Here is a 278,465-nt window from a genome sequence, read left to right as displayed (position 1 = left end):
TAATCAAAATAGTTGATCTAGTTAGCCTGTCAGTATAACCTTTCTGATGTTGAGGAATGAGGTCAGAGCACTGTTTCCCCACGGTCCTCCACAATTTCCCTTGGCTTCTTATCAAGAACAGAAGTGCTTTTACCCTCCTAATTTCCTGTCTCAAAGCCACAAAGTCTGTGCTCTTGGTGGGCTCCAAGAGGAAGGTTAGAGTGGGTGGGTTGGTGGGGAGAGATGATTGTGTTAGGCTGAAGCCAAGATCAGCCAGAACAAATAAGGCTATCATCATCATCAGCCCAAAGGAGGAGGACCTGGCTAGACCAATGTACAGATTAGATCCATTTATTTTTAAAGACCCCCTATGCTTGGCTCAAAGGAAACAGAATACAGTTAGGAGTGGAGACAGCTAGGCGTCTACAAAGGAAGTTGTTTCATGAATACAAATCTCTCCAGCTTTTGATGGGTTTGGGAAGTCTTTATTTGTGAGAATGAGAAGTTGTTGAATCTCTCTTCTCTTCCCATACAAGTTGGGGCATGTGGCTAGGCAGCCCAGAAATTCTCTATGGGATAGTCTTACAAGGCTGATTCAACAAGTGGGCTCTCTACATGCTCAAGAACTTTTTCAAAATAAGTGATTTTAATTCTGTATTTTTCCAATCTTAATAAAAATAATAGCATTTGTATAGTGCTTTACATGTATTCCCTCATTTGATCCTCACAAAAATCCCGGGAGATAGGTGCTGTTATTATCCATATTTTATAGATAAAAGTAAGAGTGAAAGAGTGACTTGCTCTTTGTCACACAACTTGTAAATGTCTGAAATAGAATTTGAACTAAAGTCTTCCTGATTCCGATACCAACCTATGAAGAAGGAAAGTGAGCTGCCCAAGATCCTTTGAAGACAAAGGAAGAAAACAGAGACAGGAGCAGCAGGAACAAAGAAGGAGGAGGGAAGAGATTAAGAGATCAAGGAAAGCCAAAAAGGAAGGATGAAAATAAAGAGCAAGGAGAGTGGTGCTGAGACAGAGAACAAGGCAAAGATATTTTCTTCCTTTCCTTGTCTTTATAATAATTTTCTTGTTAATTCTGCATGACAGAATGGAAAAAGAAAGCAGATGCCAAAGAAGTCAGAACCCACCCAGATCAGGAGCATCAAGGAAAGAACATCAAGGCTGCACCACTTTCTACTTAGGAAGTTAGAAATAGACATAATTAAATCCTGTCATTCTCTTAACTTTTAAATGAAAAAAATTCCAACTAGCATAGACTCTGGAAAAGACTCAGAAGTCATCTAATTCTATTTTAGCCTGCCATACCAATGAGTATGTGACTAAAGAAAATTTAACTTCTCCAAATCAGTTTCTTCTTCTGATGAACAGGAAAAAACAATACAATTAGGTATATTAATAATAGTGGCTAAGCAATACATTGGATAGAGTACTGGATATGGAGTCAGGCAGATGGATTCAAATCTAGCCTTAGGCAGTTGTGTGACTGGACAGATCATTTAAACTCTGTCAGTTTCCTCAATTGTGAAATGGGAGTAGTAGTACCTACCTCCCAAAGTTGTTGCAAGAATAAAATGAGATATTTATAAAGTGCTTTGCAAACCTTCAAACGCTATATGGATGCTAGTTATTATTATTGCCTATAGTTTCTATTTCACAGAGATGTTGTGAATGAGGTCATTCATGTCAATACTTTGTAAGCCTTATAGTACTATACAAGCACAACTTTTTATTAATAGTTTGTCCAATTGATTCTTGTAAGAGCCACTCTCTAACCCTGTCATCAGCATCCTCTGCCTCTTTGAGACAAGCTTGGGAGAGACCAGAAAAGCTGGAGAGGGGGCTCCAGGACCAAATCCCAGAAGTCCAGTTGACCTTTGATAATGAACATTCCTTTAGAAATTCATTTTAATTTGCTACCATTTAGGGGAGGAACAGCAATACTTATCTAGTTCAAGATAATAATAGTTGATATTTGTCTAGTGCTTTAAAGTTAAAAGTATTTTCCAGCTAGCATTTCATTTCATTAGCAGTACTGTGAACTATTCACAAAAGGATATTTGGAACCAGCTACCTCCTTATCTCCCACACTTAATTTTCTTCCTGGTCCTACTTCTTCTTCCTTTTCTCTTGTTTTTTCCCCCTCCACTCCTCTTCTTTCTTCTCTCCTTTTCTCTCCCCACATTATTTTCTTCTCCTCCTGCTCTTCTTCATCCTTTTTCTTCACTCCCTCCTTCCATCTTCTCTCTGTCTGTCTCTCTCTGTCTTTCTCTGTCTCTCTGTCTCTCTCTCTGTCTCTCTCTCTGTCTCTCTCTCTGTTTCTCTCTCTCTCTCTCTCTCTCTCTCTCTCTCTCTCTCTCTCTCTCTCTCTCACACACACACACACACACATACACACACACATCTTTCCTGCATCTTCCTTTTCTCCCTCTCTTCTTCCTTTCTTTTCTTTCTTTCTTTTATCCCCATTTTCAGGGTCTTCTCTTCGCAGTTCTATTTTTTTTTTGAGTAGGCAAACTATGCCAGCTTTTGCCTTATTTCTTATCTCAAATGACACAGGTGTTGAATGAAACAAATGAAACCTGGGAAAAGCTTTAGCTTAAAAAGGTCAAAGTCTCCCATTGCATCTGGGGCAATCTGTTGTCCTGATCCATGTCTTGCCATTATACTCAGATGATCCTGGAGGAGATAATGAAACTTATGAATTGAATAGCAGTCCCCTTTCACTTAAATCCAATTCATGTGCAAGTTAAGACATCATCCTCCATTGGCACTCTTCAAGAAAAAAGGACTCTTTCTTCAAGGGGGTCAACTATAAATGGATTACCTGTGTGGATAATGACCTCTTCCAGTCCCTTCTTCCAGAATGTAAGCCCTAAATGTCCTTTGTACTCACAGATGAGCCTTAAAAGCCATACTTTAAAAAATGATTGTCTGGAGTAATTTAATGTTTCTCCCATCTAAGACTTCCCATCCCACTTGGTCTCTTCACCTCAAGGAAAATCCATTAAGTATCTACCTCCTAATTTCACATATATTCAGAGGTATGCTGATAAATGTTTAATAACTTAGCTCTCTGGAAGAAAAAATTGTGTGCACATATATATTAGACTGCATTGTTAACACTTTCTTAAGTCTATACAATCAACAAAACAATAACTTAAGCCCTGATTTTTTTTAGTGATAGATGATTTCTGAGGTGTCAATGCTCATGAGGAAAAAAAAAAGAATTGGATCTTGCAAGCTGCTTAGAGTTAGCTCAAGCTTACTCTTGCTTATATCTTAGAATTGCAACATCTTAAACTGTCTTGCTCTTAGGACAGGACCTCTCCATCACTCCTCCTCCTCCTCCTCCTCCGTTGTAGACTTCTGTCCACCTACACAAAACAAAACATCCTTAGAACTTTCCTTTGTACAGCCACCCTTGCTGGTTCATGTTTTATGAGTTATAGTTGTAGAACAATTGCACAATCTAAAACCAAAGAAGGTCCCTATTCCTTCCCTAAAACAAAACAAACCAGGATCCTACCACTGATCCAAGCTAGAGCCCTAGTGTACATCCAATAGTTTTAATTAAGTGTGCTTAGAAAACAGTCACTGAAATTCCCAAATTAATTAAAATTCCCAATAATTAATTGATCTATTCATTTAGAAATGTGCAAGTGGGAAGATTACCATTTATAAACAAGTATACTTCTTGTTAAAATTAAGTTACATGAGTGAAGGAACATGCCTTATGTGAGTTTTGTATTTTCCATAGCACCTAGTACAATATTCTATAGAGAGTAAGAAAATAGAGATAGCATCTGTGATTCATTGGTATATGGGTGAGAAAACCCTCACAGATAATTATTTCTCTGCAAATTAGATTCTTAGAGAGTTACCTAGAGCAGAGGCATCAAAAATACATAGATGACATAGGTGGCAGTGGTGAAGTTATTATTGTTATATTTTACATAGCATAACATTATGTAAATATATTATATAACATATACTAAATGTAATTATTTTATAATATAGTTAGCTATTCAAAGTTATAATTACATAAAGTATGGCCATTGGTTCCAGTTCAGTTCAAAGAAAATAAATACTTCACCTTCACAGGATTTTTTTTTTTCATCCATCAGGATTTTGCTGTATCTATCACTGCTCTGTAGTGACTATGTTTTAGTCTGAATTTGACTGTTGGTTTTTCTTTTAATATACATGTCTGTCAAAAATCTTCACTCAATTATTTTAATCCCTGACCATCGGTGCATTACTTGCAAATCAAGACATCACCCTCTTGATATCATTGGTCCTCTTCCTGAACAATGGGCAAACAACAAAAAACTAATCTAGCCTTTAATTACTGGATTAGTATTGGCACAGACAAACTCAGACCTAGGAAAGACCTTATCTTAAGACCTCGGGTCTCCATTACATCTAGGTCCATCTCCAATCATCTTGTCTTTTGCCTCACCACTGGGCTCAGATAATTCTGGAGGAATTGCGGGGCAGCCTTTACTGACACGGGTATTGTGGACTGGGAATGAGATAAATTGGAGGGAGAGGGAAGAAGAGAGAGATAGACAACGCAACTGCTTCTCAGTTGGAGAGGTCAGAGAACAGCACCTGCCTTTGTCTCCTTGTATCATCCTCTCATACCAGGAGATCCATTCTGGGTTGGATCTCCAGTCAGGTGGCTCCTGTGTATTCCAACAGGTGGCATTTTTCTCTAAGTGATATAGGTGACATTTGTACTTATATTACATATGTGCCTTGTAGAGACTACTGTTACAAGTGGGATTGGCAGATAAGGGACATAGGTGAGATTAACTGGTAGGTGACAAGTGTGGCATTAGTATACAGGTGACATAGATGGCATTTAGCAATAGGTAACACAGGTGATATCTACACATAGGTGACAATGTGCCTTGGTGACATAAGTGACAATGGCACCTTAGTGACATTGATGACATTATTAAGGAAACATTTTCTAAGTGAAGAAATTTGGAGACATTGGTGGCATTTGTCCAAAAATGACACAGGTGGCGTTTGGAAGTTGGCATCACAGGTGGCATTGACAATTAGGTGAAATGAAAGACATTGAAGACTTTTGACAAGGGTGCCATTAGCTGCTAAATACTATAGGTGACTAAGCCAGTACAGATTGTAAGTGACCTTTACAGAGAGATGACTTGGGAGACATTGGCCAATATATGATACAGATGGCTTTTAAAGATTGATATCAAAAATGGCATTGACAGACAGGTGACAGAGGTGTCATTAAGAGACAGATTACAAAAGTGGTCATGGTTAAAGTGATATGGGTGACAACTGGCAATAGATGACATAAGTGAAACTGGCACAACAGCAACATTAGCTCATAGATGATAAGGATAACATGAGCACTGTTGTGATATGGGAACCACCTGCCAGTGGCTGCTGGAGATCCAACTCAGAACTGCAGAATGGATCTTTTTCTGTGAGAGGATGATGATGACACGAGGAGACTGAGAGGTGTTCTCTGACCTCTCTCCTCTTCCCCTGCCTCCAGTTTATTTCATTCCCAATCCACAAGGAACATCTGTGAAGGCTGCTTTGCAACTCCTTCAAGTTTATGATTCACAGCTGTGGAAGCTCTCAGAGAACTGACTTGCCCCTTCATCTAGGCATGGTCCTTAACAGAGCATGGTGATGACATTTTTAGATATTAGACATATTCAGAGAGGTGATAAAAGTGACATTTACAGTCACGGGATGTAGGTAGCATATACTCATAAGTGACATAGGTGACATGAGAATATTTGTCACAGGTGGCATTGGTAGGTGGGTGACATCAGTGAGAGTATCAGGTGGGGACAAAAGTAGCATTGGTAGATAAATGGCATTTATCAATAGATAAAAGAGATGACATTGACAATAAATGACATAGGTGACTGTAGCACCTTGTTGATAGAGGTGACAGTGACACCCTGATGAAATTAGGGACATTTTAATAAAAGAAGCATTTTCAAATGAGTGACAAAAGTGACATTTGCAATTTGAAGACCTAGGTGGCATTTGCCCATAAATGACATAAGTGGTGATTAGAGAATGGTATCATAGGTGCCATTAGCAGTTAGGTGAAATGAAATACATTGCAGACACTTGACAAAGGTGCCATTAGTAATAAGGTGTTAGGGGTGACATGGACTATTAGGGATATAGATGGTTTTTACAGAGAGAAATGATATGGGGAGCATTTTTTAGTATATTGTATAGGTGGCATTTGGATATTATGTTGAAAGATGGGTGAAAGAAGTGGCAGGAGCAAATAGGGGACAAGAATGGCATTGATTGAAGTGACAAGGGAGAATTTATGATAGGTGACACTGGCATATAAGTGACATAAGTGACTAGTTTCAGCTGATATATGTGACATTAAGAATTGTGGCATTTGTAAAAATGTGGCCTATAGATATGTGACAAAAATGACATTTGCATTTGCACATGAATGATATAGGGGCATTTGCCCATATTAAGTAGTCTGTGAAGATTGCTGTTATGGGTAAAGTTGGTAGATGGGTTACATAGGTCAGATTAGCAGATAGTTGGAATTTAGTTATAGTGGCATAAATGACAATAGCTGATAGATGAGACTGGTGACAATCTTCAGCAGTCTTTAAAAGAATATTTAGGTTCCGTGGGGTCTGATACTCATATGCTATAAATAGGTCATTTAAAGTTTCAGGCTATTACATATAATGGCAGCAGCAAAATTAAAATTTATATAGTATTTTATGATTTACAAAGTGCCTTGCATATGTTATATATGTTGCTTATTTAATCCCCGCAACAATTCTGTGAGATAGGTGCTACTAATGTCACCATTTTTTTGTATGAAGACTTGGGGATTATGCTGTCATGTAGCTAATATGTGAGAAAGGATTCAAATTCATATCTTCCTGATTCCAACATCTTTGTTTAAGTACTGTGTAACAAAGTTGACCATCAAATATTTTCAACTTACATTAAAACTTACATTAAACTTACATTAAAAAAGAAGCATCGTGTTTACTATATAGACACAGCTGTTGTCCTTTCCTTAGAAACTTGCAACATGGAGTGACAGATACACCCAATAAATAAATCTCTGAATTACTTAGCTTAGGCTATCACTGTTTATTGAAATATGTTTCTCAGTTGGAAAAATGGTACCAAATTCTCAGTTGTTTTCTCTCTGTAATTTCTTACAAGGTATTTTATATTTTTCATTAATAAATGGTTTCTTTGGTAGGTTTTTTTTTTTTTTGGAGTTATTTAAATTCAAATAGCTGAAAATTGGAACCATGGAGAGTTCCAGGAAACAATTAATGATTCATTGTAGATTGTTATATAAATATTATTCTCAGCTCCAACGATAATGATCAGCAGGATCATTCAAAACAAGCCATTAGTACTCCCTTCTTAATCGGAAATAAAACATAACATATTATAAAGAGTTTGGGGCATGGAAGTAAGAAAATCTTTGAAGCTTATTGTATGTATATTTAATGTGTGTGTATGTGTGTGTGTGTAAGTATGAGTGTATAATAAACCCTTAAGACATACAAACTACATTGTAGATAGGATGGAATATGCACTAATAAAAGGAGTTCCCTACACTGACAAAATCATGGATCTTTGGTCAAATATTTACATATCTAGGACGAAAAGCTTCAACATATCTCCCGGAAAGAAAAGCTCAGGCTCAGCTGACAATTATCTATTTTATGCTGTAATTTTGTACTTTTATGCCCTGAATGAGGGGTGTGTTGGTAAATATTTCACAACAGGAACTCAAAAAATTTAAAATATATTTATAGCATACTTTTAAATTTAACTTGCCTTATTAACATTTTTATAAATAACTATAAGTCTAATTTATTAGTCCCTACCATGTACCAGAAATCTCCCACAGGCATTCCCTCCTGTGTTTTGGAGGCTTTCTTCTGGGACTCCTGGAATTGTTTGGACACTAGCTAAATGCATGATTGATCCATCAGTGTCCTTCGCTCACTGAAGAGTGTACCATCCTTTTTTTTTAGTCATAAATCTCTTTGATGACATTATTTTATTCCACTTTTCCTACAAAATTCTTCATTGTTAATATATTTCAGCTTTTCATATTCACTGAGCTGTTTTTCCTGGCCCTTTAAGGGACCCTCAGATGTAATCTTTCAGAGGCTATGTGTTGTGAGAGAAATTCTGAGAGACAAATTTTCAAGCATGATTAACATTAGCAAAACAATTAATTGCCAACAAATGGGAGCAAATGGCCTCTCAGTAACTCTATGACTCTGAGTTTTATAGTGTTTTATAGTGATTTTATAGTGATTTTTAATAGTGGTTTTATAGTGATTAATAGGGGTTTTATAGTGATGAATAGGTTGCTAGAGCAGAATCTCTTTAATAACAGGGATGTCTTCGTCTGATTGGCTAGAAAATAAAAACCTCTGACATCAACTTGGTGTCACATGATTTGTACTTCCACTTCTGAAGACCCCTTAATCATAAACAAGACATGTAATTCAGGGAAGTTGAGAGTGGCTATAACAATAAGCAATACAAAAAAAAAAAAAAAAAGAAAAAAAGAAAAAAGAAAAGAAAGAAAAAAACCAAACCCAAAATAAAACCCAGCTTTGATTGAATCAGCTTGACTTTTGAATTGAGTAAAATTTTCAGGAATGTGAGTAGTGGGTAAAGTTTACAAGATCAGAGGTACAAGTCTCAAGATAAGAATAGAAGTACAACTTACAAGATTAGGGTAGAGGTACAGTTACAGAAATAGAATCATGACCCAAGTGACTTGAAGTTACCTGAGTAGACTTGCAAAAGTAAGGAAAAGCAAAGGGAAATGTTAAATCTAGCTTGATCATCTTAACAAAAGAGAATTAAAACTTGATTTTCAATTTCACACATCAATCATTAACATAACATTGTTGGAAAAAACATTAATGTTAAAAATAGAGGTATTTGTTTAACAAAGTTTAGTATTATTAAAATTCCTATGTAATTCCTCAAATGCAACTTACCCTACCTAATTAAATTCCTGATCCTCATAAAGCATCTGTCTCAAGATGTGTCTTCTTGACATCTGTATATTATGGTCTAGATAGTGAACATTTGTTGTTCACCCACTTAATTTTTTAAAAAAATAAATGATCTAAATTTTGTTTGAGTGACTGTTAGTCTCATTAAGGAAGACTTGAAAAATTTTTGGACCTTTAGATTTCATTCACAAAGAATAAATGGAGTATCTCACCATCTGTAGGGAATCTTTCTTTAGTTTAGAGTCTATCCTTAAACTCAATAAGGAACAATTGGTCAGCTAATGTCCTCTTGCTTTGTGCCTCTTTTGATACTGACAATCAGAGAATAATTGTTATTATATCTTTGAAGAAATGTTAGATGATTTTGACAAATGTTAAAGAGAAATCTTGTTTGAAGATGTTTTTTTAAAGTGGTGTTTTGATGAACTAAATGATTTTCTAATGAACAATAAATAGTAACCATAAGGATATCTTATCTCTCCAGTTCCCACCTTTAGATCAGATTTTTGAGATAGGGAAAATTATCTGCCCAGGAGGTTAGGAATGCCACCTAATCATCTTGTTTCTGGCTAATGTTAGGAAACTTAAGTCTTTGTTATTTGTGCCCAGTTAACCTATTGGTAATTGGTCTCTGCAGACTCAATTCAGTGACATAACTTACCAGAGGAGCACAGTTTTATTCATGTTAGTGCCCTCATTGGGGTTCCAAGTTTATTACTTTTGTCTTCTCTCTTCTCTAACTATGGTCAAGACTGTGGCCTATTTGAAGTCTCTCACTCAGTTTCCTACAGATTATGTTCACACTCAACTATCTGCCTGAATCACCTCTATTACATGATTTCTTTGTGGCTTTCTAATTTAAGCCTCATTTAGTATACATCAGTGTGATAGCTATTTTTTTAAATTATAGCTTTTTATTTAGAAAACATATGCATGGGTAATTTTTCCAACATTGACCCTTGCAAAACCTTTTGTTTCAAAATTTCCCCTCCTCCCTACTCCCTCCCCTAGCTGGCAGGTAGTACAATACATGTTAAATATGTTAAAATACATGTTAAATCCAATATATGTATACATATTTATATAGTTATCTTGGTGCACAAGAAAAATCAGATCAAGAAGGAAGAAAAAGAAAAACTGAGAAAGAAAACAAAATTCAAGCAAATAACAACAGAGAGAGAGTGAGAATGTTACATTGAGTTCTACAGTGTGATATCTTCAAACAGTTCTTGAAACAAAAAAGACAACAAAAGGCATGGATAAAATTTTTATTTAAAAGTTCTCTTAGAACAAATATATCTACTATGATAGTCAATTACACTAAATATTTGAAGCAAAAGAAAATCAGTACAGCAAAAGATCTTGCATAGGTTCTTGAAACTTTTTGTAATTGAATTAGCTCTAAATCGATATTTATTTGAAATTGTATGATGGATTTGAAATTGTATGATATTGAAGGTCATATGAAACTTGTACCAATACTAAAAAATGACAATATTATCAAAATTAATTACAAATATATTATTATACCAATAAAATTAGCCAGAAAATACTTTATGGAACTAATCAAAACAATAATAAAATTCATTTGGAAGAACGAAGCATCTAGAATCTCAAAGTAAGTAATAATAAAAAGATTAACATTAGGAGGCCTAGCATTACCAGATCTTGATTATATTATAAAATAATATTTATCAAAGCTATGTGGTGCTAGCTTAAAAACAGAAAAATAGATCAAGGAAACAAATTTGATAAGCAAAACAAAAATAATAAAAAAAATAAAAAAAGAAAAGACCAGTGTTTCATGAATTCAAGAACATAAATTACTAAAGCAAAAACTCCCTTTATGACCAAAAACTACTAGAAAAATAGAATGTAGATTAGCACAAAATAGTTTGAGGACAGGATTAACATTATAGCCTACTTCATGTGTATCTAGGATTTTAATATTAATGGTTTTATTGTTAAAATTGGGAGATAATGTGGTTAGTTACCTTTTACAATTATAAATAGTTCTTGTTCTCAAACAAGAAATAAGATATTATTAAAAGACAAAGGAGATCATTTTAATTACATAAAATGAAAAGTTTTTATCCAAATAAAATCAATAAATAGAGTAAGTGGTAAAAACATTTGAACCAAATATCAGTGATGAAAATGCAACATCCAATATATATAGGGAATTGGTGCAAATATATTAAATCAAAACCATCCCTTAATAAATGTGTCAAAGAATGTAAGGAAACAAAAATAGAATTACGTACTTTAAGTGATCATTAAAAACATGTTCCAGGGGCAGCTAGGTAGTGGATAGAGCACCAGCCCTGAAGTCAGGAGGATTTGAGTTCAAATGTGACCTCAGACACTTAACACTTCCTAAACTGTGACCTTGGGCAAGTCACTTAAACCCAATTGCCTCAGGGGAAAAAAAATCATGTTCCAGGTTACTAAAATAAGAAATATGTAAATTAAAACAACTTTGAGTGTTCTTTAAATCATCAATAAGGACCAAAAATAGGTAACAGTCAAGATTGGAGAGATATGGGAAGACAAAATCACAATAGCCTACTATTGGAGCTATGAAGTACTTCAATTACTCTGGATGTTAATTCAGAAATATTCAAGAAATGCAACCAAACTATTCATATTCTTTGATTTATTAGTCCTGCTACTAGGCTCACACCTGAAGATAAAAATAGAAACAAAAATTCAAAATTTAACATATACTAAAATATTTATTAAAATTTTTTGTTTAGTATTTTATTTTTCTAAGTTACATGCAAAAACAATTGTTAACATTCATTTTTAAAACTTTAAGTTCCAGATTCTTTCTTTTCCTCCCTTCCTTGCACCCCCACTGAAAATGCAAGCAATTCAACATAAGTTATAGTGTAGTCATGGAAAACATTTCCATAATAGTCATGTTGTTAAAAAAACAAACAAACAAACAAACAAGCATAGGTTCCCCCCACCTCAAAAAACCTTCAAGAAAAATAAAGTAATATACACATACATGCTTCAATATGAATTCAGACTCTGCAGTTCTTTCTCTGGGTATAGAGATCATTTTTCATCATAAGTTCTTTAGAGTTGTCTTAGATAATTGTATTGCTTAGAATAGTCATGTCATTCACAGATGATCATCTTATAATAGTACTGTTATTTTTTACATAGTACATTTTACTTTGCAACAGCACATGGAGGTCTTTCCAGCTTTTCTGAGAACATTCTGATCATCATTACACATAATCATATACCACAATTTATTCAGCCATTTCCATATCTATGGGTATCCCCTCAATTTCCAGAAAATTGCTACTATAAATAATTTTTGTACATATGGGCCCTTTTCTATTTTAAAAAATCTTTTTGACAATATAGACCTAATAGTGGCATTTGCTAGGTCAAAGGGTATGCAAAGGGTATACCTTTGGGCACAGTTCCAAATTGCTTTCCAGAATGGTTGGATCAGTTCACAACTCCACCAACAATTACAGTTTTCCTACATTCCCTCCAGCATTTATCATTATCTTTTCTTGTCATCTTAGCTAATCTGAGAGGTATGAGGTGATACTTTAGAATTGTCTTAATTTGTGTTTCTCTAATCAATACTGATTAGAGCATTTTTTTCATATGATTAAAAATGGCTTTAATTTTTTCATCTGAAAATTTCGTATTCGTATCCTTTAACCATTTATCAACTGGGTAAAGGCTTGTCTATATATTTTAGAAATGAAGCCTTTATCAGAAACCTGACAGCTTTTATTTTTAAAGAGAAAAATTTAAGGGTGAAACCTAATAAGTAAGAACAGCATCATCAAAAAGTAAACCGAACCTACAAGACTAGATTTAAGAGGAACTTGAAGAATTAAAAGAAAGGAAGGAATGGATTTATATTTTATTGGCTAAATACTGTGATACTCTATATATCAATCTTTAGTGTAAAGTAAAATGCAGGGGGGATGTTATGCAAATGGTAAGAAGAGAAGTAATAGAGGGGAGCTAGGGAGAGATTTCCAGTCCATAGTTCAGAGAAGGCATGATAATTTTCAGTCTCTTAACAAAAGTATGGATTGTGAAAAGGAAAAACAAAAGGAAATAAAAGGAAAAGAGAAGGAGAAATAAGAAATGATAGATAAAGGCTACCTGTTTCTAGGTGGTAAATGAAGAGGGGACCACTAAAGAATATTTCCATAGAGTGAGGAAAGGTGTCTATCTGTGGTGGGAAATAAGTGCATCATAAAGAGTTTTTATCTGGAAAGAGTTTACATATTGGGAGACCAACATCTTTAAGAAAAAATTGTACTTCCTAGGACATTATTGTACATTGTTGAAGAGAATTACAAATCCTTTGAGCAAATACCACTTAGAATAGGAATTGGGTGGGAGTACAGAATCAGAGAATGTTGAATAATTATGGTAGGGGTAGGAGATAGCTCAAAATCTCATAAGACAGAACAAAAAGTGACTCCTTTTTTGTATTTTTGTATACTATACAACACTCTTTACATTCAACATTGCTTTCTTTATAAATGGCTGTTTCTAAAATTAACAGACAGCAGGGGGAAAGAGAGAGGATTAAGATAAAATATAAAAAAATGCAATTTCATAGGAATGGAGAAAGAGAGTTCGAATTTAGTACCTCAGAAATTCTACTTTCATTAGAGACATAGAATACAGAAGTCTGTCAATTCAAAAATAGAATTTGGAATAGACTAGAACAGGAGAGTTATAAATAAGAACAAAATTAAAGAAACATAGATTTTCTTGGGAAAACATACCAAAAAAAAAAAAAAAATGCTAAGAGTTTGATATGGCTAAGTGGTTAAAAGGAAAAGAGATTGTGAACCACATTCTTAATTGCCCAGGGAAGGAGGATAAAAAGATGAGAAGAAACTGACAGATAAATAAAGTAATAATTAAATATTTTAAACAAAAAAGCAAAAAAAAAAAAATTTAATTAAAATAGTCACCCAGGTCAGAATTCAGTTCTGAGAAAGCTGGGCAATTTGGAGTACTGTGGCATGTCCAATATGAGGATTGAAGAGAACCGAGAGGCTGCCACCTAGTGGTACATATCTTTTTATGCCCTTTGTTTTCATATTTAAAAAATATATAATTAGGCAAATCCCCTCTAGATATCAGCTATGTCTCTTCCTCAATTCAAAATGGACTATTATACACAAAGAGGAGCTATTGTTATCCTCATCTTACTGAAACTGTACCTGAGCTTCAAAAGATGAAACACAGACATAAATAGAAAAGAAAGAACAGATTTGCTGAAGTTTACTGGAGTTATAATCAAAGGACCATTGTCACCAGTTTTGGGAATAGAACATTGTCCTGTTTCTCAAAATAGTGAAAATCAGTTCATGCATCGATTTTGTCATAATAATATTAACTCATCTGGCAATTTTTCTCACACGCCTATAGTCAATCAATCAACCTCAATTTCCTCAAATTAAAATGAGAGATGTGAACTATATCCCCTAAAGTTTCTACTAACTCTATTTCAATGAACCTATAACTGCTAGTTCAATTTGCTTTTTGTATCCCTTTTAAATTTATATAGCCTCCTCTTAGGGTGCTTAGATTTGAATCTTAGATTTGAAAACAGGATATGAAAAACTTTTTGATTATCACAAGTAGAAAGACTTTTTTTAAGGTCAGAATAAAATGATGACTATTTCAACAGCTTCAGAGAATCAAAGATGGACAAATGGTTATAGGAAAATAGTCTTTGGAGAGGAAGTAGGAATAGGATCTTTTAAATAGATTCAGGAAGTCATTTCCTGGATTTTTCTTCAGAAAACCCCTATTTGTTTTCCTCAGAGAAACTGTACTGTCCATTTCTGAACTCATATTAACAAGAAATTTGTCAATTTCCCCTGGGATGCTCTGTTTCTCTTCATTCTCCATCTCTTGGTATAAAATTAGTAGAAATTAGAAACAATGACAGGCCCAGGATGAACAATGATGAAGATTCCAGGAATGATACATCTGATACCTACAATCTCCCTCTCTTAGTGTAGCCCACTGTCATCATGGTGATCACTGCCCATAGAACCCATCAGGGAAAAGTGAAATTCTGGCTTCAACAACAAAAAAAATGCTGGACAAGAAAAAGAATCTATCTAAAAGATCAAGAAGCAAATCCATGGAGAAACTACTCATTTTCTGATTTCAGGCAGATCAGTTGGAATATAGACTCCTTAAAAGCAGCAATGATTATTTTGGTTTCTATCTTAAAGACTCAACAATATCTTAAAACAGCATTTAATACATTCTTGTTGAGTTGAATTGAATTGATGCTATCTGATTGCTCTTAGCTTATTTCAAAATTAGTACAAAATAATAAGCAACAAATAAGTCAGACATTACCCTAAGGATCAGAAGAAAAAAACAAGGGCAACAAAAAAGAAGAAATAAATATTTGGATCTGAGGAGCATCTGGGTGGCACAGTGGATAGAGCACCAGCCCTATAGTCAAGAGAACCTGGGTTCAAATCTAGCCTCAGAAACTTAATATTTCCTAGTTGTGTGACTCTGGGCAAGTAACTTTACCCCAATTGCCTCAGAAAAAAGAAAGAAATAGTCAAAATGATTTAATATCAATGCCACTTGTTCAAGTAGACATTTAAAGGCTAGGATGACATGGCCAGAACCCACCTGATGAAGCAATTAATGATCCAGGGATGGTTTTGGTTTGTCTTACCTTATTGACAGTTTTAAAGCTTCTTGGAAGCAGCAGAAACTTTTTTTTTCTGGTTCTATAATCAAGCAATCAGCAACATTTACTAAGCACCTAATATGTCAGACATTGGGCCAAAAGACGGGGATGCAAAAAGAAGCAAAAAACAGTCCTTGCCTCAAACAAAACAAGTTATATATAGATAAATAGGAAATAATTAAAAGAAGGAAAACTCTTGAATTGAGAGTCAGAGGAGGAGGATTCCTCTATCAAGTAAAATTTTATTTGATATTTAAAGGAAGCCAGGGATGTCAGTAGCTGGAGTAGAAGGGCAAAAGCATTCTAGCATTTTAGAGAAAATGCCTAGAGACAAAAGATAAAGTGTCCTGTTCATGGAGCGGCCAGGAAGTCATTGTCACTGAATTGAATACTCTAGAAGGAAGTGAGGTATAAGAAAACTGGAAAGGTGGGGGATACAGGTTATAAAAGGCTTTGAGGGACAAACAGAGAATTTTGTTTTTGCTCCTGGACTTTGTAGCATAATACTTGATATGTAGTAAGTCCTTAATATATGTGTGTTGAATCCTCCCCAGCCATTAAGAAGTAGGACTCATAAAGACTCCAAGAAAAGTATAGGCAAATTATCAATATAATTACCCCAATTCTTGACTTACTTTACCTAGAAAGCACTAAATTAAGAGACATTATCCCCATTTTCCAAAGCAGGACAGACTTCCATCATTTCATCCTAGATAACAAGCTTAGCAACATGGATCTGACTCAAAAAAAAATCTTTATTTTGTCTGTTTGTGATGAACCCATTGGCTAGAAAGAATTATTTGCAATTAGATTGAGAAACAGCTAAGAAAACATTTCTTATTCAAGAATTTGCCATAATAAGAGTCCTAAATGCCAGTTCACAGCTGGTATTGTCTCACTTTAATCCTCCAGCATCATCTTAGCTAACAAGTCAAAAAATACAAATGGAAAATCATCACACATATTATATGAATAATGCATTATGTATATATGTTTTATTCTTGCTGATATTAAACTAGTGTCACAGCATCCTCTGGTGGCAAAGACTAAGCAATAGTCATTAATAATGCTTTAACTGAAACAGAGGAAGCCCCAAGGAGAAACTGTTGCATTTTACAGGGTGGTAAATAAGATTGCAGAATTTGTAATTATTGTTAGATGCAAATGAAATGAGTTTGGGGTGGCTGATCTTTATTATAGCAAAAAAATATTGACCTAAGTTTTTAGGAGAAGATGTTTTAGGGGGCACTTGAGCAAAGAAAGACAAAGGTCATGTGAATGAACCATATATATATATATGAATGTATAATGCAAAATAAATTCTCCCAAGTGGGAAAGGGAGCTACAGTTGATCCCTATAGGGTAAGTAAGATTTTATGGAATATTTATGTGACACTTTTTCCAGGGTCTCCCAAGACTGTAGACTCATATAAACAGGTCTAATCTTGGAAATTCAGTAGTCATTACTTTTCTTAGTCTCACAGTTGCCACCTTACATTACTCCAGTAAAAAAAAATTAATATGGCTTAAATATATCTAAGTTATTCCCAGATTTGGGTTAATCAATTCCAAATCTTATAAAAGAACTTTCGGTAGTAAAGTAAGATAGAATAGAGAAGTAGAGAAGTATACTTCTCTAATAAGTAGAGAAGATACAAAAGACTTCCAGGGGCCCACGAACAGTTGTGACTTCCTTACCCCCACTGCCTACCCTTCACATTTGTTTTTTGTTTTTTGCTTTTGTTGTTTTATATTCCAAGATAATTTCATTAAGACCAATCTCTGCCCACAAATATATTACAACATTCATTTTGAAATCACCTGGGATTGTAAGAGAACTAAACACCTTCGAAATTCATTCACATATAAATTATCTTATGAATCGTCTAAAATAGCACTCTCCTTCAAAGTCATTCTGAAAAAGCTAACAAAGCAGACATTATTTTTATTCATTCAACAAATATTTCTTTAAAGTCACTAATGTACAAGACGCAGTGCCAGACCTTCTAGTCAATTATGTTAAATACAAATATATGCCTGCAGGCCACATTCTGACTTAGAAACACATATTTTTTTGTTATTAATTTTCCTTTTGTTAAACATTTTCCAACTACATTTTCATCTGGTTCAGGGCCCACTTGAGGATTTTGGTGCTATGAATTTTACATTTCTGTGAAGATATAAAGGTGAATTAGATATCCTCCTTCCAGGAATTTATAATTTAGTTGAAAAGTCCCTGAGTGGATCTTCCCAGTTCTCAAAAGTATGACAGGAATGACAAGGCTATGGAGAATAATGGTCCATTGGACATTTTTTTGGCCCAGACCATTGACTATATACTATATGCTTCTCAATATGTATGAACTTAAGACTATGTTTGGCGGCTCCTTTTTGATGCTATAGAATATAGATTGCCTTTCCAGAAAGGTACTCAGAGATAATGCCAGTTTCCTGTAACATGAAGTCAGTTAGTGTAATAAAGCTTCTTTGTTCTCACTTTTCTTTGTTTACTTTTTCTCTGTAATATTTGAAAGGAATGTGTCTGCACTTGGAAATATTCCATGTCTAGAAATAAACCAGCATAAAGCTTATCCTAACAAGCAGAGTTATTCTATAATAGAGATGGATTGTGTTAGGAAGGAGTGGGCTCCTTGTTAGTTAGAAACTGTATGATAATTTAACAAGAATATTGCAGAGGAGATGTCAGTCTTGGTACAGGGGATACTCCCTGACTTCTGAGAATCCTTGTAATTTCAGATACTTTGTCATATCTGCAAAGATAGCTGTTATATAAGGCACAATATTCTGAGCGCCCTGAGTGGTATGAATAATAAATGCTGGAACAATTTAGAAAGGTGACTTTTGCCTGGCTGTGGAGGTAACATTTAAACCTTGAAAGAAAAGGAGGATCTTGATAAGTGAAAGGAAAGGGAGAGAAAAGCAAGGTATACACAAAACAAGGGTTCAGAGACAGCAAAGTGTCAAGAATATTTAAGAATTAGTGAGTAAAATAGAGATCTAGGAGTCAGAGTTCAAGTAAATGATAAGGCTGAAAAAGCAGATTGAGTTATATCATAGAGGACCTAACAAGTTGAAGGATTGGTATTTTATTCCATAGGAATGAATGGATATGATCTTTAAAGGAAAGCAAAAGGGGCACATATCCTTTTGATATATGCAAAATTAATTGGAAGGAAAAGAGATTAAAAGAAGAAAGACTAATAAGGTGACTTTTGAAATAGTGGGATAGTACAATTGAGAGCTATAAGGCTGATGACAATCATAATGGAAAATGAAGATATGGGGAATAAACACTGCCGTGGGAAAAAAAAAAAGCAACAGGACTGATTAAGTCCCAAACTTGCCAGTTTATGATTCCCCACTTTATAATTCTTATCATGCACTGGTCCCTTTCATATATCAGAACATAGTTGTTAAAACCAAAGCCAAATGGTCTCAATCGAATAGTCCTTTATTTCAATAAGCACAAGTTCAGACTACCTTTGAATTAGATTCTAAAGTTGTTGTTACTTATGATCATGTCTGAACTAGAGTTAAACCTTTTCTTTAAAAGAGTTGTCAATTCCTCCGAGTAAGGGTTCTGATTATAGGCTGGTATTGAGACTATTGCCCACATGGATGCCTAATACATATAACATTTTTATTATATCCTCCTGGGAAATAATCCCAAATAAAACCTGTATTCCATTTTCACTTTCTATCACAGAATAGTCTATGACTAGAACATTTTCGTGCTCAGAGATAAACATATTACAGTTAAAAAAAAAAAAGGCACTGGATTTTGAGTCAGGGATTTGACATCAAATCTGAGCTTTGCTACTCACTATCTGCTTGTTACTTTGATCAAGTCACTTCATTGCTCTGGACTACAATTTTCTCATCTATAAAAGAGTGGGGGTTGGGGAAGAAATAGATCACCTATTCCCTCTTCCAGTTTTCAGCCAATGACTATGTTCAATGACAGATAAAATGCTCCTTACAATAAATTTTGGAGTTGGGAATTTCTCCAAGTTGTAATTCATGATAAAATCCACTGGGTGTCATTGTTATGCTGTTTGAAACTAGAACAGTTGGGTAATAATAGAATCGCCACATTTTATAAGTTCCTAATTTGGAATGATTTATTTCATAGCATCCCTGAACACTTATATTTTAGGCCTAATTAAATAGGGGATTTTGTATCTCATCCAATATCTAGCATTATGCTTCCTAAATAGTGAACACTCAAATATTTATTGAATGGAGATAAATATTTTCTGCCACAAAATTCCCAGTTCTTCCATTTTTCTTTCATGTCCTATCCCTCTGCTACCGTAAGATTATTCAGCTCATTAGCCTCTGTGTAACCCCAAAGTGCACTCTGCTAAGGAAGAAGGTAAGTTGGAGGGGGACAAAAAGCCGAGGTGCTGAGAAAAAGGAAAGAGAAAAAGGAAGGAAGGAGTATGCATTCTATTGAAGGAGACAAGTATGCATATAAGTAAAAGACAGGTATATAAATAAATAAAAACAGCATAAATATGAAGTGAATAAAAGGTATTCTTTCCCTTTTGAACATCAATTGATATCTGTTAACCAGCTATACTTAATTAACTTTTTGTAAGGGTAACTACTAACATGGTATAAGAACAATTGGTTTTGAGAGCTTGTTCTCTCATAAGTACATAGAGCCCAAGGAAGAATGGGCTCATTCTTAGTTCATATGTGATAGAAGAGATAACAAAATTTCTCGATATACTTTTAATAGAGGAAACAAAAGCTCTTCTCCTCTTTCCCAAGCAATTTCTCCTCAAGGGGCTTTGGAGAGAACTCTGTGTTCCTTCATACTGTTAGACATTCAAATTCCTAATTCCAAACTAGCTTGGCATTTTTGTGCAAGCCCCAGAGGGCACAAATGAAACCTCCACATCCAATATACTTTCTGGGTAGTGCTATAGGCAGGAGTCCAGGTCTTCTTAGTTATTTAAGTAAGTATATGGAATACCCATCTTACCCAGGGTAATTTGGGTTGAGGGTATCAAGAAAAGATTCATGCAAAAGATTGTGCTTTCCCCAAGGGAAAGAAAGAAGTGTATGAGACAGAGGGATGGAGACAACAAATGTCCATTAAAACACATGAAGGTAGAAGAGGGAATGATATGTATGAGAAAGAGAGATAAGGCCAGTTTGACTGGATTGCAGAATGAGGTAGAAAGGTACTGTTCTTAGTTTGAGACTCAGTTGTATAAGACTTTAAAGACCTATACATAGAAACCCCAAAAAGAATTTGTATTTTATTCTAGAGACAATAGGAAGCTAGAGGAGTTGACTGAATAGGAGAATCATATGACCTAATCTGTGCTTAAGGAAAATTATTTGGCAGTGGTATATAGGATGTTGGTTGTTGTCCTTCATTCTCAAAGAGGACCAAAATGATACTATTAGGTTAGAGTCAAGTTAGGATATCCAACTATGCCTGATCACACCAATACAAGATCAGACACAAATAGCCCATATGAACATTTGGTGTGGATTATCTAACTTAGTGCATCTTACAATTTATCTGAACAAATTCGCTCTTGTTTTACTCATAGAGCACAACATCTTCTCTCATGAGGGTACATCATGCACTGGCAGTCCTGTGCCAGTGTCTCTCGTGTCATACAATCAATTTTAAAGTTTTTAAGAGAGACCTTGAGAGTGTCTTTGTATCACTTCTTATCACCTTTGAGTGTTTTCCTTTTAAAAATTCTCCATAATATTAGTCTTTTTAGCAAGTGTATATTTGGCATTGGAACAGAATGGCCAGTCGAACGGAATTGTGCTCTCTGCAGTAGAGTTGGAATGCTTGGCAGTTTAGTTTGAAAAAGGCCTTCAGTGTCTGGTATCTTATTCTGTCAGGTGACAGTTCAAATGGAAATGATTTGGTTTCCATGGTACCAGTACTGGTACACTATATGGATTTTGTAGGTAAGCAACAATCAGATCAGCACAACAGCTCTATAGATTATTTCAGTCTAATTCTTCTCCTCTCCCACACTTTCCTTTGGAGCCTCCCAAACACAGAACTCTCTCTGGCAATGTGTGTGTCAACCTCATTACAATGTGGACATCAATGGAGAGCATTCTGCCAAGGTAAGTGAACTTCTCCACCGCATTCAAAACTTCTACACTTGCAATAATCAGTGGTTCCACATATGGATGGTGGGGCTGGCTGATGGAGCACCTATATTTTCTTGGTATAAATTGTTAGGCCAGAATTAGCACAAGCAGCAGAGAATCTAGTTGAGCCAACACACAATAGTGGAGCAGAAAAAGAGTGAGCAGTTTTCAGAGATTTGATATACAGCACTGCATTGGCTCATATGAGTCAGAACACTCACAAACATCAACACTGATTTGACAAAAATTATTGGGAAATTCAAAAGCTGCTAAATGAAAAGTGAGAACTTTAAGGGTATATCAGTGGGATAATTCACCCATCTCTCAAAAGGTAACCTTCAAATTTATCAAAAGTAAAGTATAATCAAAACTTAGAAAGATGCAGGATTCTTGGTTTAGTAAGAAGGCAGCTGAAATTGAGTTTTTTGTTGATAGTAACAATCCAAAGTGCTTTTATGATTTATTGAAGGCTATTTATGGGTCAAAGATCTATCATGCATCTCAACTACTCAGTGCTGGTGGAACCATATTGATTAGTGGTAAGGACATAATCTTAGATGGGCTGAACATTTCCATAGTATTGTCAACAGACTGTCATAATCATTGCTGAAGCCTCAGGCTGAAATCAATCACTCCCTAGCTGAAACTCCAGCTAAAGCACTTGGCAAAGCAATTGGTGCTGATTCTATTCCAGCTGAGATTTACAAAGTGGGGGGTCTGCTGCTCATACAAAGGTTGACGGAAATTTTCCTGATTATATGACAAGAGGAGAGTGTGCCCCAGAAGTTCAAGGAGGCTCCGTTGTCCATCTCTATAAAGGTAAAGGGAAGATACCGTCCTGTAACAATCACAGAGGACTTCTTTCCTAGGTATTGGAAAGAATCTTGCTGATCCTACACCTGGAAAAAGGTCATCTACTTGAGAACCAATGTGGCTTCAGAAGAGGCCAAGGAACAGTCAGTATGGTGTTTGCTACTGGACAACTCCAGTAAAATGACAGAAGCAGAACAGAAGACTATATATAACATTTGTAGATCTGATCAAGGCCTTTGATACTGTCAGTCACAAGGGCATATGGACAATTATATCAGGCACAGTGCCCTGTGCTAGGGATACGAAAAGAGGCAAGTGTTTGCCAACACTTGGACCAAAAACTAAGAAATTTCCCAAAATAAATTCTGGTTAGGGATGCAATGAATCAAAGAAATTATGGTCTTTTAGTGGACCATCAATATCAAATCCAATCCTTATAAACCCAGAGCTTGCTTGGCACTAGCCACAGGTTAGAATAGCATTCTATCTATCTATCTATCTATCTATCTATCTATCTGTCTGTCTGTCTACACACACACACACACACACACACACACACAGAGCTTTTTCTACATCCTGGCATTCTATATAGCTATTTCTAGCATTCGAAGTGGAAGCATGGGATTTAAACTAGAACATTTATTGTCAAATAACCCATAACTAATTACTGGTTCTGCTATTTACTATTTAATATGATCTTAATCATATGACTCATCTGACTTCCATAATCCTCGGTTTCCTTTCTAAGATCTTCAACTCTAAATTCTATGACAGTATTCTGACTTTCCAAAAATCACAGAAACATCTCCATCCTGGAAACTCACATATATGCATGTAAAGAACTTTGTCACATTTATAATACATGCCATTCCCCAAATGATAAATGGTCAAAGCAAATGAATAGGCAATCATTGAAGAAGTGTTAAGTGTCTGAGACCAGATTTGAACTCAGGTCCTCCTGAATTCAGGGCTGGTACTCTATCCATTGTGCCACCTAAGTGCCCTCTCTGTTGGAGTCTTAAAAATGTTTTGCTTAGTCATGGTATAATTTATTTCTTCTAGGTTTTTTTTTTAAATCTGCTTTTTTGAATCTGCTTCTATCATTTTATACCATTTATTCTTGGTTCCTTATTTAGCCAATAGTATCAGCTGTTCCAGAAATATTGCTAGCATGCTGATGGAAATATGGGACATCCACAATTCTCTGGGATGCCTCTGGTCAAGATGAGAGGGGAGGGATTTAAGGTATTCTCTTCTTCCCCTAAATGGTTCCTTCTCTTAGTTTGGCTGGAACTCTTTTAGGGCCAACCTGTCCTGATTTCAACTATCTTAATAATTGTAGGAGCAGCTAGATGGTACAGTGGTTAGAGCAACAATCCTGAAGGCAGATGGACCTAAGTTCAAATATGACCTCAGACACTAACACTTCTTAGGTGCGTGACCCTGGACAAGTCACTTAACCCCAATTGCTTCAGCAAAAAAAAAAAAGAAGAAGAAGAAGAAGAAGAAGAAGAAGAAGAATTGTAAATAGGTCCCTTATATAAACATCAAGTACTTTGACCAATCCAATAAATTTCCAGTCACCCCCAGAGAGGTGCCTAATTCACACCTAATGAATGAATATATTCTCAATGCTCTCACTTAATGTATATATCTAAGCTTATGGGAGAGATGTTGAGGTTGACTTTACATCAATACCTAATCATGGGGTAAAAATAAAAGAAAAAATTAACAGTTTCAATTTAGTAGAATGAAAATGAAAAATGAATGTAGTTGGATAGAAAAAATTAACTGGTATAAATCTTCATATAAAAAATCCCATAAAGATATGACATCTAAGATATATAAGAAATTAATACAAATAATTAAAAACAAAAACCTTTTGACAATAGATAAGTGATCAAAGGATATGTATGGGTAGTTTTTTTTTTAATGCAAAAGCTCAAGCTCTGTATGAAAAAATACTCCATATCACTAATACAATGAATTCAAAGCAAAACAATCCTGTGATCCTACACCATAGCTATCAGATTAGCAAAAAATTATAAAAGAGGAAAAAATAAATTATTGTATAGAGGTTATGGAAGAACAGGTATATTAGTTACTTAATAGTGAAATTAAAAACTCATTTAATCACTCTGAACTATAATCAAAATGTCACTACACCATACATACCCTTTGACCCAGTGGGTAGCTTCCCTTAGATCAATGATGAGGGTCCAAAAATTCTTAAGTAAAAGAACATTTATATCTTTTTGATGTAGCAAAGTAATGAAACAAAATAAGTTTCAGCAATTGAGGAATGGTTAAACAAATTGATATATGAATATAAAGGAATTTTCTTGTGTCAATAAAAAATTACAAATATGATGCATATGAAGAAATATGGAAAGATTTCTAGGAATCAAGGAATAATGAAGTGACCAGAACTTCAACAGTTTATCCAATGATCATTATAACGTGAAGAGGAAAATTTCTAAAAGATCTCAGAACTGACCAAAGCTTGCAAGACTGATCCCCATTTCTTGGGAAAGAGGGCATTGACTAGAAATTTAGAATGAAAATGTATTCTCAGACATTGCCAATTTGTTGCTACCTACATATTTGTTACTAAGGAAGGTGGACAAGTTGTTTAACATATAGTAATAGTTTTGAAAATAAAAAAGTATCAATGTGATTTTCAAAAGTGCAAAAGGAAATAAAGTGCAGAAAAGGTCCCAAATTGGAGTAGGTAAATGGAGTGAGTACTGGCCCTGAAGTCAGGAGGACCTGAAATACTTAAAAAGCTTATTAGTAGCAATGTGACCCTCAGCAAATCACTTAACCCCAATAGCTGTGCAAAAAACAAAAACGGAAAAGGCTTCCAAACGGAAGAGGCTCATTTTCTACTACATTGTTAAATAGAACACATATTTCTTAAAAAAAAAAAAAAAGATTAGTTTTGTTTATTTTTTTAATACAGTACTCTTCTATATTCTTCTTTGTAGTTTGAAATGTTTGTTTGTTGGAGGTTTTTAAGTTTATAATAAAAAAAGATTTTGGAAAAAATATGTGGAAGAGGTTGTACTAGAAAATCCTTGCAATCTATTTCTGCTCAAAACCCTAAAGTGAGACCAGCTTCAAAGTTGAGGGAAACTAGTACTTCAAATGGCCACAAGAAAGCAGCTGAGAGCCAAAGACACAGGCAGAGCAGCAGCTTGCAATTTGTGGAGTCAGTTGTATTTAAGGGCCTATGCTTGTATCTGATGATAATTTTAGAGTGGGACCCTTGAAATCATTTTCCCATGCAGCTAGCAAGGATATATAGCATCCAGACAGAATATACCACAGCATCAAAAAGAAGCAAAAAAAGAAGCATTTCCTTTTTTCAATTCCTCCCACCTATCCTGATATCAAAAACTCTATACAGGTTCTCTTTCCTTTTCTCTCAATATTTTCCCATCTTGAGGCAAATCATTGTTTCTACACAAATGACTTTCAAATTTATATATCGAGCCCTAATCTTTTACCAAAACTGCAATCCTGAATCAACTTTCTCCTAGAAAACTTTTAGATGTCAGTCAGTATGTTGAATTAAATTTAACTGATTTGATTTATTTATATAACATTTTCATTTTAAAATATAAGAACCACATTTATATATAACAGATAGATACTTTGTGAAAGAAAAAATTATAAAAATATGTGTTATTTCCATCCAAAATTTACAATCCTTTTCATGAGTATTTGTTGTCTTTGGGAAATTCCAACAACCTCAAATCAGAATCCTCTTCAGCAGTCACTTTTGCTTATATTCTAATAGCATGTTGGGTAAAAAAAGAGAGACATGATTATTTTCCTCTTAAATTAGGATTAAGGTTTTCCCTTCCTGTTTCCTCATTCAGAAACCAGTCCCTCTGGCCATTAAGCCAATCTCTGAAGGACATTGCTGATAATAATTGCTGATAAATGCCCAAATCTCCTAGGTATATGCTTCTCCATCTTGGGTGAGACACCACTCAAATAGAAGATCTTACAAAGAAAATCCAACCTAAACGAGTTCTTGCTTTTAAGAAATAAGCCTTGTCTTTAGTACTTTGCATTAGAATTTAGGGTGATCCAGCTTATGAAGGGTGATTTGGGAAGAGATGATTTTTTTTTTTCATTCAGAATTCCAGAAGTAACTGAGTCTCATGATCAGGTCCCTTTCTCATCAGGAAGAGCTGAAGACATTTTTGCTCATCTTGATGAGAAGAGACTGAAACTGAAGGGGGGACCCCAAAACTCTCTCTCTGAAACTACTTCAAGGAGAAAGTCTCCTTGAATTCTGGCCTCTGTAAAAGACCCCGCCCAAGAGAAACAGGAAAAGCTATATTCTGTTATCCTGAGAGACAGCACTACCGCTATTGATAACACTCATTAATAATTAAGCTCCCTATTGAAGGAGATTAGCCCAGAGACACTCATTCAGCTCTCTATTCTGATTCCAGCTCAAACTTCACTCAGCCTCCATCAAGAGCAACTCCCACCTTCTAGCCATAAAATGAGCCAACTTGGGGCTCAATCCTTGCAGAGGACCTAACATGCCATGCCATGCTATGCCAAGGAACCTCTCTCTCCTCTTGGCATAACAGCAACCCTCTTCCTGCTGAAATGATATTCTCTTTCAGCTTTACTCCCTCTTTTATCTCTTACTTATTTTTCTAACAACACTTTATACCTCTCTGTCAGGATTTCTCTGCTAGAAACTTTACTTCTCTGTCAGGACATTGCCACCAAGAAATTCAGTCTTTCTATTCATGCATAGCAAAGGCTGAGTTCCCAATGCCAATAATAAACTTCTTTTTGCCAATCTAGTTTTTGGGGTTCATAAATTCCTTTACAAAGGACCTCTGTGCTGCCAGAAGGGATTCCCACAACTTCCTGCCCTGCGCCGAATCCTAGGGGAATCAAGGCAACCCTATGCCAAACCTCATCCTTTGCGACATAGTGTACACTGAACCTCTTCATTTGACTCCCTGACCTCCAGGAACACTAAACCTTTCCATTTGGTTCCCTGAACCCTGAACCTGCCACTAACCTCATCAATCTCATTAATAGCCCACCCTCATTGATTGTTAACCAATCAGAACTGATTTCCATCTTTAGGAATAACCCCCTTTCCAAAGGTTTTTAGGCATTCAATGTTCTCCAGGGGGTTCTTTGATTTCTGAAAGAACCACTAACCTGTTTATTATTTACTAGCAGTAATTAATAAATTGATTATTAATTATCCAGAAACTATTCTTTTGAACTTTTCATTTATCTCAATGCCTATTAACCTTTGGGTAACCCTGAGCAAGTTACTCAGCCTATTCAATGTCTCTGTTTCCTCATTACTTGAATAAGGATAGAAATAACTACCCCAGGCTGCTCTGAGAAGAGATTATTATTTGTGTGAAAGTACTTTGCAAAGTTTCTAATCCTACAAGTATATATTCATTTCTGCAGATATTAGGAAACTATAGAAGCAACTTCTAAAATAAGTTTTCTTCCCATCCTGAAGGCCCTTCATTTCTTTTTCTGCCCTGAACAAGGACAGTTCTTCATTGTTTTCATATTCTGGAGTGTTATTCTGTTTGTGTAACTCCTTGACATTAGCCATTCACCAAGATGCCAAGTCTCTTCAAAACTTTCACCCATAGACAATGTCCTTGGAGAGCATTGTTTTAAGTTAGAACATATAGAAGTGAAAAGATTGCAAATAGGGATACATTTTGTACCATACCTGCACTCCTATTGAACAATAGTATTGTTCAACAAGAAATACCTTCATAGTCAATGGATGAAGTCTGCCCTGCCATGAGCAGAAAGCTTTCCATGTTATGTAGGGAATGAAAAAAAAAAACAAAACCCACCATATAGCTGTTTGGGGGAAAGTTTTTTGCAAAAGAGATGATTATCATCATTTAAAAAATTATTATTTTTGTTGTTTAATCATTCCAGATTTTTTTTTGGAGGAATTTTGTTGATAGAGATATTTTAGTGCTTTGCTATTTCCTTCTCTAGTTAATTTTAAAGTTGAGGAAACTATGGCAAACAGAGTCCTTGTCCAGGGTCACATACAGCTAGTAAGTGTCTGAAGCCTATCAGGTCCTCCTGATTTCAGAGCTGGTGTTCTATCCACTGTGCCACCTAAGTGCTCATTTATTAAATTTATTAAATACCTCCTATTTACCAGGCACTTGGAATATAAAAACAAAATTGATAGTCATGTCTCTCAAAGAGCTTACATTCTGACAGGGAGTCATATACTTACATATTAGCATAAGATATACTGATAAATATAAAATCATTAGGAAAGAAGAGAATAGCAGCTAAGGATTGGTGTCAAATAAAGCCTTATGAACTAAGTTTTAAAGAAAGCTAGGGATGTGCACAACACAAATGGGCTAGTGGCGATTGAAAATAAGGAAATGGGGTTGATGATAATTCAACAGAGGCATTTAGAAAAATCATGTTGCTTATATCTTAAAATCATATGTTATTATGAAAAACATTGTTCTGTAACCAACCCTGCTTTCTGTTTTCTATGATCTCACTCTCTGAAACATGTTGTTAGTTTCTAGGGACTCAATCTTATTTAAAATTCACAATGCCCCAGTAATTGTGCCAGAACCTTATGTTTTTTCATGATTTCAAGTTTAAATGCACCCTTGAGTAATCTTTGGAGGAGGGGAAGATCCCAGTTACCGAAGTTTCTAGCTTCCTGGGAGTTCTCTATAAGCAGAAATAAGAAGCAAGTGCATTCCAGGAATAAGGAAAGAACCTGTGCAAAGACTTTTGTTGTTTGTCCTTCATTCTCAAAGAGGACCATGACATCAGAGAGGACATGCAAGTCAGTTGGTTTGAAGTGAGAGGGGGCTGGGCAAACTCACCAATCTCACTTTCTACTCCACAGCCATCTGGGTTCAGTGGCAAGATATAGATCAGGACAACTGGAGATGCCCCTGAATGCAAAGGCAAAGCCATGTAGTTGGGAGCTGGAATAGTTAGAGGGAAAAGTAGCAAGTAAGCTAGTTTGGTTACTACATAGAGCACATTAAGGGGGAAGTAAAATGTAACAAATGGAAATATGGAATGGAATTAGGCTATTAAGAACTGTAAATCCCAAGAGTTTGTGCTTTAGTCTCACAGAAGAAATGGAAAGCTATTGAAGCTTTTTGAGTAAGAAGTGGCATTGACATACTTATAATTGAAGAATCTAATTTTGATAGTCCTATGTGGGACAGATTAGGCAATTAGTGGCACAGTGAATAGAAAGTCAGGTTTGTAGTCAGAGATTCATCTTTTTGAATTCATATCTAGTCTCAGACACTAGTTGTATGACCCTTCTCTGGTTCATTTTACAAATGAGGAAACTGAGGCAAACAGGATCTAATGGCCTGCGATCACATAGCTAGTAAGTTTCACAACTTATTCAGCCATTCCCCACTTGATTGACATTGTCTTTGTTACCAATTCTTGGCCACCACAAAAAGACATGCTACAAATATTTTTGTACATGTGGGTCCTTTTCCCTTTTTAATGATGTCTTTGAAATAAAGAGTTAGTAGTGGTATTGCTAGGTTGGAGGGTATGCACAGTTTTATAGCCCTTTTGGTATAATTTCAAAATGCTCTCCCGAATGATTGGATTAGTTCACAACTCCACCAACAGTGTATTGGTGGCCCAGTTTTCCCACATCCTCCTCACGCTTCAGATTACCCAGAAGCAGGATAATGGCTTTCATCTTTTAAAAAAGATATCCCAAATCTCTACAGGCATTTTTATTAAACACATACCAAAGGTGTAGGCCAGTTTTTGTTTATAATTAGACATGACATAAATGATAATTCCAGATGGGGGATTGATATAGACAGTAAAGAATGATCACTGGCTCAAAAAAGTTAAGTAATTGATCCAAAGTCATATATATGGTAAATGAGAAAGATGGGAGCCAATGAAATTATTGAGTTGGGGAAAGATGTGGTCAGACCTCTGTTTGGGTATCAGTTTTCCAGTTGTATGAAGGATAGATGAGAAAAAGCAAAAAGCTAGATTGGATACATGGAAACCAATTGGTTAGCTACTGCTATTATCTCAAGCATAAGGTGATAAGGACATTAAAAATAATCTCATCTAATCCTTTCATTTTACAGATGAGGAAAATAGGGCCCAGAGAAGTTAAGTGGATCTCTCCTCATTAATACTCACCTCCTTCAAGATTTCACTCAAGTGTTACATCTGTGAATTCTTCTATGATCTTTCCATTTGTTAGGATCCTTTCTCTTCTTAAATTGCCTTGTACTTATTTCTCTCTAAATCTTGTATCCCATACCACTAACTCAAGAGAATGCAAAGTCTTTAGGGAAAATGGCAATTATGGTTGTAACAAACATGAATTGTACAAATAGGAATAGGGTTTCTTCAACGGATTTCATTTCTGTCATCTCATAATCACAGACATAACCACTCTCAAAGTTTTGGACTCTTTCTTCCCTATTCCACTGAGGATTACTAGAGGAAAAAATCAAACCCCAGCCAACCTCTGCTATATCTCCAAAGGCCCTGTTCTTGTTGTGGCTATGTCTGGAGACTAAGGACTCTGTTCAATTCACCCATTCTGTGCACCTATATCACAGTTGCTAAGTAAATACATCTGAGGATATCCATATGATTTATAATGTTTTCTTTATCAGGAAGAAGGTATCTCTCCATTCACCTTCTCAAAGGCATCATCCATAGCAACCAAAATTGCTTCTTCCTTGCAAATTCTATTGCTACTAGCCTTTTCAGTCCTCAGCAGGACACAACTGTTTCCTTGACAAGAACACTAATAAAAGAGTAGCCTAAACTCCTTACTATGCAGAAATAGCATTTAACAATTCCCCAGAAAGCAGAAGGAGCTTTCAAGTCTTCAGGCTTTGGGGCAAGAAAAGTCAAAATAAACTCTCTACTCCCATCTACTCATATCCAGTTCACACCTGCCCCAGTGTTTCCAGGGATTAACAGAAAATAAGTGTGTCCTCACATTGGTTCTCTAGAGATTCTGACATTTGCTGTAAAGAAAAAAATGTTAAAATCTTGTTAGAGTCTAGTTGATAAAGAAAAATTAGATCAACAATAGTATCCAGAGCTCAAGCAATTCACTGATTACATTATTTCAATGCCTACCACTGAATAAGAGACAAACTCTGCTGATATTTTAGACAAAGCATCTTGAGGGGAGGGAGGGAGGGGAGTGTGTGTGTGTGCGTGCGTGCGTGTGTGTGTCTGTGTGCGTGTGTGTGTGTGTGTGTGTGAGAGAGAGAGAGAGAGAGAGAGAGAGAGAGAGAGAGAGAGAAAGAGAGAGAGAGAGAGAGAGAGAGAGAGGAGAGAAAGGTAATGAGAGAGGAAAGAAAGGTAATGAGAGAGAAAGAGACAGGAAGAGAGGGGGGAGAAGGGAAGGGTAAGAGGAAGAGGGAAGGGGAGATGGGGAAGAAGGAGGAAAAGATGAAAGAAAAATCAGACTTCCAAAAAAAGTTTCTCCCTTTTAATATTCAAGTCATCCTGTGGCCATTACTAAGGAAATATACTTATATCACAAATTGGTTCTGCTGTTACTGCCATCTCTGCTTAAGAGTTGCTGATTAAGGGAAAGTGGAGGTTTGTAACATTCTGGTTAGCTTTCTGGAGGTCTTCAGGACTGTGTCTTGGTTTTAGTAGAGGAAATGCAGGAGAGCCACCACAGTGGTCTCTGTCTTGAAGTCTCTCTCTGGCTGAGTTTGTTCCCAGTTTATGTGCTCTATTACCATTAAATCATTACAATATACTGAGTATAAACCAATCATTATATCACTAGGGAACCATTATTTGTTGTAAGATTAAATCAATCATACTGAACTAGAGAACTCACATGCTAAACTAGATAATCATTGCCTTATCAATTCCACTGAGTTAACACCTTGTTGTAGGACTAAATCAATCATATTGAGCCTTAAATATATTTCTCCAAAGTGTCTGCCCTTTAAAGAGGTAAAATGAAGGAAATTACATCTCAGGAAGAGGCAAAGAAAACCTATTATAACTGAGGGAAAGAATTGAGGGTGACAAATATTGTGTGAATCTTACTCTCATCAGATTTGGCTCCAAGAAAGAATATTAGATATGTTATATTTTTTTGACAACATACCAAAATTTGTGGGATAATAAGGGAAAATTTTATATCTCTAGATGCTAATTTGCATAAAATAGAGAAAGAGAAGATCAATGAATTGGGCTTTGGTATCAAATACCAAACTTGAAATTCTAAAAATACAAGAGAAATCAATAAAATTGAAAGTAAAAAAACCTATTGAATTAATAAATAAAACTAAGAGTTGGTTTCATGAAAAAAAAAAAAAACCCAAACAAAATAGATAAACGTTTAGTTAATTTTATTAGAAAAAGGAAAGAGGAAAATCAAATTGTTAGTCTCAAAAATGAAAAGGGAGAACTTTCCACCAATAAAGAGGAAATTAGAGCAATAATTAGGAATTACTTTGCCCAACTTTATGCCAATAAATTAGACAATCTAAGTGAAATGGAGAAATAACTACAAAAATATAGATTGCCCAGATTAAGAAAAGAGGAAATAAATTACTTTAAATAGTCTCATTTTGGAAAAAAGAAATAGAACAAGCTATTATTCAATTCCCTAAGGAAAAATCCCCAGCATCAGATGGATTTACATGTGATTTCTACCAAACATTTAAAGAGCAATTAACTCTAATACTATATAGACTATTTAAAAAAATAGGGAATGAAGGACTCCTACCAAATTCTGTTTATGACACAGACATGGTACTGATACCTAAACCAGGTAAGACAAAAACAGAGGAAGAAAATTACAGACCAATCTTACTAATGAATATTGATGCAAAAATCTTAAGTAAAATATTAGCAAGAAGTTATTATCCCCAGGATAAGACATCACAACCAAGTAGGATTTATACCAGGAATGCAGGGATGGTTCAATATTAGGCAAACTACTAACATAGTTAGTTATATCAATAACCAAATTAATAAAAACCATATGATTATTTCAATAGATGCAGAATAAACATTTGATAAAATCCAATACCCATTCTTATTTAAAAAAAAAAAACACACTTGAGAGTATAGGAATAAATGGACTTTTCCTTAAAATAGTTAGTACCATCTATTTAAAACAATTATCAAGAATCATATGTAATGGGGACAAACTGGAACCAAACCCAGTAAGATCGGGGGTGAAACAAGGTTGCTCATTATTACTTTTACTATTCAATATTGTATTAGAAATGCTATCTTTGGCAATAAAAGAAGAAAAAGAGATTATAGGAATTAGAGTAGGTAATGAGGAAACCAAATTATCACTCTTTGCAGATGATATGATGTAATTATACTTAGAGAATCTAGAGAATCAACTAAAAAAACTAGTAGAAGTAATCCATAACTTTAGCAAAGTTGCAGGATACAAAATAAATCCACATAGATCATCAGCATTCTTATACATCACTAACAAAATTCAACAGCAAGAGATATAAAGAGAAATTCTATTTAAAATAACTGTCAATAGGATAAAATATTTGGGAATCTATCTGCTAAGGTAAAGTTAGGAACTATATGAACAAAACTACAAAACACTTTCTACACAAATAAAGTCAAATCTAAGTAATTGGAAAAGTATCAAATGCCCTTAGATAGATCAAGTGAATATAATAAAGATGACAAGACTACCTAAACTCTATTTATTTAGTGTTGTACTAATCAAATTCCCAAGAAACTATTTTACTGACCTAGAAAAAATAACAACAAAATTCATCTGGAAGAACAAAAGATCAAGAATTTCAAGAGAATTAATGAAGAGAAAAACAAATGAAGATGGCCTAGTTGTACCAGATCTAAAACTATATTATAAAGCAGTGGTCATCAAAACTATTTGGCACTGACTTCTAAGAAATAGAGAAGTTGATCAGTGGAATAGGTTAGATTCATAGAACAAAATAGTCAATGACTATAGCAATCTAGTATTTGACAAACCTAAAGACTCCATTTTGGGATAAGAATTCACTATTTGACAAAAACTGCTGGGAAAATTGGAAACTAGTTTGGCAGAAACTAGGCATAGACCCACACTTAACACCACATACCAAGATAAAGTCAAAATGAGTTCATGATCTAGATATGAAGAATGATATTATAAACAAATCAGAAGAACATAGCATAGTTTACCTCTCAGATTTGTGGAGGAGGAAGGAATTTGTGACCAAAGAAGAAATAGAGATCATTATTGATCACAAGATAGATAATATTGATTATATTAAGTTAAAAAATTTTTGTACAAAAAAACTAATGCAGACAAGATTAGAAGGGAAGCAATAAAGTAGGAAAACATTTTTACATCCAGAGGTTCTGATGAAGATTTCATTTCTAAATATATAGAAAATTGATTCAAATTTATAATAGTTCAAGCCATTCTTCAACTGATAAATGATCAAAGGATATGAACAGACAATTTTCAGATGAAGAAATTAAAACTATTTCTAGCTACATGAAAAAGTGCTCCAAATCACTATTGATCAGAGAAATGCAAATTAAGACAACTCTGAGATAACACTACACAATTGTCAGATTGCATAAGATGATAGGAAATTATAATGACCAATTCTGGAGAGGATGTGGGAAAACTGGGACACTGATACATTGTTGGTGGAACTATGAACAGATCCAACCATTCTGGAGAGCAGTTTGGAACTATGGTCAAAAAGTTATCAAAGTGTTCACACCCTTTGACCCAGCAGCGTTTCTACTGGGCTTATATCCCAAAGAGATCTTAAAGGAAAGAAAGGGACCCAGCAGTGCAAAAATGTTTGTGACAGACCTTTTTGCAGTGGCGAGAAACTGGAAACTGAGTGGATGCCTATCAGTTGGAGAATGAAGATTCTCAACTATACAATTTACATCATTAATATCCATACTTGAGTCATTTTCAGCTTGGTGGGAACTATGCCAGTGTTTGTGCTCTACAACTGTCTTCGAGATCCCCATATCATCCTTATTCCACAAGCCACTTGGACAGAGAGGAAAAGGATGAGATATTCAAGAAATCAATGACATACCTGTCATAGAAATATGATATAACAGTGATGTTCACATATTTGCTGCTCTCTTTTTCCTTCTATTCCACTCTGTCTCTATCTCTGATTCTGACTCTATTTCTTTCTATCTCAATTTCTATTTTCTTTTTTCTATTCTCCCTTTCCATCTCCTTCCCCATTTTATCTCTTTATCTCCTACTTTGTCTTTCTGTGTTTGTCTTTGTCTCTCTTTATCCTTCTCCACCTAAAAAGCAGAATGACTAAGACTTCTTGACCTGCCTTAATGATAATTTCATCCTTAAAAAAAATTAGAGGAATCAATAAGGGGAAATTCTAGTCTGGACTCATTTCTCATTAACTAAGATCAACCAGTTGCAATAATGGAAATGATGAATTAATGAACTCTTCTTCTTAGGGTTTATAAAAGAGAAAGGGAAAGTGATGTTTTAAAGGATTCAGAAGAAGGATAGTTACAGTTCCATGAAATAAAATTCTACATAAATCACACAAGGAAATATGAGAAACAATCAAGAATGATTATTATTTCATTTGATAGTATTTTATTTTTTCCAAATACATGTAAAGATAGTTTTCAATATTCATTTTTATAAGACCTTTGTGTTCCAAATTTTTCTCCCTCCCTCCCCTGACCTCCCCAAGACAACAACAATTTGATATAGTTTAAATATGGGCAATTATTTTAAATATATTTCCATATTTGTCCTGTGTTGCAAGAAAAATCAGATCAAAAAGGGGAAAAAACATGAGCAAGAAAACAAACAACAAAAAAGTGAAATATTATGCTTTGATCCACTTTCATTCTCTATAAGTTCTCTCTTTGGATATGGAAGGCATTACCTTGAATCACTACATTGTTAAAAAGAGCCAAGTCCATCACAGTTAACCATCATATTTTTCTTTCTGTCTACAATGTTATCTTGGTTTTGCTCACTTCACTCAGCATTAGTTCATGTAAGTCTTTCCAGGCTTTTCTGAAATCAGTTTGTTCATCATTTGTTTTTTGACATGTGAGTCTTTTCCCCTTTTTTATGGGAGTCTTTTTTTCCTCTTTGGGATATAAATCCAGTAGTGACACTGCTGGATCAAAGCGTATGCAAAGTTTTATAGCCCTTTGGGCATAATTTGAAATTGCTCTCCAGAATGGTTAGATCATTTTACAACTCCATCAATAATGCATTAGTGTCCCAGTTTTCCTGTATCCCTTCCAACATTTATCATTATCTTTTCCTATTATCTTAGCCAATCTGAGAGGTATGAAGTGGTACCTCAGAGTTGTCTTACTTTGCATTTCTCTAATCAATAGTGATTTAGAATATTATTTCATATGACTGGAAATGGCTTTAATGTCTTCATCTGAAAATTGCTCATATCCTTTGACCATCTATCAATTGGGGTAAGATTTGTAAAAAATGAAATTCTTAAAACACAAAAAGGAGACAACTGAATGAGGTTAAGTCAATACCAGTGGGAGTAAAGACAAGAGTATGGAGTTAGAAGCAGTATCAGCTAAGGTATAGCTCTGAAAATTTCTTGTATTCACCTTCATGGTTGGCCTAACTTTTGGGAGGCCCTTCTCTAAGGCTACAAAGAAAAACAAGGGGAAGAAGGGTAGTTCTGAATGTGCGGATATATGGTTTATTAAGTTTCTAATTCTACAAAATTAAAATGGCTTTACTTTTCTAATTTTTATTTCAATTCAGAATTCTCTCTCTTCCACTTCCCCTTTTCTACTCATTAGGAAGATAAGAAAAACAAAACCCATTGCATCTATGTATAATCAAGAAAAATTCATACATTGGCTATATCAAAGACGGAAGGAAGGAAAGAAGGAAGGAAGGAAGGAAGAAAGGAAAGAGAGAAGGAGGAAAGGAAGGAGAGAAGGAGGGAAGGAAGGAAGGGACATACACATATCTCTCTTTCAAGCTTTATTTACTTTATTCTTTTTTCTTCTTTTATCCCTCCCTACCCCCAAACAAGCTACAGTTAAGAAAAGACATATTTATATATAGATGTATATATACATACTTACACACACACACATACATTTCACATACACACGTGTGTTTCCTATCCCTACTAACACTCTCATTGAATTCTGCTCCATAACTTGGCTTATTATTACTTAACCTTCCCTCACCCCGGATCCTACCCTTTTCTTCTTCCCTCACCTTTTGCTTCCCCATCAACCTATCTCTTTCCCCTTATTTCTTCATAGATTTTAGAGGATTTTAAACCCTTTATGGTATATATGTAGTGTTGTCTATTTCCAATGCAAGTAGGTTTTCAGAAATAAGAGTCCTCTTTCCTCTAATGTCTCTGAGTCTATTCTTCCTCTGCACCTCATTTGCATAATATGATTACTACTCTGCCAATCTTTCTTTTGAGGTTACCCTATTGTTGATGAAAATTTAAAACATAATACATTTCCCATGTAAAAAAAACCATAAACAATTTGTCCATGTTTAAACAGCTTGTGCACCAATTTCCTTAAAATTGCTCTTTAATGTTGGCTCTTATATATTACATTTTCTATTAAGTTCAGGTTTGGTTAATAGTAAGTCCTAAAAGTCTACAAATTTGTTGAATATCCATTTTTTCCTCGTTGAAAATTAAAGATAATTTTGCTGGATATGATATTTTTGGTTGCAGGCCTACTTCTTTTGCTTGCTTGTAGGTATGATTCTAAGACCTGTGGTCTTTTATTTTAGATGCTGCTAAATTTTGAACAATTCTAATTGTAGCTCCAGAATATTTAAATTATTTCTTTCTTGTTTCTTGCAAAATTTTCTCTTTGGGGGGTTTTCAAAATTTGGCATTGATATTCTTTCGTGTTTTCCACAAAGGATCTCTTTGAAGTGGTGATTGGTGGATTTTTTTCTATTTCTACTTTCCTCTCATGTTCTTTTACTCCAGGACAATTTTCTAAGATTATTTCCTGCATTATTGTATCAAGGTTCTCTTTTTGGTCAGAACTTTCCGGCAGTCCCATTATTGTTATATTTTCTCTTTTTGATCTGTTTTCCAAGATCTATTGTTTTTCAAATGTGTTGTTTCACATTCTATTCTATTTTCTCATTTTTTAATAATCTGTTTTATTATTTCTTGGTCTTTCATAACTTCACTAATTTGCCCTTGCCTGATTCTAATTTTCAAAGAATTGTTTTTCATCTTTGAGACTTCATACGTCCTTTTCTAATTAGTTAACTTTTTCTCACAATTTTCTTGTTTTTCTTGGATGGTTTTAATTTTTCTTTAGTTTTTCCTCAATGTCTCGCATTTGATTTTTAAATTTTATTTTTTAATTCTTCTATAAATATATATATATATATTTTTTACTAAAGTATCCTTCTCTGAAGATGAATCCTACTCTTCCCTGTTCCCATAATATGTTTCAATGGTAGGGTTCTTTCTTCTTTGCTAGTTCATTTTTTTAAATAAGTTATTATATAAGCACCTCTAATAGTGGGGTGAGGGAATGGTGCTTCAAATTTCCCTTCAGTTCTCCACTCTGACCAGGAATCCCAAACCAAGAGCTCTAACCAAGTGCTAGTGCCCAAGTGCAGTGCCGCTGCTGGCTGCTTCTGTACTCATTGGGTGCTGGTTCCTTTTCAACCAGGGCCACATCTCAGTAGCACAGCAGGGCCTACAGTTCCCAATCAGCTGAGGTTCACTCTGTCTTCCTGGACTTAAACCCCTACTTGACAAACAGTTTAGGAGATGAAAGTGTCTTGCGGTTCCTGTTGAGGCTCCAGCCACAACCAGCTAGCCCCAGATCCCCACTTAATATTTCTTGGGAGCTAGCCTGGAGGTATTTGCATTTCAGACACATTATTCATGGTCTGGGGTCTTTCTTCAGATTTTGCCAGTTTAATCAGGAGGACCCCCATTCTGTTCCAAGTCTTCTTGGTTTTTCACTAGTCTATGTTCACCCTGAAGTGCATATTTGTTCTTTTTCTGAGGGAAATTGGGAGAACTTGAAATTTACCAATCTACTCCCTCATCTTCCCAGATCCTCCCTCCCTCTTTTAATTTTAGCCACATTGGGTTTTTTGTACAATTTTTTTAAAATTATGTAATTAAAATTGTCCATTTTACCTTCTATGAACCTCTCTATTATTTGGTGATGAATTCTTTCCTTATCCATTGAGATGACAAATTATTTCTTCCATGCTTCACTAATTTGCTTGTCACCCTTTATGCTTAAATCATACATCCATTTGGAATTTATATTGGTTTATCAGGTGAAATGTTAGTTGACTTCTAGTTTTCGCCAGACTACTTTTCATTTTCCCAATAGTATTTTTTTTTGTCAATTGGTGATCTGCATTTGATCACTTCTATACATCATGTATTTAATCTGCTATATTGCTCAAACTTTTTCTTCAGTAACATTTTTTTTTTGTGATTACAACTTTGTACAACTCAATACTTTGAGAGTTAGTTCTACTAGTCCCTCACCTTTTCACTTTTTTTCATTAGTTCTGTAATCTTTTGCTTCTATATATGGATTTTATTATTTTTCTAGCTCTAATAATCCCTCGATAGACTAATTGTCATGACAATGAATAAGTAAATTTATTTAGATAGTATTGCTATTTTAATCATATTGATTCAAACTATTGATGAGCAATTAATATTTCTCTAATTATTTAAATCCATTTTTATTTGTGTAAAGAGTGATTCTGAATTCATATATAGTTCCTATGTGTGTTTTGGTAGGTAGACACCCAAGTATTTTGCACTTTCTGTAGTGACTTTAAATGGAATTTCTCTCTCTCTCCTTGATGAATTTTATTGGTAATATACAGAAACACTGATAATTTGTGTGAGTTTGTTGAAAATCCTGCAACTTTGCTGAAATTGCCAATGATTTCAATTAGTTTTGTTACCTAATTCTTTAGGGTTTTCTAAAATGATAGATTTGTTTTCTATTTGACTATGCTTATTCCTTAAATATCTTTTCCTTGTTGCTATAGTTATCATTTCTAGCAAAGCATTAAATAGTAATAATGATAATAGATGATAGCCTTATAGATAGATAGATAGATGACAGCTCATCTGAACCAAATGTGATTTAAAAAACAATTAGCTATTGTTAACAGTATTGGAGTGGAATGATTTTCTTGAAGTGGAAGGTGAATGATGCAGAGATTGCTTGTTAATGGTGGTATTTCTGATAATGTCTTTAGTGACAGTGGCCATTTAGCACCATCACCTAAACTCTACTCATCCTGAACCTGTGAAAATGATTCTTTAAATTCAATATAAAACTTTACATTTATCCTTATTTAATCATATCTTACTAAATTCAACCAAATTCTATAGCCTGTCAGAATATTTGGGGATTCTGATTCTGTCAATCAGTCTTATAGCTATCACTCAGGTTTGTGCCACCTGGAAGATTGAAAAACATACCATGTAAACATATTTCCAAGTTACTGATAGACATGTTGGAGGAGGAAAAAAACGGCCAAAATATATCTCTGGGGCACTCCAGTAGAGATCTCCATAAGGTTCATATTGAATCAATAATGGCCACTCTTTTAGTCTGGTCCTTCAACCAGTTCCAAATCCAATCAATTTCATTTTTAACTAGTCCACATCTCTCCAGCTTTTCTACAAGGATTTCATAAGATATTTTATCAAATCTTTGTCTAAAACCTAGGTAAAGATTAACACAAAAGGAAATAGAATAAATAAATAAATAAACAATCCTGTCTTAGAAAAAGAAATTAAACCAACTATGAATGATATTTCAAAGGGAAAAAAACTCAGAACCAGTTAGATTTCAAGCAAATTCTACCAAACATGTAAAGAATAATTTCAGAGCTACAAAATTATTTAAAAATAGACAAAGAAGGGTTTTCTAAATTCTTCCTTGAACACAAATATAATCTTGGCATCTGAAGCAGGGGGAGTCAAAACAAAGACAACTAGAGACAATACATTTAATGACTATTGGTTTTAAATAAATATTATCAAGGAGATTGTAACTTTATATAACAAAATCTATGTTTGTAATTTTCCTAATATCGAACTAGTTCTGCATCCTGAGTATAAATCCAGTTTGGTCATAATGTAAGATTTTGTAGAGTAACACTAAGTAACACTTCTTTATAACTACAATTTAATAGTAGGTAAGGTATCTATAATGATTACCCCAAATACATTTAAATCATCAAAGAAAAATCAGCATGTTCAAAATCACTACAATACTATGTATATTGATTATATTTCACATATTTTTTAAGGAGTGGTTTATATCTCTAATAACCAGATTTTTTTAGTCAATAACAAACAGTTTTTATTGGAACAAACACCTACTGTATGATAGAACTATAGGAAATACAACGGAAGAAATGCCCCCAATCTAAATATATATTTTGAGTACCAAGACACCTTTTTCTACTGTTAACACTTCTGTGAGTGATCTTTCCAAAGATATAAATTGCAATCTTATCCTTTATGATTCTTCTTTATGTCCTTCTATTCTTCTCAGGAAAGGTATGATTAGGTTCAGTTTGAAGAGTATATGGGAAGTCCTAGCTCAGAATCCTGGATTTGTGTTAAGAAAAAGCTAAGCAGTTCATCTTAAATTAGTATGGGTAGAAGATAGACAAGTTGGCCTTTATGTTTCTTTGTTCTCCCCTGCCCCTCTTCCATCACAGTATTTTAGGAAATCCCTCATATTCTTGGGGGGCATACTTAGTTCCTTAAATATGATTCCTGACTGCCTATATTCTACAAAACAAACATACAGATAGCCAGAAATTTTTCTCTTAGCAAACCCCTCCACACAAACCCCAAATGCTTTTCCTCGAGTTTGGCATTTTCTTACCCATAGTATTTGCATTCCTAATGCTTGGAGTGTGACATAGAGATGAATGAAGTACTTTATCCCTCAGTATTACATCACTGGTCATTTAAACTTCTACTGAAAAGGACTTTCAATAGGGTTCTTTCAATGTTGCTAAAGGGCTGCACTTCAAGTCCTCACATACTGTTTGCCAGGGAAAAGTTGCTCCCCAACTAAGGAATGAACCTAAAGCCTTAAGCCCCCCAAACTACTAAAGTAAGCTAATGCCATAGAGACTCATAGATTAGATCTGGAGGGGATTTGCATATGTGTATATGTCTATTTTTATAGCAGATAGATAAATAGCAACATCCCTTGAATGTTAGGTGAACCCCTAGAGAAGGATTTCTAGAATGGATATGTAGCCTCAGATGAGAAGAGTTAGGTGGATTGTAATTTATACCATTACAGGGAGTACTTATATTTTTGAGGCCATATATCATAAGTATTGAATTAAATAATCATGCCATTGTCAGGTTGTATTTCTGTTATCTTTTGTTCTTACTATATAACTGTTGGAATCCTAGTGTTAACTCAACTTGAAACAAGGTGATAACTCAAGGGAGATGTTAGAATCCAGAAGAAAAAGATCACCACATAAAACTATATCCTATTATGCCATTCAATTAATTAATTCACTATAAAAATGAGAGAAATAAACAAAGATTTTGAAATAGGAGAGAATGATGTGGGCTATAAGTGTTTTTATAATAACTTTTTATTTTTCAAAATACATGCAGAGAGTTTTCAACAAAATTCACCCATGCAAAACCTTTTGTTCTAAATTTTTCTCCCTGCCTCCTCACTTTCCTCCTCCCCTCAACAGCAAGTAATCCAATAAGGTCAAACATGTACAATTCTCCTAAACATATTTCCATACTTAGCATGCTGCACAAGAAAAATCAGATTAAAAGGTGGGGGGGGGGGGGCGGGAGGAAAGATGAGAAATAAAAAACCCAAGCAAATAACAACAAAGATGAAAATAGTATGTTGTGATTCATGTTCAGTTACCAAAGTCCTCTCTCTGGATGTGGATGACTCTCTCCATTACATCTATTGGAATTGTCCTGAATCACTTGGATGTTGAAAAGAGCCACATCACAGTTGATCATCAAATAATCTTGTTGCTGTGTACAATGTTCTCTTGGTTCTACTCACTTTACTTAACATCAATTCGTGTAAGTCTCTCTAGACCTTTCTGAAATCATGGGCTATGAAATTTAAGGATTATTTCATGCAACAGAAGAAATTAATGTAGCTGAAGGAGCTGAAAAGGGAAAACATTTCACCTAGGGAAAACATCATCAAAATCTGCATTGATGGGACAGCTAGGTGGTACAGTGGATAGAGCAACAGCCTTGAATTCAGGAGGACCCGAGTTCGAATCTGGTCTTAGACACTTCAACAGTTCGTAGCTGTGTGACCCTGGGCAAGTCACTTAACCCCAAATGCCTCAACCAAAAAAAAAAAAAAAAAATTCTGCATTGATAACAGGCATTCCGTAAGTTAAATCTAAACAGAACAAACAGGAAGTAGAAGGAAATACAGTAGGGTAGGCGAGAAAGGGGAAAAGTTATGACAGATTCTGGAAGTCTGGTAGGAATTCAGAGATAATGGGAAGTGATTACAATTCTTGAATAAGGAGAAAAGTCTGATTATAATAGAGAATACAGTATTCAGGAAGGATGGCAACATGTTTGGTCTATGCAATTCCCAATCTTGAGAGAGGCTAGGGATCCTGCTTCTGGTTTAGAATTGTGATAATATGTAATGGAACGGCTTTGGAGAAACTTTGGAACACAAATTTGTTTAATCATTTTAGTCATGTCCAATCCCATTTGGGATTTTCTTGCTAAAGTACTGGCATGGTTTGCCATTTCCTTCAACTCTTTTTACAGATAAGGAAACTGAGACAAGCAGGGCTAAATGACTTGCCCAAGTTTAGTGTCTGAAGTCAAATTTGAACACAGTGATGAGGGGAGCCCCGAAACTCTTACTCTCTCAGACTTTGGGGGGAAACTCTCTAAGAGAACTCTCCCCTGAGAGACCTGCTCCAGGGAATCAAGATAAAGTGGTTTCAATCTATTATTTGGGTGGGACTAGTTGAGTCCAGGACCTTTTCTACTTAGAGATTTCTATCCAATTCTATTGAGATGGAGATTAGTCCAAGGACACTCATTCAATTCCAAGATTCTCTATTTTTATGTCAACTTAAATTGCTTGCAGCCCTACCAAGAGCTGCCCATAAAACAAGCCTCCTTATGTAGTGTTCTTTTTCTTCTTTAAAATGATATAAAAATGGTTCTTCTCTGGGAGAGAGAGCAGGTTTCTCGGGGAGGTTTTCTGGAAACAGCCGTAGTATCAGTTCAGATCAATAATTACCCCAAATGCAGCCAGCTGGTAAAAATACAAATGTTTATTTCTCCTTCCAAGTCTTGCCTTTTTCCTTGAGCCCGGATAGCTAGATTCTCAGAGGCCTCTCTCTCTGCTTGGTTCCAAGAGCTCCCTCTAATTGTCTCCAAATCCAAAGGTTTGTCCTTCAGCCTCTGCCTCTGCTCCCTTCAGCCTCCAGCCAGCACAAAGAGGAATCTGTCTCTCTTGCCTTCCGAAGTAATTCTCTCCTGGTTCTGGCTCAACTTCGGCTCGTGGCTTCTTCTGACTTGACGCTCTCCTCTCCATGTAATTTGGCTGAATTCTGTCTGAGAGCCTCTGTCTGTATCTTATATATGAGAGAGAGGAATTGTGGGATATGAGAGAGAGGGATTGTGGGGTTTCTCCCATACTGCTCTCTGGCCCTAAGAGTTTCAAGGGAGGTGTGAACTCACAAAGTTACAAAATTTTTTTTGTGAATCTCCCATACTTGTGAACTCCAATGAGTAAAGGTGTGAACACAAGCATTGTATCAATTAGTTCTCCTTAGTACCTTGTTTCAGGTTCTGGTTCAAAAGATCAACTCTAATGAGTTAGCAGTTTGTAAAGATTCCAACATCCTTCAGCCCAACTCCTTGCATGTCAAGGAAGCTCTCTCTCTCCTTGGTATACCCTCTGCCCATTGAAATGAAATTTTCTTTTCAGTGTTATTTCCTCTTGGGATTTCTCTGCAAGACACCTTCTCTGCTAGATCTTTAATAATAAACTTTTTGCCAGTTTAACTTTTCAGGTTCATAAATTCATTTATGAAGGCCCTGCATTGACCAGAAGGGGGTTCCCACAACTCCCTGCACTGAACTTCATCATTTTTGGCTCCCTGACCGGGAATCAAGGGGAGCCGAACTTCATCAACAGGAAAAGGTCTTTCTAATTCCAGGCCTACCACTCTGTGCACTATGGCACTATCTACTTGCCCCTTGGAGTACAAATAGATATTTATTAACAGCTTCTGGTCTGCCAACTACAGTAAACTTTATAACTGCGATTACATAAATACAACTTGGGGTGCTATAAAAGAACATTAGTTGGTCTTTTTTTCTTCTATTTTGTGGACATCTACTTTTAGTTTGACTCCTTTTCTAGGCGGAAATGTAGTTGTAAAGGAAAAGAACTTCAATCCTTTCTCTCTGAGACCAACATATGAGCCCAAGAAAAGCAGTACTTTTTGCCATGGCCTTGAAAAAGGAAGATGTCTAAGGGTCGTGGCATCTAAGTGTCCAAGAATGAAGTCTCTGTTAAGTTTTGCAGCCAGTCTAGCACTGATGTACCAAGAACTAAAGAACAACATTCACAACTCAGTCAGCAATCACAAAGACCAGAACTCACATGATAATCATAATTCATTTAAAATGAACTTGTTGGGAATATGTAGACACTATGTTGAGACTTTTCTTCCCAGAAACTAGTGATAAAGGGAAAATGTACATCTGAGGTATTGGGAGGGAATGCTTATACTTTTGCTCTTGCCATATCTTTGAAATAAATAAAACTTTATAAAATCTCATTAATGGGGAGGCTGATGTGAGAACACTCCCAATGGGGGCTTGAGCTAATGGCATTGAAGAAGAGACACTTCAACTCATTAGAGGTATACCTATAATAGTAATGGGGAGGTAATATAGCCTGACTCTGGAATGGTGAGCCACAGAACATATTTAATACATCATGTTTTTAAAACCTGTATTATCATAAAAACTATAATATAAATGGCCAGATACTGTAGCGCAGACTTCTCCCTCTGGACAGCCAATTATTCATCTTACATAGGACATGCCTATAATAATTTTGACAGTAATGGTAACTGGGGGCTTGCAATGGTGGTTGGTGTAATTGGTGGCAGGGCAGATCCTCCTAACTTTTTAAAAATTAGGCCCTAAATGGAGACAGGAACAAAAGCAAGGTCTTCTTCCTCATCAGAGGAAGAATTTTTGACATGTACTTTTTAGGCTGAAACCTTTTCGGTTTCTCTGCAGTATGTAGAATCAAGAGCAAGAATAGTCTCTTGATTCCTCTGTCCAGTGGACACTTTAATTATATCATTACTCAAGGATGTGTTTCATGATATATACACTCACCCACAATGGAGATTTCTGATGTTTTGTTTTCATCTTCCATTAAAACATAGCAGTTTCTAGCAGAAGGTCTGAAGAGCAGCACAAGGTGTTTTTTGACCCAGACTCCAACAATCATCTTTTCAAAAATAGATTTTTATTGATATCTTTCATTTAACATATTTACATTTCCTGTGTGTTTTCTCCTCCCTCTTTATAAAAGCCATTCCTTAACAAAGAATAAAAGGGTATGTGGGGAGTGGGGAAGGGTGGGGTGGAAACAAGCCCCGCGAAGTCAACAAAAACATAAAGAATGTTATTATTTGTATTATTTTACATGCACAATGTCCCACCCATGGAAAGGAGGTGATGAGGGATCTTCTCACAGCTCTTCTTTGGGGTTCAGTTTCAGCTTTGTTGTTATGTCCAATTATATTATCATTATTATTTTATATATATATATATATTAAATTTTATTTTATTTACTATTAACTTTATATTGACAGAATCCATGCCAGGGTAATTTTTTTTACAACATTATCCCTTGCACTCGCTTCTATTCCGATTTTTCCCCTCCCTCCCTCCACCTCCTCTCCTAGATGGCAAGCAGTCCTATATATGTTAGATATGTTGCAGTATGTCCTAGATACAATATATGTTTGCAGAACCAAACAGTTCTCTTGTTGCACAGGGAGAATTGGATTCAGAAGGTAAAAATAACCCGGGAAGAAAAACAAAAATGCAAATAGTTCATATTCGTTTCCCAGTGTTCTTTCTTTGGGTGTAGCTGCTTCTGTCCATCATTTATCAATTGAAACTCAGGTCTCTTTGTCAAAGAAATCCACTTCCATCAGAATACATCCTCATACAATATTGTTGTCAAAGTGTATAATGATCTCCTGGTTCTGCTCATTTCACTTAGCATCAGTTCATGTAAGTCTCTCCAAGCCTCTCAATATTCATCCTGCTGGTCATTCCTTACAGAACAATAATATTCCATAACATTTATGTACCACAATTTACCCAGCCATTCTCCAATTGATGGGTACCCATTCAATTTCCAGTTTCTAGCCACTACAAACAGGGCTGCTACAAACATTTTGGCACATACAGGTCCCTTTCCCTTCTTTAGTATCTCTTTGGGGTATAAGCCCAGTAGTAGCACTGCTGGATCAAAGGGTATGCACAGTTTGATAACTTTTGGGGCATAATTCCAGATTGCTCTCCAGAATTCCAATTATATTATTTAAGTTAATAACTATATTGTTTTTCCATTTGTGCTTTCTTAACTTTACATATTTAATATAAATCTTACTAGTCTTCATAATACTCATAATTTTCACTTTCTCACAATGAAGTAATATTATATTAATTCATGTACAAAAAGTGATTTAGTCATTTTCCAGTTTATGAACATTGACTTTATTTCCAGTTCTTTGCTACTACCAAAAAAAAAAATTCTAACATTATATAAATGGAACCCTTTTCAAAAATGTTTATACTATAGAATAATTATGTGGGAGTAGAATCTCTGGATCAAAGTGATGAGGTCCTGAATGGTATGGTAGACAGAGAAACTAAAGAACTGATCCCTGAGACAAGCAGGGAGAAGGGACTGGTCCCACCCTCTAGGGATTTTGTCCAGTCAGAAACACAAGTTATGTCAAACCCCTGAGACCCACCCTCTATTGGGATCTTGAGCAGTCTCATCTTGCCATGTCTGGCCAAAAATCCTAGTCATGTCCCTGAGGTTTAAATTTTCCCTATAAAATCTACTTATAGGTCATGGCTTCACTGCTGACTTCCTTTGGGTCACTCCATCAAGGTACTCTGCCTCTGTTGTCTTTCTCCTTACCTTTCCCTCCTGTCATGTGTTGTCTCTCCTAACCTACCATGCCTTGTGGTGTTTGGACTCCACTTTTCCTCCTCATACTACTTTTGGGATGCTATGTCCCTTTCAGGATTTAGTCTCCCAACTAAAAGCATAATGGAGTGTTTCCTTTCTCCTGGTAAATGGCAAATTTCATTAGTGAACTTGCCCTTTCCATCATAAATTATTAAAACTCCTTTCTATCCTTTCCTATTTCATATTTACCATTTCTGATATCTATTGTATCCATTTATTTTGTTTGTAATCTGTTCTCTAAATAAATTTGTCCTTTGCCAAAGAGAATGGCCATTGTGAATTCTTCACATGCTCAAACCCCAACTTTTGGTGCCTACCATTATCTAGTGTCTATATCACCCACATCAAAAGAGTATGAACATTTTAGTCACTTTCTTAGGATAATTCAAAACTGCTTGACAGAATGATTGAACCAATTTAGTTTCACCAACTATGCATTTGTGTTCAGTCTTTATATAACTACTTCTACATTTACTATTTCTATATTTTGTCAACTTTGCAAATTTATTGGATTTGAGGTGAAACTTCAGAATTGTTTTGATCTACATTTTTCTTATAATTAGTGATTTGATGTATTCTTTCATGTGATTTCAATAGTTTATAATTCTTTTGAGAACCATTTGTTCATATTCTTTGATCACTTTGACCACTTACCTGTTGGTGGATAGCTTCTGGTAATATATTTCTATTATTTGCTTATATATCTTAGATATCAGACACATCATATATACATACAAATATATAAGCTAAAGATTTTTTAAATTTATTTTTTCCTTCAAATCCTAATTTAATTTTGCTCATAAAAAAAAAAACCTTTTCAATTTCATGTAACTAAAATTATTCATTTTATGTTTCCTTTGCTTAAGAAGAAATTATTCTCTACTTGTGAAAGATACATGATCTAGTTCTCTTGTAATTTTAGAGTTGGAATACCTGCAAGTGCAGATATTGCCATGGAAGATAAAATTGGAGAGCTTGCGCTTGATTCTTTCTGCTCCCTCTTTACTGATGGAGTAGGGAACTGAGCTGAATCCTTCCCAGGCTCTTCCTTTCTCCTCCCAGGCAGGTGGGTTTAAAGCAGAGGTGTCAATCAGGCTGTCTTTGTGTGGTATACACCAACAAAACTCTCAACCTAATTCAGATTAAAACAACTGAAAATTCTTTTTAAAAATATAATAAAACACAGCTAGCATTACATTTTAAAAGTCTATATTCAATGCAGGGATACTTATGTACTAATTAGTGGCCTGTTTCTATTCAAGTTTGAAACTATTGATTTAGAATGTGACTTTTTTTTTTTTTTTTTTTTTTGGCTACCTTCCTCTTCTTCCTAACCACTTTCATTTTGGAGATTTAAGCAACTGCACACTGTTACAACAATTAACTTGTTTTTTTAGTTTGCAGAAAACATAATGGTTCCTCCTGTCAAAGTGTTTTCCTCTGCTGTTTTATGGACTCTATAATAGATTAAAAAAAGTTTGTAGTATAACATTCAAGATGTTTGGCTTTCTGTCACAATTTAAATTTATATTTACCTTCAAGTAATTCATGGACTCTTGGAGGCAAAAATAAAAATACAGGAAATGATTAAATAAAAGTTGTGGGAAGAGGAAGGAAATGGACCTTTGGAACTTTATTATGTTCTTTGACATAAAATGAGGATACCTTATCTTTTCTTCAAAACATCAGAAGTAGGTGCTATTATTATCCCCATTTTACAGTTGAAAAAACTCTAGCAGATAGAGCTTGTCACTTTTCCTGGATCTTAAAGTTAGTAAGTATCTGAGACTACATTTGAACTCAGGTCTTTCTGACTTCAAGCTTAGCACTCTATCCACTGCACCACCTAGCTACCCTACTCTCCACAGGATATTCAGAGGTTTTTTTTTTTTTTTTTTTTTTTTTTTTCTTACTAGACAGAAATAGGAAGGGAGATTGGAGAAAAAGCATGTGTGTGTGTGTGTGTGTGTGTGTGTGTGTGTGTGTGTGTGTGTGTGCGTGTATGTGATTTGAGATCATTCTAGGGAGCTGATAAAATCTCTTGACGGAGTCTCCTTTCTTGCTGTAGCTCAGTTTTGTTTCATGCTTTCAATTTTTCTTTTCAGTTCTTTTTTCACCTAATGTTTTTATTCATTAATTCTTTCGGGCTCTGCTCACTAAATCATGGGTAGGACTGGGAATTTCCCACTGATGCTGCTTCTTGGCCCTTCTAACAACATTACTTGTTGTAACCCTTTAAGAACTTCTGGGTGTGACAGTTCCACTTTCAACCTCATTCTTCTAACCTACAAATTCTAGGATTCCAATAAATTTTAAAAGCTTATATTATAATGGTATGACCATTTAATTTAACATCTAATTTAGTATTCAATTCATATCCATTTTAAGTTTATTTAGTATACAGTCCATGATATTATTTTAAATCTAATTTCTACCAGATTTTTCCAATTTTTGAACAATTTTTGTCAAATAGAGAATTCTTTCTCAGGTAATTTCTTTTGGTATCATCTAATGCATTGTTGAATTTAGTTATCTCTTATTCTTGCTTAAATTTCTTTTCTAATGTGACTATTCTTAGATTTAGGGTGGCTAGTTTGCTTCTAATCTGGGCTCCAGGCCTGTGGAAACAAGTTCTTTAGGGTGATAGAAAAAATGTCTCTGTGATTTCAGGTTTTCTTCAGCCTATCTCTTTCTCTTCAGACTTAACAAGTGACTGACTCAGAAATTCATGAAAACTGAAAAACCCTACATGTGTAAATATAAAGTCTCAGAAAAGTTTGGCCTTTCACAAGAAATATAGTCACTCAGTCTAAGAGAAAACCCTTACAAATTGCTCTTCTTGTTGACCTTTTGTTCCTTCTCTGTTTTCATGAATTTTAGCAGACATTTTTCTGCTGTAATATAAAGAAAAAAAGCCAATAATCTGTTTCAGACAATGCCACAGACAGTTTCAGACAAAACCATAAAGGTATGGGATTCTACATCTTGTTGGCAAGATTTTAAATCTAACTTTGCTAACTTCAGATCTAAATGTTATTAGGTCAACGAGAAGTAACCAAGCTTTGGTCAAATGATTTGCATTAGCCAAACTCATAAGAGATTGACAAATAAGTATGTCAATTTATTAATTTGCACTAAAGGAATCTTTCTAGTCTATGAGGTTATTTATGCTTGTGATTGATCTACATATCCTCTTTCTAATAATCAGGAGAATCCAAAGGTTACTTGGAGAATATAAGATTATCATCAAAGGGAGTTGAATGATTTTAAGGCAAAAATGTACTTACCACAGGAGGAGAGTGACTCCATGGGTACTGTATTTAAGATAATAAAAATTAATGATTACACAACAAGGACATTCTGAGGATTTAGCACCAGGCATGTTCAGGGGGCAGATTTAGGGGGCAGATTTAGCTAGCAGATCCCTAGGTAAGCAGCCCCCCTTCCCCTCTTTCCTCACTGCATCATCTCAGGTGTCACACACACACACACACATATATATGTATATATATAAATTTTTTTAATGAATATAAAGAATTCAAGATTAAGGTTTCTCATTAGTGGAGAGAATGACTATTAGAAGCTGTATGTGTACATGAGGAGAACTTAATAAGAGCTTGCATGTCTTTTCTCAAAGCAGAAGGCAAGAAACTTTTCAAGTTCTTGCCATCTCTGTCTCAAAAAACACCTATGAAGCTTTAAGTTATCTTTTTTTCTTTCCCACCAATGAGAATAGTATGTAAACATGCCAGGCTTAAACCCCACTTTACATTAGGATTTTCAGTGAGAAGAAATCCTGGAGCTCAAATCTAGTCCAATCCAGATCATTTTATAGATCTGGAATCACAGAATGATCAAGTGATTGACTCAAGACCACATAACCACAGAGGCACAAAGTCCAGAAGTGAATCCAGATCTCGACTTTAAACCTATTGGCCTTTACACTGTGCAGGCTGAGAGCAGTAAGCTGAGTTATATCATCGTCACTGCCTCTGCTAACAGCTTGAAGTGGATCCTAAGGTAACATGGGGGGAGGGAAAAGGAGAAGGGAGAGAGAGAGAGAGGGACAGAGGAAGAGGGAGAGAGAGGGGAGAGAGAGAGAGAGAGAGAGAAAGAGACAGAGATAGAGACAGAGAAAGAGAGAGAGAGACGAAAAGGATCCTAAGATCTTATTCTTTGCATTCTTGTCTTATTTTCTCACTTATCATCTTACTGTATTCCTCCTTCTTAATATTAGCAAGTAATTCCTTTCCCTTAAAAATAGATTTCAGGGTACCTGTGAGAGTACATAAAGGAAAATATTTGATCTTTAATTTCCCTAATTTCTAACTGAAATGTAATATTTCTTTCATTTACAAATGTATATAATTCTGGGAAAGAGTCTATAAGGCTTCACTTGACTGCCAAAGAAGTCCACGACCCAAAAAAGTTAAAAACCCCTATCTTAAAGCATTAAGTAGCAAGGGTTAATGAGATAAACTAAAGAATAGTCACTGCCCCCAGGACAGTATTCTTTTGCCAGGATAGATAGAATAAGGTTGCCTCTGAGGTCTTGGACTCTAGATAAAGGTTTGAAAATCACTATATTGAGAATGTACTTCCACTTACACAAGACAAATAGGATACATTGCTGATGAATACACACTCAAAGCTGAGAGTTCTCAAAGTCATAATTGTCTGGGTGTGGCTAGAAAGACTAGTTCCTAAGAACAAGCCTTTCCACAGGATACATAGATGAAGATTCTGCTTTGATTTTTCTACTGGAATGGCTTCTTGCAGAGCTAGTTGTGAGTTGCAGACTGACTATTAGACTTGTGGTCAGCTTCACTCATGGAAGGGCAAAGGGAGCTGGAAGGAAAGCAAATAATTTCTTTTAAGCAACATCTGTAGTGAAGGAAGCACAGTTAAATATTACGGAAAGAACTATATAGCAATGTATGGGGCTTAGTTTATAGCCCACAACATACTTGCAGAATATTGTTCCTCTCTCACTTACAGTCTCTCTTTAGCAAATAGGTGTCAAATAAAAATATAGTATCAATATAATAGGAGAAAACTAGAACAGAGACAGGAAATTTGAATACATTGCAAAGTTCATCTCTAAGAGTCAGCATGTTTTACTAAAAAGTAGCATATCACATAGCAGATCTTCCTGACACAGGGAGATCTATCTGTTTACTAGCTCTGTGACTTTTCTGCAAATTATTTAAGTTCTTTCAATCTATAAAATGGGTATAATAATACATTATTTGTTTTATAGGTAACTTACTGTGAAAAATTTTTTCTTCCCAAGATCACCAAATTACTTAACTCATATTTGTACAAACTTGTAAAGCTTTGAAAGTCCTTTCCTTGATACAGAGCTTTGATGTTAAGAAATGCAGTACTATCCCCATTTTATAAAGAAACTGAGAAGTATTTTGAACTAAATGATCTCTAAAACTCCTAAAATACAGTAAAAAATAACTGCTATCAATATAAAGTGACCAGAATCAAATATTATGTCAAATACAAACATAACACACATAAAGGACCCGGATCTTTAATCTCTCCTCCTTACATTAACAAATTATCCATCTCTCCCCAGTTCTTCAAGCTGGGTATACTGAAACTATTATAATCAATCAACCAATTTCAATCAATAAGCATTTATTAGGCACCCATTATAGGCCAGGCATTGCACTAAGTGCTTGGGATACAAAAGAGACAAAATATAGTCCCTACCCTCAAGGAGCTTACAATCTAATGAAGGACACAACATGCAAACAAATATACATAAACAAGTTATATACAGGATAAATAGGAAATAATTAACAAGAGAAACACTAGAATTAAAAGGGATTGAAAAGAGCTCCTCATAAAAAATAAAATTTAAGGGGAAATTAAAGGAAACATGGAAGTTGATAGGAAGCATTAAGGAGAGAAAGAGCATTTCAGACATAGAGAACATGAAAAAAAAAAAAAGCTGGGAGATGAGAGATGGATTTTTTTTTTTCAGGAACAAGACAGTCACTGAATTGAAAAGCACACAAAAAAGTTTAAGGCATAAGAAGACTGGAAAGGTAGAAAAGGACTACATCATGAAGAGCTTTGAATGCCAAACACAGCATTTTGTACTTGATTCTAGAAGTGATGAGAAGCCACTGCAGTTTATTAAGTGGGAGGGAAGGGGAAGGGAGAGGGGGAAGAGGGTGACATGGATAGAACAACATGTTAGTAAAATCTCTTCAAAGGCTGGAGAACGAACAGGAGTGAAGAGAGACCTAAGGCTGGCAAGACCATCAGCAAGTTATTGCAATAGTCCCGGCATGAAATGATGAGGGTCTGTACTAAAGAGATGGTAGTCTCAGAAAGAGAAGGGGACACATTTCAGAGATGTTGCAAGGGTGAAATTGACAGACCTTGGCAAGAGCTTAGACATGAGGAGTGAGAGAAGAGTTGAGGATCACTCCTAGGTTGTATACCTGAGGGACCAGGAGAATGGAGCCGCCCTCATATCAGGGGAGACAGAAGACACTTTTTGGGAAGAGTGTAGAGGGAAAGAATGAATTCTGCTTTGGACATGTTGCGTTTAAGATGTCTATTGGACATCCAGTTTGAAATGTTGGAAAGGCACTGGAGATACAATGTGTTGGAGGTCAATGGAGAGTTTGGGAGGAGGATAGGTAGATTTGAAAATCATCAGTAATTAAATCTAAGGGAGCTGATAAAATCAACACGAGGAAAGCATAATATCAAAAAGACAGGAGAGTGTTGAAAATGTTAAAGTTAACACCAATGTTAAAGGCTTCAGAGAAATCAAGGAGAGTGAGGGTTGAGGGAGACCAGTGGTATCTTTGGAGAGAGTTTCAGTGGAAAGATAAAGCCAGAACTCAAACGTAAGAGATTTAAAAGAGTGAGAAGAAAGAAATCTCATAGATGGCCTTTTCAAGGAGTTTAGAAGAGATGTGGGATGACAGATGCCTGTGAGGCAAAGTTCAAGTGGGGTTTTTTGTTTGTTTTTTTCAGAATAGAAGACACAGGAACATGTTCATAGACAACTGGGAATGAGCCAATAGAAAGGGAAACATTAAAATAAGAGAAAAAATAGAAAGGATAGAGGGATAAATCTGTTGGAAGAGAGGATGAAGTGGGACTATTTGTATAAGTAGAGAGGTTTGCCATAGTACCATATCATGAGACAGGGGTAAAAAGGATAGTGGCAGAAATTATCTGAGTGATAGGAGATCACAGAGAATGTTCTTAATTTTTATTTTCTGTAAATCATGAAGGAAAGATGTCAGCTAAGAGAGTGGGTGGGTGGGGGGAGTGGGAAGGTTTGAGGAGAGATAAAGAGCTATTATAAAGAATGGCATAATGAGTTGATAAGGGAAGTATGATAGAATTGCCTAAAAGCAATGAGGGCCAGTTGACACTGTATCATATACATGTATAGCAGACTCAATCAAAATAGTTGCATGATTTTCTTTCTTCATATGTATGAAGCATATGTATGGGAGCAAAAACAGTGAATGGTAGGAATGGTTCAAGACTAGAGCTTGGTGGGCCCCAAATAAACAATATACTGAAGGGAATAGGCGTTCAAGAGAAAAGGATAGTATAGAATTGAATTGTTTCACCAAGGACCCAGGATGGGGAGAAGAGGAGAGAATGGTTAATACAGGAGAGATGACTAGGAAAGAACTGAGGGGACAAGAAATTGGAGGTCATGGTACAAATGAAGAATAGAACTTTGTAAGGGGAAGCAGAGAGAAAGGTAAAAAGTCTATAGATTATGGCCAAACAAGGGGATTTCAGAATTCTTGAATACAGAGATATATCTTTGTAGATGATCAAGAATATGACTGTATGTCTCTCTGTGTGTGTGTGTGTGTGTGTGTGTGTGTGTGTGCATGTGTGTGTGTGCGCTTTGTGCACAAGCACGCACATATAAAGCTGAATGGAGAAATCGTTCATGAAAACTGAGTAGGTTAAAGAACTGAGTAGCTAAAGTGTTAGCCTTATGCAATTGTTGTAAGGTGATATGTATGTTGAAATGCCTCATATGAGGGCAGGAGCTGGGGGGAAAGAAAAATTGTGAGTCATGTACTAAACTTATTGAGGGAGGAAAGAGAATGATCTAAAGATAAAGATACTAGGATTCTGATTGAATGGTAGATATGAGTAACATGAACTCAAAGGTGGAAGATTATTGAATAATAGAGGTAAGGGGAGAACTTAGAAGTTGCATTAAGAATAAGGAGTATTCCTACTTCCTTCCTTTGATCAGTGAACTGAGAATAAGTGAAGTTGCACCAAGGATTTCTGGGAAGGCTGTGTAATCTAGAGGGAATCAGGTTTCAATAATAGCTACTAGAAGAAAAGGGAAATTTGTTGACAATGGAACAGGTATTCCAGAGAGCACAGTAGAAAGACTTTTATATTTATTTGAAACTTTGGTTGAGAAGGAGAGGGAATAAATAATCAAATAATAGAGAGTGAGGAATAGGGTTTAGATGATGATCTAGATGAGGATGGAGACAAGTGCAGCATGAGATGGGAGAGATATGAATAAGATAGTTGGATGGGAGGTCCTGCTTCACTACTTCTCTTCCCTTTCCCAAATGGTTAAGAGATTAGGCTGTAAAAGCATGCAATAGGAGATGGAACCTTCCCAGTAAGAGAAAGAAGTTCTATTCCCCACCAACTTTTCTCTCTCTGTTCCTCCAAAGGGCAAATGCAGCAGGAGATGGAAGGTAGGAAATCAAAATGTATGTTGAGCCTCTTTGCACTGGAGATTCTTCACATCCCAGCTGGGAGACTGGGCTGGCAGAGGACATGGAAACTGCCTTGTGCTGGTATAGATGGAAGTCATTGCTTTGGAGTAGGGAGAAATTCTTTGGGGGCAAATGAAAGATGCCTAGTTTGGCCCCATGCCACCTTTCCTCCGGGGGATACATTGTTTCCAGCAGGAGTTGGAAGGTATAAGATGTACCATGACCATCACAGATTTGCTGTGATGCCAGAATTTAGTAACTTCTCTCTAAATTCTTTTTATGCTACCTGTCTGTATATATCCCCTCTCATATATGTACCCCAGATTCAACATATTCTTTATGCCTATATCCACTCAAAAGATGAAAGCCCACAAATCTCATTGTGTTTACTTTTCCCTTGATCAATCAAATAATTCAATCAGTTCAAAGCAAAGAAAATGAAAGAAAAGTCAGAGTAAGAAGATTTTCAACAGAATATTGCCACATAGCTCATAACCATAAGGTATGCATGCCATCAGTGGGAGAAGGATCATGTACACAAATCTTTCATGAGGCAACAACACCCATGCTTCAAGGCCTGTGACATCTTCTAGTGAACCCCAAATGTTTTCTGGCAATGTCACTGAGCTGCTCTCACCCATGATATCTTCTGGTAATATCATTTCACCACTTTCTCCAAAAGTGCTCCTTGCTGTAAAAGGTCTCTGTTGGGTATGTTGTTCCATTGGGCTTATGGGCTCACTATCTGCTCTTCATTTGACATGTTGCTCTGTTGCACTTGTTTTAACTGGCATGTTCATCTCTTCAGGATCTTACAATCTAAATTGAAAACAAATAAATAAATAAGCTAAGCAGAAGAGAGACCAATTCAGGGGGTAAATGGGTCAGTCCTGGCTCTGGAAGGATCTCATTGCTCTGGAGCTAGGGACTCCTGGTGCTGCCACTCTCGCTGGAACTACTGCTTCACAAAATCACTCCAAACCCTGACAAGCTTTCATAGTTTATCTCTCAGCACTGACTCCTAATCTCTACAGGTTGTCTCTCTACCTCCAATGGCTTTTTCTAACATTGCACTGGTTTTTCTTCTGCCTTCCTTCTGTTAGCTTCCTTGTTCTCCAAAGTAAAGCAACCAAAAAACAACTGAATCCTGTGGAATTTTGAGTAAGCTGCTGGACTGAAGACAGTTTCCTAATTTCCACTGCAGGTTAAGCCCAGCTCAATTATATAATGGTCATGTGAAAAGATTTAACAACTTCTCTCTGGAAATTTTTCTGATTTTACCATTTGTCTTTCCTAGGCAATAAAATTAACCTGTTTACCCAGTATTGTTATGCCACAATTCTCTTTAACTGTCTGGACTCAGTTTTCCTGTATGAGTTCCCTTGTCTCAGTTTCCTTAACTGTTCTGTCTCAATCTCTTTAGTTGTAAATCCCCCTCTGACCCAGTAAGACTGAGGACTATTTGTTCAAAGTTATAAATTAGCAAGATAAACAAGAGAGTAGGCTTCCTGACTCTTTTCTGTACTCAAGGATTTACAATATCCCTCTAAAATATTTCAAGATATCTCATTGATATCTTTACTTCTTTGTATTCAGACATCCTGTTTCTGGGTTTTCTAGGATTTATGGCCTCCCTATCCTGATAGAGGATTTCCCTCACTTCTTACCCGTTCCTTTGTTTAGAGAAAAGGTATTTAAGAAGTTGGGGTTTCTCTATTCATAGCTGGAGGCTGGTGGCTGGCGGCTGTATGCTGGACACTGGATTCTTTGAGATGACAGTCTCCTCCAGCCCTGGGACCAACATGGATTCCTTGGAACCAGTATATCTTTATCTCTGTCTGACTAGATAATTTGAGACGAGAATCCTGTCCAGTCAATCTTACTCTCCCATTAACAAAATATTAAAAACTCTCTAATCTCTCTTCTGCTTCACTTTCTCCGGCATTACAATATTACTGACATATCATAGCACTCAAAATGCTATATGTAGCTATACACACACACACACACACACGTCTATGCATGTATGTATATGTACCCATACATATAAATACACACACACATACATATATAGCCATGTACTAAGTTCACTCTATTCTTCAACAGTTTGGAAGCTTTCAATCCCACTAAAGAATAGTAATATGGTTTAATGGTCATACTTAAAAGTTCCAACATCTTGTAATTTGACTGTTTTCGGAGATGAGGCATCTGAAGAAAGTTGCTTATCTCTGTTCTCCAGGACCTACATGCAAAAACAAACAAACAAACAAAAAAAACCATCAAAATGTTTTGTTATTGTTGTTGGCATTTTTTGAATACAGAAAAGTTCACTTTACAGTATCACTACTTAATCTTTTTCCTTAACTAGTCAGCATAAACTGAGGGCATTGCTTGCATTGTTAACCTAGATCTCAATGTATTCTTTGTTGTGATCATTTTGATAGCTTCTAATTGCTTGGTCACGGCTCCCCTGATTTCAAGGATAACCTGCAAAGCTAGTATAAGTTTCATTTTGTTTTGTTTTAAACTCCAAATCCCAGCCTGAGACTCTCCTTGATGATAGAAGAATGAACATTTGTTTAGGGGGCACAAGGCGAGGAGGAAGATATTAACTCAATGGGATCCACAGAGTATATGATTAAGACTCATTAACCTTACTTCCCCCAGAAACAGGCTTTTAATGATTTTCTATGGATAAACAGTCTTTCACAGGAATATCCCTTTTGTGATTTTGTGGTTGTTTTCTCATTATCATTTCCAGAAGAAATAATCAATTACAATTGAATTGGATAGCATTCAAATGGATGACAAAGACATTCTCTCACTTGCTTTCAAGTCTCTTCCATTAAAAACAAAACCTGGCAATTCCAATAGACTTGTGATGGAGAGAGCCATCTGTATCCAAAAAAGAGAACTGTTGGGACTGGATGTGAATCACAACCTAATATTTTTACCTTTTTGTTGTTTTTTGCTTATTTTTTGTTTTCTTTCTCATTTTTCCCTTTTTGATCTCATTTTACAAATGAAGCATGATAGATGTGAAAATATGCTTAAAAGAATTGCTCATATTTAACCTATATTGATTACCTGTTGTCTAGGGGAAAGAGTAGAGAGAAAAATTTGGAAAACTACCTTTGCTTATATTTTAAAAATAAAAAGCTATTATTTAAACAAAAAAACAAAGTGGTCATTGAGCACAGGAGGTGCAGGAGGCTGCAGCAGTCTTAGAAAAAGGCCAATCCTCCAGTTCCATCTCCTGGGCCATACTTCAAAGGGGACAATGGCCCCAGCCCTGCAGCCTCGGGCACAGACTTTAAGGAGGGCTAGCCAAGAAAGCTTTCATCAACACCAAGAAAGACTGGCTGAAGGAAAAAGAATGGCCTATTAAGCTCAAGAAGTTAGATTTAGTTTAAAAAAAAAACAAAAAAAATGATGAAATACTAGCACAAAGACTACTGTTACTTTATCTTGTGAATGATCTAAGTGACTTTTATTTTATGGAACAATCTGTTTCTTCTGATTTGACAAAGGGCTTTCCATGACTCCTCCGGTGTGGCTCAGATTGGTTCTTATAGCAAAGGTGTGAGGAATATTGTAACGTGTTATATAGCTCACTAAAGAGCAATTCTTCAGAAATGAAAGGTTGGTCAATTTCTCCAGAAGCACCTATCATAGGTGCTTAAGCATTATTCTGTTCCAGGCACTGAAGCTGTAATGGGGGCAAAGGATGATAACACATGGGTCTGCTGTACATGGGAGAGTGGCCTGTGACTTCCTCTCATTAAAATTAAAGTCATTAAAATTGAACCAGTTAAGAACATTCTATTGGATCCTTGAAGATCTACAGTTTTTTGTTTTTATCATAGCCAATTCATTTTCCTTTGTCTTTCAATATTTGTTTATAGATGTCTAGGCTGATCTATATAAGTCATATTTACTTTTCTTCACTGCTAATTTATCTGCTCAAGGAGTTTTCTTCCTTCTGAGATTTTTTAGCAATTTATGTCTTTTTTTTTCTTCTTATAGTTTGTTACTTTATGATTCCTTCCCCTGTGAGTCTGATTACTTTGGAGGGATGGACCTCAAAGCCATCTCAGCCTTCTTCCATGCTGGGAAAATTCACTGTTCACTAGATAGATTCTCCCTTGGGCTTATGTCCTGTTCCATTCTTTCTTTACTTTAGTTTTCTTGAGCTCTATTGTGGCACAAAGTATTGCCATAGCTTTTTGATGTCTGTGGCCCTGAGAAGAGGAAGATATGTAGATTTGAATTCTATTTCAAAACTGTGGGTTAGATTATGCACCACTGCAACAGGAGCATAGTAGTGGGGAAAGAGGTGGTGAATTAAAATATTATTGCTAATTAGTTTTCTTTACTGCTAGTTCATTGAAATCTGGAATTTAGAAAGCTGGGAGCAGTATGGTGGATAAAAGAGAATGAGCTTTGGGGTTTGGTTTGTTGGGGTTTTTTTGGACATGTGAATATATATGATGCCTTCTTTAGTCTTGCAGTTTGAAATATATAAGTTAATCATAAGAAACTAGAGCTTGGGTGAAAGACTAGAACCTCTGTGATTCTATCACTCTGCAAATTTGATTATTCAAATTATTAATATAAAATTTAGAAGGAACCATCCAGTAGAATTCCTTCATTTTGCAGATAAGTAAACTGAGGCTGAAAGAGATTAAAGTGACTTTCTCAAGGTCACATAGGTATTATATCAATTACAAAGTTAAGTGGCAAACTGGGATTTCAGTTATTGTCCTCTGATTCCAAAGCTAGTACTCTTTCAACTGCTTAGCATTATCTCTATGCAACAATGAAATAGGATTTTAAAGTAGAATAAAATATAAAATTAGCCAAAATAAAAGATAAGCATATTGGGGACTATACTAGGTTGAGTCTTAGGAATAACAAAAATATGTGTAATTTTAGAAACAATGACAATGACCTGGGAGCCAAAAGAGTGGAGTATGGACAGCAACTCAGCTGAACTTTCCCAATATTTTCCTTCAAACAACTTTAAAATACTATAAAACAAATTTTGTATTAGAGCCAACAAAAGATCAGATTGAGACATTTTTCCTATTTATGATAACTTGAAAGGTCAATAAAAGAGGCCCATGATACTAGAGGTAGCAGTCAACATACTTTGCAGTAGGCCTTGGAGGCAGCTACAAAAGCAAAAGCAGCAGCAGTTTCAGGAGCTCTCAGTCTAGAGACCATAAGGAGGTTGGAAAACTATTCAGAAAAAGATTACAGAGGACCATTTTCTAGTGTAGGGGGTGCTGACTGGCAACTCTATTGCCTATATGTAGTTCTGGGCCAGTTTCAGGGAAGGGAGTAGTGTTTGTGATCAGTCACAAAAGAGCAAGGGCCTTGGTTGCATTTCCAAGGCAAGAAGGAGGACTAGCACTTTTAGCTTCAAGAAAATAGGGAACCTGGGTTCAGATTCATGGTCAAGAAAAGATTTAGTGCTTTGGCTGCAGGAGATCAGGGGCCCTTCCTGGATGAAGAAGTAAATCCAGATGAGGAAAACATGGCCACACTTCTACCTGGACCATACTATTTTAGAATCACCAAAAATGTACAGGGCCTCAAAACTAACTTGAAAAACAGAAGCACAAAAAAAAAAAAAAAAAGTCTGAAACTTGGAACCCAAGGTGAGATAAGCCCAACTTTAATAAAACGCTAAGTTAAGAAACAGGCTAGAAAAATGAGCAAAGAACAACCAAAAAATCTTGACCACATAAAGCTATTATAATAGCAAAGAAGACCAAGACCAAACTCAGAAGACAATAATGTGAAAAGAGATACAAGCCAAGCCTCAAAAGAAAAGATTAATTAGAATCATGTCCAACAAAAATTCCTGAAAGCATTAAAGAGTTAAGAATAATAAAGCAAAATGAGAGCAATACAAGAAAATTAAGGAGAATAAACAAAAGCTGGTAAGGGAGGTTTAAAAAATGCTAAAGAAAACTAAATATAATCCTCCAGGAGGAAAAAAAGTAATTACTGAAGAAGAGGTATTTCAATTATTCCTAAAATTGTATAAAAGACTAGACTAAAACTTGAAATTCAAGCATGAGACTTAAAAGAAGCATAAAAGGTAAACATGAAAGAGAAATCTAAGGAACTTAAAAAGGTTAAACTGTTTACATTTCTCTATGAGAAGATGATACACATAATTCCTAAGGATATTATTATCATTAGGGGCAATTTGGAATCTACATAGAGAGAGACCATCAGTGTAAGTCAATTATGTATAATCTCAAAAAAAAATGCATGGATAAGAAAGGAAGGGAAGTTTGTGTAAAAAAAGGGAGAATGTATTAAGAAATTCAGTAAGCAGAAGCAAAAAGGAATAGGGAAGAGAAAGAAGAAAATTGACAATTGATAATCATAATTGTTAATGTACATGGGATCAACTCACCCATAAAATAGAATAAATCAGGAACTGAAATCCAATAATATATTATTTAGAAGAGACATACTTGAAACAGAAAGACATACTCAAAGTTTTAAAAAAGATGGAGTAGTATAGAACAATTTATTATGCTTCAGCTGAAATAAAAAAGGCAGGGATATCAATTATGATCTTAGACAAAGTAAAGTAAAAAGCAGACCAAATTGAAAGAGATAATCAGGGAAACAACATTTTGCTAAAAGGTACCAAAGGCAAAGAAGTAATATCATTACTAAACATACATACACAGAAATAAACATACATACATACATACATATATAGTAAAATGGCAGAACATCCAAATTCTTAAAGGAAAAGTAAAGTTACAGGAGGAAGTAAATAATAAAACTTTACTAGAAGGGGACTTCAACTTTACCCTCTCAGAACTATATAAATCTAACCAAAAAATAAACTAGAAACAAGTAGATGAATAGAAATGTTTACAAGTTAGGTATGATAGACCTCTGAAGAAAACTGAATATGAATATCAGAGAGTATACCTTTTTCTCAGCTGTATATGGCATATTCACAAAAACTAACCATGTATTAAGGTACAAAAACTTCACAAATAAACACATAAAACCAGAAATACTAAATGCACCCTTTTAAGACCATAATGCAATATCAATTCAATAAAGGGCCTTAGAAGCAAAGATTAAAAATCAATTGGAAACAAAACAATCCAATCATAAAGAATGAGTAGGTCAAGAAACAAATCATACAAACAATAATTTCATTAAAGAGAATAACAACAATGAGACAACATTCCAAAATTTGTGGAATACAACCAAAGAATATTTAGTGGGAATTTTATATTTCTAAATGCTTACATCAACAACAAAGAGAAAGAGCAGATCAATGAATTGGGTGTGCAATTAAAGAAAAACCAGTAAAAGAACAAATTAAAGATCCCCAAATAAATACTTAATATGGAAATCCTGGAAATCAAAGTACAGATTAATACAAGTAGAATTTTTAACATTACATTAACAAAAGTAGAAGCTGGTTTTCTGGGGAGAGGAAAAACACTAAAATAGGTAAACCACTGGTTAATTTGATTAAAAAAAAAAGAAACGAAATATCAATTACCAGTATCAAAAATGAAAAGGATGAATGCATCACCAAAAAAGATGAAGTTAAAGCAATAGTAGGAGTTTATTTTGCCCAATTTTATGCCAATAAAACTGACAAAAAGTGAAATGCTTGCATATTTGCAAAAATATAACAATTTAACAGAAAAAAAATGAGTATATTTAAATACCCCTGTCTTAGAAAAAGAAATTGGACAAGCCATCAATGAACTCTCTAAGAAATGAATTTACTAAGGAATTCTGCCAAAACTTTAAACAGTTAATTCTTATACCATGTCAATTGTTTGAAAAAATAGGTAAAGAGGTAGTCAAATTAAATTTCTTCAATGAGACAAATAAGGCTTTGATACCTAAATCAGGAAGAATAAAAACAAAAAAGAAAACTATAGACCAATTTCCCTAATGCAAAAATATTAAATAAAATATTAGCAAGGAGATTACAGCAATATCATATACTATGACTAGGTGAGAGTTATACCTGAAATGCAAGGCTGGATAAATATTAATTGACTATATCAATAAAAAACCAAAAATCATTCGAATAAATATATAAAAAGTCTTGGACATAATACAATGCCCCTATTATATTAGAAATGCTAGCTATAGCAATAAGATAAGAAAAAAAAATCAAAAGAATAAGAATAGATTGAAACATAACTGTCTTTGAAGATGATATGATGGTATATTTAGAGTAACAGAAATCAATTAAAAAGTTATTGAAATAATTATTTCAGCAAAGTTGTAGAATATGAAATTGATATAAATCATCTGTATTTCTGTATATTAACAACAAAATTTAGCAGGAAGAAATAGAGAAATTACATTTAAAATGATTGTAGACAATATAAAATAATTGGAAGTCAACCTGGCAAGCCAAACCCATAGTACAAAATTACAAAACATTTCATACAAATAAAATATTTAAGCAATATTCTAAGCAACTGAAGAAATATTAATTATTTAGGCACAGACTGAGCCAACACAATAAAAATGACAATCCTACTTAAGTTAATTTACTTATTGCCATACCAATCAAACTACTAAAGATTTGTTTATACAGGTAGGAAAAAAATAGTACCAAAATTCATCTGGAAGAACAAAAAGTCAATAAGGTCAATAATATCAAGGAAATCAATGGAAAAAAAAAAGTGAAGGAAGGTGGCATAGCAGTAGCAGATCTCAAACTCTGTATCAAAGTGGTAATCATTAAAACAATCTGATACCGGCTATAAAAAAATAAAGTGGTGATTCAATGGAATAGACTTGGTACATAATACATAGTAATAAATGACAATAGTAACTTAGTGTTTGATAACCCAAAGATTCAAGCTTTTGAGGTAAGACTTAGTATTTATCAAAAATTGCTGGAAAAATCAGTTTGGTAAGAACTAACTTAGACCAACATCTCATACCGTATACCAAGATAAAATCAAAATACATAGATGAATTAGTTAGAAAGAGTGATATCATAAGTAAATTAGGGGAGCATGGAAAATTTTACTTGTCAGAACTATGGATAAGAAAAGAGGTTTATAACCAATGATAGAGAAGATCACAAAAGCATATAATGGATTATTTCAATTACCTGAAATTTCAAAGTTTTTGCACAAACAAAACTAATACAGTCAAAATTTTAAAAAACAGAAGAGAATAGAGGTGTGAAAAATTACATCAAGTTTGTCTGATAAAAGCCTCATTTCTCAAATATATAGGGAAGTAAGCTAAATTTATTAGAATAAGAGTCATTCTGCAATTGATAAATGCTCAAAGGATATGAACAGGTAATTTTCAGAAGAATAGATTAAATCTATTTACAGGCAGATGAAAAGATGATCCAAATCGCTAACTGATTACAGAAATACATTAAAATAACTCTGAGGTACCACTTCACACCTATCAGATAGATTAACATGACAAAAAAAAAAAAAAAAGGAAAACTACAAATCCTGGAGGGGAGATGGAAAAATGGGAACACTAAGGCACTATTGGTAGAGTGGTGAGCTACTCCATTCTAGAGAATAATTTGAAACTATATTTAAAGGTCTGTAAAACCACATATAACCTTTGATTCAGCAATAAATACCACTGTTAGTCTAAATCCCAAAGATGTCAAAGAAAAAGGAAGAGGACATATATGTGCAAAAATATAGCACTTCTTTTTGTGATGGCAAAGAATTGGAAATTGAAGGAAATCAATTGGAGAATATTTGAAGGAATTGTAGTATATGACTGTGATGAAATGCCATTGTGTTCTAAAAAATTATGAGGGGAGTGGTTTCAGAAAAATCTAGGAAGATCTATATTTGATATGATGTGAAGTGAGCAGAACCAGATTATTTTACACAGGAACAGCAGTACTGTAACTATGATCAACTATGAGAAACTTAGATACAATGATGAATATGATTCAACATAATTCCAAAGGACGTATGGGAAAAATACTATCTAGCTCTAGAGAAAACTGACAAACTGAATTCAGTGTGAAGAATACTTTTTTTCACTTTATTTTCCCTGCTTTTTGTTGTTATTGTTGTTGTTGTCCTAGCTAATCTAAAATGTTTTGATAGATTTCAAATGTGTAACATATCACATTGCTTGTTTTCTCAATGAGAGAAAAGTTTGAGAGAGGGAATTTTAAAATATTTTTAAAAGGCTATTCCAATTGTCTGGTGAGAATGAAAAAGGTTGGTTGTAGCAGTAGGTGCAAAACACGTTATAAGATTGAAAAGAAAAGCTTTAGCAATTAGTTAGATTTAAGATATGAATGAGAGGGCAGAGAGGAAAATGACTGTAAAAATTCTGGGACCTTCAATCTAAAGAGGGACATTAGGAGAAAGAGCAGATTTTTGGGGAAAAGATAGTTCATTTAGTGAGGTATAGGACTAGATCATCTCAGGCTCCATACGTCAAAAAGAGTGCTAACATCTAAACATTACATGTTAAACATTAAGATGTAAAAACATTAAATTTTTACATTAGGTTTGGAAGGGCTAACAATGGCATTCATTAAATTGGTCAACTAGAACAATGTTATTTCCTCTTGCATTTTTTTTCTGCTTAGTCTCTAATTATTCTCCTTCCCAACTCTCCTCAACAGCTTTTCATGATCAGGAGAGAAACACTGTGATTTTCTTTGTTGAATACACAACAGGCAGACAGCCAGGAGACATCAGCAGCTTTTCAGTGGACAAGCCAAGGAACTAGATGGACACAGTGTTCAGTGTATAAAGGACAGTCTCAGTAGTAACAGAAGCAGGAATGCCAACATTAGATCAGCTGTTAGAACATCTGTCACACCTTCTTCTGGGAGACGTGTTTTACTTTTTAAATGTAGATTACTATCCATGAAATTCCACAATGGCAATTTAATAAGCAAAGTAGAAACTGTATCTGAAGAAGGGCAGAGGTAACATTATCACTCACTCATTGTTTCCCTAGGAGAACATTCCCACCTCTTTCTTTAATAATGTTTTATATGTTAAATAAGTAAACAGGCAGTAGAGAGTTAGTTCTATGGTTATTAAAGGATTCCTTTTTACTTAGGAGCAACCTAATTATTCAACATTTCTCTTTATTTCAGAAATCAAGGAATAAATATGTAATTTTCCATGCACATGATGCTGGGCAGTGATACAGGGAGAAAGAAATAAGTGACTCTACCATATGGTGTTTAAAACAAAAAAGCTTGGAATATACATAACTACAGCACACAAGGCAGAGACAAAAGATTACAATTTCCAGGAGGCCTGGATGCAGAATGCTACTGCTAATTAGGAGGGGGGACGACTTCATTTTCTAAGACAGTGTACATTTATAGTAAAATTAGTAGGAAGACATCTTGGAAGATGAGAAATTGAGGCTACTGTTAGTTTTATGAACATGTAGAAAAGAAAATGAGCCAGGTTAGAAATGATATCACTGGCCAAATGATTGATAATATCCCTGAAGAAAACAAATCAAATGCTAATTGGAAATAGTAGTGATTCAGAACTAGAGATGAACTAAAGATACTGGTTGGAGTATTATCTGGGGATAATAAAGCTATGGGCTCTAAATACTAACCTCAGCTCCTACAGCAAAGGGAAACATGTCTCATGCCTTCATTTCAGAATCTGGAAGGGCTCTGAACCCAAAATTCACAGGCAAAGGAAAGAGTAGATATAAAATGTGGGCTGCAATTTGTTTCATTCTTTTTTTTTTTTTTTTTTTTTTAGCAAATAAACGTTTTGAATATCTTAGTGCACGTTCTCGCCATTATCTGTTAATATGTCAAATTGCTGAATGCTTGAGTTAGCTTTAGAAGTTCCCAGTTTTCTAAAGAGGTGGGAACAAAAAACAGGTTAGCAGTTTAAATTACTATTGAAAAATCACTAAATTTGAACCCAAGTTTGTGAGGATCCAGAACATTTAGGCCATGGGCTGGATAACCTATATAAATTGCCAGTAATAAAAAAGTAAAGATCTTCCTTTTCATTTTCAGAAGCTGTCTTTTCCTACCCAGTTCAATGTTGATTTTGTTGTTATTCGGTCATTTTTCAGTCATGTTGGACTCTGTGACTCATTTGGGGTTTTCTTGGCAGAGACTAAAGGAATTTGACATCTCCTTCCCCAGCAAACAAGTTTAAGTGACTTGCCCAGGTCACACAACTAGTAAATTTTTGAGGCCAGATTTGAACTCAGGAAGATGAGTCTTCCTGACTTCAGGCCCAGCACGCTCTCCACTGTACCACTTAACTGCCCACTTGCTTCAATATACCCCCATCAAGTAACCCTGCTTTGGAAAGAATATTGAACTGAAGAGACTCTACTTCATCAAATCCTTATAGGTAAAGGCCTTAAAATATCTCAGTATCCAAAGGCAATTTTAGAGTACCTCCATATCAGAAATACCTCTAGCATCCCCTCAGTCAGATATTGGAATAGACTAGAAATGGATGAATTTCTACATGGGTAGAAATGCCCAGTATACGCTGATTCAAGGACTAAAGGGGTTGTGACTATCTTTACCATCTCCCTCCCCGCTCATGTGGCATTAGGCATTATGCTATGAAGATGAAGATGTTGACCTTGATATTAGGATTATGTAATCAGGGCTGAGTTTAAGCCAAACAGAGCAATACAGAGTTTTATACCCAAAATTGACAGAAATGAAAGCCAACAATTTTTTTTATTTCCATCCTTTGCCTCTTACATGCTTGTTATCTTTCTAAGATGATATAAGTCTATGTTTATTAAGAGCCTGCTTGCTTTCTGCTTTGCCCCTTGCTTTAAAAGAAACCGATTCCCTAAAAACTTACTCATTAGTGATTTGTGCCAAGCATAGCAAACCTGCATCAAAAAAGGTCCTATGCTCTATATACAAAGCAGGAGCACAAAGGAAATGTGAAATGTGCAAATGTAGTGATATCTCCATTTCAAATGCTCAAGTGGACTATTTGTGTCCAATATGTACCAGAATATTCTGAATTCATATGCACTGATCACCTATAGGTGAACACAATGAACTTGGGACCCCAACATAGTGATGTCATCATCCTTTTTGAAAACAAAGAATGATAAACAACTGTATGTGGAAGTCTGTAGTGGGTTATGTGCATGTGCAGTTAGGGATTTAATGCCACTGAGAGAAGTGAATAAATGGGGTGGAGATATATATGTATGTATGAATCTAGGTATGTATGCATAAGAAAGAGGAAGACATGATTCAAATATGGTTCCAGACATGAGCTGTGTGATCCTGAAGAATTCAGTTAGTCTCTGTCTGCTTCCTTCCTGTAAAATGGCGATAATAATAGCACCTACCTCTAACAGTTGCTGTGGTGATAAAATATTTGTCAAGTGTTTTTCAAAGCTTAAAGAGTCATATAAATACTAATAATTGAGAAAAAAGAAAGGAGATAGAGACAGAAACAGTTATAACTTCTGACAACAGCATAGGGGTTTGTAGCTAGAAACAATATTTTATTGATTCATACCTTTATAACTCCCCAAAGCAGAAAAAGGCCCAGTGAATCAGACCAAGAGTAACCAAGATGAAATTGTACTTGTCTAATGGTTTGTTGGGCAGAATATGAAGGGTAGAAGCTGTACAAATTACTGCCTGTTGATTGATTCCCCCACTCTCACGTAGACAGAAGTCTGTTTTCCCATTTCTTTTCTTCAGGAGTGACTTTCTCTCTGACCATCACCTCGACCCCTGCCTTTAGAGGAATAGGTTTCCTTAAACACGCTGTAAAGAACAATGATTAAAGATGTATGAAGCAATCGGCTTTCTCCAACAGAGAAAGCTATAGGCTCTGTTATGCCTAGTTTTCTAAACACTCTTTCCATTGAACAATAATATTTACCTTTCTCTCAGATGATAATGCCAATATTGCATATTATTTAAAAAAAAAAGTGGAAGGAGAGGGAATCTTCTAGGTTATATATAGATTTTTAAGCATTCATTCTCCTGATGTTTCAAAGAGTGTCCATTACAATCCCTTCAGTCTCTGATCTCAAAGCATATCCTATGCTTTTTTTGACAGGAGAGAAGAGTAAATAACACTTTTTTTTTTCAAAAAGTCTAAATGGTTCACCTTGTTTGCCATGCATGAATAGGGACCTGAATGTTTCCTTCTGTGGATTCTGATATCATTGCTAAGATGTAGATTTTGTAAATTTTTAAAGATTTGGTTCATTAATTATTCTAGCTCTAAAATTATTTATTTAGTGACTATACATTGGCATTTCATATGAGATGGCTTACATTTTCAACTTGTTTCCCTATACAAATTATGACTGATTTTTTACAGATGGAACTATAAAGGGCAATATAATGATTTTGAATGTAACAAAAAAATAATTAGTCTTTAATGTCTCTTGAACTCTCGAATTCTTCCCTTTTAGGTTTATTTCCAATATTAGGCATTTGTAGAGTACATATTAAAACAGTTAAGTGACTCAGTAGATAGAGTTCTGAGCCTGAAGTCAGGAAGATTCATCTTCATGAATTCAAATCTGGTCATGGATACTTACTATCTATGTGACCCTGGGCAAGTCATTTAACGCTGTTTGCCTCAGTTCCTCATTTGTAAAAATGAGCTGGACAAGAAAATGGCAAACCATGCCAGAGTCTTTGCCAAGAAAACCTCAAATGATTGGGTCAAGAAAAATTGAATACAACTTAATGACAACAAAGGGTACTCAATAAAGACAAATAGGTGGCACAGTGGATAGAATACCAGGTCTCCAATCAGGAAGACCTGGGTTCAAATCTAGCCACAGACACTTACTTGCTGTGTGACCCTGAGCAAGTCATTTATTGCTGTTTGCTTGTTTGCCTCAGTTTCCTCATACATAAAAATAAGCTGGAGAAGGAAACCAGTATCTTTGCCAAGAAAACCCCTACAGAGGTTTAAAAGAGTTGGAATGACTGAAACAATTAAACAAAGTATAGGAACTTAGTAGTTTTCAAAGCAATCATTTCATCAGTCAACCTGAAAAAATGGATCAATTAACCAATGAAAAATCAAAAAGCATTTACTATGTACTAGGCACTGTTAAATGCTGGAAATTAAAAGAAAAAATAAAAATAGTCCTTCAAAAAATTTACATGGGGAAATCCAATACATTCATCTATTCTCTGTCACTTTATATACATTCACACACACAATCTATGACTACATATAGTAATATATTTACATACACATACATATATATTTACATACACACATATCTATATATGTGTCTGTCTGTCTATCTATCTATCCATCCATCCATCCACCCATCCACCCTCCCACAAATTAGAAAATACAAGATAAACACTGAATAGGTAGAAGGTAGCCCTTGAAAGTAAGACCCTAGCTGCTAATAGGGGTGAAGTGGAAAGGACTTCTACAGGAGCTACAATAATAACAGCTAACATTCATATTTTAAGATTTGTTAAGAGCATCACAAATTTTGTCTTATTTTATCAGAACAGGTAGGTAACACTGGGCTTAGAATCAGAAAGCCCTGAATCCAACTATACCCTTAAACATTTACCAGCTTTATAACCTCAGGAAGGTCTCTTATCCTCTGTTTAACCTTATTTTTATTTATAAAGTGAGTTGGAAAAGAAAATGGCAAACCACTCCAGTATCTTTGTCCGGAATGACGTGTATTCTCATTCTCTCTTTCTTTCTCTCTCTCTCTCTCTCTCTCTCTTACACACACACACACCCACACCCACAATGTGTATGTATATGTATACACATATATGCAAAGTTATTGCGTATATCAGATGGAATAGTTGTAAAACATTTAATAAAACATTAGGCATTGTGCTAAGATGGTGATAAATGTTTTTTAAAAAAAAAAGTTTCTACTTTCCAACTCAGAGCTTGAGGGACATAACATGAAAACAATTATGTATAAACAAGTTATGTTAAGAATTAGAGATAAACAAAAAGAAGAAAGCAGCGTTAAAGAAGATTGGGAAATGCTTCTTAAAAGGAGGTGGAAATTTAGCTGAAACTTGAAAAAAGCCAGGAGCCAGGAGGAAAAGAATTCTAGGCAGTGAAAACACACAGTTCAAAGATATAACATCTTATCTGAGAAACGAGGCTAGTGTTATTGGACTGAAGAATATATAAAGATAAGTAAAGTGTAAGAAGACTAAAAAGGTAAAGGGGGGGAGGTTATAAAGGACTTTGCCATAAAGATTTTATATGTTTGGCCCAGGAGTGACAGAGAGCTATATAGTTTACTGAAGGAGAGAAAGAATGACATTCAGGTCTGAACTTTAGGAAGATCAATTTGACAGCTGATTGCAGGACAGACTGAAATAGAGAGAGACTTGAGGCAGGGAGATCAACCAGAAGACTACTGATGTAGTCTAGGTATGAGGTAATGAGGACATGAACCAGAATAATGATGCTATAAGAGATAAAAGATATTCAAGACATGTTATGAAGGTAAAATCAGGAGGACTTGGTAACTGATGGATATGGGAGAGATGAGAAAGTAAAGAGTAGGGGATAGCACATAGGTTGTGAATCTTGTGACTGAGAGGCTACAGTAGTGACTGAGTAATTAATGAAAGAATTTATGAAATGTCTACTACATCTAGGCACTGTGCTAAGCACTGAAAATACAAAGATATGCAAAAATTATCCTGCACTCAAGGGGCCCACAATTTCTAACAGGGAGACAAAATGCAAATAACTATGTATAAATAAGATACACTACTATTCAAGATAAATAAGCAGAAGGAATTAAAAAGGGGAAAGACTTCCCAGTTCATCTATTTTTGACTCAGATAAGATTCTGATAATAGACTATTGGAGAGAACTCTCAGTTGGCCCTCCCTGGTCTTTTTTTATACCTGCCCATGGAAATACCCTGGATGTCAAGGTGTTTGGTCACTTCAAGGCTTCACAAGCCTGGGAAAATATGTGCTCATATACTCAACTGGCAATTCTTTCTTCTAGAATGGTCTTGGGATGGTATTATTGGAAAGTCCCTTGTTTTCTAACAGTGTGGAAAAGGTGAAATTGTCACTATGATTATGGGGAATGTGTATTTACCTAGAAGAGTTGGGATATGTCAGCAGACTTCATGATAATCTTGAGTCTCTGGATTAAGGTGAGAGTACTTCTTTAGCTTTTGTAGAAGGCACCAGTCTTTTTGCCAATGCCTCTAAGGTTTGAGTGAGTGAGTCAAGGATCACCATATGATTTGTAACATTAGAAGTGCCTTAATATTAACTTAGCTCCTGGAAAAGCTTATGACCTCAAGCCATTTTATAAATCATATTTATCATCCAATCAAAATTCCAATTATTTTCCAATCTCCAGTGACTATTTCACAGTTTTTCCTCTCATGTTCAACTCCTGCCTCATTCTAGGGGACTTAAACATTAATTTTGATATTCCTTCAAATACCGTACCTTCTCAGTTCCTTATCCCCATAATCTTGTCCAAGGAACCTCATTCTTCTACCCTTTTAACTAAAGATATTTTTTATTTCACTGAAAAAAATTAGGCTATTCATTAAGAGCTTTTTCCTTCCATCATCCTATCTGCCATTACTCAGATGTCTTCACCAACTGTCAGGGTAAATCCTGTCTCCTGACCCTTTCATGGCTAAGCTTGAGGTCAACTAGTCAGTGTCCTCACTTCCACTGCTCTTTGCAGTCTGACTTGTGACCTCATTTATTCAATTCAAATGGCCTTTCCTAATCTGTAATTCTTGACCTTTCTGCAAAATTTTTGTCAATTCTTCACTTCTCCTTATATTCTTTTCTAATTTTAGTAATGCTTTTCTCCTGGACCTGCTCCTACCTGTTGAACTGCTCCTTTTCTTTTTCTGGACTTTTCCCCCCACAACTATAAGCAGCGTCCCCTAAGTCACAATTCTGTGTTCTCATTATTTTACTCTGGATTACATTATTTCAAACTGGACGTCCCATAGGCACCATGTCGTCTAAATTTGCTTTCATTATCTTCCTCAAAAACCTTCCTCTTAGTTTAACTTCTCTACTATTAAAAGTATCACCATCTTCCCTGTCACCTAGGTTCACAAATTTAAATATTGACTCCATTTCTCACTGCTTCATATCCATCAGTTAATGATTCCCTCATATATGTCCCATTCCTTCCTCTTGAAACTGCTGCCACCTCAGAGCAGTCTCAACACCTTAATACTCAGACTATTGCAATAATCTTCTGGTTGGTCTTGTGTCTTCCCACTTCAGTCCATCCACTTAGCTATGAGAAAATGCTCTATTAACCCAAGTTAACCCCATCTCCTTCCATTCTAAAATGCTAGTGGCTCCCTATTACCTCCAAGATAAAACAATCTTTTTGGCTTTTAAAAATCTTCATTACCTGATTTCACCCTTTTTCCTTACACCTTATTTCCCTACATGTAGTCTATGATCCAGTGACAGTGGCCTCAATCTCTTGACATTTTCACTGAATGTCCTCAAAACCCGGAATGGTCTTCCTCTTTCTGCCTCCTGGCTTCTCTTAAAATCTTTTCCAATTTCCCTTAGTGCTAGTGCCTTTCCTTTGTGATTAATTCCAATTGTTATCCTGTTTATACCTAGTCTGCATGTTGTCACATTTATTTATATGTCAGATTCTTGGGAGTCGTTATCTATTTTTGTAGCACAGTGCCTAGTACATAGAAATTTCTATGTGCTTGACGACTTGACCCTCACACAGGATTGTTGACCATGCTGGAGGTGTCATCTGTGGTATTCCTGATCTTCCTTATGTTGCTCCTGCTCACATCACTGCCTTGCATCTGGAAACACAATGTGAAATGCAAAGACCAGGTATCACCTACCACATGGACCAGATCTCTGACACTAAGTCCTCTGCAAATAAGAGGAAGAGCCTAGCATTGCTGGGTTTTGTTCTATTCATTTTTTTTCTTTATTAATGGGTTCTTCAAGAAAGCTTATGTTATTTTTTGTTCTGTATGTGTTGTACCTTAAAATTCTTTATTGTTTTATTTGAGTATTAAGCAGCAAAAGTCCTAAAAGCATTTAAATGTAAATTCCTCTGGAAGAATCTTAGGACCTTGCAACATGGGATAATATTACATAGGATCATTCCCTATGAGAGTTCCCCACTCACTCCATATTATATTATCCAAGTTTATTGAAAAGTTCTCCCTGAAAACTTAACTGATGCTGGGGAAAAGATGCAGCTTCCTGGAACTCATACTGACATGAATTTTGCTCCTCTAAGGACATAAAAGACCTACTTCAATTTCCTTCTTCTCCTTTGATATTGCTACCACTCTAGGGAGGTGATTTACTCGGTGAATACCTCAAGACACTGCTAGTCACTACAACCTGGCTCTGCTGAATGGATACATTTCCAATTGGGAATAAAATGGGGTTGTTCTATCAAAGTGTTGATATATCCTTGTTGAATGTCCTTTCTATTAAATGGCTAAGTAAACCCCCTTTCATTAACTGTAGAATGACATGAGTGCCTCTTTTTGTTTGAACATCAAATCTGACCTACTGAAATATCTACTAGTAGGAGTAAGCACACCCATCACTATTTTCCTCCTCTGGAATACCTACTCCAACATGGCAGACTATTAAAAGCAGGGGAACGAAATAAAACAAAAAGACATTTGGGAGTTTTTTGGAGAATTAGAAGATAAGTTTGCTGGAATAGTAATTATCTGTAGCAGAGCATTAGAAAACCAGGTTAGAAAGGTAGGTAGGGCTGACTGTGGAAGGTCTGTAGAAGGAGGTGTGGAGGAAAGGTGGTGAGGAAATGTGGATAGGACAGCAGTAATAAAAAATTTCACATAAGTGAAGAAAAATCTTATTTTTAAACAAATCAAAATAAGACTAACAATGTATTAAATCTATTCTCAAATTTATATTGGTCCTTTAGTTCCAAAGCTGGGGAGGCTTGCTATTTCAAGTTTATATCTTTTCATCCCAGTAAGAAAAATTCAAGTATTTAATTGAAAATCTTACCATTTCAAATTAAAATTTAGCTGGCTAATTCAAAAAATTAACTTTTTAGGCAAAGTTAAATTTCAGTATTTCAGAGGATAGTTGGTATGGATTTCACTCCAAAAGTCCCATTTTGATGCTGTTTCCTATTGATTTCCCACACATTCGTGATTACCATGCCATTAGAAAGCAAGCTCTAGCAAGGCTACAAAGTGTAAAAGTTCTTTTATAAATATAGCAATGACTTTTGCAGAAGAAAACCAATCTGAGGCTTATCATTAGAAAGTGGCCCACAAACATGTGATGAAATTGTTCAACCATAGCAATTCATGAAGACTATTTACAAAGATTAATTAGGGTTACCTTAACCATCTGTACCTATATATGAAATCACATTCCTCCTCCAAGCTTAATCACCTTCTGAATTTCCTATTACTATTAACTCAGGGTCATAGCCATATGACCATTACCTCACCTATCCATTCAATTAATAAACCTTACCATTTCTCCCTCCGCAGTATCTCTCATATATACCTCCTTTCCATGCACAAAGCCACCTTCCCCCCATCCCAATCTAGAACACTGCAGTAATTTATTTTCCCTACATATTTCCCCATTCTAATCCATTCTTCATACAATTCTTCAAGCAATTTTCCTAAAGTATATTCTTACTGTGCTACTACACTGTTCAACAAGTTCAAGTGACTCCCTATTTTCTTGCCCCAATCTCTCTGCTGACCTCCAATCTCTCACCTCCAGCTATCTTTCCTATTACTGTAGAGGGTAGCACCATCTTCCCAGTCCCTCAGGAATCCCAAGCTAGGAGTCAATCCTGGATTCCTCACTAGTTCTTACTTCCATATTTAATCTGATGCCAAAGACCACTGATTTTACCTCTGAAGCATCTCTTGAAAATGCCCCTTCCTCTCCTTTAATACTGCTATCACTCTAGGGCAGGTACCTCATCATCTCATGCTTGAATCACTGCAGAAGCCTGATGATGGGTTTGTCTGCTTTAAGTATCTACCTATTCCAATGAAGGTTCAACTATGTCATTCAATGAATTCCAGTGACTATTGCCTCCAGGAACAAAGGCCTTCATAACCCAGTCTCTTCCTACCTTTCCATTCTTTTTATCTTACTCCCCAACTCTTTGATCCAGTGACAATGTCCTCTTATGTACTCCACAAACAAGACACTGAATTTCAGGTATTTTCTCTGGTAGTCCCCCCATGGCTGGAATGCTCTCCCTCCTCTGCTCCAAATATTCACCTCTCACTTCTTTAAAAGTCTCAACTAAAATCTCACCTTGTATATGAAGCCTACCCTAACCCCTCAATTCTACTACTTTCCCTCTTTTAATATTTCCTATTTATCCTGTATATAGCCTGCTTTGTATATATTTGTTTGCCTATTGTCTCCCTATTGTCTCCCTTGTTAGATTGTAAACTCTTTTAAGGAAGAAACTCTCTTTTGGTATCCACAGAACTTAATACAATTCCTGGAATACAGTAAGCCTATAATGAAGAGGATCAAATATAAAGTCCTGCTTGGTAGCCAAAGCTTTTTACAAGCTTCTCCAAATTTATCCTAATAGTCTAATTCAAATTAATATCCTTTATGAACTCTACAATTGAAGCAAAAATATCCTTATTGTTCCTCATACATGACACATCTCTAGCTATCTTCATACCTGGAATGCTTCAGTTTTCCTAATGGATCCCCAGCTTCCTTCTAAAGTCAGCTCAAACACTACCACCTACAAAAGAAGGCTACTCACAACTACTAGTGCTTTCCTCCTAAAAACTTAAGTATGTATATTTTACACATTCTGGTGTGTAGAAACAGGATTATAGATTTAAAGCTGGAATAAATCTTATTAGCCAAGTGCAATTCCTTTATTGTAAAAATAAAGGAACTGAAGGATAGATTTGTCCAAGATGACACAGGTAGTGTCTGAGGTGAGAGTTAATGATGCTGTCTTCCCTCATGGAACATAAGCTCATTTGATACAAATGCCATTTTCATTTTTGGTTTTATCTCCAGCCCCAACCATAGTAGAAGGCACACAGGAGAAAAGAAAGGTACAAATGAATATACCCTAAAGGAAGGAAATCATAAATTAGGTGTTAGAAAAGAGTTGTTCTATCATTTTTTTTAAAAAAAAAAAAAACTTAACAGTGATTTTAATTCTACTTAACCACCTCTAAATAAATGCTAAATTACTATCCTTGCAACCTCCCTTCTTTCCTTAATTTCCTTTAAATTTCTCTCTTTCCACCTAGAGTTCTCAATGAACATGACTTATTAATAGAATCTGAGACTCATACAAGTTACAAACTCATCATAAACAAAACAGAACTCATTTTCCCTCAAATCCTTTTTTCTAACCTTTCATTCTGAATTCCTTTCTCATAACACATACCCAATTATGTCGTCAGGCCTTGCTTCTATTATCACATCTCTCCTATACATGTTGTTCTTTCCATTCACACAACTGCAACTCTGGTCTAAGTCTTTACTAACTTAAGCATGGATCATGACCAGCTTTCTGGTTAATCTCTCTGTCTTAGGTCTCCTTCCACTATAATCCACTGATCCTGCCAAAGTGATTAGGAAAATCTAATACTGTTACTCCAGTAGATCCCTGTTATTTCCAAAATGAAACATTAAAATGCTATGTTTAGCATTCAAACATTTTACAACCTGGCTTGTTTCTATCTTTCCAGTTTTTATTTACTATTCTGGGAGAAACAGTTGGTAACTCTGCCTCTGGGTCTGAAGTATAGTTAGATCTGAGATAAACTCTGGTTTCATTTTACTAGTTCTATGACTGAGCAAATCATTTACCCTGCCTGCCTCAGTTTCCTCAACTGCAAAATGGGGATAAAAATAGCACTTCCTTTGTACAGGTATTATAGCTATCAAGTGCTTACATAAATGCTTATTCTCTTCTTCCACATACACTTTGAGTTAAGTACCTGATTTTCCTGCTATTCCTCTCAAACACCATTCCACTGCCTTACTCCATGACATGGTGACTCCATGTCACAGGTTATATATTCCATACCTAGAATGTTCTCACTCCTTATCTCTGCCTCCTTCAGTATTACTCAAAGCCCACCTTTTTAAGGAAGTCTTTGAAGCTCATCTCCATAGCTGCTAGTACCTTATTTCTGAAATTACCTTGATGGTGAAAATATTTTCTATATTCAGTTTTTTGTATGTTATTTTCCCCTATAAGGAATGAACAAAGACCATGTTTTGGAATTTCTTTGTATGCCTAACAGATAGTAAAAGCATCCATTGACCTAAAAACCTGAGCTAAATTATGGCATGGTGATTTTATGTTATATTAAAAAAGGAAAAAAAAAAGTACAAATCAATTTTTAAATACTATCTATAGCAATCCCTTCACAGAAAATTAAATTGTCTAAAATACTTCCAATTATAAAATGCTAATAAATGAAAATAGGATGTTGAGATTTTATAATGAAAACAAATTTTTCTTTTATAATTAGTTTTTTTTTCTAAATTTTAACTGAATCTTAGCTGTAGTCAATATATTCTTTTGCATAAATCCTAGACATCAAATAATACAGAGAAAATAACTAAGTGCAAGGTAAGACATGTCCTTCAAAGACAGACACTCAGATTTTCAACTTGCTTTCATAGAATTTCCATGAAACAGAATCTATGAAAACAGTATCTTCTTGAAATATTTTATAATGAAATAAATCTGTCATTTATCATATAGTAACACTTGATTCATAAGTTACAGTTGTCTCAACAATCTCCTACCAATGAAAAAATCTTAGAAATATCAATCTAAGAATATGCATACATATTTAGGAAAAGCTTATACATGACATTTATGAATAAATTATACATGATATATATATATATATTAACCAAAGAATACAGAGCTGAGATTTCAGGACATTTATTATTTCATTTGGAGACAACTTCTAACATACACACACGCACACGCACGCACACGCACACATACACATCCCAAGAACTGACGGCATGTAATAGGTACAGTCAGTTCTTAATTGATATAAGTTGATCATTCTGCAGACTTCCCCCTCCTACTGGGAGAACTCCACATGGCCCAGTGTGCCTGGGCCCCTGAACCCTGATAGGCTTCAGTGTTTGGGGCAGAGAACCCCTGCCACCCACCCTCTGCCCCTGATGCTGCCTGAGGCTCTGGAGTCCCACTGTCTGGCAGTTGAATTTGAATAATGCGAATTCACATAAAGCGAGAACTGTCTGTAATAGTAAGACACACTTTAAATGGTAAGCAAAATTTAAATTGCCTACAAATAGGCTTATTTTTCGGCAAAAAAATTTTTTATTTTAGTCCTTATCACCTTCTCACACTTACCTAGCACCACAGGATGCAAGGACTTATGGTAAACATGTATAATTCCATGCTTAAAACCTGAAGCATGCATTCAGTAGAATTTACACATCATGTGATGTTTCACTTAAGATATGTGCAATACTTTTTTTTTTAAAGCTGCAGAAATGTCTTCAATGACTCATTCATATATTAGATATTAAATTCATATATTAGATACTAAATTATCTGCTGCATTTAAAATCTGACAAGTTGATGCAAAACAACTATTAGAGATGTTATACAAATTCACTTTTTTACCCCAAGACTTTTTACACAGGCAAATATCTGGCAGAGTGGGAAAACGGCAGCAGCCTCAAGATTCATACTTAACAAAAATGGTTTAAGTGCATGACAATCCACATAAGAAACATGTACAAATGGCACAAATATTTGTGCAGTTGGGAACCACCAGTGCAAATGCATGCATTTGAGGTACTTATTTTTTTCATGGTCAGGTATAATTAATGCATAGTCATTTTCTGATAATCATCTTAGATCTCATAAAACAAAAACTTAGAACAAGTATGTTAATATCTTTAGATTCCAAAGCGCTACTCTTTTAATTTAAAAATGTTTAAAATGTAAATTTTTTTTCTGACGTTTACGACAGCCACTTAATTTTTTTTCTCTTATAAGTGGAGACTCTAGTAATTACACCTGGCCAAGAATATTTGAAATTCTAGCAAGAACTGTAGTAAATAGTAATAAGTAAAATACTTAGTTATTGCTTCATTTGGACTGAGAAAACCAAAAGGCATAAGCAGTGCTGAATGATGAAAACTACATATCTCAAGTAGTAGTACAAGCCCTTAAAAGGTCTCTCTGTGCAATAAAGGATTAAGCATTTTTAAGTTAGTTGGTACTATATGGCAGCGTTGGGGGGCCTACATACACACACATGCTGTGCATGGGAAAAATGGCTAATAGTGGGGCATGTGCAACTCCTGAGCTCTGGTAATTCTTTCTTTAGACGCTCCAGCTGCTCTACCTGGAATATATTTGGCTGTTCAGGCATCGAATCATATATCCTATAAAAGTAAAAAACAAACACAAATAAAACCATTATGACATAATGATTTGCATTAACAACTTTTAGTAAAACTCAATTATAAATACTTCTGGAAATTAAAAAAAATTAAAAATTCATTTTCTTGAAATAAAAGTTTATAATTCTAAAATTTTAGGATATTTATGTTCCCTTTAGCAAATTCAAATATACTCAGTAGCAATGCGTCAAATAACAGGTTAAACTCTATACTGCAAAAGAGATTCTAAATTTTACCAATACTTATCAATTTCTTATAAGCTTCATGATAGTTGTTAACAAACTTGAAAAGTTATATGACTTGAGAGAAGTAGCAGCTTCTGAAAATAGTAGGTATACTCTCTAAAAGTTTTTTTTTGAAGTCACCAATAATCTTATTCTTTTTAAATAGCCTTCTTGGCATTTCAAATATGACAATGGTTGACTTTCTACTGGTTTCTTAAACTTTTTCCTCTATTTCCATTATTTTACACTGAATGAAGCATTGGAAACGTCAGATTTTAGACTTTAACAGAATCTAAATATTAAAAAAGTTAAATATCCTCCCCCGATTCATACTCTAACTTCATTAGATTGGGCAACACTTTCTTTTCATAGGTAGAATATTTTATTCTAACCTTGGTAGAATGACCACAAAAGACATTTAATATACCTTAAAATAAAATATATATTTAACTGTGCTTTTAAACTTATTTCAATATAAGAAACTATGACTAAGTTACAGGGAAATTTTCCACAAAACATGTAATACCTGTCATAGATTAAGCCATGAATACCAAATTCCCTCAGCTTCCTTCTGTTTTCAGGATCATTGGTATCATCACCCCAACAGAAAATTACTAAGCCCTTAGATCTAGCTTCATCAATATATGATGGATTCCTAAGAAGTTCTTCACTATGTGCATTTATTCCCTAGAAAGAAAAAAAATTAATAATAAGAAATAATAAAAATATCCATTATACATTTAAGTCTATAATTTTCTCTACTTGAATTGCATAATAGAAATCCTAATTATTCTCATTCAAGTACTTTCTAGTCAGAGTTAATTTAAATTAGGATTACTTTAGATTTTTTTTTTCTCTCAAACCCCTTAAATTTGAACCTTAACTTACCAGCAAATTTTCAAACTGTGCAAAACTCATTGCAATGGAAATTGTCCTAGATCTTAGATCCATGAGTTGAGGATAAGCACCAGTTTTTCCTTGAGTCAAAAACAAAACAGGATATTTGTTTTGCTTGTGTCGAATCCTGTAACAGACATTTAACATTTATCAAATAGTAAGACAAAATATCTTTATTGGAAACTAAAAAAACAGAGGGTATGTGACAATATCTTCAAGCTGTAAGACAGCATCTTTGGTTCCTTTCTCTACTCACACATTAATATAAAGCCTTCAATTCTTCACTTTTGTCTATTTTAATTGTCTATTATTTTGGTGACCCTGCTTTTAGTCTCTCCATTCTCCAATTAATCCACTATGTCACTACCTCCAAACTTTTGATTGTAGTGTCTACTTAACATCAACAACTGAGGAAGCCTTCTAGTTTACTGAGAGGATTCCTTGTAGAGATATGAAGACATGATCAAATCACAGGACAAGAAGGCACATAATCAATCAATAAACATTAAGCACCTGATATTAATTCAGGCATTATGCTATATTCTGGGGACACAAAAAGAAGCAAAAGATTGACTTCAAGGAACTTTTAATATAATGGGAAAGACAATATGTAAAACAATATATAAAAAGTAAGTTATATACAAAATAGGAAGTGATTTAACAAAAGGAAGACCCTACAATTAAGAGGAGTTAAGAAAGGATTACTGTAGAAAATAAGGTTTTCACTAGGACATGAAGTCAGGTCATTCAGCAGTAACAAAAAAAAAAGAAGGAAGAGTGTTTCAAAGATGGTCAACAGACAAAGAAAATGACCAGAGCTGAGAGACAGAATGTTTTCTTTGTGGAAACCAGGAGGTCAGTGTCATTGGATTCAAAAGTACATGTTGGAAAGTAAAGTACAAAAGAAAGACTAGAAAAATAGACTTAAGAAGAGCTTTCAGAAGCTGAACATTTATATTTGATCTTGGAGGTAAAAAGGACCCAGAAACAAAGACAAAAAGAAACCAGACACTGAAATTTATTGGGGGTGATGCTGTGACATAATCAGACCTATGCTTGAAAATAAATTTAATTGGTGAATGGATTGGAGTTAGGAGAGTCTTGCAGCAAGAGACTTATCATCAGACTACTACAATAATCTAAACATGAGAGGATCAAGGCATGCATTAAAGTGATGACAGTATCAGAGAGAGAGAAAGAAGCATATTTAAGAGATGTTGAAAAGGTGAAGGTGAAATAATAAGCCTTGAATATAAGTGATAAAGAAGAGTCAAGGATAACTTCAAGTGCGCAATCAGGAAGGTGATGATGATGTTGCCTTCTATAATGATAGGGAGGGTGTGTGTGATGGTCTGAGTTTAAAATGTCTACTGGATATCCAGTTTGAAATATCTGAAAGGCACTTGGTTTGAAACTAGAGGTCAGCAAAAGGCTGATTGAGAATCACCAGCATAGAGAAGGTAATTAAATTTTGGAAACTGATGAAGTCACCAAGTGAAGTAGTACAGAGGGTTCAGAAGAGAATCCTAAAGGATATCTCTGATTAGAGGATGTGATCTGAATGAGAATCCAGAAAAAGAGACATAGAAACAATAGTCAGATAAGTAAATAAACAATAAGGTAAAAGGGGTGTTTTATCAATCTAGAGAAAAGAAAACATGAAGGAGATCACCATGAGAAAAGAAAATCAAAGAGAGAATGATCAGCATTGCCAAAGACTATAAAGTGGTCAAGAAGAATGAGGACTGAGAAAATTCAGCATCATGTGCATAGAACAAAAGTAGTGAATAGCAGGAGTGATTGAAGACTGGGGTTTGGCTGGATGTAACTGACAATATGATAAGAAGGCTAGAGATTCAAGAAGAGATGACAATGTAGAGTTGAAATGGTTCACTCTGGAGTTAAAATAGGAAGAAGAAGAGAAGAGGAAAGGTTAGTACAGAGAGAGATGGTCCAGGAGAGATTCCTGAGAGGTCAAGGGATTGGAAGCCATGACAGAAACGAAGAGTAGGATTTTATAAGGGGAAATAGAGGAAGAGGAGAAAGGTCAATAGATTACAGTCAGATAAGAGGATTTCAGAATTTTTGAATATGGAGCTAGTACCTTTGTGGATAATAGCAATAATCAAAAACTGTAAGCCATGTACCAAATTCTCTCAGGAAGGAAAGAGTGATTTGAGGTTTTGTAAACAAGATATTACGATTTTGACTGAGTCACATGAACCTCAAAACTACTAAATGATAAAAGTATGGGGGAGAACTTGGAAGAAGAAGGGGGTATTTCCTCTCCCCTGCTTGATAAGTGGGCTGAACAGAGTAAGTGAAGGTGCAACTACCATGAAAAGGATTGGCAGGGAGGCTGTGCCATCTGAGGGAAGACAAGTCTTAGTAATAATCAATAGTAGATAAAAGAAGAGAGTGAAGAAAAAATTTAAGGAAGTCTTGTTTCCTGTGGAGTAGGCATTTTAGAAGGCACAATTAATAACTGAGTAATATTGAGTTGAAACTGAGAGATACAAAAATTGAGGAGAATAGGAGTGAGGCATCGGATGGCAGGAGATGTGTAATGGGATTTTTGATGTGAATCATCAGGAGTTCAGAATCATTCAGATGTGAAAATTATGACCAGGTATGAGAATGTTTATCATTGACTGGAGGATGCCACTCCTCTACCCTCAAAAGAAAGGTATAGCAGGACATGGGAGGTTTTAAAGTCAGAGGGAAGGAGTTCTTCTTTGTACTAGGTTTTCCACATCCCAATTAGGAGATTGGACTAGAAGCAAGACATGGAAATTGCCTTGTGCTGGGAGAGATGGAAGTGGCTCCTTTGGTGCAAACAAGAGACTCTAGACTCGGCCCTCAGCAGTTTTTTTCTTAGAAGACATGCTGTGCCCACAGGAGACTCCAGACTCAAGGCACTACTACTCACACTTTATATATAGCTAAAGCATTCTTAAGAAACATCACTAAATAGAAAGGGAAGTAAAGATTTAAAGAGCCAATATGACTTCTTTGGGACATGCTTCTTCCTCAAAACTAGCTTCATGTCTATTTTTCTTTTTTACAAAGAATTACAAGAATGTTATAGTCATAATTTATTTAGATTTTAGCAAAATATTTAAAAGTCTAAAGTTATTAAAAAAAGTTATTAAAAGTCAACATTTCTCTTTTTTTATAAGAATAACTTTAGACTTTTAAAAAGAGAAATGTTGACTAAATTATAATGATTCCCTATCACTAAAGTCCTCAATGCTGGCATTATCTTCAACAATTTACTTTACACCTCACTTCATATAACAAACCAATTGCCAACCTATGTCTACCTCTAATCTTTCACGTAAGTCTCCTTCTACTGATTCATATGGTCACAAATCTAGCTCAGGCCCTCATTAGATCTCTCCTGAAATACCGCAATAGCCTCCTACACAACCTCTTTACTTCAAATACAATTTATTCTCCATACAATCATAAAAACAATTTTCTTAAATTATAAACATTACCATGACACTGCCCTTCTCAGTGAGCTTTGTATTACCTTTAGAATCAAATAAACTCCTCTGATGGCTTTTAAAGTCCTCCTCAGTCCTCATTCAAAATATACATTATATATACACACACACACACACACACACACACACACACACATATATATATATATATATTTTTTTTTTCTTAACAACTTTATACATGAATCTATAGCCCATTCAGCCCAGTCTTTTTGCTGCTCTTCACATAACATAAAACACTCTCCCCCATTTCCATGTCTTTGCATTGGCTATTATCTCCCATGGTTAACATGCATTCTTCCTAACTTCTACTTCTTAGAATTCCCCACTTTCCTTCAAAGCTCACCTCAAGTGCTGTAACCTTTCTCATATGAAACCCTTTCTAATTTCTCCCAATTTTCTAGGACCCGACCCTCTTCCAGGAATGTCTTTGTATTTATTTTGTACATACTTATATGAGTGCATGTTGCCTTCACTAAGAGAATGTTCTTTTAAGTAACTAAAATTTAAGAAACTAAACATTTTTCTTTTTGTATACCTAGCACTGTGCCTGATACATGGAAGGTATTTACCATTTGGTAATTGGCTAATTTCTGAACTGGTTGAATGGCCAAACAAAAGGGGAAAAATTAATGATCCAACATACTTGCAAGCTTTCCAATGAGTTGTCTCAGACTGTGCTTGATCCATTGTTATTTCACATTTTAATGAATAGCTTAGATTAAAACAAGGATGGAATACTTTTCAAATCTATTGATGATGCTGAGCTTGAGAGAGATAGTAAACATCCTGTATAACAGGATTCAAAAAAATTCTGAAAGGCTAAAATACTAAACTTAAATTATGATGAATTTCAACGGAGATAAATATATGTATTGTCTCATCCACCCCCAAAACTTTAAAAATACTACCTATAATCTGTGACTCACTTTTCTTCTCCATCCTTTCCTTTCCAGTTTCTGACTATGCTATTTGATTAAAATTGCTCTCTCCACAATTACCAGTTATGTCTTCATTGCTAAATCTGATTATCTCTTTCAAGACTTCTTGGACTTTGTGTAGCCTTTAACATTACTGTAGCCTATTCTTGATGCCCTCCTCTCAAGGGTATCTTGACATCATTATGGTCCAATTTATCTGTAACTCATGTATCTTCTTTTATCTTATGTATCGTCCTTTATACAAGGGTCTTCCTGTTCTTCCCAATTTGACATTTTTCTTCTAAAATCCAAAATGCTTGTTCACAGGTAAAAGATAGGAGAGATGTGATTAGATCCACTTGTTTGAAAAGATTAGAGGAAATAGGCATGCACAGTGTACCAGTAGAATATGTTAGCACATTCATTCATGGCTCAATTATCACACCTTTTCCCTCCCCATTAGAGCACACCTATGTCAGGAGGTTTCAGTGAATTGTAAGCTCAATGAGACAATAGTATGATATGGCAAGCAACAAATTTAATGCAATCTTAGGCTGCATTAAGAATGGCAAAGTTTTTAGGAGTAAGGAGCCAATAGGAACTGCTATATTCTTCCTAGGTCAAACTGTAAGCCCGAGAATATATATAGAAAGGCAACTAAAATTTGTAAAGGACATCGACCAAATCAAATGGAAATGTAGAGGAAATGAAGAAAATAGAAATGTAGCATGAGAAGATTTAGAAAGAACATGATTATTATCTTCAAAGTAATCTCAAGTTGGCACACAAATAAGAAATAAAACTTGTTCTGTTTGGTCTAAAAAGGAAGAAATAGGAGAAATAGATAAAAGAAAAATATGGCCTCATATAAGGTAATGACAATAGGACTTTAAAGCAAAGTGTACCCAAGTGTCAGAGATATATAGAGGAAAATTTGGAGGGATTAAGTTGTTTTTGCCTCTTAACTGAATTCCCAGAACTTTTCTGGTACAAAGTAAATACTTACTGACTGCTGGTTAGTTGGTTAGGTATGGTGCACTTAGTGGCCACTGAGATCCTATCCAACTCTGAGATTCTATAAGTGGGTAAATGAAGTATAGAAAAGAGAAGTACTAAGGATATGTGAAAATATGAAGATAAGATCCTATGTGGCTAAAGATCTTCACCAAAAAGTTTCAGGAAGAGGTGGGATTTAGGCAGAAAGGTGATTAGTTTCATTTTGGATATGGCAAATTTGAAATGCCAATGGAATGGTCAATAACTAGGTAACTGGTAATACAAAGCAATTAATAAGGGATAGTTATATTTAGGTCTGATTACATAAAAATAACAAATCAATGGAAGTTAAGTTAGATCACTAAATGAAGATAAGAGGAACTACTTACAGAATTACACAGATTAGAGGATATACTTTGTTAGGAATGATGAATGAATGAAGATTCTTGAAAAAATGTTATCTAAAGCTGAAGGGAGATAAGGATCAGAAAGGAGAGAAAAAGTATTTAGAAGTTAAAATATTTCTTGGAAAGAAGATATTCCCAGAAATCAGAATAGAAAAAGTTAAATGATTAGATAGTAGGCAACTTAAGTGAGATGATGTTCTAGAAAGTTAGCTGTTAAAAGAAGAAATAACATGAACTGATGCTAAGTGAAACGAGCAGAACCAGGAGATCATTATATACCTCAACAACGATACTGTTTGAGGATGTATTCTGATGGAAGTGGATCTCTTCGATAAAGAGAGCTTTAATTGATCAAAGATGGACAGAAGCAGCTACACCCAAAGAAAGAACACTGGGAAATGAATATAAACTGCTTGCATTTTTGTTTTTCTTCCTGGGTTATTTATACCTTCTGAATTCAATTCTCCCTGTGCAACAAGAAAACTGTTCGGTTCTGCACACAAATATTATATCTAGGATATACTGTAACCTATTCAACATGTAAAGGACTGCTTGCCATCTAGGGGAGGGGTGGAGGAAGGAAGGGGAAAAATCGGAACAGAAGTGAATGCAAGGGGTAATGCTGTAAAAAATTACCCTGGCATGGGTTCTATCAATAAAAAGTTATTTAAAAAAAAAAAAAAAAGAAGAGAATTAGGAGATCATTATGCACTTCAACAATAATACTACATGAGGGTCATTTCTGATGGAAGCAGCTATATTCAGCAATGAGAGGATCCAAATCAGTTCCAATTGATCAGTGATGAACACAACCAGCTACACCCAGCGAAAGAACACTGGGAAATGAGTGTAGACCACAAGATAGCATTTGTACTCTTTCTGTTCTTGTTTGCTTACATGCTTACATTTTTGTGTTTCTTCCCAGGCTATATTTACCTTCTTTCTAAATCCGATTTTTCTTGTGCAACAAGATCACTGTATAAATATGTATACATTTTTGTATTTCACATATACTCTAAGATTTTTAACATGTATGGGACTGCCTGACATCTGGGGAGGAGGTGGAGGGAAGGAGGGGTAAAGTTGGAACAGAAATATTTGCAAGGATCAATGTTGAAAAATTACCCATGCATAGGTTTTGCCAATAAAAATATTTAATAAATAAATAAATAAATAAAAGAAGAAATAGCCTGATCACTTGAGATAATACAATGGACTAAATAAAAGGAATAATTAATAGAGAAAGCACCAGCAAAAGTCTGGAGAAAAAAGTTATTAGGAATGGGAAAGAAAAGGCAAGTAAGGATGAAATAAAGTTAAGGAAAAATATGTTATAATCACAGGGGAAAATTTCAGATTTTAAAGACAGACTTCATTCAGTATTTTAAAAGTGAACTTATTGCCTTCAATTAGCTGCTAAATAACATAACCCCATTCACTTACATCATCCTATTTAAATCTTTGCTCAAGTGATCTGCAGACTTGAAGACCACTTTATCCTTTTTCCTTTATGAAGCAGTTTAATAAGTTCAGTCTTCCTTACTATCCTTAATTTTGCTCTCACACTTGAAGGTTTAATATGAACTATATCTTTGCTCAATCTTAGTCATTTCTGAAATGATTATATCTTTTCTGAAATGGTTATATCTTAAGAGATCATCATCAATAACAACTTTTATGTTCTTCAATGCTGAAACTCTTTTCTAATCATATGAGAACATTATGTATCTTCCTCTTCTCACCTCATTTCTTCAAAACCCATTCTTTTCCTTTCATTTTAGACATTCTAATCCATTACCCTCAATATAGCCGTATTTCCAAGAGTAAATTTAGATGTATAGGAAAAACAGTACTACTAATATGCAACACTCAGGCTTTGTTTAAACCAGATTTATTTTTGGGGGGGAGGAGAGGAAGAAGGTAAAGCAGGTGGCAAATATAGCTTATATTTGTTTCATTAGAAAAGTATTACACTGCTTTTTTTGGGTGGTTTTAATTACAATTACCCATGCCTATGCAAATACAAAATCTTTTAGAGATACTTTCCACTTTCTTTATTCCTCCTTCCTTTCATTTCTTTCTATTTGTGTTTATTTCCCCAAACATTTCTTTCTATTTGTGTTTATTTCCCCAAACAAAAAGAATTGAGAAAATGTGGAGGAACAGAAAAGGAAGACCAGATACAAAGGTAGTTTAGCTTTCCGCCAAACTGGGGTTAAAATTATAATGTAAGAATTATGTTACTTACATTGTGCAGACATCTGGATCAAATGAAGAAAATATAATTCTTCTACTTCCAGACTTTTCTAAAACAGTCTTTAAAATTATATCCAAGAACATGTTCATGTCAAAAAATGCTGATAAGTTGCCATCCCATATCCCATCCTAAATGAAAAAAATATGTTGAACTAAATTAGAACAATTCATATTTCCTAAGGGTTCAGTCATTTTTCACTTTATTAAAAAAAAATAACAAGGTATTTTCACCACTCATTGGTTCTTATCTCACACATACATACATACATACACCTCCCCCCCCCAAATACTCACATAATGTTATCAAAAGTTATTTGAAACATTTTCAGGAGTCTAGGGAGCACTGTAGTGTGCGGAAAATGTAATATTATTCTAGAAATATTGAGCACCTATTAGGATAACCACTATCAATCTTACAATCAAATAACCAACTGATGTTTAAACATTTCCAAGTGGCTACAATGAACAAAACATTTCCCTGTTTATCTTTCTTTCTGGATATCATGATATTCAATTTTCCATTCATGTAAATGAATAAAGGTATTTTGTAATATGAGCGAATTATTTGTTAGTGATTAATTCACTGCCAAGTTCTGCAACTTATTATAGAGACAAAGCTCTCATGAAAGAGGTAAATTTTGATGAGAAGTAAAGCAGAGTTTAACAGATAAGGTGTTGTCTGGCTTTGGTCAAACTGTGGTGAAAGACCTTAAGGACAATTGAATATAAATCTTGTTTAAGGCAAGCTCTGACATAAATACTAATGAAAAATGTGTCATGTTTTAAGTAGTTATTAATATACCAATATATTAATGTGTACATTGATAAATTAGTGGCAATATATTTTCTTTACGCTAAAATAAAATTAACTCCACTTGCACAATAATCATTTATAACATTGCAAATATAACCAAAAGACTATAAAGGTATGAAATTTTCTTACTCTTTGTTGGCAAATCCATTTTATTTCAATGTTAAATCCAACATTCTCTGGCAAAGCCTCTAAAACCTAAAAAGATTTTTTTAAGGAGGTAGGAGAATAAAGAAAAAGAAATAAATATTACCAAAAGAATAGAAAAAAAATTAAAATATTTTAAATTTTATGCTGCAGCAAGTACAATTTTTACTGGGTTATATAATTACAGCCAATATTTATACAGACCTGTAAAGTTTATAAAGAGTTTTGTAAATAATTTATTTATCCTTACAATCCTAGGGTGTAGATACTTTGATTTCTATTTTACAGATGATGATACTGAAGAAAAGAAAGGTTAATTGTCTACAATCCTTCAGTTTAAAGGTGTCTAAGCTGGTTTTTAAGTTAGATTTTCTTGACTCCAGCTTACATATTCTATCACCGTGCCACCTCACTGCCTAATGGATTACCTGGCAACAGATCACCAGTTATGTCTAACAGAATTTAAATTCTTATTCTCAATACTCATTCAACCTTCTCTGCTTCACTCAGAAGTTACAAAATGCTAATGGGGAATGTCATAATTTTACTTAGCAGGTAAATTATTAATTCATATTCTAACTTCAATTTTTTTTTTTTTCTGTGACAATTTGGGTTAAGTGACTCTGCCTAGAGTCACACAGCTAGGAAATGTTAAGAATCTAAGACCACATTTGAATTTGGGTCCTTCTGACTTCAGGGTTGCTGTTCTAACCACTGTACCACCTAGCTGCCCCATCAATTGGGTTCTTCTACTATCTGGTAGTCATTTTAGTTTTCTTTACTTAAGGAGATTCTCCACCATATTCTCCACCTATTCATTCTACTCATACTTTCTATGCCACATCCTTCCTCATGGCTCAACAAAGCGGAAAGAATTTTATGACTAACTTTATGCTCTCCATTCACTTCTACCTTTTAGAATATTAGTTCCTTCAAAATGCAGGTACCAACCTCTTTTTAATGTGATTCTTTCCTACCATCCCAGATATTAATTCACTCTCTCTCTTGAAATTACTTTGTATATATTTAATCCATGTATGTAAGAGAAAGAGGAAAGGGGGATAGGGTATAGAATAAACATTTATTAAGCTCCTAGTATATGCCAGACACTGTGCTTTAGAAATATTAATTTGATTCTCAGAACAACCTCAGAAGAATATAGATGCTATTATTTTCCTCATTTTATAGTTAAGAAAACAGGCAAATAAAAGTTTAAGTGATTTATTCAGGATCATATAGTGCTAGTAAATATCTGAAGCTGGATTTAAAATCAGGGCTTCCTAACTCAAGGCCCATTGTTCTATTCATTTTATCCATTGCACCACCCAGCTGCCTATTTTATACCTTCCCCCAGCCCCAGCTCCTAGAGGGCAGAAACTAGTTTATCATTCAAGGCACTTGATAAATGTTAAAACATTATATAAATCCTAGCTATTATTGTTATTATCATGAGTATTCAGTATAATACATTTAATAAGTAATTTATAATATTAAATTGAATTAAGCAAAAAAATTTAAAAAATAGCATCAAAACCACTTAGAGAGTCACAGCAGCAATTGTCACAAAAAATACAATTTTCACAAAAAATGTTCACTACCATCTTTGTTATTGTTTAACTACATCAAATCAGTTACCAGAACTCACAACTATTCATATATGCCCTGTATTTTCCTTTTAATAACTCAGAAATATTATACTATTACTCCAATTATATCCCTCTATGTCAACCACTGGGCCTTATTGCCAATTCACTTCATTTACCCAGCAACTGCCTTTTATTATTACCAAAAAAAAAAATTATTTTTAGTTAAAAAAAACCCTCTTTGATAATTCTCCAAGTTTTTTTCAAAATTATATTTGTATATGCATACAAACATACACCCCCCCCCCGCAAAAAAAAAAGAGAGAGAGAGAGAATTTACATATAATTTTTTTACAAATTTATAGTAGCCATATGTATTTCCTCTAATGAACAACCAGGAAGAAAAAGAACCTTGGAAACCCACTATAGGAGACTACATAAACTGAAATGGAGATGTTTACCCTAAAAAAAGAGGACTTAGGTTGACGTAAGAGCTGAATTATTAAAAGGTTTTCATGTTGAAGGATTAGAGTTGTTCAAAGCATTTTAGACATTACCTTATTTGATCCATTATGAGGATATTTGCAAATATGTCTACATGTATGAGTGTATATATACATATTTGTATACTTATATATGTGTGACACACATATATTCAAATATACATGATATATTTGTATACATATATTATCTAGATATAAAAATAACTCAGAAATTAAGATATATAAGAATGACAATTCCTAAGTAACAGTGCACATTTGAAACAGATCCAATCAGTCAAAAATTCTTTATTAAGCACTTACTTTGTACAACAAAGCACAAAAAATTGCAAAAAAGAGTATGTCTTCAAGAATTTCACGTTCTAATAGAAGATGACATGCAAATAGCAAGATACAAACAATATATGTATAGAGCAGATAGAAGGTAATTTTAAATGGAAGGTGCTAAATAGGAATCTGAAGGGAACAAGAAAAGATTTCCTGCAAAAGTTGGGATTTGAGCTGAGCCTTGAAAGATGCTAAAGGATCCAAAGGCAGAAGTGAGGAGTAAGATCATTACAGACATAGGAGATTGCAAGTGTAAAAAGCACAGCGACAGGTGATAGTGTTATGTATAAACAATTAAATCAATGAAACTGGGTTATAGTATGAGAAACTTGGGAAGTTAAGAAGGGTCCAGGTTGTGAAGAGCTATGACTATTGAAGATAAGAATTTATATTTGATTCTGACTGAGAAGCTAGAAGATTTCTTATGGTCCAACTTATGTTTCTGAAAAATCATTTGGCAGCTAAGTAGAAGATAGATTCAAGTGAGGAGAGATAAGAATAAAAGAGACCAACTAGAAGTAAGAGGTTATGAGGTCCTGAATTAGGGTAATGGCTGAGTGGAGAAGGCACTGTGTGCTATGTAGTAGTAAGCATACAAAGAGAAGCAAAAAAAAAAAAAAAAAAAAAGGCCCTGTCAAGGAGCTCACAGTCAAATGGATAACAACAAAAATTCAATATATCCAAAACAAAATTTATTGTTGTTGTTATCCATTTGACTGTGAGATCATCTAAAATTAGTGGTTGGTAGGATGATAATGGAAACTAGGTCTTGACAAAACAGATTTGTGAATCATGAGTACAAAGAATACGCATCTCTGTTGAATATTAAAGCTTCTTTTTCCCAGCTGTTAAATGGCACATTTTAAAAACTCATCAACCTATTTTTAATAATAATTTAACAAATATTTCTAAACTAGCTATGAGATTATAAAACTAAATAAAGTTGTTTATCTCAAGAACTTGCTTAAATAAATTTTTTTTACTTCAATATGATTAATATGGAATCAGAAGGAAATATTTAAAATAAAATAAAAATTTTTATACCAATAAGAATTATTCAACATAAAAATTTTAAAGCTATTCTTTTTCTATTCTTTTTGTAAGTATAGCTTTGCAAGATACTTACCATTTGGAGAGAAGGGAATGGTTGATTTTCAGAGATATAATTTTCTTCCATGCTTAAAGATGCTGAAAATTAAATTTACAAACTTATCAATGAAAAAGAAATAAACTCTCATAACCAAGTCCCCTTTTTCTATAGATATTTTAAGATAATACAGTAAATTTAACTCACAAATGTAATACTCAAAAATCTTTTAAAAACCACATATAACCACCCACCCCGAGACTTTATTTTCTAAAACATTTATGAAAAATAGATTCTAATATCTGATAAATATCCACTTGTATACAAAGAAGGAATACAATGTTAAAAAAAGACTATTGGCAAGAAAGTAAGGTAACCTGGATTCTATTCCCATCTCTATCACTAACCATGTAGTTTTGGGCTATTCCTTATCTATGGAATAAGGAAATTTATATATATAAAAGATCATATCAGGACTAATACTGTGACTGTATTTTTTGTGGTATAACTTATATATAGTTATTTTTAGAAAAAATTCAGTAGTTTAACATTTTTAAGTGGAATCAGTCAATAAACATTTATAAGTACCCACTAAGTGTTAAGCATTGTATAAACTCTTTAGGATATGAAGAAAACAGTAAAAGACAGTTCCTGTTCTTGATGAATCAACAACCTAATGGGGGAGACAATATATAAACAGCTATATAATAACAAATTATACATAGGATAAATTGGAATAATTAATAGTGGAAAAGCACTAGAAAAAAAGGACTGGAAAAAGTCCTCCTGTAGAAAGTTCACTGTAGCCAGGAGTTGGAGTTCAAGAGGAAAAATATTTCAAGCTTGAGGGTTGACTAGTAAAAATGTCTAGTCAGAAGATAAATTGGCTTGTTTAAGAAACCAGCAAAGAAGACAGTGCCATGGGATCACAGAGTATGGAGCAAAGCAGAGAAAGGTGTAAGAAAATATAAATGGTATTTGGAGGGGGAAGAGTTATAAAGGGCTCTGAATGTGAAATCGAGGACTTTATATTTCATCCTTAAGTATGGGAAGTTACTAAGTAACTGATATGGTCATACTGGCACTTTGGGAAGATAATTTTGATAGCTAAGTACAAGAATAAATCTACTCAGGAGAGACTTTCAGCAGGCAGATCAATCAGCAGACTATAGCAATACAAGTATGAAATGACAAAGGCCTGCTTCAGGAAAGAAGGCTTTTATGAGAGACATAAAACTAACAGGTTGGAAGAATGGAGAAGAATGTTGAAAGAAGTGAGAAATCAAGGCTAAAACCAAGGTACTAAGCCTGGGTGACTGGGAAGATGGCAGTACTCTCAATAGAAATAGAAAAGGGGTGAGGAATTGTGGTGAGGGAGAAGAGAGATGATGAGTTCAGTTCTGGTCATGTTGAATTTAAAATCTCTGTGGCATATTCAGTTTGAAATATTCATTAAGCAGCTGAAGGTGTGAGACTGAGGTCAGTCAAGAGATTAGGGCTGGATAAGATTTAAGAATCACTACCATAGAGATGATTAATTAAATCCACTAGAGCTGATGAGACCACCAAGCAAAGAAGTATAAATGGAAAAGAGAAGAAGACCCAGGACAGGACAAAGCCCTATGAGATAACCACAGTTAATTAATAAGCATAACCTAGATGAAGATCCAGCAAAGGAGACTATGAGGAAGCAGTCAGATAGGTAGCAGGAGAATCAGATGATAGTAGTGTTACAGAACTCTAATATTCTATGATTCTGTGAAACAGTTAAGTTTTTGTTCTTCGTTAAATGTATGTCTGGACTGACATATAAAGAATGTAAAATTTCGCCTTTAAAATTTCTAATTCAAATTAGAAATAAAGAAATAAAATACAAATGTTAATTTTAAATTAATCATTTTTTTTTTCAGTACTACTACATACCATTTAAGAACTGTTGTGATTTTAGTGCAGTTACATGAGACAGCTGGAAAACATAAAAGAAAAATTACAGTTATTTTTACGTCTCAATGTACACAATAATGCTTTATAATTAAGAGATGAAAGAGAAATCAGAAAAGGAAGAAAGTTAAAAATGTTTGCAAAATTGAGTATAATCTAAAGTACAATACTTAAAACAATCAATTTAAGAATGACTTCTAACAAATCATGCATTTCATAAATATACTATGGCAAAAAAACCTAAAAACAATTCCCCTCCCCCTGCTACCCAAAAAAACAAAACATCCAGAACAGCAGACTCCTCCCTTGGTTGCAAATGTGATTGCAAGGTAGCATTGAATGAGCTTCAGTCTAATCTGTGAAATGATTTATAACATTACATCTTTCAGAAATGAATTTGGAAGGCAGGGATAAATTACAAAAATGACACTGTATATTAACATAACTCACATGGTCTGAACATTTTCATGGTAAATAGCTAAGCTCTCTGACAGCAAAGGATTTTGATAAGCTCAGAGAAGGAAAAAGTAATTAGTGAAAAAGAAACATTCACTGTTTGGCTCACCTGGAGCTCCACATTTATTAATCTAAAGTTATGAAGGTAAATTCTGTAAGTGATGTTACTTTTACTATATGGCATGACTTATGATTCAAGAAATCACAAAATATTAAAAGCTGAAAGGGATCTTAATTCCAGTTAGCCATTTCATAAATGCTAGCCATTAGAAGAACTGCTCAGGAAATTAAACGGATAAATCAGCAAAAATTCGAAACAGTACTGACATTAGGATATGCTATATCCGGACAGAAAAAAATACGAGTTAAGGAAACATATCAAAAGCATAGTTCTAGCAGTAAGGGAAAAATTTAAATACCCAGATGTCTACTGGAACTTTAGTGCCAAAAACAGAGAAAGTAATAGTTTGACTTGCCTAAATAATGAGATTTCATCATTCAAAAAGTAGTGTAATGAATGAGAGAAAAATTTAACCAGATCTAACTTTTACAAAGTTAAAAATGATAAAAATGACAGGAACCTTGGGAGAACAAAGCAGCTCTTCTCTCAAGGGCTATGATAAAGAAGAAACTCAGGCATTCTTAACACATACCATAGATCTGAGGAGATAAGATTTCAAAAAAGTTCAGAAAAAGGATAGTTGGGGATTTCATGGACTGAAATTCAGTCGGATTTGGCTATGAAAGAATGGGAAGATACTAAGAAGGAAATTCTAAAGACAGAGAAATAATTCTAATAAGAAATTGGGAGTAATGTAAAGAGGTGCTGTGAATGCACTAGGAGCTTACCAATGTATCTATAAATATCTATATAGATACACATGTAAACAAGTGAAGGTATATATTCATATGTGTAAATACATATTGCATACAGAATTGACTCTTATAGTTCGTTAATTTTCGTATACCCATATGATAAACATATGCTTTCTCATTTCAATGACAAAAAGTTTTGTTTTAACTGTTTCATCTATTCCAGGAATTCTAGCTGAATTTATGCCCAAATTCTATTTTTTTTTTAAAACTTTATTTGTAGATATTTTGAAATCCTTCTTTTCTTCTGAGTTTGTGCCTTGAGCATTCTGTCACCATAAGGTCTTTTTATGACACGATTTTCTTTTTGCTTGGTCATTCTTATAACCCAACATCAGGTTCTTTTTAAATGAGATTTATACTTACAACAAATGGTTTGCATTACTGTAAGTATTAATTGATTTGTTCTCTTTGTTGTCCAAGGGATTCTCAAAAGTCTTCTCTGGTACCACAAAAGCATAAATTCTGAGGAACTAAAAATTTCCTGGTAGTTTAACTCTCACAGCCATGCATTAATATTTGAAAAGCCCTAGCTTTAACTCTATGGACCTTTATCAGCAAGATGATGTTTCTGCTTCTTAGTATGCTGTCTAGATTTGCTATACTTTTCCTTCCAAGAAATGTCTGCAGTGGTATTTGAGGCTAAGAATGTGAAATCTGACACTGCTTCTATTTTTCCTCCCTCTATCTGTCAGAAAGTGATGAGAAGAGTTGCCACAACCTTAAGTTTGCTTGATGTTAAATTTCATGCCAACTTGTATATTCTCTTCTTTCACCTTAATCAAGTGACTTTTCCAATTCCTCTTTAGTTTTTGCCACCAGAATGGTTGATTAGATGTCCAAACCTAAAGATTTTGAACTAATAGTTCTATGTCAATAGAGGTCTCCACTTGAGTTACCCAGAGATCTATTCTTGGCCCTATACTATGCTTCTGTCTTTTTCAATGATTTGGATAAAGACATATAGGCATATATGGCACAGTTATCAAATTTAGAGGACAAAAAATGGACATGAGATTTAGAATTTGAAGTAGTTTAAATATATGTTGAATCTGATGAAATGACATTTAAAAGAGTTAAATGTAATTTTTGATACCCAGATTCCAGAAATTGACTTCATAAACTCCAGACAGAAGTTTGCCCTAAAAGTACAACTAAGTCAGCCAGGAAAGAAAACCAATGAAATCTTCATGTAGACTGAGAGATACAGTGTCTAGGAAAAATGACAGTCAAACTATTTATTACTCTACCCAGTTAGGCCATATAAAAAAAGTTATAAATTCTGTAACAAATGTTAGGAGACTGTTATAAATTGGAGAGAATTCAGTGGACAACCAAGATGGTGGAAGGCATCAAGACTAACAAATATTGTTTTCAAATATTTCAAGAGGTGTCACATAAATAAGAAATTAGGCTTGCCCTGGCTGAACACAAAAGATAAAGCTAAGAGTAACAGGTGAAAGTTGTACAAAGCAAAATTAGGCTTATTTTAATAAAAGATTTCTTATCTATTATAACTAACCAAAAATTGAACAGTCCTACTTGGAAAGTACTAGATTCCTGGAAGTATTATTAAATCAAAGATCAAATTTACTACCTGTCAAGGATATCTTTAAAAAGATTCTTGTTTCAATTGAAAAATGAGTGGCTGCCCATCAATTGGGGAATGACTGAATAAAGTGAGATATACGAAAGTAATGGACTATTATTATTCTATAAAAAACGAAAAGCAAGCTGATTTTAAAAGAGCCTAGAAAGATTTACATGAACTGATACTGAGCAAAACAAGCAGAACCAGGAATACATTGTATACAGTAATAACAAGATTGTGTGATCAATTATGAAAGGCGTGGCTCTTCTCAGTGGTTCAGTGACCCAAGGAAATTCCAATAAACTTTGAATAGAAAATGCCATCTATATCCAGAAAGAGAAATGTAGAGATTGAATGTAAATCAACAAATGCTATTAAATTCACTTCTTTTTTCTGTTTTTTTTTTTCTTTCCTCTCATGGAGTTTTCTTTTTGTTCTGATTTTTCTCTCCCAATATTATTCAAAAAGAAATGTGTATTTAAAAAGTTAATATACATGTATAACCAGAAAAAAAAACCTAATAAAAATTTTTTAAAAATGATTCTTGTTTCTATGTTTTGATTCAGTAGTCTTGAGGTCCTTTCCATTTCAAATTCTGAATTCTATTAAATTTATTTAATTTATTCTCAGTAAGAGAAATATGAAGCATACTTCTAATATTTGATAGTAAATTAATTTCATATGAAAAAAGCAACTTCTAAAGTTAAAGAAAAATGAAAATTCTTATTACCTTCAACAGCTGGAGTTGTTCAAAAGTTAACTCTTTCACTGGAATTTCAAACAGTTCTGTGGGTTCATCACCAAATTTCTTAAAAAAAAAAAAAAAAAAATCAGAAAGATTAACCTTCACTAAATGCATTCCCAGTTATGAACAAACTATTATTTCAAACACATCATTTATTTAAAAAAAACCTGGAAAATAAGAATATTAGACTGCAAAAGACATAAATAGTACAGGGGTCTCTTCTTGTTTATTACTTCTCACTGTAAACTACTGTAGTAGTTTATTACTACAATAATAGTCTTCATTATAATCTCATCTTCCCTCCTTGAAGATTAGAAGAACTCTTTGATTTTTTTTCTCAGTATCCTCTTAAGCCTAGCACAATGATTAGCATATTGTAGATGTTTAACAAATATTTGCTTATTGATTGATAAATTTTCAAGAAGCCAGAATCACTGCCAGAACATGATAAGGCATATTTGATCATGAAGTGAAGATAAAACTTTAGTGGGGTACATTTTTTTCTTAGATTTCTTTAAAAAAAAAAAAAAAGGTAAACGTATTACTCAGAGAAGAGCATTTAGTCTAGAGTTTGACATCTTTATTATTCTGATACTTTGATGCCCCTGTGATTTAATTTATTGAAAGAGGAATCCCTTTTACATACTATCATTTACAGTTCCACACTTTCCCAGCCTGTACAACTCTTCTTCATATCCTCCCATAAAAACCTTCACAAGAGATTCTTCTAATGTGTTTGGTGCATTCTTTCTTACTACATGACTGACCCACTTTTTTTTCTGGTTACATATCTCTCTGATTATGTCTTTTATGCTACTTCTCCTGCAGTCTATTTGTGCCCAGCATGTATCTTTATCCAACTACTTTAATTCTTTGGACACTGTTATTTCACAACTTAAAGCCTTACAAAATGAAAAGAAAAGGGCAGGGGACTTATTAAATACCTATTACATGTTAGACATTGTGTTAACTAATCACTTTATAAATATTATTTTATTGATCTTCACGATAATAGTATGAGGTAGGCAGAGATTTAATGACTGGCTCAGGGTCACAGAGCTACTAACTGTCTGAAGCTGAATTTCATTAAAGATTTTCCCTGACTCTTAAGTTGAACTATGAATCCATTGCATAACTCAGCTTCTTTTTTCATTCCTTCCATCATTTTGCATTCACTGAGATCTAGCTCCTTTTTGATGATATGGCATTCCTGGTGAGCATCTTCCTGAACTTGGTATATTTTCATTAATATTCCTTGAATCATGTTAGATTGAGAATACTCTTTGCTCCCACTGTCACATCCATTCTATTTCTACAACGAACAATTGGCAATCTCTACTCCTTTAAAATTCTTTTAATCTAGACTACATCTATTCGAAACTGTGGTAGGTATTATCAACTAACCTAAAAAACATTCTTCTTGCTTCCTCAATGAGTTTAATGCATGGCTCTTTCCTTCCCAATTCCTGCCCTCATACTAAGGGACTTCAATATACATGTTAACAATCCCTCAAAAACACTAACTTCTGTGTTCCTCAATTTATTAAATTCTCATGACCTCAACTAAAGGATTTTCATATACCTGAGCTTGCTATTACCCATAAGTATTCCATTTCCAAGTTCATGAACTCTGAAATACCTTTATCTGACCAATCTTTTGTCATTCTACTTTACTCTTTGTCTTATAATTTCTAATCTGGTTTTTAGCTCTTATTATGATCTAATTCCTCAACCTCAGTTCTTTCCTAAGCATCATTCCTATAGTGGCTAGTATTCTCCCCATTTTCCTTCGTGAATAGGTTCAAATCTTTCAGATTGGATTGTTGTTTGTCCTTTGTTCTTGAAGAGGATCATGACATCAGGGAAGTGATGTCGTGATAGGCAAATGAATTAGGTTCAAGTGAGGGAGGGCTAGAAATATTGGTATATATTCTCCAGGACTCCATCCTATGCTTTCGCTTCTTCTTTTACACAAATTCTCTTGGTAATCTCATAAGTTCCCATCAATTCAATTATTATCTCTATAAATATGATTCCTTGTTGTATTTATTCCTAACCATTTTTCTAATTTCTAGTTTCTAACTGCCAATTGGGCATCTTGAACTAAATATATTACCATAAACTTCTTATACTCAGCATGTCTAAAACTTAACACATCTTTTCCCACTAACCCCTCTGCCTCCTTCTAACTTTCTTATTATTGTAGAGCAGGGCTAAGGGAGCTTTTTTTCTGCCAAGAGATATTTGAATATTTATAACACTATTCATGGACCATACAAAATTATCAATTTATAGAACTCAAGCAGTGGGAGGTTGTTGTATTCCGTTTTCAGGTCATCATCGCCTGCCATTACCTTGGCAAATAATTTTGCTGGCCATATATAGCCCTCAAGCCACATATTCTCTAATCCTTCTGTAGAGAGTACCATCATTTTCTCAGTCAATCAGAATTGCAACCAAGGAGTCATTACGACCCCTTACTCTCATCCATGCCCATATCAATCTGTTGATCTCTTGTAAACTCAAACTTTTTTCCTCTGACACTGCAACAATCCTGACACAGGCCATCATCACCTCATGAAGCTGGCTATTACTTGTGGGTTGACTTCTTTGTCTCAAGTTTCTCCTCAGTCTAGTTCATTCCTTGCTCAGTCTCAAAGTGATCTTGGAAGCAGTTAGGTGACACATTAGCTAAAGAGCCTAAATTCAGAAATATCTAAATTCAAATTTAATCTCAAGACATTTGACCCTGGGCTAGTCACTAAATTTGTCTGTGTCAAGTTTCCTCAAATGCAAAATGAGGAGAATAATATCAACTACTTTTCAGGGCTGCTATAAGATTCAACTGAGATAACATCTGTAAAGTACTTGGCAAACAATAGGCTCTTAATAAATCTTTCGTTTTTTCATTCTTTCTTCCTAAAGGATAATTCTGATCATGTCACTGTTCAAATTCAATAAACTCCATTAGTTCTCTATTTCCTCTAAGTTACGTGTAAAATATTCTGTTTGGCTTTTAAAGCCCTTCACAACTTGCCCTTTTTACCACTCAACAACAGTATTAGTTATCTATTATTCCCTCTCACATATTTTATGTCTCTAACTTGCACAAAACACTCATCTCTGAGCTCCTTGTATTTTCACTGTTTGTCCCCAATGCCTGCAGTTCTCTCCTTTCTCACCTCTGTCTCCTGCTTCTTTGGTTTCCTGAAGTTTCTGCTAAAATTTCTTCTACAAGAAACTTTTTCCAGTCCTCTTTAATGTTAATCAATTTCCTACAAGACCACCCCTTATTTTTTTCTGTATCTCTTGTTTGTACTTGGTTGTTTGAATATGATTATCCCATTAGAATGTAAAAAGCATGACTACTGTCTTTTGCTTTATTTGTATGCTTAATGCCTAACACATGGTGGGTATTTAACACATGCTTGCTGAATTGAATTGAAATGGGTTCTCTCTTCTCAAAAATGAAACATGTTTCTTGGAATGAGAACTACTCAAAGACTCATTAATTTATTTTATAATTATTATGTATGTTTTATATATAAGTCAGAGTTACAATTCTTACAAAAGGTATTATGTTCTTGGAATGAGAACTACTCAAAGACTCATTAATTTATTTTATAATTATTATGTATAAGTTATATATAAGTCAGAGTTACAATTCTTACAAAAGGTATATTTCAATGTTGTGAAAAAGATGTAGAATAGAGACCAAAATAAACTCTTCTTATTAATAGTGCTGCTTTCTAGATGCTCCTGTGCATTGATAACACTGGATTGATTACATCAAATACAAGGACACTACAGTCTGCAATATCAGATTCCCAAATACTAAAGAGTTTGGTTGGCCTAATTAAATGCACAGGAAAAGCAAAGTCTTTTAAAAATTCTTATTATGTACTTGATTAACAGCATTTAAATCTGTCCCATCAGCAACATCTTAGAAAAATATTGCAGAGAGGGGATAAAGTGGGACTAGAATGATATAGAGAGGTTCCCATTTTTTCTCTTTGCCTTTCATTGTATTCCTAATGCTTAGCATGGTGCCTAGTACATCAGAAGTGTTTGATACATTTTAACAGATTGACAATTCCATCCTGTCTTGAGACAAATTTATATATAATCATATGTACTGGGGGAAGGGAGGTGGAAGTGAAAGTCTCCTTTCCTTTTCTGAAGAAAAGGAGCAAAAGGAGTACTATATACTGCCAATTTAATCAATATGCTAGAAACCATTCTAATTTTTAGTTTTCTTTGTGAGGGCTTTCCAAATTGGCCAGAATTTGATTCACTAATTCTGATCTTACTAAATAATTTATATCTATATTTACTCTCAAACTTCATCAACTTAGAACTGGGAGTTTATAAATCATCTAGTCCAGTGGTTCTCAAACTTTTGTCTCAGTATTTTTATATTAAAAATTGTTGTTAAAAAACATCGAATTATTTACTATATTAGAAATAAAAAATAATTTTGAATTTGTAGACCCTCTGAAAGGGTTTCAGAGACCTCAACAATTCTTTGGACTACACTTTGAGGACCATTGATCTAGTCCAAAGCTCTCATTTTACAAATAAAGAAAGTGCAATGGTCACTAATTTGGCTTGGTCATGATCATATTTCTAGTATGTACCTAGGTCTTCTAGACACTGAGGTCGGTCCTCCACTGTGACAGGAAATGGATCTATGATTTCATGGCTGCAAGAAACTTCTGGGTGAAGAAACTTAAGATATTTTCAGAACACTAACAGATTAAGAGATTTGAGTAGAGTCACATAGTCAATATATGTTGGAAGTAGAACTTGAAATCAGAATATAAACCTGAAGGGCAAAGATGAAACAGGAAGAAAGGGAAACCAATCTATCTATCTTTCTCCAACACTCTGTTCTTCCTGTTTCAGTATACTGCTTGGTTTAACATCAGTATTTTCCTCCAACAAAAAATGTTCAAAGAGGAAAATAAAATGAAAAAGATTTTATACTACTTAACATTTCAGAAGAAAAATCATATTTCATTAGGAAATTCAATTAGACATTTAAAAAACTTTTATGAAAGAAAAATTCACTAGTTCTTAATTACTTTAATAAAACATTTTTAGCATACCTTTTTCATAGTCATGCAACAAGTGAGATCATGATATACAATAGGCACAAAATCCTTTGAAAGATGAACATCAAATTCTACATAAGCTGCACCCTAAAGAAAACAAGTGATTAATAATTAAGGCAAATTTTATGGGACTATAAGAAATCTTTAAAATCATGCAAAAGGATAGATACAATATTAGGATATGATTCAGTTAATCTTTACAAATGTGTTGTAGAATTTTAGAAGAGAAAGACAACGACTATCCAGAATTGTTACTATTATTGACAAAGTTCTATTAACAATTGCTATTATTCTTACTAAAATGTAAGAGCTATAATAATGCTTTAAAAAAAACCCACCTATGCTATATAACAATAAGAATGGTTTTTCTAATGAGATAATGAATGAGGCACAATGTGGAACTGGTACTCCCCCTTCACAGATATAGATAACCCATTTAAGCACATTTCAGTGCCTATAAAGTAGCATTGAGTATAAAGTGGTAGGGAAAGAGGGTAGTAAGTTTAACAAAATAAAGTTTGTTTTAAGTAAAACTTTAACTTCTCAAAGTAAAAAGTGAGAGTAGAGACTCATTTTTCTCAAAGCTTTTCTCCTTTTATTCAAAAGTACAAGCTGACTGATATTTGAAAAAATCCCATCTCTCCTCTCTATAAGACTAGTCTATATATTTGAATGAGAAATAGGTCCATTCTATAACTCAGTTATTAAAGACATCAATAAAGAAAAAATATAACAAGCAAATATTTTTTCATTTTTAAATATTCTTCATTTGATGAATAATAGTTACTCAATTTTCAAAACATCTAAAATTTGTAAATAGCTTTCCTCAAAAACAAAACAAAACAAAACAAAAAACCCACTCTACAAATAAACAATGGATTATACTATTTTTGCATAAGAAGCTAAGAGAAATAATTTGCCCAGAATTTTCAGAAGTAGAAATTCTAATAAACATATTTTTTAAAAAAAGAATAAACTGATTGATAAAGCATTTCCTACAGATTTCTTTTTGACTCTAAAATTAGTGAAAATTTACACATCATTTTTTTTATACCAATAATTACAAATTATTTAAGAGGAAAAAAGAGTTACATACATGACTAGCTGCACTTCTTAAAGAAGCAATTGTATTTTCTTGTACTTTAGCAAGCCTGAAATAGAGGAGACAATGTTATACTTTTTGTATTCTTTTAAATATATATATATTTTTAAAACATAAACAAAAGCAAAAAAGTTCAGAAGATGATGGAAAACAAGATAATGTTGGTACTACTACATTAAATTTAATATTTAAGAAAACAAGCTGTATGGAAATATTTACAGTTTAATATAAAATTCTTTTCTGATCTCTATATATGGAAATGTTTTATGTTTGGTGATTTTCTAATTCATAATAAAAAATGTAAAGAAAATTAAGTGTGAGACTTGCATGTGACTTAACTATTCTAAAATACTTTCTGTTAAAGGAGGTAAAGATGGTAAAATACTAACCAAGGTGACCAATAGGAGAGAATTTAAGAATGGGAAGATGTATTTATTCTCTACCTGACTGGTTTACTAATTCCAAAGCTATTGGTTTTCTTATGGCTCTAGGTTCCTATTTCCTTGATAGATGGCTGTGTTGTTTCTAAAAAGCAATAAATCTTTAATGTCAATTCATTTAAATTCCATTCTTTCCTTCCTGGAGATCCTTTTTTCTTGAAGTTTTTAAGACACTGTTTTTGCTCATTCTCTTACTGCTTATATCTAAAAATACTTATATCACTCTCCATTGCTAGTCCTTCAGTAAAAAGTCAAACTCACTAGTTGTAGGTGTATTCCCCCAAGACTCTAACCTGGGTTTTCTTCTTGCCTCCTTCTATCCTCAAGAGGGAAGCTTTTTTTCTGCCAAAGGACATTTGGATATTTCTTACATTAGTCACAAGCCATAAAACATTTTCAACTTATAGAACTCAAACAGTGGGAGTCTTGTACCTAGTTTTCACCTCATTATCACCTACAATTGTCTTAGCAAGTTATTTTGCTGGCCTTATAAGGGTCACAGGCCAGACATTCTCTACCCCATTCTATATTACAGGCATACTTGATGATTAGGTTCTATACAGTCTAATATCATCTTCATAAAGATGATCACACACACATATGTATGCATGCGTGTGTGTGTAGTCTCTCTCTTAAACTAAGGGAATTAGTACAGTTTGCAAAAACCTTTACAAAAATAATGTGTGAGTTATCTGTGTCTGAGTGAGAGTCCCCAAATGTACTTCCAACTAACATCTGTTCAAAACTCCAACCTTCTATATGCAAAAGATTTTAAGAGATAAAAAGGATAGGAGAGATCATTATTAGAGATAAGGGAGCCAAAAAGGAATTCAATGTGCTTGTTCTAATATCACACAATTCTTTAATTGCATATTCAGGATGAAAAACCAGTTTCCTTAAGAAAAACTCCAATATTCTTTTCACTATACTCAGGAGACTAAAAAATAAATTATTGGGAGAAAAAAAGACAAGTCTTATTAAAAAAAACGTATACAATAAAATCAACCTGATTCACAAGTCAAAGACAAGTGTCAACAAGTTTCCAGCTAGAACAAAATGTCAAATATTTATAGATGAAAGTGAAAAAAATTTTTACTTATGACTTCATACATAGTTCATTACTATATTACTGGGTCTTCTTATTTCTCTCTTTATTAATTCAATAGCTGACAAAATATTCAAAAAAAAGAGATTGGCAATAGCTTCTAAAATTTTTAAATAAAATTTTAAATTCTTCGCAGCACATCGTACCAAAAATTTTTTTAAAATATTTTTTAATCTATTTGCTTCTTTCAAAATAAACCTGTGACTATCACGCAAAGGCAAAATTAAACACATAACTATGATAAATATATAGAAAAAATTCAAATTTTCATCAACTATCGAGTGACTTTTTTGTTTCATAATTATAAGTTTACATAGCACTTACTTGGCAGTAGTTGTAGAGTTTCCTGCACCTCGATGTCCAACATCCAGAGGTGTTCTCGGATTCCAGTACTTTGAAAATGAACACTTCATATTACAAGCATATCCAGCTATTGGCTTAATAATTATATAATCAACTTTTAGGAAAAAAAGAAAAAAAAAAGAAAAATGAGAATTCTTCATTACTTATATATTGAATCCTACTCACAAATATTATGTATTTCCCCATTATGTTCAATTCTTGAAGAGTCTATTGTGTTCTATGTCTCATAGACATAGCACTGCCGATGTAAACGTGGTATTTAAAAGATAAGCTCTTGCTTCCAGGCACAATTTGAGCTTATTAAAGGCACTATGCAATTTCCCAAAAGCAAAGGACCAAAAATCTCCCTCAAATTTAATTCTTGACTCAACTTGTCCATTTGTATTTTATTTCTCATATATACATACTGATGGACAAGCCTTACATGTTGTCTAAAAATATGTCGTCATTCTTGCAATATGAATTCTTCAAGTACTATGCCTTTCCTATGTGGATAAGGTGAAATTTTTTGAACATTTATGGATCTTTTCCAAAAGGTTCTGCAATGTTCTGAATTCTTTGACCAGCAAACAAAAATATTTAGTGATTCTCACCATCCACAAGGAATCTCTCTATAACCTGGGAAATGTTTTGGATCTCCTAGAGTAGTGAAACAATCTTTATGTAGGACAAGTTTCTGTTTCATGCACTGCATAATGTGAATGGTTAATTATTAATATCACTTGCACAATGCCCAAACCTGTCATGAGAAAGTCTTCCAGTATATAAAGTAGATGCTATCATTAGCTTCCTTTTACAGATGAGAAAATTGAGACAAAGTTAAGTGACTTGCTCAAAGTCATATGACAAAGTGGTACCAGAACAGAGATGGGAACCCAAACTGTTCCCATTAAAACATGGGATCTAAAAACATGGGAGTCAAAAAAAATGGAGATCTACCCCACAAACACCGAAAATGCAAAAATAATTCTTATTCCTTTTCAATCTATTCTAATGCTATAATTTAAAATCAATTAAAATTATAATTAAGGATAGTAACTTTAGCTTACATTGCAAAACTTCACATAACCTCTGATTTGCCATCAGAAATACCTCTAACTTTGCCAATTGCTTTTCTTGAATTCCTGCTCATGATGGGAAGTGTGAGAATTCCTGCACTTCTTCTACTTTCAGCAATAGTAGAGGATAACAGACATGCAGTACCAACATGTCCTGGAAGTGCATCTCCCTGCACAACTGGTTCACTTAAATCTTCCTGAAAAATTAAATATTAGAACAGGTAATTCATTTTATATAAACTTTTTATAATTTGATAGTGTTCAATATCAATTTCTGAACTTCTGAATGGTTTAAAGGGGGAAAAAAAGAGTCATGATATAAATGTATTATTTAGATGAATTTAAATAAGTTAATCTGACTAATATACTTTAAACCAATTTATATTTATCTCAGATTCTATTAAATTAAACTTGCAAATATCTAATTCTGTAAGTTGTATTCAGTTGATAACCTTGACCTCATACTAAAGTTCACACAATTAATTTACAGAAAAATTTTATGACTGTAATATCCCCTGCCCAGGTAATCTCATGTAGAATCCTGATATGATACAATAAGATATGATACAATGTTAATTGCAAATGCTAAGGGACATATAACTTCTTACTAGCAGACAGAAAAGGGCAAAGATAGTTAATAGGTAAGGTATGTATTAAATAATGGAGAGGTCCAACAACTGCAGGTACGTAGGGAAAAGCCAGCACCACAGCATGTACCTTGGTTCCTTGTACTTTAGAGACTGCTAAGAGCAAACTACTAGGGCAAGAGCATTTTTTCAGTTGAGGTAAATTTCATTTTATTTCTGAGTCACAGAGCCCCTAAATCGTGTGTGCTCTCTCTTTAAATTAATCAATCAGTCTGACTTCACCAATTTTTCTTATTGCTTGATTTAATAAATATTTGCTTGGAGAACTAGGCCTTTAATGCCAAAATCCTTCTCCTAGTTACATTATAGGCAGTAGCATCTATTTCGTGTGTGTTTAATCCATTTACTTTTTGAAAATTTGTAAACCACAAATATATTGCATGAAATATATACAAACGACATTTGGATTTTGTGGACATAAAATATAAATGGTTTTTGGAGGGGGAAGGGTTATAAAGGGTTTTGAAAACATTTTTCTAGATAGGTAAATACCTACCTGATAAGGGCTGGGACCATCTTAATTCACTTTAAATCAACTCAAAAAAATTAACTATCAATAGGCATTTATTAAGAATCTACTTTGTGCTGTGGCATACTCAATGGATATAAATGAAACAATAACTACTCTCAAACAGTTTACATTCTTTGAGGGAAACAATTATATGTATATGTAGGAAATATAGCAGTTAACTACAACATGTATAATGCTTTGCTTCTAAGGGTTAATTTACATGATACTGACTTTTTCAATTATATAAAGTTAAGAATTTATTTAAAAAATAACAAAACAACAACATATATACACTCTGAAAACACATGTACCTACAAATAACATTGAGTTCTCACTGATGGTACAATTAAAATAACTCACTTCAAAAAAGTCAAAGAGTAATTCCAAATTATCTGGTTCCATTGTTTGTATGTGATACTCTGTCCAGCGATCAGGTTGTAATCCATAACCACATTCTGGCTGAGAATGCCGACATTTGAATTCATTATCACTTACTAAGGATATTTCTAAGTTTTTTGCCATTTTGTGATGGATAATGGGAGATAAGCAATCTTCATCATCTTCTGGACCTTCTAATGTCACCTTTACCCTACAAACCGTAAAAAAAAGAAAGTAAAAAAAATTTTCATCTAGCATAAAAGAAAAACATATACAAAATGTTATATATATATAACAAAGTATAAAATTAAAAGCACTTGAATATCTGATCTCAAAATGACCTTTAAGATAAGCAAGAGATAGTGCACATCTTGCATGAATATCTTAAATGAAGATGAGGCACAAACTATAGTTTTACAGCATACAGCATATGGTTCTAAATATAAATTTGATCAACAATATTTTAATGATGATTTTGCTATGTTATTTTTTCTAAATCATTTGTTACAATGTTAACTTTGACTCTGCTTCTGTCACACATTCAGGCTTCCTAAACTCTAGTTGACATACTAACATAATTACTTCATTTTGAGAATTATATAAATTTGACTGTATATATGTGTAAAGATTCAATACAAACTATGTGTGGGTATCCAGTATTTCAAAACATGACAGGAGATTGGGTGACTAAAGTGAATATCAATCATTTTAACAAATGACATGGGTTTGAAGAACTAATATTCAATAGTTTTAGTTTATTGACACTTTTTATTCACCTCAAAAAATGTTTTGATTGAAAAAATCTTGCATCTGAATAGATTTAAAACAGAATCAAGCATACATAATTTTTAGGTTAATTGAAATTGAAACAATAAGCCAGTATTAACATAATAAAATGCTTTCTTTTAATTATACTATTTATCAACTTTCTGCATCCAATTTGTGCCAACACAGAACTCAACTAAAATCTTGTTTTAAAATTCTCATTAGGGATGTGATATATTTAAAAACAAGTATAATTTACTAGATTTCTACTATTTATACAATGATAATCATTTAAGAACCAATGCTTCACAAGCTGAGTAATTTCAATGAATTAATTCATGTACTAAATTCACAGCATATAACTAATCTTTTTCTTTCCAAAGAGATCTAATTTTAGAAGTATAATCCCACAAACAGACCAATGAGAAAAAGATATTTAAATGAAATTTCCTAACTCTTTATACTCCTATGTAAATTAATCTTTTCTAGAGAATTAGGAAAAATTACTTTCAATGCATGGGTAAATAACTGAAACAATAAGAAAAGTTTTCTAATTCGTTTTAGGCCAAGTTTATACCTCAATGTATTTAAATCCTGGCTATATCAACCAATTTTAACAGCAAAATATATATCCCTAGCCTAAAATGAATCAAAAGACTTTTGACTTCCTGTTTTAAAATTTATTTTATTAAAATAGAAGAAAACAAAACACAACCTAACACTGGTACGTGCCCAGCAGAACATCAAGGAGGATTCAAAATATCTAATAATACATTACCAGTTCAAGAAAAGATATATAATAGTAAAAGAAATTATATTCATGGGTGTCCCATCTTTTTTTTGGTTGTTGTTTGTTTGTTTCCTTGTAGGTGGTTCTTTGTTCTTTGCAATTATATTTTTCCTTTTTTCCCTTTTCATTCCCCCCACTTTCCCTAAGCAGACTATAGTTAAGGATATATTTATACATAGATATATGCATATACACTCATACATACACATTCAAATCCACCTCACAGACCCATTCACTTATGCATATCTACACACACATGCGTTACCCATATGTAAACATGCATCTAAACAAATATTAGTATGGCTGACATATATTGTAGATTTCTCTGGATTGAATCTGATTTTGTCCAAGATCAATTGTTACTAGCTTTAAAAAAAAAAAAAACATTCTATTCCTGATTCTTTCCTGACCCTGCTGACTCATCTGCTTTAATTCTGTTCCTTAACTTGCTTTGCTATTATTTAACCTCCCTCCACTCGTCTTCTTCCCCCATTCTTTGCTTCTCCTTCCCACCCCTCCCATGCCTCTTATTTCTTAATAGGTTTTGGAGAGTGCTATATTCTTCATGGAACATATGTAATGTTGCCTATTTAACCCATTCTCAATGTGAGTAGGTTTCATAACTATGAGCCATCTTCCACTCTCCAATGCCTGTTTCTATTCTTCCTGTTCACTTCATTTGTATAACAATTACTATTTTTACATTTTTTCTAGACGGTTTTGCTTTTTAAGAATCAGATCATACTCAACTCTGCTCCAATCTTTCTTCTAAGCTACTGAACTACTGATGTCAATCTTAAAACATATGGTATATATTTCCTTGTAAAAAACAAACATGTCCATGTTAAATTCCCTGGAAACTGATCTTTAATACTGGCTCTTCTATGTTAAATTTTCTATTGAGCTTGGGTTTGGTTTAAAGAAAATCCTGAAAATCTGAAAGTCTTCTGAATGTCCATTTTTTTCCATTCAACATTATGGATAATTTTTGGCCACAAGCCTGGTTCTTTTGATGACACATAATTCTAGAACCTGCAGTTTTTTATTGTGGCTGCTGATAAATTCTCTACAATTCTAATTGTTGCTGCAACATATTTTTTTCCTTGTTTCTTGATCAGGGGATTTTGAAATTTGGCAATAATATTCCTGTGTTTTCCACAAAGGATCTCTTTTGAGATGGTGATCAGCGGATCTTTTTCTATTTCTACTTTCCTGTTCTATCACTCCAAAGCAATTTTCTTGAATTATTTCTTGCACTGTTGTGTCAAGATTCTACTTTTGATCACACCTTTGAGATAGTCCAATTATTCTTATATTTTCTCTTCTTGAGTTTATTTTCCCAATCTTCTATATATTCTGTTTTTTCATTTCTTGGTCTCTTACAGCTTCACTGGTTTCCCTTGCCCGGTTCTAATTTTTAAAGAGTTATTTTTGTCTTTAAGACTCTTTATCTCTTTCTAACTAGTTAGCATTTCCCCTCCCCCATAATTTTGTTTATAATGGACAGCTATTTACTTATTTGTTAGTTTTTCCTCAATGTCTCTCATTTGATTTTGAGTTCTTCTACAAATTCTCTATGGGCAGGGAACAATTTACCATTACTTTTTGTGGTAAAAGCAGCTTTTTTTTTTTTTTTCACTTCAGTATCTTCTGAAGATAAATCCCAGTCTTCCCTATACAACAGTTACATTTCTATGGTTTGGTTCTTTCTTCTTTGCTGGTTTTTTTTTTTTTTTTTAATGAGAATTATTAATGTAAATACCTCTAATTCTATGGTGGGGAGATGGTGTCACTAGCTTCACTTCAGTCCTACCCTTTGACCTGGAACCTTAAACCAAAAATTCTACCATCCTGCTAGTGCCCACAACTAGCAACATTCTTGTCCTTCTGCTTCTGCACTCACCTGGTATGCTGGCTTCTTCCTACCAGGACCATGTCTCTGTAACAGAGCTGGGCCTGGTAACTTAATCAGCAGAGGTTCCCAGATTCAGGACCCCACCTCAACTCTGCAAGTTGGGAGGTGAAAGTTTCTATGGTTCCTGCTGAGGCTCCAGCCAAACCTAGCTAGCCCCAGGAGTTCCTACTAGGTGTCTGTGTGGAGCTAGTCTGGGGTCTTTCTTCAGATCTTCTCTGGTTGTATCAGGAGAATCTCTGTTTTGCCCCAAGTCTTGATTTTTCACAAATCTATGTTTACCCTGAGGCACAAATTTGTTCTGTTGGTGGGAAAAATCTGAAGAGTTTGAAATTTACTAAGCCAATCTATCTTCCCAGAATTCTCCTCAAGACCTATGACTTTACTAATGTACAACTTCCAATAAAGATCACCAAGTATCTTTGTTCTAATAGACAATACTTATAAGTTGCTATGATTAAAAAAAAAAAAAAAAGGCACCAATCTGGAAATTCAGTAAGCCTGGGCCCTTGTATGATAATAGCATCTATGACCAGTGATGATCTGTAAGCTTTTCTAACTTGACAGAACATGCCACCATTGGCATAGCCTTGAAGAACTCAGAAATTATCTCCAAGCCAGCATGAGGCAGTTAAGTAGGGCTGTAAAATAGGAATAGAAATGTGCACTATTTTCAGTATATTCAGCATCAGTATTGAATAAGTCCATAAACAGGAAGAGTCTGGACCAGGTACTACTTAAGACCTGCTCTCTGTAAGGGCTCAACTCCAAACACTGGTTCACTATCCCCCTTAATAATGAAAGGAGGACACATTCGAGATAAATTTAGGATAATCTTGAGGGAAAATGCATGTGACTGGAACAAGGCATCATGATAACTATGCTATTTATAATTCTGTTTTGACAAATATCTTATAATTAATATTTATTATTATTTACAACCTTATTATGACAGCTATCTTGTTATTGCTAGTTGGGATGGAACTAAAACGTCCAAGTATGGTCTATGCATTAACCCTGGATGGTATATGGCATCACCTGGAGATAGGTAGTGTTAATGTAAGACTAGCTTAAAGAATATATAAACCCTGGCTCTCAGATTAATAAATGGAAATTGCAAAGCATATCTTCTACCTGGCCTTGAATAGTCATTTCAGATTCATACTCTTTCACTGGAGTTAAGAGTCCAATAGATTACAGAGAGCAGGTCTCAAGTAATACCAGAACTCTTCCTGTTCATGGACTTAGTCAATACTGGCCCTCTACATTGAAGAGTCTAATTAATGTATACTTTCTATATTTCAGTGTAAGAAAAAAATTCTAAGTTTATGGGCAACTAAGCAACTCAAGAGCTTATCTTATTTTCTGTTCTACTTGGGAATCTCACAAGTCACTACTTTAGAAGCAGATAACTTATTTACTTTTGTGTCATAAAATGTATAGACAGAATAACTGTTCTTACAAAATTTAATCATACAGTTACCTCATTAAGCATTTTATAGCTGAAAAGAATTTTTAGAGATTATCTAATCAAAAATTCATTTTACAAATGAGGGAAATAAGGTTTATAAAGTCAAGAAACTTACCTTATCAGTGTCATGAACAGAACTAAAACCTAAGTCTCTTGAATCCCCTTGTAACTTTTTAACCATTCCATTATAGTACTTTTAAAAGTCTACGAAGATTTAGAAAGAGAAATATAATGTGCAAACTATTTTGATTCACCATAACTAAAATATTATGGGTATATTTTTGTGATAGAAATCTTACAAGTATAGTCTTCAAATGTTTTATCATAAACCAACATCATTTTCTTTCCCAACAAAGGGGGTAAGATAACAAAATAGTTATGATAATGTTTTTAAAGCAATCATACTAATTTTAATCTTTATATACGTACTGATTAAAAGAAACTCATATTTCCCTATAGTATCATTTCCCTATGTACTCAACAGTGGTGTTTCGTAGAACAATGAAATAACTGAATGATAAAAATGGAAATGGAAATGCCTCAATTTTTATTTTCAAAAATTAGGCAAAGGATTATCAATCCTGCAAAATAATTTAGACATAATTTTATTTCTGTCTGGTAAGTCAGTCATCCAGAATTTTTATCAATAGAGGTTATTCTTTTGAAAGTAGTTGATAGTCAAGAAAGAGTAGCATTATAAAAATTAAAGTTCCTTAAAGTTATTTCTTTCAGTACCTTACTGTCATATGACCTTCTGTAAACTTCTAAGTTGTACAGAATTTTAAAATATATAAGGATTATTATTTTTCAGGAAACTTTACCCATCTGAAGAGTTTGGGTATTCACCACACAACTTTAAAAAAAAGCACAAATTTACTTCTTACTTGATGATATATGTGGAGTTTCAGTTCTATTTCTTAAAATTATTACTCAGGTTTGCAAAATGCTAACAAAAAGCTTAATACTGATATTAATATCAACCTTCTACCGTGATTTTATAATGACAGAAACCTTCTATGAAAGAATTCAGAATTCTAATGAAGGATTATCCTAATACTAACTTTTCCTACTGATTTTTACAATATAAATTATAATCACATACATTATTTAAGTACCGTATATACTCGAGTATAAGCTGACCCGAATATAAGCCGAGGCCCCTAATTTTAACCCAAAAATCTGGGAAAACTTATTATATCAGTAGTTTTAGGTAGCACACCAGTGCCCACAGAAGGGGAGAGCGGGTGCCGGTATATGTATGTAGAGCTGTTGCCAGCATTAGTATACAGTCCAGTTACCGACTGTGATACTACAGAAACAGCCGCATCACCATAGCAATGGCCGGCCCTGTCAGCACTCGGGCTGTATACTACACAGCAGGGGGGCATTCAAAGGGATATTTACACATGTTTTAAATAGTGACTTGAGTATAAGCCGAGGAGGGGATTTTCTGCCCAAAAATTGGGCAGAAAAACTCGGCTTATACTCGAGTATATATGGTATTTTAAAAAGGGTAAAGATAAAGATTAGACTCAAAATGTATGTGCACATATAAATAAACACAATATTTATATCTTTCACATTTTCTAGTTCAGAGCATCATTTATCTATGGTATGATAGCAACAATGTGTAAGTAAAAGGAAACCCAAACAGCAAGTTATCTTCTTTGATATAAAATGGATTAGGAAATTATGTGATAAAAGAAACAAATACATGACATTATCAATATTTAAGTATTATTCTTTTAGATTACCAACTATAAATAAAAGATATTTTGATCTGAACTCTATAAATAATTAGGGATAAAATGTAACCATAAATTCTTGTACCTTATGACAAACATATGGTCATACCTAAATCTAGATTTTTTAAATTTTTTCTTCAATATTAAAACAGGTGGTCTTGAAGAAAAATGTAGACGTAATCTTATTTCAGTCTGACAAGTCAGCCATCCAGTATCAAGATTTTCAACACCATCTAGCAAAGTAAGATGGAGAATAGTAACTGTTACATTAAAAAAAAAAAAGCAACAACTGAGATATGCAACAAACATTCACAGATATAATGATGTAAATATCATTTAAAATATACAATTATGTTTTAATATGGCACCTTCACATAAAAAAAGATACATCAGTAAACATGCAAACCTACTAGTTAATTAACTTACACACAGCAATCTGAAAACAATTGAGATTGGATAAGCATATATCTATGTATTGGCTTCTTCCAAAAAGCAAGAATAAACACATGTTTATAACTAATGGCATTTTATTTATACTATACTAAGGGTGCTATTATAAAATGTAAGAGTTAAAAAGTGAGAGATGGGTGTTAACTTGTTTCATTCAGTATCTGAATTATTTTTAGCCTTTTTAAATGGATAATTTTTTTTTTAATTTAAAACAAAAGCTAAAAAAAATCAAAAGATGACAATTGGATGTCAACTGTTTTTGATACAACCTATCAATAAATCAATTTTAAAATTGTATTTAGCAAAAGGGAAGAAATGATATAGCTGTATCAATATATTCATTTAATTAAATCCCCAGATCCTTGTAACTAGACATTTTCTCGTTGTTTTGTTCTTCATTCGCAAAGAGGACCATGACATTAGAGAGGTGATACCATAACATGTAAGTGAACTGGATTTGAGTACTAAGTAAGGTCACCTGCCTCACTTTCCCCTCCAGAGTCATGTGGTCCAGTGGTAAGATAAAGATCAAGATTTAGGAGATGGCCCTGGATGAAATGGGTGACCTTAGCCTTTTAAGCTAAAGTCTTCAACAGGTCTCTCTCTCTCTGACTGAAGCAGTACCCATTTAGTAATTAAGGCTAGGTAGCAATTGAGGCAAAGAATCCTCTTTCACCTATCAAAAAAAAAAAAAAAAAAAAAAAAAGAATAAATAAATGAATGACTCTAGGAGGGGAAGACTCTCAGGGTTTCTAGCCAAAGCAGAAATGACTGCTACTTACATTCAATCTGAGTCAATCAGCACCCAAACAATGATCAAATGGGGCTTGGCCAATTGGAATCAGATTGGTTTGGTTTAAGGCTGGGGCCTAGAGAGAAATCTAGCCAGTAAACCCCAAGATATCTTGGGAGAGTTCAGAGGTGCAAAAGAAAAAAAAAATGCTTTTAAGAACATCTGTAGGTGAGGGTGTGAGCAAGCTCATGTTCTAAAGGGGGATACAACACATACAGAAAGTTTCAGCTACAAGTCAAATATTTCCTGAGGCACAGTGGCAATGCTATGGTAATATCTTTAAATACCAGAAGTGACATTATGTAAGAGATTCTCTAATACAACCTAATAAATTACTGGTGGAAATGGAAAATGAAGTGGAAATGATTTCCACAAAGAACAGTATATTGATGAGGTGTGAGAATGCAGCAATTCCTGAGAAGCTCTAAGGCTACCTACCCCACCTTAGAAGTGCCACAAACAATGATGGCTATCAGAGAACAATCTGTTGGTCAGTAAGCCATAGAATTCAAGGATGCAAACTACTCCATCCCAACCAAGCCTCAATGATACTTCTAAGCCATAAAATTAGCATATCAGTGTCCTCTTTCCTATAAAATGTTATCTTCTAACTTTTGGCTCTTCACTAGATTCCCTTTTCTAGTTCAGAGCATCATTTATCTATGATATGATGGCAACAATGTATAAGTAAAAGGAAACCCAAACAGCAAGTTATCTTCTTTGATATAAAATGGATTAGGAAATTATTGGATATTACTTCAATCAGCATTACAATTATAATAAATTTCTGCCCCTTAACTTAAAAGTATGAGTATGCAAATTCTTTTGCCAAATTTGTGACACAGACTTGGGGACCCTAATATTGTTATTTTCCACTTCAACATTTTGGCACCCAACATAGAGCCCAAATTTAAGCTCCCTTTTACCCCTATTGTATCACTGGGACACCTAGAAAGGCTTTTCTTTGATCAAGACACCTGGACTTGGAATTTCTTGCCATTTCTCAGCAAATTTCTTTCTTGACTAAGGAATCTTTTCCATATTTTCACCCTCCCTGGGACAGGGCACTGTAGGACTAGCAATTCTAAGGCTTGTGGCAAAGATGGGACGGTTCACTTCTACCATAACCTTCTGTAGGGGAATTTTGGACCAGCTCCTTTTTACTTCTCCAGGGACATATGATCCCCCATTTATCCCTCATGTAATCCTTCTCAGGAACCCCAAGAATCTCTTCTAGGACCACCCCTTTATCAAGATCCAGCAATATTTCTTCAACTCAGTACCCTTCCCACAGGTCCCCTGGATTCTCAGTCCCTGAAACCTCCCAGCCCCCACTCCTCAGTCTTTCCCATACTAGGAGCTGGATCTCTTTTCTCTCCCTCAGGATCCAGATTCAGCCATCCCTTCTAAATTCTGCCCATTGAGCGAAGTAGCAGACTCTTGAGGTGGAATAATCAGGGTATATGTACCTTTTTCAATATCAGACCTTTCCCAGATTAAGGAAAAACTTGGACGTTACTCTGAGGACCCCACTAGATATATTGAGGGCTTTAAAGTCATCTCCCTCCAATTTGATCTTATCTGCAGAGATATTAACACCATTATCTCCTCTTGCTGCACCATAGAGGAGAAAAAGAGAATCTGGGATCTAGCCCAGAAGTTTGGGGATGATATGGCTGAGTCCTCCCCTGGTAGCTACCCCCAGGGACTACTGCTGTCCCAATTGGGGACCCTGGGTGGGATTATCAGGAGGGAAGCAGAGACAGAGAAAGAAGGGATCATTTTCTAATCTGCCTCATTGAAGGCATGAAGAAGGGAATTAAGAAGCAGGTTAATTATGAAAAACTTAAGGAAGTTACCCAAGGAGCTAAGGAAAATCCTGTCTTATTTCAGGGCTCTAAAGAAATACACTAAACTGGACCTACTTCCCTAGGATGGAATCACTGTCCTCAGCATGCATTTCATTAGTCAGTCTGCCCCAGATACTTGGAGGAAGCTGCAGAAATTAGCTATGGGTCCTCAAACTCCCCAGACAAAGCTGTTGGAAACCGCCTTTAGAGTTTTTAAAAAAAGAGATCAAGCTATGACAGAGGAGGAAAACTGCAGAGCCAGAGTGAGAATCAGAGAGGAGGCTCAAGTTTTAACTGCTGCCATATCTGGGCATCATGGGGGTTTGCACCTCAATTGCCATGGTCAAGGCCATTGGTCTTATAACTGTCTTTTGAAGAACCCCCAGGTCTGTGCCATAAATGCAAACAGGAGGGGCACTGAAAAGGAGAATGCTTGAAGAGAGCTAGAGCTACCTCTTCCTAATATCCTGTCTTCCAGTGTCCTCACCACCAGAAGAGATGGTTTAGCCAGGCTCCCCATTACTCTATCATGATGGCTGAATTCAGTATAACTCTGGATATGGCAGAAAAGTCCAGTGAATTTCGCTATGAATTTATGGGAGCCTTGTATTCTGTCCTGTCCTTGTACTCTAGCTCCAACTGCCTCTCCCCTCATAGGGTGCTGGGAATTGGAAGGAAAACTTAGGCACTGTTTTGAGATCTTCCCTCTGCCTTGTCAGTTTGGTGATCTTCACTCTTCTTATCATTTCCTTCTTTCCTGCCCCCTTGTTGAGGAGTGATTTCACAGGACATGAAATTGGGGACTTCACTTTCTATTCTCAAACCTTCATGTGAATTTTTTGTGCTTCTCTTAAAGTCTTCCCATATTCCAATTGAAATCATGGAAGAAGTAGATTCCTTTGGGATCAAAGAATCCCTGAGTAGACTATTCAAACCACTCTTGCTTTAATCTGGGATCCCACTGCATTCCAGTGCCAGTACCCAAAGAAACCAGAGGCCAGAGAAGGATTGCAACCCCTAATAGAAAAATTTCTTAAGCACAAGCTTTTAGTTCTTTGTCAGTTTCCCTATAATACTATCTTCCCTGTTAAGAAATCAAATGGGGAGTAAGGTAGGAGATGATCTCAGAGCTGTTAATGAGGCAGCTAACTTTCTAAGCTTCCAAGGCTATAAAGTTTCTTTGTCTAAGGCCCATACTATTTTTCTCCCCCAGTACTTATGAGCATTCTATCTTTCAGACTCCAAGCCATGAACTTCCCAACCTGAATACCAACAGCTATCTAATCACAAGACTCAGCACCTCCTGGATGCTGCTGCCACCATTTTCAAGTCTCTCCTCCTCAGTCTGGACTCAACTAGGCAGGGCCAGATCTACACCCTTTGTCAGTCTGAAGCACCTCCAGAAGATGAGAGCCCAAAAGCTTTTATTGCTTGAGAGGGGAATGATGACGTGTGAGAATGTAGCAATTCCTGAGAAGACCTAAGGAAGTACCACAAACAATGCAGACTATCAAAGAACAATCTGTAGGTCAGTAAGCCATAGAATCTAAAAAATGAGAACTATCCCACCCCTACTATGCCTCAATGATATCTCTAAGTCATAAAATTAGATTATCAGGCCCAAAAGCTTTGATTGCTTGAGAGGAGAATGATGACATGTGAGAATGTAGCAGTTCCTGAGAAGACCTAAGGAAGTACCACAAACAATGCAAACTATCAAAGAACAATCTGTAGGTCAGTAAGCCATAGAATCTAAAAAATGAGAACAAACCCACCCTTACTATGCCTCAATGATATCTCTAAGTCATAAAATTAGATTATCACTGACCTCTTTCCTATAAAATTATCTTTTAGATCTTTGCTAGATTCCCTTGGAACTTTAGCCTGCATCAATTGGCATTATAATTATAATAAATCTTTATCCCTTAATTTGGAGACTGAGTGTAGAAATGCCTTCACCAAAGCTGTGATACTAACTTGGAGACCCTAATCTTGTTGGTGTATCTTCTATCTTAATAATATGGTTATTTAATGGCATTCACAACTACTCAGGTATCCCAACTTCCAATCCAATGTTCTGAACCACAACATATATAACAACTTAAAATAGGTTAAACGTGGCAGACTCGAGTCTGTGTTCCAAGATGGGAGTAGACCTAGCAAATCTTCCACAAAATATCTCCTCTCACGCTTTTCAGACCATTCACTTCAAACATAAGGCATTACAATGGATGCCCATCAATTGGAGAATGGTTGAGTACATTATGGTATATGAATGTTATGGAATATTATTGTTCTGTAAGGAATGACCAGCAGGATGAATACAGAGAGGACTGGCGAGACTTACATGAACTGATGCTAAGTGAAACGAGCAGAACCAGGAGATCATTATATACCTCAACAACGATACTGTTTGAGGATGTATTCTGATGGAAGTGGATCTCTTCAATAAAGAGAGTTAATTCAGATCAAAGATGGACAGAAGCAGCTACACCCAAAGAAAGAACACTGGGAAATGAATATAAACTGCTTGCATTTTTGTTTTTCTTCCCGGGTTATTTTTACCTTCTGAATTCAATTCTCCCTGTGCAACAAGAAAACTGTTCAGTTCTGCACACATATATTGTATCTAGGATATACTGTAACCTATTCAACATGTAAAGGACTGCTTGCCATCTAGGGGAGGGGGTGGAGGGAAGGAGGGGAAAAATCGGAACAGAAGTGAATGCAAGGGATAATGCTGTAAAAAAAAATTACTCTGGCATGGGTTCTATCAATAAAAAGTTATTAAAAAAAATAAGGCCTTACAAATAATAAACTATAAATTATGATTGAATTGCATAATTTCATATTACTTCATACAGTTCACATGATCATATGGCATCTACAATAAGAAAGCATCTTTTGAGAGTTGTTTACTCTCATAAATTTAGTATTTAATAGCAAAAGAAAAGAGACCAAAAATTCAGCAAGCTCTTTTGTAAAAATGCCAAGTACTTTAGAACTAAGACTTTTCACTGATGTCTGAGGTTCAAGAAAGTTTTCTTTTTAAAGATTCTTAAGAGATTGAGCTATTCTCAAATAAAAATTTAAAATAACAGCAATTAGATGTTATCTTTTAATTTAAAGTTAAATGATTTAAAATTAATCTTTTTAACTTTAAGAAGTAGATCCACAGGAATAATTTCTTTTTAATTACTCACAAAGTTTTGTTTGATTCTAGAAAACAAATGGGCAATTATCCACTTAAAATTAAAATAAAATATTACAATAAAAATGCAATAATGTCATATGCACTACACTTGGAGAAATTAGAAAAAAAAATCATATAATTGAATCTCTCTACAAAAAAACTCTTCCAAATTAAATTTCATGTATATTTTGTGTATAATATATATGTATAATGCATATATTATATATGTTAACTTGTACATAATTCAAAAGAAGCTAAACTATAACACAAAAAGTTTAAACCATTCAAATATTTTTAGACCAAAATCCTGGTATAAAACAATTTCTTTTCACATAGGAAAAAAACTACATTTTTATTTCTTTGTTCACCAATCAAATTCTATATACGCCTGGCCTATATGCATATAAACACATAAATACACACACACACACACACACACACACACACACACACACACACACACACACACCTGAAGGAAAACCTCAATTAACTTAAATCTTCAATCAGATATTGTCCTGGGTGCTAAAAACACAAGCAAGCTAAAATGAAAAATTTTTAAAAAATACTACTTCTAAGCCTAACGTCTGTATTCCTTCAATGCAATATTCTACAGCATTTACATTCACAGTATGGTATTATAATTGTTATTCAGCAACCAAAATAGAAATCTGGATAAGATATATTAGCAAAAATATGCAACAATATCTAAAATAAAAAGCCTTTTATTTATCTGCCAATTAAAGGGAAAAATTCAAATACTCATTATTTCCCAGTAGTATAGTCACTCCTGACTACTTTGAAGGACTTATGATGAAAAATCCTATCCATTCTCAGAGAAAGAACTGATTATATCTGAATACAGATCAAAGTTCTCTCTTTCTTAATTTAATTTTTCTTGAAGGTTTTTATTTTCATTAGGGTGGAAGATCTGTGCTTTCCCCCCCATAACATGACTTTCATGGAAATGTTCTACAAATTCTACAAGTAGTTTCTTAATTGTAGGTGTAGATAAGGGAGAGAACCTAGAACTCAAAACTTTTAAAAACAAATGTAAAAAAAAAAATTTTGTTCCAAAGTAACTGGGGAAAACAAATAAATAAATCATAAAATATATTCTTAGAATAAAATGCAATAATAAATTTTATTTATATTTATTTATATAATTTATGAATATATTTATTTATATAATTTATAAACATATAAATTATAAATTATAAATTATAAAATATAAATTATAAATAAATAAAATTTATAAATTTTCTATTAACTTCTTAAAACCAAGAAGTTACACAAACACCAAGATTAAGTAGCTTTTAAAAAAAGCAAAGTTAGTAATGCAAAATAACGTTTTCCACTGTCATAGTGAGATCATTCTTGCTGAAATTTATTTAATATTTCCAAAAATAGTAAAAAAAAAAAGAAAAAGAAAAAGAAAAAAAATTGGCAAATGCATCATTTAAACCATGTTTATAATTAAATTTGGACTTTTTTTTTTTTTTTTAACAAAACTTAGAAACATACTAAATATAAGTCTCACTTACTGTGGATTCCAAACTGTCCATCATCAATAGTGCTTTCACCCTCTAAAAGTAAAGGGGAAAAAAAAGTAGATAAATAAAATTAAAAGTTACAATTTATACAGAAGGAATAACTATGATAACTATCCTATTTCTAAAGATTTTATTGATGCCTTCAGTAAGATTTTTTTTCTCTTGACATTAATAGTTATCCCATTTTCCCATGGTAGCATAAGAAATTACCAAAACAGAAAAAGGGAACATATGCGTCCAATAATAAATAGTAATTCTAACCTCATGCTATTAGAGAATCAGATTTTGAGCTAAAAGGAACTTGAGTGATTGAATCCAACACTTCTTGCTTTCAGAGAAAATGAAAATTAGCCTGAATAGAAAATGTTCCTTATATTATATTGCTTCTTTTAGATTGGCTTTTAAACACCAATATGCACAACCAAAGTGTTTTTTTATTTTTTTTTTTTTTATGGTTAAGGAGGAGAAAATCAAACTATGGATTTTTCTAGATCAAAGATTTGGCATAATTAAAATGCTTGTTCTCATTTATGATACAGATCCTGACTAAAATTCCATTTTCCACTGAAATTCTAACTATCCTCTAATAACCAACCAGAGTTTTAAAAAAAAAAACCCTACAGATAGTACAAACTTACCTGTATACTCAATAGAGCTGTGAGAAAAAGTGCATCTAATAAAAAACCCAAAATTTGTCCTTGAATAGTCCCTTTCCTGCCAGAAATAATGATTAAGTAAAAAAAAAAAAAATTACAAACTTCCAAATTCTAAGTAAAATAAGTAATTTCCTATTACCCTATATACCATCAACTAGTTCTTTTTAAGTGTTTACTCTCTACCACTAAGTGCAGGATTTTTTTTAATTTATAAAAATGTGCATGTTATATTTGGAAAATATAGAATGAAAAATCAAATGTACTTTTTCCAGAAAGATTTCTAGACCATTTCATATGGATCTCAAATTTAATGTATAATTTATTAGAATTTAAAAGTTAAATGTCTTTAAACATGACTAAAAATGAATTTCCACTTAACATATCACTGTTCTGAAACACATAATGCATGTCAGTATTTGAACTCTTGCTTAAAAGTTTATTTAACATGTATGTTAATATTTTCCACCCTCAATACAGGATTATATAAGAAAATTCAATAAAGAAGATGGAAAATGATAAAGCAAAAATAACAGAAATATTAGCTCTACTGTGCGAAGCAGAAATATTCATTGCTTCCAAAGCTAAAGTAGCAGGCCCATAAATTCTAATGTCCACAAACTAAAAAGATATAACTTCCCTAGCAATCAGGCAACTCTGCAGGTAAAGAGAGGCAGATAATTTAAAATATGGTATGATAATGTGTCATATAAAGTTAAGTTTAAAGTCTTAAGTTTCAAAAGAACTTAATGACACCAAAAGATAATCATCTCAAAGTCCAACACATTCAGCAATGGTGCTTCTTTTAAAAAATATTCTAAATTGGGGAAATATGTATCCAAGAAGTGTGGTTTCAATTTATTCAAACAAGCTGAATTTTAATATCAGGCAAAAAATAATCATCACTAATTAAATTTTTATAATCCTTTGGAATATATAGCTAAAAAGTAAAGTTACCAAGATAAGTCTTATGGCTTAGATCATGTTTTTTTCTTTAAATTTCATTTTTAAAAGCCTGAACTAATTAAAGTAACATAATAAAGCCATGGATACTCAGTCTCAAAAACAAGAAAATTAGTTCAGAAAAAAAAATTTTTATGGCTCCAATTGAGATTTATTCAACATATATTTTATAATAAATGAAATCCACTAAAAAATAAGAATATAACTAAAAAAGTATTTTTTTCACAGTGTTAACTAAAAGGCTGAGGCAAATTAAGAATTATTTATTTTTGAGAGTAAGCTCCATGATGTGCTAAGTGAAATTTGTGGAACTGGTAATGCATTAAGTTCTCAACTTGCTAATAAAACTTGTCAAATTTCACTAAGCCATTGTGCAGCATTATTAGTAACTTTATGCATATGCCTCAAACAGATGCAGTTAATGCCCATACCTAAAGGGGTTATTGATCGTGGTTGTAGATGAGTCTCCCACTTGTGAACTATGACTTGACATGGACCTCCGATAGTCTGCAATTTAAAAGTTAAACGTCTGCAATAATTTCTCATATCTTGTTTTCTACCCATGACTCCACTAGATGTTTGTGGGGAAAAGTATTAAACTATGAATATGAATATGAAACCAAGAGATTCATCTTCTTTATTATGCTCTAAGCCAACAAGTAGAAATCCACCAGGTAACAAAATAAGCTAATTGCTAAAAGGAAGTGAAGGTGGAAGTAGTAAAGGAAACTACATTAAGCATAGTCAACATATTATTTAAAAACACATGCTATGTACATGTCAAATAAACATCAAATACACTTTGCATTCCAGCTACAGATTTTGGAATGCTACTTTCTATAATATTAGTATGTTCTATTCCATTAACTACAAAAACATTTTGGAGGCAAAAAAAAAATCACCAAACTTACTTCATCTTTACACATATTAAAAAAGAAACAAGCGGACATACTGAATTAAGGAATATAACTCCATTATTTGGTAATGAAAAGCAGAATTTGTGATAAATAAATAGGAATGAATTGTGATTTCCTTAGTTTTACTATGAATATTCTTTAGTGCATAAGCTAAATTTACTTAAAGATTCAAATGGATGGAATTTTATTAATTTATTTAATATATCTATTATAAGATGAACCTAGTAAAACCCAACCCCTCAACTCCTCCCATTCCCACATTTTCTTGTTATATAAAAGGCTATTGGGTATGAACATTTTTAATAATAACAAAAAAATTTTTATGGAAAATATACTCAACAAAAATAAGTTGTCCCCCTCCTAAATTATATGTAGTTTATAGATGCTGCATAATTTTTGCAGCAATTTGTACATTTTTAAAGACTCTTTAAAAAAAAAAAGTAACAAAGAATGAAACTACTGCTACTCTTTTTCCAAAAAAACCTAACGCCAAACCTATATTACAGATATTGCCAATTACTTAGATATTAATGTTGATTAAAGAATTAAATGACTATATGTATCTTTACTACAATTGTTACCCAGCTAATTTGTATGTACTATTTTGTCTATTTTTTCACTCAACAGAACACCACCTTCTTGAGATCAAGAGGATAGTTATTATTTTGTCTTTTTACCACCAATATCTTAGCATCATATCAGATACAAAGTATGTCTTTTAAAATGCCTGTCCCTTAACAGTTGCACTATTTTTTTTTTAAAATCAAAGTTACTAAAATACCTGAATTTTCTAATACAAATCAGAGGGAACATGACATTAAATATTGTAATTGCCAGTCAAATGATACGAAATCTAATTAAGGAGAGATGTTATGGTTACAATGCAAAGAGAACTGCTCTAGGCAGTTAGAAGACTTGCATTCGTTACTACCTGTTATGTATAATGGATGAGACATTTCTCGTCTCAGAACTTCAGTTTCTTTGTAAAGTAAGGAAATTGAAGTAGGTGATTTATATGGTCCCTTCAATTTCTAAAACCTACAACTGATCTAAAATCTTATGAAATCTACATTTTATTTCAAGTCAATATACTTAGTTCATTAAGAACAGGAACCCTATTTTATTATCTTTGTATTTTTAGCTCCTAACACAATACCATCATCATAGCAGGAACTTGATGTATGTTGCTAAATGGGGCTTTCATACCACTTCGAAGATCCTGTTGAGTTTACCAACATAAAACATGTCAAAATAAAACAAATATTGTTATCTAAATTTTCAAGTGTTCTCTTACATTTTAATATTAATTAAAACTACCAACAAAATATGTCAAAAATGGCAGTGATATAGAAAAACAATCAACTATGTGCATTTCTGACTCTTCTTAAAAATATCACTTAAATTGACAGGCTGATAAGAAATGCCCAAATTTCTGATGATAAAGATTTTTTAAAATGCAAGTTGGTGTTTTTTCATCCAAAACATTGCCAAATTGTTTTGAAAAGCCAACATTCAAATTATTTTTGAAGGCTGAAATTTACGTCAAGTTTCAAAGGCATGCTTGTTTTACAACTCTATGAAGATGTTTTTATAACTTTTGCTAATGTTTGCTCCTCTTTTGATACAATTTTCCCACCTTACAAAAGTCATAATGATCCTCAAGGATGGAATATTATACAAAAATATGATCACTAACAAGAATTTAGGCTTTTTTTGGGAGGGGGGAATTATTATTATTATTATTATTATAGCTAAGGTAAACTTTAACATTTAGCTAGTGAAATACATTGACAAAAGCAAGAAAGTGGTAATTAGGAGTCCTGAAAGAACTGATAACTCCAAAAATAAAAAAAAATTCGATTCTTTTACTCTTCAAATCAGAAGACCTATATGTTTAAAAATTTAATAAAATTGTTAAAGCTTTGTAATGAAATCCATTTTGAATAAATCTAGGTGTTCACAAATTTGCATAATAATAAATCCAAACATTTATGAAACACAAAAGATAAATATTTTTACTAGTTAAAAAACATTTATAAGGGACATAAAAACTTTCACTTCAAATTTACTACATGCATTATATTGTAATGAAGTTTTACTACATAAAATATGACATTAGACAACCATCTATTTACATGTGAATCCAGAGTGTTAAGTAGAGAAATTTTCTTATAAACTTTTCTATCTCCAAATCTCTAAAATATCCAAAAGATATACTAACAAAGTCTAACATTAGAACATGGGTCAAGTTTGAAACATTCTATATTTGGCAGCCCTACATGACATCTGTACAAACCCTTACTGTGAACAGTAAGTCTATAACCCATATTTCAAAAAAGCAGCAAAAATAAACCTTGGAAAGTCAATATAACAGTAACATCATTGAACTTTGAGATAGCTTACAATATGTTAAAGATAACCTATCTAATTTAAGAGGACTATTTTCTTTTTGTACAAAAATTGAGAAAGCTTTTTAAAAAAAGAGTACCAATACCAGCCTAAAACAATATAAACTATATTTGAACAGTATTTTTATAATCGTATAAAAGTAGAATTACTAAATTTTCTTAAATAATCATGCAAATTAACTTTAAGATAGGAAAAAATGAGTAGGTTCAATCCAAAAATAGCACTATGATGTTTAATGTCTGAATTGCAGTTTTTCAAGGACAGAAAATAAACTTCTCCTACAGGCAGTATTAAGACTTCATACTTTTTTTTAAGCTATCAAATTGAACAATGAGCTTTTATTTGGATATTTTTACTATTTTCATTTGATATAAACTGGAATGCATATATCATGACATTTGGACAATTTCTTCTCAAAACTTCTTTTTTACAATTATATTGAGAACACTTGCAAATTGATTTGAGAAATTTTATAATGGGCCAAATCAAATTTGCATAAATTAGCTACTGACAAAATTTTAACAGGTGATTAAAAAAAAAGACCACCTAAGATAGTGAGCATGACTCATTAAAAAAAAAAAAAAAAAGCTCCTTCATTTTGAGAATTTTTAGTTTCTAAATAAAAGTTATTAAGAATATGATTATGAAATATGTTAAGAATACATTTCCTCAAATAAAAACAATCTGAAGAGACATGACATGTTATCAAACAATTACCTATTTCAGGTTAATAATTATTACTGGTCAGAGGTTTCTTGGGTTTTGTTCTTGTTAAGTCATTAACCCCACTTTTTGCATATTGGAGATGACCTTGTCAGCTTTACAATTACTATAAGCTATGGCTCAAACTCATTTCTAACAGCTTTTTAAAAGTATAAGGAAATAGACTCTACTGTGAAAAGTGAAAGGAGAAATCACATTCCATGCCCCTTAACTTCTAAAATGTAAAATACCCATGCTAAAAAAGCCAGATATACCGGACTAAATATGAAGAGTGTGAAATGTGATTTAAACCACTATGAATTTATTTCTTGGAAGACTACCCTGAAAAACAGCAAAGAATACTGATGCCTCTGATGCCCCTTTAGCTTCCTTTCACTTTATTTTCAAATAATCAAGTGCCTTATCACACTATTATTCAAGCACAGAATTGAAATAATTTCAGACTGTTTCTAACCAAAAGTTTCTTCCCCTTAAAATGGCCACAAATTATGGAGAGGAGGAAGAGGATATCATTTAAGCTGATATGTGAGGGGGAAAACACTTTATCCATATGTATGGGATATTAAGTAGCTATTTACTCTATTCCATGAAAAACATACTTACCATGGCAGCCTCTGCATCACACGGTACATGTATGCACGATACAGAGTACCTACTTAAAGAAACACACTAACCAACATATACTGTAAACTTTTGCAAGTATTACAAGGGGGAAAAAAGCTTTTGTTGCTCTTGTTTTTACTATAAGCAAATTTATTGCCAATTCTTTTGAAAAGGCATTTTGTAACTATTTTTTACATTTTAAAAGAAAAGATTATATAGACGGGCTTAATTTGAACTGTGTTGACAACAGTCCTACTTAGCTCTTAGCCAAAACAAAAACAAACAAAAAAAAAGCATAGATATTTCTTTTTAGATGTCTTTTTAATCAAAAATTGGATTTCTCGAGTACAAATCTGGTTGGACTTAACAGTCGTATGAATTTAAAACAGCACAATGGCTGTCAGTAATGTGAACTCAGAACAGTAATGTAGTATCTGATATGATGTACAAATATAATAAATTTTACTTCAAACTAAATAATTTTCTTGAGATTATCCCCATAATAAAAGAGACTTAGATGCCATTCTAAAGCAAAATAAAAATAAGACTACTGTCAAGGTAAGCCCATATTCAGTTCTAATAATAATTATTCAAATTCAGATACTGAATATTTACTATATATTCCTAGAATAATGAAAGTAATAGGTGCAACAGACAGCTGGGATAGGTTTGTTAATTTTCTTATACTGGTGACTAAAAGAATGAAGCAAGAGTGACTGCTTGATTTACTTCATAAGTAATTTTAAAAAACTTTCTGAAGGGAAGAAAATATATCATTTTCCTGTCGTTCCTTCTTTCCTATGCTTAGTTTATTTTCACATAGCACTTCTCTTGCCTGAGCACTAGGCTAATCATAGTCCCATTATTTTGAAAGAAAAAACCTTCAATTCAATCAACTCTATGAAACTCTTTTTTGAAAAATAAAGTAGCTAAATTCTTCCTATTACAAAGAAGAGAAAATTACTGAAATCTCATGTCATAACAAATTATTGGGTGCAGGGAGCTTTTAACATCTTTTTATGACCTTTGAAATAGGCTGTGGCCTTAATTATCAGTGCTACTATACTAAGAATTTTAGAGAAATCAATCTAATTTAGCTAACCGCTAAATACTACTTATTTAAGTATTTGAAATGCAATCCTAATGCAGTCAACAGATAACAGTTACTATGAAAAAAAAAAAAAAAAGCTATCTAAAACTACAAACTTCCATAGATATTCCCATAGTATTACTGCAACTAAGAAGAAAAGCATACTCTTTGAGACTGATGGCTATTTTATGGTCAACTTTTTATAAAAAAAAAAAAAATCACATTTGTAAAAATGCCATTTTAATTTCAAATGCTTACAAGTTCATGATCAAGAACAATTTTAGCACACATACTTACGAATTACCTCAATTCCATTGTAGACAAATTGTCCATGCACCAAAGGCCATTTGTTTTAACATTTTAGCACCATGACAGAAATTACTTTTGATCATAGAAATTTTTACAGATGGTTTCTTGTTCAGTTTAAAAAAAAATTTTACAAATGGGTTTCTAGTTCATTTTTTTCATAAATTATATTAGTAATTTTTGGGAAGAAATTAAGAAAATTGTTATAGAACTGGAAATTAGATTAAAAAGTACATACCTTTGGTTCTACAAAGTATCCTTTAAAGTAACGATACTGAACTGGTACTCCTTTATTGAGTGCAACTGTTGTTCTCCATAGAATACTGTGGCTAAAGTTTGAGGAGAAAAAAACAAATTTGTAAGATTCTTGTCATATTTCAAAATTTAATAAAAAATTTCTTTGAAAACTGGGGCTGGTTAAAAAGGTTTTAAGTTTTAGTCAAAAAATGTTTCAAATAAAAAAGTTGACAAGCTATGTCACATAGGTTGCTTTACATCTTTATTGGCATTATTTTTGTATTTTTATAACTCCAAGTCAGGACAAGATGCTGACAAATACCTACAAACTTAACAGTCAACTGCCCTCAATTCTCTTCTTCTACTTGCAAGTTCTAGGACAATTAAATCTCAGGTTTGCTCTATGTAAAATCAAGAATCATGTAAGTGGTTTATGATCAACCCTTAGAAGTAAAGTTTCCTCCAATACATACTTCACATAAAGGATTTTTTAATCTGGGGTTGTTTGGGGAGTTATTCTGTGGGAACCTTAACCCAGTTTCTGATATCTTAGTTCTCAAGTGTCTAGTTGACCTATTAATCATCTATTTCTACAATGATGTAGTAGATAGATGAAGTACTGAACTTGGAGTCAAGAAGAACTGAATTCAAATCCAGACTCAGACACTTATTAGCTTATATAACTACACAAATCACTTCACCTGTATGCCTCAGTTACTTCAAGTGCAAAATAGGGGTAATAACAGTACCTACCTTCCAGGATTGTTGTGACGATCAAATGATACATTAAAAGTACACAGGACCATAGCTTGCACAAAGTATATAACTGCTGATTACTTTTCCCCCTTTTCCTACTTTATCTTGCCACTCAATACACTGATTCCTGAATGCTTTGTGTCAATTTAATATAGTGTTCTGAACTCTGATACTTGTATATTTCCAAACTATAGACTCCCAGTTCTGATTTTTACTAGAGATTCTTGGGTAGTTCTTAAGCTTTAGCTCATCCCTAATCCAATTCCTATTTTTAGTAACTACTTCTGATATTCTCAGTCCTAGTTCTGCACTCTTCATCTATAGGTCACTATTATCCTTATGTAATTTTAAGCTACTTGAGAGGAGGGTCTATGTTTTTAAATTTTTGGTATCTTACCCATATTACTTAACAAAATAATTTGTTGAACTGCATGGTTCCAGCATTGACCCTACTTATTTGGCATTTATAATATATTGCTTCTATTATTAGTCAATATACAGTATCATACAGTATCAATACAACACTTTAAGAAATATATATTTAAGGAATGTTTTACTGTTATCTGAGATGATTTCCTAAATAAAATTTCCAATATAGCAAAAAGGTGAAGAGTTAAAATACTACATTAGACACTAGAATTTGACCCAAAATACCTTGCTTCCTAATAATACTTCCTTAGCTTACATTCTTTTTACAGAACTTACCCAATTTGGAAATTTGCCTTCTTTTACCAGCAGAACTCCCCTTTGAGTAAAACAAATCTAACCTACATCTTAACTCTATATTCACAATTGGAGATATTTCTTTAGACTATCAGTGGAAGAATGTTCCAGACAGAAAAGTCACTCAATAATTACTAATTGATACTAATGAAGTGCTGGGTATTTGAATTCCAGATAGAGCTTAATTCATAAAAAAGGATTTCAGCATAACAATTTAAAATCTATAAGTGTCCCATTTTCTGAAATGATATTAAATTATAGAAACCTGGTTCCATTTATTCTGACTAATCCTGTATATAGGAACTCCAATTGCTAAGGTGGTAACAATAGCCTTATATCCCATTCTTCATTTTTTCCTATTTCCTCCTTCCAATCTCAGATACTCTGCCAAAGTCAGACTTAATTCTTTTTGTCAACATTTACATTACAACATACATTATGTAGAATGCTCAAAGAATATTAGAGGATTTAATTTTAGGATAAACTGAAGTTTATTTCAGCTTTGGTGGGAGACAGTGAGGGCTGTAGTCACTATACTGGAAACAGGAGACCTGTTTCATGTCAATTTTTACTAGATTTAGAGTAAGCTTTTCAAAGCACTGAACAGTTTGAAATCTTACTGAATAATCCTGCTTAAACAGAACAGTACAATGAAGATAACATTCTTAGTATTCAAAAAAAGTTAAATGTTTCTCGAGATTACTCATTCTAAAATAGAAAGTATAGGAAACATATACTGAGTGTAGGAAAATAAATTCTGGATAAAATATTGCTATATAAAGAGCAGATCTATTAATAAATTCTATTGTAGGATTAGCTTTATCAAGATCTTAATTCTGATATCTGATTTTTAAACCAGGATTTAGGTTTGTGGTCATGCCTATTATATGAAATGTGAATCAAAATGCTATAGAGTTTGAAATACTACTATGGCCTATTGAAATTCAACAGAAAACTAAGTAGAAGGTGTGTGAGAGAGTGATTTCAGAAGAGTCACTATATTCAAATTTTTGAATCAATATGGTTTCAACATTACACAGAAATACTCTACCACATAACACATAGTTCAAAGGAGTTATTTCCCCAGATTGGGGCATATGGAGAGGAAAGGTTCTTTAACATCTAAGTACTATGTAACCACTATTCAATTATATAAAAATTTCAAGAATTTAGTCAGTCACCTAACCAGTAAAAGCCAGTAGAGATAGATTGAAATGTGAAGCTGTGAAATCCTCATAGGCTTCTATTTATAAAAGTAGTTTATCATCTCCAAAGAAAAAGATCAAAAAAGAGTTACCTGTTTTAAAGAGATAAGACAGAATATAGGGACTTTCAAACCAAAAAGTCTTACTTCAGAATACAGTTATTTTTATGAGTCTAGAAATTGGTTGTCTGTTTTAAACTTATTTGTAAGTAGCATCTTGTAACCTCTTATACTTTTGTGGATATTCTATATTCCTTTAATAGACTGAGTTCCAAAAGGAACTTGCCTACTTCCCTAACATCTATCATAATTCTCTACAAATTGTGGGAATTTAATGTCTTATGGCATTAGTAAGGGAACACAAAACACTTTTTCAGCCCTCTGTAAGTCCTATATTTAAAAAAAAAAATAAGTGACTAGTAGCAATAAATAATAAAAATGATGAAAATTAAATCCATGCATATCCTTTTACCATAATGAACCCAGATATGATCAAACCTTGATAAGGGTCTTTATGAAGTTCCAGAGACCCTCATCATGATTGTGCCAAAAGACATCAAGCTTATAATTCTGGGTGATTTTAATACAAGAGCAGGCACAGATTATTGGCTTGGCAGGAAATTCTTGGGAGGAACGGAGTCAGAAACAGCAACAGCATCAATCACTTCTGTGAAAGATTTGAGCATATCATAACCTTCTCACTATTAACACATCTTCCATTTATCTAAACCCTCCCAAAAAATCTTCGATGTACCTTCATAGCAAACACTGGCATTTAATAGACTATGTCATTGAAAAAAGAAAAAAAAAAAAAACCAAGAGAGTTGGTTTTTGTTGCTGTTCATAAGGTGATTGTGCACTGGATACAGTCTCTGAAGCTACACAGTATGGATACACAGATACAACAAAGTATGGATCCATTCTCTGCTACTTAACTTGATAGGATACTTTTCAGCAATATACACAAAGATAATGCAGGCATTGCCAGAGCAAATTCAGGGTTTGGCAAGCTTGAAAGAAATGTGCCAGAGAGGAAAAATGTTAAAACTGCCCACCAAACAAAATCTAAAGAGCCTACAACGACTTCATTGTAGTATGCCTATGAAACCTGGACAGTCTACAGCACCATGCCAGAAAATGAATTACTTCTATTTGAATTATTTAGGAAGAGTCTAAAGATCATCTAGCAAAATAAAATACTAGATATTTAAATTCTTTTTTGAGGTGAACTACTGGACATTCAATTCCACTCTGACAGATTGGTCACTTCATTCAAATGCTGAATGTATGTTTGCCTAAAAGACTAGGCACTTTGAACTTACAAAGAAGCCAGAAGAAGCAATATAAGGACACTCTCAAGGTCTCTTTGAAGAACTCTAGAATAGATTGCATGATTTGGGAGAAGAGAATCACCCAGCATAGCACACCCACATCAAAGAAGGTTCTGTGCTCTATGAGCAAAGCACAACTGCAGTAGCTCAAGAAAAGTGAGATGCACAAACTTAGGGATATAGCTATTCCAAATGTTCAGAGTAGGTCCTTCCAAGCTCATATTGGTCTAATCGGACTCACATGGACACATTGAATTAAGCTAGACTCTAATGTCATTTTGGTCTTCTGATAAAGTTGGACAACGATCAAAAAATCAATTAAACCAATTTGGTGCTTAAGAACTTATCCTAACTATTCAAAGGACAACAGAAATGTCATCCTTCCTTATCCCTATAATGCATTATACTTTTTATTTACTGTTGAAATAACCCCTTTTGCAAATGCTTAGCTTGAGATTTTTACTTAATTTTCTCTATATTACTTTGAACATGTTTTGTCTTTACTTAGCAGTGCATGCTGCTTTCCTCCATTACAATGTAAGCTCCTTATGTTTAATGACTGTTTCACTTTTGTTTTTATTTTATTTATATACCTTCATATCTCCAGGGCCCAGCACAATGCCCAGTACATGTAGATTCTTTCTTGTTGAACAAAAGCTTTTGTGGTATCTTTTACCTAGTTCTTCAAAATAATGAGAGGCATGAATCACAGTGTGCACTTTCCACATGAATGCATAAAGTATTTCTTAAATTATTATACTATGAGCAAAGTATTGTTCTTAGTTGTTGTTTGTTCTTCGCTCTCAAAGAGGACCATGACATGAGGGAGCTGATGCCATGACATACAAATGAATTGGACTTAAGTGAGGGAGCTGTGCAAGGTCACCTGCCTCACTTTCCCCTCCAGAACCATCTGAGTCCAGAGGCAAGAAAGCAGGACATAAAGACTGGAGACGGCCCTGGATGCAATGGGAGACTTTGTCCTTTTTAAACTAAGGTATTCAACAGGTCTCAATTTGACTGAGGCCTCACCCATTCAGTGAAAGTCGAGGTAGCAATTGAGGCAAAGAATCTTTCAAATTAAAAAAAAAAAAAAATCTCAATAAACAAATAAATGAATCTGGAAGGGAAAGACCCTCAGGGTTTCTAGCCAAAGCAGAAATGACTGCTACTTACATTCAATCTGAGTCAATCAGGACCCAAACAATCACCAAATGGAGCTTGGCCAATTAGAATCAGATTGGTTTTGGTTTAAGGCCTGAGCCTTAAGAGAAAAATCTAGCTAGTAAACCCCAAGATACCTTGGGAGAATTTAGAGGTGCAAATTTGAAAAAAAAAAAAATGCTTTTAGGAGCACCCATGGGTGAGGGTATGATCGAGCCCACTTTCTAAAAGGAGACACAATACATACAGAAAGTTTCAACTGCAAATCAAATGGTTCCTCAGACACAGTGGCAATACAATGGTAATTATCTCTTAAATATCAAGTGACATTATGTAAGTGAAGAATGAATAGTTATCTGGTAGAAGTTCAAGATTGGACAGAATATATATATATCAATATTAGAACATTTGCAAAAAGAAAACTTTTTTTTTCTGCTGAGGCAATTGGGGTTAAGTGACTTGCCCAAGATCACACAGCTAGACACGTTAAGTGTGTGAAACCAGACTTGAACGCAGGTCCTCCTGACTTCAGGACTGATGCACTATATCCACTGGACCATCTAGCTGCCCCAAAGAAAACTATTTTATCAGAGTCTTCATTTAATCCATTTCTAAAAATTCATAAAAAAATTTATGCAAGATAAACAAACATAACAAAATAACACTTTAGTTACTGTATTCTAGCACCAAAAAAAATTTCATATTTCAAAGGTATGCAAATGGTGTGGTCATTAATATCCTTGATGTAAATGTCAATTCTATTAATTCTTCTATTATTTGGTTTAAAAACAAAAACAAACAAAAAACTTCCAGAGTTACTATGACCATGATAAATTCATCCTTTTGAGGCCAACAATGAATCTTTTCTAACCATACTTGTCTATTGATCATAAGTATACAGCTAGTAACTAGGTCCATCCTTGGAAATGTTGAGGGGTGAGACAACCTAAGAGCGTTTGAGGGTCCCCAAGCCAGCATCACAGGTTTTGCTAAAGAATTCACAGTCCTGGTCTGCAAATTGAGGTTCGCAAAAAAGGGTTTATTTACCTTGAGCAGTTCTCAGTGGGCTCCATCGGATTAGGAAAGTAATAGTGTATTAGGAGACAGAGTTCAATTTTATTTAGTTTTCTGTGGCTTGAGGCTAGGAATGAGTTGAGGGACTAATCTCCAGGTCAATTATGGATGGTGATTATTCCTCACCTGAAACTAAAGAGTAATCCCTGATGAATTGAAGGTGGGGGGTTATTTTAGGTGTTTCCTAAAGCCAACTAAAAGGAGGATAGAAGAGCTGTCAGGAGATTCAGGGTTTTCTGACTCAGGCCCTCCAGACAAAGATCAGGGGACCAAAGAATACTACTACATCAGAAACATTTAGATCTTTAAAGAATTTGCCTTTGGGCTGATTTCAGAAAAGCCTGGAAAGACTTATATGACTGATTTTTAATAAAGTGAGTAGAATATAGAGAACACTGTACATAGCAACAAGAAGTGTAATAGACTTGGCTCTTTTCAACAATAGATGAATCAAGGCAATTCCAATAGACTTGTGATGGAAAGAGCCATCTGTATCCAGAGAGAATTATGGAGATTGAATGTAGATCAAAGCATAATATTTTCCCCTTTTTGCTGTTTTTTTCTTTTCTTGTGTTTTTTTTTTCTTATGTGACCTAATTTTTCTTAAGCAATACGACGAATATGAAAATTTGTTTCGAAGAATTGCACATGTTTAACCTATATTGGATTGCTTGCAGCCTGTGGGAGAGGGAGAAAGAAAAATTTGGAAGACAAGGTTTTGCAAAGGTGAACATTGAAAACTAACTTTGCATGTATTTAAAAAAAAAAAAAGCTATTTTTAAAAAATTTACATGAATTAAAGAAAAAAAAAAAGAACCTCTTTGATATCTCCAAGAAAAAACATTCCAAAAATTTGAGTTGGTTGCCCCTGTGATTTATCAGAAATGTATTATATAGCTTTGAACAGTTTAAAAATCTGAATAGACAATATTATATTACCATCAAATGTTCTCATACTTACCCCTCATTTGGCTTCTCTTCAGGTTTAAGAGCCACACCATATTGAGGATTCCAATTTCCCAAAGCGTCACAATCTCCACATATTGCAAAAATTTCTCCTTAAATAGAATGTCATAAATAACCAGTTAGTTTAAATGACAGGTGTGATATCAGTTTTGAATTTATGAAAGAAAAAAAAGTTTAGTCAAGTCAATAAAATCCTCTCTTTACAGGCCCAGACCAGTAAGATGATCAGCAATCTGATCTTAAATATCTATTGTATTGGGCACTGAATAGTAAATCTAATGAGAAAGGCAGAAAAACAATATGTTTTTCAAAAAATAATCTAGTGGCCCAAAGCATTCCTAAATAAGCCCTTCTAAAATGTAGGATCTTGAATGTATTTCTTTAGTTTCAATCTGTTATAAAACTATTACATAATATAATGTATATGAAAGGCATTTTATGATTTATTATTGTAGTGTCTCATTTGACTTAAATGCATTTTAAAAATTAAATGGTACAGAGCATTCATATAGCATTTTGATTAACTATTTCCTACTTCAAAAACTAATTTGAATAAGGTATATGTGATTATTTCTATCAAAATAAAAGGGTCATCAAGTTCTCAAATTTGAAAAACAAGGCCTATCTATTGCCAGAGTAGGAAAATATTATTTCAACTTAAAGCACCATTTTATATAAACTTCTATAAATATGAAGGCTTCCTATACAACAATTATTAGAACTGGGGTTTTTCTCCCTACATTATTGTCAGAGAAATTAAAAGAAAAAAAATAGAATGTCAATATAATTGTCAGAGAAATTAAAAGAAAAAAAAAAGAAATAAAGAAAAACAGGAAAGATGGTCATTTTCTCCCAGGCAATACAAGAACCTCTAATACTCAGAAAACTTTTAACTGTCTTGACAACACTTCATAAAACAATTGAAGAAAAGAGGGAGGACAGTTATGGAATGATGAAAGATTAGAATTTAAAGAGACTTTTGAGACTCATTTTACAGAAGAGGAAACAGATTGAGGAGAAATCAATTAAAAAAAAATATGTACTATGTGGAAGGCATAATGCTTGCTTCAGGAAGTATTCAATGCAGCAACAATCACATTAATTTGGGAGTTCCCTCAAACAAAGCAGATTAAAATCCATCTATATGTCTCTCTTCCTTAAAAATTAGGAAAGAAATTCTACCTAAAGTGCTGGAGAATTTCCTCACTTCCTCTCAACTCAGTTAATAGTGGCAGTAGTGTACTCAACTTGTCCACCTATCATCCCTTGATCCTTACCATGTAACCTACTTATCTCATCTTTGTCATACAATTCCCTCATGACATCCTTTTCTTCTTTGGAGATCCTCATTGAGTATTCATTGCAACCTGCTCACACCCAGTATGTGTCTTTTCATTGTTCTCTATGTGATGTACATCTTTAGTTCTTGAGAGAGAATTTCTTTCTAGGCCTAGCAACCATAGAGCAATAATGGTGAAATGTTTGTATTGAAAACATGGTCCTTTGTTTTTAATAGATAATTTAGTGTCAGGAAATGTGTTCTAGAATTTTTTAAAAGCAGTTCAGCCCACTTTCTTCCTCCTTTTCATCTCTTGTTGTCTATCTGTTGTGTCTAATCTAGACTAGATGCATGTTAAAATCTGGGCAAAAGATAATATTCATTACTTGGTCTTTTTTATATGAAAAAACAAGTCAAAACTCCTTTGTGTAATTACAAGCATCTTCCAAGAGGCCCTGAAAAATTCTGGGTCTTAAAAATATCAACACAAATCATCCATAAAGAGGAAAATTGGAGAACCTCTTCACCCACTGGATGTCCTACAATTATAGTGGCAAATACTTTTAGCCAAGCATACATCTCTTTGTTTCTTACCTTTCCTGATATTATTTATTAGGAGATTTCTGAACACAGTTATTGTTGTTGCTGTATATTTTCCAAGAAATCCTGAATGATCTTGATAAAATGGATAGGAGTAACTTTGTTAAAAAGAGATTATAAATTGTCATTTTGTACTGACAGTATTTGCCTTTCTTTATACCGAAAAGTATTTTTTTTTCCTTTCTTTCTTCATCTCTGACACTCTTGGCTCATAGTAAGCATTTAATACTTGCTGTTTAACTAGTAGAGTCCCCCTCCTTCAGAATGACTTGTATACTGGTCTCTCAGTACCATTATAAAGGTACTGATTGAGTCTTTGAATAGATAGATCCCATATCCATTTTTCCCATCTTTGCTCTCTTTAGTGAAAATTCCTACCTCCTGTATAATCACTTCAAAGATTGTGTGATAGTTCCACTATCTTGATGAAAATTTGTTGAAATGACTGCTTAGCTATCTTGCCAAGTATTCTTTAGACCGATTTATATACTTTCTGCTTTGACATGCTGTTGCTTATAATTATCTATTATCCTTCTTCAGAAGACTGCACAAAAGAATTTACATTTTAAGCTGCTGTTACCTTTGACAACATCTCTCTTTTGGCAATTAAATCAAATATATGTAAACGAAGGTGTTTTCTAGTCTCTTTTTGTCTCTTGGTTGCAGTAATTAATTTACATGGATTTAAATTCTTAATGAAATAATTGATATTAACATAAATTCTCAAACATTTGTTTGTGTTGTTTATTATCTAATTTTTAAATATTTTATTTATTTATTATTAAACTGAAAATTTTAAATTTTCAATAGCTTTCTTAAGCATTAAATCTTAGTTTTATACCATCTTTTTCTCATAATTATACTTTCTTTTTGCTTATTATATAAATATATATTTACTCTGATGAGCTCATGATATAATTGCACACAGATAATTCAGGGATGTGCATTTTCCCATTTGTTAAATCAATTTTAGTCCTTATGATTTTACTGGTGCTTCCCATAGCCAGTGCCTAGAAATTTTTTTTTAAGTGTTCACAATAAATATGTATAAAACTTCTGTTTAATCAGTAATTTTAACTTCACTCATTTCTTCTTAAATTATAATTTCACATAAGTTCTCTCCATTCTCATTTTTATCACTCTGGTATTAAAGTCCACAAATATGAGAGTGTATGTTGATTTGAAGAATTTTATCAAGTTGCTAATAGAATTCCTTATCCGTTGCACTCAGCAACCAACACTAACAAATAAAGAGCAACTATTTTCAATGTGGGTTTTTAAATTAATTTTTAATTAATTATTTTTTAATTAATTTTAAAATGACAACTAGTTATTAATAAATATTAATAGCTAGCAATAGTAGCATGCCTACTACCATTTGCCATGTAAACGCTTTACAAATATGCCATAATTTGATCAACCATTTTCCAATCGATGGATACCCTTGCAGTCTCCCATTTACCACTGTCAAAAGAGTTGCTATATTTTTGAGCACATGAGATCTTTCCCTTTTTCACCAATCTCCTTATTACTTGAAGGTACCACCATCCTCCAAGTCACCTGGACTATGACTTAGGTGTTACCCTTGATTCTTCAATCTGTTATTACCCTCCCACATATCCAGTCAGTTGCCAAGGTCCAGGAATTTTACCTTTACATCACCTCAGCCTCTTTTTGTTCTCTTGACACTGCTACTACCTCAGAGCAGTCCCTCATCTCCTTTCCTCTGAAATGTTGAAATAACCTTCTGGCTGGTCTTCATGCCTCAATCTTTTCTTACTTCAGTCTATTCTTCACTCAGCTATCAAATTAATTTTCTCAAATTCATCTGACAATATTCATCTCCCCCCTCAATTAAATAAATTCTAATGGGAGTTCACTTCCAAGATCAAATATAAAGTCTTCTGTTCAGCATTCAAAGCCTTTCACAACATGATGCCATCTTCCCTTTCCAACTCTCTTACTTCTATCCATCTGTATTCCAGTGACAGACCACCTTATTATTCCACACACAAGACACTATCTCCAGACTCCAGACATTTTTGGGATGGCTGTTCCTCTTGCCTGCTATATTTTCTCTCCTAACTTCCTTCAAGTCCCAGCTAAATCCCATCTTCTCCAAATCCTCCTTAAGGCTAGTGTCTTCCCTCTACTGATCACTTCCAATTTCTTATAAAATGGGGATAACAATAGCATCTACCTTGCAGAATTGTTGTTAGGTAGCACAATGGATAGAGTTCTATTCTATCTACTAGATAAGAGTAGAGTCTGGACTCAGTAAGATCTGAGAATTCAAATCTACCTACAGATATTTACTACCTGTGTGACCCTGGACAAGTCACTTGACCTTTGTTTGCCTCAGTTTCCTCATTTATAAATTAGAGATATAATAATAATAGCACCTACTTCCCAGTTTATTGCAACAATCAAATGGGATAATGCAAAGCATTAGCAAACTGCCTGACATAGTAAACACTATATAAAATGTTTGGTAGTATTATTATACTACTATTACTACTATTAATATTTGTAAAAAGTGACTGGCAAAATGCCTAACACATAAAAATCTCTATATACTTATTTTCCTTTCTCTCTTTTGGTGAGGGAAAGCCTTTTCAAAGAACAATATGCAAACAATTTTATGCAAAACTTTAAAAATATTTATATCACCCTCAAGCTCCTTCTTTTACTTAATTAATTCTATAGTTTAAAATATTTCAGGATGAAGATGTAAATGCTAGGTAAGAATTTTAAAAGTAAAACTGAGTTCTCAATACCTGGTAATGGAGTTCCTCTTATTTCAAAGGTAAGTTGAGAATGTGTCATCTTGGCAGATTTATTGAGGATGTTGAACTAGAAAAAATATAAAATACAGGAATATGTTAGCTATAGATATTGTCTTATCTAAAATGCATTAGGTATTTGTAGTCAACTTTAAAAATTCAATAGAGAGGTGAAGTACTATTAAACCACAACTTTTATTCAGGCGGTTAATTTCATACATGGTATAAAGTAGGTATAACTTAATAACAGTACTTGTCCACTGTTAGCACTTGTGCTGTCCCTGGAACTAATCAGAGGGAATAAATTTACAAAAATACTAAATAGAAACCTCAAATTTTATGCTATTAAAATTTCTAACTTTCCTTTCCTATATTCTTACTATATATAAATATGAATATATTTATAAATAATGATGAAGATGTGATGATTCTCTGATCACATATGTCCTCTTTTGATAAGCAGCTGTTCTGATGTCTCTGCTACTATCTTTCTCAAACAGCTTTGAACGATAGTGGGAAGCAATTTTACTATAAAAAAACTACATAAGAAAAAAAAATAAGATGTTTCTGATCTAGCAAAATGGTAAGAGTTGAAATAAAATTAATTTACATAAAAGTCATTATTTAACAAATTATACTTGACATCAATGATGGCATTCAATTTCTAAGACATAATATATTCAGTCAGTATTTTCTATCTCTATCACAAGTCAACTTTTTCAATTTCCTCTTTACAAACTGTATCAATATCATTCAATTTCCATTGGGCTACAAATGAATCAATCATTTTTTTCTATCCTTTCCTTCCTTGGTGCTTACATCTAATATATTACTAAGTCTTTTTTTTTTTCCCCTTATGAGCCATATTCCTTTTCATTTCTATAGCTACTATTCCCATTCTCATCTTTCAGAATTGTCTGGATCACTATAACCTAACTTTTTCTGTCACCAATATCCTCTTTACCATTCTATACTAACAAAGCTAATTTTTAATGTAATCCTTGTATTGGGACAAATGTCCTCTGAGGTTAGATTTTTTTCCTCCCCCCTTCTGTTTTTTTTAAAATACCCTGCCCCAAATCCTGGGAAGTTCTTTTTCATATAGACACATACATACACAAACAAATTTTTTTTTCCCCAAATATATACAAAGATAGTTTTCAGTATTCACCTTTGCAAAACCTTGTGTTCCAAATTTATCTCCTTCCTTCTACCTTTTACCTCTCCCCCGACAGCATGTAATCCAATAAAGATTAAACATGTGCAATTCTTCTAAACATATTTCCATATTTGCTATGCTGAATGAAAATAAATAGATCAAAAGGAAAAAAAAAAGCTAACAAAATAACCAGAAAAAACTGAAAATACTTGATCCACATTCGGGCTCCTGAGTTCTCTCTTTGGATGTGGATTGCTCTTTCCATCACAAGTCTATTGAAATGTCCTTGAATCATCTCATTGTTGAAAAGAACTAAGTCCCAGTATAGTTGACAGCAGTTGTTGCTGCTGTTGTATACAATGTTTCTCTTGGTTCTTACTCAATGCACTTAGCATCAGTTCATGGAAGTCTTTCCAGGATTTTAAAAAAAATTAGTTTACTCTTCCATTTCTTATAGAACAATAATATTCTATTATATTCATATAACCATAACTTAATTCAGCCATTCCCCAACTGATGGGCATCCATTCAATTTCCATTGTCACTACAAAAAGGACTGCTACAAACGTTTTTGTACATGTGGTCCTTTTCCCTTTTCTATGGATTTCTTTGGATACAGACCCAATAGAAACACTGCTGGATCAAAGGATATGCAGTTTTATAGTTCTCTGGGCATAGTTCTGAGATCTTTCTATCAGAAAACCAGGAATGTAAATGCCAATTCAAACCTTGTAAACACTCGATTACTTGAGTTTCTTTTAAAGTTTTATTTCTCTCTCTCTTTCTCTACTATGTTCCCATCTCCCTCCAAATTACACAGTTGCTATGCAAATGCAGACAATCTAGTTCTGGAAACCTTTTTTGTTAACTAAATCTAAGGGTATCACTAAGTGATTATGTGATATCTCAAAACTAATTTCTATCTCTGCCTTCAACTACTCTTAGCAAGCTGACTACTACTCCTATCCTCATGCCATAACAAAAAGGGGTCTCTCTATCATGCCTATCTCAGTAGGTATTATTCTAATACCTAGATCTAGGATCTAATTAACACTTCCCCATTGATACCCTGACACTCCCTCCCCAAATGCAGAACTTTTGACAGCATTTCTGGGAGGTTATAAGAAAACTAAGGCCAAAACATATAATAGTGAACTACAACTTCCATGGCTATAGTAACAGTCTTTATCTAGGAGATATGTAGTTGGCATTCTACTGCCAAAATGCCTTAAAAAAAAAAAAAACACACACACACACACACAGAACTTTGCAGGTCATTTACTAATTTATTTCACTTTTTTAAACTTACTTTTGTCTTTTTGGTTTTTAATTAAAGCTTTTTATTTACAAAACATGTACATAGGTAATTTTTCAACACTGACCCTTGCAAAACGTTGTATTCCAAATTTTCCCCTCCTCCCTACTCTTTTTCCCCTAGATGGCAAGTAATCCAATCAACCTTGTACTCCAAATTTTCCCCTCCTCCCTACTCTTTCCCCTAGATGGCAAGTAATCCAATCAATACATGTTAAATATTTAACTTACTTTTGTTAAGGCAAACTCTGTCTCAGCTACAGTAAAATGATTAAGGTATTTAGTTGTGCTAGAACAGGAGCTATCCTTTTCTGACATGAGCTCCTTTGACTATCTGGTAAGGCCTCTGGAGCTCTTTTTCAAAATAATGTCTTTTAATGCATTAAATAAACAGAATTACAAAGAAAACCAAACATATTGGAAGTTATTTAAAAAAAATTTTTAAAGTCCAAATCTAAGACTCCTAGTTCTAAATTTTTTTACTGTTATGATTACTGCATTAGATATTTATAGAGAAAAAATTTAAAAGGTTAAAAAAAATTAGTCCTAACTCAAAGAAATAATTTCAATTAAAAGAAAAACATTTTAAACCAAACAAAGCTCAAAACAGTGTAGGTAGTATACCACTTTTATCCACCTGAGATAACCCACCTATTCTTCTTTATTAAAGTTATAAAATACTTCATGAAATGTTTTTATTAATTCCATTAAAAAGCCATCTCAACTAATCTCTAAATGTGATGATCAATCTTCTACTCTTTTATCTTCTACTCATCTATCCAGAGTGTCTTATAATGCCCCGATTTGTATATTCCTTTTTTTTGGCCATTATTTACTATTTTTCAAGTCTAGATGTTCCTACAAATTGTTTTCCTACACTGAAAACATGCAATTTTGAAACAAATAATCAATAGTAAGTATATCCAACATCATTATATGGACATAATTCACCTATATAAACTATGAGTAACTAGAAAAACCATATAAATATATATTAACAAGAACACTCCCAAGATAGCTTGGCAACTTTAATAGAGACAAATTTAACTCTGCCTCTAATCTTCACTTACCCCCTCTTAAAGCCTATATAATAATATTTGCACCAAGACAATGGGCTGTTGGGAACAAAATACTTTGCAAATCTTATGGTTTAATAGATCCATGAGTTATTATTGCCCTACCTGCTGAATGATAGATATTTTAATTCTACCCTCAATTAGGAGAAAAAAAATATTTGGAGGAAAAAACCAAATGATAAAGAAGTTCACTCTAAAATGAATTAAAGCTACTATTAATAAGTTTTCTGTCTAAGAGTAAGCACAATATACTAAATGCACATAAAAAGTTTCTTGGACTGCTATAGAAATAACAAGATGACCTTCTGAGTTCCATTTCAGTTTTGGATGAATGTTCCTGAAATCCTCTGCTTGAAACAGAGTCTCTTAGACAATTTCTGTATTTCCTTCTCCTTTTTACTTTTAGTAATATGATGTAACTGACACTATTAGCTAAAATGCTAGCCACCAATGAAGCTGTCTGGCTGCAGGGGGAGGGGGGGGAGAGAAGGAGGGTTAAGTGTTTCTAATGGCAGCACCTCAACAAAATCGCCTTAAATGGCAGTGTCAAGTTCTTAAACTTGTAGGGTCAAGATCTCTAAATGTCAAGAGAAATGACCCTAACCATAACTCTAAATGATGTTAAAAAACAGTTCCTTAAACAAAAATGACTTAAGAAACTCTTTTACTGACAGGGATATCTGGATGATTAGAATAACGTTCTCCTAAGCTCACATTTCTATAATGTTTTATATAGACCAAGTGCTTTCTTCATAGTAACCCTCTTGTGAGAAATAACAAATTTTACAGAATTAAGAAATTAAATCTCAAAAAAGGAAAATGATTTTTCCATAATCAGAGTGCTAGTGAATGAATAACTTTAATTTAAAAGCAGTGATCTTTCCAGTATCTTTATTGTCCTTCTAAATACTAGTTATAAATACATATTATGTAGCTCTCCTTTCTAAATCCCATGAAGATTTCGTTTATCTTTAGTCCCAAAACTTGCTGCCATTTATTTCTAAAAGTACAGCAACTCCCTACAACTGCACTGTACTCATAACCATAGATATGAACCAAAATTCTGGTGTAAATGTACAGTTTTATAGCACTACCAGCAATATAGTACTTACAACATATAATCCTGTTTTATTTTTTTCATACATTGTTTTGTAGAGAAAATTTCTTGAATTTTTCTTTCAAGAAAACATCTCAATTTTAGAAAGGAGGGGGGTGGGGTGGAGAGATCCTGGGAAGTTATCTCATTATATATATATATATGTGTATGCTATAGACACATACACAAGAGAGGAGGAAGGGAGGAAAGAAAGAAAAAAAAAGTAATATGGGTATTTGATATCCTCATTTTTATGGCATAACTGTTATATTAACAGTTTCCTATGATCTATAATGTCACCTTAGACAAAGAATAATCTTCATGTATTCCACAAATTAATGTTTTTTTAAATAGAAAAATTTAAAGAAAAACACTCAATTTTACTCACTTGAGCGTGCCTATATTAGCTGTTATTTTAAAAAGATTCAAATAAGTTGACAGAAAAATACATGACAATAAATTTTACTGTTATTACTCTGTGAAAACATTGGTTTTTACCAAGTAAATTTTTGTCCCTAAATTTGAAAACAAAAGTTATAAGAATCTTTTCGAAATAAAACTTAATATATACTTTTAAATTACAATTTTTTTAGATTCCCAATAGCATTACAAGAATAGCCAAAAGGAACCATCATTCAATTTTCCTTTTCTAAATAAAAGATAAAAATTCAATTTCTTCTTATTCCCTCCTAGAATTAAAGTAGTACTGGATATACATGCCTTTAGTTATTGCAGAAGAACAAAGAAAAACTTCAAGATTAAGTACTTAAGATTCTCCATTTCATATGTATTGGCATGGGTCCATTCAAAATTGCCTCCCTCCCACTTTCTGATACAATTTTACACCATCACACAGTTCCCAATGGGTGTTACTTCTGCCTGAAGATGCCACTTAACTTTGTCTGTCAGTTTTCTTATCTGTTAAAAAAAAAAAAAAGATGTAGTTGCTTCACAAAGCTTTATGAGGATCAAATGAGATTGTGCGTATGTGTGTGTGGAACTTTTCAAACTTTAAAGTATTATATAACTTTAGATATTATAACTTAAGAAGAACAAAGATATGGACTAGACCTGTGATTTTATTGGTACAGGTAACAGAGAGGAAATTGGTTCTACAAATACAGGTTACCATCCTTCTCTGCCACTAAGAGTCTCATAGAGTTGCCTAGGATACTTCAATGTTATGTTAAGTGACTTACCCAGGCTCACAAATCAATATATGCCAGAGGTAGGACTTGAACCCAGATCTTCCAGACCCAGAAGTCAGCCAACTCTCTCTATCCACTCCACCACTCAGTCAGTCTCTTAAAGAGACAGTAAAAAAAAAAAAAATGTTAAAGGAAAGCAAGGTTCTTTCGGCCTATAAAACAATCCGAAAGGTTTGTATAATTTTAGAAAGAAAAAATACAGCATTCTTAAGTATTCATATTGAAACATTCCTTCTAATCCTCAAAATCCAATATTCCTGGGGATAATATGAATGCTCTACATTTTCATGATATTCCATCATGCTCTTTCCCAAAGCCATGATTTCAGAATTCTTCAAGAATTTCTACAAATAATTCTCTACAACTAGAAAAAAAGTTATCTCCTGTTTAATTTTCCTTAGATACCTATACAAAGCATATGAGGGAACACCTGGGAATAGAGAGGAGTCAGACTTCTGTTCAAATCCCATCTTAGTCTGAGTGTGTAATCTGGGCATGTCACTTCCAGTCTATGAATCTCACTTGCCTCATCAGTAAAATGAGGAGGTTGGCCTCAATAACCTCTTAAGGTTACTTCCAACTCTAAATCTACAACCATGGTGTATTTATTTAATATACATTAGGAAATGCAGCAACAAAAAAGGTAACAAAATTCTCCAACTGGGTACTGTGAGTATATTGACAGCAAACTTATAAAGCAAAACTTTAAGATTGGAAAAGAAAACTATCTGTCAAATTATCTGAATGACAGGAACCCTTCACACATTTTCCAATACCTACATTGAATCATAATGCAATATGCACTATATCGATTCCTTTCACTAAGATAAAGTGAAGTTTTAAAGAAAATTTCTTTTAAGATGGTTTAAGATGGACCTTTATCATTTCAAAAAAATATAAATTCTTTGAGGAAAGTGATTATTTGTGGGTCGGTATGCCGGTCCCTAATCCTAGGTAGACATTACAGATACTCCTAAAAGGACACAAACTAAAATTTACAAACACAGGGCTTTACTGACATAATCTTATATTTTTGTAAAGGACAGACATTACCACATCGAGGTAAAATATGGAGACTAGTTCAATTAACCTTAAGGAAACATCCTTAAGAGTTCATGAATTTTAAAAGCTTTTTAATAGCTAGGAATTGTTTCATCCCAAGTACATTTACTCCCAAAGCCTACCATTTAAGAGAGCACTTAATTGCCTGTAGACTGATAGATTAGCCCGCAATTCTGGCATTATTTATAAAGCCCAAGATGAGGGAGTGCTCTAATTCCGTACCCAAGAGAGAAGGAATGATTAAGCAGATTCATCAACTAGGTCTCAGTTTAAGGGAGAAAAGAAAATAAACCAAAATAAAACTCTAATCTATTCTCTCCAGACTAGGTGCCACCCGCCCTTTACCTACCAGCAGATTCTCCAGACCCAGAATACCTCGAGACACCGGTGATCTAGGCTTTCAGACCGTCCGCCCCGAGATCGTCCCCTATGACCCCCTAAGGACTCCCCGCCGCAGCCTAAGAGAACTTCGCCTCCACCACCCAGACTCAGTTGGGAACCTCTCCGCCTCAGGCATCCCTTAGCGGAGCACCCCTGTCTTAGGTCAGTGGGAAAAAAGGGTCCCCGGTCCTTTTATGGGCTCGTGAACTAGGCACCCTTCCTCTTCTAGACCACAGGGGTACACGACCCCCGTAGGCGAGACAGTCCTTACCTGACAGCATTACCCAACGCCTCGCAGCTCACCAGCTCACCTGCGGTGTACCACGCGAGTGCCCCTCCCCCATCATCCTCCCCGACTCCACGCGCTCACCTGTCAAGGGGCGGGGGGGGGAGGCTAAAGGGGGCGTCAGGAGCGGGGAGAAGGTGGAGGGTTCGGAGCGTTGCCCGGCGCCGTCTCTGCAGCTGCTTCGGTAAGAGTGTCAGGTCTCAGGCCCCTTCCTCGACCGAAGAACCAACGAGAAGAAAATTCCGCTCCGCCCCGCTGCCCCCGGTCTTATCTGCGTCCCGGGGCAGGCGGTCACTGCAGTAGCCGCGAGAGCGCTTCACGAGGGCTGCCCTCAGGCAGCCCAGAGAAAGAGGAAACGGCTTCTCTCAAACCGGTTTCAGCTGCTCTAGACCAAACAGCCGAAACCACCCGGGGAGGGGGGGCGGGCAGAGAAGAATGGTGACGTCACAAGGCAGCGCCGCGCTAAGGCCAATCAGAGCCAGGGACGCGGCCCCGAAATGAAGACTGCGGTTCTTGGAAAGCCTTTTCTTTCCCTTCCGAGGTTGGGAGCCGGCGCTGGAGCGTCCTCCAAGATCTTGTTTTCTTTGCTCTCCGCCATCTGACCCCTCGTCAGGGGGAGATGGGGCTGAAGGCGATGGCTAGGTTGTCAATTAGAAGAGCCCCGCGCCCGCCCCTCCACCGCCGCGGATCTTTTTGTTTCCTGTCGGTCGCGGCGGGTAGGGGGTGGGGGGGGGTGAGGTGTAGGGTGGGGTCGAGGGAAGGAACCCCGCCCTGGACCCCTGCAAGCTGGCGGGGAAGTGGTAGGTACCAGGACGACCCCCTCCCCCCGCGTGGTCCTCGGGGATGCGCGCGTGTGAGGACTATGCATCGAAACGGGAAGATGATATGAGATTAAAAAAAAATTTTCATGAATTGTTTTAAAACATGGAAAACTATCATTTTGCACTGTTACCAACACGTCACCGAAAGTTACTGCAGGGCTGCAGTAATCATAGGAAGTGTTGGAAATTAGTCCGATTAACATTTTTAAGACACCTGTCTATGCCAGAAAAAACAACAACAACAACAACAAAACAAAACAAAAAAAAAAACTTGGCTTTCGTTAGATTTGTGAAAAGTGTAGGCTACAGCAAAGAAGCTAGTTTGCAAACATTTTTTTATCCGTGGAAAAACAAGAGTATAATTTGTGTATTTGAAAACGTATATTTTCCATCATAATTATAAAGCTATAAAGTTAAATTGTCTTTTGTCATCATTAGCATTACTGAAAATCATTGAGGAGGCTGGATTAACTAAAAGTTGGAAAATATTGGAGTTGAGAAAAGCTTTATCTTTTCATAGCAGAAAATTCTCTTTTCTGATGGGTTATTTTGAATATGTTCTTAACCAGCCAGAGTCTTTGAACTAGATAATCAACTCCCAGACTTAGGAGTGTGCAAATTTTATCTTTGCTTTTTACATTAAACTTTTAAATAGTAAAAGGAAGAAAAAAATTCCTTCCAATTATATAACACGTATAGGAATTAATTAACTCAATCCTGCAAATTCATTTTACAGATGGCAAAACTGAGGCCCTGAGCTATTAAAATAATTTGTGCATTTTATATAACAAGTTGATGGCAGAGCAAGGATAAAAACATTTTCCACTGTAACCTGATAATTGACTAAATTAAAAAGTTCTATTTTTCAGGTTAAATAAAATTTAAATGAGGTAATGTGGATGACTATTTTATAGGTGTACGTGAATTATTGCTATAATTAAGATTTTCTTGATATCCTGATATTGATACTCTGTTGCTAGGCTTACCCTAGATTATCCAATGAGTTTTCTTTCTTGTTGTTGACGCCCTCTAAATGTTTATAAACAGAATTTTATTTTATCACCTAGAATTTCCTGTAGTCATCATTTAGTCAAATCATCATTTGCCAAAACATGTACCTTTCCGAGATGCAAACCAGAATCTTTCTGCTTAGAAATTAGCTGTAATATATTTCAGATTAAGAACTGTTTTTAATTTATCTTTTTTCATATTATCAATCTTTAAGGTTTCTATTAGCTGTCATTTCTTCAGGCTTTTAAATTTTGCATATAATTTGACTTTTTGTTACTATGAATCTATGACTTCAGTATGTTGAGAAGTCCCAGTACGAAAATTAACTTCACCAGTCATCAACTATTAATGTAAAGTGTGATTTTGCAGAGTAGACTGGGCAACTAAGAAATTTAGTGACTTGCCCATGGCCACTCAAATTTATCAGAAACAACACTTGAATCCAGTTCTTTCTTAGTCTAAGACTGCCTGTACTGCTATTACTTTTCTTAGTTTAACTATTCAGTGGCTCTCTTCAATATTGAGATGATTCAAACCAGTTCCACTTGTGCAGTGATGAAGAGAGCCATCTACACCCAGAGAACAGGGAATAGAGTGTGTAATACAACATAGCATTCTCACTCTCTCTGTTATTTGCTTGCATTGTGTTCTCTTTCTCAGTTTTTCTTTTTCTTATTTCTTGATGTGATTTTTCTTGTGAAACAAGATAATTGTATAAATATGTATACATATATTGGATCTGACATGTGTTTCAACATATTTAATATGTATTGGAATTCTTGCCATCTAGGGGAGGGGACGGGGAAAGAGGGGAAAATTTGCAACAAAAGGTTATGCAAGGTCAATATTGGAAAAATTACCCATGCATATGCTTTCTAAATAAAAAGCTTCAATAAAAAAAAAAAAGGTTCAATTCTCTAATAAAGCTATAAAAGGTAGATAGTGATTAGAGAATCTGCAGTTTGGAGTCAGGAAGACTTGAGTTCAAATGTGGCTTCACACTTTTAGCAGTTGTATCACATTAGGCAAGTCAATTTATCTGTCTTCCTCAGTTTCTTCATCCTTCATCTTCTTCATATACTTAAATTAAGTATAATAATAGCACTTACATCCCAGGGTTGTTGTAAGAATCACATGAGATAATAACTGTAAAATACCTGGTGTATAATAAAGACTTCATAAAAATTAGCTGATTATTATTGCAAACATTAAAAGGCTACATGATCTGTGTGTTTATTTAAAAATAGATTTACTGACTACTAATAATAACTTGGAAAATTATATTTAGAAATATCCTTAATATGGAATATTTTGTGTTCATTGGAAGAATAAACTAAAAAAATTACTGGAACACCACAGATGAAAACCTAAAAAATAAACAAACAAACAAAAAAAAACAGAATAAGACTAAATTCTTTTTTCCAAGTTAGGAAAAATTCTGCTCTTAATTTTGGCTAAAATCTTGACTCCTGGTACATCCCTTTTCTCACTACAGCATTTTTAGTATGGCACTTTTAAAATGAAATATTACAATATACTAGAAGTGGATATTTTATAATTAACATGTCACTTTTTATCCCTTGTAATTTCAAACATGTTTTATACTTTCTCCAATTAAAATTGATTCTTCTAAAACAGTTCATCTGCTTACTGCTTAGAGCAGCTAGGTGTGCCTTAGAGCAGATATTATCAGGTCTGAAGTCTGGAAGACTTATCTTACTGAGTTCAAATGCAGCTTCAGATATTTAGTACATGTGTGACCCTGGGCAAGTCAGTTAACCCTGTTTGGCTAAATTGGAGAAGGAAGTGGCAAATGTCTCCAGTGTCTTTGCCAGGAAAACCCCAAATGAGGTAATGAAGAGTCAGACATAATTGAAATGATTGAAAAACACTTTTTTTTTTCTTTTTATGGTGACTTATAGGCAGGTAGTTTCCCATTGATATAATTGCAGTGAGGAAGGCTGCCATTGAAAACTGAAAGTGCCTGTAAAATGATTACATTAAGCAAGGTTGAAGGTACTAAAGATTGAAGGAAACCTTTGCCTGTCCCTCCCTCTCAAGTGGAGTACTCACTCAGATAACTGCAGTTATCAAGGAGTGAAGGTTATGGCAAATTTAAGGTATGATATTTTCTGTAACCATTATGTGCTGTGTAAAATAAGTTACTGATACACTACTCGTACAACTGGGCAATTCTTGCAAATCAAAACTAAGATGATACTGCATTTAAGAGATGATCTAGGCCATCTTCTAAAATGTTCATCATTAATTCTTGTTATATTCTGGATAGCTAACCATGACCAGATGTTACTGTTTGGGTTTTTTCCTGTAGGCTTTACTTGTGATTAACCAGTTGAAGGACAAAAACAACATGGTGTAGAGGAAAGAGCTTAAATCCAAATCAGGAAGAGCTGGAAACAAAATCCTGCCTCTAACAAATATTGTTAACCTGAGCAAGTTAACCTTTTTTTTTTAAGTTGCAGAGTACTTTTTATTTCCATTCATATGAAATTATAGACTCAGTTCTCCATGCCCACCCCCCAAAAAAAGCCTGCAAAAGTGAAAACTTTGAACATATTAATATGACTAAAATTAACTTGATTATTGTTCTTTTCAAGAATTACACTATATAAGTTTTTTATGTGAATAGAATTATAGGAGAATTGAAAATTTTAATAAATTTCAGATTTTTTTCAGGGAGAATCCTGGAGAAAAACTGTAGAGAGCATTGTGATATAGACATTTTAATCTGTTGTATTCATTCTCTTGACTGTTAGTGAGCATAGTTTCAGGTAGTCAGGAGAGTTAGCAGCAAAGGATACTGAAGGTGAGAAAGCATACTTGTTCAAAGGTATCTTTACTTCTAATTTCAGGGAGCTCAAGATTCCCAGCACTTGCCTTCCTTAGAATAACTGAAGTTAGAATATTGACAAAGCTGGGTAATAACCTACATTCTGCTTTCCCCCACCCTAACCCCCAATCATACCTCTTCAACTATATAACTGAGAAATAGGCCTTCCCATCTTGTTAATTAGTTAATTAGCATAAGTTTAAAAGGATAGTCATAGTTGTTCAAAATTATTTGGAAGGTACAGTCTGAAGCCCTAAATTCAGAATTCTTTTAAAAATTAGTTTTATAAATTTAGAATATTTTAACTTTTATGGTATGCTGATTGGGGATTCAGGGGTCTTCCAGATGTTCCCTAAAACTAAATGGCCCATACATGTTCTTTAAATGAATGTCTTCTCTGGTAAATTGATGTCAACACCAGAAAATAATTTTTTAAAATCCACACAAAACTTGTTAAAGTGAATTTATTAAAAGTAAAATATTGATTTAAGTTGCATGATCTTTCATCTGAAGTCAGTGTTCCTAAGCACTTCTAGTTGAGACACATTCTTATGGAGTAGATATTTGGAAGGGGAACAGAATAGTATCTTTTTTCCATTTAAAAAATTTTATTAAATCTTTTTTATTTACAAAACATATGCATGAATAATTTTTCAACATTGACCCTTGCCAAACCTGTTCCAAATTTTCCCTTCCTTCTCCTTCCCCCCTTCCATAGATGGCAGATAGTCCAATACATGTTAAATATGTTAAAATGTATATTAAATCCAATATATGTATAGATATTTATACAGTTATCTTGCTACACAAGAAAAATCGGATCAAGAAGGAAAAAAAAAATCTGAGAAAACAAAATACAAACGAACAACAACAGAAAGAGTGAAAATGCTATGTTGTGGTTTATATTCAGTTCCCACAGTCTTCTCCCTGGATATAGATGGCTCTCTTCATCACTAAACAATTGGAACTGGCTTGAATTATCCCATTGTTAAAAAGAGCCATGTCCAAAGAGCCAATGAATTGATCATTATATAGTCTTTTTGTTGCCATGTATAATGATCTGGTTCTGCTCATTTCACTTAGTGAAATGCCTCCAGGCCTCTCTAAAATCATCCTGCTGGTCATTTCTTACAGAACAATAATATTCTATAACATTTATATATCATAATTTATTCAGCCATTCTCCAATTGATGGGCATCCATTCAGTTTCCAGTTTCTAGCCACTACAAAAAGGGCTAACACAAACATTTTTGCACATGTGGGTCCCTTTTCCTCCTTTAAGATCTCTTTGGGATATAAGCCTAGTAGAAACACTGCTGGGGTCAAAGGGTATGCGCAGTTTGATAATTTTTTGAGCATAGTTCCAAATTAATCTCCAGAATGATTGGATCCGTTCACAGGTCCACTGACAATGTATCTGTGTCCCAAGTTTTTCCACATCCCCTCTAACGTTTCTTATCTTTTTCTGTCATTTTAGCCAATCTGAGAGGTATGTCATGGTATCACAGAGCAGTCTTAATTTACATTTCTCTGATCAATAGTGATTTGGAACACCTTTATATATGACTAAAAATAGTTTCTATTTCTTCATCTGAAAATTGTTCATATCCTTTGACCACTTCAGAATACTATCTTTTAATCAGGATCCTCTTGCTAATCTTTACCATTATAAGAGCTAATACCTGGTATTCAGATTTGAAGATTGTATATGAGGCTGTGACATACCTTGTATATAGAAAGATCTGGATTCCTGCTGTGAATTATAAGGTTCCTACTAAGCTTATTCCACTTTTCCTTTCAAGATTCTTGCCCATAGAATTCTTGGAGTCGGTTGCCAAACTTAAAATTTATAACAATAATATTAATTTTAAATTTTAATTATATCAGTTCTTTGGCTGGATATATAAAAGCAAATTTTTATGTTCCCTCAACATTCAGGGTGGAAGAACGATTTAACGCAAAATAGGAAAATAAATTGTTGAATGACTTTTCCTTGTTATTCTCAGCTTTTCATTGCTATTTTTAAGAAAATGGGTCTAGAATGCTAAGAAGGGGAATTTGAGAGCAGACCTGATAGCATGAAATAGCTCCCAAATGTTCATCTCCTTTTCAGTGTTGAGAATTTAGAATCATGTACAACAAATATTAAAATTACACAAGGTTGATTTTACTGCATCATATATTGAGATACTATCGTAAGAAATAGATTGGCAAACAATTAAAAAAAATAGGATATGGTCAAAAACAGGCATATTACATTTTTTCTTTGAATGCATACAAGTTTACTTAGTCCACTACTTATATGAAATTTCCCCCTACTTTAGAATTTTGAGTTGATTCTTCATGGAGGATTTTTGAGAAGGCACACATACAGTCTCCATGAATGGATTTATTAAGATCATGTTTCCCCAGAAGTATCAGTCTCCTTGAAATTGTTTTAAAGTAAGATTAGTTGAGAAACACAAATGTTAGGAAAATGAACACTCTCAACTCATTAGTGTGACCCAAGGACAAGTGGATAAGATTGGGATTGTAATAATTTCTGTCTGGAGGTCACCCAGCCAGCTGTTCTTATTCTTACTGCAGCATTCATGGCTGCGGTAATTTCTCTTGACTCATCAGAACATCTAATGGTTGCCTCATTTCCTCCAATTCTATCACCCACCCTGTCTGTTATGGTGGTCCTGGAAATGGTAGTAGTGGCTTATGGTCACATTAGCATGTAAAGGCACCAATTATTTGAGGCTCTATGGATGACATTCATTGTTTTTAATTGGGGATATTGTACTCCTTCAAGCTTTTAAACATGCTCTGTATAGTAAAAGATTTTCTTTTGGCCTTTCCTCTTTTTTGTCTTTTTATGTGGATCAGCTATTTGAAAGAACAGATGATGGGTAAAAGTGTAATGTGCAACCTGTTTATTATTTTTTTGAAACTTAACTTGGATGGGAAATTACAATCACAAAATCATCAGGCCAGTGGTGCCACTCTCTTGCCTTTTCTCTCTGTTTCAGTATCTATTATTTCTTCTTTCAAATATGGGATATTAGATCTTTCCATATGAAAGAATTCTCCTTATTTAAATAAAAAAATTAAAAATAAAGATAAGTGAAGTTCAATAACTATTGTATTGTTTATATTTGATTTGTAAAGAGAAAGGGGAAAAAAGAAAAAATATGTAAAGAGAGAAGTACCAATACCATTTAGGAACAGGTTTTAAAAGGCACACATCTTTGTAGACTCCATCAGTGAATTTAATGATATGTTTCCCTAGAAGTATCAGTCTCTGACATTGTTTTAAAATAAGATTAGTAGAATTCAATAACTATTATATTGTTTGTCTAATATATAAAGAGGGAGAAGCACCAAGACTGTTTAGGAACAGGTTGTTAAAAATTTATATCACATTTAAATAGCATTTCAATGGCCAGCAGGATGAATACAGAGAGGCTTGGAGAGACTTACATGAAATGATGCTAAGTGAAATGAGCAGAACCAGGAGATCATTATATACTTTAACAACAATACTGTATGAGGATATATTCTGATGGAAGTGGATTTCTTCGACAAAGAGAAGATCTAACTCAGTTTCAATTGATCAATGATGAACAGAATCAGCTTCACCCAGAGAAGGAACACTGGGAAATGAATGTACTATTTGCATTTTTGTTTTTCTTCCCTGGTTATTTTTACATTCTGAATCCAATTCTTCCTGTGCAACAAGAGAGCTGTTCGGTTCTGCACACATATATTGTATCTAGGATATACTGTGCCATATTTAACATATATAGGACTGCTTGCCATCTGGGGGAGGGGGTAGAGAGGGAAGAGAAAAGTCAGAACATAAGTGAGTACAAGGGATAATGTAAAAAAAATTACCCAGGCATGGGTTCTGTCAATAAAAAGTTATAATTATGAAAAAAAATAGCATTTCAAGATTTGCAAAATGCTTTATGACAACTAAGTGAGATAGGCAGTGTAATTATAATTAGCCCCATTTTACACATAAAATAATAGGTTTTGAGAGGTTGTGATTTTCCCATTTTCACACAAATAAGTATCTGAGGTAGAATTTAAACCCTGATTTCCTATTCCAGATTTAGTACATTTTTCACTAGATTTATCTATATAATATATCAGTAAACATTAATTGATTAATAGAACACAAATCCTAGAAATTGAAATTTGATCCATATAGTTAAATTATTTGGCTAAGTAATAGTTACATTTCTCTGTTTAAGAGAACATCAGTTTTAAGAGAAATACTATTAGAAAAATTTAAAGCACAATACTTTTATGGTTCAGGGAAAAGGGGGCTTTTGTTTGGGTTTTGGGAGAAAGATCTCAGTTTAATTTAGAAATGATGGCTATTAATTTGTTTGTCCTGTAATTTATTTATTTGTCCTATTAATTTATTTGTCCTATAATAGCAACTCTAGCAGGATATGCAAGCTGTTCAGGCTAAAAAGGAGATTGAAGGAAAATTTTTAAATTTTAATAGGTTATCAAGAGAAAGGGAATACAAGTTGGAAATACATTTCACCATTCTTTTTCCACTTGTTATTTAGGAATATAGGAAAGAATAATCAAAATGGATGAAGACTCCAGAGATTATACATTATTACTAAGTGGGATTTATACCAGAAATGTAGGGATGGTTTAACATAAGCAAAACTATTAACATAACTGATAATCATATTTTTGTTACTTTTATCATTAATATAATGTTAATAGATGCAAAAAAGCTTTTAATAAAATATAACACATTCCTATTAAAAACACTTGAAAACATAGATATAAAAATGGATTTTTTTCATTATTCTTCTATTCTTATTAGAAACATCTATCTAAAACCATTAGCAAACTTTTTTTATAATGGAGATAACCTGGAAGCCTTACCAATACAATCAGGGATAAAACAAGGATGTCCATTATCACTAATATTATTCAATATTAGCAATGCCAGCAATAGCAATAAAAGAAGAAAAAGAAATTGAAGGAATCACAATGGGCATTGAGGTAATAAGATGTCTCTTTGCAGACAATATGATAATATACCCAAATCCTAGAGAGTCAACTAAAAAGCTTTTGAAACAATTTTAGCACAGCAGTGGGATATAAAATAAACCCATATAAATCATCTGTATATTACCAACAAAACCCTGCAAGAAGAGAGAGAGTAGCACAAAAATACCTGGGAATATACCTTCTAAGACAAACCTAGGAACTACATGAACATAAAGTATAAAACACTTTATTTATACGAAATCATATTTAAATAATTGGAGAAATAATAATTGTTAATGGATAAGAAGAAGCTAATATAATAAAAATGACAATTGCACCTAAACTAATCTACTTATTCAATGCCATCCCAATTAAGTTATCAAAAATGTATTGAGCCCGAAAAAGTAACAAAATTTATTAGGAAGAACAAAAGATCATTACCAAAGGAATTAATGAAAAAATCTAAATGAATGTTTAACAGTGTCACGTATTAAAATATAAGGTAATGATTAATCAAAACTATTTAGTACTGGCTAAGAAATAGGAAGGTGAATCAGTAGAACAGAGTAGACATAAGATACACAGTAATAAATAGAGTAACCTTGTATTTGTCAAATGTAATAATTTAAGCTTTGGGGAGAAGAATTCACTATTTGATAAAAATTGAGAAAACTGGAAAACAGTGGCAGAAATTGAGTATAGATCAATTTCTTATATCATTTACCAATTTAAGCTCAAAATGGACTAGATAGAAAGGGAGATATAAAAAAAAAATTAGAACATATTGTCAGCCTTACAGATAGGAAAAGAATTTATTAATAAACACTACACAGAGAATGTTGTGAGATGTAAAATGGATAATTCTGACTATTAAATTTAAAAGTTGTACAAACATAATCAATGTGGTAAAGATTACAAGAAAAGCAGAAAATTTTATGGACAATTTCTTGGAGTCATCTCAAACAGATAGTTTTTTTTTTTTTTTTCTCATAAGAATGTGAGCCATTCCCCAATTGGGAAATGATCAAAAGATAAAACCAGAAATTTTAAAAAGGTGAAATCAAAATTATATATACTCAAAAATATTTTGAATCATTAATTAGAAAAATGCAAATTAAAAAATTTTGAGATATCATATCATACCTATCAAATTGCCTAAAATGACAAAAGGGGAAAAAAAAATGTGTTGAAGGGAATATGGAAAAACTGGGTCACTATTATTCTGTAACATGAACTGATTTGGAAAACAATCTGAAATTATACCCAAAGAATTATAAACTCTGTCTACCTCGTGATTCAACGTAACTCTATAAGGCCTGGTTCTTAAGGTCATCAGGAAAAAAAGAATATTTTAAAATATTATCTGTCTTTGTGAATCAAAAACCTGGAGATTGAAAGATGCCTGTCAATTGGGAAATAGTTAAGTTGTGGTATAATGATTCTAATGGAATATTACTCTGGTATAAGAAATAATGATCTTATTGATTTTAGTAAAATATGGGAAAGCTTCATGAAGTAATGAAACAAAATGAACAGAATCAAGAGAATGTTGTATACAGTAACAACAATATTGTTCAAAGAATAACTGAATGATTGAGTTATTCTGAGGATTATAAGTACTCAAATCAACTATAAAGAAGTGATGACAAAAGAAGCTATCCACCTCCAGAGAAAGAACTGGGAAATAAGAACTATGCGTAGTATAGTTTTATGCACACACACATACACACATATAAGTATGTATGGATATGCAATATTGCAAAACATCTCTATACACACACATTTTTGCATGTGTGTGTGTGTGTGTGTGTGTGTGTGTGTGTGTGTGTGAGTCAAATTGTGACCTTCTTTAGTGGGGAGTAGGAAGGGAAGTAGACCTTTTGGAACTTAAAATGAAACAAAAAATTAAATTTAAAAACATTTCTGATATTAGCAATGGAAATGGCATTAAAGAAAATTCATTAAAATATGTTTTGATGGAGTAGTTGGAAAGACCAGTAAGTTTTTCTATCATCTAACTTGCAGCTGAAACTTCATCTACAAGTATTATCTATCCTTAACAGAACATAAGTTCTTTCAGCATATAGCCTTTTTTTTGCTTTACTATTTGTATCCCCTATGCTTGTTACAATGTTTGGCCCACAGTAAGCACTTAATGATTTCCATTTATTTAAATACACACATGTATTTAAAGTAAAAGCAAAGAAGATAGCAAGGATTTCTGTCACAGCAAATGTCATTCTTAGATTTTGGAAATCAAACAAGGTCTAATTCTATGTTTTTAAGCATATCAGCAAGTTATATATTTGACCTTCAAGCTTTAGAGTATATTTTCTGTAGGTGTCACAGTAATCTGCCAAGAAGTTTCTCTTCTTTTCTATGCATTAGCATAGACCATCAAGTTAGCTGAATTCTTCCTGACACTCGTCTAAATCTGTGCTTTGAAGTGAGGAGGTGAATTTTGGGGAAAGTTTTGATTTAGGACCAGTCCCTATTCCTGTTAACAGAGAACTTTTATTTTAAAAATAGTATCTAGAATCTATCAATAGAGAACTTCTAAAAAAATAATAAGTATTACATATCAACCAAGAATTAAGCATCTATTATGTATTAGGAACTGTATTCGATATACAAATATACCTACAAATATACAAGTTGTGGTATAATCAATGAAAACCTTACAAAGAATTTCCATTCTAATGGGAAAGGTGACAATAACAAATAAGCTTATACAGAATAAATTTAAATAGCAAAGTAGTTAATACAAAGAAGTTTGAAAGAGAAGACATTAGTACTTGAGGCAATCAGGAAAGGCTTCATGGAGAAAGCAAAGTGTTGCTTGAACTACATCTTGGAGGAAAAGAGGAATTTTATAAGGTGGAAGTGAGAAGACAATGAATTATAAGCATGGAGCATAACCAGTCTGCAAATCAAGGACATTAGAATATCATGTGTGAGGAATTGAGAGAAAATGATGAATCTCAGTGTATGAAAGGAGAAATAATGTCCAATGAAGTTAAAAAAAAAAAAAAAAAAAAAAAAGATGAATTAGAACAAAATTGAAAAGATCTTTAAAAACTAAATAAAGAACAATTTACAATTGTTCTAATGACAACAGGGAGCCCCTGGAATTTATTGACTACAAGAGTGAAACAAATCTAAATGGTGACATAATAAAGGAGACCAAGAAAAAAACAAGTAGGAGGAAAAAAGGAGAAAGTGGTGTCATGAATAGAATGCAATGAAAGAACTTCAAATCATGATAACCATTGTGGTGCTGAACTCATTTTTCACCTTGTTCATTCAAGTAACTTCTTTAATCATTTCTCTGCTTTCATTTTCTCCTAATTCTTTCTCTACATAGATTACAAATTAATATTCCAAAAAGAACTTTGATTCCCTGCTCAAGAAGACTGAGTGGCTACATTTTGCTTCTAGGATAAAGTACAAACTTTCCTGCTTGGATTCTCTTAGGTTCCATTTCCTACATGAGGCCCTTCCTAATTATCCAGTTGTTTAGTTCTATCTCTTCCCTTCCTGAAATTATCTTATAATTATCTTGCTATGTAGAAGTGTCCCCCAGAAAAATGTAGACTCCTGGAGGTTAGGCATATTTCATTGTTTGTCTTTGTATGTCCATCACTTAACATAGTATTTGCTCACAGTAGGAACGTGTTAAATGCAAACTGAATAGAATTGAATCAATATCTCTCAAACCTCTTTCTAGCTCTAATATTTTATGTCTATTTGGCACTGAAAAAATGAAATTAAATGAGTTGTGAAAATGAGCTTAAAGTATGGACAACTTTATACTGCTTTGGGAAATAATATAACTATTATGATTTGTTAAGTAGATCCCCAGTGAGGGTGACATCATGGTCTAAAATTAAATCTTCATATATGATTTTTAATTCAATATAATTTAAATTTTAAGTATCTAGATATTTTTAGATGAAAATATTTTAGCATATTATAAAAAATAAAATCTCAGAAAATACTTACTCAATTTCTATTCATGTTGTTTCAATTTGATTACAGAATTACTCCACGCACCATAAACAATGTGTTTTGATGTTAATAAAGGGGAATTTTTTTGGCAATGTAAAGATGCTAAAGTAAGTAACATAATCTTATCTATTATGAGAATAATTACAGTTTGTATTTGTGAGATATGTATAATGATTACATATAAGTACTTTCAAAACTTATTAGGTCATCTAATTATATAGAATGGAAAGTAATATTATAAACTTTACCATAGGTATTATTGGTTAAATGCTGATAAGTTAGTCATATTATTCATAATTACAATTTTCACATTGCTTAGGATAAAATAACTTTTTTTTAAAAAAGCTTTTTATTTTCAAAACATATGCATGGATAATTTGTCAACATTGACCCTTGCATAGCTTTGTATTTCAGATTTTCCCCTCCTTTCCCTCATCCCCTCTCCTACATGGCAATCTAATATATATTAAACATGTTAAAATATATGTTAAATCCAATATGTGTAAACATATTTATACAATTCTCTTGATGCACAAGAAAAATCAGATAAAAAAGGAAAGTAATTGAGTAAAAAAACAGAATGTATGTGAACAACAACAAAAAGAGTGAGAATGTTATGTTGTGATTCACAGTCAGTTCCCATAATTCTCTCTCTGGGTGTAGATGGCTCTCTTCATCACAAGACCATTGGAACTGGCATCAGTTTTCTCATTGTTGGAAAGATTCACATTCGTCAGAATTGATCATTGTATAATATTTCTGTTGCCATATACAATGATCTCCCAGTTCTGCTTATTTCACTTAGCATCAGTTCATCTAAGTCTCTCTAGGTCTCCTGATCATTTCTTACAGAACAATAATATTCCATATACTATTGGAATATTATACTCCATATACCATGGAGTATGAATATTACATTCATAAACCATAATTTATTCAGCCATTCTCCAACTGATGGGCATCCATTCAGTTTCTATTATCTTGCCACAACAAAAAGGGCTACCACAAACATTTTTGCACATGTGGGTCCTTTTCTCGCCTTTAAGATCTCTTTGGGATATAAGCCCAGTAGTAACATTGCTGGATCAAAAGGTATGCACAGTTTGATAACTTTTTGAGCACAGTTCCAAAGTACTCTCCAGAATGGCTGGATCCATTTACAACTTTACCAACAATGTATCAGTGTCCCAGTTTTCGCAATCCCTTCCAACATTTTTCATTATTTTTTCTTGTAATCTTAGCCAATCTGAGACGTGTGTAGCGGTATCTTAGTTGTCTTAATTTGCTTTTCTCCAATCAATAGTGATTTAGAACACCTTCTCAAATGACTAGAAATGGTTTTAATTTCTTCATCTGAAAATTGTTCATATCCTTTGGCCATTTATCAATTGGAGAATGGATAAAATAAAATTCTTCCTTTTGCCACATTTCTCTTGCTAGAGTTTTATATCCTGCTAACTCTTAGGAATTTAGATGCCATAAAGCATTTTCTAGTAGAAAGGATGCCAGATGTGGAATTAGCAAGAATCAAGAGCCTACATGATAATCCTGACTCATATATAGTTTTGTGACTATGGACAAGTAATTTAACCACTATGACCATCAGTTACTTCATCAGTTAAAAAAAAAAAAAGGCAGCATGGTATAGCAGATAGAAACTGAATCCTGGAGCCACAGGCTTACTACAGCTACATAATAGCAATGTCATCCTAGGCAAATTATACTTTCAGTGTCCTGGTCTACTCTCTAAGACTATAAGTTACATGGAAGGTGCCTAGTTTCAATGACAGAGAAAATTTCTTCATCAAGTTATCTATTCCAATAAAATCACTGGTATACTTTTTTCTCCCCAAATACTCTACTTCACAGGATTCTGATGTGAAATTATATATATATGCAAGTCTTGTCTAGTCTACATATACATTTTGTGCTAATAAAACTGTCACACAGATGAGTCTTTCCATAAGTGTTCTGCCTACTCCCTGTTCATTTTCTTTCCTGAGCCCACCCCCAACTCATTTGGATTTTCTGAATTCCACTCATATAAAAGAGCCTAATAAATTAGAATGAAACCAACTCAACTAACATCCATTAAACCCTGTCAATGAACATGTTAGGATCTGCTTTGAAGTCTCTAATTTCAGGCTAATATAGATACTCAAACAAGCAGACACTTATAAGAGAACTCTGCTTCCCTAGGAACACAGAAAAATTCAAGTCATCTTGTTTGGATAAATGCCCCAAATCCTGGTCCAGGAAGAAATAAATATGCCCATAATAGAGAAATGGGGACCTAATCAGCAGATTTGGAGATTGACTACATTGAATAACCAGTACTGAAAAATCAATTTCTAAATTGGGCTTTTATGCCATAGTTGCTAAAACACAGCTGCTTCCAAATTGAAGAGGCAGCTTTCCTATAGCATAGTAGCAGGTATGTGTGCCTGGCTACTCACAAGCTGTTTCTTAGGCCTGTAAGTCTCTTGTGTGATTCTATGAAAATAAGTAATAGAAGAGACAGCTAAATATACTGTCACTTTATTTCTTATATTAATACTAGATTCTTCAAATGAATATTCTATCTCCCAAATATACCTTGTACTAGTTATCTACAATCCAAGCCAAGTCAAACCTATCTATTAATAATTTACTAAGTGATTATTCTGTGTAAGATACTATTCTAGGTGTTGGGGATGCAAAAATAAAATATCTTTCTTCCTTCTGGATTCCCCCTTCTCCCTTTTAACACCTATCTAAATACTTTCAATCTTTCAAAATCCAGTCTCAAGCCCTTTCTCCATTTTGAAATATTCCCATCTAAGGAACAGTAAACTCTTTCAAATTATCAATTAATTAATAATGTTTATTAAATTCCTACTTGAATGTTCCAGGCACTGTGTTAGTCATCTGGGAATACAATCAAGATACAAAAAGGTAGAGAGGAACCAGATTGGAGATGGTCTTAAATATGATGGTAAGTAATTTGTCTAATATTACATGAGCAGTGGGGAATCACCAATGAATTCTGAACAGGAGATTGACATAGTTAGACTTATGCTTTGGAAAGATTATTTTGGCAGCTCTGCAGGCAGATTTTTCTAGTATTATGAACCATGGTTTATGAATCCAAATCCTTTTCTATAATAGTATATTGCTGTTTTCTCCCTTCTCTCTTTTAAGGTCAAAAACTTTTAACTGGGAAAAAAGATGAAAATACCATTTTAAATTCCTCCCTGATCTTTTATATCCAGTACTTCAAAGTCACTAGAGCTATATGAGAGGTTTCTTTTGACTGTTTCATTTATTCTCAAATAAATCTGTAGTAATGGCTAGCAACGGGTGAGTTTGACAAGCTGTATAGTGTCTCTCAAATATACACTTCAGAGGAGTATAGCTATAGAGATAGCTATGTCAGATTTGCATATAACTCTGAATTGTCCTGCAGATGGAAGTCAAATATTATTCCTTCAGTTCATAAAATGATTCCTTGTACCATTGTGGCCTATGCATTCTCTTCTCAATCCTAACCCTATCATCTTTAAATAAAGGTATTCTTTGTTATAAAGCTTTTCTGGAATAATATATAATTATAGTGGGATCTTGTATTCTTTATAATTTTCTGTTAATTGTGATGTGGTAAAGATGTGATCCATTGTTGAATGTTGCTTGCAAAAGGCTATTTGTTTCTTGCTAATCTCTTCATCAAGGATGCCCTTGATTTATTTTATGTATAGATGTAAAGAGTTTGTAAAGATGGGACAGTAGATAAATAAATTGGTAGTTTCATTAATGTTCAATTGATCATCTATGTTTAGTATTAATAATAAGATCCAAATTTTCTTCTATTCTCTGATAATTTTCCCTGTTTCAGATGTTCAGTGCCCTCACAATTGTATTGCATTGTGGGTATAATTCTGGGTTCCATCTTTTTAGAAGAAGCATTGATAAAATTTAGTTCATTTAGAAGAGATACAGAATGGTGAAGGATTTAATTACTGTATACTATGAGAAATGGTTGAAGGAATTTGGGAATGGAATAAAGGAAACCTAGATTGGAACATGTATCTAGATTCATGGAATGTTAGAATTGGAAGGCAATTTATTAGTCATCTAGTTCAACCCCCTCTGTAAAAGAAGGTAAGAAAACTAAGGCCTAGTGAGGTCAAGTGACATAAGCTTATAGAGTACCCAGGACTTGAACCTGTGTCTTCTTGACCTAGAACTAATCTTTTGTTCTTTACACTATATCATATTGCTGGAAAATAGTTGAAGGATTGTCACAAGCAAGAGGGCTTACACTAGTGTTTTGTAGCTCCACAGAATAAAATTAGAATCAATTGTTAGAGGTAGCAAAGCCTCAGATTTTGTTTCAACATAAAGAATAAATTTTGGCAATGATAGTTACTATTATTATGGAGAAAAAACATAATATCATAGTGGATAGAAAAGTAGTCTCAAATCCAATAAGACCTGCCTATGCTACAAACTACAGTTAACCTGTTAGTGTGCTAGGCAACCATGTAGGACTATAAGATGCAGAGAATGTGCTAATTTTCTTTTTCTTACCTGATAAGTTTCCTAAACCAATAAAGTAGGAGTTTATTTTATAGTCTTATTGTTGCTGAGCAGAATAGACACAGACAACATACCCTAGGAAGTAGAATACAGTCACAAATTGACAACAGATGTTTTATCTGCAGTCAATTCCATCAGAATTCAAATGAGCAATTTTGCAATCAGGGAGATCACCACAAACCAAATTCAGGGCAAATCTGTAAGGCCATTGATGGTGAATTAAGAGTCAGAGATAATAGTTCACCTAGATGCCAAGGTCCTTGAGAAGAAATAAATATGCCATTTGTAAAGTTCCTTTGTAGTCATTCTCATTTATCAGATACTAGCTATTGTTTCTATTCTGATGAAGGCTGAAAGTGCTATTAGTACTCTAAATTTGGCACCCTAGGACAAAGCCCCAGTCACCCCACCCTGATTATAATTCAGAATTTCATCCCCAGAGAGGATGGTGATTGTTTGAAAAGTTTATAGTAAGAACCCAGTAAAAGTGATACCATGGTTATTTTTGGAAATTAACCATGGTTATGCTGCAAAATGTAGATCTGATTATGTAACAAATACAGTTACTGTAGGATTGGTGAGTTCTAGTTTCCTCCTAACATCTCATGTGAGTGCTTCTGTGAGTCTCTTGGGGGACTGGTTGGCTTGGCTGGATGTCTAGAGAGCTTGTAGTTCCCTTGGAATAGAGGCATCTAGAAAGTGCTAATGCTCATGTCAGTTTAGGATCATGGAGGTGCTGGTTAAAACAAGATAAGTAATCATCAATATATCATTTTTTAAAATTTACCCTCAGACCCGACTTTGGCTCTTTGTTATATATTGAAGCATTTCCCTTTCCCTAGAGTTAAATTGAGTCAAAAGACTTAAAAAGCAGGGGAAGGAATTGCATTGCAATTTAATTTAATGGATGTTTATTAAACCTCCATGTAAAAGGCAAACATATATTAGGTCTCAGTGTACAAGATATCAAGCTAGGTGATTAGAATTCAAAAACTAAAAGCAATCCAGAACTTTTCATCAAGGAATAGTTTATTATCCTTACAGGAGAGGACAGACTAGACTCCCTCCTGCAAAAGAAGGAAATTAGATTATCTAAGAGACCGAAGTGACTTAAAAAACTGGAGAAGAGATTTGCAGTTAAAACAAAGACCAACCTGGACTTGGTACAGGTTTATAGTCCCAAGCGCTAGTGCCTTTTTGAGTTCAAGGTTAGTGGATCATTTCTTTAGGTATAACTCCAGCAATAGTATGGCTAAAGCTGGTGACATGTACTAAGTCTGGCACCAGTGTGACAAACATTTGGGAAGGGAATGGGGAAGCAACTTCCTAAAGATGCTGGTACAGGTCATAAAGTGGAATAGTTCAGAGCGGCCACACCAGTCAGCAGCAGATCAAGTCAAGAAGATCAACTCTATTTCCAGTCTGAGGGGAAAACCAGTATTAAAAAACAAACAAATAAACCAAAAAAAAAAAAAAAAAAAAAAAAAACAAACCTGTAAGAGATTAAAAATTAAGAAAGAGGATCTGAAGAGATAAAATTTAGAGGAAATTCAGACCTGTCTGGAGATTGGAGAGTGTTCTGTGACCCAGAGACAAAGGGAGAAAATGAATATAATGCTAGGAATTAAGGAACACATCTGAGGCTCTTTCCAAAAAGGAAGGAGCTGGACCTTTTGAGAAAGCTTCTAGCTGGCTTAATGCATAGAGTGCTAGGTATGAATTCAGCTAGACCAAAGTTCAAATCCAACTTTAGACACTTACTACCTACACCAAGTCATTTAATCCCTGTTTGCCTTAATTTTTTGGAGGAGGATATAGCAAGCCTTTCCAGTATCTTTGCCAAGAAAACCCCATAGATAGTATTGATGTGCTATAGTCCTTGGAGTCACAAAGGATCAGATATGTCTGAATAATTGAACATCAAGAACATAACTTTTGAGGTACTCTTTGAGTAGAAAGGGAAGAGTAGTGACAGACTGAGGCAACTATTTACCAACTTTTAAGTCTGTTGTCTACCTAGGGTCTGTATCCAAGACATGGAGGAGCATGTCAAACTAGATGACTCCACCCTCTTGTCAGTCATCTATTAAGACATAAATGATACCAGCAGAAGGAAAATAGAAAGCATTGGTAAAGATTCCAAAAATATTGCACAAGAAATTAAAGACTTAGGGTCATGGATGAAATTTTCGTCACTCTCACTCATTGAAGACAAAGGCTTCTGAAAAGAAAGGAGGATTTGAAAAGTAAACATCTGGTTAAGAAGATAGTATCTAGGAACAAGATTTGAATTTTTGTATCACAACTTAAAATTAAGGAAACAGGCTCCTTTCTGGGGATAGGACTTACTTAATAGAGTCTACCAAGAGCATATTGCCTTCAGCCTTGCAAATCTAATAAAAAATTTTAAAAACTGAAATGTAAATAGGGAGGATAAAATTACCTATGATTTTTCACCAGTCCATATACTACATGGAATAGCTAAAATCTAATAAGAGAAGTAAAAGCACCCAGAAATTCACAGGAGACAAAATTTAAGAAAAAAGTCATTAAAACCCATGACTTCTAATGTTTGATCATGAATGTACAGACTGTGGATAACAAGCAAAGTCAATTAATTACCAGGGCAAATGTTGCCATGTAGGTGTGGCTAAGACTTGGTGAGATAAGACCTATGGCTGGTTGTTACAAAATTATTGACTTTGTTCAAAAGATGCAGGACAGAAAGCATAGTAGCTATCATTAAGTTCGATAGGCTTTTCACCCCTATTGTAAAATCATCTCACTATTTTGCTACATAGACAAGTTAGTTCTGACAACTGTTCCACAATAGCTCACTTAATTTGGGAAAGGCAGGCTTTAATTCTTTTTGTCCAAATCATTATGCAAAAGGTAAAAGGTATAATCTTTCCTTTTGTCGCTTACAGGATGGAATCTTTCAACGTTCCCTCACGGTACTCTCTCTATTGTGCCTATAGGTTCATCTTTTCTATCACCTATATTAGGATGAATAAATTTTTGAAGGGTGTGATAAATAAGTTTAATTAGTTATATGTAGGACTAGATCTAGCTCAGAATGGTCAGGGTTAGCTGAAATCTTTTAGGTGTGAGCTAAATGCTTTATTTAAGCTACATTTTGATTATACAAGTGCACTTTCCAGTACACTTGCCATGTTACGACTTTTTTCCTCTTTTTGGCATATTCTTATTAGGTATAGGAAATTACTTTATTGAGGAGGGTGACAGGCTGTGTGTACGCATCCTATTGCCTATTTCAATTAAGCTCTATTCTTAATTTACTACTAAATCCTCCTTCATATCTTTGTTTCAATAGACATTTCCTTGTGTTCTAATATAGAAAATGTAGCCCATTGCTTCCCCCCTCCATATGCTACACCTTCACCTAACGTTTTTGTGGTTTCATGATTTTGCTCACTTTGGTTCCCTGTTGGAGTGAGCTGATGATGGCGGTATGTAGACTGATAAGCGAGAAGGGGTGAGGTATATCGGGGTTTATCGATTATAGAACAGTCTCCTCTAGGAGGATCTAGGGCACCGCCAAGTCCTTTGAGTTTTAAGCAGGGGCTAGTAGTTCTCTGGCGAGTAATTTTGTTATTTAATTATCTCGGTTTACGGGTAAGCATAGTGGGGTCTCTAATCCCAGTTTGTACCTTAGCTTTAGTGTCTTCAGCAGGGGGTAAAGTCATGTAAGTTGCGTATTTTAATGTCAACTAGGGCGTATTACAGTACAATTGAGCTTTAACTTTATTTAGTAAATTGAATGCTTAAACACTTTACTCCGTTCTTCTGTTAATTTGGGTTAATAGTATGACCGCCGTGGCTGGCACGAGATTTACCAACCTTTTTTTATTATGATTTAGTCAAACTTTCGTTTATTGCTCAATGTTAGTCACTGCTGTAACCTGTGGGGGTGTGGTTAAACTAGGTGTCATGAGCTACTTTGGGAAGTGTGCCTGATACCCGCTCCTTTAAACTCAATATAAGCTAAAAGGGCATAATCACCGGGCTCGGGAAACTTGCATGTGTAGGTCTGATAAAAATTAACAATAAGGCCAAGACCAAACCTTTGTGCTTGTGGGACTGATTAAAGCCCATCTAAGCATTTTCAGTGCTTTGCTTTGGGTTAAGCTACACAAACAATAAATAAAAATTTGATAAAATTCGAGTTTGTATACTATGTCAGTATTAAATGTTTTGCATTTTTTGTTTGTTTTTTTTTTAAAAACTTATAAAACAAATGAACCAAGGTTTTGGTTTAAAAGGTAGTATTTTTATCTAGTTTATAAAAGCTTGTAAGACATTTAAGAATTTTCTAAAATATCCTATAGTATCCTATAATACCCTATAATAATTTATGATAACTTATGATAATACAGTTTATAGTAGTGAATGGTAGTTTGAGGGCTTGAGTTAAGCTTAATTACCGTTTACATAACTTTTAGTACCTATTTCTCCGAGAATTTATTATTATAAATAATGATAAAATTATGATGGAGAACTTGAATCATTCAGACATCTGCTGGAGTACTCCTTCTACCTAAAATATGGCAACTAATAATTTCTTTACTTGTCTTAAATGTGACCTAAAGGTAAGGAACACCTTGATTCAAGTTTTACCTTTCAAATATAATATTTTTGTGACTCTAGGAAAATCATTGTATTTTTCAGTATTCCAGGCTGCTCCCTAAATCCATAAACTCAGTGAAGGTACTGATTTTCATTGACAAAGAAAGTTTTTCATCAAGAGATAACATTTATGAAATCAGGTCACACATAATCATATATGCCAATTTGACTAATTCATATGATTAATGAAAAGTTTATAAGTATAAAATAAGCTTGTAAAGGTAGGTTTAAGTCATATGGTAAAAGATCTCAAATGCCAAGATTTTCGAGCAGACAAAAACAGGAATAGGTTTTTAATCAAGAAAACCATGAAATAATACCTTACTCATTAAGATTGCTTTGATAGCATTGTAAAGGATGAATTGAAGAAAGGAGAGTTTGGAAGACACAAAATCCAATTACAAGTCCAATATTGTCAATAGTGGATGCTGTCCAAAGGAGGGAAGGAAAATTATGATGCCTTGTGGAGAGAGTCACAATAAAAACATTTAAAGGAAAACCAGATTTTGCACCTCTCACAACTATGGCTAGAAGGGATATAACTAACCAAAAAGAAGATATCACAGAAAGACAAAATAGATAATTTAAATTGCATGAAATTGAAAAAGATTTTTGTTTGGATTTTTTTTTACATTAACAAAATCAACACAACTAAAATAAAATACAGGAGGGGAAGGGAATAAACATTTATATAGTTCCCACATAATGACATGATTTTTAAAATCCTGTGATAAGCATTTTTATAAAAATCCCATTGGTTCCTCAAAAGAACACTGTGGAGAAACTGGAAACTGAGTGAATGCCCATCAATTGGAGAATGGCTTAATAAACTATGGTATTTGAATGTTATTGTTCTATAAGAAATGATCAGGAGGATGATTTTAGAGAGGCCTGGAGAGACTTAAATGAATTGCTTCTAAGTGAAATGAACAGAACTGGGAGATCATTGTTCACAGCAACATCGATATTATACAATGATCAATTTTGATGAACGTGACTATTTCCAACAATGAGAATATTGATGCCAGTTCCAATGATTTTGTGATGAAGAGAGCCATCTATACTCAGAGAGAGGACTGTGGGAACTGAATGTGAATCACAACTTAACATTCTCACTCTTTTTGATGTTGTTCGCTTGCATTTTGTTTTCTTACTTATTTTCTTTCCTTTTTAATATCATTTTTCTTGTGCAACAAAAGAATTGTATAAATGTTTACACATGTTGGATTTAACATATTTTAACATGTATAACATATATTGGATTGCTTGCCATCTAGGGGAGGAAGTGGGAGGAAGGAGGAAATATCTGAAACACGAGGCTTTGCAAGGGTCAATAATGAAAAATTATCCATGCATATGTTTTGAAAATAAAAAGCTTTTAAAAAAAGAACCTTGTGGGTAGGTGCTATCATTATCCCCATTTTTGCAGTTGAGGAAACCAAGTTAAACAGATGCTCAATGACTTGCATAGTCACACAACTGAGTGTCTGAGACCAAATTTGAAATCAGATCTTTTTAGCTTTAAATTCAGCATTTTATCCACTTTACCATTGGCTAACTATAATAATAATAGTTATTATATATTTTATTATTATATATTATTATCTATTTTAAAGGAAGCTATTAATTGGGAGAAATCATTATATCAGAGATCTCTAATAAGAACTTGAGATCTGAGCTATATAGGGAGTCAAAATATGAAGGTTGAGTCACTCTCCAATAGATTAGTAGCCAAAGAATTCTTGAAAGGAGAATTACGAACTGCTGACAACCATGAAAAATATTTCTCCAAATGACTAATAATGAGAAAAATCCAAATTAAGGGGAAAAAGGAAAGTGACTAAAACATCCACATCATTTGATGTGGACATCTCAGTATCCTAGAATTTGAGAATTGGAAGGAACCTCAACAGCTATCCAACCCATATACTCAAACATTCCTGACAATAATACTGACAGAGACAATGACCTAAACATAGCTAAAGAGGACATCAAACCTCTCAAAAGCTTCAACAATACAGAACCAGTCACTTTTCCAAATAGTCCTTTCCACTTTTGGACAATTAGTTGAATGCTACAAGTTTATCTAAAACAGAATTGAAAGTCCTTTATATACATATGATTCATAGAAGCACTTTTTGTCATAGCAAAAGAATTATTAACAAAATATTTGTACATCAATTGAGTAATAACTAGAAAAATCTTCATGACCTTACTGGAATATTACTTTGCTAAGAAATGTTGGACATAATACAATTAAATGAAAATAATTATATGAACTGAAAAATAAAATAATATAAAATGATTATAATAATTCAAATGAGAGGAGCAAAAAAAATCAAAACAGTGGTACATAATTAAATGGTCAGGCCTTCCCCCAAGGAAGAAATATGAATGAATAGCCTGCCCTCATTCTTTGACATGGATATGAAACACAGTTTATAATATCCTATTGATTTCTTGATATTTTAGTTTTATAGAACCTGTTTTTTTTTTCCTCTTTTAAGATTCTTTATTATAAAAGAATGCATACTGGGAGAGATTAGAGGGAAAGAAACAATAAGAAATGTAAGTGGTGATAAAAATAAAAGTATCAATAAAATGTATTTTTATAGAAAATCGTTTTATAATTATTCCAGTTAACTAGAATATTCATTTCCTTCAGAACTTTGATTACTGCCAAGGGTATTCGTTAGTCTCTAATGTTTTTGATTTCTTGAGCAAAGCTAAGTGCTCTCTAAGGAGTATCAAGTTTTTAAAGTAAGATTTTGAACTTGATAAAATAAATATTCATTTGGCTGATGTTTCACACAGAGAAAAGGATGTTTATCTTATTGTCAGAGACTTTCAAAATGTTTCCTTATGTTGTTCCACAAACTGATGAGGTCTGATGAGGGCCCCAACATCAAAGAGAAAAAAAAAGGAAAGGTTATATATGACTTAATTATTTACTCTTAGTAGCTTTGTTTTGAAAGAAGTGGTAGTTTTAAAAATAATTATTAAAAATACTTTCACAAAATTTTAATGTAAAGGGGGCAATGACATAGATATAGCTTATAGGAATGCATTTCCATTTTCCAAGATCGCAAAGGTCAATCTGAGCTGACCTAGGAATAAAATATATAAAGGATTCAAAACAATTCTGGCATGGAATTACTCTTGTATTGTGCAAAGTCTAACACCAGTATGGCAAGTGCACAATATTATTAGAAGTATCTAGAAATACTGTAACAAAACTGTCTCCAAATCACCAAATGTGTCTCTAAATCACCAGCAGCAGAGGAGTTTCTGATAATGATATGAGATATATTATGATGAGATATATTATCTCATCTCCTTCAAATGGTAGCTGATGAGAGTACATTTCTTATGAAATACATTTCTGAATCAGAATTGCTGCTCTCTCCCTGGCAAGGGGGGAGCATATATATGCAATATATATATATATATGAATTTGTTTATTTCATCATTTGAGATTTCTTTTCTTTTTATTTTTTTGCTGAGGCAATTGGAGTTGAGTGACTTGCCTAGGGTCACACAGCTAGGATGTGTTAAGTGTCTGAGACCAGATTTCAATTCAGGTCTTTCTAACTCCAGGGCTGGGGCTCTATCTACTGCACCACCTACCTGTCCCATTAATTTGAGATTTCTTTGAGTGTTCTACCAGGTCCCAAGAAGCTCATAATCCCCTTCAGTCTTAAGATTTCACTTTATCACTGCCTTCTATTCCTTTGATTGGAAGGTGGAGTCATAAACTCCAAGAGTTCTCTTTAAAGAGGTATCTCAGCTCAAAACATTTCATGTTTAGTATCTGGCTGTACTATTTTGGGACTTCTCTGATTTTTCCACGACTCCCTGGTTCTGACCCTGTGGCAATTCTTTGTACCACACCTAATGAATAGGCTGAATCTGATATTATATTTACATCTTCTGGATAATAAATAAGAGCTAACATGATTGCATATTTTTGCTGAATGGACTGAAAAGGAGTTCTGACTACTCTCTTTATAGTTAAGTCATGAGAGTATATAGCACAAATGTTATGTTTAGATGTATCTGTAAAGATAGTTGGTCCTTTAAGAAGAAGCGTAGAAACCTTTTCTTCAAGAATCCATCGCCAATTATGTAATAGCTGGGTTATCTTTAATGGAGACCTGTATGTAAAATTTGGAGCCATGGCTAATAAAATTTGCTACTCTGGAATGGTTTCACAACATACATTTATTTGTGCATTGGTATAAAAGGCGTATATCTTGTCAGGTCTTATCCCAGATAAGTGTTCTACTTGCCCAATGGTCTTTAATAAAATTCTAGCCACAAGCACTGAGTAAGAAGTAAGGCTTTGTTCTGGTTGTGCTGGGAGGTTTATCCACTCTATCACACTTTGTCCTTGATGAAGGACTGCTGTGGGTGCCTCTTTTGTAGCCAAAAACTGATATTTCCAAGGGTTTTTGAGTAACTCTTTCGACCACATTGGATAAAGCCAGTTCAACTTCTCTCAAAGCCTCTTGAGCTTCTTTTGTAAGCTGGTGTGGTGAGTTTAAAGCAGTCTCCCCTTAAAATGTCATATAATGGTTGCAATTGATTGGTAGTTAAGCCCAACACTGGACGCATCCATTGGATGTCTCCTATCAATTTCTGAAAGTCATTTAAGGTGTTCAAATTCTCTGTTCTTAAAGAAAGTTTTTATACTGTAAGCACCTTAGGGTATACTTCATATCCTAAATATTGAAAAGGAGAATGCCTTTTAATTTTTTCTGGAGCTATATGCAATTTGTAGTTCCTAGTGTTTTTATGGTCTTTTGTAAACATCCTTCTAACATTTGCTCCTCAGGTGCACATCCCAATATATCATCCATGTAATGTAATAACATTACTTTTGGACATGTTTTTCTTACTGGAATAAGAGCAGCAGCCACATACATTTGACACAAAGTAGGGCTATTTTTCATTCTCTGTAGCAAAACTGTCCATTCATATCTTTTACAAGCCTCAGCTAAGTTAACACTGGGCACTGAAAAGGCATATCCTCCTTATCTAGAGGGATAAAATAGAAACAATCCTTAATTTCTATAGCCCAAAGAGGCCATTTTCTAGGTAACTGAGTAGGAGATGGAAGTCCAGGCTGAAGAGTCCCCATAGTTTCATTTATTTTTTTCAAATCAGTCAACATCCTCCATTTTCCAGATTTCTTTTCTTTTCTTTTCTTTCTTTTTTTTTTTTTTACAACAAATACAGGGGAATTCCAAGGACTTAGAGAAGGTTGTAAGTATCCTTGGTCAAGTTGCTATTGTACTATATCTAATAAGGCCTGAATTTTTTCACTTGTTAAGGGCCACTGTTTCACCTACACTGGTGTATCAGTTTTCCATTGAATGGGAATAGGTAAGAGTACAGGCAGGCCTTCAATAGCAGCCCTGCCTAGAAAGCCGAAGTACTCAATTGGACAACACAATGACCTCTCAGTCAGAGAGGTCAGAGAACAGCAACTGTCTCTCAATCTCCTTGTATCATCCTCTCACATGAGGAGATCCATTCTGGGTTGGATCTCCAACAGCCACTGTCAGGTGGTTCCCATGTTTTCCAACAGCTCCTGTGTATTCCAACATGTCCCAATTCCTGCTTTTTAGCTCCTTCTGTGTGTTGTCTTTCCCCATTAGATTTTAAACTCATCAAGGGTAGAGATTGTTTCTTTTTTCTGTATTGAAGATCAGAGTTGATTAAACTAAGCTACATTATTTCTTTTGACCTTCATCACAGGTCCTATGAATAAAATGGCATAAAAATGCTACTTTTTATTTTTGTTTATTATTTTCCTCATTTTACAAATGAGGAAACTGGCTCATAAAGTTTCAACAGCTTTTCCAAAGTCATACAACTAGTAAGGAGTATAGCTGGGACTAAAGTCAAAATATTGTGATGCAAATGTTTTGCAATATTTTTTCTACTAACCATTATCTGAAATCACTAATAAACTGCAGGGAAAAATGGAAGTAATGCTGATGAACATGTATGACCATGGTAGTGGGAGTGATTCTTCAGTTATTTGTAACCTTGCAATTCTGGAAATTGGTTTTTATGTTCTATATGCTAAAATATATATGGTGTCAGTATATGATGAAGCAACTAAAAATTGTACCTTAAGCAAGGGGCAAATCCAACTAAGATGAGATGAGTTTAAACTATACCTCTAATTACTAAATAAAAGCATTTAAATATGTTCCAGGATAACTGAGCATGAGCTTCATTGTAACGACTAATACTATAATGAAGCTTCATATTTTAACCACTTTCAAATGTGCATATCAATTGACAAAAATACACCTAATTACAGAGGACATATAAAGGAAGATGCTATCTTCATTCAGAGAAAGAACTGATAAAAAGAAAAGATGTACAGAATGACTTTACATGTGTGTATATGTGTGTGTCAATGGTAGCTATCTTTAGAGAAAGGAGAAGGAGAGTAGTTGGGAAGAAAAAAGTAAAAAACACATATTATAACTTTATAATATATTTAAAAGAAATATCAAATTGAATATAATAGATTTGAAATTTTATGTGCAATCCCCTTTTTTATTACTAATCTTTTATTCTATACATTAAAAATTTAAAAAACAACTTCAAATTGGACAATTGCCTAACATAATTTATTAAAATAATCTGATGAATCAAAATACTTGCTTATAAGAGTAACATGTTTCCAATTAAAATGCTGAAAGATATCAAGTCCCCACTATGCTTCCTAAATTGTATCCTGTGAGTATAAGTTGACCCAAAAAAAGAGCTTTAGAGCTAGAAAGGAACTTAGAGATCTTTAAGTCCAATCCTCTCTTTTTACATATAAGAAAACTAAGGCCCAAGGAGAAATAACTTATCCAACATCATTTAGGTAATAAATATCAGAGCCAGGAGATGAATCCTACCTCTGCTACTCTAAATCCAGCCCTTTGATCTTAACCACAATGTTTCCCTAAGGTAAACTTCTCATTTTCTTTATGCCACACCTCCTGATACCATCTGTCAAGGGGAAATACCATGACTTGCCACCTGTACATAATAAAGTATTGTTATTTTTATAGCAATGAGGTTCAGCTCCCCTTGATTCCTGGTCAGGGAGCCAAAAATGATGAGATTCAGTGCAGGGCAGGGAGTTGTAGGAACCCCTTTCTGATCAATACAAGTCCTTCGTAAATGATTTTACAAACCTGAAAAGTTAAACTGGCAAAAGAAGTTTAATATTATGAGAAGTCTGCTTTTGCAGGCTGACTTCCTTAGTGGCAGGGTAGTAGAAAAATCCTCTAGCAGAGAAAATTTCTAGCACAGAAATTCTGACAGAGAAGTGAATAAGGTCTTGTTAGGGAAATAGGTGAGAGAGATAAAGAGGGAGTAATGCTGAAAAGAGAATGTCATTTCAATGGGCAGAGGGTTGCAGCTATGCCAAGGGGACAGAGAGGTTCCTTGGCATGTTAGGTCCTCTGCAAGGAGTTGGGTTCAAGGAACCTTGTTATATGGGCAGCTCTTGGTGGGGGCTGGTAGCAGTTTGAGTTGAAATCAGAATAGAGAATATTAGAATTGAATGTGTGTCCCTGAACTAATCTCCAACTCAATAGAGTTGAATAGAAATCTTGATGTCCAGCTCAGGCTAAGTAAAGTGGTCCTAGACTCAACTAGTCCCACCCAGATAACAATGAAATCACTTTATCTTGAGAGAGAGAGAGAGAGAGAGAGAGAGAGAGAGAGAGAGAGAGAAAGGATGATGATGACAAAACTTTTTATAAATGGGAGAACTATTGTTCTATACAGTATATATCATCCAACAATTGTATGATATAGGTAGTACAAGTAATCATATTTCCTCTTCACAGATAAAAATGATAAGACTCTTAAGTTAAATAATTTCCCCCAAGTCCAGTCAATGAAAAGCAGTGGACCATGGGCTTGAAAACAATTTTCCTGTCCCAGAGTTCATTGTTTTTATCCCTTCTGCTTCCTTGTTAGAAGTACAAAGATGTACAAAGTTAAAAGGTCACTGACTGCTACAGCACACTGAGAATTGTTTGCAGAATCAAGAAAATCTGAATTCAAATCCAGTTTCAGACTCTTCTAGGGGCAACCTAGATTGAGTCACAACCCCTCTAAATTTCAGTTTCCTTATCTGTAAAATGTGAATAATAATAGCTAGTATAGATATAAATATTGTCACATATTTATATCTATCTATATATAGACATATATATATATATAGTGTTTTATTATTTGCAAAGTACTTTACAAATATTATCAGCTTTTATTCTCACAGTAATCCTAGAAGATAGATGCTATTATTATGTACATTATGTAGATGAGGAAGTCAAGGCAAGCAGAAGTGAAATGATTTGCCAAGGGTCACATAGCTAATGAGTATCTGTGAATAAATTTGAACTCAAGTTCAACTTTTTGTCTACAGCTCCAAACTATCCTGAATGACCTAGCTATTAGTACTGTTGTAAAGATCAAAGGAAATAACATATGGAAAGGACTCTGCAAAAGTTAAAATTCTGCATAAATGCTGGTTATTGTTAAAATAAACTAGTTGAGAAATAAAGGTCTCCCAAGAAATCCTTATATCAGCAGCAAGAAAACAATTATTTCTGCCTTCTTTTTATAAACTGCACTGGCCAGGAAGTAGTATCCTTCCATCTATACCTGTTATGGGAGCAATCTGCTAGTGGCTGCTGGAGATCTAATTCTGACCAGCAGAATCGATCCCTTCATGTGAAAGGATAACAATACAAGGAGACTGAGAGGCCGTTGCATTCTCTGACATCTCTTCTCTTCCTCCTTTCCTCCAATTTATTTCATTCCCAATTTACAAGCAACATCTGCTCAGTAAATGCTGGTTTGCAATTCCTTCAAGTGTGTTAGGATTCACAGCTGTGGGGTCTTTCAGAGAATCAATGTGCCCTTTCACACTTAGGCATGATCCTTAACATACACCATTCTTTAGAGTGAATCGGCAGATGCACACAGTTTACTCAGTTGAGGAAAAAATAGACAACACTTGAAGTGGTAACTTCAAGGTTTCAAGCGTGGGTTACTATGAAAATAGTGGTAACTTTAATACAAATCAGGAAGACTAGAGACTAAAGAATATGGTTTGATTTTGGATATGTGTAGTTTATTCAGTAGGTTCATCTAGATTGGAGAATGGCTGGGTCTCTCAATAAACTTGAATTCCCTGCATCAATAGTATACCAGTAGACTTGCATATAAGACATGAGGAAAAGCCCTTTTGGTTTTTCTTCACCCCCACCCCCCCACTCCCCACCAAAAAATGATCCGTATCCTGTACTCTCAAATTGATTAGGTAAACCATTGACTTCATCATGGAATCCCCTGAGCAATATCCTTGCCTTGGAAATGTCTGAGTAGTAAAGAAGTGAAGACAGTAAACAATGATTACTTTTTCAAAAAATAGTAAAGAAAAAAGAATAAAGGCTTGGGGAGAGATTTTTATATTTGTAGATAAAGATCTAAGGACCTATTAGAGACTGGGAAAGATTAAATATATAAAATACCAAAACAAAACAACCCAACAAAATAGATGGTTATTAGCACAAAATGTCAGGAAAGTCTTAGGAGCAAGGTGGGGAGGGGAAAGGGGGAGATTAAAACTTAAGAGATTTGTCTTTCCCTGGGGCAAGAGAGAAGAAAGGATAAATGAAGAGAAAGAGAAATACTGAAGTATAGTGAAGTCAAGGAAGATCATGTTATAAAACTCCAGTTCAGTCAAGTAAGAGATGCTTAAAATGAGAGAGGCAGAAATAGAGAAATAGAGAGACTGAAGAAAAAGAGGAAAGATTTAAAACAGAAATTGGAGATTTGATAGGGATTCAACATGTAATGAATAGAATGATTGTTAGGAAAATTGAGAACCTAAAATCAGAATGAATTTCTATATATTGTATCAACTAAAGTTTGTTATTTCCTCCAATAATGATTCTCAGACCAAGGGTTTGGAGTAAAGACAATTGTTGATTAGAGGAATCCAGGATAAGAGGGTTAGGGACAGGGATAGGAATCAGACTCATGATTTCATTGATCTGGAAACTGAGAATAAATTCTCTCCGCTAAGGTCAATATCATCTCTAAAACTTAAAGCAAAGAGACATTAAGTTACATGACTAGTTACATGGCCAGGATAACATTTTTAGGAAATTATTCACATACTCACCAATTTTAATGAAACATCTCCACTTCAAATATTTATGTGGGCTAATTGTGCCCAACCTATATTAAAGTGTTCCCAATTCATAGTCATCTGATCAGATACTGTGGGATATACTGTAACTTTATCCCAACATAGTGATGTCATTTTGGTACTTTTCAAGAATGAGGGACCAACTCATAAAAGAATGAACATTAGAGTCATCTAAACATTTTTTATTTTTTATTTTATTTTATTTTTTACCCCGTAGGAATTTATTTATTATTTTTATTATTTTTTTTAATAACTTTTTATTGATAGAACGCATGCCAGGGTAATTTTTTACAGCATTATCCCTTGCATTCACTTCTGTTCCGATTTTTCCCCTCCCTCCCTCCACCCCTTCCCCCAGATGGCAAGCAGTCCTTTACATGTTGAATGGGTTGCAGTATATCCTAGATACAATATATGTGTGCAGAACCGAACAGTTTTCTTGTTGCACAGGGAGAATTGAATTCAGAAGGTATAAATAACCTGGGAAGAAAAACAAAAATGCAAGCAGTTTATATTCATTTCCCAGTGTTCTTTCTCTGGGTGTAGCTGCTTCTGTCCATCTTTGATCAATTAAGGCTCTCTTTATCGAAGAGATCCACTTCCATCAGGAACACTGCTGAATCAAGAGTATGCACAGTTTGATAACTTTTTGAGCATACTTCCAAATTGCTCTCCAGAATGGCTGGATGTGTTCACAATTCCACCAACAATGTATCAGTGTCCCTGTTTTCCCACATCCCCTCCAACATTCCACATTATCTTTCCCTGTCATTCTAGCCAATCTGACAGGTGTGTAGTGGTATCTCAGAGTTGTCTTAATTTGCATTTCTCTGATTAATAATGATTTGGAGCATATTTTCATATGTCTATAAATAGTTTCAATTTCTTCGTCTGAGAATTGTCTGTTCATATCCTTTGACCATTTATCAATTGGAGAATGGTTTGATTTCTTATAGATTAGAGTCAATTCTCTATATATTTTGGAAATGAGGCCTTTATCAGAACCTTTGATTGTAAAAATGTTTTCCCAGTTTATTGTTTCCCTTCTAATCTAAACATTTTTTAAAAGAAATATATAAAACAAGCTTTCTTTTCCTCTTTATCTTCATAGGTTGATAATGATGCGAGTGTGTCTCTTTAAGATTCCTTTCTTTCTGACTCCCAACCCCTCTTGGTTGATGTAATTATCATTTAAGAACCTTTTGATTCACAAATCCTGGTCCCTTTGAATTCCAATAGAAGAAACGGATCTGTCCCAGCCCCCACCCAGATCTGAGCCAACTTGGGGCTACACCCACAGGGCCCCTTTTGTTAAATCTCCCGTTATAAAAGGGGCCAAGCTGGGACCCCCTCTTTGCAGAGGTCCCAAACATGCCAGCCTTACATCTGGCATGTCAAGACCCTCTGTCCACTGGACCCTCTGTCCAGTGCCCTTTTTATCTCTACCTTCACCTATTTCCTTAACTATACTTTAACCTTACTTCCAAACCCCATAATAAACCTCTTTTATCAATCTAGCTTTTCCGGCCAATAAATGCTTTTATTGGGGACTTGCACCGCTAGACTTATTTAACTCAGTATCCTTGCACCGAATCCAATGGAGTTGCAGGGGAATTCTATTTGACTCCCTGTACCCCAAACCTGCCACTAGACCTCAATTAAACCCTAATTTCATTTAGGTACCCCATATCTATCCCTCATCATGTCTTTGTCTGCTTGGAGCCACAATTATGTCTCCATTGGCTTTTTTTAACCAAAGTTTAACATATAAATATCCATACTTGTCTTTAATGTCTGTTATCTTAAAAGTTATATATAGGGCACTTTCTTCAGTTTCTAATGTGTCTCAAAATAATGTAGCAAGACAAACATTTGTTTGGATATATACATATAATTTTGAAAAAATATTGTTTATAATAAATTCAATTAATAACAAAAATAATGTAGCAAATAATTTTTTACTTCATTTCCTAAATTTGTTCAATAAAAATCTGTTTTTAATTCTTCCCACCCTTTTACCATTAAGAAAGAAATAAATGCAAACAAATTCCTTAGTTGTCCATAGCTATAAAGTATGCATTTCTCTATCTGAATATTTACCAATCTTTACAGAGCAGGAGACATGTTTTTAGTCTCTAATAATGGATCAGACTCCCAGAGATTCTTTTGATGGATATTTTTCCAGCAAAGTGGACACTGCCTATAGGAAATCCAACCTTGCCAAAATAACAAGTTACTTTGCTTTCAAATACAATTTGCACAATGTGAACCATGCTGACTTAAAAAGAGGTGCCCTTCCTATCAGAGCATTAAAAGGATACTGAAGCAGATAACTTACAAAACAAAAACAAGAACAGAATAACAGAGCACAAACTGACAATAACTACAGGTCTTTGTTGTATTATAGTGGCTTCCTGCTTAGGAATTCAAAGCATTCTTCAAATACCATTAACTCTTTCATCTTCTAAGTGCCCTTCTAAGATGGACAAGTGGCCAACTTTCAGATAAGAAAAAAGTGAAATTTGGATAACTGGTTTAAGATTGCACAAACTGCTTCTCATTCTCTTTCTTTTCTACCTCTTCCACTCTGCACCAGGTTAAGGAAGACCCTCCTTGTCTCTCCCCATCTCTCTCTGATACTAGCTTCCCCTTCATCAAATATTAAATTCTCCTGTAATTGTATACAAGGACTTTCACTTCTGTAGTTGAGGATGAGACTTCAGTGGGAACTAGTCCTCTGAATATGGTATGACAAGAAGATGAACATTGTTGGTATTCTTATGGTAATTGTCACTGATAGAAGTTCAAAAAGTTGTCATTTCTCCTGAAAAGCCAACAACTGCACAGAAAGTGAAGCAAATATCAATCTCTTCCCAAGAACCGGAGTCCCTGCCTAGGGATATAAGTAACTGTTAAGAAGACCCTAAACTTTAAAAAAAAGACATTGCAATAGCTATGATTACACGAATTAGTGAAGATTTTTGTCTGAATGGGATTATTTACATGGTTGTCATTTTTGTTTTATGATTTCTAAGATCATAGGATCATAGATTTAAGGCTGCCAAACCTCTTTTGCAAATAAGGAAATTGATGAGTGACAGGGAGGTTAGTTTTGTTATTTTTTTTTTTAAGTAAGTCATTTATCTTGGCAGAAAAATAGAATTGAACTTCTCATAGAGAGAAAGGTTTTTTTTTTTAATTTAGTTATTTTATGTTAATTTCATATTGCCTGATAGCTTAGGAAGTATAATTATGTGCCAATCATGGGATCATTCTCTTTTTTCCTGTCTCATAGGTTCCTGCTTCATGAATACAAAATTTCTTTTCACCCCAATTTTCCACCATTTTCTCACCAATTTTCTAGACAATCATATTTTTCATCTAGTCAAAACCCACCTTGGCCCCCTAGATAAAGATCTGCTACTGACACTGACAAACTAGATGCTTTGGGATGAATTTTCTCTTGAAGGTTTGCAATTAATTTATGTCTCCAGATATCAGCTAATCACTCAATAAACATGTATGAAGTGCCTACTATGTGTCCTTAATACATAATAGCTAAGGCTACAAATATAAAAAAGAAAAATAGTTCCTCTCCTCAAGGGGATTAAAACCTAATGAAGAAAGACAAAATAAAAAAGGAAACTGGGTAAAGAAATGGGGGATGGATAGGATGATGAAGTTCAAAATAGTGCAGCTAAGTGGGAAGATAAAGTGATGGCTGACCTAGGAGGTCCTCCTTAAATAGAGGTTCTCTATCCTCCAGAGAACTCTAGAAGTACTAGGAGGATAATAGCGTAGGACGTACATTAAATTGTGAGTAATAAGGTTGATTTGATCTTGAAGGATAATGAAGTTTCTGTTTGCATGATGAAGTCCAAAGTAGTGTAACCAGGAGGAAGAGATTTCTTTCCTGGAGGTCCTTCTTAAATAGAAGTTCTCTGATCTTTATTTAGAAAGGTCCCAGGAGTAGAAGGTGGCAGCCAAATGATACAAGAGCAGATGGGTGGTGCAGTGGATAAAGTGCTAGACCTCAAGTTGGGAAGACCTGAATTTAAATCAGACCTTAGACTTGTACTAGCTTATGATCCTAGGCAAACAACCTAACTGCTGACTTCAGTTTCCTCATCTGTAAAATAAACTGGAGTAGGAAATAACAAACCACTCTAGTATCTTTGCCAAGAAAACCCCAAATGAGATCATGAATAGTAAGATATTACTGAAAACAATTGAAAGTGTGAAGAGTATTGAAGAGCTGATTTGACACAAATGTTACATTACTCCATTAAAAAATAAAAAGATTGGGCAAGTCACTGGAAATATCAAGAATTCAATCCTGTCTTCTAATTGCTAATAGAACTCAATCTGCACTCATTTTCAATGACTGACAAATATTTATTTCAAAGGATCCAAGATGATTGGCCATATTAATCTCTCTACACCATAGACTGAAACCTCCCCCTATCTTTTCATCCTGTATAATCCTTGCTATTTCTAAATTTTGTTATTTTTTGTCCTTTGTTCTCAAAAATGAACAATGACATCACTGTAATATCTTGACTCATTTGTGAATTGGATTTAAATGAGTCAGAGTTGTAAAGTTGTCAAACTCTCTCTTTCAGGGTCATTGAAGTCCAGAAGCAAAATAAATGTCAAGATGATTGGAATTGGCTTGCAATACAGTGCAAAACGGTGTTTTTAATGTCTGACCAAGCTCTAAATGTTCCACAATATCTGCTTCAGCAGCTTTTGGGGCTGTTGGAATAAATCATTCTAATATGCCCATTCAGACAGAGGAAGTCTTCACATGCTTGAGTAGACATCCCTCTAAGTCACCGATGGGTTTGAGGTCTGTTGGTTACCCTCAACCCAGTCTAGCTCATCTGCAGAGACTGTTTATTGGAATATGGCTGCATGCTACAGTTTCTTATAGCCACAGGTAAGAAGTGAGTGAAAAGTTGACACCAAAGATGGATGAGTTGTCCTGAAAAGGGCTCAGCAAGCTCTCACACCAAAGGCACTAATCCTCCTGGAATATCCATACACCTCCATTTCTAAATGTAAGTCTCCCTTAAAGAATTGATCCAATATAGTGATTCTGTTCATGTTTGGGGGTATTAGGAAACAACTTGGGTCACCTATCTATTATATTTCAGTTTTCCTATTGGATTACCTCAATTCCTTTTCTAGTTAAACTTAGCTATAACTTGTGACTTAGAACCATAGCTTTGGAACTTGTATCACAAGATTTAATTTGGGGGCTAACAGAATTGATTTGATCTATCCTCCCCTTCATAGTTTCTGCGGAGAACATTGGCATTTGGTGCATTTTTTTTTTTGTCTAAAAAGAAATGTGCAAGCATTCAATACAACAAGTACAACAATAAAGGAAAAGTTTTATTTAACCTGAAAAAATGCAAAGGACAAATAGTAAAACCCATAAACTATCAAAACAACTCATCTCTCTGTTATTCCACCTCCTGAATGACTTTGGATGATCGTTTAATCTTCTTGCACGTTAGTTTCCTCACCTACAAAATGAATGAATTGGACCAGATAATTTCTCCAGTTCTTTCTAGCTCTACATTTTGATGCCTCAGCGACCTATACTATGACTCTGATATATTGTTATACTCTCTGCTTGAGTAAAGAAAAACAAATTCCTCAATGGTACTTTGGAGTCAAGAAGCCTTCCCCTATGATGAGCTAGTTTCTTCAGGGAGTTTTTCCATAAGATGCCATTTTGGTCAATGCCCCTTCTTCTACCCAACACTCTGCTTTAAAAAAAAAAAAAAAAAAAGGGAAGAGGGATGCAGAAGGCTGGATCAATACCTTCTGTACATCCATCAGCTTCTCCAGCTAGCAATATGGGGGTTCTCTGTCACCTCAGAGTACAAACTCTTTTGGTCCTGAGGCGTACCAAGAAGCTGACCCATGGGTCCTAAGAAGCAAGGAGGACAACACTGAGCACAATCTACTTGCTTACTTTTTTAACCTGCTTCTTCAACTTTATTATGCAAGATTAAAAATTCTTACCATTTCCAGATTTTCAGACTACCGAGATATTTAAATATCCTCTAATGGTGTCATGCCTTTCCACCTCTGCTAGGGTCATCTGTACTATACTCAGAATGATATTTTTCTTTCTAGAAATAAAGCTGTCTGTTTAAAAACAGCCTTCATCTTAAAAGAACATTTTAGAAACTCTCCTTAACAAAACAAATAAGTGAGTTGAGGGAATATGAAGTAGCATGGCATTGAGGAAAGAATTTTGGAGTTGGAGTCAAAGGATATGTTTTTGAATCTCAGTTTTTCATTTTTCTATCCATGTGACCTTGGACAAGTCACTTTACCTACCTTGGATGCAATGCCCTCACCAGCAAAATGAGGGAATATGATTAGACAACCCATGAGTTCTCATCTAACTTTATTTCTATTGTCTTGTGAATTGGTTCATCTTGTGGACAAAAGCAAAGAGAAACATTATTTCATGGAACATTTGGCCATGCCTTCGTAAGCAAACAGACCACTAACAACTATCCCAAAGAATGAAGAAATAGATTAGAAGGAAATTGACAAATCCTCTATCAAATCAACTAGTTATGATACATGGCCTAAAGTGTTAGCTCTCCTCAAGGGCTTTGAGTTCACATAGATGAGGTTTGGGTCTGGAAGCTCATTTTAAAGGATCTGTATCTGTTTATCTGTCTCTGTCTCTATATCTCTATGTCCATCTGTCTCTCTGTTCCTTTCTGCCTGTCTCTCTCATTTTTCCCATATGTAGATAACAAGGTCCCTTATTCCCAAACCAGATTCAATATATAATATGAGTACTAGGTATGGGAATGCTTTTATTTCATCCCTCATAAAATGCTTTCATCTCAAAGGACTTCCAAGAGTTTTTAAATAGATAAACCAAGTATTCAAATAGCCCATCAACTTTCTAAAAAAGAAACTTTTTTTCATTCTAGTGAGTCCCCTTTCCCCAGTTTCAGAAGATCTGCTCATGATGATCTTTGCTAAGCTCTTTTCAGAACTAAGCTCAGTTTTCAGGACTTAGTCTCTCTCTTTCTGTTTCTCTATGTCTCACTGTCTCTCTGTCTCTCTCCCTCTCTCTTTTTATCTCTCTGTCTCTCTGTCTCTCTCTGTCTCTCTCTCTGTATCTCTGTCTCTCTCTCTGTCTCTCTGTCTCTCTTCTCTTTTTCTCTCTTTTTTCCCCTCTCCCTCTGTCTGTCTCTGTCTTCCTCTGTCTCTCTCTTTCCTTTCCTCCCTCCCCCTTTCTCTGTGTGTCTCTCTCCTCATAGTGCCTTCCCTTTCTTTAATGCTATCTTTCTTCTTACTTAGAGTTAACTCTGATTAGTCTACTAAACTCCTCTGTGGATCTAACCTGCCAATCAATGGCATACCCAAGCTCTTGGTATATTTCTTTAGTACATTCTTCAAACTCCTTTCCTTAGTCCTTTCCTTAATAGTCATCTATGCAATCCCAAATCTTTCATATTTGCCACTCCTGGTGCCTATTTTACCTCTTATTTTGTTTGTAACGTCTTACCTACCTTTTGGTAGTAAATAAACCTACCTTTTGGCAAAGAGAATAACTATTGTGATTGTTACACATTTATTTCAAACTAGGAATTGCTTCCCTGATGTCATCAGTGGCATTACTTCTCTGATAGCATGATCCTCTTCCAGAATGAAGGGCAAGCAACAACAACTTTATCAGGAAGTCCACAGGGGAATCAGGATTCATTAACAATTAACTACTCCCCATCCCCCTTCAAACTATTTGCAAACATGCACTTGTCCACCTCAGCAATGTGCTTCTTGTTTTCTTCTTCAGTTTCATTATCTTTATTTAGATTTTTGTTTGTTACTTTGAACTTGAGGAAGATCAACATGAGCATTTCTACATATACAGAAAAACATACAGTACACGAAAACACAAATCTACATTATGTATAGCTTGAAATTTTTTTAAAGTTCTTTTTCAAACTATTTTGCTTATTTATTTTCTCTGCTTATCTATCTTCTTCTGTACTTTATATTTTCTTCTAAGCATTTTAAGTTGATGACCATTTTTCCTTTTTAAATCACTATTCAGTTCTTCTCTCATTATTTAACTGCACCTCTGATTAAAAAAAAACAAAAAACCAAAAAACCCAAGAAGCTCATACCAAATAAGCAATCACCCAAAATAAATCCAGCCATTCCCATACCAGAAGTTTCTAAATGAGTCTGGACAAGTTTCATTATGTAATAAGCTTCTTTAGGAACTCCATAATTTTCCCAGCTGTTAACATATCTTGAGCAGGGAAAATCTATTCTCATGAACTCTAGTCTCTGACCTATGCTTAGAAAAGGAACCAGAAAGATAGGAATTGGAGGTCCATAAACTCCCATCTCGGGCCACCAGGACAGAACAGAGAAGGAACTTGTTATGTACATTGCTACCTACCGCCATTTATCTGCTCTTAAGCAAAACTGCACATAGATATCATCTTTTATCCACTTTCACACCCTTCTTCCTCCCCAGAGCACAGGTTCACTCTGCTATATATAGTTAAATGGAGGAAGAATTTATTAAGCTCTAAGTGCTTCATGCTTTGCTAAGCACTGGGAATTCATTCATAAGCAAAAAAAGAAAAAAAGACAAAAGAAAAAATAAAGAGAGAGAAAACAAACAAAAACAAAACCCAAAGACAGTCCCCATCCACACAAAGAGCTTATATCCTAATGGAGGAAAACAACATATAAAAAGAAGATATAGAGTGTGAGAGGGGAAAGATAGAAAAATTTCTTGGGAAAGAAGTAGAAAATTCTGAAGAATAAAGAAAGAGTGGAACTGAGAATGAAGTGAGCATGGCCTAAGCAACTGAAATGGTGGTCCAAGAGATGGACTTCAGATTAGAAAAGCGAACCTCAGGCAGAGGTATCTCGAGGGTGAGTAGGATACTGATAAGGGGGTGGAAAAGTCTGCAGAGTAAAATGTTACAACCCAGTCTGGAAGCCCAAGGTAAAGGGAACCCCTCAAAAGTTTCAGTTATTAAGATCCAATGAGCGGAATTTCCTTTACCTTTCTAGAAAGGTACCAATGTTTGCCCATGAGGAGATACTTTTAGGTAAAATTTCCACATCTTTTTGATCAAGTTTAGTGAGAAACTCTCAAATTGACCAAGGGTTCACCTAATCAATCCCACTTTACAAGAAAAAGACAGAAAAGAAAAACTGAAGATTGAAATAAATCCAAGAAGACAGCCACTTTGAGTAGATTCTTGTGGGAATTATTTTACTATGTTTCCTGTTTTTCTGTGGTCTTGGTTTTTCCTGAGAAAGCTGCATTCCATTTAAAGTTTGGAACACTGAAGTGTTTTCTCACAACTATTTTGAATGGTTATTTTTTTGTTATCTTTTTTTCCCCCTAAGGAAGAAAGTCCCGTGAGATTTCAGTAACTGAACCAATAGGCTGTGGTATTTGATGGATGTGAAAGAGAATTAAGAAGTGTATTTAATCTAATTTCTGCTACATTCATAGTATGAATGATTCCAAATTAGACTCTGCTGCTTTAAGGCTTTAAAGATTCCTGAACCATAAATAAAGTATCAATAGAAGTGAATGAGAATATATATACACACACTTAAGAGTTCATTAAAGTTATGTTCTTTGTTTTCATTATATTTTGGAGGTGACTTTAAGCTCTCAAGAGAGAAATGCTGGTAGATTGCAAAGCCTGGAAAATCCTACCAGGTTGGAAAAGCTCCCATTTCTGTTGCACTTCTAGTTTTACAAGGTTTATAAAATTACTGGTCTCAAAACAACTTCAAAGTAGTTATTATGCTCCCATTTCACAGATGAGAAAACTGAAGGTCAGAGAAGTTAAATGAGTTACCAAAATCATCCAGGAGTAAATGAAGAAGCCAGAGTCTGAGCTTAGGTCTTCTACCTCAAAATCTCTGGTTGTGGACTATATTGCTTCAGCACCAGCCAAATTAAGTTTGGAGAGGTTCATTTCCAAAGTTGGATGCTCAGTGATGAACATCTTTGATCTAGGCAACTGGATGATGCAATGGATAGAGTGGAGAACCTAGAGTCAAGAAGATGAGTTCAAATCTAACACAGCATAGATACTAATTGTGTGTGTCTTGATAAGTCATTTAACCTTGGTAAGTGCCTCATTTTTCTCATCTATAAAAATCAGCATAATAATAACATCTACTTCCCAGAGCTATTGTGAAGATCAATGTGTGAAATATTTGTAAACATTGTAAAGTGCTTAGCACAGTGCCTGTCACATAATGTGAAATGTTAGCTAATTTTAGTTTTTGTTATTAACCACAGCAAATGGACTGTCTTTTAAAACTTATTGTGTATATGTTAAAGGTATTCTACATTGGCAAAATCACATTTAAAAAATATACATCAAAATTTAAAAGCTAATTTTCATTTCTTCAACTTGAATTAAAGAATTATTGAAGTATTATTCAATATACATTAATATTACAATGACTCACTAAATATTAATATGGTATTAAAACTGGAACTTTACACATAATTTGGCTGGAAACTATAGAATTTATCTAGTTATCTGAATCATGCTCCATCACTCTGAGTAATTTATTTTTATTTTTTCAAATAAACTATTATGTACTGGAATATGAGGATTTTGGTATAATTTGAATGAATTAACAGAAGAATTACTTGTTTTATTAATAAAATTATTAACAAAATAAATCAAATAGACTTTATTATTGAGTTTTAAATCCCTAAATTCTAGGCTTTTAAGGTACCCAGAAAAGCCATATATTCCATTTTACTGCAAAGACAGATAGATATGTGTATATAAATACATAGATACATATGTATAGATATATAAGATTTATCTATATATAATTATTTTTGTTTAATTGTTTTAGTCATTTTTGACTTTTCTTGACCCCCATTTGGACTTTTCTTGGCAGAGATGTTGGATTGGTTTGTCATTTTCTTCTCCGGCTACTTTTACAGATGAAAAAACTGGAACAAATAGGATTAAATGACTTGTCCAGGGACACACAGCTAGTGAACATCTGAGGTCATATTTGAACTCGTTTTCCAAATCCAAGCTCAATACTCTATTCACTGTTCTGCCTAAAAAAAAAAAAAAAGTGTGTATATATGTATATATGTGAGCATATATTTGATTAGCCATTAAAATCTATTCAAAAAGAACCTAGAGTGTTTCTAGATCTTTAAAATTAGTAACAAAATACTAAGCTGGTCCTTAAACAGAATTCTTCAGGGAGTAAGCATATTTTGCAAGAAAATAGCATGTACTGACCAATGTTCCTTTGAAAATCAAGGATTATTATTATATTATTCCAAGTAGGGTGATCAGATACCAAGTCACGTAAAAAATCCCAAGCTGATAAGTCTCTGTGGAAATTCTCTCAATAAAATCTGCACTGTGACTTGTTATTTTTGTGAGAAGAAAAGATGATGTCAGCTTTGAAAGGACTTTTTACAGTTGTGATTCTACCTTTTCACTAAAATATCAATTATATTCCAAATATAATTAAATGTTAACATGGCAGAAAAATAGTTGGAAGAGAAGCTACATAGGTTCCATTCTTTTTTCTGTCAATTGAATTATGAAATGCTGCTGATTAATATAAATGTACTGGTCAGGCAAAACATATAATTCAGAATCAAGTAAATATTCCCCCTGGATGATTCTATGGAGTATTGCACTGAGTACCTAGTCATCTTCCCTGGTCTACCAGCTTCTTTATAGGAAATTATTTCAGTACTATCTCTTACTCAACTTATGTGTTGACTTCCTGGAAGAAATTTTGAAATGTCATAGCCTAGGAGGACACTCAGCCTTTCATTTGTTGCTTAGAAACAAACCCACATTGGGTGTTTCTGCTTTCTGTCTGTGTTTAAGTCTAGCATTATCCATCTATATGAAGTAACTTTAACCTTTCTGTCATAAAACCATACAATTCTGGAGTAGGGAGGGAGATAGCTATAACAGAATCCAATTCCTTCATTTTACATATGAGAAAATTGTATGAAATGCAATTGAAGAGAATACAATTCCAAGGCATAGAGCTGGATACGAGCACAGTAGGGCTTGGGATTAGGACTTGGGTCTCCCCACTTTCATCCAAGGGCCTTTTGGTCTTTTTAAACTAATCCCATTTACTGCCCCTCTTTTATTAAAATGGCTAAGTAATAATTATCCATAAATACAGTGTCTCATTAAAATCTGTTCCAAGCTCCATGCTATGGGATCTCCTTACAGGTAAAAAAGATACTTTTGGGGCATTTTAATTATTTTGTTTTAAACCACTTGAATGGGGTCTGACACAAATCTGCCTTTTACTGACCTCTACTCCATAGAAAACAGCCAAATGTCCATGTGGTATGTGTGTATGTGTATGAGTGTGTGTGTATTTATGTTTGTGTGTGTTTGTGTATATGTAAAATTATTCTGTATATACTTTTATTTATCAGTTCTTTCTCTGGATGCAGATAACATCTTTCTTCATATCTTTTAGTAATTAATTTGGGTATTTATAATAGTCAAAATAACTTATTCGCTCAAAGTAGTTCTTAAAAATATTACTGTTACTGTATACAGTTTTTTCCTGGTTTTGTCAACAATACTACGTAGATTAGTTCACCCTGATAAACCTTCCTTTTCCTCTCTTTAAAATGGGGAGGTTCAAATCAGAGACGTCAAACATGCTGCCAGAGAGCCCATCATGCTATTCTCCCAAGTGTGTACTGAGAAATGAGATTAAAATTTAATTGGGAAATATTTAACAACATTAATAAAATACAATATAACACAGATAATATTAACATGTGGTTTTCTAAGTCAGTATGTGGCCTTCAAAAATCCTTATATATAGTTTACTGGTCCCTTTGCTAATTAGGTTTGATATTACTTAATCATTAAATTAATTCTAAGTAATCTTTCATTACTGACATTCTAAGAGAGTTCTGTACTGTACCAAGAGAGAAAGTACAGTATAATAGATAGATTTCTGGTCTTGAACCAGACCTGAGTTCAAGTGCTACTTCTGACTCATGCTGATTGCATGACCCTAGGAAAGTAACTTAACCTCTCATTGTTCTATCTTTATAACTCTGTGTCTAGACAACATTTTACAAAACTAGAAGTTGTAATGAAAATTCTGATGTGCTTTGTAGAGGAAGTTTCCTCACCAATGAGTTCTTAAATCAATGAAATCATAGATATAGTCCTTGTTCCTAATATACTATAATCCACTTAGAATGAATGCAAGGATTTTTCAGTAATTACTCCACAGGGAATATAAAAGAGAAATGCCTCCATTTTATAGCATATCAAATGGGGAAATATGCCACTAGTAAAGGGAAATATTTAGGTCAGCTCAATTCTTACTTCATTAGCATAATTAAAGGAGGTAGAAATTAGCAGTACCTTCCCTAATAACTACAGTAGATGTTTATAGAAATCCCTTTGTGGAGTTCCTTCCTTTCATTCTTAGTTTGATGGACACAAACTAATTTCATAGCATTTATATGTTTTTAATTTTTTAAATTTATTTTGAATTTAAATACAAAAAGACACAAAAAGACAAAAAAAGACACAACATAAAGATTCAATATAAAAACATAAATTTCCATTTGACAGTTTACCTTTAAAAAAGACTTTGTAATATACTACACAGTGTTTTCAAACTTACTCTTCTTTTCTTTGCTTCCTTCTAAGTTTTCTTTTGTTCTCTGCTGTGTACTTTTTAATTTTTTTTCCTCCCTTCCCATCCTGCCCTAGAGAATTACAATTCTCAATTTAGCATTTTTACACTCAATTAAACAATTCTACAATTAAATGTAAATATCTATGTATGTATACACATATGTACACACAAACACACATACATGAAAAACCATACTAGACAATACTTCTATTTATCACTTTTCTCTAGAGGTGTATAATATCTTCCTTCCTAGGGCATTTTTAGCTGGTTTGAGTATGATAATCAAGATCAATCAGTCATTCACAGTTGTTCTTAGGACAATATTTCAGTTGCTATATATGATGTTCTTTTGGTACTACTCATTTCACTTTTCATTATTTCATTCATAACATTTATTTGAAAATAAAAAGCATCAACTGTTTATCATTATATTTTGTGCCCTATTACATGCCTTGAATTTGTTTCCCAAGAATGATCCCATACTAATATTATTTTTAGAGAGGGAGAGGAGTTATTCCTCCCATATGAGGATAGGGATAGGAATATGATTTGTAATTTCATTGGTGTAGAATACTCCCAGGTAAAGAAATACTCCCACCCAAAGACTCCCAGTCTCCAAGAATTGCCTAGTATACTAAGAAGTCTCACACATCTAGGATGCATCAGAGATGAGACTCAATTTAACCCAGATCTTCCCAGGTTCAAGGCCAGCCCTCCATCTACCATGTCATGCTGTGGTTATAGTTAATTATGAAATCTTTCTCCTGAGACAGAGATAGTGGTTGGATATTATTCCCTTAATCTTGTATTGTACAATCCTCCACCGACTTTTGCTGCATGACTTGACCCTACTCTCTGACTCAGACACAGGCTATCACTCTCAGGGTTCCATCTCTGAAGTACTCTTCTCCTTGGATTTCAAACCCGATCTATGTGGCCAGTCCATGTGTGATCTAGTTTCTAGGGAAACTGTGATATTTCATCTTCTAGTTATTGTGCTTTGTGCTGCAGCTTTAAATGCCTAATAAGAGTTTATATTTCATTGTAATTGTAATAGAGAGATAATGAATTTGAGTTGGGAAGAGAAAGATCAGGCCTATATTTTGGAAAAGTGATCTTGGCAACTGAATGCAGAATGACTTGTCATAATTTGGAGAGCCATGAGACAAAGGAACTAGGTTGAAGTCTTATGTCAAAGGTCAATACTAGACTTGATGAAGATTTGCAACAGGGTAGTGAATAAATAGAAGGAAGAACATGTAAGATAGAAATACCAAAGTTTGACAATGGGTTTAGATATATAAAGTAAGTAAGTATGAACCTGCATGATTGGGAGGATGAAGGTACTTTCATAGAAATAAAAGAAAGGAAAGAAAAGAAGAATGAAAGAGAAAGAGAAATAAAGGAAGGAAGAAAAGAAAATTCCAAAGAGGAATTTTTTTTGGAAAAAAATAATTCTTTTTGAGACATGTTGAATTTAAGATGTCTGTGCTACAGCCATTCCAGTTCAAGATGTTAAAAAAAGTAGTTGATGACATAGGTCTGTAGATCAAGATGAGAAATTGAGGCTAAATATATAAATTGAAAAGTTGATGAGATCACTGCTTGAGATAGTATAGAGGAAAAAGAAAAAAAAAATAAGTTCCAGAATAGAGCCTTGGGGGAAAAACCTATTATTAGTGGCTATGGCATAGATGAATAACAAGCAAAGGAGACAGAGAAAGGAGTGACTGGACATATAAGAAGAAAACAGGAGAGATCAGTATCAGGAAAAAAAAAAAACCAGGAGGAGAACATGATGAATGTGTTTTGCATATTTCAAATGTTTCAGAAATGGCATGAATGATGATTAGATTTGATTATTAAAATGTTACTAGTAACTTTGGAAAGGACAGTTTCTTTTGAATGATAATGTTAGAAGTCAGATTTCTGAGGGTTTGGAAGAGATAAATGTATTCACTGAGAATAGATGGCTATAGAGAAAGAATGAAGGTGAGAAGGAGATTAAGGATGATTATGGGGGCAATCTGCTAGATATGAGGATATGAGAACAAAGATATAAGTAGAGAAATTCCCTTTGGCAAGATAAAAGTATCTTTCTGAACCAACTTAAAGGAAAAGATAATAGGGGAACATACCTGAGTGATGAGGAAGATAAGAAGTGAAGGGAGAGTTCTTGGCAAATGGTTTTAATTTTTTAGGTGAAGGACAAGATTGTTAACCAAAAAGATATTTGGAAACTTTCAAAAAGACAAAACTGGAATGGCTACTGTGAAGAGTAAAATATCAATTAGGAAGGAATCAAATTTATGCTTTGCAATAATGAAAGCCCAGTTGAGATTGGATTACATCAATTGGTAGTTGACGGTCAGAATATGTCACCATTTTCTCTGGCTCCATTCATCTGTATGCAAATAGCAATGAAAGAGGCAAATATTAGAAGTAATCCAAGGGTTGGATGAGATATGACAGGCAAGAAAATAAGGAGATAGAAGATTCAAAAGTAGAGAATAGTGTCATTTGACATTGGAAACATATGTATCTAGTACAGAGGAAATGATAAGTAAAAACAGAGGGATGTAAAGCATAAAGATCATAGTAGGGACAGAGAACAAGATTATGAGTTACATAATACAAAGGAAAGCTGGAATCATTAAAAAAAACTGTGCTCAGATAGACATTTCAGAAAATATGACCAAGGAACTGGAACACTTGTCAATAATTTCAAGATCATGGGGGTGACCAGCTCTGTATGAAACTGAGATAAAGAAAAGAAATGGATCATGGAAATTAATTAGATTGAAGAACTGGGAAATTAGAGTATTTGAGGTAGCATCAATATGTGTGTTTGAAGTCTCAAAGTAAAAAAAGTAGATGGAAAGGAAATAAAGAATCTGAATCACACACTGAACTCATCAATGAAGGAAAGAGAATATTTTGAAGGAAAACAGCTAATAGAATCAGAATTGAAGGATAAAATTGTATAACAGAAACCTCAAAGAAAAAGAGGTATGAAAGTAATAGAGAAACTTTCAAAATGGCAATGGAGAAAAAGGAGTATTTCACTTTTCTCACTATGATCAATGAGTTGGGTCAGATGAAAAAATAGCCTGTGTTTGAAAGAATATCAAGAAAAAATTGTGAGAAATATTGAAAACTTGGGTTTCCACAGAGTATTGCAAGCTTTGAAGTAGTATAAAATAGTGGATACCATTGACCACTAGGTTTTCAGAATGTGAGAAGTTAAGGAAGGTTGAGATTCCATAGAACAATTAAGTTTCAATCTTTCAGAAGCTTTGAGCAAACAAGGAATTGGGGAGGTAGGAAGGCACGGTGGCTTCAGCCAATCAGAAAGAGTCTTATGGTTTAGAAAAGCATAAACTTAATATAATTGCAGATCCAACCCAAACTAGTTGGGATCAATGACCTGACTTGACCAAATCATTGTATCTGCTTTATAGGCTAATTGAATATTAAACATCGCACTCTGTAGAAGGAATTTTCTACTATTTTTGAACATGGGATGTATGCCAAGGAAGGGAGGACATGCATATACATATTTGGGGAGGGAACATATAGTGGACATATCAGTAAGATTGTGACCCAGAAGGGAACAGACCAATCTGTTCTCTGAAGGGAGGGGTTGTGCCCAGCTAACAAGTATAAAGCTTTTCTTGCTTCTATGCTCAGGACTCCCTCTTCCTAAAGAGAAGCAGAGCCTGCTTCTGGCCAGAAACATTAAGATGATTTTTAAAAATTCTTCTGTAATACATTTTCCTTGATATCTGATTTTTAGTGTCAAAAGTGTGTTTCTAATAGAGTGATGCCATCAGAAGGAAACCATATCTTAAGGAGAGCCAAAAGACTGAAGAAATGAGAAAGGAAGAAATTTATAGCAAAAGAGAGTTTGTCAATTATGCAGCAGGCATTCCAGAAAGCTCATTGGAAGGGGACATATGTGCAATCCAACATTGGCAGCATAGTATTAAGCATGAAGGAATAGTGAGTTGGGGAGAGGGAATAGAGTTTGTACATAAGCAGCTGCAGATTCAAAATCAACAGAATAGGGTGAGCATAAAAAAATGGGATTATGCTAACTATGGAATAAAAAGTTAGGGCAAAGTCCACTGAAAGAAGCATGTGATTAGGTATTCGTGTTTTACACGTATGGTAGATGGTGATACTATAACTCTATTTTGTTAAACACCAGAACACCTACCTCACAGCAGGGAGACACAGAATGGGACATTGAAGTCTAGGTAAGAGGCAGGAGGCCTTGGCAGAGAAGGCCCTTGGAAAGGAGGATTTAGGAGAAGTCTTGTCCCCAAGGAATAGTAGGGATAAGATAAAGCTCTACCTTAACTGAATCCCTTAACCTAACTTAAATTCAGTTTTGGCATCTATCAAAATAAAAGGATTGGATTCAGTAATGTCTAAATTCCCTTCCTGACCTAGAATCTATAACCCCATAAAAACCTTTTAGGGGATGATCAAGAATGCAGAAGTTCCTCATACCTCAGTCTCAGTCTTTGCAATTTATACTCTCTACAGAAGAGTCAGATTAAATAAAGAAACTACAAGAAGGGCTAGTCACACTATTGCTTCTGAAGTTCCTCAAAGTTAATTAAGATCAACACTAGTGCAATCTCATATTATTCATTCTTTCCTCAATCTCACCCAAGAATCAATTCCCTGGAAGTGAACTCTGGTCCTATACTAATCAGTTTTGCATTAAAAACTATAGGCCTTTTCAGTTAGGACCAACCCTTGATAAAATTTAGACCCTCCCAAAAATATTAAGACAAAATTTGAACCTGGGGAAAGGTTTTGATCATACTATTAAGACCAGGCTAATCCATTTGAGCTCTAGAGAGATGGAACACATATCTTAAGTCTCCTAATGCTAAATTTCTCTTATTTGGATGCAGTGTTTGCTTATACCTTATCTGCTCCCTTCCTTAGCTAACTAACACCCTGCTTTCCTGACCCTTGCTTTTCTGCCAATCTTATCTCATAGCACTGAAGATAGACCTCTGGACTTCCTACTATACCTGCTTCTGGCCCAAAGGCCGCTGTATACTGACTTCTTAAGGGTTTTCCGACAAAACACTGACTTAGGGGCCTGAGTAGCCTTTCAGACAGCATAGGAACTTGAAGTCTTCACTGTTAGTGTTATGAAGGGGAAGGGAGCTTCACATAAAGATGGTTACACCCATGATCTTGAAATCATGGGCAAGTCTTCCAGTTTCTTGTTTTGTCTTGTTTTGTTTCACTGCAGATGGCTTAGGAAAACAGTTTGCAAATACTAAAGCAGAACTTGCTTTAGAATCTACCTTGTGACACTGACAAATTGCATCATCTCTTTAATTACCTGCAGAAGGAGCTAGATAATTTCTTGATTACCTGCATTCCAGGGTTTGGACTATAGAGCCTCTAGCAATGGCACATGGGACCATAATTGTCCACAACCCCATTTCCCACTTCACACCCCTGTTTTTACCAACACTCCTCTCGCACTAAGATTGAAATTCTCATTATACCACTGTCCATTAACTCTTGGCTATGTTAGCCCTGGATTACAGGCCATTATACCCCCCTCTTCTTTTTCATTTGTGCAATTAGCCTTGGGAAAATTGAGTTTAAAAAGAAAACTTTAAACCTTGAGACTCCGATTTCCCTTCACATACCATTGTGACAAAATGAAAGATGGAAAAGAAAAACTGTACCCAGGTGCTTGCCTCTCTGATTTCATCTCTGTCCTTTTTTTTTTTTTTCATCCCTGTCCAAAAACTACCCTGGGAATAGAATTATTGTCAAGAACAATCTCGTCTCCGGCAGTTATGCACTCGTTATAGTCCCTATCTATCCAAGAATGGTCCTCCTCTCCTGTCTGTCAGGGCCTAAGCCACAATCTCCAAGCTGTAAATACCAAGTTAACTCCTTTCTCCCAGCTCTCTCTTTGAAGTAAAGATAACAATAACTGCAAGACTAATGGCACTCTCGCTTCTGTATTTTGCTTGCTCAAAAACCTTATATAAACTCTGCCTCAGTTGCTCTGCATCAAATGCATTGGGAGTATATTCCCATTTCGGTCAGCTAGCTTAAACTCTCCACATTAAAGATTAAAAACATTTTCTTCTTGCCTCAGTTTCTCAGGTATTATAGCTAGAGAGTGTTTCTTTGTCTATGTGTGTTTCCTTATCTCTTGCTGCATCTGGACCAATACCAGAGAAAGTCAGCTGGCACATAGTGTAACTAAGGAATAGGACACAACCTCTCACTGGTTTTGGGACAGGGAAGGGTGTTGTGGACTCCTTCTCCTGGCTCCATTTGAACAAATGGAGGGCTGACGATTATTCCAGAATAGGCTTGAACTCTCCTATATATATGTGACTCTTTGCAAAAAAGGGCACTTGGATTTTGTGTCAGCTGAAACAAACCTGGTACATCAGACTAGTTTTATTTGGCATCATATGGCAGGGCGGATGATAAGCATCCCAGCCTGGCTAAATGAAGATGCTCAGGAAGTTTAAATACTTTGAGTTATGTTCTCAAATTAAGACCATGAGGAATAGCTGAAAGCCACTTCCACCCCGTCCCTTGTGGAGCATTTGAATATCACCACCACCCTCTCCCTCAACACACACACACACACACACACACCCTTTGATAAAACAACATCAGTCTCTAAGTCCAGGTTCCCACTTTCCTCCCCTCAATGCCTGATACTGCTTGACCCAGATCAGAATCCTATAAAAATCTATCTTACTTCATCAGTTTTAAGTGCCTCGTTCTATTAGGATCCCACAGGACTGCCCTATGTCCACCCTCCCTGACAAATCTTCATAATTTTCTTGTCTCTCCTCAATAAAGCTTTTGCTTGCTTGCCATTCTCCTTGTCCATCCCCATCTTATCTCGAGGTGCCTTTTCCTCCCAGTAATAGTGGGATCACTGCAGCTGCTTTCCCAAACACTGGCCTAGGGAATATAGAATGCAATGCTTAGATCAAGAGGTCCAATTTGTAGATGTTCTTCTTTCCTGATACCAGGGCTGTGGACTAGGGGCCCTCCCCCAAATCCTATGATTTTCGCTGTTTTTTTTTTTTCTTTTTCCCAGCCAAACAACTGGCAGATTTTAAAAGATTACTAACTTTTCTTGTAGAACCCTTTGAAATCTCAAGTCTCACAAACTATATAATGATAGAGGGTCAAATTTTGTCTCCTCACTTAAATCACATAAAGAAGGTAGTCACCCACCCTGGCCTTATAATGGCTAGAACCACAGTGGGTAAGTGGATAGGACTGTAGGATTATTGCTTTCAGAATATCCTCATGCCTGTTAAATGGTACATCACAGAGGGGAATCATGCATTAGCTCAGCTTCCTATTGGTTTTTTGTGGTGTTCAAATAGGTTTAAATGTTAAAAACAGAAGTCCTCCTGTGGGTAGTTTGATCACTAAGAAATCAAAAGGGAAACATCAATTTGCATTACCACTTACCTTCTGCGTATACTGAATACCTGAATGTTTCCAGAATAGTAATAGTTTCTATCAATATAATGAAGATTCATTAAATAACCTCCTTCTAATTTAGAAATGGCAACAATTCCAACTAAACTAAAATGAACCTTGCCTTTTGTACCAAGTAGTCCTAGTCCATCTTTTATTAAAGATGGACTAAACAAATTAGGACATTTGTAAGAAACAAATTAAACCTTAATTTTTCAAGTTTCTTCAAGTACCGATTTTTCAAGTTCTTCCCATTTGCATAAGAAACAATTAATATGCTAATTGCAAATTGCTATTTCTACCACTAATTTTAAGGCTTGCTTGCTTCAAAGTTAAACTTCAAGGAGCCTTGTTTAAACTCCATAGATGTTAGTACTTTCTTCATATTCAAGTTATTTCTATTTATCTATGTTTTTATATGTTTTCTCCTCCAGAAGAATGTAAGACCTTTGAGAGCAAGAACTGATTTGACATTTTTTCTGGTTTTATTTACCCCAGAGCCAGAAAAGAGTCTTAGATATAGTAGGTACTCATAATGTTTGTTGATTAAAATTATGTTACATGGCTTTATCCATAATAGGTGCTTATAACATTTGTTGACTAAAAAATTGTGTGACATTTATCTCAACACTTTGGGTTTAACTAGTTTGTACAATGCTATTACATTTCCCCCCACTTTTAAGCTGTCATTAATAAGAAAATTATCAACAAACACCAACATTTCTGTATAGAGACTGAAGACCAGAAGAATACGATTTGCATATAAAACCATTAATCTCTTATAGACAGCTTGTTTTTTTTTTTAAAGTATGTTGTTAAATTTTAAATGTTAGTGCCAGCAATAGTTCCCCACTTGTCTATATACTCTTCTGAACTTCCTTCTACTCTATTCTGATTTTTTAATAATTTTAAAAAATGTCATTGGTATTATCTTCTGTTGGGTCTTTTTTTTTTTTTTTTTTTTTTGGCATCATTCCTACTACTTAACTACTCTTTACTCCAATTCCTCCTCTCCACCTCCAAAGTCCTTCCTTCTAAAAAATAAGCATCGTCAAGCAAAATAAATTTGGGTTGGATTGTCATCTCTGAAAATGTATATCTTATTCTACATTTAAAAGCCATTCTCTCTCCACCAATGGATTGAAGGCATATTTCCTCATCAGTCTTGTGGAGTTGTGATTGATCATTATGTTGATTAGAATTCATAGTGTCTCAAAATTACTTTCCTTTATGACATCATACTCAAATATAAATTGTTCTCTTGGCTCTGATCACTTCACTCTACAATGGTTCATTCAAGTTCCCTATATTTCTCTGAATCTTTCCTTTTTGTCATTTCTTATGACATAATAACATTACATTACATTCATATATCATTATTTTTTCATCCATTCCTTAATTGCTGAGTATTTATTTTGTTTCCAGTTCTTTGCATCAAGAAAAAAGATTACTTATTTCCTAGTATAGATTCCTATTAATGTCATTCAATCAATAAGTATTTGTCAACCATCTAAACTATTTCAAAATCTATTCTACTTTCTCATCCCCACACCATCCTTCAGACAGCTATAAAAATAACTTTTTAAACTAGTGAGCCCAGTCATGTCTGTCACTCCTCTGCTCAAAATGCTTGTTACTGCTTCTTGCTTACTAAATTAAATTCAAATTACTCCGCAGGACATTCAAGGTCTCCCATGGTGTCTGGTGTCATGACACAGAGACACAGAGACAGACAGAGAGAGTCACAGAGAGACAAAGAGAAACAGAGAGACAGAGATTTAGCTTAAAACATGGAAATGAAGAAAAGTAGTGCAAAATAATAGAAACACATTAGAAAGGTAAAATGACACCAGATACCATGGAGGACCTTGAAATGCCCTGCAGAGTAATTTGAATTTTATTTAGTAAACAAAAAGCAGTAACAAGTATTTTTAGTCAAAGAAAGGAATTTCAGAATAAAGATATTAAAAGCAGGGTCATTTATGAATGCATGACTCTATTGTGCAATACCTATTGTACATCAGCATCCTCAAAGCCAATTAAAAGTGTTTGTTTTTATTTCTATAAGATTGCCTGGAATTGGACAGTTCCTAAATATGTTATTCATACATGAATATAATATCAAGTACCAGCTATTATTCTTCCTGACCGCCTACATGTGCCCTTGTTCTCTGAAAGTCAAGGAGAAAGCAAAGAATTCCACATTTTTTACCAAAATAAATTCTGTGGTAGTGCAATTTAAATTGGACCTGGAGTCAGGATTCCATTTCTAACCCCTTCTATCTGTATAATACAAGACAAGTCTAAAGTTGTATGAGCCTCAGTTTCTTCCTCTATAAAATGAGATAATAATAACTATAGTAGCTACCCCACGGGGAAGTTGTAAGAATCAAATGAGAAAAAAATCACTAAAACATTTTATAAATTTTAAAGCAAATTGTGAAGGCTAGCTATTATTATTTTTAAAATAAATTTTATTGATGCCTTTAAAAAAACTCCATAATTTCTGAATATTACCCTATTTCTACCCACATCTTGAGCCTTCCTTTGCAAAAAAAAAAAAAAAAAAAGTTAAGTAAAACTAATGGACAAAATGACCACATATGACAATGTATGTGCCATTCCATGTCCGTATTTATCTACCTTCCTTTCTAGAGAAGATGTATTTGGTAATCTTTGTCACCTATGACAATAATGAATATTGACCATATTCTCACCAGAGGATTTTTCAGTACTGTGATCTGTACAGGTAGAATACAGAGAACTTACATATAATATAAAGGGGAAGCCACAAATTTTTGTTTTAAAGATTAAAGCTTTGGGAACTAGCTTTTATTAGGTAAAACCTAAAAATAGTTGAAGGCAGGGGGCAATAGATCAGTGATAGCAAACCTTCAATTCATGCTGCTTTCTATTTCTATTCTGCCATGGAAAAGCTGGTCTTTTTAAGAGACAAGGAATAGATAGCCTCATTTAACCTTCTGTTGGATGTTTTCTTTAATCCTCAGAGTGCAATTAAACATAAAGGTTAAAAGAAAGGACTTTGGCCACTTTTTAAGTTCTCATTTTAATTTTTTTTCAATTGCTAAGCAATTTGCTACCTCAAAACATCAGCTTGTAGAAACTGCATCCAGTAAACCCCTTAATCATGACAAGTTGTCATGGCAACAGCTGCTAGTGCAGACTTCCTGTACAAGAGCTGAATGTGATCAACTCTGTCTCCAAAAAAATGTAGAAATATATCCGCCTCTTTCGTTTTTGTAATTTGTTCTCTAACAAGACATTTTGTGATTCTAAGCAGAATTTAGGACATTTTTACCTCTTCTCTTTTATTAAATATTTTTCTGCATCATCTTATACTTGTCTTCTAACAAGGAAGCATGACTATTAGCTGATTTCTTCACACTAACCTAAATTAAATCCACCCTGAGAAGGCAGAAGTCTATAAAAGACAGTAAAATGTTTTAACAAATCCCTAAAGTAAACCCAATAACTAAATATTTCCAGACACTTCCTCTTCTATCTACTCCCTGTCTACCCTTAACTCCCAACTACATCCCTTTTCTTTTGTTTTATGAAGAAATTCCTTTTTTTCTGTTGGAAACAAAGTGAATCATATTTGTTTTCAAGAGTAACACAAATCTCCCAAGTAACACAGCAGCTATTTTTAGAGGAACTTGGGAGAGGGAGGATCTTGGAGTCTACTTCAGCTCAGATCTAGCATGGTGTATATATATAATCAGAGATTTCCTCAAAGTGTTTACCATTTTGGGGCTTGAGCAGTTGTTTATGAACTAGGAACAGTGTGCTATGTCTTTAGATTCATCCACCTTTTCCTTTCTTTTCCTTTGAAGATTAGAATCTGCGATAGAATATTTTTACTCAGTGTCAATTGAGCACACAATTAACCATGCTATTTGAAGAATTTCATCATGAGGTTAAGTGTTTTGAAAACGGAAGATCGTGTGTTTGTGTGGGGGGGGGAGGGGTATCTGAAGGTATTTACTTGAATGAATTTTTTTTCATTGCAGGTCTCCTTGCAGTGGTGATTTTGTGGAAAGGTGCTTGTTTTAAATACACCAAAGGGATGTCTGTGTAAGTGTGCGTTTGACGTGTGTGTGTTGTGTGTGTACTCATTGTTTATTTGTGGTTTAGATTAGGGAGACTAAGATTTTTGTGGGCATGGATGCAATCTGTACCACTTGAAAAAAGTACACAAGGCAAAGGGGGAAGGGATGAGAAATCTCAGAACTTCAGACCCCATGTTTGGATAGGGGTTCATTTGGGAAAATCAGAAGGACTACTCTGTCCTTGTAGATTATTAACATAATTTGTAAAATAATAATGGAGAAGTTGAAAACTAAGGATATGGAGTGTAGTATACACCATAAGTTATCCTTTTAATATTATAGTGGATTTATGGGGTTCACTCTTCTCACAAAGAATTATTACCCCTTCAACCTGTTTATTGAGTTGTTCCAATACACATTCTTATCTGTCAGAGTTCCAAAGTTATCCAGGAGCATATGTATACAGTTTATTGTTAATTTAAAAATTGTAACATCTCTCATTAATCACTCAATTAACTCTAATCTCTACCCTACTTAATTAAATATTACATATAGAGAGAAATAGGGCAGCTAGGTAGCACACTGAATGGACTCTGTATCTGCAGACAGGAAGACTCCTCTTCCTGAGTTCAAATCTGGATGAGGCTATATAGAATTTGGAATTTACAAGTTTAAAAATTATTAAAAACTATTTCTAGATATAAATGCAAAAATATAATATTAAATAAAAGAAAATTTCCACAATTTTCTGCTTTCCTTCTAATCCTGGCAGCATTTGGCTTTTTTTTCTGTATGTAAAAACTTTTAAATTTAATACAATCAAAATCATCCATTTTATATTCTGTAATGTTCTTTATCTCCTCTTTGATCATAAATTCTTTCCTTCTCTGTAGACCTTATAGGTAATATTTTCTATGTTCCCCTAAGTTGCTTATAGTATCATCCTTTATGTCTCAATCATGTATCCAACCATTTTGACCTTATCTTGGTATATAGTGTGAGATCTACTGGTCTATATAAACTTTTTGCCAAAATGCTTTCTAATTTTTTTTAGTAGTTTCCTGTCGAACTCAATGTTTTAAAAACTGGGACCTTTGCATTTATCAAAGACTAGATTATTATGGTCATTATCTATTGTGTATTGTGTACTAATCTATTTCACTGTTTCCAATATACCTCTTATCTACTACCCGATTTTGATGAGTACTGTTTTGTTATACAATTTGAGTTCTGATATGACTAGCCTACCTTTATTCACATTTTTTTTCACTAATTCTCTTGATATTCTTTAGTTTTTGTCCTTTCATATGGATTGTTATTTTTCTAGCTCTATAAAATAATTTTAATAGTTTGATTGCTTTACACTGAATAACTAAATTAATTTAGATAAACTTGTCATATTTATTATATTGCCTCAACTTATCCTTAAGCAATTTTCATTTTTTCCAGTTGTACAGATCTGACTTTATTATTATGAAAAGCACTTCGTAATTGTTTTGGATAGTTCTTTGATTTGTCTTGGCAGATGGATTCCCAAGAATTTTATTTTATTTTATTTTAAATTTTTAAAATAACTTTTTATTGACAGAACCCATGCCAGGGTAATTTTTTTTACAGCATTATCCCTTGCATTCACTTCTGTTCTGATTTTTCCCCTCCCTCCCTCCACCCCCTCCCCCAGATGGCAAGCAATCCTTTACATGTTGAATAGATTACAGTATATCCTGGATACAATATACGTGTGCAGAACCGAACAGTTCTCTTGTTGCACAGGGAGAATTGGATTCAGAAGATATAAATAATCCGGGAAGAAAAACAAAAATGCAAGCAGTTTATATTCATCTCCCAGTGTTCTTTCTTTGGGTGTAGCTGCTTCTGCCCATCTTTGATCAATTGAAACTGAATTAGCTCTCTTTCTCAAAGAGAACCACTTCCATCAGAATACATCCTCAAACAGTATCATTGTTGAGGTATATAATGATCTCCTGGTTCTGCTCATTTCACTTAGCATCAGTTCATGTAAGTCTCGCCAGTCCTCTCTGTATTCATCCTGCTGGTCATTCCTTGCAGAACAATAATATTCCATAACATTCATATACCACAATTTACTCAACCATTCTCCAATTGATGGGCATCCATTCATTTTCCAGCTTCTAGCCACTACAAACAGGGCTGCCACAAACATTTTGGCACATACAGGTCCCTTTCCCTTCTTTAGTATCTCTTTGGGGCATAAGCCCAGTAGAAACACTGCTGGATCAAAGGGTATGCTTTTTGAGCATAGTTCCAAATTGCTCTCCAGAATGGCTGGATGTGTTCACAATTCCACCAACAATGTATCAGTGTCTCTGTTTTCCCACATCCCCTCCAACATTCCATATTATCTTTCCCTGTCACTCTAGCCAATCTGACAGGTGTGTAGTAGTATCTCAGAGTTGTCTTAATTTGCATTTCTCTGATTAATAATGATTTGGAGCATATTTTCATATGTCTATAGATAGTTTCAATTTCTTCATCTGAGAATTGTCTGTTCATATCCTTTGACCATTTATCAATTGGAGAATGGTTTGATTTCTTTATAAATTAGAGTCAATTCTCTATATATTTTGGAAATGAGGCCTTTATCAGAACCTTTGATTGTAAAAATGTTTTCCCAGTTTATTGTTTCCCTTCTAATCTTGACTGCATTTGTTTTGTTTGTACAAAAACTTTTCAATTTGATATAATCAAAATTTTCTATTTTGTGGTCAATAGTGATCTCTAGTTCTTCTTTGGTCATAAATTCCTCCCTCTTCCACAAGTCTGAGAGGTAAACTATCCTATGCTCTTCCAATTTATTTATAATCTCATTCTTTATGCCTAGGTCATGAACCCATTTTGACCTTATTTTGGTGTATGGTGTTAAGGGTGGGCCAAGAATTTTATATTATCTTCAGTTATTTTAAATTGAATTTCTTTACTTGCTGATGGGTTTTGTTGGCAGTATATAGAAATGTTGATGATCTAAAAGGATTTGTTTTATAACCTGTGACTTGTCTGAAGTTATTCATTATTTCAACTAGTTTTTAGTAGATTCTCCAGGATTCTCCAAGTATACTACCATATCATCTGCAAACAATGATAGTTTTGTTTTTTTATTGCCTATTCTAATTCCTTTGATTTCTTCTACTTCATTTATTGCTATCCAAGGCTTTCTAGAACAATATATTGTATAATAGTGGTGATAATGGGTATCTTTGCTTTACCCCTGATTTTATTTGGGAAGGTATCTAGCTTATCCCCATTACAAATAATCCTTGCTTTTGCTTTTCCTAATATAGAACCAGTCCTACCTTCCTAGTATAAATTATACCTGGTTATAGTATATTATCCATGTGACATATTGCTATAATCTTGCTAGCATTTTATTTAAAATGTTTCCATAAATATTAATTAGTGAAATTGGTCTATAATTGTCTTTCTTTTTGCTTCTATTGGTTTAGATATCAGAATAATACTTATAAAAGGAATTTGGTAGGATTCCTTCTTCCCCTATTTTTCCAAATAGTTTATATACCACTGGAATTAATTGCTCTTTAAATGTTTGATAGAATTAATTTGTGAATCTAAGCCTTGAGTTTTTTCTTAGAAAGTTCATTGATGGCTTCTTCAATTTCTTTTTCTAAGACAGGGTTATTTAAGTACCCTATTTTCTCATCTGTTAATCTGGCCAATTTGTAGTTTTGTAACTATTCATTCATTTTACTTAACTTAGTCAGATTTATTGACATATGATTGGGCATAATAGCTTTTAATAATTGCTTTAATTCCTCTTCATTGATGGTGAATTCTAGGTCCACTGATTCTTAAGCTATAATTGATCTTATTGTACTACATTAATTAATGTGTTGGCCAATTTAAGAAGATATCCACAGATCATTGTGATATAAAAACAAAAATCATCAATAAAACCTAAAAACAAAGTGAATAAAAAAGAACTATAACTATGAGATAGGGACCAGACCTCTGATTTCAATAGTATAAAAGGTGGGAAAAGGGTGAGGAAACTTCCTCTGTCATTGTAGTTCTACATATTCTCTTTAATTTATGATCTTAAAGAATATCTCAGGACACCGAAAAATTAAATCTGCTCAGGGCACAGAACTAGCATGTGTCAGAGGAAGGACTTGAACCTAAGTCTAATTGGCTCTAAGACAGACTCTGTATCCACTGTCCCATGTTACCTATATTACAAACAAATGAAAATAAATGTACATAGGATAATTTTCAGGAAGCAGAGAGTTGAAAAAAATTTTTCATCAGTTTACAAGAAAGAGTATTAAAGGCATTTGGGTGTTGAGATTACCTAAGGAAAACAAAGCATCACTATCAACTCTCTACTTCAGGCCAGGGAGCTGTCAGTTTTTCAGAATTAACCTGCCAAATATCAATTTGATCATTTCTTTTGAAGAAGTTGATGGATGGGTACCTGCCAAGAAATCACTTTTTCCTTTTAGTGTTAAGTAAACTCTGATTTGAGATAGACTGAGTGAGTCATTGGCCAGGCTAGAAAAGAGTAGTTATCCCTCTTCCAAAAACAGGAAGAAACAGATGACCAGAAATTTCTTCAAAGAATAAGAGTATGTGAGTATATGAGTGCCCCACTGTTTAAAAAAATGCTGACATGTACAATGTAAACTTTAAAAGAAAACTTTATAAAAATAGTATAAAAATTTAGATCACAAGTAGATACAAAGCATTTCCAGTCTGCTTCCTTTAAAACATTAGTTTCCTTAGTACATGAAAAATATTCATTTTAATTTGCACTTAACTTTCCAAAGAGACATTAAATGAAACCATGTGAAATTAGAGGAAGTTAGAATGCATTTAAAATTATCCACAACATCCACTAGGACTAAAAAAACAAAACAACAACAACCAAAAAAAACCATTGAGAAAGAGAATCAAATTGAAGCCAATTATCATTTGTGACTCAGTGGAAGGGTAATAAAAGCTGACCTTATCAAGCAGAACCATAAAGGAAAATTCATTCAATGGAAAAAAAGTGCTTTTTATTTTCCATTTTTGTTTTCATCAGAGATATGTTCACTCTATGTAGTAGGAAAACCCTATGTGTTTGTTCATTATAGTTCTTACAATTTCAGGAAATGTTTTGCCCTTTTTTTCTTTTTTCAACTCTAATATAACCTAAAACATTAGAAGATCATTTGTAGTAATGGCTGCAATCTGGGCTACAAAAAGCGCTCCACCTCTCAGTCATTAAACATATTATTCCCCCTTTCTAGAAGGGGGAAAAGAGAGTTCTCTTTTTATCCAAATCCTAGTCATTCTCTAAGTCTCAATAAAAATACCACCTCCTTTGTGAAACATCCCCATGAAATGCAAACCAGTACACCTCAAGCTTATGCTGTTCTGAATAAATGCTTTTGTAGAATCTATCCCATGCAACTGAACAATTCATGATATTTGTCTGCAGTGTTCTATTGGTTTTTATGTGTATATATTAAACAGGTATATATTAAAAATCTACTTTCTACTTGGAATCACTTAAGGACAACTAGATGTTCTATTATTAATTTTTTAGTAATCTCAGGCATCAAATCTCTGAAAGGCAACATGGAACAGTGAAAAATTGGCCTCCAAGCCAAGAAAATCTGGGTTCAAATCCTACTTCTAATCCACACAGCTGCATGATTTAAGCTACATCACTTAACCTTGTGTTCTGGGCAACTTTCTATATAAATAGAGTTCCTTCATCCAGGAGTTCCTTTTAACAATGAAATAAATCACAGGCACAGCCTATCTCTATCAATTCCTGATAGTGTTCAATCATTTTTAGTTACATCTAACTCTTTTTTATTCTAGCTGAGGATTTTCTTAGCAAAAATACTGAAATGATTTGTCTTTTCCATCTCCAGCTCATTTTACAGATGAGAAAACTGAGAGAGTTAAATGATTTGCCTTAAGTTAAATGACTTATGCCTATGTACCCAGGACCACACAATTAATGTCTCAATTCGGATTTGAATTTAGGTTCTCCAGACTCCAGGGCCTAGCTGCCCCCAATTCTTGATGAGGAAACAAGAAACATAAGAATTGAGTTCTTCCTTCATTATCTTATTTTTTTCTGAGCAGTGACTTTAGGCTTTTTTGGATTATCCTCTTTACCTCAGTCCAGAATAAGTTAATTAAATTAAAAAATAAATCCATATTCTATTTGTTGTCTTTTGCATTTGTTCTTAGCTCCTGCTCTTTGTGAGCTTTAAAATTTCTTACACTATTCTTATAGGACCCTGTTCTGTTGTGTAGTATCACTTTTATCTTCGTAGGCTCAGTATATAATAAAGTGAGTTGATTCACATTGTCATTATAAATATTTGATTGATTTTGTCCCATTCCTAATAATTCTTTCAATTTGCTGAGTGAAAAAAATTACCTCCCTTCCACAACTGAGATAATTTTGTTCTTCTATTTTCTTTCTTGTTTTTTAAAGTTCTTTTTTATGTTTATCACCCAGGTACAATTTATTGAGTTCCATAAGACAAAATGCCATTATAAAATCCCCTTTCCTGACCAAACTGCCAATTATTCTCCCAAATCCCATTTGTTAAATAGTGAATTCTTTCCCAAATTTTTATTTTCTATAGGTTTACCAAACATTAAATCTTTATATATATTTGATGGGATGTTTAATGTATCAGTTCTATTCTATTGCTCTATTTTTTTTTTTTGCCAAGTAATAGTGTTGTTGATTAATGCTTTGTAATACTTTTTGAAGTTGGGAAGTACAAGATCACCATCTTCAGCATTTTTAAGGTATATTACTTGATATTCTTGCCTACTGATTTTTTCATAAAATTGTCATCATGATTTTAAAGTTTCATCAGGAAACTGCATGATAAACTCATCAGCATTTTGTTAATTATATATAATTTAGAGTATTTTCATTTTTACTCTTATAATTCAAAACATCTATAAATACTGATTTAAAGAAGACTTTAATAAAGTCATTATTTATAGACTCATAGATCTAGAATTGGAAAAAATTTTAGGGGTCATCTAATCCAATTCCTTTTTACTGGTGAGGAAACAATAGTTCAGAGAGGTCACATGATTTTACCAAGCTCACATATGAAATAAATATCAATCAGAATTTGAATATTAATCCTTTTCCTTGAGATACAGCATTCTTTCTAATGCACCAGTGTTGTTTTTTTTTTTTTTTTAATAGTCATCTTTAAAGAGGTTCTTGGTATCCCAGGCAGATATTTGGTTTGTTGTTATTCTGTTGATTGAACAATATTTTAATACATTTATTAATGTGCTAGGCTCTGACACATTAATTGTTAGGATCATAACTGGAAAAAGTAAGACAGTCTCTGAAACAGAGAAAAACATATATTGTGTGTGTGTGTGTACACATATACAAATATAAACACACACACACACACACATATGATATAGTGGATAAAAAGACCTGGGGATCCTAAATGTTTAGTAGGAGATCACATGGCAAAGCACAACAGTCCTTTGGTTGCATTAGTAGGTAAAAGATCTGTGTGTGAAAGATCATGTGGGCATATGATAAGGCCTGGTATTCATCTCAGAGAAATGTCCTCCATCTCACTGAAAGGATCTTCATTTCATTTTTGTCTTTTCCAGGTGATATGGATTCCACGTGACCCAGAAAAGTAAAGAAAGGCAAGAGATGAAAAATGTAGTTTTCAAGCCTGATATTTCTATCAAATATTCTAAATTCATCAGGAAGTCCCATTCTAAATGGCCCTCTGAGACCCATGATATCTAAGATTTTAATATCAAGTTTTCAGGTAAAAAATACTGACTGACTTAGGATATTGAACAGTTAAAATGTAGCTGTAAGTACTTTCTCTGCCCATACTATTTGGGAGTAGATGTAGTAGCCATTCGGGGTAACATACCAGGTCTGGAAACTTGAGTTTGCACAGATATCCTCCATTTATCCAATTATGCATGAGTCCTAACAGTGTTGAATCCTCCCCATTAGCTGCTGATTAAAAAAAAAAAAAAAATCTCCTTAATTAAAAGGTTAAGCCCCTTCTCCTTAGTATTTCTCTTTCATTTCAGTTTGAAACCTTGAAGAACTGCATTGAGGAGAGTTGAGTAAGGAAATGGTTAACTTGAGTATATATCTGTCCCAGGCTAGCTTGGGCCTGGGGTGGGAGTCATCTCCCTTTTTTGTATTTCCTTTCAATGAGATAACTGAGCAGAAATTTTGAGATAGATGAGCTTAAAGATAGATGACCTTGGGAATTTCAGAAGGTGATGAGGAAGGCCTGGAAGACAAATCAAAAAGTGGCCATGGCATCCATTGCAGTGGACTGCACTAGCAGCCCCAGAAGCATTTACACCCGAGAGAAAAGCAGGCATCAGAAAGTGGGGTAAGGCATTGAAAAGGAAGAGCAGATTTGGATCACATTTGCTGTTTAATCTGATTATATTCACTAGAGGGGAAATGGCTAATTAGAAGAATTATCAAATTGCATTATGTTTTCTATGAGTCTTCTAGCAGAAAGTAACCTGGCTATAAACAGGTTGTGAAATCTGTTTAAAACATTTTGTTAATGCATAAAGAATAGAATTTTTAAATGCTTATGATTGCTTTGTGTATAAGAATAAAATGATCTGTCCTGTATCTCATTCAATGATTCATTCCATACGTTTTAATGACTTTTCTCATTCTCCATCTATTGCTTTTCTAGGAAAACACAGGACTAGAGCTATAATTAGAGTTATCCCCTGAGAAGGTAGGTGAAAATGATAAACCTATGAGTGTGAGAATTGGAGAGCCCAATCTCTTGAGAACTGGCCAGGTTTTGCTAGCAATGAATTCCTAATCAACACTTAATAAATGCTGTCTGTCAAAAGAAAAAATGATAGGAGGCAAGGAAGGAAAGAAGGAAGAAAGGAAGGAAGGAAGGAAGGAAGGAAGGAAGGAAGGAAGGAAGGAAGGAAGGAAGGAAGGAAGGAAGGAAGGAAAACCTTTGAATAAGAATTCAATTCACTTCCAAAATTTCTATAAATACTCTATTATTATGCAAGGCCCAGGTAAGCAATAAGGAACAGTTCTTGCTATTCAAAGAGCTTTGAGGAAGAAGGCAGGGAAGGAGATGGGATATAGCAAATCAAGAGTAAATCATAAAGGATGATTTGCAGTTTCATATGCAATATATTTTTTAAAAAATTATATGATGTTATAGAAATGCTTATTTTATTCTATAAATTAAAATTTTAATAAACAATTTTTTTAAAAGAGTAAGGAGTGACCACCTATGCAAAGGCAAAGAGGCTGGAGATGGAAGGTCATAGAAAATAGCTAGCAAAACTATTTGATTACAAAGTGGATTGCAAAAGGGGTAGATTAAAAAGTTATATGGAGTAGGTAGAAATCCCATTGTGGAGGGCTTTAAATGCCAGGCTAAGAATTTTGTAAGGGAATGGTAAAGCCTTTGATCTTGAAATTAGGTTCCCTCTCTTCATTAAAAACATCAGCTAATCTATAGCTACACATGGGCTTAAATGACTTTCCCTAAAAGTACTTTTGCAAATAGTTATGCTCCTTATACCTTTTCGAGTCTAGTCTAGGTAGAGCAATTTCCTGTGACATAAGTAAAGAATGAGGTCAGAGAAGTCAAATTAGTTCCTTGAAGCCAAAAATTGAATCCCTAGACAAGAAGTAAACTAGTGACTGATTCCTGAATTTCCTGAGCTGTTGCCATAGCCTTGGCCCATGATTTTCAGTATTGAGATAATTTTTCCCAACCTTCTTTTCTTGTTCCTCTCAGTATGCTCCTCTTTCTCCCTCTTTTCATTCTTTTTCCTTTTTTAATTGTTGTATCTTTTTATTTACAAAGTATATGCATGGGTAATTTTTCAACATTGACCCTTGCAAAACCTTCTGTTCCAAATTTTCCCTTCCTTCTCCCCACCACTTCCCCTAGATGGCAGGTAGTCCAATACATTTTCATTCTTTTTCAGAAGGCATCAGTATATAAAAAATTACTCCTAGATCTTGTCCAGTCTTGGACTCTGCACAATACAATAGTCAAATATTTACCACGGTACTATGTTAAATCCTGGGAATACAAACATGAAAAGTAGGAAGAAAAAGGATTCTTCAGGACTTGGTGAAATCAGAAAAGTCCCCAAAGTAGTATAGACAGGTAAGAAATAAAGAGATATTCTGAGCTGAGCTCACTCTATAATTGAGGGGTTTGAATTCAAAGCCCCAACTTCCAATAAGAGGCACAGAGGTAGTGATGAGGTAGAGTATCACAGCTGATGGGATCTTACAGAATGATGAAGTCATTCCAATAATAAACTTCTTGGGACATGATGGAAAAATTAGAAAAGTTCAATTTAACACGGCACAACATAATATACAATTATTATTTTTTAATAATAGTATTTTATTTTCAAAATACATGCAAAGATAGTTTTCAGCATTCACCCTTGCAAAATCTTGTGGTCCATTTTCTCCCTGCCTTCCCTCCACACCCTTCCTTAGTAATCTAATATATGTTAAACATATCCAATTCTTCTATACATATTTCCACCTTTATCATGCTGCCCAAGAAAAATCAGATCAAAACGGAAAAAAAAATAAGGAAGAAAAAAAAATCAAGCAAAGAAGAAAATAAGTGAAAATACTATGTTGTAATCCACATTCAGTCCCCATAGTCCTCTTTCTCAGTGCAGATGGCTCTCTTCATCACAGTCCTATTAGAATTGGCCTGAATCACCTCATTGTTGAAAAAAGACCCAAGTCAACCACAGATGATCATCACATAATCTTCTTGTTGCTGTCTACAGTAATGTTCTCTGGATTCTACTTACTTCACTTAGCATCAATTTATGTAAGTCTCTCCAGGCCTTTCTAAAATCATTCTCCAGATCGTTTCTTGTAGTTAGAGACCAAATGAAAATTTAACAATGCTTGGTGCCTGGAATTCTTTTGCTATAGAGGGTCACAGATAGTGGGGAATCCTGGGCGAGGTATAAGATCCTTTAGATCAGTGGAACTCTGCTAGTGTGTCTGGTTTGGCTCCCCATCACCCCTGAGGGGCCTTCCTGAAAAATCAGGGGGAGTGACAATCTGTATTGTAATTAAAGCAGAGTTATACTAAAGTAGCAAAGAGATACCCACACACAATAGTAAGTTGTTTATGTGGTCCTTCATGTGGGGTGCTCTAGTTATGTAAGGGTATTAGGATATGAAAGGCTGAAGGAATTTAGAATAAGCAGACTCCATGTTTGTCTATCCATGTGGTTCTGCCCTTTCACTCCTCATCCATGATCAGGATACAGGCTGGTACCAAAATCCTCCAGTGAGCAGGTTCGGATACTTTGCTTCTTATATAGAGCCCTCATAAAATCTGTTGCCTGGTATAGTCTTGTGATCAATGTACTCTTTCAAAAGATGAGGAGCTGATGCTGGGATAAACTGATCCATTTATTATGATCATGACTATTCTATCTGCTACTGGGCTGGACTACTTTTCCATAGCCCAGAGTGAAAGCCATAGCTGTTTTGCTGCTGCTATCACCCCATCCCCAACTTCTGCTTTTGGTACCAGGGGAGGAGAAGACATTAGCGGTCACTTTACAATATTTCCTACCTATTTAATGATTACAAGATGATTCCTTGAAATCTGCTACTGACTTCAAACATCGTTGAGAATTCTAAAGGATCAGCAGGATCTCTTCAACTCACAAAGTTGCCTGGGATTTGGGGAGGGGGGAAAGAAATATTTTTCTTTTCTCAAGGGATTCCTTTTAAGGACTTAGCTAAAACTCTTCCACTAATAGCCTGGCCTGCAACTGAATTCCATGACTCCAAACTTACATGCTATTTTATTCACAAGCTCAGAGATATTTCTGATCCTTTTAGCCTGTCATAGGACATCCCTTATGTAGCATCATCTGCTTTTTCTACAGTGGTCCAAAGTTCTATGGGTATTTTATGTTACTTTAAGGAATATTCTGATGAGGTTACATAAAAATTCTTCAGCACTCAGTTTATTCTTTTGATTGATTGATTTCATTAAGTTGTTCATATCTTCTTAGGTTAATTGGAATGACATGCAAAGTCAATACAAAGTCATTTGATGGTGGGAAAGGGTTGTAGCAGTTGGGACCTGGGATGGGATCAGGCCAGATCTCATGTAGGAGGCCTTCAGTAGGAGATAGTTTTAGAATTGAGCCTTTAAGAAAACTACAGATTTCATTTCAACCATGTGAAACAATCTGGGCAAAGGCAGAGAGTTGAAAGATAGAATATTTCTTTTTCATGAATAGCAAATAGACCAGCTTGACTAAAATACAAAATTATGAAAGAGAATAGTATATAAAAAACCTGGAAACTGGTAGCAAGATTAGGCCTTTAAGTGCCAAATATAGAAATTTATATCTTATCCTACAATTAAGTGAGAGCCAATGGAGCTACCTGAGCAGGGATATAATGTAAGCTTATGTAATATCACTTTGGCAGTTGAATTGAAGAGAGGAAAGCCTGTATTTAAAGAGGACAAGTAGGAGATTATTGCAATAATATTGAAAGAGTATTGGGAAGCTAGGTGGTAAGGTAGATGGTGCACTGAGTTTAGAATCAAGAAGACTCATCTTCATAAGATCAAATCCTGTCTCAGATAGCAGCTATGTGATTTGAGCAAGTCACTTGTTTGCCTCAGTTTCTCATCTGTAAAATGAGATGGAGAAGGAAATGGCAAATCATTCTCTGGTTTCTCAAACAATCTCTACCAAGAAAAATCCAAATGGAGTCACAGAGAGTCAAACATGATTGAAAAAATGATTTAACAATAACAAATTAGAAAGAGGTTATGAGGGCTTTAATTAAGGTAGATCTTTAGAGTGTAAGAAAAGGATAAAGATGGAAGATATATTATGGAATTAGAATTGGCTTCACAATTGATTGGATATGGAGGGTAACAGAGGAAAGAATTGAGGATAACTCCTACATTGCTAACCTAGGTGATAGTACCAATCTAAAAGGATTGGTAGAACTTACAACAGCAATAAAGACATTAGGAAGAGAGTGAGATTTGTAAGGGAGATAATGAATTTGTTTTGGATCTGTTGACTTTACTGATGGCTATTAGACATCCATTTAGAGATGTCAGATAATGGGAAGCTGGTGATTCAGAACTGAAGATGAGGGAGAGGAATCAAAAGTTTGCTTCTGTGATTTTGTCCCTCCAGATTATAGAATCATAGATTCAGAGTGAAGGAACCTCAGAAATCATTTAGTTCAACTACCTCATTTTATAACTGAGGAAATAAAGGCTTATATTGCTTCACACAACTTCATATGATCACACAAGAAATAAATAGTAGGCAGGATTTAAACTCACACCCCCAACTCCAAATCTGGAGAGGGAGGGGTTTCCAGTAAAAACCATCTTTATTAACATTTCTAGTATTTAAAAAAAAAGTTCATTCCTCTTTAATTCAGCATAACCTATGTCTTAGATATCTAGGCAACCTCACAAAGTTCAGCTAGCAACAAATATCTCAAAAACAATGGAATTTCTATGTTGAGATAGTTTCCTGGCACTTGTAGGAAAACAGTTAATGGGCCCTATGAGAATTTCATGCATAGGCAAAGTTCCAAATCAACAATTCTACCACAGGGCTCTAGTTAGGATAATGGCAAAGCTACAATTTAGAGGCTCTGGTATTTACTATCCATACCATGGAAATACTGGGGAAACCCAAGAGATGACAGGTCAGATGCTCAAGCTAGACAGAAAGATGAAAGGGCATAGAGAGAAATACAGAGTTACTCTAAACTCCTTTGCCCTTTTTTTCTCACTACTGAAATAGGAAAGGCCTTCTATCTATCATTCATAGATGATAGATAGATAATCTACCCCTACCCCATTTTTAAAAGTTAGTAATTTCCAAATGGTAAGAATAAGAAGATAGCCATACATAGGGTTGGTGAGCTGATGCAATTGCCCTAAAATCCTAGGATGGGGAACTCAATATAGTAAAGAACTGGTGCTTTTAAAAAATCAACTTCTTAAAAGAATCTGAGGTCCATATATAAGCAATTATCCAGTTAAAAAAAAACCCAGATCAGTGAGGTAAACCCCTAAGATTATTATGTCCCATATGTACCTAAAGCACTTCCTTTCTTCAGTGCTTGATTTTCATTTTAGTCTGGTTTTTACCTGTTTAAGAATGTTGGAAGTGGGACAATGAACTGACCACAAAAAGTTTTTTAAAAAGTAAAAAAGGGTTAGTTTTCTGTGAAGGCATCCAGAGAGAGTGTTCACTCTCTCTGTATGCCTCAATTTTCCATCTATGAAATAGAAAATAAAATAACTCAGGTCTATTGTTGCATGTATAGAGAATGAATCCATTGAGGATAGTATTTCTACAGACAAAATAATTTATATTACCAAAACAGGGTAATTTAGGTTTGGCTTTCTATTCACCATGGCTCAGATTGGTTAGATTGTATATTTATGTCAGTTGCAAGAGTTTCATACTTATGAGTTTTGAAGGTGTGATACAATGGCAGATGGGATGATAGTATAGCCATTCTGATCCCCCATTGCATGTTAGCATTAGATTTGTGATGGTTCAGGTGAGCTTTTAATTAGCATCCCTTCCCATTGAGGAAGCCTTCAAAGACAGTTACATAAGCCAGATTTTGCACAGTGGAGTCAAAAGGGGACCCAGAAAATGAAAGTCTGTCTTCTTTTTTGTCCATACAGGTGTAATCAGAAAAAATCATTCAACTTATCTAGCACTCCCCAGTTTTTGTGTGGCCACCTATTTTAAGTTTAGAATTTCTATCTCCCTAAATCCCATTCTGTGGGTAGGAACTGGAACATTTATAATCAGATACTGACTTTCTGTGTTACACTTCCTGTTTGGTTAGGATGGTGTAGCTAGGAGAGCCACACCTTAACTTCATTCATTCATTATTTGCTTGTTTATTTAAAATTTTATCTAGCTATCTATAAATTGATTCTACATTAAGGAAGTTTGAATTGGGAAGGAACTGCAATAAATACATTTGTCTGTATCTTTGACATTTATTATGCTTTTATGTATCTAACTAAACTGCATTCTCAGTTCTGATCCTGGGAACTGAATATTCAAATGTTAATTAAGTCTACAAAAATAAAGCTAGCCAGTGGGATGAAGGTAATAAGATAATGAAGGACGAGTAACTTCAGACAATTATTCAGTGAGTAATAAAGATGGAACAGAAAGGGGTGAGGGCATCCAGTCCATCACCCACTTTTCCATGTTTCTAACTACACATATGGTAATCTAATTCACATGAATGTTATGGGAAATAAAAAATTATCATGAAAAAAAGTTTGGATGTTTTTCCTTAGTAAGAGAATTAAGACTTGTATGGTTCCTAAAACCAACCCATCATGTTTGTATCTATCTCAGCTCTTATAATCTATGAGACTTTCACACATGCATTAGAACACCTGATGACATTGTTTCAATAGAGGAAAACTTGTTGATTCCTTTTAAAAGTAAGTAACTTATTATAATCTTGTTTTTCTTCAGTTTTTGGTCACTTTTGAAGAATCCTGTTGATGTGAAAATTATTTTGATGATTGCATATATGATTGATTGTAGCTTTTCTCTGTTTTGATAGAAATGAAATTTATACTTTTTTTGTAAATCATTTTAGGTCACATTATTATTAAGTATCATTATTAAACATAGCCAAACACACACAAAAAAGAGGAAATTTTGTAGTTGTGAAACAGAAAATCATTATTTTCAAGTTAATTTTTCACCTTCGTCAGAGAGCGTGATGTGCTATAAAAGATACAAGCTGTTCTTTTAGTTGAAGATTCAGTCATGGTGGTGAGCCAGAACAACACTCTGGAAGAGTAGGCCAGACAGCTGTCAAACTATTACAAAACTGCTGAGAAACATTAGCCCTATCCCCATGTGTTTACTTGAGAGAAGTTGCGAAATTCTCATTTCCACCTTGGGAACAGAAAGCAGGGGAAATGAATTACCCTGACTTTCAAATCTGATGTATTAAAGCACTGGATGTTACAAAAATATGGAATAGCTTTAAAAATAGATTCAGTCCTCTATTCTTTTCATCTCTAAGTTGAATATACCTTAAGTCAAAAAGTCTCTCCTACTTTACTACATGGAAAAAAAGCACATTACTGAGAGAGTACCACAGATATCAAAGAGGTCCCTTTTCACTGGTTTTATTCCTGCTATAATGTGATGTGGCTATTGGCCACTAAAGAAGTAAAATTTTAGGAATAAGACAGGTTTCAAAAGCTAAATCCAGGTTGGTGAACATATCCCCCACATGCAAAAAATTCATCTACAACAAAGCAGCCAAATGGGAATCTATGGCTGTGTTTTTAATAGTGGTGGTAGCATAGTTATAGTGTGTGTGTGTGTGTGTGTGTGTGTGTGTGTATGTGTGTAGTTTATATTAAAAAGTACTCTGTCTCATTCATCATCCTGGTCTGAAAGTGACACTGGGCTCTTGAAATCTATGCCAAAAGAACATAAGGTCTGTTATGTTTTACCATAATGAAAATACTATAAATGCGATCCTAGCAGCTGATTAAATACCTGTTTCCTGAAAGCAAGCCTAGGTAAGTATTGACAAGTTCATCATTAGTAGACTGGTCAATTGATAAGGAACTATTTGACGGTGGCAATCCATGAAATCACAACAAAAATATAGAATGGCCTTATGCCCTGTGCAGTCACTTTGCAATCATGAGGGCAGAACAGAGGGAAATGGGGGAAGAGGAACTAATCACTGCTCACTTTTTGAACTCTCTATAACATTAACTTGCTGCTGTTACTCTAAATGCGAGACCTTTGCTGTCTTCACTTGTTTGTCTGTTGTGATTGCACAATTATTCTGGTTCTGATTTTCTCTCTTGGCTTCATTACTTACAATCATGCATTTTGTTGTAATCTCCTCTACTTGACTGGAAACTTTGTAAGGGCAGGAGTCATAATGTTCACTTATGTGACCCTGGGCAAACCTCTTGGTGCCCCAGGCAATAATTTGAGAGGATAAATTGCAGAGCAGGTGCAAGGCTATTCATTAGAAGGAGGTTTTTCAGCAGAATTTCCCTAAATGAATAAACTAGTTAAGCACACACACAAACACTTCATTCCTCCAAAACCTATATGGGTATGAATCTCTATCTATCTATGTATCTATTTATGTATGTTTTATGTACATATGTATGTATGTATCTATCTCCTCTGTCTCTCTCTCTCTGTCCAATCTCACCAACTAGAAGAGCAAGGAATCATAATTTATATGTTTTAATACATCTTATATTATCTTATATGAACTAAGGTTCATAATGATCACCCAGTAATTACTTGTTGGCAAAATGATAATAATTTCCTTGGACAGAAAATTATAAAGTTATTGAAATCTGCTTTCATCGTCAGTCATCATTTAGGAGTTTTCTTGGCAAAGACATTAGAATGGATTGCCATCTCTTTCTCTAGCTCATTTTACAGAAAAGGAAATAAGACAAACAGGGATAAGTGACTTGCCCAAATCATGTAACTAGTCAGTGTGTGAGGCTGAATTTGCATTCATGAAGAGGAGTATTCCAGACTCTAAACATAGCACTCTATCCACTGCTCCAGCTAGCTGTCCAAAATGGTGGTTCATATTCTCCCTAATCCCATCTCGTCATTATACCTAATAAGATTGTCTTTACCTTATAGAGAGATTATTTATTTCTATCTATAAAAGCAGCTCACACTTTGAATTCATGTCTGGGCAGCATCCAAGGATGCTGACTTGGTAGGCGATGATAAACTATTTTTTGTCTTAATTTTTTTGAGTTTCTTTTATTAATCAGAGTGAGATCTGAGCAAAGATTGTTCTAACAGTCCGTTCAATAAACCTGCCTGAGGGAAAAAAATAATTCCCTATGCTTCATTTTTTTCTTCATTAAAACTTTTCTTCTAGCTATTACTGTTCCTTCCATGATATTTCTAGTATAATAGGGAATTATGCTGGATCTTATTTGGCTCAATCCCACTTTTACCTAAAAAGAGGCAATTTATATCTTGACTCATTAAAAATTAGACTCCTTTAAAAAAAAAAAACTCAGCACAAAGCAATTAATGAAACACTAATCATTATGGAAGTGAATTTAATGATCTTGATGAGGGAAAAGAAGAGTTACTATTATTGTATTTGAATACATAAGCATCATTGTTCCGGTTATCCAGATGATATCTTTGTTATGAATACCTTTATCTGAACAGCTTTATGGATAGGTTTTATTTAAAGCATTAGTAGCATTAAATAAATGTCCATATTGTATTACTACTTTACTTTATATAAATATCAGTTCATATAAACCCAAGCTTTTGTATTCATCATGTTCCTTTATTCTTGCTGCTCAGTAAAATTCCATTAAATTCATGTACCACAATTTGTTTACCCATTACCCAAGTGATGGGCATCTTTTTGATAATACAAACGTTTTGTAAATGTTTTGATATCTATGAGCCCTTTTTGTCGCTGACCTCTTTGGGATATATATCTGACAGAGGACTCTCTGGGCCAATAGTCACTTTTTTTGGTCTAATTTCAAATTGTTTTTCAGAATAGTTGGATTACAACTCAACCAATAACATATACTCATCCATGCACAACCTCTCCAGCATGAATTATTTCTATCTTTTTAACATCTTTGCCATTTTGTTGGATGTGAACCAAGACATCTGGATTGTATTGATTGTTTTAATTGTATTTTTTGTTTGTTAGTGATTTGGAACCTTCTTTCATATGGCTTTTAAAAATAAATTTTTGTTGCTAAAATAGATAAATAATTGTTTCTTTATTATCCCCAATACTTGTATTAAAATATTTCAATTTATTCATCAGAGTTCTCATCAATGTGAGTGTTATCTTCAGTGGTGCTAATTAAAGTATATCCTTGCCTTTCCATCTGGTGATTCTTTCCTATTGTCCCATAGCTCTTTATAGTGAATATCCACCCAATGTGCTAAAGGGCTTGTTCTTGGTTATTTAATATCCTTTGCATACAAACTCAACACTCAGACTATATGTCTACTATTTCTCCCTTTTGTTACATCAGTTCAGGGGTTGGTTCAATAAATATAAAATAAGAGACCCATTCTCCCTCTGATTATTCATTTTATGGATGACATCAGTACCACTTTTTGTAGACACTATGCTGTAATCAAGTGAACTCACTATGTTTGTGTTACTTTTCCTTTTAGGTCATCTATAATTTTGATTCTTTGGAGATGGTACTATTTTATGATTCATAATCCTATAGTATCACTTAAAGAACACTGGTGTTAATAAAGGAGGGAATTTTGTGTCAGGAAACAAAAGGAAAAATTGGAAAGATTTTTGCAAAAAGCCTTTTAAAATAATCATTTGTGAAACATTCTATTCATCAAAAAAGTTGTTAATTATGAGAGACTTTCAGATGAGGACCTAAGGCTTCTGTGTTAAAATATAAATGTGGGATTTTAAAAATTTTCAAATTCTCAAAAATAAGTAAATCCTGTAATGGGCTGAGGCTTCCACTCATTTTCTACCTTCAAAATCCCATTAACAAACATAAAATCATTAGCTTATTGGATTCCAATCCATTAATAAAGGAAATGTAAATTGAAAAAACTCTGATGTTTTACCTCATACCCACTAAATTGTCAAAGATGACAAAAAAGAGAAATAGTCAACATTGAAAGGGCTAGAAAAAGATTGGCACACAAATATATTGTTGATAACTCTATGAATTAGCCCAACCAATCTGGAAATGAATTTAAAATTATGTTTTCAAAATGACTAAATGTTTATACACCGTGATCCAGAGAGCCTATACATACTCCTGAAGAGATTGGCAGAAAGGATACATATATCAAAATTTTTATTACCATACTTTTTTGTGGTAATGAAGAATTGGAAAAGTAAGTGCCCATTTTTTTTGGAAATGGCAAAACAAATAATGCCTCATGAATGCCAAATAATGCCATTATAGAAAGAAATTACAAATATGAAAAATCAATTAAAGAAAACAATAAGCATTTATTAAGTGGCTAGTATGTAGTAGTTATACTCTCCCTAGACATTGGGGTTACATAAGCAAAAAGGTGATAAGCCTTGTTCTAGAGTTTAATATCTTACTTAATATCTTAGAGTTTAACATATCAGCAGAGGTAATATATAAGTAAAAACATACATATATAAGTAAAACATGAACAGTTTATATACAAAATAAATACAATGTATTTGAGAAAGAGGGCACTAGCTGCTGGGCAATCAGGAAAAACTTGATGTAAGTGGTGGTACTTGAGATGAATGAAATAAATGCATTCTTAGAAGTGAGGGGAGCAGAAGCACATTCCAGGAATGAGAAATAGCCAGTGCAAAGTCTTATCAAGTCATATTGCCTTGTTCTGCAGATTAGGAAACAGACCCAGAAAGATGAAGTGCTAATGCCCAGTTTTTCACAGTGAGTTTATAGCTAACCAGGATCCAGAATCCAGGTTTCCAATTCCAGTGTTTTAATTCCCTTTACTTGTCAATAATATATCAATCAATAAATATTTATTAAGCACCTATTATGAGCCAGGTATTGTGCTAAGCTCTGAGGATACAAAAAGAGGCAAAAGACAGTGCCTGACCTCAAGGAGCTTACATGGGGAAGAAAACATAAAAAGACATACAAGTAAGCTACATACAGGAAAAATAGGAAGTCATTAAAAGAGGGGAAAGTACTATAATAAAGAAGGGTTAGGGAAAGGGAGATTTAGTTAGCACTTAAAAGAAACCTGGGAGGTCAGTAAAAGGAAGGAGGGAGAGCATTGCAGGCAAAGGGAACAGCTAGAGAAAAAAAATCCCAGAGCAAGATAAGAAAGAGAAAGATTATATAGGTTAAGCTAAGGTAACAATACCCAGGAGAACATTTCTTATACAGAGCCCTAAAGATATTGTCCCAACAAGATCTCTTTGCAATATGATTATACATTTTTATTATAACAATAGCAATATTATTAATAATGATAACATTTATATAGAACTTTAAGATTTGTTAAACCCTTGACTTTATTTTGTTTCATCCTCATGAACATCCTAAAAAACTATGTGCAATTATAATCCCCATTTTTTAAAAGGAAGAAACAGGCTCAAGAGGTCAAGTGACTTGCCTGGAGTCACATAGCTAATACAGATGAGGAAATGGTTGACACAGGTTAAGTGATTGTTCACATCTAGTAAGTGCCTGAGACAAGGTTCAAACTCAATTCATCCTCATTAAAACCTCATGGTTCTATCTATTACATTACTAAGTGATCATACATTAAAGCCCAAAGCCATAGTAAAGTTGAGAAATTATTGATAGAGTCAATGACTTTTTTTTAAAACTGTAGCCTTTAAGAGACAGTGGAGGTCCAAAGTCAAAATTCAATTGCCCCATTTCAGTGTTTGCTCCCCAATATCAATTGCCAGTTGTAATTATCTTCCTTATATAAATACAGTAATTTATGACCCAGTATCATTCAACCAATTAACTCCAATTAGTTTTTTTCAAAGTGCTATTTTTTGAGGCTATATAACAAGAAAAAAAAAAAGGAGATACTAGTCCTATGAATCAGGGCACATGTTCCTCTCTACCACCTTGGTCTCCAAGAAGAGTGGACTCAAACTTGAAATGTTAGAAAGCATTTGCCCCCATTCATTTCTGAATCTGCATTAGCCAATGGAGAAAATTACTCCAGAAATCAGCATCTAGATTGTTGGGTCTGATTCAACTGTTGAGTTGGGTCTTATAGTGATGAAATGAAGGATGGATTGGAGTGGAGCAGATCTACCAATAGCTTATTTCAATGTGATGTGATGATGGTCTGCACCTAGTGGCAGTGTCTGGGAGAGAAGGGAGAAAAAGTCAAAAGATGTTGCAAAGGTGAAATTGACTGTCCATGTCAAGAAATTGTATATGTGAGAATGAGGGAAGGTTAGGACTCAAGGATGACAACTAGATTGCCATTGTGAAGGACTGAAAGGATAGTGTTGTAGTCCACAGTAAGAAGGAAAGTGGGGAGTGTTTAGGGGGAAGATAATGAGTTCCATTTTCAATGTGAGTTTAAGATGTCTACTGGATAGCCAGTTTAAGATATCTGGAAGGGAGTTGCAATGTGAGATTGAAGGTCAGCAGAGAAGTTGGGACAGAATAGGTATATTTGAGAATTGCTGGCATGGAGATGGTATTTAAATCCATGAGAGCTGATGAAATTAGCTAGTAAAATAATGTAGAGGCAGAAAAGAAGAGAGTTTAGGATAGAACCAAGGGGACACCTAAGACTAGAAGAACGTGACTGGAATGAGTATCTAGCAAAGGAAAATGAGAAGTAGGCAGATAGAAGGAGAACCAGGAGAAAGTGATGTCCCTAAAACTTAAAGAGATGAGTATCAGTGAGGAAAGGGTAATCAATTGTGTTGAAGGCTGCAACCTAAACATTACTACTACTATTCTCCTTATCTGGAGGGTTAAGAGAATCTTCCTTACATCTGCCTTCCAAAGTGAGGGTAACCAGGAGTAAAAAGACAGACTTTGACCAATTGTTACCTTTCCAACACAATTCTGAGGCAGCAGCCAACCAAAAATCCATCTTTTCACCAGCTGGTTAATATACCAGAAGTAGTCACACCCACTTTTACTTCATGATTCTGGGCGTATAAAATGAAGTAAAATCATATCCTCCTAAAACTGAGCCTTTATTGGCTAATGCCCCTGCTCAACAGTATTTACTTAAGGCAAATTAGGGAGGAGTTCCAATGATCTATATCTGCATTCAAAAAAAAAAATTCAAGTCACAGAGAAAGGCTCTAGGCAGATCTTTCTCAATGCAGCTTGAATTTATGTGTCATTATTTTGTTTTTCTAAGGAGCAAGACTTTGTAATCATAGTAATGTTTAAATTATTTTCTAATCTACTTACGGCTTTTTTGAAAAGTACTTTTGAGATTTATATTTATTTGGAGAAAGTATTTTAAGTCTGCTATAAGTTATATTCAATTTCTGACAATCTAAAATGTTCCTAAAGCATTTATTGTATTTACTTGGGATATATGATCATATATAGTAAACCAACTAATATCTAAATCACTACAATTTTGAAATAAATCAAAAACCTGAAAAAAATCCTGGTCATAGTAATGACTCAAAACCACCCTAAAAGGCTTAATATCACCGTTGTCTCAGGCACAAAGAAAGCCCCTGTTTGGAAATTGCTGGTAAATTCCCATGATGATCTCTATCTAGAAAGAAAAAAATAATCTCATGCCAAATTTAGTACTTAAGAACGAATGTTTACTGAAAATCTTGGAACTTTTTTTCTTTAGCAAACTGAAAACTCTTTTTGACCTGCAATATATTGTGACTCTCCAAATAGGGATATTTTTAAGGGAATTGTAATGATTTGGGTGAAGATAGAAAACTTCCACTGGGCCAAGTACTTGATGAAGTAGAAAGAGTTATGGAGGGTGGGAGGTGGGGTGGGTATGAGTAATGAAATGAATGGATTCCAGCCAAAAAAATCATGTTGCTAGTAGTATCCCAATATCTGAGTGAGCCCCAGTGAGGAACAAAATGACTCTGTAAAATTGTTTTATACTGGCAGAATTATCTTGTATAAATAGAATTATTCTGTATGGATGCCCACAATTATCTTATACAATCTGGTAGTTAAGCTGGAAGCTATCTTCTTGTATAAACAGGATAAACATGAACACCAGTTGACTTACTGACTCATACAATTAGCATAATTAACATACCTTGTTCTGGATCCTTTTCCATAAAAGATTTCTCCCTCCCCCTTTATTAATTGTGAGTTTTGCTAATGAATTTAACCCTCCTTATGGTATCATAATAAAGCTTTGTCTTTTGATTTGGAGACAGTTTGAATCTATTTATTCCAAATGACTTTGTTTTATGATTTATACTTTATCAATAGGGAAGGAGAGATATGATTAGAAAGGTAATGCTCCCCTTCCCAAGTAATGAAGAGCTTTGAATGATAGTCAATTTTATATTTTATCCTGGAAGAAACAGGGAACCACTGGATAAAGAGCCACTCAATAAAGAGTAGGGTGTTGACATGGTTAGAGCTGGGCTTTAGGGAAAATCACAAAAATAAATTGGAATGAAGAGGAACTTAAGGCAAGACATTCAAACAAAAGGCTATTACAGTAATCCCAGGAGGAGATGAGGAATTGTAACAGGTTGGTTGTAGTATGGAAAAAGAGAAAGGTGTTGCGAAGGTGTAATCTAATAGCTTTTGGCAATGGATTACATATTGTCCATGAAGGTGAGAAATGCAGGATGACACCTTGGTTGTAAATCTAAGGGATTTGAAGGTAGTAATGCCCTAGCAATAAGAGGGAAAAGTGTTTAAGGGCAGAAATAATGAATTCAATTTAGATATATTGAGTTTAAGATTTTTTTTTAAGATTTAAGAATTTAAGATGGACTGAATGTCCAATTAGAGATAACTAAAAGACAGTTGGAATTGGGAAGAGCAGAAATTGTAAAAAGTTAAAGAAGACTGTTAGAAAAATAAAAACAGATAAGAAGAAAAGATGGGAGGGGGTACTTTTGGTGGAGGACAGGAACATCAATGATGGTTAATTTAAAATCTCAGATCTAAACACTGCCTCTAAGAGTCCAATCTAAGAGAGCAGAGCCAAAATAGTGGAGACCCAGGAAGTTGCCTGAGCTCTCCCCAGTTTCTCTTGGAAACAACACTAAATCAAGCCTTTAAACAGATTTCAGAGTGACAAAACCCACAAAAAAAGACAATTTTCTAGCTTAAGATAACTTAGAAGAACTTTAGGAAAGGTTTTACTTAGGTAAAAGGGGAGCACTCAGCATAGATGTGATGTGAGCAATCTAGTAGGAAGCTCTTACCCACAGCACAGATCAACATCTGAGACTCCTGGGTCCTAACTCAGCATGCCATTGTAAGGCCTCCAGCTCCAGAATAGAAGGCAAATTGGGAGGCCTTGCACACTATACCCAACTATGTCAGGCCAACACAGAGCAATGAATAAGCCCTTAGCATGTCCTGCCCAGCGTAGAAAGCCAGTAACAAGCTTCCTGGCACCCAGCAAAAAGAAGTGTGGAACAATGTTCCCTATTATAAGCCTTAGAGCAGAGCTCAGCTTTTAAAAATGATCAAAAAAACAAAAAGGACTGTAATCATACAAAGCTATTATGGCAACTGGGAAAATCAGAACAAATTCAGATAACAATAGCAAAATGCCTACATGTGAAACCTCAAAGGGAAATATGAATTGTTCTCAAGCTCAAAAGGTTCTCTTGGAAAAGCTGAAAAAAGATTTTAAAAATCAAGTAGGAAAGGTAAAAAAAATTGGATAAAAAATGAGAATTATGCAGAATTGTGAAAAAAAAAGTTAACAAATGGCTCTTTTCAACAATGAAATGATTCAGGCCAATTCCAATGGTCTTGTGATGAAGAGAGCCACCTGCACCCAGAGAAAGGACTGTGGGAACTGAATGTGGATCACAACATAGTATTTTCACTCTTTTTGTAATTGTTTCTTGCATTATGTCTTCTTTCTCATTTTTTCCTTTTTTGATCTGATTTTTCTTGAACAGCATGATAATTGTGGAAATATGTATAGAAGAATTGCACATGTTTAACATATATTGGATTACTTGCCATCTAGGAGAGGGGGAGGAAGGGGAGGGAAAAGAATTGGAACACAAGATTTTGCAAGGGCAAATATTGAAAATTACCTATGCATATATTTTGAAAATAAAAAAGCTTTAAAAAAATTTAACAGAACAGGAAGCATAAAATTTTACTGAAGAAAATTTTAAAAATAGATTTGACCAAATGGAAAAAATATATTAAAGAAAACAACTCCTTAAAAAACAGAATTGGCCATTTGGAAAAGGAGGTAAAAAGATAACCAAATAAAATAATTTATTAAAAACTAAAATCAGACAAGTAGAAGTGATTGACTCACTGAGACATCAACAATCAGTAAAGCAAAATTTTAAAAAATGAAAAGATAGAAGAAAATGTAAAAGAGTCATTGAAAAAACAACTGACCTAGAACATAGATCTAGGAGAGATAATTTAAGAATTATTGGACTACCTGAAAGCTTTGATCAGAAAAAGATCCTGGACAACATCTTTCAAGAAAATACAAGTAAAACTGCCCTGATATCCTAAAACCAAAGAGTAAAATAGTCATTGAACAAATCCACCAATCACCCCTCTGAAAGAAACCCCAAAATGAAAACTCTTAGGAATATTATAGCTAAATTACAGAATTATCTAGTCAAGGAGAAAATACAATAAGCAACCAGAAAGAAATAATTCAAAGTGAAGAGCCATAGTCAGGATTGTTCAGAAATTAGCAGTTTCCATGTTAAAAGCATCAGAGGGACTGGAATATGGTGTTCTGGAAGGCAAAATATTTTGGAATACAACCAAAAATCTACTTCCCAGCAAAATTGAACATAATCCTTTAGGAGAAAAGATGAATAATCAATGCAATATGGGGCTTTCAATCATTTCTGCTGAAAAAACCAGTACTAAAAAGAAAATTCAATCTTCAAATACAAGATTTAAGAAAAGAATAAAAACATAAACAGAAAAGAAAAAATATTATTTAATGGTTTAACCATTTACATCCTTATACAGGAAAATTATATTTATAATACTTGAGAACTGTATCTTTATTAGGGTAGTTAGAAAGGTTATACACAGAAAGAGGTATAGGTATAAAATGATTTTTATGTAATTATATAAAAAAGAAATTAAGGGGTGTAAAAAGGATTGTACTGGAAAAAGAGGAAGGGGAAGGAAAAATGGGATAAATTATATCAGATGAAGAGGCACAAAAGACCTAATACAGTAAAGACAAAGAAGAAAGGGGAATGAGCATTGTTTGAACTTTAATTTCATTGGTTTGGCTGAAAGAGGGAATAGCATACACAGTTCGATACAGAATTTATCTTACCTTTTAAGGAAAGAGGAGGGAAAAGGAAAAAAGAAAAGGGAAGAGGAAAGGCTGATAGGAGGGAAGACAGAAGTAGGAAGGAAAAGGGGAAAGAAAAAAAGAAGCTAATAGAAGGAAGGGCAGTTTTTAGAAGTAAAACACTGATAAGAAGGAAAAGAGTGAAAGGAGAAAGAAAAGTATAAATGGGAAAAAATAGGAAGGAGAGTAATACAATCATAATTGTGAATGGGAGTGTTATGAACATAAAACAGAAGCAGATTACAGAATGGATTAAAAGCCAGAATCCTACAATATGTTGTTTGCAAGAAACACATTAGAAGCAAAGAGATATATGTAGAATGAAGGTAAAAGGCTGGAGCAAAATATATTATGCTTCTGCTGAAATAAAAAATTAATAATCAGGGGTAGAAATCCTGATCTCAGACAAAACAAAAGCAAAAATAGATCTAATTAAAGGAGATAAAGAAGTTATATCTTGCTAAAGGGTATCATAAATAATGAAGTAATATCAAAATTAAACATATATCCACCAAGTGATATAGCATCCACATTTTTAGTAGAGAAGTTAAATGAGTTACAACAAGAAATAGAAAATAAAACTATACTATTAGGGCTCCCAACCTCACTCCCTCAGAACTAAATAAATCTCACCACAAAATGAAGATGAAAAAAGTTTAGGAGGTGAATAGAATTTTAGAACAATTACATATGATAGCTCTCTGGAGAAAATTGAATGGGATAGGAATATACTTTTTTCTTAGTAATACATGGCACCTACACAAAAATTAATCAATACTGGGGCATAAAAACTTCATAATCAAATGCAGAAAGGCAGAAATATTAAATGCATTCTTTTCAATCATGATATAGTAAAATACATGTAATAAAGGGCCAGGGAAAAAAGAACTAAAAATTAATTGGAAATGAAATAATCTAATTCTAAAGAATGAGTAGGTCAAACAACATATCATAGAAACAATAATTTCATCCAGGAGAATGACAATAATGAGACAACATATTAAAACTTAAGGGATGAAGCCAAAGCAATTCTTAGGGTCAATTTTATATTTATAAATGCTTATATAAATAAAATAGAGAAAAAGGAGATCAATGAATTGGGGAAATATTTAAAATGATGGTACATATATAACCTATACTAGATCACTTGCTCTCTTTGAGAGAGAGGAGGCAAAGGAAGGAGGGAGAAAAACATTTGGTACTCAAAATCTTACAAAAATGAAGGCTGAAAACTATGTATATATACTTGGAAAAAATAAAAAATATTAAATGAAAAAAAAGAGCCCAAAGTGAGAAAGATAAACTAGTGGGACAGAATCTTCTCTAGTGAATGTCATGAGAAAATCAGTCATATTGTTCAGAGAAGTAACTTTACTGATAGTTTTTTTTTATCAGTGGCTCAATAAAGGTTAGATCCCAAATAGAAAAGGATCTTATTCCTCTAGAGGGGAAAGATCAGTATCATTAAAAGGGTTATCTCCCTAATATTTTTAGATAGGCAGGCAGATCTTCTGAAATACCTCAGTATCCTGATTTGCCTGGAACATCTATATAAACCATCCCTCAAAACCTATCTTATTCAGACAAAATGGAACAGGAGTTTCCAATTGGCATAGAGAAGCTTATCAAGTGGATATAAGGAATATTTGATAAACAGCTACATAATCCTAGTGGAATTAATCTATTTTATTTCTTAAGTGTATATTTATGGCAAATTTTAGAATTCATTCCTTTTCCTATTGATCAGAAGTTTGGGAAGGTTTACTGAAAGACAAAGAATAAAAGGCAAGTAGGTAGCAGGGTGGATAGAGTCAGACCTAGAGTCAGGAAGACCTGCCTTCAAATCTGGCCTCAGATACTTAATAGCTGTGTGATTCTGGGCCAGTCACTTAGACATGTTTGCCTCATCTTTAAAATGAGATGAAGCAGGAAATGGCAGACCACTCTAATATTATTGCTAAGAAAATGCCAAATGGGGTCATGAAGAGTCACAAGAATCACAAGAGGAACTCATCAATGAGAGTGGGGCAAGCATGGCATAGGGATATTTTAGGGTGAGAAAAACAGTCTGGATGTACCTGATGTAAAAGAACCATATGAAAATAGTCTGTATCTGCCCGAATAAAAAAAGGGCTCTTCAAGAATAAAACAACAGAAAAGGTAATACTAATTGTAAACAGGATTATCTTGCTTGAGGAAAGAAAATTGAGTCCTGACAAGTTCAAAATTTAAAATTGTTTTCTGGTTGCCTTCTCAAAAAGCATTGGTGCTAACAGCAGGAGTTTGAAAAGAAATTTAGGAAGTTAGAAAATGTGAAAAATGAAATTTAGGAAATGAAACTCATAATAATCTTCAGCATGAAGGTCATTTAGATTAGCAGCAGAATGTTCTTCCTACTGTGTTTCATAAAAAAGAGAGCATGAAGAAGTCAATTTCTCCCCAAAAAAATCTGGTTAGAAAAACTGACAGGATCTAAAGGAATTAATAATAAACTCCAAAAATCTTCATATATTGATGAGGACATCTTTAAAAGAGCTTAGAATATGGACAAAGATATCAGTGGTTGCAACAAATAGAATTCCTTCAATATAGATTTCAACTTATCTATATCCTCCTATCATAATTTCTTATCCATAAACCCTATATGGGGGTATGTAAAATATTGGGTATCTTCCTATGTTTTGTATATCTCAATGGAGCATGAAGTCTGTCTAACAAATATGCCTCTCCTTTAAACACAACTGGCCCATTTTTTCTAGTCATATTTTCTCTGATGACATCCTTTACATTATTCTTCTCATGTAATTTTTGGTTCATAATACAGTTCAGTCTATTCACACCTCCATGCTTTTCTCTGGTGTTCTCTAGATAATTCTTATTTATGGTGTAACACTGTTGACTCTTTTCCCACTCTCAGGACCAGGTTTCTCATATCTCCTCAAAGTTCTAGGTCACTCTGAATAGTTTGTTATTGACTCAAACACCCTCCCCCCCCAACTATTCCCTCCTCATATCTGTTAAGGTACCAGCGACTAGCATCTTTAGTTCCATTTAATCACATAACAACAGATTAACTTTTACATAGGGAAATTTATTTCACAGATATAGCAAGAGTAAAAACAAAAATTTTCCCCAATACTAGGGAGATAAGGGAGATTTGGCTCAAAAATTAGCTCAGTTTTTGTATAGTAACAGTCCTACCAGATGTGTCATGACTGCTGAATTATCCTGCATCTTAGCTGCATTGACTGAAAAATGAGAGCACTGGAAAAACAGGAGATTGAGGAGCCGTCTAGACTTTTTAAAGCTCCACTCATTAAATTCCTTCGAAGGTACTAAGGCCATAGGATTGTAACTGAAGATGGTAGGATTCTTTTGAATGTCTCAATGGCCTACCAAAAAGATTCTTCTTCATCACATCCTTAGCCGATAAGAAACAGTTATAGAATGTCTATGTAAATTCCATAGTTTATATGTCGAAGGCACATCTTATATGTCATACTAATTTTCTCATTAGCATCCTCTTTGTGGAGAGATGTCATCTTAAGGACTGATTGTGGTCTGTACTTGTGCCATCACCCCAACAACTTCCCGTTACATTGGACAATGTATTGGATCTAGAATTCAATGGAAGAGGGAAGAGGGATTTGGGAATTTGTACAGTGTCAATTATCTCCCTAAAAAGAAAGGCCATGTGTTTTTTAAAAAATTCTTCTCATGTCTTTGAGTCCTAGAATATTAGTCTCTGAGCAACAATAATTCTACATGTCTTTGAGTCTTAGAATACCACAATTTCTTTTTTTCTTTTTTTTTTAATTTTTATTTAATAATTACTTTATATTGACACTCGTTTCTGTTCCGATTTTTTTTCCCTCCCTCCCTCCACCCCCTCCTTTAGATGGCAAGCAGTCCTTTATATGTTGGATATGTTGCAGTATATCCTAGGTACAATATATGTTTGCAGAGCCGAACAGTTCTCTTGTTGCATAGGGAGAATTGGATTCAGAAGGTATAAATAACCCGGGAAGAAAAACAGAAATGCAGATAGTTCACATTCGTTTCCCAGTGTTCTTTCTTTGGGTGTAGCTGCTTTTGTCTGTCATTTATCGATTGAAACTCAGGTCTCTTTGTCAAAGAAATCCACTTCCATCAAAATATGTCCTCATACAATATCATTGTCGAAGTGTATAATGATCTCCTGGTTCTGCTCATTTCACTTAGCATCAGTTCATGTAAGTCTCGCCAGTCCTCTCTGTATTCATCCTGCTGGTCATTTCTTACAGAACAATAATATTCCATAACATTCATATACCACAATTTACCCAGCCATTCTCCAATTGATGGGCATCCATTCATTTTCCAGTTTCTAGCCACTACAAACAGGAATACCACAATTTCTGAACAACAACAGTAATTCAGAACCAGATAATTGCCATCAGAAATTACATAGCTATTTTTTACTTTTTTATGACTGGGTATCCCTCTCTGCCTCAGACTGGAAATGCAACATTCATATAGAGACAGAGGCTCAATCTCACTAATGATTGACAAGGAAATTCTAATTTGCTCCTTTTCCAAAGTGGACTAATTTTCCTCTCCTTAGATAGTTTAGTGACCTTCTGATGCAAACACTTGATCAGCTTAATCTTCTTCAACTCATCATTTCTAAACTCAAGGAATCTACCCTCCTTTCCCAGAACCAGGGGTTATAGGTATGGGCCACTATCCTGACAGAAAAACTATCTTTTAGGAGCTCATACTTAAGGATAAATGTAGATTATTAAAGGAAATAATAAAAACTGTTGAAGGGAAACAGTAGAAACATTGCTGGAGAGTGTAAAAATCTGACAATTATTGAATGCCTAACATAAAAAGTTCTGTATTATATGACAAACAAGATGGAAAACTACATATTTTCTCTGATTCCTTTGTTCTCTGATGCTTTTTTGAAACAGATATTAGATACTGAAGAAAAAGAAACTTCAGCAATCTCCATCATCATGGGCACTCAGAACCCCAAAATATGTAAAAAACAAAACAATGACCCCCCCAAAACAATAAACCCATAAACCCATGAAGTGACTTCTATACTGAGCTCAGTGAGAACCCCCCACATTCATACTACCAAGAGCTAAGCTATACTAGCTGACTCACACTAGCTCACAACAAAACTCAGCCCCACATGTGGTCTCCCTTCACTCTTTCCACTGCAATGGAAATCTTAGCTCTGGTCTACAGAAGTCTGTTCAGGTCGGGTCAGATAGCTGACAGAACTTGAAAGGGTTCCAGATTATGGAAATTCTGGGACCACACAACCAAAGCCAGGGGAGGCAGTGTTCTGTGCTATAAAAGATTGCTGCAGAAGAGCCAAGAAAGGACAAGGCATTTGTCTAAGCTAGAAATAGGGCTCAACACCACATTCTACCCTTTCTTCTTCCTAGAATCTGTGAGACCTATACTATAAAAATCAGCACCATAATAGCAGTATGGTAACTCTCTGAATTGCTGGTTCTAGGCCAAAGAACTGAGGAATACCAAATAGGACAGGATGTTGACACAAGAGACAGCAATGCATATAGATACTCCTTTAAGTCTGAAGGGAAGTACTCAGGATCTAGGCTAAATATCAGTTCTATTTATCCAAAAGTCAGTTAGGGCAGGGACCTAAGTTGGTATACTTTGGTAGAAGGAAGATGAGATGCTTTCATCAGAGGAAAGAAAGAGATTAAGAAAGGGAATAATAGGAAAAAATTAAAAAAGAAAAAAAAGAATAAAATTACCAAAGATCTAAGGGAAAAATTTTAAAGACCATGAACATAAGCAGATAAATCAACAGGAAAAACATTAACATCAGAAAGAAATCTAACTTGGTAAATAAGTTCAGGTATCTTGAATAAATACTGCAAAACAAAAACAAATCATCCAAATCTTGATAAAACTGAATACTGGAAGTGGAGGAGAACATGGAACTATATAAGAACACTATCCCTGAATTGTTTTTAAAAAATTAGAATTAATGAGAACAGAATTTGTGCCCTGCCCATAAAAAATGAACATACAATAATAATATAATGATAATAGAAAAACTGGAATAGGCAACATCAGGTCTCACCAAAGAGCTTGAATTTTAATGTTTATTTTATTATTAAAATGATCATTTTATTCAACTGTGTAATAGTCTAAATATGGTAGATAGTATTCTTTCTAACTAAACTTTATTAAAAAAATAAGAAATAATGTTTATAGAAGCTAATATTTATATGGACAGCCAGCATTATATAGTGGATAAAGAGCTGGTGTTGGAATAATTGAGATCTGTGTTCAAGTTTTGCTCCTCATACGTACTGAATGTCTGGTTCTAGTTAACTCTCTTAACCACTCAGTTCTCTATACACCCCACCCCCATACATAGCTCCATCCCAATTTTTAAACAACATAAATTGCAAAGGAGGTCTTGATCCTCTTTGAAAGAATATATAATTCTCAAGAAGTTCCTACTTAGATGAAATCACAGGTATAATAAAAAAATTCATGTATATATATATATATATATATGTATATATACATATGTATCTTTCTATATACATATACAGAAATATATTTACACATTTATATACTCAGAAATAATATTTCATGGTTACAAAGAAGTTGTATATACATGATCCCAAATGTATAGATTCTTGATGATTCAGATGCTTCACTCTGATAGTTCCTGCCCCCCCCAAAAAATAAATAAATAAACTAGTATGAGGTTAGTATCATCCCAATTAGTTATATATGTGAATTTCATTACTAGATGATTTTAAAAGTTTTTCTTGTGTACTTAATTATACAAAGCATTGTTCTAAACTTATCACTATTCCCATAAGTTTTGAGTTAATCTTTGGCTGTAGCATTTAGAAAATATTTAGAAAAACTCATTTTTAGATAATGAAAAATGTTGGAGGGGATGTGGGAAAACTGAGACACTAATACATTGTTAGTGGAATTATGAACTAATCCAACCATTCTGGAGAGCAATTTGGAACTATGCCCAAAGGGCTATCAAACTATGCATAATTTTGATTCAGGAGTATTTCATTTGGGCCTGTATCCCAAAGAAATAATAAAAAAAGTGGAAAGGACTCATATGTGCAAAAATGTTTGTAGCAGCCCTTTTTGTAATGGCAAGAAACTGGAAACTGAGTGGATACTCATCAATTGGAAGAATAGCTGAATAAGTTATGATATAGGAATGTTATGGAATATTGTTGTCCCATAAGAAATCATCAGCAGGTTAATTTTAGAAAGACCTGGACAGACTTACATGAACTGATGGTAAGTGAAATGAGTAAAACCAAGAGAACATTGTACATAGGGAAAACAAAAAAAAACAAAAAAAATTATGCAATGAATAATTTTGATGAATGTAGTTTTCTTCAATAGTGAGGTAATTAAGGTAAATTCACATTTGTGAAAGCGAGAGCCATCTGCATCCAGAAAGAGGACTATGAAGACTGAATGTGGATCACAACATAGTATTTTCTCCTTTTTTTGTTGCTGTTTGCTTGCTTTTGTTTTCTTTCTCATTTTTCCCCTTTTTGATCTGATTTTTCTTGTACAGCATGATAATTGTGAAAATATGTATAGAAGAATTGCACATGATTCACATATATTGGATTACTTGCCATCTAGGGAAGAGGGTAGAGGAAAGGAAGGGAAAAATCTGGAACACAAGGTTTTGCAGGGGTCAATATTGAAAACTATCTTTGCATATATTTTGAAAATAAAAAGCCATTATTAATGAAAAAACTTATTTTTAATTATTCCTTACAATTCTGCTCTGAATATAGCCATTGCTATTATCTAAATTTCACAAAGGAACCACCTGAAATATAGAGAAATATTACAATTTGCCAAAACAAAGTTTCATTTCTTTCAAAAGAATGTAAATATCTTATGGGCATGGAATGTTGTCTGTCAGACTGTCTGTTTCAGTCTTTGTTTTATATACTCAGAATATTTATTTGAATTGAAATGAATTTAATTATTTCCACACCTAATGGCAACTTTATCTGTTTAATTTAGATTCATTTAAGCCACCTCTCTGCTTCATTCTGAATTGATGTTGAATCCAGGGGTTGATTTGATATTAGGTAGAACAATTAGGCTGATAACATGAACTATGTAGACAAAAACCAAACAGTGTTTTAATTATAGATTTAGTCCCCAGTGGAAATGTCAGTTCCTTCCTAAATCATCTAACTAGCAAAATTACATTCTTTTGTATTTTCAACCATGGCTTCAGTAAATATCAAGAAAGAGTTCAATGAATAATTTATTGTAGAAAAATTACTTTTGAGAAATCAAAGCTTTCCCTTTTCACATATTAATCTAAACACTAAAAATAATTTGTGGGAAATATTGGAGAATGATCTCCCAATTTTGTTAACCTTATATTTATTTCTCATATGAAAGAGTCTAGAGTGTTCTTTATATCCAAAGTCCCAATTAAAGCCAGAGATTTAATCAGCATATATTTAAGAAAAGTACCAAAATGAAAAAAATCATTCATCAAAGCCTGGGTAAATTAATAATTCACTTCATTATTTTGTGTTATCACAAAAGACAAGGGGTCAAGGGAGGTTGGGGCTTAATGTTAGAAATTTTAAAATTTTGGTCCTATTGTATCAGGAAAATTCTACATTTTGGACACAATTCTATTTATATATAATACTGAAATGCTTTCTATTTAATCACAATATCCAAGAATTCTTAGTTGAAGAAAGAAAATAAGTAATAATAGCATTTATATAGTGCTTATTAGGCACCAGGCATTGTGCTATTACTATCTCATTTGATCCTCAAAATGATCCTGAGAGGTAGGTGCTTTTATTTTGTACATTTTATAGATGAGGAAATTGAGGCAGGCAGTGGTTACATGACTTATCCAGAGTTACTTAATCAATATGTCTGAGTTTGAATTCAGGTCTTCCTTACTGAAAGTTTAAATACTCTGTCCACCATACCACTTAACTGCCTACTTTATCTAGAATATGTAAAGCCACTATTGGATTGTTTTCTTCATTATTATTTGTCCCCTACAATCCAGAGCCTCCTAAATACTCTGGGATTACATGAACTGGGTTCTATTATGAAGACTGAATTCTACTCTCCCAAAGTCATATTTTTTCCTTGACATTGCCCCCACCTGCAGTTACTCCAGAAAAATCTTTCAATCAGGTTCATGTCACAGTTTCCCTAAATATGAGCAAAAATGGTTTCCATCTCCTAAACATGAACATTACTTCTAGTAAGGAATAGAATTCATTATGGGACAGTTCTTATTTTATTCTGTAGGAAATGTAGATGATGAAAAGGGATTACAGGAAGCTATAAACTCTAGAGAAATACACAAGGTACTCAAATGGTCCTTAAGTTCTCCTGTCTTATGGCAAATGAATTTGGAGTTCAGTTTGACATTCTGGTTGGAGCTGACCAGTGGCCCAAGAAAGGTACAAATACTCAACTTCTCTGATCCTCTTGAAGATTATCACTTATGAGAGAATCATCCCAAGGTATATCCTGCCTTTCCAGAAGGATGGATTTTGACAGAGCCAAGGTGAAATGTAAAATGCCCAGTCAACAGCCCTGAAAACAGCTATAAAATCTGATGAGGTTTAAGAATCACCTTCTTAGAAGAGTATTGTTATTATTATATGTTAAATTACCATATTGTGTTTTAAATCTCTCTGTGAGTATTATTTTGAACAGAGAAAACAAAATATCTGTCCCATATATGACACATATTATTTAATGAGCATTTTTTTATTCCCCTCTTTTTGGAGTTAGCCTAGACATGATTCATAATGTAAGCTAGAAGTAATTTCTCCTGAAGCTCAAGAGTGAGAGAATATAAAAAGTTGCAGAATATAAGGAAAGGGAACAAACTCTCTTTAATTACAGGCCAGATTCTCTTGAATTGAAACTGATGTGGTCCACATGTTTAAGTCAAAAATAAATGGGTTCTTGGGTGGGGAAGGGAGAGGATGCAGAACCATATACCCTCTGGGCCCAGCAGAAGTTTCTTAGTGTTAGATTTGAAGTTAGAAACTCTCAAATTTGAGCTTACTCATGAGGCAACTTCCAAGATTGAGGATGTTCTCTCAGAATGAGTGGGAACATACATATCTGCTTCTGCTACATGCTCCTGCATGGAATCGCTCAGCATCTCAGATATTACCATCTCTTAAACTGGAGAAGTCCACTGTTGGGTTTTCATCTCTCAAGTGACTTGCAAATACATGCAACTCCCATGTGTCACTACTAGCCAATTTCAATTTCTTAGAATAAGAGGGAAGAGAAGAAGAAAGACATGGGCATAGTTTTCACCATATTTCTCCTCTGCCTCTCCTGCCTCCAGAATACCGACCCACTCTGTTACATGCCAGCCTGGTTTCCTAACAGGACAATGTGAAACAAATTCCAAAAAAGACAAAACTGGATGGTTCGTTTACTTTACGGATAAAGGAGAAGCTCCTTTGATAGGTCTCCAAACTTTTGAGACCTAACAAGTAAATCATCTTGGAGGTTGCCTTGTTCTCTAGAAGTCTATGATAGTTCTCGGAGACTTCTCAGGAAGGCACCAGTGGACATGCTAACACTCCATAAAGAGGTGCTTCTCAAATGCCTCCAAATTACCCATGGAATATATACTGTAAGCACATCAAGTTGATTGGGGAATCCACCAAATTGGGGACTCAGTTATTCCCCAATAGCTAAGTGGTCAAATGATATGAACAAACAACTCTCTAAAGAAGAATTGCAAGATATCTCTGATTACATGGGGGAAATTATCCTCTAAATTACTAATAATAAAAAAGAAATGGTTATTGTCCTTAATTCATAAAGAGGATTAAAATGACATCACTAAATTGGAGTTGAGGTACAATGTGTCCAGCTGTACTTGATCAGACTAATACAAACTTGGAAGGTTCTACCACAAGTCGGGCACAAATAGTACACAGGAATATTTGGATAGAAGCTGTTTCTAAATTTGTGCATCTCATGTTTCTTTTGAGCTACTGCAATTCTGCTTCACTCATATAGCACAGCACCTTCTTTGAGGTGGACAAACCATGCTGGGAGATCCTTTGCCAGTGTGTTCCACCTCATGTAATAGATTCCAGAGTCCTTCAAAGAGACCTCAAGAATGTCACTGTATCTCTTCTGACCTCAGTGCTTGCTTTGTATGAGTTCACCATAAAATAGTCTTTTAGTTAACCATACATTTGGCATTGAAACAAAGTGGTCAGCTCATCAGAGTTGCACTCTCTGCAATAGAGTTTGCCTGCTTAGCAGTTTATTTTGAAAAAGGACCTCATTGTTCAGTATTTTATCTTGCCAGGTGATCTTTAGAATCTTTACAAGACAATTTAAGTGGAAGTAATTCAGTTTCCTGGCATGGTGTTGATAGCTAGGTTTCACAGACATACAACAATGAGGTGAACACAATGGCTCGGTAGACCTTTGGTGGGTAATCTAATACCTCTTCTTGCCCCAACTTTCCTTTCAAGCTTCCTAAATATTGAGCTAACTCTGGCAATGACTGCATCAACCCCATCATCTATGTGTATCTCCCTGGAAAGTATACCGTCAAGGTAAGTGAACTTATTTACAGTATTAAAATTTCTCCATTTGCTGTAACATTTGCTGGTTGCATATATGGATAACAGGGTACTGGCTGGTGGAGAACCTATGTTTTCTTGGTATTCATTGTTAGGCCTAAATTAGTAGAGAATTGCTCCATATTGAATTTCAGCTTTAGAAGCTACATGGAATGCACAATCATTTGTGTACCAGAAAAAATCATGTAGCAACTCTCCTTCCACTTTAGTTATAGCCTTCTCAAGTAAAATAATTTAACATCATTGTGGCAGCTGATTGCTTTTATATACTTTTGTTTTGTGTTTTGCTGAGGCAATTGGGGTTAAGTGACTTGCCCAGGGTCACACAGACAGGAAGTATTAAGTGTTTGAGACCAGATGTGAACTCAGGTCCTCCTGATTTCAGGGATGGTGCTCTATCCTCTGCACCACCTAGCTGCCCTGCTTTTATATACTTCTTGACAGCATCTTACAACATTGCTGAAAACATCATGATAAAAAGCATGGGAGCAAGCGCACAGTCTTACTTTATTACATTGGTGACTGAAAAAGCTTGAGAGAACCATCCATTATCCAGAACCTGAGCAAACATGCCATCATGAAATTAATGTATAGTACTGATGAACTTCTCAGGCAATAGAATATTAACAAGATTTTCTATAAACTCTCTTGACTGACAGTATCAAAGGCCTTAATTGAATCAATGAATGTTGTATACACACCTCTATTCTGCTCTTGGCATTTCTCCTGGAGTTGTCAAGCAGTAAACACGATGTCAATTATTCCTTGACCTTTTCTGAAATCACACTGACTCTCTGGTAGATTACTGTCTTCCAAGTCTATGAAGGAGGACTCCAGCAAGAGTTTTGCCAGCAATGACTAGGAGAGGGAGCCCTCCTGTGATTGTCACAACCTACAGCTTCTTGGAGAAAAAGCAACATCAAAATAATCTTGAAGTTTTATCTCTTAATCTGCAAATTAACAAACATGACAAAAATGGTGATAGTCAGTGTTGGAGAAGTCATGGGATAATAGACACAATAATACACTGTTATTGGAACTATGAAGTTCTGTAGTTCTGGAAAGCAATTTGCAATTATACAAATAAAGTGACTAAAATGTCCATACCCTTAATATAGTAAAAGTGATAGTTCTACCTAAATATCTACTTGTTCAGTGTTGTGTCAATCAAACTGCCAGGAAATTGCTTTACAAAGCTAGAAAAAGTGGTAATAAAATTTATCTGGCATAGCAGGGAGTCAAGAATTTCAAGGGAATTAATGAAAAGGAATGCAGATGAGGCTGGTCTAGCAGTAGCAGACCTAAATTATATTATAAAGCAGTGGTCATCAAAGCCATTTGGTACTGGCTAAGAAATAGAATAATTGAACAGTGGAATAAGTTAGATTCATAAGACAACATTAGACAATGACTATAGTAATCTAATGTTTAATAAACCTCAAGGACTCCAGTTTCTGGGATAAGAACTCACTATTTGACAAAAATTGCTGAGAAAATTGGAAAATACTGTGGCAGGGAGTAGGCATTGACCAAACACCCTGTGCCAAGAGAGAGTCAAAGTGAGTTCATGATTTAGATATAAAGAGTGATACTATAAACAAATTGGAAGAACAGGGAATAATCTACCTCTCTGAGGTGTGGGGAGAGGGAAGGAATTTGTGGCCAAAGAGGAGCTGGAGTACATTATGAAATACAAAATGGCTGATTATATGAAGTTTAAAAGTCTTTGAACAAACAAAACTAATGCAGACAAAATTAGAAGGGAAGCAGAAAACTAGGAAGAAAATTTTACATCCAAGGGTTCTGATAAAGACTCATTTCTAAAATATGTAGAGAACTGACTCAAATTTATAAGATTACAAGCCATTCTCCAATTGATAAATGGTCATAAGATATGAACAGATAATTTTCAGAAACCATTTCTAGTCATATGAAAAAATGCTCTAAATCACTATTGAGCAGAGAAATTCAAATTAATACAACTCTGAGATACCACTACCCCCTTGTCAGATTGGTTAAGATGACAAGAAAAGGTGATGATAAATGTTGGAGGGGATGTGGGAAAACTGGGATACTAATACATTATTGTGAACTGACCCATCCATTCTGGAGAGCAATTTGGAACTATGCCCAAAGGACTATAAAACTATGCATACCCTTTGATTCAGTAGTGTCTTGGTCTATATCCCAAAGAGATCATAAAAAGAGGAAAAGAATCCTCAAGTGCAAAAATATTTGTAGTAACTCTTTTTGTAGTAGCAAGTAGCTAGAAACTGAATAGATACCCATCAATTGGGGAATGGCTGAATAAGTTATGATATCAGAAGGTTATGGAATATTATTGTTCCATAAGAAATTATCTATAGTCTGATTTCAGAAAGGCCTGGAGAGATTTACATGAATTGATGCTAAGTGAAGTGAGTAAAAACAAGAGAATATTGTACACAGCAATAACAAGATTATGTGATGACCAATTCTGATGGGCGTGATTTTCTTCAACAATGAGGTGATTCAGGTCAATTCCAATAGACTTGTGATAGAGAGAGCTATCTGCATCCAGAAAGAGATGTGGGTACTGAATGTGGATAACAACATAGTATTTTCACCTTTTTGTTGTTGCTTGTTTGCTTTTTGTTTTTTCTCATTTTCTTTCCTTTTGATCTGATTTTTCTTATGAAGTATCATAAATGTAGAAATATGTATAGAAAAATTGTACATTTAGCATATGTTGTATTACTTGCTATCTAAAGGGAGGACGTGAGGAGAGGGGAGGTAGAAAAAATTTGGAGCACAAGGTTTTGCAAGAATGAATGTTGAAAAATATCTATGCATATATTTTGAAAATAAAAAGCTAAAAAAAAGTCCATACCCTTTGAATCAGATTTCATTACTAGGCTTAAAACCCAAAGAAGCCGTTGATAAGGGAAAAAATCCCCAAAATATTTATAGCATCACTTTTGTGATAGTAAAGAATTAGAAACCAAGAATATTCCCATCAATTGGGTAATGGCTTAATAAATTGTGATAATGGAATATTTTTACTATGTTGAAAGAATATATTATAAGCATGTATATAATAACTACACAGAAACATGTAACAATCTACATGAACTGATGATGCAGAGTAAAATAAGCAGAGCCAAGAAAATGATATGTACAATTAAAACAATGTGAATGAAAATCAGTGAAAAAAATCAGAAGTGAATATAACAAAATGATAAAGCTCAAGCATGATTCAAATGAAGAGACACCCTCCCAATCTGCCTTTTCATAGAGTTAGGAGCTCCACAGATATTATATATTGCACATGTTTTCAATTTTTTTTTCATTGAATTGAATAGCTATATTGATTTTTTTTCCCCCTTAAAAATATTTGTTATTTGGAATGGCTCTCTGGGATAGGGAGGGGGAAAGATAGTTAAGGATAACTATGATAATGTAAGAAACAGAAGATATCAATAAAAACTTATTCAAAAAAGAAAAATATTCAAGGCCAAGTTTAATAGGACTAGGGAAGTGAATAATTTAAAATATTGGGAAAACTATCCTAATAATAGTAATAAAGTCTCCTTGATGAAGAGTCATTGAAAGAATGCTCAGGAACAGGGTATCAATATAGTATGATATAGCAACCTGGTACTTAATTACATTCCTGAATGCATCAAGTACAGAATTCATGAAATCTGAAAAAATGGTTTTATAACCAAAGTGAATTTCAGAGAACAGAAATGGCTAAGAAGGGAGACTTCTAGAATTCCAATAAAGTGTTTATGCCTAGAGGTTTAAAGGGAAATTCATGTTTGCGCCAGCTTCAGATTTAGTCACTATGTAATCATGGGCAAGTCACTTAACCACTACTTTCTTCAGTTTTTTCAAATACAAAATGGTTATAGCAATACAATCTGCCTTTCAAGGTTATTGTGAGTATCAAATGAGATGATATTTGTAGTGTTTAAAAGGCCTTTCCAGTGGTAGGAACTGGAACCTAAATATGAAATGGGTTCATGATTTAGACATAAGGAGTAATAGTATAAACAAATTAAGAGAACAAGGGATAGTCTATCTCTCAGGTCTGTGGTGAGGAAGGAATCTTTGACCAAAGAAGAATTAGAGAATATTATGAAATGCAAAATGGATAATTTTGATTATATTAAACTAAAAAAGTTTTATACAAACAAAACCAATGCAACCAAGATTAGAAGGGAAGTAGAAAATTGAGGAAAGTTTTTAAATTCAAAGGGTCTAATAAAAGTCTCATTTCTAAAATATATAGAGAATTAACTCAAATTTATAAGAATACAAGCCATTCTCCAATTGATAAATAGTCAAATGAAATGAACAGACAGTTTTCAGATGAAGAAATTAAAGTTATTTACACATATTAAAAGTGTTTACAATCCTTATTAATTAGAGAAATGCAAACTAAGACAATTTTGAGGTACCACTACACATCTCTCAGATTGGCTAAGATGAAAGGAAAGGAAATGATAAATGTTGGAGAGGATGTGGGAAAACTGGGACACTAATACATGTTTGGTGGAGTTGTGAACTGATCCAAACATTCTGGAGAGTAATTTGGAACTATACCTAAAAGGCTATCAAACTGTACATATCCTTTGATCCAGCAGTGACTCTACTGGGTCTGCATCACAAAGAGATCATAAAAAGGGAAAAGAACCCACACATGCAAATGTTTGTAGCAGCAAGGAACTGGAACTGAGTGAATCAGCCCATCAGCTGGGGAATGGTTGAATAATGAATCTATGGTATAGAAATATTATGGAATATTATTGTTCCATAAGAAATTATCAGCAGATTGATTTCAGAAAGGCCTGAAGAGACTTACATGAACTGACTCTGAGTGAAGTAAATAGAAACAAGAGAACATTGTATATAGTAACAAGATTATGTGAGGATCAACTCTGATTTATTTGGTTCTTTTTCACAATGAAGAGAGTCAGGCCAATTCCAATAGATTTGTGAGGAAGAGATCCATCTGCAGCCAGAAAGAGAACTATGAGGACTGAATATGGATCACAACATAGTATTTTTACCTTTTTCATTGCTGTTTGCTAGCTCATTTTTTTCCTTTTTGATCTGATTTTTCTTGTGCAGCATGATAAATGTGGAAATATATTTAGAAGAATTATACATGTTTAACCTATTTTGGATTACTCAATGTCTAGGGAAGAGGGCTGGGAAAAGAGAAAGAAAAATTTTGGAATACAAGGTTTTATAAAGATGAATGTTGAAAACTATCTTTGTATGTATTTTGGAAAAAAAAAAAAAACCCATTACCAAAAAAAATTTAGCATTCCTGGAAGGTATGGAACTTGACCTAAGCTTTAAAAGAATCCTGATTTATTTCTTGGTTTTTAGTTATATAGGCATGAACACATCTTAGAATATTACCATGTTTGGGGAGAAAGTCCAAAAGAACCTCTGCCTCAATAGTCTTCATACTATGCTGAAATTCCTGAATGTTCCTTGCTAACAGTTTCCTAATGTTGCTTTTTCTTGAGAAGGGAATGTATTTTGATAGAAAGAATATTAGATTTAAAGTCAGAAAATCTGGTCTGAATATCTTATGCTTTAAATATTTGATATTTATGAACTATGTAATCCTTAGCCTCTAAGGACCTCAATTTCCTCATCTTTAAAATGCATTAATTGCTTTTTTGGTCTATCCACAGTAAGAATGAAGAGCATTCTCAGCAACCAGTCTGTCAACAACCCAGAAAATGCTGACATCTTTCTGAAGAGACAAACCATATTGTGAAAAGCCCCAGAGGAATCCTACAAACATATTTCAAGTTGACAAGTTGTGGGGAAGTCAAAAAGAATCTTGCAACAGTTCTCACAATTTCCAGTCACGCACAAAAACAAGATCAAAGGCATTGCCTGGCTTTTCAGGTGTAACCCTTCACCACAAGATTAGGTCTGGTTGAACTCATTTCCTCATTAATGTCATTCAAGAGAATGGCTCATTTGTTGAAATCAGAAACTTGTTGGATGAAAAGTATATGTGAAAAGTGATCATGAGACTAGGTTGCTTGTTCTTTCTCAAGCCTCCAAATATGAGTTAACATTTGAAGGAAATGATTCTGAATTTGTATCAAATCCAGTAGCCCTGATTCAACAAGTTACAACAGTAAAAACAAATCAACAAACAAAATTTTTTTTAAAGGATTTTAAGAAAATTTTGGATGATAGCTCCATTTCTCAGAAAGGCACAAAGCAAAAGATTAACAAATAAGTTTGAAAAGTTGTACAGACGCTGCTGACGGCAGTATCCTCAGGATTTAACATAATTTAGATGTTAAAATATATTTGAAAATTAGAGACTTGTTTTTAAATTGTTACCACACTGAGAGATTGTGACAAAATTTAAATTTCAGATGTGTTAAAGTCAATGGTACAAAGAATTAGGCAGTTGATTTGGGGTCCTTGATTTTGGAAAGTCTTTTTACCAACCTTTACCAAGACTTTGGATATAGACTTTTTAATATGTTCAGAAAATTTTCCTAATAGTAGGCTTGCTATCTATTTCTGCACTATAACAACAATAAGAAGAAAACATTGTTTTTAAAAAGATTAAAAAATAAAATTAAGAGGTCGGACTAGATAATATCTAGGCAGTAGTATAGTACTGGGGAAAAGAACTTTACTCCTTAGCTATATAAACCTAGATAAGTCACTGACCTTAGGCCTTAATATCTTCATCTGTAAAATGATAATAATAATACTTTCTAAGTCTATCTCAGTTATGTATAAATGTGAAATATTATTGTCTAAGTAGGAGAGCCTCTACTGGTCTCATAGGCACTGGAGCATTACAATTTTTCTTCTTTACAAGAGGCCCCTCTGTTCTACATCTAAGCATTCATTCTGACCAGGTTCAAAATTGCAAGTTTCATCTCTAATGAAAGGAGAGAAGGGTTCCTTTTCCCCTTTCTCATATCTCAATGCATTAATTCCTTTAATGGGAATAAGTTATTTAAAGCTAAGGTTTTGACTCAACTTAATGAACGAATGAAAAATTATTAAGCACCTACTATGTTTCAAGCAAAATTGTCTCAGGATCCTGACCAAGGCGTCATTTTTGATGATTCATTGACTGTTCACCCAAACAGCCAATCAACTGTCAAGTTTTGTTCCTTATAATCCCTCTAATATATGTGTTCTTTCATCTGTCACACAGTCACCATGATGATACAGACCCTCTTTACCACATTCCAGGATTATTGGAATAGTTTGCTGGTTGATCTTCCTTCTTCAAATATTTTTACTCCAGTTCATCTTTCATCAAATTGATTTTCCTAAGATTCAATAATGTCAAACCTCTATTCATTCATCTCCCAATTGCCTTCAGACTCTGTGCTGTCTGAACAACTCTCACTACATTCCTGTTGGTGAAATGACTCAAGCCAGTCCTTTTGTTGGTGGCTAATCTTCTTCCACTAACTAGTTCCACTCATTGGACCAAGGACCTCTCAGTCTCTCAAATCTACAGGGTCATTTTTATGATTGTATACAAATATCTACTAATGCTTGTTTGTTTGCTCAGGAAAGGAAACAAAAGTGGGAAAGTTATTCGGGGTGTCAGGTGCAAATTCACCTAGATGAGTCAGCATTTCACTATCTGTCATATTGGACCATACCTTCCCTACCTCCAACTAAAAGTCTTAGAGTTATATGTCACCTGGAGGATCAAAGGAAAGGAGAAGTGTTCTACCTTTTTCTTCAACTGATACAGCACTTTCCTTCTATTGGTATCTTAGGATGGCAAATGGATCAAGAGATCATGCAGGATTTGCTGGGTGACGCTAAAATCTGAAATACTTTTAGGATGGGTCAGCACATGGCTAGAAGAAATCAGGAAGTGCATCATTTCTGATATGACCAAATAATCAATGCACATGCTCTGTAGCATAATCCCTCTAGGCCATCTCAATCTATGTTATCATTATATATAATATACAGTAGTCAGAATTTGCCCTAATAGTCAAAGAACTATTTGCTGCATGATAAACAGAGGAATATGAGCCAGGAGAACAAAAGAGGTGACTTTTTTTCTTCATTTAGCCTTTATTCTTTTTTTATTTTTTATTTAATAATTACTTTATATTGATAGAATCCATGCCAGGGTAATTTTTTTACAACATTATCCCTTGCACTCATTTCTGTTCCGATTTTTCCCCTCCCTCCCTCCACCCCCTCCCCTAGATGGCAAGCAGTCCTATATATGTTGGATATGTTGCAGTATATCCTAGATACAATATATGTTTGCAGAACTGAACAGTTCTTTTGTTGCACAGGAAGAATTGGATTCAGAAGGTATAAATAACCCGGGAAGCAAAACAAAAATGCAGATAGTTCACATTCGTTTCCCAGTGTTCTTTCTTTGGGTGTAGCTGCTTCTGTCCGTCATTTATCAATTGAAACTCAGTTAGGTCTCTTTGTCAAAGAAATCCACTTCCATCAAAATATGTTCTCATACAATATTGTTGTCGAAGTGTATAATGATCTCCTGGTTCTGCTCATTTCACTCAACATCAGTTCATGTAAGTCTCGCCAGTCCTCTCTGTATTCATCCTGCTGGTCATTTCTTACAGAACAATAATATTCCATAACATTCATATACCACAATTTACCCAGCCATTCTCCAATTGATGGGCATCCATTCATTTTCCAGTTTCTAGCTACTACAAATACATTTTGGCACATACAGGTCCCTTTCCCTTCTTTAGTATTTCTTTGGGATATAAGCCCAATAGAAACACTGCTGGATCAAAGGGTATGCACAATTTGATAACTTTTTGGGCATAATTCCATATTGCTCTTCAGAATGGTTGGATTCGTTCACAACTCCACCAACAATGCATTAGTGTCCCAGTTTTCCTGCATCCCCTCCAACATTCATCATTATTTTTTCCCGTCATCTTAGCCAATCTGACAGGTGTGTAGTGGTATCTCAGAGTTGTCTTAATTTGCATTTCTCTGATCAATAATGATTTGGAACACTCTTTCATATGAGTGGTAATAGTTTCAATTTCATCCTCTGAAAATTATCTGTTCATATCCTTTGACCATTTATCAATTGGAGAATGGCTTGATTTCTTATAAATTTGAGTCAGTTCTCTATATATTTTGGAAATGAGGCCTTTATCAGAACCTTTAACTGTGAAGATGTTTTCCCAGTTTGTTGCTTCCCTTCTAATCTTGTTTGCATTAGTTTTGTTTGTACAAAGGCTTTTTAATTTGATGTAATCAAAATTTTCTATTTTGTGATCAGTAATGGTCTCTAGTTCATCTTTGGTCACAAATTTCTTTCTCCTCCACAAGTCTGAGAGATAAACTATCCTATGTTCCTCTAATTTATTTATAATCTCGTTCTTTATGCCTAGGTCATGGACCCATTTTGATCTTATCTTGGTATATGGTGTTAAGTGTGGGTCCATGCCTAATTTCTGCCATACTAATTTCCAATTATCCCAGCAGTTTTTATCAAATAATGAATTCTTATCCCAGAAGTTAGGGTCTTTGGGTTTGTCAAACACTAGATTGCTATAGTTGACTATTCTGTCTTGTGAATCAACCTTTTCCACTGATCCACTAATCTATTTCTTAGCCAATACCAAATGGTTTTGGTGACTGATGCTTTATAATATAATTTTAGATCAGGTACAGTTAGGCCACCTTCATTTGATTTTTTTTTTCATTAATTCCCTTGAGATTCTCGACTTTTTATTGTTCCATATGAATTTTGTTGTTATTTTTTCAAGATCATTAAAATATTTTCTTGGAAGTCTGATTGGTATAGCACTAAATAAATAGATTAGTTTAGGAAGTATTGTCATCTTTATTATGTTCGCTCGCTGATCCAAGAGCACTTAATATTTTTCCAATTATTTAAGTCTGACTTTATTTGTGTGGACATTTAGCCTTTATTCTTGCTCAGTATAATTTACATCCCCTATTCTCCACTTTTATGGCTACTTATCTAATTCAGGACATCTTCAACCCTCCCCTTAGTCATAGACTAGCCTTCACATATTCCCTCCCCCACTCTCTTGCCCCACCCCACCTAGCTGTGCTAGATTGATCTATTTGCTGTTCCTTGTACAAACATTTTATTTCCCTTAGCACACGCTTTCCCTTGTGCCTTGTGTGTCTTCCTATCTCACCTATATCTCTTGGAATCCTTTACTCCCTTCAAGGATCATTTCAAAGGCCACTTCCTACTTCCTATACAAACAAAAGGTTTTTCCTTATTCTTCCCTACCCCAAATCACTTAGTACTTTCCCACTCTCAAAATCATTTCATATTTACTTTGCATGTATTTTGCATTTAATTACATAGTTGTACATTTTTTCTAAGTAGAGTATAACAAGCTCCTTGGGCTTGTTTTTATCTTCATATCCCCAGAGCATTGCATAATTAATTAATTCACATATTAAGTAGGCACTTAATAAGTGCTTGTTAGATTGAATTATACAGTCCAACTCTCATTTTATAGATGAAGAAAGCAATTTCAAAAAATATGAGTCTCAGTTAATAAGCAACAGAGTCAGGAGTTGTACTCAGATCTCCTGAATACCACTATGCCATGGCTCTGCATGTTTCCTTAGGGGTAGAACTAACTAACTGGTTGTCAAGATCTTGTTGAGAAATTTGCTATTTACCCATCATCTCTTGGCATTCTATTTGTTTATCCAGTACATTTGTGCTGAGCTCTGTCAATGCCAGACACATGATTAGCTGTAGTATATCCTTCTTGACTCTTAGTCAGAGAAGCTCTGGCAAATACACAAAAATGGGTATAACAAATTAGCATTTTTTAAAACATGATTTCATCTGGCAATATATAGAAACTTTTTTCTCTGAAAATTGCTGAGCAAAATTATTAGAGATCCTACTACCTTTTTAATTTGGCTGGTCAATTAACATTTATTAAGTACTTCCTATGTGTCTGAGGGCCAGAGGAGAAAGAGACAACAGGATGGTTAAGTGGATAGAATCCCAATCTAGGTTAGGAAGTTATTCCTCTTCTTGAGCTCAAATCTTGCCTCAGACATTTATTTACTGTGTGACATTGGGCAAGTTACTTAACTTTATTTGCCTCAGTTTTCTCATCTGTAAAATGAGCTGGAGAAGGAAATTTTTGGCAAGAAAACCCCAAATGCGGTCTTGAAGAGTCAGATATGACTGAAAAATGACTGAACAAAACTATTTGTGAGGTGCTAAGTGCTGAAAATACAAATAATGACTAAAGCACTTAAGTCAAATTTTATATGTATGATTTAAAAAAAATTATAGAAAACTCAAGTAACCTATTAGGATATCAAAGTATATTTGAGAACACTGAGGTTCTAGAAACTGTATAATCTCATGGACAGAAGACTCTGAGGTTAAACTGGGATAAAATTCTACTCTAAGTAGCATTCATTCATTCAATACATTATTTATTGACTATTTGCCATCTACAAAGACTGTAAGAATAAGACATGTTTCCTGAACTCCAGAATCTAATCTTAGAAACTGACTTGAAAGACTTGCTTATCCAAAGCAATCCCAATAGACTTTGGACAGAAAACGCCATCTGCATCTAGAAAAAGAACTATGGAGACTGAATATAAATCAATACATGCTATGCTTATTTCTTTTTTCTGCTATTTAAAATCTCTCCCATGGTTTTTCCTTATTGATCTGATTTTTCTCTCCCAACATGATTCATAAAACAATGTGTATTTTTAAAAATAATGAATATAATAAGAAAGACTTGCTTATAAGTTTGTGTCTATTAATAATGTCATCCCTTATTTCTCCGTTTGGAAAGCTGTACAAACAAGCCCACTTCATACACTGTTTATAGTGAGGAAAAGAGAAAGAAAAAACTCAATAGCACCTCATAAAGTAAATATCCTCACTTCAAATCCCAAGAATAAACCTGGGGAATACACCTCTGTTTTTATAGCTATATCCATCTCATGCATATCAGTTTACTCACTGGAGAATTCTATGGTTAATTATCTCTACATATTGGAACTGATGAAGTAACTGATGAAGAAGAAAATGTCACTTCTGCAACAAAGGCATTATTTGAATTGAAATCTAAAGTACTTGGGAACAGTAAAACTAACTTTTGTGCTATTCCAGGAATCTTATATCACTGGAGCCACAGAAAGTACACTCTGAAAATCCATTATTAAAACCATGGAAATCAGATTATATCGTCCAAATAAGGTTCAGGTTTTTCTGAACAATTAAGAAGTTGTGCTATGCCAGAACAAACAGAAGTAAGAAAGCAAGCTTACATTTGTAATCAGTAGAGCTTAAAAGGGCCGACGTCCAGTTTTTATTCCAATGCATTCGAACAAAAGCAGCAAATGAATTAATTCTACTGTTGTTTTTTAAATAAGTATTGTGCCATCCTGCACAATTTGAGTAACTCATTCAATGTAGAAAACTGAATTCATTAATTAATGTTAAGTTCTCTTTTAGAATACTATAGGAAAGGAAATGTCATGTGATATAAGCTCATGGTTATAGATGGTTTCTTATCTGTGTGAACAAAGGTTCGAGGCTCACACTGTTGAAATAATGCCATATAGCACTGATATAATGTCAACACTTTGAAAAAATAGATAACTTCATTTCACCTATATAGTGAAATATGACTCCTGACTTCCAAGTTCTGATTCTGGGTTGAGAGCAGCTATAATGCTTCCATAATTTAGTATATGAATGTTTATGATTTTTTTTTATTTACCAATAGCCAATATTTTAACCATGAGCCTTTCTAAACTTAGTAAGACTGAAGATAGATAACAATAGACCGCAACAAGCAATTCTAGGGACTACAAAAAAAATCCTCAAATCAGCCTTCAAAACCAATTTCACTTGAGTAGAAAAGATCTCCAGGAAAATCTTATCTTTCATGACACAAAATCTGAGGGAAGAGGGGCAAAGATTGTAAGACACTGTTCAATGAAAGTGAGCAAACATTGTGAGGATACTTCTGAGAAAGAAAATGGCCAATGGGGGCAAAAGTGTAAAGATTACCTGGACTGTAGGAAGGGTGGTAAGGGGGAGAAAGAAGCTGTCATATGGTTATTTCCAATGTTATTCTTGTTAGTTACTAAGCATAATTATTTTTACCTTCTAAATGAGAATTACTATTGTCAGTGATCTTTAAATCTCAGAGACTGAAATTCCAAAGACCTGGTTGCCCAATCCTAGTTATTACTGTGTGAGTTTATTCCAAGATACCAAGCTAAGCAATTTAGCAGGCCATGCCAGTGTTTCTGCTCGGCTGCATAGCCTTTAAGAACCCAAGATCATTTTTATGTTTAGGATGAAGTATTGGAGTAAGGCTTTAGAGAAAAAGCTTCATATAACTTAGGTTGTTGTTGTTAGCCATGTGTGATTCTTCCCGTTTAGGGGATTTTCTGGGCAAAGAAAGTGGTTTGCCATTTCCTTCTCCAGCTCATTTTACAGATGAGGAAACTGAGGCAAACAGGAATAAGAGATTTGCCCAGAGCTCACACTGCTAGTAACTCTCCAAGGCCAGATTCAGGAAGGTGAGTCTTTCTGACTCTAGGTCTGACAATCTACTTAGCTGTCCATATTTAGGTACAATCTATATAGTACAGACAGTATAGTATACCATAGGATAGCACAGTATGGTATTGTGTAGTATAGTATGGTATGGTATGGTATGGTATAATATGGTGTGGTATAGTGTGATATGATATGGTATAGTGTGGTATGGTATAGAATATAGTGTGGTACAATATGGTATGGTATGGTTTGATATAGTGTGGTATGGTATAGAATATAATATGGTACAGTATGGTATGGTATGGTATTATATAGGCCATACTTATTCCTATTATTGTGGCAAAGTTAGTAGGACTTGTCTCAGTGCTTCTTTGTCACAGTTCTTTTCCTCCGAAGCTGCCGCTGTTCCACTTACCCAGATTTCACTTGGATAATAATATATATGCATGGCATGAGGGGAAAATTTATTGCATAATTTTCCTAGGAATTCAACTCTTGCAAAAAAAAATATGGTCCAGTCTATAGAAATAATTCTTATGCACTTATATTCTTTGCATTTATCTTTAAAAAAAAAAAAAAAACACTGAAAAAAAGTGGAGTGTTAAAAAAAGCACTCAGGAAATTGCATGTCTAAATGAGAATGTTTCAAGATCATGTTAAGAATGTTATTAAAACTCCCAGTTCACACCTCATGAAGGATATGATACATGTGAGTACCTAGCATGCCCTTTTGAGTACTGGATATCATTTTTTCTAATCGTGACCATCAGTGACTCACTGTGGAACAAGCCAATTAATCTCCCTTGGTCTCAATTTCCTTAGCAGTGAAACAGGATATTATAGATGTCCTGTCATAACCACCCAGAGAAATTAGTGCACAGTGATAAAGTACAAGAGTTTAGCAAGAGACACTTCCTTGTAGGTGTTAAAGTACCAACAAAGTTGGATCGTTTGTCCAATCTTCTAGAAGTACAGGACTTGGGCAATAGACCCATTTCTTTCTTTTCTTTTTTTCTCTACTTTCTATGTTTTCCTGGTTTCTTTAAGGCTGGTATTGTCATTTGCCTTTGACTCATAACACAGAGGCTGTATGTATTCGCAGTTACTGATTCATTACAGAGAATATTTCTGATGGAACAGAATTTTAGACTCCTTTCTCCATTCTAAATTGCTCCCTGGAGCTATTCTACTTTAGAATATGGGAGGCTCAGATTCTGCATACTATTTTACTGTAATTGAATAGCAACATGATGTTAGAGACAGTGAAAAACACAGCTATCGCCAAAACCAACATCATTCTAGCTGCTTGAGCTATCAGCTTATTTTTAATCATATCAAGAAGAATTTTGTCTTAACATATTTATGTAATTATAATAAATTCAATCACAAGATGTTCAATCACAAGGATTATAACGCCTAGTTGTATTCTGTTTTTTAAAAATTATTTTGAAATATAACTTTAAATATTTGGGCTTCACCAATTGAATTTAGGGATTAGAACATTTTCTTTTCTGAGGAAACTTAAAACCAACAACAGTGGCAAGGCATGAAACAATAGAAATACTGTTGAATTTTAGATGGAACTTTTCCACAAGAAATTCTATTAAAGGTCTTCAGTCTTACATTCAAGGCCATGGTATCATCAAATGGAACTGACAATGGGATCACATAGGAGAGTGTAGTATGAGGATATATATCAACAATGTTTCCAAAAAGGTACTTCTTAAGAGAAAATTGTTGGAAAATAGACCTATCCTTGATGAGTAGATATCATAAACATTTTGAAAAAAAGCCCTAAAGTAATAGGATAAAGGATAAATCTATATGTTTAGAGATGATTCTATTTCCCTTTATGTCAGGGCATACATTGAAGATAATCTCTTCATTCTAAGGGCCAACCAAAATCCCCAATAGGCTGTCAATAAGACCCAAAAGAGTATATTAAAACATGAAAAATTCAGTAAGTTATTAACTTTAATATTCTCTGGGATACTTCATATTTTAGGATACAAAGGCACTGCAAAATTTGGTACCAAATCAATTTCCCAATATAGTAGGTTTCTCTCAACTCACACAAAAGCATGTAAGTATCTATATAGTAAACTATTCTTCCCAGGAAGGAGACAAATTTTAAGCAAATTAATTACCTAATTCCATATTAGAAAAAATTCTTGAGTTGCTTTTTAAAGTTAACCCAAAATAAACAGCACTAAAGTAATCAAAACAGTAGGAAACAAAAGTTCTGGGGAGATTTGTATGAAGAGGGGAAGCAGGGTCTGTACCCTTTGGCCAACATCTCAATTAAGACTCCCAGTAATGAACAGGATAAGGACTAAATGGTTAGGATGTCTTGTATAAGCACCTTAATATATTCAAGATTTTGTCTTTTCAGATTTGGTATTCCTTTAAATGAGTTGGAGACCAGTGCTTGATTGCTATCCCAAATGGGATAAACACTTGGAATTCTTTCACAAATAAAGCTCACGAGCAACTGAAAAGTAGTGGGTGGTTTTCATGAGACACAAAAAGTTGCTTACTTTAAATAATTTTCAAAGATGCATGAAATCTTAAAATAGTATGTTTGAAAATCAAACTAGAATAATCAGGGAATCCAAATGCTTTTACTAGCCAAGTTTCAAAATTAGTCAAGAATACAAGACAAAACTTTCCACTTACTCAAGCATTAAAGATTATCTTGTTCTTTGAGAGGCAATGTGATTCATATAATGGGAAGGATGCTGGAAGTGACATAAGAAACTCTGGGTTCCAATCTTCTATGCCATTTAATAACTGTGTGACCTTGGATAAATCACTACCTCTCTAAATCTCATTTTCTCATCTATGAGTTAAATGACTCTGGCTTCCCTTCTGACTCTAAATTTAGAACCCTATGTTTATTTTTTAAATTTCCTTTAAGAAGTATAAGAGTAATAAAGGATACAAGAATCTTAGCAAGATACTAAAAAGATAAAAAGAAATAAATACATCTGATGAATATATGATATATTTACCTAATATAGGAAGTTTTAATTTTTCTTCCTTTATAGAATATCACAATAACAAAGAATCAACAGTAGCTGGGAAGTAATATTCTCTATTCTTACTTTCATTTTTTTTTTCAGGGATTTTTAAGATCTAGGAGGGTACATCTATAACTGCAAAGAGTTCTTACATATTAACTTTTCTATGTTATCTGGAGCTTTTAATTACCTATGTATACTTTTCCTGTCTTTCACTGTTATAACTAGGTTTATAATTGCAAGACAATTTCATGCCCTTAACTAGAGTTAGAAGGCCTCAGCTTAAATCATAGGTCTGGTATATACCATCTGTGTGATTCTAGATAAGTCATTGAATTTCTCTTGAGTTTTAATTTCCTCATCTGTAAAATGTGGATAATAATACTTCTACTACAATCTCAAAGATATTTAGGCCAGTAGTAAGATCTACAATCAAAGTAAATTATCAAATAAATTTATATGAAGATCAAATGAAATCCTATATACAGATTATATATGTATGTATATATACACTATATATGTGTACGTCTATTTTGTGTATATTATATATAATATAAGAGAGAGAAACAGAGACAGAGAGACAGAGAGAAACTATCTGGAATTATAAAATGCTATATCAATGTAACCTATTATTTTTCTATCATTAACTTTTAAGTTAGATCCATGCTTTATATATCTGTGATGAGAGCCCTAAAGTTAGCTCCTTTGATAAAAATTGGTCTCTTATTCCTTGTTAAAATACTGGTTTTAAAATATGGTTATTCTTCAGAAAGTCACAGAAGAGTAAGGTATATAAATGTAAATAGGCCTCCTATTCTTATTTTTAGAATCCTCTGCATATCATCATTGCATATCAACAGCTGATTTAAGAATGTAAATACTAATTCTAGGAAGAAATTCATACAGAGAATAAAGCATTGTCTCTGGAATCAGAAGATCTGCATTCCAGTGCCACCTGTGAGATTTCCTCTGAACTTGAACAAGTCCTTGAATTGTTATGGGCCCCAATATGAAGAATTTTGATTAATTGTCTTCTAAGGCCCCTTTGAGTTCTAGCTATACCCAAGTATCTAAACATTTTTTGTATCATGGATATCTTGGTAGTCTAGTCAAGACTTCTCAGAATGATGTTTTTAGATGCATAAAGTAAAATACAAAAGATTGCAAAGGAAATCAATTATATTGAAATTCAGTATACAATTATCAGTGTAATAAAAGAAAATCCTTAGACCCCAAGTTAAAAATTCTTGCTGTAGAACTATGATCTTACACTTCTGATTTGGAGTATTTTACTCTAATGTAAAAGGGAGGTGAGATTTGTGATTTTTTTTTGATTGATTTCACAATCATAAGATTCATATCACAGACTTAGCTGATAAAATAGGAAATAATAAAATATTCTAAAGTCTTGAAATAAAAAACAAAAATAATTTTTATTCCTTAAGGAGTTCAATGTAAAGATAGAGATAAACCACTTCATCCTATTCTAGCCTCATACTTTAAGTAGATGAGAAAAATGTCTTAATTCACCAATCAATCCAAAGATTTAAGTGCAAAAAAGTATTTGAAAGTTAACTGATAAAATGAAATTATGAAGGACAAGAAGCATTGTTCATTTGGCTATGGAATTTCATTATATCCTCTGGGTTCTATAGTAAAGTTTTCAGTTAGCTAGAACAGAAATCTTGTCCATAAATTGGAATGAGCATGAAATTTCAATTGAAACCCACCTGAAAAGACACTATCTAGGGCTGGGAATGGTAGACAGACCTGAGCTCTCCTTACTTCTGGCTCTTTTTTTAATTGGAAAGACCTTTTGGTCTTCAAAAAATGGAGAATTTTCAACTTCCTAACCTTCCATCAGTGTCCTAGAATTATTCTCTTGCGACATGAGGGTTAGAAGCTGCTTTCATCTTCAGAAATCAAAGAAAGATGATGTATGTTCATCATCATTAAAGTTAATTATTTGAGCATCCCATAAATGACAGCAAAGAACTTATAGTAAATAAAAGTAGTGAATTACTGTTTTGCCACTAGTGCTCTCTAAGTTTGAGCCCACTTTTCCTGACAAGTGTATGTTTTGTGGGAGAATATCATGGACTTTTGGAGAAATTTCTTATATCATACATTCTTACTCTACAACCTTAATAAATACCTATTTCTGAAAGTTATTAACTGATGACTTTTCACTTGACTACATTCCTCTGGATTTTATCATGCTCTCTTTAACATTATCATTCTGCAAGATCACATATCTTTCCTGAGACTCACCTCTCCTCACTATCCTCTGTCAACAAAATTATATAATAACCCAATGAAAGAATAACAATCCAGGTCTCAAAATGGAGATGGTCAGGCTAGGTCCAGGCTGGAATTTATTCCCTTCTTGGACTTGTTCCTGTCTTTCAAACTTCTAAACTATATTCTCATCTTGGAACTCTAACTGGAATGTCTACCAACACTTCTACAAACTTTTTTTTCTCATTTAATAGTATTTTTTCCAATTACATGTAAAGATAGTTTTCAACATTTGTTTCTGTAAGATTTTGAGTTCCAAATTTTTTCTTCCTCTTTCCCTTTCCTCTTGCCTCTCCAAAACAGCAAGCAATATGATATAGGTTACATACTTACAATCATTTAAAACATATTTCCATATTAGTCATGTGGTGAAAGAAAAATCAGAACAAAAGGGAAAATCGATGAGAAAGAAAAACAAAACAGTAAAAATAGTATGCCTCGATCTGCATTCAGGTTCCATAATTCTTTCTCTCAATGTAGATGGCATTTTCCACCCCAAATCTATTGGAATTGTCTTGTCTTACTATATGGCTGAAAAGAACTAAGTATACTACTTGATCATCACACAATCTTGCTGTTAGTATATACAAGTTCTTCTGGATCTGTTCACTTCACTTAGCATCAGTTCATGTAAAGTCTTTTGATGTTTATCTGAAATCAGATTGCTCATCATGTTTTATAAAACAATAGTATTTCATTACAGATACCACAACTTATTCATCCATTCCCCAACTGATGAGCTTCCACTCAATTTCCAATTCTTTGCCACCACAAAAAGAGCTACCATAAATATTTTTGCACATGTGAGTCCTTTTCCCTCTTTTATGATCTCTTTGACATTGCTGGATCAAAAGATATGAATAATTTGATAGTCTTTGGGAATATTTCCAAATTGCTCTCCAGAATGGTTAGATCAGTTCACAACTCCACCAACAGTGCATTAGTATCCCAGTTTTCTTCAATCTCCTCCAATATTTATTATTTTCTTTTCCAGTTCATCTTAGCTAATATGATAGGTGTGAGGTGGTAACTTAAAGTTGTTCTAACTTGTATTTCTCGAATCAATAAAGATTTAGAGCATTTTTTCATATGACTATAGATGGCTTTAATTTCTTCATCTGAAAACTGAAAACTGTTATATTGTTTGACCAATAATGAAATGGGGAATGACTTGTATTCTTATAAAATTGACTCGGTTCTCTAAATGTTTTAGAAATGAAACCTTTATCAGAAACATTGACTGTAAAAATTGTTTTTAGTTTTCTGCTTGCATTGGTTTTGTTTGTGCAAAACCTTTTTAATTTGATGGAATCAAAAGTATCCTTTCTGAATTTCATAATGTTCTCTATTTCTTGTTTGGTTATAAATTCCTTGTTTCTCTAGAGATCTGATAGGCTCTATCCCCTGCTCTCCTAATTTGCTTATGATATCGCCTTCTATGTCTAAATCATGTACCCAATAAACCTCATCTTAGTGTAAGATGTGAGATGTTGGTCACTGCCTAATTTCTGCCATACTATTTTCCAGTTTTTGTCAAATAGTAAGTTATCTCAAAAACTAGAGTCATTGGGTTCATTAAGCAGTATATTACTGGAGTCGTTGGCTGCAATGTCTTGTATACCCAACCTATCCCACTGAACCACCACTATATTTCTTAGTCAGTCTCAAATAGTTTTTATGGCTGCCAATTTATAATACACTTTTAGGTCTGGAGTGGCCAGGTCATTTTTTTTTTTTGTTTTTTTTTCTCATTAATTCCCATGATGCTCTAGGATTCTTTAAGAGTATCATCATATCTGGACTTGGCTGTCTTCGGCAATAAGAGGATCCAATTTAGTTCCAATTGATCAGTGATGAACAGAATCAGCTATACCCAGGGAAAGAACACTGGCTAACAAGTGTGGACTGCTTGCATTTTTGTTTTTCTTCCCAGATTATTTTTACCTTTCTAAATCTGATTTTTCTTGGGCAACAAGAGAACTGTATAACTATGTACACATATATTGTATTTAAGATATACTTTAACATGTTTAAAAAAATAAAGCTGTTAGAGAAAAAAATAAATAAAATAGCCATTTAAAAATTTCAAAAAAAAAAAAAAAAAAAAGAGTACCATATATCATCTACAAAGAGTGATGGTCTTTTTTCTTCATTGCCTGGTATCTAATTCCTTCAATTTCTTTTTCTTCTCTTATTGCTAAAAGCATTTCTAGTAGATTACTAAATGATATTGGTGATAATTGGCATCCTTGTCTTACTTCTCATGTAAATTTCTCAATAAGGAATATCTTTCTGTTAAGCCCCACTTTCTTCTCTCATTGATAAATTCTACTTGTAACCTCCATTTTTGTGGAGGAAACTGGGCTGGTCTTAATTCCACTTCCAGAGCTATTCCTGAATCTCAGACTTCCAAACTGTGCTTCCCACTCTGGGTTCTTTCATTCCCTCCACATTTTCAGCACTCTTTTCTGTGTTTTCTTCTCCCATGAGTATACAAGCCCTTTGAAGGCAGAGGTTGCCTTTCTTTTTTGTTTGTATTTATATCCCCAGGATTTAGCATGATGTCAGGCACAGAATCTAGTATGTATTTAATATCAGAGATCAATAATGAGATTATTAACTTCTTTATTTTTATATAGGAAACATTCATTATTTTTAGCATGACAGAAAATAGATTGTATTTCAGTCATTTCAATTGTATCTGATTTTTCATAATCCTGTTTGTTTGTTTGTTTGCTTTTTTTGGCAAAGATACTGGAATGATTTGTTGTTTCCTCCTCCAGCTTATTTTACAGAAGAGGAACTGAGGCAAACAGGGTTAAGTGACATTCCTATGATCAAACAGCTAGTAAATGATTGAGGCCAGATTTGAACTCACACAATGAGTTTTCCTGACTCCAGGCCAGCACTCTATTCACTGACCCATTTAGCTGCCCTGTTTGAATGTATACATTTTTCTAAATCAGTTAAATTTTATCAAATTCCTGCAGAAAGATTTGACTATATAATATCAACCATCTAATATTTTTGTGAGTTTGGAAGGGGCCAACTGTTACAATCTTTGAAAGTGATTGTGCAAACTCTCCTCAGATCAGGGTAGTATATAGATATAATTGTACTATGTTGATGGTAAGGATCAGTAAAGGAGTTGAGGGATGAGTGTATCAGCCAGAATTAGGAATATAGAAGTAGCAAAATCAGAATATGTTGTGAGTCAGATTTAGGCAGGCAAATTAGAAACAATGGAGCATAAAGCTAGGAAATTAAGTAAATAGTTTATAATCCAATCCAGGCAGCTAATCAAAAATCTATAAGGTTAAGGAAAAGAACAAGTTGTTTTTTGCTTTTTGCTTTTCCTCTTTCTGTAACAAGAAGAACATAGAAAAGACTATAAAGATACATTCTATGAGAAAAGATCAGGACTTAGAGTAAGGACTAGGGTCCTTCCATTGAGAACAAATGTGCAAATCTTTCAGGTACCTGAATATTCCTCTTTTACATTAGCATTATTAGCAAGAATGCAGGAGATATGTTAACTAACTTTAAGGCATGTTGGTCTGAACAAGTCTCATCTTAAAAAGTATTGATATATCTCCAGAGCACATTAACATAGTAATGGGGTAGAATTTCTATAAGTGGCAGTTGTGGAGATAGAGAGCAGTTAGAGATGATGGCTACACAGGTAAAGCATAGTAGCAGAGTGGCAAGCTTCCAAGACCCTATGGTAGCAGTTGCAGTGCAGAATGTCAGCAACAAAGGGGTTTTTGGATGATGACAAAAATATGAGAGATGAAGTCAAGAAGAGGAGTCAAAGGAAGTTTCCAAGAGATGTTGCTATAAGGGCTCAGGCAGTAAATGTTTTCTAACTATAAATGGCATTTAAGCAAAAGACTTCCTCTTTAGAGAATGAATTTTCTGAACTTCTGCCTTGGAATCAGGCCCCAAATCCTATACCATTAGAGAATTAATCTATGGGAGATAATATTCACTTGGATATAGAGGCTGAAAATAATTCAGGTTTTTTGTTTTTTTTTACTTTTCCTTGTTTCTGGCAGAAATTCAAAATCTCTTCTGAAATAGTCAGTTATTTGGGGTCTTAAATATACCAACAAGCAATTCCCTTACTTGAGCAGCAGCACAAAAATACACACTAAACCTGACTCCCTATGACCTTTTATTGTCTGCAAAGACACACATTTAGTAACAGTGGATTGAAGGGATACTAAAGGGAAGTAAAAGTTTATTTAATCAAGTCTGAGGAGCCAAGGGACAAGAAAGGAAGTCACTAGATAGTATTGAGAGAGACCCCATGATTACACCTTTATCTGCCAGGATTTCTCTTCCCACTAACACAGGCTGTTAGTTTTTCTAGGGGTTTGTTTGTTTCTTTAAAAAGTGACAAAACTGTCCCCACAACTTGAGTAGGGTTGGGGGAGTAACAGAAGGAGCAGTCAAGCAGGAGAACCAGGAGACAGGAATGACATAAGTAATCAAATACAAGTGCCTCATTTTGAGAAAAATGAGACTTAACAAGGTAATATCAGGTCATACAGGCAGTTAAGATTCAAACCCAGGTCCTCTAGATCTTTAAATTGATCTATATTAGATCTAACAAAGCCCATATTACTCCCAGAGAATCTCTTCTCTAAGTGCTAGCCAGGCCTTAACCTGCTTAGCTTTTAAGTCAGGTGAAATTAGGTAGGTCCAATATGGAATGGCCATCAACTATCTAACTTGAGTTCCTCATAGAGTATTGAATATGACATCTTGAAGTTTAGAAAACCATAGAGAATAACATCTGAAATGGAACTTGGAAGTTATCTAGTCCAACATCTTTACATTATAGATCAAGAGAAATCATAACAGATTTGCCCTAATTTAAGAGTCTTTAGGACAAGAAAACAGATAATTTCCCTATCCTCACTCCATCCCTACTCTCCAGTCCAATGTTCTTTTCTTTTAAATGACTATTTTGTTATGGCCTTTAAAAAATGTTTTGCTTTTTTATATAACTGCCATTTTTTAATACTTGTCCCTACTCCCAATCTACACCTTCAGAATATTCCCTTATGAAAAAAAGAGGAATGTTTAAGTAAAACAAGCCAGGATCCCAACTATGTATAATAGCACATGTACCATTCCTTATCCATAGTTAACCAGGAGAGAATTTTGTTTCTTGTTTGCTCCTCTGAAATCAAAAATTGGTTACTGTCTTAACCTGAATAATGATGTCTTAATTCTTTGACACTGTTACCATTATTCAAATTGTGTTTTCATTGTTTTCTTTCTTTTGCATCATTATATATATTTTAAAAGATTCTTATGTGAGGTTTTAACATTAGCCATTTCTTATGGTACTATGATATTCCATTACACTCTTGTATCCCAATTAGTCATACCCACAACTGACAGGTACTCACTTTGTTTTCCAGTAATTTTCCCATTATAACCCATTTCCCATTATAATATGATTCCCCCCCATCTGTACAATATACCCATCTCATAAATTAAGCTTAACTCCATCTCTCTGGAATATCCACTCATTATTTTTAGTCTATGACTATTTGGGAGTGGTGGTGAGGTAACTGGAGTTAAGTGACTTTCCCAGGATTACATAGCTTGTTAGTATGGGAGGTAGGATTTGAACTCAGATCCTTCTGATTCCAAGTATAGTACTCTATCTACAATGCCATTGCTTAAAAAATAAAATAACTTTTGCAGCTTAAACTGAGAAGGAAATAGTGCTAACATTACAATAAATAGATTAGAAAATAAAAAAAAAATTAGAATGAGAGTTTGTAAGATTGAGGGAGGAGTACAGAAGGAATACTGGATTAGAATATAAGAAATAAACTGTTTCCAAGAAAGTAATTTGTTGGTACTCATTTTGTCTAAGATTTGTTTTTTAAATTTTATAATGCTATTCAGACACAACAGTTATCATTTCTAAGAATCCTGCTTAAATATACAAAGACTATTAGCAACATATCCATGTCAAATTCCCTTATCCTCTAAGAAATTTAGGTAAACATAGGGAACCTGATTAAATGTGCCTAAGAATTATTTCAGATAGCAAGCTTTCATTTTAACTGAAAATATAGCTCCAGAAAAAAAGGAGTCCATGGAGATAGAAATAGCTTGTTTTCAGCTGCTGTAAAACTTTAAAGAACTGATTTCAATGGAACAGATATTCCTTTTCCTTCTGAAACAGATCTCATCAAACCCTTAGTAAATTATTTTCCCCAGCTACTATAGCCAAAGCAGTCATCATCCTGCATCAACCTGGTGATGTGCCTCTTTAAACTTGGCTAGCTGGTCTTAAGCAGACAGACTTACTGTTCAGGACAAATCTTATGTTTGAATTCATTGTCAGCTTTATAGGACCTTTAAGACATTACACTTTGCTGAAAAAGTTTTAGAAAACCCAGTGTCACTTCTGTATCATGATGAGGCATGAGAGTTCAACGTTGGGAGAGGTGGAAAGAAAGACCTGATGGAATTTATGTAAGTTGATCTATTAAAAATCCTGAGCATGTTCTGTGTCTTATGACAAGTCAGTCAGACACAATCCCTTAAGCAGCTAGGCTGCCAATATCACCCTGTGATACAGTTTTAGAAGACTGGCAGATAAAAGCCAGTTGACAGCTTCCCTGGAAAATACAGCACAAACCAGAATCTGTGCCTACTAGTCACAAACAAATACTTTGCAAGAACAAGTTCATGGAAACAATTGGTTCTGAAGCCTTTGGAGCTAAAGTTAAGAAATAAAAAGGAACAGACTGGAATAAATTGTTCCAACCATGGATTTGTGGGCATATGTTGAATAAGGCACCTGGCACAGTGATCAGATCCACCCACTGCTTGGCTCTCTACAAGTCTTGGTTTTTTAAAGTGACCTTTATGGTCTCATGAATTAGATGCTTTGCATTTAGTAAATATGATGTTTGAAGGATAGAATACTATTTATAATTCCACCTACCTCATAAGGAAAATTGGGACAAAATTGACAAGCTGCTTGAAGATTGAAAGGATGAAGTGCTTTACAAGTTGTAGATTTTCTTATGTGGCCTCTTTTTAAAATTTTATTCTGTATCATTGTATTTAAACCAAATATTAAAATACCAATTTTTTTTTTTA

The 278,465-nt window shown here is 34.2% G+C and overlaps 1 protein-coding gene and 2 long non-coding RNA genes across 9 annotated transcripts; 2 read left to right on the top strand and 1 right to left on the bottom strand.

The window, feature by feature from the left end:
- Nucleotides 1-47,353: 47,353 nt before the first annotated feature.
- On the bottom strand, nt 47,354-157,650 carry GPCPD1 (glycerophosphocholine phosphodiesterase 1). 7 transcript variants are annotated; one of them, XR_007950408.1, is made up of 26 exons: nt 155,286-157,630; nt 153,464-153,568; nt 147,614-147,689; nt 142,953-143,049; nt 135,741-135,831; nt 129,886-129,961; nt 127,830-127,871; nt 120,112-120,235; nt 113,302-113,530; nt 111,818-111,980; nt 110,687-110,819; nt 108,812-108,866; nt 107,710-107,802; nt 102,587-102,664; nt 98,919-98,961; nt 97,035-97,096; nt 93,484-93,549; nt 92,533-92,669; nt 84,447-84,582; nt 84,085-84,245; nt 83,277-83,316; nt 60,035-60,117; nt 58,513-58,694; nt 53,728-53,967; nt 50,053-52,433; nt 47,354-48,190 (listed from the first exon to the last, which is right to left on the bottom strand). XR_007950408.1 is itself a non-coding variant. In XM_051975963.1 (23 exons), the coding sequence occupies exons 3-23, from the start codon at nt 147,660-147,662 to the stop codon at nt 58,688-58,690; spliced, it is 1,965 nt and encodes a 654-aa protein (XP_051831923.1). In that variant the 5' UTR covers nt 147,663-147,689; nt 153,464-153,568; nt 155,286-157,630; the 3' UTR covers nt 54,752-58,687. The 7 variants fall into 7 exon arrangements, 5 of the variants coding, with proteins under 5 accessions (XP_051831923.1, XP_051831924.1, XP_051831922.1 ...); XM_051975963.1 differs by lacking the exons at nt 47,354-48,190; nt 50,053-52,433; nt 53,728-53,967 and having other exon boundaries at nt 54,752-58,694; XR_007950409.1 differs by lacking the exons at nt 47,354-48,190; nt 50,053-52,433; nt 53,728-53,967; nt 58,513-58,694 and adding an exon at nt 71,408-71,661 and having other exon boundaries at nt 155,286-157,637.
- A 55,678-nt stretch (nt 157,651-213,328) lies between these two features.
- LOC127548520 (uncharacterized) lies at nt 213,329-222,346 on the top strand. The gene is made up of 3 exons (XR_007950411.1): nt 213,329-213,539; nt 213,634-213,697; nt 221,335-222,346. It is a non-coding gene; the product is annotated as an uncharacterized LOC127548520 (long non-coding RNA).
- A 29,548-nt stretch (nt 222,347-251,894) lies between these two features.
- Nucleotides 251,895-264,239, top strand: LOC127548519 (uncharacterized). Its single transcript, XR_007950410.1, has 2 exons — nt 251,895-252,419; nt 258,140-264,239. It is a non-coding gene; the product is annotated as an uncharacterized LOC127548519 (long non-coding RNA).
- Nucleotides 264,240-278,465: the final 14,226 nt, after the last annotated feature.

This window comes from Antechinus flavipes, chromosome 2, assembly GCF_016432865.1.
Source record: "Antechinus flavipes isolate AdamAnt ecotype Samford, QLD, Australia chromosome 2, AdamAnt_v2, whole genome shotgun sequence".
In the NCBI taxonomy this organism is placed as follows: domain Eukaryota; kingdom Metazoa; phylum Chordata; class Mammalia; order Dasyuromorphia; family Dasyuridae; genus Antechinus; species Antechinus flavipes.
This window is presented reverse-complemented; position numbering and strand designations above follow the sequence as displayed.

Bases quoted from the DNA above. Each gene is read 5' to 3' on its own strand.
- GPCPD1 (XM_051975960.1), bottom strand. From the start codon at position 147,662: ATGACACATTCTCAACTTACCTTTGAAATAAGAGGAACTCCATTACCA. The intron at 97,097-98,918 runs GTATGTAGTAGT...TTTAATTTTCAG, and splicing joins ATCACAACAGTTCTTAAATG to CATCTTTAAGCATGGAAGAA. The intron at 92,670-93,483 runs GTAAGAAAATTT...TTTTTCATTTAG, and splicing joins AATGGATTTGCCAACAAAGA to GATGGGATATGGGATGGCAA.